At 48.2% G+C, this 288,358-nt stretch overlaps 2 protein-coding genes across 8 annotated transcripts; one reads left to right on the top strand and one right to left on the bottom strand.

Moving 5' to 3' along the window:
- Positions 1-6,084: 6,084 nt before the first annotated feature.
- LOC125363029 (60S ribosomal protein L23a-like) lies at positions 6,085-7,056 on the top strand. Its single transcript, XM_048362008.1, has 2 exons — positions 6,085-6,114; positions 6,556-7,056. Exons 1-2 carry the CDS (start codon positions 6,085-6,087, stop codon positions 7,033-7,035), a joined length of 510 nt encoding a protein of 169 aa, XP_048217965.1. The 3' UTR covers positions 7,036-7,056.
- Positions 7,057-88,815: 81,759 nt separating this feature from the next.
- On the bottom strand, positions 88,816-258,505 carry Esrrb (estrogen related receptor beta). Of its 7 annotated transcripts, XM_048362435.1 has the most exons (9): positions 196,894-196,951; positions 156,638-156,719; positions 155,995-156,091; positions 144,106-144,515; positions 128,330-128,446; positions 109,442-109,552; positions 108,809-108,970; positions 97,467-97,736; positions 88,816-91,213 (listed from the first exon to the last, which is right to left on the bottom strand). In XM_048362435.1, exons 3-9 carry the CDS (start codon positions 156,006-156,008, stop codon positions 90,969-90,971), a joined length of 1,329 nt encoding a protein of 442 aa, XP_048218392.1. In that variant the 5' UTR covers positions 156,009-156,091; positions 156,638-156,719; positions 196,894-196,951; the 3' UTR covers positions 88,816-90,968. The 7 variants fall into 7 exon arrangements, with proteins under 7 accessions (XP_048218392.1, XP_048218391.1, XP_048218387.1 ...); XM_048362434.1 differs by lacking the exons at positions 156,638-156,719; positions 196,894-196,951 and adding an exon at positions 258,222-258,505; XM_048362430.1 differs by lacking the exons at positions 155,995-156,091; positions 156,638-156,719; positions 196,894-196,951 and adding exons at positions 258,222-258,367; positions 258,486-258,503.
- Positions 258,506-288,358: the final 29,853 nt, after the last annotated feature.

Below are 288,358 nucleotides of genomic sequence, written 5' to 3'. Positions count from 1 at the left end.
AATAAAACTTAATTTATGGGCAATGAAACTTAGATTTCACACGATCATCCCATGTTTTAAAATACTAATCTTAAACATTTCAACTATGTAAAAATATGAAAGTCACTTTTAGCTCATGGGCAGTGCACACACAGGTAGTAGGCTCGATGTGGCTCAGAGTCCTCAGTCAGACTGAGTGGGGTGGAGAAGTGATCTACTGTCTGCTTCCTGGTCTTCTCCCTTCTCCCTCACACCATTCCCCCATACAGAAGGGCCACACAAACCCAAAGCAAGACCACAAAGGGGGTGCTGCAGAGCAAAGGCTACGACTCAAATGTTCCAGCTTTGAACTCCATGTTTAAACTCAGTTTAACCTAGGTCTCTTGTAAATGGAACCTCAACTGATCTCCCCAGAATCCTTTCTGTGGCACCACAGTCCCATTCTGCGGCAGACATCTTGCAGGAGCATGCGCGCTGTGTTCAAAGTTCCTCAAGCTTCCCGTTTTCTTGGCACCTGGCCCTGTTTTCATAGTGACTTTGTCAACTTTGACCTTTAGTAAAGAATCCTGTGCCAGTCATCTATCTGTCTATCCAGGCTCATCTTCCAAGCCTGTTCTTCAAATCTAAGTAACTGACTCATAGGCACAGAAAACATGGCCCCACTTTTCAGTAGCAAATTGATTTTGATGGATGGGAGGGGGCCACACAAAACAACAATGTCCGGTTTTCCTCCTCTGCTGGATTATTTTTTGATGTAATTTTAGTGTTATTTTTAAGGTGTTGTACAGCAGGGCTATCATTTCAGAAGTCAGGTAATCAGTACATTTATTCTTTTGGATGATGTCACACCTGCCTTCACTTTTCCCTAGCTTCCTGTGCCCATCTCTGCCCACAAGTTACCTAGTTCTACTGCATGGTGTGATTCCATTCATCCACTCTTCCTCTCTCCCTTTCTGAGTCCCCTCTTTGACCCCCACAGAAAGGGAAAACTAAGAAAAGCAAAAACGAACTCCACCACCAGCAACAAAACAAAGCAAAACAAAACAAAACAAAAAGCCATGTTTCCATTTCCTGGAATTCATTTTGGTAAAGAGTATTTTAAATGTTCAGGGGAGTTATACCTTTAGACTCCTCGTCTAAGAGTATCCTGACTGTGTGTGAATGCCTACAGTTCTGTATAATTTATCAGGTCCTAGTATATTTTAGATCCAGCTTCCACATATGAAAGAAAACATGCACCATTTGTCTCTCTGAGTTTGGCTTACCTCACTTAACGTTATTTGTTCTAGTTCCATCCATTTTCCTGCGAATGACATAATATTATTATTTTTAATGGATGAGAAAAATTCCACTATGTTTATGCACATTTTATTGATCCACTCATATTGTAGGGCATCTGAGCTGTTTCCATAACTTGGTTATTTTGAATCGTGCAGCAATGAACATATTTGTGCAAGTGTCTTGACTTGTAATGTTCTGGCTGGATGCCCAAGGGTGATATGATTGTGTCCTAGGGAAGTTCTGTTTAGGTTTTTGAGGAATCTCCAAACCGCTTTCCTGAGTGGATGTACCAGTGTACATTCCCACCAACCGTGCAATAGAGTTTGCTGGATTCTTCGTTTTGAATGTTTCATTGAGTTGTAATCACTATACATGGCACATTGTTGAAACACTGCAGTTTGATAGATCGTGAGATTCTTAAGCACCCGTGAAACATCACCACAGTGAAGGGAATGAGCGTATGCACGATCCACCAGAGTTCTCTACTGCCCCTCTGCAATCACTCCTTCCTGCTCCTCTCCTCTCTGCTCTGTCCTGGCTATTCTGACTTACTTTAAGTCACTGTAGATTACTTTTCATGGACTAGAATTTTAGAAAAATGGAATCCTTTAGTACATATTCATTTCCATCTTTTTCACTCAGTATAATAATTTTGTGAGTCATTGTATGTATTGGTAGCCAATTTCATTGCTGCATAATTTTCCAATGTATGAATATGCCAGAATATGCTATTTATCATTATTTCATCTGTTGGTGACATTGGGTCTTTCATTTCCAGTGCGTGGTTATTACAAATAAAACACTTACATAAATGTTTTTGTTTGGGGGCTGGGGATATGGTCTAGTGGCAAGAGTGCTTGCCTCGTATACATGAAGCCCTGGGTTCAAATCCCTAGCACCACACATATAGAAAACAGCCAGAAGTGGCGCTGTGGCTCAAGTGGCAGAGTGCTAGCCTTGAGCAAAGAGAAGCCAGGGACAGTGCTCAGGTCCTGAGTCCAAGCCCCAGGACTGGCCAAAAATTTTTTTTTGTTGTTGTTGTTTTTGCCAGTCCTGGGGCTTGGATTCAGGGCCTGAGCACTGTCCCTGGCTTCTTTTTGCTCAAGCCTAGAACTCTACCACTTGAGTCACAGTACCTCTTTGGGGTTTTCTGTTTATGTGGTACTGAGGAATCAAATCCAGGGCTTCCTGCATACTAGGCAAGCACGCTACCACTAAGCCACATTCCCAGCTCCTCACATAAATGTTTTTGCATAGTTACATGGTTAATTTCTCACTATGCTTGCACATCAGTCAGTTCATTCAGTCATAACGTAATACCATAGTTTGGGTAACTTAAAAAGGCATACATTTCTGTCCCGCAGTTCTGGAGGCTGGAAGCTCAAGTCAAGATGCTGGATGATTTCATTCCTGGTGAGGACTCTTTCTGACTTGTGAATGGCTGTCTTCTCAGGTGGTACAGAGGGTTCTGGTGTCTTTTCTTCTTATAAGGCCAGCTTATTAAATTAAAAATTCAATCTTCTGACCTTTTAAATCTTTATTAGCTTCTCACAGACCCTATAACATAGTGACATTGGAAGGAAGGAAAGAAGGAAGGAAGGAAGGAAGGAAGGAAGGAAGGAAGGAAGAAAGGAAGGAAGGAAGGGAGGGAGGGAGGGAGGGAGGGAGGGAGGGAGGGAGGGAGGGAGGAAGGAAAAAGAGGAAGATGGAAGGCAGGTTTCTTTACTTTAGCTCTGAAGAGTTTGTAATGATTCAGAATAATAATATGTCTACAGGGGCTGGGGATATAGCCTAGTGGCAAGAGTGCCTGCCTCAGATACACGAGGCCCTAGGTTCGATTCCCCAGCACCACATATACAGAAAAAACGGCCAGAAGCGGCGCTGTGGCTCACGTGGCAGAGTGCTAGCCTTGAGCGGGAAGAAGCCAGGGACAGTGCTCAGGCCCTGAGTCCAAGGCCCAGGACTGGCAAAAAAAAAAATAATAATAATAATAATAATATGTCTACAGAGATATCACCCAGGCTGCTTTCCAAATCCTTTCAACAAACTCCCATCACAAATATCCCTGAGCCCCCAAATCAGCTGTGTAACCCAATGACTTAGGCAATTCTGAAACACAGGTTTCCAGCCTCTACTTCTGGTTTATTGACCATCAGAATATCCAAGATCAGATTGAGATCAGGATTTGTGCAAAAGAAATCCAGAGGACCATGGAGATCTTTGCATCTGCCATGCCTGGGGCATGTCCACTAATAATGAAGCTATGAACAGCAGACCATCTGACTGAGCAGAGTTCTGGAACTTTTCTTTGGTAGAGTTGTGCTATCCAGTACATTAGCCACCAGCTACATGAAGCTGTTACAACTTAAATCTTAATTAATTTGGATGAAATGAAGTAAAAAATGCAGTTCTTCAGTCATGCTACTCACATTTCAAGTGCTCAGGAGCCACATATAGTTAGTGGCTGCCATATTGGGTGGTCTAGAGGCAGTCTCATTGTCATAGAATGTTCTATTGCCAGTTCACAGAGGGAATAGCTCCTCCCCATTCTTGGTTCACATGCTTTGGAAGAATTGGCCCCATCCCCAGGACCATGAGCATGTGACCTCCAACTGGCCAATCATAGCATTATGACTCAAGTCTTAATCTGAATAAATTGTAAGAGTTTTGCTTAAATGACCACAAAAAAGGTATCCTCTTGGGGCTGGGAATATGGCCGGGAATATGGCCTAGTGGTAAAGTGCTTGCCTCCTATACACGAAGCTCTGGGTTTGATTCCTCAGCACCGCATATGTAAAAAAAGCTTTTCTTTTTTACATGGAAAACAGGGTGGGATGTTCTGACTGGAATTGTTGGCAGCCATTTTGGTGACTAGAACAAGAATGAAGCCCACAGAGAGGAAGATGGAGCTGTGAGTTTTGATGATGCCTCTTGAGGCTGCAATTGTGCTTGAAGAGATTTTCTAATTCTCTGAGACAAAAGCAAAAACAAAACAAAACAAAAAAACCCAAACCAGAAAACATAAATCTTCCTTTTTTTTTTGTCTGTTGTGGGGCTTGAACTCCGGGCCCGGGTGTGGTCCCTGAGCTCTTAAGCTCAAGGCTAGTGTTCTACTACTTGAGCCACAGCACCACTTTCAGTTTTCTAATGCTTAATTGAAGATAAGAGCCTCACAGACTTTCCTGTTTGGGTTGGTGACCCTCGATCCTCAGAACTCAGCCTTCTGAGTAGCTAAGGTTACAGGTGTGAGCCACGAGCATCTGGCAATAAATCTTTCTTTACTGAAGTAATTTTGTCTCCTTGCTATGAAAGAATGCTGACTAAATGCACAATGCCATTGAGTGTCACCTCCCTCAGATTCCCCATCTGATTGGAATAAGTACAGTTCAGTGCTTGCTTAGCATGCATGAAGCCCTGGGTTCGATTCCTCAGTACCACATAATCAGAAAGAGCTTGGAAATGGCACTGTGGCTTAAGTAGTAGAGTACAAGCCTTGAGCAAAAGAAGCTCAGAGACAGTGCCCAAGCCTTGAGTTCAAGCCCCAGGACTGGCACATCCCAATAAAGGAATATAATTGAGGCTGTGCTCCCATGGCTCATGCCTGTGATCTTCGCTACTCAGGAGGCTGAGATCTGAGGATCCTGGTTAGAAGATAGTCCAAGCAGACAGTTTTGTGACACTGAAATGTCCAATGAACTAGCCAAAAGCCAAAAGTAGAGCTGTGGCTCAAGTAGTAGAGTGCCAGTCTTGAGAAAATAAGCTAAAGGGACCCAGGCCTCCATACTGGCACATGAAAAAAATGCTGCTCAGTTCTCAAGTATATATTAGGTGTATTTGCCAAGTGTTTGTGCTTAGTATAGAACCATTAATGATTTAGGTGCTGTTGTCCCTCTGCAAGAATTCAGCATAGACCTATCTTTAGGGCACTAGGAAAAGTGCTTATGATTGATTTGGACAAAAGGCTCTGGGACCACTGAGCATGGGTTTGATTTGGCCTGGGAGAAAAACCTCACTAAGGGGGTGACATAGAGCCTGGCCTTGAAAAATGAGTAAAGTTTTTCCCTGAGAAAGAAACCAGTGGAGAGCATTTGAGTTCAGAGAACAATACGAACAAACCTTTAAGTTAAGAAAGTACATGATGTGCTCGGGAGAGAATGTTTCATTATACCGAGACCTGCTGATCTTAGAGAGGGGAAGGGGACTAACCATCAGGAAAGCTAGTGACATCTTTCTGCCATAATCTTGAATGTTGTGCTGGGGCTTTTAGGCTTTCTTACATGGGAGAAATGTAATAGAAGACTGTGATGATCAGCCTTGCATTTGGGAAGATCACACTGGTAAGCAGGAAGACAGATTGCTGAGGGAGTGAAACTAGGAGTAAAGGGACCCATTGGGAAGTTATTGCAATTGTTACAGTGAAAAATGGTGCAACTAAATCATGCATTGAGGAGTGATTTGTAAATGTTATGTGCAAGAGATACTGAATTGACAGGATGGGTACTCAAAAAATGTTTGTGGAGTAGACACTGGTGAGTGATGGGAACATGTGGGAGAGGATGGGCTGGGTATCGGAAGGTGATGGGTATGTCGGTGGGCACAAAGGGGTCAAGAAAGAGCTGGGTCAAAGTGTCAAAGCCTACAGAGTCCACCTTGAGGCACTGATGCTCTCTGTAAGAGCAATTTTAGTTGAGTGGTGGGGTTGAAAGCCAATTATATTCCCACTGGGTAGCAAAGGTAGCGGATAGCATGGATTCTTGAGGATCAGAGCTGAGCAAAGCAGATGGAGGGCGATAGCTGGGAAAAACTTTGATACAGAGTCCCAGCATGGATGCTGATGAATGTAAGCGAGTTACAGTAATCCCATTCCTATTAATGTGGGTTGGCTTGGGAATTACCCATGGAAGACCCTCAGTGCAGGCCTTCTCCTGGCCACTGACTATTATCAAGTGCTGGGAAGTTGATCTTATAGCTCAATCAAATCGATTGATGGAATAACTTCTGGATAAGGATGGGGAGGCATTGGTTGCTACTGGAGCCATGCAACCACCACGACAGGAGCGAGAGTGAGAACCAAGCTGAACCTTCATCCTAACAGCCCCTGGAGATGGCCCCATATCCAGCTTCTCAATACAAGACGATGTATTTTATGATTTTAAACTGTCTTAGATGGGTTTCCCATTGCATATACCTGAAAGCATCATTGATGGATCTCAGAGAATTTTATTTTATTTTAGGTAGAGAAGAATCAAGGGGAGGCAGGTTGCTAGGCCGGAAGTAACAGATTTCTGAATTTAGACACCCTGCCTGGTTTTCTTTCCTTCTCTCTCAGCTCCGGCCCCTCCTAAAGCCGAAGCCAAGGAAAAGGCTTTGAAGGCCAAGAAGGCAGTGCTGAAAGGTGTCCACAGCCACAAAAAGAAGAAGATACACACTTCACCCACCTTCCGGCGGCCCAAGATGCTGCGGCTCGGGAGACAGCCCAAATACCCTCGGAAGAGTGCCCCGAGGAGAAACAAGCTTGATCACTATGCTATCATCAAGTTCCCCCTGACCACTGAGTCAGCCATGAAGAAGATAGAAGACAACAACACACTTGTGTTCATTGTGGATGTCAAGGCCAACAAGCATCAGATCAAACAGGCTGTGAAGAAGCTCTATGACATTGATGTAGCTAAGGTCAATACCCTGATCAGACCTGATGGAGAGAAGAAGGCATATGTTCCGCTGGCTCCTGATTATGATGCCTTAGATGTTGCCAACAAAATTGGAATAATCTAAACTGAGTCCAGCTGGCTAATTACAAATATACATTTTTTCCACCATTAAAAAAAAAAAGACTCAAGGGTAATTTGAGAAAGTTCAAGTAAGAGAAAGATTAAAGACACAAAACAAAACAATGGAAGAAATGATGGACCAAGTCCCCAGAAGTAGAAATTACTGTATTCCCAAGCAGCTGGGATGACAGGTGTGGACCACTGAGCTCAGCTATGAGTTGAGATGGGGGTAATCTCACAAACTTTTTTGCCCAAGTTTGTCTTGAACCTCAAACTTCCCAATCTCCACCTCCCAAGTAGCTAGGATTACTGCCAAGAACCACTGGTGCCATTGCTTTGCCTTTTTGTATTTAATTTGTAAATTGGGCTTGAGTCATAGAGGAGATACAAGCATAAAGAGCATATGTGAGTCAAGTTCTCTAGAGAAATAGAACCAACAGGAGAGTGAGAGAGAAAAAGAGAGATCCACAAGAGGAATTAGTACAGAAATTTAGCTCAGGGTAATTATGGGAACCAAAATGTCCCACAATCTGCCACCTGTGAGCCAGAGTACCAGAGAACCAACAGTAGAGCAAGACGCTGAGAACCAGGGCAATGGGCCACTCACTCAAGTCCCAGAGTCCCAGGCCCAAGAATCAGGAGCTCCAATGTCTGAGATTGACTGTCTGAGCCTGAGAAGGGAGAGAGAACTCGCCCTTCCTGTGTTAGTCAGCTTTGTATTACTTTGCAAGTTGAGACAGTTTAACTTAGAAAAAGGAAAGGTTTCTTTTGGCTCACAGTTTGGAACATTTCAGTCTATCACCAACTGGCCTCCTTGCTTCTAGCTTGTGTTGGCATCATAGTAGGATACCGTCTATTTACTTCGTGAAAGAGAGAAAGAGGAAGAGACTGGGGTCCCTGTCCCTCCTTCACAGCCATGCTCCTGTTAGGCTGCACCTGTGCAGTATTCCTAACAGAACCACAGAGGCACATAAAGTGAACCATCACAGAATGTACACCTATGTTGAAACTCAGTTATAGCAAGACTTTTTTTGTGTTTTACTTAAATGTGAGGAACACTGACTGCTTTGATTAAGTATGATTTGAGTATGTCTACCAATAACTCAGATGTTGGAGGCTGGATACCTAGTATGTCAATGTTAAGAGGTGTGGGACCTGGAAGAGATGGGGCCTATTAGAATGTCAGTAGGTTATTGGGGGCACTGCTCTAGGAAGGGATTAAAGTAGTCCTTTTGAAACTCTGGGTGGGGATAATGGAAATCCTACTGGCCAGGGAGTTGAGAGACCTGATCTGGAAGAAGTGTTGGGGATTTGGCTTGGCCTTAAGGGGGGTAGGGCAACTAGGGCTCCCTTAGAGATGCTGCCCTTCCCCCAGCCCTGGGGCTGTGGAAGGTAGCCCCTCCCACCTTCTGGCTTCAACCCGAAGAGAAGCAAAGCAGCCCCCGCCCCGGGGAGCAAGCACGTGTGCAATGGCAAGGATCCCAGAAACCCAGTCCTTGGGGGGCTGTGGTCTCCGCCCATTGAGGAAGTTCTATGACATCACCTTTTAGTCCTTTTAGCCAATCGTTAGCCCCCTCCTGTGCGCGCCTCTGGGGGTATAAGTTGTTGGCACCTCCTTTGAATAAACCAGAATGCCCCTGAGGCTTCTCCAGGGACCCACACATCCGTGTCTTCCTTGGCGGGTTTGGGGCACCCTGAGACCACACGCTAACCGAGGCTACCTGTGGCCATCGCTCCCACGTGAGAGCGATAAAGGACCACACAGGAAGGGGTGGACAAGCCCAGGACCCCCAAGCGGAGGGGAAGTAGAGCAAGCCCGGCAAATGGAAGGGATGAAAGTAGTTCTTTTGAAACTCTGGGTGGGGATAATGGAAATCCTATTGGCCAGGGAGTTGAGAGACCTGATCTGGAAAAGTCCCAGATAAGTAAGTCATGTCACCTTGGGAGGGAAAGGGGGGTTCAATGACCTTGTATAGCAGCTGATACATAGTAGGCCCTCAGTACTGTTGGCAAAAACTCATGATCTGTACATAATGCTCACCTGCACATTGTGAGGATTTTGGTAAGCCCGGCTCTGGTGGCTCATGCCTGTAATTCTATCTACTCAGGAGGCTGAGATCTGAGGATTGCAGTTCAGAGCCAGCCTGGGCAGAAAAGTCCCCATGAGACTCTTTTTTATTTTTTTTGCCAGTCCTGGGGCTTGAACTCAGGGCCTGAGCACTGTCCCTGGCTTATTTTTGCTCAAGGCCAGCACTCTGCCACTTGAGCCACAGCACCACTTCTGGCTTATTCTATATATGTGGTACTGAGGAATCAAACCCAGGGCTTCATGTATGTGAGGCAAGCACTCTTGCCATTAGGCCATATTCCAAGCCCCCCTCCCCACCCCCAATGAGACTCATCTCTAATTAACCACTCAAAAACTGGAAGTGGCACTATAGCTTAAAGTGGTAGAGTGCTAGCCTTGAGCAAAAGAGCTCAGGGATAGGGCCCAGGTCCTGAGTTCAAGCCTCATGACCAACAACAAAAGAATGTTGGTACATTGATGTATACAGAAATGCTTAGAATTGAAAACACCATGGAATCTCAAGGCATTATCTTTGTCATACCAGGCAAGGAGGAAGGAAAGACACTGGAGAGAACGTAGATCTATAGTGGACCTGGCGTCATGGTGGCCATTTCCAGATAGTGCCTCTCTGAATGCCCACAGCAGTGACTCAGGCTTAGCAAGAACATTCCCACTCCTCTGGCTGGGCTCCCTGGCCCTTGGAAAGAGGGAAAACTCTTTCTAAATCTCTCACCTTGTGGAGAGCAAGACTAGGGGTTGAGCCACTTAGCCATTTCTAAGAAGCTAGCCTCAGGAGGAAGAGGACAAGCTTCCAGAATGGATAACACCCCCAGAACAATTGCAGGGACTCAGAAGCTCAGGGTGCTAAGAAGGAGCCTGGAATGCCCTAGATAAGTGTGGGGACAGTCCTCACTAGCAGAGAGGAGTGACAGCCCTGGACATGCCCTCAGACATGATTTCTCTAAGCCACCATTCTTGTGTTCTCCATCTTTCTCCAGCCCTGGGCCATGCCACCACTGTGCTGTCCTTGTCATCTTGGGGCACACTACCCCCGCTGGCCTCTGGCCTTCACCACTCCTGCTGAGTTCTGTCATTCAAGCCCCCTAATTTAATAGGTTTGTCTCCTTATTTTGATTAATCATATTAACTCGTGTTAATTAAGGGAGAGCTTTAAGCAATGGCAGAGGTTAATGGAATCAGCCTGTGTGTTACTCTGGCTTTTGTTGGGGAGCTTGAGAAGCATGGGGTGGGGGTAGAGGAGGAAAAAAAAAAAGGAAATGGAACATTAGTAGGGAAAGCCCAGGAAAACCCAGGGAGTCTGCAAATGCCCGGAGAGAGAGTATCGAGGGAAAGATCAGCTACCAATCAGACTTTCCTCCTAATTGAATGTCTGATTTTATTAATGATGGAATTTATAAAGGTCCTTTAGAAAAGAAAAGAATTTAGTCAGTTCAGCAGTTAACTGTGAAAATTAATGCAGAAGATGTAAGTTAAAGTGGTCCTTTTATTTGTCTTCCTGGTGGAAGAGGATGAAATTGGGCCGTCGTGTGTGAGTGATTTCTATGTTTGGGCTCTCTTTTTTTGAGGCTGATGAAGCAGACGGGCCCAGTGCTTCCTCCTAGAACTGTGAGGAATAAGCAGCATAACTGCTTTGTTCCGGACTTCACTGCACAGCAGAAATTCATCTTTCCATCTAATCCTGTGAAGTGTTTCCTGAGGTCCCCTGGCAGGATGAAGCTGGATGGAAGGAAGTTTGATCATTTGCTCAGTCCTTCGAGTCATGGATTCAGGATTCCCACCAGTGTTGGCTGTATTCCTCAGAGTTAGTTGACTTCCACAGCTGGGAAATCTCTTTGGTAGCAGCATCACCTCTGTCTGGTCACAATGGTTTGGGTTCCTCAGGGGAGCTGTGACATCCTGGCACAGGGCCCATTGGAAAGGGCCTTCCCCTGGGAAGAAATCGAGGAGGCTACAGATGGAGAGAGCATGCGATAGAGGATCTGCCCTGCTGATGAGTTCTTCTTTCCCTGAGAGAGTAATCAGGAAAACAGTTCCATTCACAATAGCCTTAAATAATACCTATGACTAAACTTAACGAGGAAGATGAAAGACATCTTCAATGAAAGCTATAAAGCCATGAGGAAATAAAGAAGACACAGGAAGATGGAAAGAGTTCACACATTCATGGATTAGCAGACTTCAAGTTGTGAAAATGGCTACCCTACCCAAAAGGAATCTACAGATTCAATGCAATTCCCATCAAAATCCCAAATCCATTCTTCACAGAAATAGAAAAATCAATACTAAATTTAACTTGGAGCACAAAAAGATTCTGAATGAACAAAGCAATCAAGGGAAAAAATGCAAAACAAAAACCAAACCAAAACAAACAACAAAACAAATAAAAAGTAAGCCATTCTGGAAGTATCACAATACCGGACTTCAAACTATACTACAGAGATATAGTAACAAAATCAGCATGGCACTAATATAAAGACCAGCGGAACAGATGTAAATGCAAGCAGCTCCAGCCATCTGAGTCTTGACAAAGTATAAAAGCCCAAAATGTAAAAAGAAGAAAAGATGACCCCTTCAAAAAACCACATTCACAAGACTATACTATAGCTCACCCTGGAAAAATAGCAATTCAAAGTAGATCAAGGATCTTAATGTAAGACCTGAAACTTTGAAACCACTACAGGAAAAAAGCCCACTAGAATATGTCAACAAAGAACTCCAGTAGTTCAGCAAACAAGAGCAAGGATTGACAAATGGGATTGTATCAAACTTACAAGATCCTGTACAGCAAAGGAAACTGTCGCAAGACTAAAGAGATGGCCTACTGCCTGGGATAAAATCTTTATCAACTATTCATCTGACAAGGGATGAACAGCCAGAATATAAAGGGAGCTCAAAAGCTAAACTCCCAACAAATCAACAGCACAATTAATCAACAGACAAATGAACCCAGTGGATAATTCTCAACAGAACAAGTACAAACGACCAATAAATACATGGAACAAAATGGTCAATATGCCTAGCCATCAAGGCAATTGCAATCAAAATGACATTGGGAGGATGAAGGGGGGAAAGGAACCATTAAACCCTTGGTGGGAATGTAAATGAGTGCGACACTATGGAATTCGGCATGGAGATTTGTTATGAAACTGAAAAAAGGAAGTGAGAAAAATCAGGTTTCTCCAAATTCCAGAACCCAAGAAGATTGAGGGGAGCTCTCATTCCCCAAAAGTCCATCTTGGGGAATGTAGGTGCAAAAACCCGGCTTTTATAGAAGGCAATGGAGTTGCAGTGGGATGATGGGTAGAAAGGCTCTGGGCTGAGTGGGGTCTTTGTAATCCCAGGTCTATGTAACAACTTGGCTGGAGTATTGCATTTAGTCTTCACTTTCTGAGGCTACATCCTGTAATTCTTTAGACACATGTATTACTCTTTCTCAAGTTCAACACCATCTTACACTTTCTGATGCGATATGAAAGTCATCAGATACTCTAGGTTCTATAAGGCTAAAGAAAAATTAGCTTAACAACCCCACTCAGGAAACTAACCCACAAGAACTACTTTATCTCTTCCAAGGGCCTGAAGGCCTCCTACCAGGCTTTATTTCTTCCAGATTCCACCAGCTCAGCTTCACCCAACTGAGGACCAAGCCACCAACACAAAACCCTGGGAGGACAAATGACACCAGAACCATAGGACTTGACTTATTTCGCTAAAAGATAACTGTGTTCTAAAGCAATAGTGTCCGTGCTTGTGGGAGGAACCAGAGTCATCATGTGGTAAAGAGTGTGTGAAGGGATGTGGCAGAGGAATGGAGCTGGTGAACAGTTTGCAATGGCTTTGGTTGTGGCACAAAGTGAAGGTGTAAAGGAAGAAACAAAAGGGCAAAAGGAACCAAAAGGCAAGGCCTTTCGTCTCTCTGAGACAAAGTTTTGCCTGCCATAAAAAGGAGGTAACATTAGATGGTTCAAGAAATAGCAGAGGGTGTGAGTATATTTGAGATTACTTGTGGACTATTCATCTTATTTCAAAAATCACCGATGTGAATACATTTTACCCTATTCAAATTAGCCAATCATGAACAGATTGTGAACCTGAGCTCAACCAATCTGAGCAGAGGGGCAGGGCCTGTTGTGTTACAGATAAATATTGGGACAGCTTGCCTGGGCTGTGTGCTTGCTTGCCAAATTTCTGGCTGATGGTGCACCTTTCTGCAGAAGTAAATTTTGTCTTGCTAAGACAAAAAAAAAAAAGAGAGATAACACAAAACCAATTAGTGTTAACCAACTGTACACCTCATTGGGGGGGAGGGAATTGGGGAGAGGGGAAATAGGGGAAAAATGAAGGAGGAGGTAACAAGTTGGATAAGAAATGTACTTCCCTTACATATGAAACTGTAACCTCTCTGTACATCACTTTAACAATAAAAAAAACAATTTCTCACAAAAAAAGAGAGATAATAAAACACTCAAAAGATTGTTGTTAGGATTCAGTATATGATGTGATTTCTCTAATTCCTGCTAGAACTACCCACACCTTTCCTCCACAGAGTTAAGCTATATGGCTCAGTGTTGAAGTCTGGTTTAATGGACAGAAATGTGAACCAAGAAGAGAATTAAAGGCTCTAGGTGGTCTTGTCATGGTTATTGTTACTTCCTACTATTTCTATTGTCTCTTCCTACGCAGCAATTATAGCAGAATATTTCTTTTTTTCTCCTTTCTGTAGGAGGGAAAAAATGACTTCTCACCCTCATCTGTCAATATTACCAAGAAAAGCCTTTTCTGTATTATGGTGGTTCCATACTGAAGACCAAAAGACAAGTTCAGCTCCTGTGAGACTCTACTTGTGATCCACAAGAACTGGGGTGGGCGATGATGGGGTGAGTGGGTAAGAGAAGAGACCAAGGCAGAGTGAGGAAGAAGAGATTCCCAGGGTCCAGATAAGATGGGCATATTTTATGAAGTATGAAAGACAAGCTTTGGTGGAGAATGTAAAGAAGTATTTGAGTCTCTTCTGAGTTTGGAAATTGGCTACATTGTGGTTTTCAGCCTTACCAGTACATTACATTTTCCTGGATGGCTTTTTATAAAATACTGATGTTCCCAGATATTCTGATTTATTGATCTGACATGGAGCTTTATCATCAATATTTTATAGAGCACCCCAGGGAATTCTAAGTGGAGCCATTGTTGGATGCCAGTACAGTAAATAGTAAGATGCCTTCCTTTGTCATGGTGGATGACAAAGCCTATTGCAGCTAACTCTAGTTGGAAAACATGAGTTTAGCAGAGTGATTTGCAAATTAAGAATGAGTAGAAAGAAGGTATCTTTTATTCTTTCTCTCTCTCTCTCTCTCTCTCTCTCTCTCTCTCTCTCTCTCTCTCTCTCTCTCTCTCTCTCTCTCTCTCTCTCTTTGTGTTGGTCCTGGGGCTTGAGCCCAGGGCCTGGGCAGTGCACTTTAGCTTTTTTTTTCCTCAAGGCTAGCACTCTGCCACTTGAGTCACAGCTCTACTTCTGGCCTTTCACTGGCTAATTTGAGATAAGAGCCTAGAAGACTTTCCTTTCTGGGCTGTCTTTGAACCACGATCTTCAGATCTCACCCCCCTGAGTAGCTAAGCATTATAGGCATGAAGCACTGGTGCTCAGCAAAAACAAGGTATTTTGATGGATGATCCATCTAATGGAACTCAAAATTCTCAGGCTTATGTTCCCATCGAGAACTTATTGTGGGGGGACATGGTCTGAAATCACAGCATTTGCCTATCTGTCAGCTGTGTAGTCTGAAGAAGCCACTCAGCTCCTCGTAACCTTACTTTCAGCATCAAAGGGAGGTTAAAGCAATTATCTCAGTGGCTCGAGAGTGGGCATGGTTTCTGGAGCAAGTTGTTCTGCCTTTCACTAGCTGTGTAATTGAGGCAAGCCCTTTAGTCACTCTGAGACTAGGTTTTGCCATCCCTAAGAAGGAGATAATCAAACACTCAAAGCGTTGTTGTGAGAATTAGGTACGTGTCACCGTCAGTCAGGATATCTCTAATTGCTGCTAGAACTACCTGGGTAAGCCATCCTTCCTTCATGACCCAGTATGCTTCAGTGGAGAGCATCTTCTCTCTCTGAGCTCCAGCCATTTATTTGCCTACCTAGTCAAGTAGTGAATAAATAACTATTCCCAATAACATAGGAGGTGTAATTGGCCTCAGAAGATCATCACAAAGTCCCAGACTCTTGGTCTTTTGCCTTGGTAGTGAAGGTTGTGCACTAAGACTTCAGTCTGAGGTGTGTGGCAAGTGCTCCCTTTGGTTCCCCAACCCAAGCACCTCTTCGTTTCCCCCTCCATATACTCAAAGTTGGAGAGGATTCCAGTGGGGGAGAGGGAGAAGGAATATCGTCTAGAAAGTGTGGGAGAGGCTACTCCAGGGTCCATGTGTTATAAGGGATGAGCATGAGAGATGGAAGAGAACCAGTGCAGATCATTTTTTCCCACTCAGACTTCCTCCTCTCACCCAAGTGGTACCCAGATTTTCATCTGGAAATCTCCAGATCCACCCCAGCCCCCAGAGGAAGATGTGAGCAAACACATTTTACCACTCTTATTTTAATCATCACTTAAAAATGCTTCGGAATTCTATTTTGTCCCACTTAAAAGCCCAGTTCATTAAATACTTCCAAGCATTTTAAACTGAATTTATAGATAACTTGTTTGCTTCTTTAGTATAGTACTTCAATATTCTGACTTAACAAATGCTCAATAATCCTCAAAAAACCCATGAAATTAAACTAATAATGTGAACATAAAGTTCTCTTAGATGTTCCAAAAATTCTTAGTCTTTTTTGTTTGATTGGAAGGCAAGACCTCAAACAATGTAGCCCTAGCTGTCCTACATTCTCAACCCTCCTGTTTTAGCCTACCAAGCATTAGGATTAGAGGTATGTACCACCATGCCTGTCTTTAAAATCATAAGTCTTGGGGGGTGGGAATATGGCCTACTGGCAAGAGTGCTTGCCTCCTATACATGAAGCCCTGGGTTCAATTCCTCAGCACCACATATATAGGAAACGACCAAAAGTGGTGGCGCTGTGACTCAGGTGGCAGAGTGCTAGCCTTGAGCAAAGAGAAGCCAGGGACAGTGCTCAGGCCCTGAGTACAAGGCCCAGGACTGGCAAAAAAAAAAATCATAAGTCTTAAGTAAAAAGTTAAATTACAGATTTTATTTTTTCATTTTTTAAATTTAACTTTATTGATGGGTGATCTACAGAGGGGTTACAGTTACATACATCAGGTAGTGAGTACATTTCTTGTTCATCATTATCCCCTCCCTTATTTTTCTCCCCCTTTCCCTCCTCCCCAACCTCCCCATGTAACATATTGTCTTGTAAGTATTGCTGTTGCTTTGGTTCACCCTTTGTCCATTGTCTCACCATTTTGTTGTAAAACAGACTTTAAAGAAATTATTCTACCCGGGTGCTGGCGGATCACAGCTGTAATTTTAGTTACTCAGGAGGCTGAGATGTGAGAATTATAGTTTGAAGCTAGCACAGGCAGGAAAGTTTGTGAGGCTCCTATTTCCAGTTAGATCCCCCAAAGCCAAAAGTGGAGCTGTAGCTCAAGTGATGAGTCTTGAGCACCAAAGTTCAGGGACAGCATCCAGGCTCTGATCAACCTGTTCAACCCTAGGACCAGACTCTCACCCTCCCCAAAGAAAATTAATTATTCTCTTCTTCTTGATAGTACCAGCCTTGCACTTGCTAGAAGATGATATACCCTTAGTTCTTTTGGTTTAGTTCTATTTCACATAGGGTCACACTTTTGCCTGGGGCAGCCTCTATGTCATTTGGTTTTGCCTGCCTTGCAGATGAGGTCTTTTTGGCTTTGAGAAGGACACTAAGGCACAAAAGCTTAAACAAACTCCTGTAGACTGCACCACAAATCAGGGAAGAGACCATGATTTGGTCAGCTAAGACACTGGTGGTCTCTACTGTTCCATTTCAAATGATGTAAGTTAGGTCAGAGAATCCATGTAGCTTTTTGTTCTTGTGTTGTTACTGAGGCTTGAACTCAGAGCCAGAGAATTCTTCCTTAACTTTTTGGTTGGAGCTCTACTACTTGAGCCACACCTCCACTTCCAGCCTTTTATGGGTAATTGGAGGTATGAATCTCTCAATTTGTTTGCTTGGGCTGCCTTTGAACCTTGGTCCTCAGATCTCAGTCCCCTGAGTAGTTAGAATTACGAGTGAACCACTGATACTGGGCTCACATAACTTATAAAATTGTTACCCTCACAGTCAATCAACAAACATTTATTGAGTTTGAGCTATGAGCCAGACTCTTGCTCTTGGTGATGCCTGCAGTTTGGAGGGACCTATGTGGGTAGCTGCCAAAGAGAAAAGGAGGGCATTCTGGGATGCCAAAGCAGGGTGTACTTGATTCCTGCCAATCTCCAGGGTGAGCCTGAGGCAGGAAGAAGGACAAACTTGGCTGGAATACAGGGAGCCAATGCTTGGTTGTGAGTGGAGCAAGGTCTTATGGGAGCTTTGTCCCCAGTAGCTCTTGCCCTGTCTTTAAAGAAAGGCATTGACATGACAGCTAAGACCATGATAAAGAGGTGTGAGAAGAGAGTTGAAAGTTGGATAGAAAGGAGCGGGTCAAAGGAAATCTTTGGTAATGTGCTCATCATTCCTGTCCCGGAGAACAAACAGGGGTTTCCTCTGACCACTCCCAGCTCTATCTTCAGGCTGATTTTCCTTCTGCCCCACTGGCTGACAAGTGCGACAAGACTGCCCTGCCTAGAAGAAATGCCATGGGTATCTCTCCCTCTCACCCCTTTCCCTTCAGCTCCCAGCCCTTCAGCCTCCATCTGCCTGGCTCTGTGCCAGAGGCTGGGTGACAACCCTGACCCTGACCAAAAGCAATTGTTGCCCATCCCCAGCCAGGACAAAACCTAGCTAGGAGGTCACTCCAATCCATTAAAGGGCTTAACAAGGCTAAGGATTACAGGGCTTTCTTTTGTTCACAGTTCCTTTTTTCTCCTAGGGGACTTCACTATACATAAAACCTGTACTCATTCCCCACCTTAGATGTGACTCTTCAACCTAAACTATTCAAAGAACTTTGGGCTCACAAAAGTTGCCATACCTTATCCCTTCCTGTTTCCAGGCCTCATTTGTCAGCTAGATAAACATACACACAAACTCATACATGTGTATTAAAAAGGTCTCCGCGTGGAAAATCAATGAGGAAGAAATGTCAAGAGAGCCTTAGCAATTGGGCTATCTCCCTATCTTTACAGGGATCCAACCGCAGACTGCAAGCAGATAAGAGAGGGGAGGAGCCGAGATAGCAGAGAAAAGGGGGTCGTATTTTTACCCTGTTTAGAGCTGAGGGGTGGGGGGTGCATTCACCATTCTCTCTGGGGGTGGAATTCTCCATTCCACCCGCCAGCCCTCCCCACCCGGACCTGGGTATGCCTGTGGTTTCCCCACCCCGGGTGCGCGGCGCTGTCCTTGGTCCTGGCCCACTCCTGGCCGTTGGCGCCTGCAGCCTCCTCTGGATGTGGGTCGCATTGCGATCCGCCAGCCCATCCATATGCATGTGTGTCTGTACCCCAGCAGCGGCCGGCATCATTCATTTCCAAAACCAGCATGCATTCATTTTCATAACTTTTTGTTCCATTACAATATTAATGGGACTATCAATGGGAAAGGACAAGAGAAGCATTTTTAATGTTTATCTGACAGTTGCAAATTTCACTTGAGGTTGTTTACTGGGATCTGATTGTTGGCAGAGAGGAGCAGGAGAGGCGGCAAGATTAATGGGATCACAGGAAGAGGAGATGTATTTATGGACCTTCCCAACACCATCTAAGAGTAATAAAAAGTCCTGCCGCACCCTTCCCCAAGTGAGACTTAAGAAGTTTTCAATGCTGAGAAATGAGGGATTGTTTTAATTAACTTCCATCTAATCCAGGTGGCCTGTTCAAAGTGAATCATGCCGCATTTATGTCTCAGTCTATTAAAAATTAGATGTCCCTCTCCCATCCCCCACCTCTCCCTCCCTCCCTCTCTTCCTACCTTTCCTATTCCTGCTTCCCTACTCCTGTCTCAGCCCTAGTCTAGCCCTGCATTGCTGTCACTCTGGTTGGCTGGGTTTCCCCCCACCCCACATGCAATCTCAAGGAGAAAGAGGGTGAGGGGAGGGGCATCCAACCAGGAGGATGGTAAGGAAGAGCAGGATCCATAGATAGCCTCAAGAAGGAGCCGGCACTAGCCTTAGCACTCCCCTACCCCCCTGAGATTTTGTCCTTATTTCTGGCTGGGGGGATGGAGCCATGCATCCTGGCATCTCTGGGAAGCCCATGGTACTGTGATGGGAAAGAAAGGCACAGGAGGGCACATCCCCTAGCCTCCAGCAGAGATCTGGTTGTGCAGAGACCATCCTGGGGCCAGGCTCTGGAGCCTGGCCTCTTCAGGGTTTCCTGTGACCTCTTGCCTCTTTGAGTCCTCACACTCACTGGGGGAGGAAAGTGCATGGTTATAAACAGTCATGTAGTTTGCACTTCAGCCTATTTATCTATCAAATGGTGATTAAGACTGATTCTCATTTATAGCCAGGTGTTGGTGGCTCATGCTTGTAATCCTAGCTATTCAAGAGGCTAAGATCTGGAGGATTAAGATTCAAAGCCAGCCAGGGAAGGAAAATCCTCAAGACTCCATTTCTTTTTTTTTTTTTCTATATATGTGGTGCTGAGGAATCGAACCCATGGCTTCAAGTATACGAGACAAGAACTTTACCACTAGGCCATATTTCCAGCCCCCTCAAGACTCCATTTCTTAAGCAAAATGTCAGACTAGAGGCATACCTCAAGTGGTAAAGTACCAATTGTGAGCAAGCTGAATAAGTACAGGCCTGATTCAAACCCTTGGGATATTGCAATAAATGGACAAACAAAATGATCATGTTGAAATGATTTCCTCAGAGCTGGCTCAGAGATTTTAACAGGCATCAAGGTGAGTAAGCAAGTAAGAGGTCTGAAGCTAGAAGCCAAGCTCAAGCCAGCTCGTCTTCCAATGTGCTGTGTACCTCAGTAGCCCTCTTCATGAAATGGGCATCAAGGCTGCACTGAGATCTCAGAGCCAGGGTGAGGCAAACCCACATGTGTGAAAACTTAGTGCAGCTTCTGAGAACAACCCCTGGGGAGTGTTCGTCATCAGCATGATTTCAATCATCCCTCACAATGTCCTGGGAATTTTCCACCTGGCAGGCTTTGTGCCATGTGCTTGGTGCACAGAGCTGAGGCTTTACCTCCAGGCGGAGCCCACTATGTGTAACTCTCAGATCCTCCATCTTTATGCAGTTGCTGTCATCCCAGATGCCCCTCTCGTCCTTGATGATGAAGTTTTTGTGCGTCTTTCCTTTCCATGTGCAGCTCTACCCCATACTCCTGGACCTGGAGGCTAACATCAGACCAGCCTTCTAGTCCTGTCTATATTCATCAATGAGGAGAGCAGATCAGGTGCATTGGCGATCTGCATCACGCTTGCAGTTATGCAGCCAGCTACTGGCTTAGGCATGAGCACATCATTGTATAGAACTTAGCCCCGACTCTACAAAGGATCAAACATTCTCGAGTTGGAAGGGATCTTAAGGACCACCCTGGCTGAAAAAATAATGAGGAAAATGAGAAGCAGAGCAATACAAATATCAACGGCAGAGTTCATAAGTGAACATCACCACTTCCAGGCCATTGGGCATGTGCCAATCTTCCACATGAAGGGGTTTCAGAGGAGAGGTGTTTGTTGACCCTCTGACTGATACACGCATGGCTTAGGGGGACTTGCAGGGCACAGACCACTACAAACCCCCAAGGTCTGCCCACAGCTTGAAACTGCCACAGCATCCAACTAGTGTTTGCTATGGGTCCATGAAGCCACTTCAATATGATAAGGAAGAGTGGGCATTTTCTATGGAAGAAAAAGAGGCTGAACAGGGCCATATTTATGGAGAAAGTATTAAGCGGGCACTAGTGGCTCATGCCTGTAATCCTAGCTGCTCAGGAGGCTGAGATGTGAGGATCATGGTTCAAAGCCAGCCCAGACAGGAAAGTCTGTGAGACTCTTATCTCCAATTAGTCACCAGAAAACCAAAAGTGGTGCTGTGGCTCAAAGTGGTAGAGTGCTAGCTTTGAGCAAAAATGCTCAGGGGCAGTGCCCAGGCCCAGAGTTCAAGACCCACAATTGACCAAAAAATATTATTTACTTTATTGTTACTGCAGAGGGATTACAATGATATGAGTCAGGTCATGAGTACATTTGCTTTCCTACAGTGTCTTCCCTTCCCTCACTCTGTCCCAGCCTCTCTCTCTCTCCACCCATGAGTTGTATAGGGCTCTCTTACCAATGTCTGTTGAGCTCCATTGATGCATTTTTCACCCTTTTCCCCTTGAACTCTGTGCCTGCCCCACCCTTTCTAAAGATATACACACAGATACACCATACAAAAAGAAATGAAGACGGAGTCATCAACAAAAATTTTTTTAAAGAAAGACCTATTGTTTCCATATCTTAGAGTTTATTTTGATATATATTATTTTATACGAATATAAAGAGGCATGTATTCATTGAGCCCTTGTGTTTCTCTCCTAAGAGTATCCTCTTTTGGCTTTACTGTGTGTGATGTCCAGAATCCTGTATAATTTATCAAATCTCAGTGTACTTTAGATCTACTTTCCACATAACAGAGAAAACATGTACCGCTTGTCTCTCTGAACTTGGCCTACCTCACTTAACATGATTTGTCCTAGCTCCATTCATTCCCCTGCAAATGACATAATTTTGTCCTTTCCAATGGCTGTGTAAAAGCCCATTGTGTATTGGTACCACATTTTGTGGATCCACTCTTCTATTGTAGGGCATCTGGGCTTCTTCCATAGCTTGCCTATTGTGAATAGTGTGAGGCCCACATTCTTAAACTTGGGGATAGGGAGTAGCACTTACAATCTGAATGAATTTTGATGTTCCTTTTGTTTTCTCTGTGTGTGTAGGGGGTGTGTGTGTGTGCACACACACACACACACGCACTGGTCCTGGAGCTTGAACTCAAGGCCTGGGTGCTGTCCTTGAGCTATTGTTTCTCAAGGCTAGTACTTTACCACTTGAGCCATAGTTCCATTTCAGCTTCTGCTTCTTTCCTCCTCCTCCTCCTCCTCTTCCTCCTCCTCCTCCCCCTCCCCCTCCCCCTCCCCCTTCCCCCCCCCCTCCTCCTCCTCAGGTTTGAACTCAGGCCCTGGTCACTGTTCCTGATTTCTTTTGCTCAAGGTTAGCTAGTACTCTACCACTTGAGCTACAGCACCACTTCCAAATTTCTAGTGGTTAGTTGGAGATAAGAGTCTCACGGATTTTCCTGCCTGGGCTGGCTTTGAACTGTGATCCTCCGACCTCAGCCTCCTGATTATCTAGGATTACAGGTGTTAGCCACCAGCACCCAGCTCAACTCATTACCTTTGAACGCATCCATGTGTGTGACATGCCTGGTGCCCACCAAGCACTTCCACTTTGAGTAAGTTTGTGTTGTGCATTCCATGGCTTTACTTCATTTTTAGCCACATATGTGGGCATCCCTGAGAAACATGTTGTGTAGTTGTACATGGGTTTAAATTTCATGTTAATAGAACCTAGTCAATGTGTTCTTCCCTCATTGGTGGGGATTTTTTTTCACTCAGTATTCTGCTTTTTAGTTTTATTCACAATGGCCTATGTGGTTATTGCTGGAATGGTTTCTACTGTGCACTAGTGCTTGCTTATCTTTATTGAATCCCATGGATATTTGAATTGCTTCCAGCTTTCACTATTATGATTAATGTTGCTATGAAGAATCTTATTATTGTGTATCTCTGGGTACATTGAAGTTTGCATGTGTTGTGTGTGTGTTTACCATATGTGCTGAAATTAAAAGTACTGGGTAGTAGAGTGTGCATGTATTCCATTCTTAGTAGATATTGCAATTTCATGGAATGACTTTTCCAATGTGTTTTAGACTCTCATCACACTGGATATTGCCAGGCTTTAGCTTTTGGCAACTAAGGGGGTATGAAATGATATTTCCTCATGGTGTGGGTTGCATTTCATTGATTGTGATTGATTTTTTTTCCCACCTCTTGTGCTGTTGGGCCATCTCTTGTTTCCTTTACTGGTTGTTTCCTCTGTGGGTCCTTTGCCCACTTGTTTATTGGTCTGTGCTTTTCCTATTGGTTCATATGCATTCTTTTTGTTTTCTGGATACCCTTCATCTACTAATTACAAATTATTTCCTAGTTTGTGACTTTGTTTTCATTTCCATATGGTACCTTTTGGTGAATAAAAGGCCTTGCTTTAATGTAGGTAAATGTAGCGATCATTTTCTTTATGGTTTTTGTCCTCTGTGTCTAGGGAAATCATCTCCATCGTGGGGGCCGTGCAGGCATCCTCTTATTTCCTCTATTTTCTTCACACAGGATGCCATCTTCCCTAGGGAGATACAGTTGAGGTTCCCAACAAGTATATTCTTCCAACCTCATACTTGAACTTAGTTTTACTCGCCTTTGTCCCCCAAACTGTGAGCATGAATCTTACATCATTGATTTCCAATAGCACTCCCTACAAGGCTTTGCACACAACATTTGCTGTTCTCTATGGCGTCTTTGTTTTTGATATTCTTACAATCTCCTTTCTCTCTGCTTCCATAGCAATGGGTTTTCAATGACTGCTATATACTTTGCCAGGTTCCATGCCCAGACTTCATGATTTAATTGTTTAGATGAGGGCCTGACATTGTGTGTGTGTGTGTGTGTGTGTGTGTGTGTGTGTGTGTGTGTGTGTGTGTGTGTGTCTACTGGGGCTTCAATTCAAGGCCTGGGTACTATTCCTTGGCTTCTTTTTTTTTTTTTTTTTTTTTTTGCTTAAGGCTAGTACTCTACCACTTAAGCTACACTTCCACTTCTAGATTTCTGCTGGCTAACTGGAGTCTCACAGACTTTCTTGCCTGGGCTGGCCTTGAACCACAGTCCTCAGATCTTAGCCTCCTGAGTAGCTAGGATTACAGGTGTGAGTCACTAGTGCCTGGAAATATTAATGTTTTTTGAAAGGATCTCAGATGACCTTGAATATGTACTATCCAGGATGAGAACCCCTAGTGTGAAGTTACTCAGTCCCAATCCTAAATAATAAGCCAGGCAGAACTTTAGTGCCTGAAAGTCTCCAAAAGGTGGTCTGCCAAGAACTCACCCAATCTCCACCATTGAGACCCCCACATTAATGGCTTTAGTTGTAGCGGATGGGAAATGGATGAGGGGAAAGGTAGGAGGAGAACGGAAAGGGGAGGAAGGGAAAGGTACCATCTGTGAAAAAAGCAGAGGGATTCAGGGAAAGGCAAAAGACCCACATTTTGGAAGGCCCCAAAGTTTTGACAGGAATCCGCTTCCTTCATTCCTCCTGTTCCCATCTGTTTTGGAGAAATGTAAATGTGCCATGCTCCCAGGTGACTGGCCGACGGGTAGCCTCTTTGGAATTCTGCAAACTGGCCATCTGTCGTCCTGTAATAAATGATAGCTATAAAAGAAAGTGATTATGGTGCCGATAGGGAGAGAGGCATTTGTTTATATTCTTATAATATGTATCAGATTGAATAGAAATTATCACTTAAAATTGACAAATGGAGAGCAGTATCAGGGACACAATAGCATCCATGGGACCAGGTGTCAGGACCAGCTCAGCCCAAGACTCCCAGAGAATGCTCCTGAGGATGGGGACCCAGCTCGTGACCTTCTGTGAAGGTCTTGGGCATGCCTTGAGTCGATGCAGTTTGGTTAGTACATGAGAGGGTCACCCCCGCTTCCTGCTCTTGAAGGAAGCAGGGTAACTCTTTGAGCTCTGTACTAAGCTGGGTTTGTTTGGTTTCTCTGTCCTATGGGGTGTGTGTGTGTGTGGGGGGGTGTCCCTTGACCTTTGACCCCTGTGTAGGCTCACCCCTGTCCCCAAATGCTTACTTCTCATTTTGGTTTTTCTCATCCAGCCAAACTATTCCAGACACTGATGCAATGTTCACCATCAGGGTCTTCAGCCTTTTCTTCTGGTCCTGCCATCTGCTCAAAGCCTGGCTGTTTGCCTGTCCTGAGCATGAGGTTTCTGTCAAGGTCTCTGAGGATCTGGCTTCTCTAATGCAGAACCTGTTGTCTGTGTATTTCATGTGTTAGCCGGTCACCTTCTGCTTCCCGATGCAGGTTAGAGCATCCACACCGGCTAAGAGTCCTTCACCCCTTCCCTCAAAGCAGCAAAGGCTTGAGCACCTCCATGCACTCTCCCCTCCATGGCTCCTCCCCACGCACCTGGTGCAGACCTCTAGTCTGTGCTAAGCTGGGCTGTCTTCTCTCAGATCTCATGAGAAGGCAACTTGATGTTACATAGTTCTCACTATGCTTTTCTCTTCTACGGGGCAGGAAAGGAGAGCTTATTCTAGTTGAGGTCCCAGAGCATCAGCCAGGTCACAGGTTAGAGAATACCAGTCACCTGCTAACCATTTCTTATAACACACTTTGCTCCTGTTTTGTGCCTAGAATAACAAGCTTGGTTTAGTTTGCAAACATCCTTCACTTTCTCCTCCATTTTGCGACTTAGACTACATTTATGTAGGTCTTCATAAACATGTAATCATGTTTATATATTAAGCATAGGTTTATATACCCTAGTTGAATGCCCCTAATGTCTGAAATACTCCAATATCTGTAACATTTGAGACTCTGATTCGTGTCACAAGTGGAAAATTCCACACTTGAGCTCACATTGAAATCCAAATGCAACACACTAAAAATATTATACAAAGTCACCTCCAGGTTGTATGTGAGCTGTATATGAAACAGGGTTGGTATATAAGTTGTTTATAATGTAAATGAATTTCATGTCTAGACTCAGGTCTCATTCCCAAGCTATCTCATTATGTATATGCAAACATTCCCAAATCTGAAAAGAATCTGAAATCGGAAGCACTTGTGGTCCTAAGCATTGTGGATAAGGGATATTCAAGCTGTACTTAATGTAATATGCTTTTCTATTGAATACCCAGCACTAGTCTTAGTAGTTGTCACTGCAATCATTTTAGCATCTTAGTTAATTTTTCTGTAAATTCTTCTGGAAGGATTCATGAGAATTTCCTGTATGAGCAAGAATTTTGGGAAATAGCACAAACTGCCTTTGTACAGTTAATATGTGCTAGTGAGAATGCACAATTTTTAAAAGTCTGTCTGTCGGCTGAATTCAGTTCATGTGGATATGGCATGCTTCACTGGCTTTTTCTTTCCTCAGATTACTGTAGTTAATTGATTTATGTTTTTGTTGTTGCTGTTTGGTTCCTCGCAAAGCATTGTTGTTGAGAAGTCTAAAGACAATTTAATTTTCTTTCCTTTGTGAGTGGCAGGGCCTTTCGGTGGGGATCTGGTTGCGATGGGCTCCCATCGTTTTCGTCCCAGTGACATGTGAATTTCTGGAGCGTTGAGCAGGGAATATGGCCTTGGTGTCTTTCCTGGTTTTTTATCCAGCATTTTTGTTTGGTTTTGTTTTTGTTGCCAGTCCTGGGGCTTGAACTCAGGGCCCAAGCACTATCCCTGGCTTCTCTTTGCTCAAGGCTAGCACTCTGCCACTTGAGCCACAGTACCACTTCCTGCTTTTTCTGTATATGTGGTGCTGAGGAATCGAACCCAGGGCTTCATGTGTACGAGGCAAGCACTTTGCCACTAGGCCATATTCCCAGCCCCCTTGTCCAGGATTTTTACAGGACTTTTTGATTTGCTGTTGTTGCTCTCCCCACTGCCCCACCTCCCGTGCGTTTTTGTTTTGTATGGTATGCTAAAAGTCACGGATTTTACCTCTTCGAGGCCTTGCCTTCCTGACTTTGATCTCCACCACTGTTCTGTTCTATTCCTCAACATCATGACCACCATACAATGGAAGCCGCTCGCCAGATGAGCCATCAGCCATTGGAAGGTAGCTATGGCAACCATCGGTCCCACATTCCAAGGCAATTTGAATGAATGTAGATGTCAATAGCCCTATGCGGCTAGTGGCTTCCAGATGCTACTGCCCAGAGCCAGACCTGCCATCTCCTTTGCTTCCATGGTCCCCAGTTTCCCTCTGCTTGAAGTCTTACTTTGGGTTCTTCTTGTGGCTGGGGTGCTGTCCTAACAAAGCTCCCCATGTGTTGGTTTCGACAGCGACTGTAGAGTGTCCTGTCCTGCAACCCAGGGCCTGTTGAAGCTGCTCCCAGCCTTGGCTGCCCCTCTCCTCGTGGCCTGCCCGGGGCTCAGGGTCTCAGGTGCAGCAGCCATTGGCAGCCCAGGTGCCTCATCTCTGCCTTGCCCACTGCAGTTACTGATACCTCGTGGCCCTCTTGGAACTGAATGTTGCCCTTGTCATTTTGGGGTTCGTGGGTATGCTCTTCATGGGTTTTGCTGGTTGACTTAGATTTTGGTTTTCTCTAGCCTGGTTACTATGTTTTGTATTGGTACTATTTTGAACTGATATTCTTCCATTTGGCAAGATACTGTGCATAGCATAAATGAACAGCTAAATGAATCTATGAAAGATGGGGGTAACAGCTCTTGTCTGGGAGGCAAACCTGAATATGCAAGATATCTACCTAGTCACCCCAATACCTCACAGGCTGCTCTTCTTAAAGAAAGACATCAATAGGAGCTCTTCTGGGCTCCAGCTCCCCAAATCCTGTCCTAATTTTGTTTTTTGCCAGTCCTGGGGCTTGAACTCAGGGCTTGAGCACTGTTCCTGACTTCATTTTGCTTAAGGCTAGCACTCTACCACTTGAGCCACAGTGCCCACTTCTGGATTTTTCTATATATGGGGTGCTGAGGAATCGAACCCAGGGTTTCATATATACTAGGCAAGCACTCTACCCCTAGGCCATATTCCCAGCCTTTAAATGGTTTTTATTTATGCATTTTCCCTGAGCCAAGCTTCCAGCTAAGGTGATACTGCCTTTGTTTGCCTTTGTAATAGTGATTTTGTCCCATGTTCCTGGGAAGTGGCAGGTGGAGTTTTTCCTCTTCCCTTAGTTCTGTGGTTCCACACAGCTCCTGAACAAAAGATCTCCTACTAGAGAGTCCCATGTTTATTATGCATTTGCAAACACCCTTGGCTCAAGGTCAAGTGAGAAATTCACATTCAAGAGAGTTTGCTCATGTCCCAGAGACCTGGAGAATGTCCAAAGACTGGGCTGCAAAATGTCTAAATTCAAAGAAGGGACCCGAAACTTCCCTACACTGTACACCTCACTGCCACCCCTCTGGGGCACTTCTGTCTCTTCCCTCTGCCTCAGGCCCCAGCTTACCTGTAGGAAACCCAGTGCACCTTCCTTCTTGCAGACACCCACAGGGCAAGGGAGAAGAGGGCCTCCCAAATGCTGGGATTAGGGATCAATGAAGGTGTCTACTCCCCAGCAGCAAATAACCCCTCACCACCTCTTGCCAGGGGAACCACAATCCAGCTTGGGCTGGCTCTGTTCTCAGAGGCAGAACCAATAGGTGACAGAGAAATCCACAAACACAGCTATGAATACATAAGAGGGAGTGCATAAAGAAATCAGTTTGTGCAGTTGTGGAGGCTGAGGAGTCTGCAGGCTGGAGAGTCAGAGAAGTCGAAACTAGTTTAGCCCAAGTCCAAACCAGGGGAGCCAACCGTATGCCTCGCCACTGCCAACTGAAGGCCCGAGAAGCGTGGCCTGGGTGGATACAAGCTCCCAGGTCCAAGCCCCAGAGAACCTGCTGCTGTGCAGAGAAGGATGCTGCAGCCCCAGACAAGAGAGTGAAGAGGGTGGAGGAGAACTCGCCTCAGAGGATTGTGGGCTGGACAGTGTCCTCCAGGGGAGGGTGGATCTTCCTTACTGGGTCCACAGTTCAAATGGCAGTGCATTCTGAAAACCCCCCTCTTCTACTCACAGCCAGTGATAGTGCTTTACCAGCCCAGCATCCCTAACCCAGTCAGCCTGACGCTTAAGACGCAGCATCACACACCCTAGATGTCAGGGACCTTCTGTTTGTGCTGGATTATGCCAGCAGTATAGAGTCCAAAGAACATCCCAAGGATTTCACAGTACTCTGCCATGCCATACCCCCCTCCCATGCCCCAGTACAGACCCCAGGAGACAGGCGAGTCAAGGCAAGACTCCTCCCACTGCCCTCTTTTTTTTTATTATTAAATGAACATAAATTTTTTTACAAGGTGTTGTGCAAAGAGGGTGCAGTTACATAGTAGGGCAGTGTGTACATTTCTTGTGATATCTTACAACCTGTTTTTCCATCCCTTGTCTAGGTCAGGTAGACCCATATGCAATATACAATGTATCAAGCACATATACAGTGTTCACAGACTTGGTCTCTACTGTCTCTCCGTCTCCCTTTGTTAACAGTCATATATCAGGGAGATCATGCCCCTTTGTTTTCTGTGTTCTAGGCTTGTCTCACTCAACATTATTTGTTCGAGTTCTGACCATTTCCCTGCGAATAACAATATTTCACCATTCCTAATCGCTATGTAGTATTCCATTGTGTATAAGTACCATATTTTTTGGATCCATTCGTCTGTGGAGGGGCATCTGGGTTGTTTCCAAATTTTGGCTATTGTGAATTGTGCCGCGATAAACATGGAAGTACAAATGTCCTTTTGATATCTTGGGTTTTGCTGTTTAGGATCCACTGCCCTCTTTAGACAGCCTGATCTCCACCCAATAGCAGCCACCTGTGACTCTTTATTCCATCCTCAGAAGCATGAGACACGCCAAGCACATGGATGTGTATGCCCATGTGACCAAGTGCTGACCAACAGGCCTGACTCTAGTGTCTTCTAGAAAGGTCTCTTCCTTCTAGACATGGTACTGAGGGTCCTGTCCCACTTTCCTTGATGAGGACAATAATGACATGAGCCCAATCCCATGCTGACTTGGGCTCACAGATGACACGGACCAGGGACAAGTCATGGGACCTCTGAGACTGATGTTCCCCGACTTGTGTCTACAGACTAGTACCTTTTACCTGTCACCCATTTAGATTCCATCCGTATAAACCCTAGCTCTTCAAAAATAATGTAATAGAAACAAGAGACTGGTTTTTCTCTAAGACAAAGACTTGTGGAGACAGAAGGTTGGAGTTGGTGTGACAGTCCCACGATGTCATCAGCATCTTAGGCTCTTTCTACCTCTCTGTTCCACACTACTTAGTGTGTGGCATCCATTGTTAAGGTTATTGCCTGGCTACAAGAAGGCTGTTGCAGCTCAAGTCATCATGTCCAACGTTCTGGCATGCTGGAGGAAAGAAAGAGAAACTTATTAGCAGAATCGGCCTCTTTTAGACAGGTTTCCTGGAAGCCCCTTCACAATAACCTTCTAACGTTTTGGGGACAGACCCAAGTGCAAAGGAAAGCTGGGAAATGTAGTTTTTCATCTGGGCCTATTTCCATTGTCAACAATGCAGGGACTTAGTCAATAAGGGTTTGTCCAGTGGCACCTAACCCTTACTAGGTACTAACCAGATGCCAGCTGCTGTTCTAACAAGCAGTCTCGAATAACATCTCAGTGTAGCCTCTCAGTGATCAACCTTTATTTTCGGTACGAGGAAACTAAGGCATAGAGGTTAAAGCAGTTTTCCTAAATGGCAGAGCCTGGATTTGGCACCAAAGTTTCCTATGCCTGAGCCTCTTGCCCTCAGGGGGTGCCGCTTTGTATAGCATTTGAGATCCCCATTGCTCCCTCCCAGGCCCCAGCCTCCAGCCTCCTGTTCACTGGATCACAGAGGTGGAAGGGCCTGGCCTCTGCTCACTTCTGAGATCTGCCACCATCCTCCATTTGCCATGTACAATCCTTGGGTATTCCTGGTCCCTAACCAGTCCCCTCTTGTCTTTCCCCTGTCCTCCCCCACCCTTTCCTTGTGAATCCGCTTCCCTCTTTATCCCCTTCCACAAAGCCCCTCAATCCTGTCTGTCTTTAAAATAAAAGGACCTGGCACCCCTGCAGGCTTCATCTCCGTAGGTGTGCAGTTGTCGTTCCCTCCTGCCTCTTCCCCTCTCCTTTTGTCCACCTCACTTGCTCATCCACCTCCCTCCTTCCCAGGATACTGCCTTCCCAGCCCCCCACACCTGGCACACAGCCACCCCTGAGCTCACCCAGGGAGCAGGCCTGAGCTGCCAAGCCCGGGCCATAAACATAATGGAACTGGCTCTGCCCCTCCCCTGGGCTCCGGCAGCCTGCAGTCACTCACTGTCACTAAAGGTCCCCAACTCCCTTCACGGTGCTTGGGAGGGCAGAGCCCAGAGTGAAGAGGGCTTTCATGCTCCTGGAGGGAGTTTTGCCTTCATGTTCCTCCTCCAATCCCTTCTTCCTAATGCCAGGCTTTCCAGCTGACAGCTTGAAAGTTTGGGGTCCAAACGGGACTCTGTACTTCATGCAGCAAGCACCAGTTCACCAATCTCAGCAATCGGTAGCACCAGTGAAGAGTTTGCTTGGCTACCTTACAGAGTAGAGGCTGAATCTTAGAAAACCGCTTTGGCCGGATGCCAATGGCTCATGACCATAATCCTCGCTGTTCAGGAGGCTGAGATCTGGGGAACACAGTTCAAAGCCTGGCTGGACAGGAAAATCTATGAGACCCTTATCTCCAATTAGCCACCCAAAACACTGGAAGTGGAGCTGTGGCTCAAGTGTTAGATCATTAGCCTACAAAGTTCAGGGACAGCACCAAAAAGAAAGAAAAAGACTAAAGCTCATATATAAACAATTATATAAAGAGCCTACTCATGAAGGATTAGCCCCAAATCTCAGATCCTATGTGCAGACTTATTGAGAATACAAAATAAATTTTTACTTGCTTAAGGTTACTCCAACAGGCAGAATAATTCCCTGAAAGATGTTCATGTTTTCATTTCTGGACCCTGTGAATAAGTTAAATTACACAGCAATGGGGAATAAGGGTAGCAGATGGAACTGAGGTTGGGAATCAGCTGACTTTAAAATGGAGAGCTTAGCGAAGTATCTGAAGTTCATGCCTGTAATCGTAACTACTCAGAAAAATGAGAGCTGAGGATTTCAGTTTGAGGCCAGCCCAGCAGCAAAGTCTATGAGACTCTTATTTCCAATTAACTACCAAAGAGCTGGAAGTAGAGCTGTGGCTCAAGTGGTAGAACATTAATCTTGAGCAAAAAAACACAGAGAACCAGGAGCCAGTGGCTCACTCCTGTAATCCTAGCTCCTCAGGAGGCTGAAATCTGAGGATCTCAGTTCAAAACCAGCCAGGGTAGAAAAGTCTATGAGACTTTTTCTCCAATTAATGACCAGAAACCTGGAAGTGGTGCTGTGGCTCAAGTGGCAGAGTGCCAGCCTTGAGCTGAAATGCTCAGGGACATCCCCCAAGCCCAGAGTTCAAGCCCCATGACCAGCAAAAAAGAAAAAAAAAAAGCACAGAGAAAGCACCCATATTCTGAGTTCAAACCTAGTACTGGCATAATAAAATAAAATAAAATAAAATAAGGGGCTTACCTTGGATGATCTGGAGAGACTCAATTCATCAGGATTCTCTAGAGAATAAATCGGAGATAGGTGTATCCATACATGTTCTGTGTGTGTTTGTGTATGTGTTCTAGAACATAGCATTTAGGAAAGGGATCTATCAGAAGGAGATTTATTTTGAGGAATTGTGGGGGACTGACTATTTGCCGAGTAGGCCACTGATCTGGGATTTCAGGGGGAAGTCGAAGGTCAAGGTTAAAGTCTTGAGTCTGCAATATTCAGGCTGGAAGTCTAGCAGGGTTCTTACCAATGTACTTTGAGGTGGAATTGTCTGCTTCAGAGCCCCAGACTTTACTCTGCCCTATTCTATCTCCTTTCAAGTGTCAATTACATCTAAAGCACTTCCTCAGCAACATGAGTACCCCACACAGCCAAGCCCCAGTGCCCAGCCACGTTCACACGCACCAACACCCATCACCAGGCTTTCCTGAGGTGGAAGAATCCGCATCAGGGGTTTTATGGGGCAAACAGCCAGTATCATTGGCTTTGAAGATGGAATAGGGCCAGAAATCAAAGGTTCAGGTTTCCCTAAAGCTTCTATAAAGCACCACGGCCCTATTTCTTCTTCTTCTTCTTCTTCTTTTTTTTTTTTTGGCCAGTCCTGGGCCTTGGACTCAGGGCCTGAGCACTGTCCCTGGCTTCTTCCCGCTCAAGGCTAGCACTCCGCCACTTGAGCCACAGCGCCGCTTCTGGCCGTTTTCTGTATATGTGGTGCTGGGGAATTGAACCTAGGGCCTCGTGTATCCGAGGCAGGCACTCTTGCCACTAGGCTATATCCCCAGCCCCACCACGGCCCTATTTCAACCTCACAAAGACCCACGCAGATGCGGATCTCCAAAGGAACAAGATGAGCATTTCTGTGTCTCTTCTTCCTCAAGTGCAAAAACAGCTGCCGAGGCCCCATATAGAAGGAAAGAAACAGTGTCCCCCAAGCAGCATCTATCTGTTTGATCCTGTCCTCCTTACATCTCGCTGGCCATGACACTGTCCTATGATCACCCCTAGCCTCAGGAGGCCAGTGTAACAGGCTGAACTTTAAAAATATATTTTTTGCTATTGTAAAAGTGGTATACAGAAGGATTACAGCTACCTAAGTCAGGTAATGAGTGCATTTCTTTTTGAACCGTGTCACCCCTTTCCTTCCTCCCTCACACCCCACCCACACTTGGTATAGTTCATTTTCCCCAGAGTTTAGTGAATATCGCTGTTGCATTTGTTCACCCTTTGTCCCACGTTTCCTGGCCCCCCCTTCCCCTTGGCAAAGACAAATAAACTAACAAGACAAAAGGAAAAGACAACAAAAATAGCACAACAACAACAAAAAAACTCTTTAAAATGTGGTATATATACACAGTCGAAGTCTACTTTTCCATCAGAAAGAATGATATTGTACCATTCATAAGGAAATGGAACGACTTAGAAAAAAATATATTAAATGAAGTAAGCCAGACCCAATTAAACCTAGGTTGCATGGTTTCAACCTCATTTATGTTAACTGCCTACAAATCTATAAGTAAACATACTGGATAGTAATAAAACAACAACAACACTGGGACATGATAAATTATACAGGTCCCTAGACAGTCACACAGAGAAACCAAAGGAAGATACTCATAGGAGCGGATCACAAAGGCTCAATAGCTATGTACATATGACCATATAAAATAATATTTATTGAGGGGCTGGGGATATGGCCTAGTGGCAAGAGAGCTTGCCTCGTATACATGAGGCCGTGGGTTCGATTCCCCAGCACCACATATACAGAAAATGGCCAGAAGTGGCGCTGTGGCTCAAGTGGCAGAGTGCTAGCCTTGAGCAAAAAGGAAGCCAGGGACAGTGCTCCGGCCCTGAGTCCAAGGCTCAGGACTGGCCAAAAACAAAAACAAACAAACAAACAAATAATATTTATTGAAATGAACTCCAAGAAATAGACTAAATTTTTATGTCCCTTCTGAAGTCTTGTGTTGGAATTCTCCCTCAAGGTAATGGTATCAGGGGATGGGGCCTTTGGTCATAGGGGCGGAGCCCTGATAAGGGGCCCAGCATCCCTACAAAAGACCTCACAGAGCTCCCTCACCCCTTCTACTGTGAGGCTTGCATGAACAGAGTTGCACCCGAAAGCAGACTTAAGCACATACATTGATTTCACCGCATGACAGTCCATGATCTTGGACTTCTAGACTCCCAAGTGTGAAAGATAACTTTCTATTGTTTTATGAGCCACTCAGAATAGGGCATTTGGTTACATATCCCAAACAAAATCAGGTAGTTGGGATTAAAAACGTTTTTCCTTTTCCGTCTTCAAAGTAGAGGCTAGTTAGAATGAGAGACTGGAAACAGCCAGCCAGCAATGTCTGTTGGGACGCACTCAATTATGCCTCAACCAATCGATCAGCCAACCAATCAATCAGTCTGTCAATAGTCAATCAATCATCAATCAATCAATCAAAGAGAGGACAAATCTAGGGTTGAAAAACACCAGGGTTCTGGTTTTCAGAGCAGCGTTTGGCTACTCAGTTAGACTTGGTAACAGTTTGTTTCCTCTTTCCTGCCTCCTTTGTGGGCTCCCTTTGAATGAGGAGCCCCAATACTGTACTTCAGGACCCAAACAGGCAGAGAGGTCTGTCTCTCACTTGCTCCCTGCCCCCTCCGATCCTGTCCATCCAAGACTGATAATGAAACCAATACCTTTCACCAGCGTAATTTTCATATTTAATGAGCATGACTCAAAAACTATTACATTAATTAGTCAAATCCCACAAACCGTTAATGGTGCACGCGGTAATTAATATTGTATTCAATTAAAAAATGACCTGTTTCGGGGGCTGCTTCCAGGTTGCGAGTGCAGGGGGGCTGGGGATATTGCACGCACACACGGCACTATTTGTTGGCACCGCTCTCAGGTTAGAGCTGTTCTCTCTGTCTTTTCCTTTACCCTGCCATTCATGGAGGGAGGAGTGACAGGATGAGGCTGGGTGCTCCCTGCCCTGCCACCCTAGCCAGTCACCAGCTTCCCCTCTGTCTTGTGTCTCCCCCCTCTGCCGCGTCCCCCTCTGTGGAGCCGACAGCCTACTTGCTGTGATTTATGGGAGGGCCTGGCACAGGGCTCACAGACTGGAAAATTTCCAGTTTACACAAGAATTCCCTGAAAAATGAGCTTGGTTAATTTATTTCTTTCATTAACGAGTTCGAACTGTGAGATAATCTTTCTGAGCGCCGCCCCCCGCCCCCCGTGCCCACCGTGCAGTGTGCACGCATCCTGACAAACTGTACCCTCACCTTCCCCTGACCCATGCGTGGTACGCAGGGCCCAGGAGGGCGAGGGGCTGGCCTCAGTAGGTGTTGGCCAGTCTGCTGGAACTGCGGCCTGTGGCCAATCAGCAATTTTCTTCTCTGCTATCCTAGAGATGCCCAGGACTGAAGCTCAGGGCTAAGCACGCCAGACTCCTGGCATCTGGTTGGCTCAGTGTGTTTACAGAAAGCTCAGCTCTTGTCCACGGCTGGGTAGCCACAGCCAAGGAGAGTTTAGCTCAGGGACTTCAGCTCAGCACACGAAGGATAGGACCCATCTTCAGGACACAAATGAAGGCCAGGGCTTGGGCCCGGTCCCCCAACATGTGGACATGGGCAGAGTGTATGGGGGTCTCAACAAGCAGCTCTCCCACCTCTCATCAAGAGCTCTGCCACAGGCTCACACGCACGACCTTTCCCAAACAGCTGCCTCAAGATGCCTTCATTGGGCCTGGAATAGCTTGGGATCCTCAGGAGGGTTGAGGGACAGTCTAATTAGGTTAGAGTGGATGCATAACTTGCATTCAGATGATGGCTTGGAGCCCATAAGGGAGAATGGGGGGCGGGGTGGAGTCCTGGGCTCTGAAGTGGGACCACCTATGTGTGGAATTCTAACTGCCACTTTCTCACGATGGTAAGACGGTGGACAAGTTAATTAACCCCTCTAGTGTCTGCATCTTGATTGTAGGTTGAGGATTAAAAACAGCCACATAGGGCTGTTGAGAGTCAAAAGATGTGTAATGCACCCAGCCCACTCCAGGACACACGTCAGGATGGAGTTAGTGGAAGGCCTGCATTGTTAGAATGGGTCATGACAGCACGTGGAAACACCCAGGCGTGGGGTTGGTATTGCTGACTCAGGTGGCACCTGGCTGTTCCCCTCGCTTGCTTCAGGATCTTAAGGAAACCTCGGTGTTCTCATTTGTGCAACAGACATTATGGTAATCACCTCACAGGATGTCATACAAATTAAGTGGACTCATGCACAGGTTGTCCTTAGATGAAGTCAGCTATTATCTGTTAAGCATCTGTTCCTCTCTCTAAATATTTGAAATTTATCATTGTCATCACCCTCTAGATAAGTTAGCACTTCCTCTTCCACTCTCAGTGAAACCCATAGAACACAACCTGAACAAATGTATGCTTTAAAATAATGTTACGGACCTTAAGGCTAATAGAAAGCAGAAATCATACAGAAATAATTCTTTAAATACTGATTTTAGCCTTGTGCCAGTGGCTCATACCTATAACCCGAGCTTCTCAGCCGGCTGAGGTCTGAGGATCACAGTTCAAAGCCAGCCTAAGAAGAAAAGTCCATGGGACTATTATCTCTTAACTAACCAGCAAAAAAAGCTGGAAGTGTAGGTGTGGCTCAAGTGATTGAGTACATTAAGCCAAAAAACTAAGAGGAATTGCCCAGGCCTAATTTCAAGCCCCAGTACTGGCACACACACAAAATACTGATTTTTAAGTATGATTAAAACGAACCATAAAATGCAAGTAACTACTGAAAGCATAGCTCAAGTGGTAGAGCAGTTGCCTAGCAAGAGCAAAGCCCCAAATTCAAACCCCAGTTATTAACAAAAATAAAAAAAAATAACAAAATGTAAGTAATTGGGCTGGGGATATGGCCTAGTGGCAAGAGTGCTTGCCTCCTATACATGAGGCCCTGGGTTCAATTCCCCAGCACCACATATACAGAAAATGGCCAGAGGGGTCGCTGTGGCTCAAGTGGCAGAGTGCTAGCCTTGAGCAAAAAGAAGCCAGGGACAGTGCTCAGGCCCTGAGTCCAAGCCCCAGGACTGGCCAAAAAAAAAAAAAAAAAAAATGTAAGTAATTGATAACAGGATACTTTATATTTTAATCTCCAGGATAAAATGAAATGGCATTAAAAGACTTAAAGATAGATACAGCTGATGAAACCTGAGTAAGAGTTTCAGTCTACAGAACTTTCATTCTCTTGATATTGATAGTTGACTTGCTTTTTTAGCTCAAGAGACAGAAGCCTCAGCCCCTCTGCCCTTCCAACAGGAAATGAGGGTAGCTATCTACTGCCTCCCTGTAGCCTGTGATGGCCCAGAAGTGGGCATCACACAGGAACATGACTCCAGCATAGCCCCACGCCTGTCACTCTGGAAGTAGCAATGACCAGCTACGGAAATTATTCTTTATCACTATCTTTGGGCTCTGCCAAGGTGTAGAAGACTTCAGATTTCAGAGAACCTTCAGGATTCAGGAAAGGAAGCCATCTTCCTCACTCCCCACTCCCCACCCCCCATGAAGCAAGTAACACTGTAATTTCAAGTGCTCTGTAATGACTTCTTAGTTACACAGACACTTAATAGAATTTCCTGGGAAAGAGGTTGAGTCCACAGTAATTCTAGACCTCCTACTGACTTGATCATAATTGCTGCTAATAGACAAAGAGGTAATTACTGTGTGACCTGCCTTCTGGTTTTGAAGCATACAGTCACACACCCCGAGCTCTTGAGAGAATCTGGAGTTGGGTCTGAGTCTCTGTCCTTGAAAAGGTCCCCCGTGATCCAGTCAATCATAGGCTCCCTGGATCTCTGATGAGGAAAAGATGGTGAGACCCTAACTGCCTGAGCCCAAGAACATGGTGTGTGGTACGGCAAAGGGGAGAGCAGACTGCAAGTCAGCCACTCATCAGCAGCTCATCAGCTGACCCTCCCACAGGGGCCTCCTCTGGGTTGTGTGAGCCAATGCCATAGAATCAAGAGAGTCCTCAGATGGAGAAAAGGGGGATAGTTAAGGAATCAGAGTCGCGTAACAGTTGCTGACTCTGAATGTGAAACAAGGAAATATTAGGCACATCATCTGTAGACCACTTGCCTGGCATGTGTGCTGACCTGGGTTCAATTTCTAGCACTGAAAACTCACAAACAACAACATCACACCAACAACAAGATAACCACTCAAGGCAGAGGAAGGGCCCACAAGCCAAGGGATGGAGTAACCTCTTAGTAGCTGGAAAAGGCAAGGAGATAGATTTTCCCAAGAGCCTCTGGGAAGGAACCCAGCCCTGTTGACATCTTAATCTTAGCCCAGTGAAACCCATGCTGGCTGCCAAATTTCTAGAATTTGTAGTAAATCTGTGGGGCTTCTAATGGCACTAAGTGTGGTAATTTGTTATAGCAGCCATTGAGAACTAAAGAAGCCATTGAGAAGTAAACTTTAGCGATCTTAGTCTGGTGCCTGATATAAGTACGTCCCAGGAAATGCCCATTCAGAGGCCTCCCATGCTGTGAAGTCTCTTGGCCCAAATGCATCCCTCAGAACTTGAAGTCACTCATCCTGATTCTTTGCTGAGGATAGTTAAGTCTCCACCAACAGCGCTTCACGGCTTCAAGGGGCTGGCACAGAGTATGGACGCGTCAGCAATGTTTGTGGAAGACTGAGTGGAGAGCAGGGCTTCTTGAAATTCTTCTCAGGCACACGGTGAACTAGCCTCTCCTGTCCCCTTTCTCTTCCTGTTGCCCTCCAGTTCTACTTGGGAAACACCCTTCCCAGTCTCCTCTCCTGTCCCCTTTCTCTTCCTGTTGCCCTCCAGTTCTACTTGGGAAACACCCTTCCCAGTCTCCATATGGCATGCTGCCCCATCTCTGGCCACAGCACAAGCTGCGAGAACCATTGAACCATTAGGACCCAATTCTTGGAGTTTGGTGGGCAGATACCCCTAGGGAAAGAACAGATCTCTTCCAGTGGGGTGCCCAAGGAACTGGATTTCAGACATGTACTTACACAAAATGTTGTGCTCTACTAATCCCATGTTTGGAAAACTACAGCTATCTGGAATCTCAAGCTGAGCTGAACAAATGTAGACTCAGATATAACCTGCAGATAGATTTTACTTTGTTGTTCTCATAGATTGAGGACAACAAGAGGGTTATTATTATTATTTTCATTATTATTTTCATCAGTCATGGAGTTTGAACTCTGGGCCTGGGCATTTACTCTGTATTCTTTAGCTCAAGGCTAGCACTCTACCACTTGAGCCACAGTACCACTTCCGGTTTTCTGGTGGTTATTTGGAGATAAAAGTTTCATGGACTTTCCTACCTAAGATGGCTTTGAACCACAATCCTCAGCTCTCAGCCTCCTGAGTAGCTAGGATTACAGGTGTGAGCCATTGGTGCCTAGCAAGAGGATTATTTTAGATTCCCTTAAGTCATATGAGGACAAACTGTGCAGTTTTGTTAAACAGAAATACAGTCAATCAGAGATAATATTGTAGACACCTCGTACTTTAAAAAGAATGTCTCTCACTTTGGGCATTGCCAACCTGCTCCATAGACCATCAGACTTGTTCGTGGGCTGGCTCTCTCTCTCTCTCTCTCCCTCTCTCTCTCTCTCTCTCTCTCTCCCTCCCCCCCATACCTCTCTCTCAGCCTCTTGGGCAAATACCAAGTTATGGAGAACAAGAGGGGTCTAGTCTGTGGGACCTTCCACTTCCACCCCTCCCCCAGGTATGCCAGATTAAGTGAAGGCCCATAGAGGATAAGGGCTGAAAGGTTTGGGGGAGTCTCCTGACAGGAGGGGCAGTCCACCCCACTGACAAAACCTGAACATGAGCAGCGAGGCCTCTGGAAGTTCCCCAGGGCTCTGTGCCTTTTGTTCTAGACTCTCTTTGCCCTTTGGAGAGAGGCCCAAACCCAGAACCTGACATTCTCTTTCCTGCTGTGATGGGTGAGTGGGAAGCTGACTCCCAAAGCCTGATCAGGACCTGTGATTTGGAACATTGAACTGTGCAGTGATGTGAGGCTCCTACAAACATCTCTAGCAGAGCCAGCACTCTGGTCTCTACACTGATGTGTCCTAAGATTCTATTGTGTGACATCATGAACCCAGTACAGAAGTCTCCTTATTTGGAGACCCTTCTGCAGCCTCACCACAGTGATGGGATGTGATGGCTATTTCGTGCACGATAACCAAGGGTGGAGACAACTTCCAGTTCAGACCAGTGTCCTCCAGAAGCCTGGGAGAAGAAATGTCTGTTATTTCAAGCCCTCCAGATGACTGGCTCTTTGTTACAGCAGTACTGGAAAACAAATACACTCTACCTCACTCCACCTCCATCTATAAAGACAGGGAGAATGGGCAGGTTTTAGAATGGGAATGGTGGCTCCTTGTACATGTGAGAGTGTGGTATTCATTGCTTCACAGAGTTGATGACGCTCTTGTAATCTTGGCTACTTGGGAGGCTGAAATCTGAGGATTGGAGTTCCAAGCCACCCAAGGCAGGAAAGTTCATAAGACTCTTATCTCCACTTATGCAGCAAAAGGCTGGAAGTGGAGCTGTGGCCCAAGTGGTAGAGCACCAGCCTTCAGAAGAAAAGCTAAGGGATAAAGCCTAGGTCCTGAATTCAAGCCCTCATATTGGTACATGGAAGGAAGGAAGGAAGGAAGGAAGGAAGGAAGGAAGGGAGGGAGGGAGGGAGGGAGGGAGGGAGGGAGGGAGGGAGGGAGGGAGGGGAAGGCAGGCAGGCAGGCAGGCAGGCAGGCAGAGCTTGTGAAAGAAAGGGGCTTGGAAATGTTAACCACTAATTACATGTGAACATGAGATAACTAATGATTCTATTATTGCAACAGCAGAACCACATTCTGACCATGCAGCTGCCTACCCTCATTCTTGTTCGTATCTGGTAACTTCTTAACCATTTGCATGGTCTTTGGGTTCCCCTCCATTCCATCCCCTTCATTGCCTTGCCAGCATGAAGAAGCCCTTGCTGACAACCCAGTTAGGGACAGGAGATGGGTTTTGCTGGGAGTGCTGCACACGGTTAACTTTGCCTTGAGGAGCCCAGGAATTCCAGTGTCTCCCGCCCCTGCCCCGCCCCCAGGTGCCCGTGTGCACTCATGTGTGCCCGAAGAGCATAGGGAGAGAATCCAGTGATATTTCACACAAATGAGAAATGTTATTCTGCAGATTAAAGCCTCGCCGAGCCTGGTTTTGTCTTTATTTATGCTTTTCCATTTCCCTCTGGGCTGACATGGGTGCCCACGCTGGGGAGCATTGAAGGACGTAATTGGCGTGGTGAAGGATTGTTGAGTGGCCCCGACGCTCCCTGGCAGGACCACCCTTCCTTCCCTCCTCCATCTGTCACCATCTAATGTGACAAAGTTTTTATCGGGCATTGAGGCACGGGAGATTAAAAGTAAATACTGCAATCAGCAGGCAGCTGGGGAGAAAACGCACTGCATTTCACAGTAAGCTGCACAGCTCATCAGGGTAGCCTTGTGGCTGGTGAGGCGAGGGGTGGGGGATGGAGACCACAGGCTGGGGAGTGGGGGGAGAGGGAGTACACAGGCCTCAGTTGAAGTGTTTTCACTAAGTAGTAGTAAAACAAGATGGGCTGTCCTGTACCAAATGCCTACTGTGTGACAGAAATTGGGTCCCAGTGGTTTTTGTGCATTTTCTCATTTAATTCTTATGACAATAAGGAAGAGTTGGAATAGGCTCTTCATTTAATCAATGAAGAACCCAAAGACTGGACTTTACATTGTGTATCTAAAACCAAACAACTACTAAACAAACATAAAAAGGTCTAGAATAGACCTATCAGTGAATCACAATAGCTCAACAGTATGTACACATGATTATATAAGACGAGGATAAGCAAAAACAACTCCAAGAGAAGGACACAGGAGGATTCTATTATTGTCATTACGTTTAATGTTCTAAGTGAATTTCCTTCGGCGTACCCTACGTGGTTACTGTATATGATTTTGGTACACTGGATATTGTATATATGCCTACCTGAACTAGGGAAGGGAAAGAAAAATGAAGGTGTAAGATATCACAAGAAATGTACTTACTACCTTATTATGTAACTGTACCTCCTTTGCACAACTCCTTGTCAATAAAATTTAATTAATAAAAAAAAAGAAAAAGAAAAGAACCCAAAGACCAGACAGGCTAAGGAAAATTTCTAGAGCCCTACTAGTGGTTGGCAATCTAGGGTGAGCTCTCTCCTCTCCTTTCCTGTGATCTCCTTTGGTGAACACTTTTGGGGATTTGAATTTGCACACTAAGTCACCACAAACTGTTTTGTTGCATCTTCATAAGTTGTCCTAAATCACAAGCTACTGCTAATACCTAATTTTTTTGTACTGCTTCTTCTTCTTTTTAAAAGTTTATCATCAAAGTGATGTACAAAGGGGTTACAGTTTCATATGTAAGGCAGTGAGTACATTTCTTATCAAACTTGTTAACTCCCCCTTCTTTTCTCCTACCTTCCCTCCTCTCCAATTCCCTACCCGCCCCCCCCCCCCCCGATGTACAGTTAGTTTATATTGTCTTGGAAGTGTTGCTGTTGCATTGGTTCATCTTTCTAATAGCCAATTTAATCACTCAATCATTTGGTCATTCAAAAACTCTGTGCTTTGTTTTATTTTTATTTTTTACTTAATGTCTCAAGCATCTACATGAGCAAGTATAAAATATGTACTCAATAAATGTTGAATGAATGAATGAGCATTGGCCCAACACCTACCATTTGGATTAAAAAGTATCCAGGTGCTGGTGTCTCATGCCTATAATCCTAGGTGCTTAGAAGGTTGAGATCTGAAGAGCCTAGTTCAAAACCAGCTTAGACAGAAAAGTCTGTGAGACCGTTACCAAAATAAAGCCAGGAGTAGAGTTGTGGCTCAAGTGATAGAGCTCCAGTCAAGGGAGAGCATGAGGCCCTACGTTCAAGTCTTGGTACTGGCAACAGTTTTTTTCATTTCTTAACATTGTAGAAAAAGAAAGGCAGGCACTGGTGGCCCACGCCTGTAATCGTAGCTACTCAGGAGGCTGAGATCTGAGGATCACAGTTCAAAGCCTGCCTGGGCAGAAAAGTTTGTGAGACTGTTATCCTCAATTAACCACCAGAAAACTGAAGTGGAGCTGTGGCTCAAAGTGGTAGAGGGTTAGCCTTGAGCAACAGAGCTCAGGGACAGTGCCCAGGCCCCGATTTCAAGCCCCATGACCAACAACAAGAAAGAAAGAAAGAAAGAAAGAAAGAAAGAAAGAAAGAAAGAAAGAAAGAAAGAAAGAAAGAAAGAAAGAAAGAAAGGAAGGGAAGGAAGGAAGGAAGGAAGGAAGGAAGGAAGGAAGGAAGGAAGGAAGGAAGGAAGGAAGGAAGGAAGGAAGGAAGGAAGGAAGGAAGGAAGGAAGGAAGGAAGGAAGGGAGAAAGAAAGAAAAGAAGGAAGGAAGGAAGGAAAGAAGGAAGGAAGAGAACAAGGGAAGGAGAGAAGAGAAGAAAAGAAAAGAGAAATAGAGGTCCAAAGAGGTCTCCTGGTATGCTGGCTGATGTTCTTTGGGAAGAACTGGCCTCTCCCCTCTTGACCCATTCTCTTTCTATGTATCTAAAGATGGAATATGAAGGACTGACCCCACCCTGTTCTCCCAGGTGCACACAGATACCAGGCAAGCCACTAAAGACAAGCGCAGACTGCCTGACGCAAGCAGGGCAATGTATCTAAATCTGGCTATAAACATTCCATTGTGGGCCCAACCGAAAAGCCCCCCACCTCCTTTGACCTAATAGCTTTTTCATTAATCTCTGTTTCCTTGCTCAGACCTCATAAAAACCCAGCTCCTGTTTCAGCTCTTTACAAAATCTCCAAGCCCGCGGGAAAGCTGTGTCCCTCGCTGCTCTATCTCAATAAACAATCCTCTCCTGTGGAGGATGGCGTCTGGCCTGTTTCCTTTCTTTCTCCTCCATTTTCCTAACACTTTCCATCATGTCTGCTGCTACCCCTACTTGCTTCAATGCTTCAGGGAAATTAGAAAACAGGTAGAGGCCAGGAGAGGAGCTATCCTGAAAGACACCAGGGTTGGGGGTTGGGGTGGGGGGAGAGTGAGGACTGAAAGAAGAGGAAGAGCAAGACATGGAGGCTCACAGCGCTAGCAAGGATTACAGGCAGGAAATGTTGGTTGAGCCAGGAAGTTAATCTAAGCCAGGATGGAAGGAGAAATTATTCTGTTCAATCACAAGCATTTGTTGAGTGTGTGTGGTATATTGTGTGTTGTGTTGAGCTTAACTACAGAAGGAATAATATCTACTACCTACCTAGAGGAGAGAACATGGAAGGAGAGAACATGGAAAAGAGGCAGCCTAGCCTTGGGATAGGACAGGCCTGTGTGGAATCCAGGTCTTCCATTTACTGGTTGATGTTGCAGGGGAAAATGGCTCCCTCTTGAGTATATTCATTCATAAAATAGGAGTAGCCATTAACTAACTCTCTGTGTTACACAGCAAACATCAAAAAGGATCTGCTCTTTGGTCAGGCACTGGTGGCTCACATCTGTAATGCTAGCTACTTTGGAGGCTGAGATTTGAGAATCATGGTTCCAAGTCAGCCAAGGCAGAAAAGTCTGTGAGACTCTTATCTCCAATTAATCACTGAAAAGCCAGAAGCAAAGTTGTTATTCAAGTGGTAGAGCACCAGGTATAAGTGAGAAAGCCAAGTGAGAGGATAGGCCCTGAGTTCAAGCCCAAATTCTCTCTCTCTCTCTCTCTCTCTCTCTCTCTCTCTCTCTCTCTCACACACACACACACACACACACACACACACACACACACACACGAGCAAAGGAATCTGCTTTAGTCTTTTCTAATCCTGAACTCAGTATCTAATGATTTGAACTTGAACTTGATGAGTCTCAATTTGCTTTCCTTTCTAATAGCGATGCTTATGCCCATTTGAGAAACTTGAAAAGAATGTTTGCTAAGTATTCTGTTGCTCAGCTCTGGCTACTTTTCGCAAGAAGCCAGCAGGTTGCAAGCAAATGGATGCCAATGGGCTGCACGTAGGGGTTTACCAGGCCCACCTGGCTGCCTCACAGGTAAAGAGAGGAGCCTCAGTGTACAGCCCACTCATGCACCTGAGCTGAAAATTTCTGCCATTGAAGGCAGAGAATGAAATGACATCATCTATGGCTTTGTTTCAGTCATGGCACTATTGACATTTTCCCCTACACAATTCTTTCCGTGGCTATTGACCTATACTTTGTACTTTTGTTTGGCAACCTCTCTGGTCTCTACCCACTAGATGCCAATATAGCAAACCACCATTCTGACAATTGAAGATAGTTCTAGGCATAGCCAAATGTCTCCTGAGGAAAAAGACAAAATCTCCTCTAGATGAATATTATAATGAATTATAGTATTATCAAATACTAGAAATATACTTTGGGGGCAGTATTTGTCCATTTTGGCTAGCATGCTAGAGACACTCTGCGCTCAGGGCTAAACAATGGGGGCTGACAGGAAATCTTGGCAAGCAGGCGAGGCAAGTGCTGTGGAACACCATACTGCAAAGCTGTGGGTCCAGGCGAGTGACTGAAAGAGATGGCACGGGGTGTAAAACAGTGTTGGGAAATCCCACAGGAGTAGGCCTCCAAGTAGAGCTATCTCCAGCCATGATCTACTGGGGGCCAGAGCCTGGCCCTGAGCTATGCACTGTCCTGATTCATGAACTGCAGCCCGCTGTGGCCAGGGATTGGCCCGGTACATCTGAAACAGGCTTCTTCTTAGACAAAGGAACTGAGGTGCCCCAACTATGACCACAGCCTGCCTTTCTCTCTCTCTCTCTCTCTCTCTCTCTCTCTCTCTCTCTCTGCACACCTCCTCTGCACTCACCTCTTCTGCCTCCTGTACTCAAAGGTGCTTGAGAGCTATTGGCCTGTGAGCAACACCCAGTAAACATTCAATGGGAGGGGGCTGGGAATATGGCCTAGTGGTAAAGTGCTCGTGGTCTTGTATACATGCCCTGGGTTCGATTCCTCAGCACCACATACATAGAAAAAGCCAGAAGTGGCGCTGTGGCTCAAGTGGCACAGTGCTAGCCTTGAACAAAAAGAAGCCAGGGACAGTGCTCAGGCCCTGAGTTCAGGACCCAGGACTGGCAGGAAAAAAAACAACAACCAAAAACCCCCAAACATTCAATGGGAGATAAATGTCAATGTAAACCCTGGTAATGGATTGTAATCCATTGTAATCCCAGGTAAATGGAATGGATCCAGGTACCTACAGTGGTGAATCGCTCCTTCCTGGCACCGATTTCCTCCCTTTCTTGATCCTCTCCCTCTCTTCCATTCTGTCTACATTCCCCCGTCAACTACCTCACACGTGCCATGGCAGGCTTGGCGTCTGGGAGTTCAGCCTGTGTCTATCACTGGGTACCAGGAATGCCACCCTACCCACAGCCAGACGAGGCCTTCCTGACCCAGATGGTGAGTGTATCTGGCTACATTTCCTGCACAAAGATGAAAGCTGGTAAACAGGGGTTGAAGTGAGGATGATGCCCACCTTCTACACCCAGCCACTACAGAGTATCCACACATAGTGTCTGCTGTGGGCACCAGCCCGCCTTCCCCCTCAGCCAAAGGAAGTCCCCATGGCTCACAGGAGCACTGTGGAGCACTCACATTTTCACAGTGGCCAGCAGGCCTGCCCCCCAGTGTCTAACGTTCACAGGGGCTCCATCTTTATTTTCTAGGTGATTCCCCAAAGACGGTCGCCCAGGCAACACTATCTCCCAGTTGTTTCTGTGCTAACAAACTTGGGCACCTTCGTTTGTGCATGCTTGTGTTTGTGTGCCTGAACATCTGTCTGTATGCACACACACGTGTACCCAGCATGTGTGTATATGTGTACCTAGGTTTTTGTGTGTTGCTGTGTATTTGTGGATGTAGCAGATGCATGTCATTATGCCGCTAATGGAAATACTGCCATGGATCACAACTCTCAATTAGCTCCCAGGGAGATTGCTGTGGCAGCCAGTCGCTGAACAGCAAAGCCTAAAGGAATGAATTAATTTGTAGTACAAGCAGTTAGGGCCACCGCATTAGTAATGGGGGTTCAGCAGCCAGAGACCCTGATTAGAGGAGCTCAGGACTATTTGGCATCAGCACATACCTTGAAGGTACCAGAGGCACATCAAGGACCACTTCAAGGGATGCTGGCAAGTAGGCAGCCACAGCACAGACCCAGAGTGCTAGGAGTTCGGAGAGGGTGATGGGCAGTGCTTGTTCCCCCCCCCCCCCCGGCCGCACCCTTCCCTCCATCGACCCCATGTATCTCTCAGTGACTGGCACAGCATGATGGGTAGAAGCTATGAGCTGTGATAAGGGAGATATCTTCACATCTGAGCTCTGAAGTAAAAAGACCCGGAGGTGGTCTTGGTAAAAGGCACTTAGAAAGGATGCATTCAGGTAGGGGATTTCTGGGGATCTCAAGCCAGAGTGATTTAGAAGTAGTAGAAGCAGTAGGCTTTGGTCCTGGAATACTTCCCTCGCCTCTAGAGACCAAGTACACACATCCCCTCAGGGGACATTTTAATGGACAGGCCAGCCTGATCCAAGGGAGCAAGAAAGATACTGGGACTTTCCATTTCCTCCATCTCCAAAACCTCTGGTTTTGTCGGTAAAGAAAGAAGCGAGTGTCCTGTGTCCCTTTCTTCTTTGATCTGACAGTTTCTCCTGTGTCCTCATGTGTCTTAATCTAGAGCAGGTCAGTTATTTTCTAGAATGTTCCTCCATTTACATTTGTCTAGTATTTTTAAAAAATTGTTATTGTAAAGATGATGTACAGAGGGTTATAGTTACATAAGTCAGGTAAAGAGCACATTTCTTTTTGGACAATGTCACTCCTTCCCTCACTAGTTTGTCTGTTGTCGTTGTTATTGTTGTTGTTGGTGGTGGTGGTGGTGATGGTGGTGGTGGTGGTGGTGTGTGTGTATATGATTCAATTCAGTTCATGCATTTGGACAAAAGTTTCCCAGATGTGATGCTGTGTTGTTCTCTGTGTTTTGTGTCGGGAGGCACACGATGCTAATTAAACCTAAATGTTGGTGCTATTAACTTTAATCATTCAGTTAAGTGATAATCTACCAGGTTTCTGCAGTGTAAAGTCACTGTGCTTCCCTGTGAAACCAGTAAGTAATTTGTGGGAAGGTACTGTGAGGCTGTGTACGTGCCTCGCTTCATCCTTCAAACGTCCATCTGCCAGTACCGGCATCCACTGACCTTGTTCGACTCCATCACTCCTTCTGTATTTGTTACTGGGAATTCTACCGTGAGGAAGAGCCATCCTTCTCCCTTATTTACTTACCTTTTCATACCAGTTGTGAGGCTTGAACTCGGGGCCTGGGCACTGTCCCTGAGCTCTTTTTGCTCAAGGCTAGTGCTCTACCACTTTGAGCCACAGCACATTATAATTCATTACTAATATACATTTTGATTCTCAAATTATCCTAGATTTGGCCAGAGAGATCTCTTTTAATTGACTCTGTGTCTCCCTTTTTCTTTGAGCACATGTTACTATCTGACAAACCAGATGTCTAGCCTCCTCTTGGACTTTCCTTGGAATCAGATCATTCTCCAAGGAACCTTCCAGGATCGATTTAATTTGTTTATTTTTTTTTTGCCTGGGGTATAGTGGGGATGGGGGTGGGGTGGGGAGGCAGTTGCTAGGAATGTTCCAGGTGGGTTTTGAACCATAATCTTTAGATTGTAGCCTCCTGAGTAGCTAGGATTACAGGCACGAGCCACTGGGGCCCAGTGGTTTGTCTATTTTAACGGCTGCTTCTGCCTTATAATTACACAGCTGAGTAAATGCAACAGAGAACACTTGACCCACGGGGCCTAAAATATTGAGATTTTTACAGAAAATTACCAACCTTTGGTCTAGATGATGCCAAAAGGCCAAATGTATGAAAAGAGCTAAGTAAAAAAGCACTGGGGGGAGGGAGCTAAATATTCTTGAAATAAATGAGTAACCCAGGACATGAGTGTTGAGACTCCCAGTTAGCATGGGTACATGCCTTATCTTGGGTTAGCTTCTGAAGTCAACCTGTAAAGCACAAGTCTTAGAGCCATCTAGAATGTCTTTTGAAAGTTGTCTTGTTGAAGGAGACTGATACCATTTTCATGAAATTCATCATAGCCAGTTTTTCCGGCATCTACAAATTCATGTTATATATGTGTACAACATACACCTGCAACTTCAAGAGCTGCTATTGGCAGCCATACCAACCCAGAGAACAGCCGCTCAAATGTGCCGTGTAACCAACTGCAGTCCTGAAACCCAATCACATGTGGGCTAGCAATGATTACAGGAAATAAATGATTAAAAACCCTAAAATAGCATTTCCCCAGAAGCTCTCTCATTTGGAAAATTGCAAAAGAAAATTGAAGTGGGAAATGTTTTGCCAACATGAAAGCTAGAAAACACACACACTGTATGTGTATGTATGTGTGTGCAATCACAATTTTTAAACATATGCTGAAAAATGCTTTATGCTCTGGAAAATTACCTCAATGATTAGTCAACACAGCAATCACCATCCAGTTACAAGTTGTTAAAAAGTGGATTTAAAAGATGATTCCAAGCTAGGTGTTGGTGGCTTACACCTACAATCCTAGCTACTCAGGAAGCTGAGATGTGAGGATTGCAGTTCAAAGCCAGCCCAGGCAGGAAAGTCTGTGAGACTCTTATCTCCAATAAACTACACACAAAAAAAATCAGAAGTGGTGCTGCGGCTCAAGTGGTAGAGCAGTAGCCTTGGGACAGCACCTAAGCCCTGAGTTCAAACCCCATGACTGGCACCAAACAAAACAAAAGAAAAGAGACATGATTCCAAATATATTTGAAATGCTCTAATGGATTAATATAGTAATCATCTACCATTTCCTACCCATTGAATTGGCAAATGGAAGTTGGATTATACCAAATTATGATCTGGACATAAGGAATTAAACCTGGATGTTGGGGGCTGGAGAAGGGGTTGAGCTGACAAACTACTTTGAAGAGCCATTTGGGTGACACCAAGGAATATATGTTCCACTGAACTTCCCTTAAAAAAGCTATTACCGGGGCTGGGGATATGGCCTAGTGGCAAGAGCCACTTGCCTTGTATACTTGAAGCCCTGGGTTCGATTCCCCAGCACCACATATACAGAAAACGGCCAGAAGTGGCGCTGTGGCTCAAGTGGCAGAGTGCTAGCCTTGAGCAAAAAGAAGCCAGGGACAGTGCTCAGGCCCTGAGTCCAAAGCCCAGGACTGGAAAAAAAAAAAAAAAAAAAAGCTATTACCAATGTGATCTGGTCCCTGGGGATTTCTGAGCTGCTTCAAAGGGGAACTTAAGGTCAAAGAAATGGTCTGAGTGCTTCAATGACTCAGAGGAAGAGGTGAGAACGGTGGTCCCACCCATGTGTTCTTCAAACTATTTGGGCAGGATGGAGGTGCAGTGGAGTGGAGTATGGAAGGATCCTTTCTGAGCAAGGTTTCTCAGCCAGGAGGCTGAGATCTGAAGATCATGGTTCAGAGCCAGCCCAGGCAGAAAGGACTGTGAGATTCTTATCTCCATTGAACTACCAAAAAGCTAGAAGTGGAGCTGTAGCTCAAGTGGTAGAGTGCTAGAAAAATAGCTCAGGGACAGTGTCTCCTGCCCGCCCCGCCCACCCCCATGCCCATCAGCTTTAGAGGACATCTGCTCATGTGACCTGGGCTCCTGTCCATCCATCCATTGGTTTGTTCTTTAGATCTAAGGTACTAGGACAAAAGAGATGTCTGTCTTGAAGGACTTCAGATCTAAGAGGGGAGACTGACCCATTAACAACTCATTTACAATTCAACTGCCTGTGACAAATGGGGGAACAGAATTCTCTGAGCTTGAAGGGAGGGTGGCTTCTGCAACTAGTCTTGAGAGAAAAGAGGGAGCTGTAGGGAGGGGATCTTGACCTTGGAAACTGTGGAAGATGGTTCTTGACAGAGGGAAGAGGCAACAGGACTAAAATGAGCAGGGGAGGAGGAGCCTTCCCTCTCCACCGTCTCTAACAGTCAACACAGGGCCACATCACTGTTGGCATTTTTGAGCAATTCAGCCATGGGATGATATAAAGGAATAAAGTCTGACTGGTGTAGAATTTGAAACCATGCAGATCCTACTTTATATCTGTTCCCATGGATCCTGCATTCTGTGAGTGTGAAATCAGAAAAAATGTATCAGGAAAGCACCTCACACTTGCAAAGGCCTGGCTGCGTTCCAATGCCCACCTCATCCCAGCAGCTGTGCTCTGGACTCCAGAGGTGAAAAGCCTACCTGAGGTGCTCCTGGCCAGGTGATATCCATCTCTCTGGGCCCTGGGTCACCAGCCTGAGATCTGAGTCAGGTTAGTGGGAGGACAGACAGAACAAAGCCTGGAGTCCAGCAAGGTGAGGCATTCACAGGCTGGCCTGGGGCTTGTCCCACAGGAAAGAAGTAAACTACTATGGAGAGACCTATAAGGACACTTTAGAGGGATGAGGTACCCAGGGCAGGATAGACCATGAGCAGAACATTTAGAATAGCCTGCTGCTAGGAGGTGAGTGTCCTGAAGCAGGATAGACAGATGAGGAGAGAATGAAATTAAAACCAGTAAGTATTATAAACCTATATCAGGAAACAGGAAGTAAACTGAAGAAAAAAAATAGTTCTCCCACCTACATTTTGTTAGGTCCTCTCCCTGAGGGCTCCATGTAGATGCCCCCACCTCATTAAGTCTCCACCCAGTTACCTGGGTAACTTGCAGACCTGGAGGCAGTTACCTCCCCTCTCCCTGAGGTCACATCCTAATCCACCTGGCCACACCCCTTGCCCCTGCCCTGGATATAAGGCAGGGCTGGGTGGGGGTCTCTCTCTCTCTCCCTTCTCTCTGGCCATGGATCATCTTGGCCACAGGCCAGCAGTTCGGTAATAAACTTTCCTGCCTGAATACCATGTGGCATTCTCCTTTACCGGCTACCTACTTTAAAAACCTAACACATTTATTTATTTGTGTGTGTGTGTGTGTGTGTGTGCACGCGCTTGTGTGTGTACTGGTGCTTGAATTCAGGGCCTCATGACCTCACTGGGTGTTTTCCTTTATAGCTAAGTGTCTACCATTTGAGCCACACCTCTACTTCTGGATTTTTGCTGGTTTTTTGGTGATGCAGGTTCACCTGTTTGTTTGGTTTTGAACCTCAGTCCTCAGATCTCAACCTAGGATTAAAGGCATTAGCCATCAGCAACTGTCTCCTTGTCATCTATTTTTTGATGTTAAGTTACAAGAATAAAAGTAAAGGTATGGCCCTGGCCGGCCAGCCTGCTTTTTACAGTTGTGGTTCCAGCTCCCGTGTCTGGGCCGTGACCCTGGCTGGTCAGTATACTTTTTACTTCCCCAATAAATCCATCTTTTTACTTGGAAAAAAAAAAGTAAAGGTGCTGTCTGCATCTGCCTTCTCCTTTGAGGTATTAAGGTTCCTTAAAGGGGAAGGAAAGGAAAGGAAAGGAAAGGGAAAGGGAAAGGGAAAGGAAGTAGAGAACCCTGAAGCTCACTTATTGTCCCTATATTTGGGCCCATGTGACATATCCAGGCTTTAAAATAATTAAGATATGCCGGGCTTGATTTCCAGAAGGCAAAGACTGTTCACTGAGCTACAACAGCGAGGAGCAACAGCCTTCCTGCAGGAATGGAGGTTGTGCAAGGAGGCGGGGCTGACGTTAGGCTTTTATGGGGTCTGAGCAAGAAGACAGAGGTTGCTTTAGTTTAATACTGAGGAGGTGACTGCAGGTGTGGGCAGAAAATAGGGAAAGTATATGTAGTGATAATTGTGCTCCCTTATCCAAGGTCTCAAGTTTTTAAATGTTCAAACAGCATTGCATCTGTCTTGCCTTGATGGTTTGACCTTCTCAGGGTCCAGTTCTCAGTCTTCCAACCTCTAATCCCTTTCCTGGGCTCGCAGCTTGGCCTCAGAGTTCCCTACAGGTTAGGCCCATCAATGGGATGTTGACAGCCAGGCTTAGGTTGGATTGCCCTGCCTGAGTCAAGCACGTGCATACCTGGAATTTTGCCAGACATGTGCATGTGCCTGGAATAACAGGGTGGGGGTCAATCCTTCATTCGCCACCCAGAACCACTGTCTAGTGGCTAGAGATCAGTGTATCCCCCAGGCTCAGAAAGGATAAAGATGGCAGCTGAGGAACTGCAATTTGTGAGTCTTTACTTCCATTTCCTGCATAGGGAGCAGGAACTGTTCCTTTTCCATTCCCTCTACTTTATCCTTTTATACTCAGAAAAATCCTTGCTAACACTTCCACCTTGTGAGATGCTTCTTGTGGTGAGACCCCTTGAAATGCTGTCCACATGTGGATCTTAAGTTCCTGCATTTGTGAGGAAACTAGGAAGCTGCCCGAGGGAACTCTCTCATCCATCTTCCGGTGACATATCCCAGAGCACAGCTGTGCCGCGGCTCCTGGCCTCTGAACATCCCTCCTGTCAATAAATCCTTACTGAGCTCCTGGTAGGAGTCCAGAGCTGTTCTCTGCATGAGGCTCTTTTCATTGAACAAAACCAGTGCCTCATGACTGTAATCCTAGCTACTTAGAAGGCTGAGATCAGAGGATCAGGGTGTGAAGCCAGCCTAAACAGACAAATCCTAAAGAATCATTCATTCATTCATTTATTATTATTTATGTCAGTTGAGGGACTTGAACTCAAGGCCTGGGCACTGTCCCTGAGCTCACTCTCTGCCACTGTGAGTCACAGCGCCACTTTTGGCCTTTTCTGTATATGTAGTGCTGAGGAATTGAACGCAGGGCTTCATGTATATGAGGCAAGAACTCTTGCCACTAGGCCATATTCCCAGCCCCCTGTAAAGACTGTTATCTCTAATTCACCAGCAAAGGGCCAGAAGCGATGTTGCTCAAGTGGTAAAGTGCTAGCCTTGAGCAAAAACAGCTAAGCAAGAGCACTGTGGTCCTGAGTTCAAGTCCCTGTACCAGCAAACATACCAAAAAAAGTTTAATATGGGTTGGGAATATGGCCTAGTGGCAAGAGTGCTTCATATATATATATATATATATATATATATATGAAGCCCTGGGTTCGATTCCCCAGCACCACATATACAGGAAACAGCCAGAAGTGGTGCTGTGTCTCAAGTGGCAGAGTGCTCAGGCCCTGAGTTCAAGCCCCAGGACTGGCAAAAAAAAAATTTTTTTTTAAAGTGTGTTGTTTGGAGTGGAGCTCAGTAGTAGAGTATTTGCCTAGTATGGGTAAATTTCATGTGCCTGTTTTGTTGTTGTTGTTGTTGTTTTGTTTTAACACATTAGTAGAAGGTGCTCAGTACATTGAAGGAAGCCAGGGCATAGGGCAAGGTGTGTGTGTGTGTGTGTGTGTGTGTGTGTGTGTGTGTTTGTGTGTGTGTGAGAGAGAGAATGCAACATGCAGATTCTTACGTGTGCAAAGTCGGTGAGGCATCATGGAGAAGGTGGCCTTTGAAAGTTCCTTTTAGATGTCACACAACAGTTTCAAGTCACATTTTCACCCCTGTGCTTTCCTGGATGAGTACGTTGCCAGAAAGACTGTGAACTCCTCTAAGAACAGGAAGATCTCGCCTTCTCCATTGCCCTCAAAGCCTACCACGGACGTGAGTCTATCGTGGAGATTCAGAAAGAGGTTTTAAATGAATGAATGAAAAAGAAATGTCCTGCGTCTCAAGATCAGGCTTCCGGTTCAGGTGTTGTAGGGAATCTTTGTATTCAACTGCTGGACCAACTAGAAACTGTCCCTTTAGGGCAGGAAGCAAAAGATGTGTCTGGAGCCGGGGAGAGCCCAGTGAGGGGTAGAGGAGGGTAGGACCGGGGCTGAAGGTTGAGGTGGGGTGGGGTGAGTGGAGCAGGAAAGGAAGAGGCAGAAGAAGCAGGAGGGGAGAAAACAAAAGATCAATAAGAGCGGGGAAGTGACAGCAGCCAGCCAGGGAGCGCTGCGCGATTAGAATTCATGAACTCCCCTCTTACATTAAGTCTTTATATGACACCTGGCCTTTAATGCAAAGCTGGCTGCGAACATTAAAAATTAAAAGCCGAAGGTAGGCTACATCCATCTCTGATAGCGCAGCTCCCCTCCTATCTGAGGCCTGCACAAAGCTATTACACATTGATAAATTATTTGGGGTAATAGCCGAGATATTACATTGTTTCTGAGTGAAGGTAAAATCTCTCCCTGACATGGGCATTTATCAGGAGTGCCTTTCATGCTATTTATTATGGGCTAGATGAGCAGGGTCTGCGGAGGCTGGGGTGCTGGGCTTGGGCCCCTTCCACTCCCACCCCCTCCTTCTCCCTTCATCACTCCCTTGATAGGGGATTGAAGGAGCCAATGACAAGTTAATTATTAACTAAAGATATGCAATTCTCCTTTTAAGGGTGGGGCTCCTGGGGAAGAGCAGAGTTCGGTTGCTGAGCAATCAGATTCATTGCAATTACCTGGGTCCAGGACTCTGCTCTGGTCCCTCCAGCTACACTTGAACCCAACCTCCCCATCCTACCATTTGGGAAGAACCCACACACTTGGGTCTTGCTCTCTTCACACCACGTCCACAACCTCTCCGCCCTTCCACATTGGCAACCAATCAGAATGGTTGAATAGTTATTTGGATGATGGGTTTGGTGGCCTCTCCCCTTGCCAGCCACACATGCCCTACAGGTACATGCATTCTGTATCTTGGCTAGGAGCCGCTTCTTTTGCCACTGGATTCTACAATTGGCATTCTTTGCTTCTCCTGCCTGCCATTCTTTCCCCTTTTCCTGCCTCCCAAGCCTCGGTCCAAACTCCTCAATGGTGTCCTCCTGGCTGGGAAGCTGGCTTTCATTTTTAGTGAGCCAAAGACTTCTGTGTCCTTCCTTTCTGCTTCTTCCACTATAGTAGGAGTGTGATAACAACGACATCCTCTTGGGTGTCATCACCGTGAGGAATGACTGGGCTTTCAAGGACAGCCTCCTGCCTGTGAGGTGGGTGGGCGTGGACTGACCCATGCGTGCAGTAAACACAATGCCATGAGGTCACTAACAGCCACTGATACTGGCTGTGTGCATGGGGCGGGGGGCGGGGTTACCTGTCCGCCATTCCTTCTGGAGGAAGCATTCCTTTCAGGAATGTTTTCCAAGGGCCTGCAGATTTTCAGGCATACTGTTAAGAACTAAGTAGACAGTGATGAACTTGACAGATGTGGTTTCTGCTCTCTTGATGGAGTCAGCTTACTCTCCCCCCAGAGAAGAGAGGTTGGTGTTCTGGATGGTTCTTGTCCCCTAAGGTAGGCTGGTTCACTGGCCCTCCACCCCGAGATGGCTATCAGTTCCAACTGCCATCAAGTGCCTGGCTGTTATTTTTGGAAGAGGTGAATGTTAAGTAGGGAATGCGGGGTCCCAGGCAGAAGGGTGGGGAGCCACACGAAGGCCCCAGGTATGACCGGGGCCTGCATTCTAGACAGGAAGGGCTGCCAGCTCAGCTCAGAGGACCTGTGCAAATCCAAGCTCCAGTCGAGAAAATGACAACCCAGTCAGAAAAAAAAACTGTCCATCGTGGCTGGTGCTAGCAGCGGTTGGCAGAGCCAGAATGACTGTCCTCTCTGTGGCATTTCTGTCTAACAGCCAGATATCACAAAACCCCCGCCAGCAGCAGAGGGGCCAGCCCCTGGGCACACAGGCCCTTGTGGCTCGGTTTGGTACTTGGTCTGGAAGGTAGCACAGACTGCAGGGCAGGTGCGTATGGGGAGGCCCAGCAGGTGTGGGCTTTGCCTCCCTCCCCAACCATCACTATTGTCAATGTACACAAGCCTAGCTGACCACCTCTCCAGTCCTCTTGCATGAGCACAGGACTAGCTGACTGTACCCCAACTCGGGCTCCAATCTCTTGACGCCATTCTCTGCCAACCAGGCCCGGCTTGCCTTCACCTAGGCCTTAGGGAAGCACTTGAGCATGCTTCCGAAAGTCCAGAAGCCCACGAGGATCATGATGATGGGAGAACTTCACTGAGAACGAAGGCCCCCGATCCCCTGATTGTTTATGCTATGGAATCAGTTACTGGGCTGACTTGGGTCCTTCTTTCTTTTGTAGTTGTTTTGTTTTGGGGGGCTTGAACTCAGGGTTTGGGCTCTGCTCCTGAAGTTTTTTGTTTTGTTTTGTGTGTTTGTTTTTTTTTTTTTGGCCAGTCCTGGGGCTTGGACTCAGGGCCTGAGCACTGTCCCTGGCTTCTTCTTGCTCAAGGCTAGCACTCTGCCACTTGAGCCACAGCGCCACTTCTGGCCATTTTCTGTATATGTGGTGCTGGGGAATCAAACCCAGGGCCTCATGTATACGAGGCAAGCACTCTTGCCACTAAGCCATATCCCCAGCCATTTTGTTTTGTTTTTTGCTCAAGGCTAATGCTCTACTATTTGAGCCATTGCTCCACTTCTAGCTTTTTGGTGGTTAATGGATATAAGGGTCTCATGGACTTTCTGCCTGGACTGGGTTTGAACCAAGATCCTCAAATCTCAGCTTCCTGAGTGGCTAGGATTACAGGCATGAGCCAATGGCACCTGGCTCTCAGCTCCTTCTTGATAGGAATTTTTCTTGTGAGGAGAGGTACCAGTCGAAAAGGGTGATTGTCAGCCCTGATAGGAGCTGCATTTCCTTCTTCCCAGGAGAGTCAGACAGGCCCTGCCAGGTGTGTAAGAGTCAACTTCTGTTGGCTGCCCAAGATGAATCTCACTCAACAAGAGGAGGCAGAGGAACAGCTCGGGCCCTGCTCTAAATAGCTGATGCACAAATCAACCAGGGACAGCCTTCTGGAATTAACTCAATGACAGAGTGACATCTAATAAGAATAATAACCATGGCAGGGAACCCTTACCAGCCTACAGTATGTCCCATTGTCTTCTGTGTCTCATTTAATCCTCACTGGAACTCAGGAAGTTGGGATGACGGAGATTCAAAGATGCCGGCAGGGAGGGTGGCCAGGGGATGTGACCTAAGCTCTAACCACACAGGGAAAGGCTCTCAAGGGCAAGCTATTCTACCTCTTTATCCACACAGAAGAGTGCCTAGGCCCAGACTGGGAAATTCCTTACCTAAGAGCAGTTCTCAGCAAGAAACTGGATCCTGTGTCCTAATTCCAAAATCCAGAGCTTTTCTCTGCCATGCCAGAGCATAACTATTAACAAAAACCACTCTCCGTTCCTTTCCTGCCTCTCTCTCCAAGGCCAAAGGGGGTAAAGAGGGAGGGGAAGAGGATGAGGAGGGAGAGGGGGAGGGAGAGAACCAGAGCCAAGAGAGTAGAGATGAGATGGTGAACAAAATGTTGACAGACCATCACGAGCTTGAGAGGGGTTAGAGCTCCAGGAATCTAACTTGAAAGATGCAAACAGGAGTCAGAGGTGACAGCAGCTGGAGGTGAGGACTGGGGGGCGGGGGGGGGAGTAGCTGAGAAGCGTCTGGGGCCTGGACTAAGTGATGGGTGTGGTCAGGAGGCCTTCGTATTAAAAGGACCTCACCAAAGGCTCAGGGGAAGTCCAGGAGGGAGCCAGCATCCAGCCAAGGCACAGAGATTAGGGCAGTCCCAAGGCCAGACAGAGGCAGGAGAAAAAGAGCAGGCCAAGCCTGAGGGGTGGGCATGGGTACCATCTGAGCCCCAGCCAAGAGTATCTTAGAACTTTCCCCTGAGCATTATTTTTTCCTTTGTTATCTTCATAAATAACTGGTATAAATATTTAAATTGGTTTTTAATCACTTTTTTTTGGGCAGGATTGAGGATTAAAGCCAGGCTAGGCAAATATCCTGCCCCTGAACTATACCGCCCCGCTTCTTTTTTTTTTTTAAACTTAAGGCGTCATAATTGCTAGGAAAGTTCTCTATCACAAGCATGCCCCTCCTCCCCTTCCCCCTTCACTATTTGCTTTAGGTATTTTTCAGGTAGGCGCTCAAGTGTTTACCTGGGTTGCCTCAGACTGCCATCCTCCTACCTGTGGCCTCACACATACCTGAGATAACACGTAGGGGCCACCATACCAGGCTTATTGATTGAGATGGGGTCTTGCTAACTTTTTCCTTGAGCTGGCCTCAAACAAACCATGATCAGGGCTGGGAATGTGGCTTAGGGGTAGAGTGCTTGCCAGTATGCATGAAGTCCTGGGTTTAATTCCTTAACAGCACATAAACAGAAAAGGCCAGAAGTGGCACTGTGGCTCAAGAGGTAGAGTGCTAGCCTTGAGCAAAAAGAAGCCTGGGACAGTGCTCAGGCCCTGAGTTCAAGCCCCAGGACTGGAAAAAAAAAATCCTCCTCATCTCTGCCCTTAATTACTTTTTCTCTTCACCTCTTAATTACTTTTTCATTATTCTTTTTTAAAAACTAGAAACTGGCATAGAATAAGAGTCAAATGGGAGCTTTATTTTTTTGAAGACTGTATTTTGAATAAAATTTTAAAGTAACGAAAGGGCATGATTTTGCTGTATTTAAACTTGAGTGTAAAATAGCTCCCCTCCTGTGCAATATAAATTTAAAGTTAATATATATTTTTGTTAGTGTTGGCCAGGAGTGTGACAAGATGTAGAACACTGTGTACCTTGAGTTTATCTCTCATTTCAGGCTGCTGGTTCCACAAAGGCCTTTCCATCTCCAGAAGGAACGCTGCTCCAGGTAGGAAAGGGTGTGTTTTCTGAAGAGACTTCGACATCAGATGGGCACAGAAATTGCAATCACTAAGGATGCATAAGTAGGCCAGTCTTGCAGCCAAAGTCTCTGCTAATTCTGCACATTCTTAATCTTTGGGATAGATCAAGCGTCTGGATTTTAGGCCTCGCTATGCAGAGCTAATGTGACTTTGGGGTTGGGGCAGGCGTAGGGGGGAGGTGGAGAAGATGGAGGGGCGAGTTTTTACAAACCCAGTGTCTCTGCACCCAGAACCTGGTAAGGGGGCAGTGGTCAGAAGGAAACAGAGGGAGAGAAAGATATCAAGTGTAGTAATCAGAATGAAAAATGGAGCTGCGGTTACTTTAAACAAGAGCTAATTCATCACAAGAACGAGTGGATAAGTAGCTGAGTTTCAGGCATTCAGTAAGTTCCCCGTTCTGCTCCAAAAATTATTCCACCCCTGTCTGCGTTCTCCCATAAATCATCCCTTCCTCACTTCAGCTCCGATTACCAATTACTCCTGCCTGTAACACGCTCTCCTCGCCCAACGCCATCAGACGGGGCCTTGCCTTTTAATTTTACAAATGCTTTTCTCTCACTTTGCTTTCTTCTTTCTCCTCCAGCCTCTCCCCTCCCCCCACCCCTGCCTTCCTTTCTCTCCTCCCTCCTCTCTTCTGTCTCTGTCATTTCTAACTTGCATAGTGTACTGGGCCCTGGTGAGCCTGAACATATTCAGTGGCCCTTTGGGGTAGGCATCAAGTACCAGCAAGAGTACTAGAGGCCCTGGGAACACTTGGGAAAGATGTAAGAAGGATGACATCTTGTCTTGGTTTGGTATCCATCCCCACCCTGTGTCTCAGTCTACAGTGTCAGACGGAGTTTCCATCCTAGATGGAGTTTCACCTGTCGGAAAGATTGGGACGGCCTTGCACAGTGACAGTGGTCATCATAAACACTGTGATATGTAAGGGTGGCTGACAGTATTTGGGGAACAGAGGAGGAGAGTGTCTATCTGTAGGACCTGCCTTCCAACTCAGCCTCTTTCTACCAACATAGAATCTTCCAGACTATAGCCATTGCAATACACAACCGTGGCCACAACTTAGTGCCATATGCACCCTATTTTCTTCAAACCAACTTTATATGACTTGTTTTTGTGTTTTTTTTAAAAATTCATGATCCAGGCACATGTGGCTCATCCTAGCTACTCAAGAGGCTGAGATCTGAGGATCGTGGTCTGAAGCCAGCACCCCTCCCCCCCACACACACAGGAAAGTCCATGAGACCCTTATCTCCAATTAACACCAGAAAACCAGAAGTGGCACTGTGGCTCAAAGTGGTAGAGCGCTAGCCTTGAGTGAAAAAGCTCAAGGACAGCACCCAGGCACTGAGTTCAAATCCCACAACCAAACAACAAATATATATATGTATATATATATGTATGTGTATATATATATATATATATATATATATATATATATATATCTCCCATTGTCTTGACTGGATTTGCAAATTGCAGTGCTGAGAATCTAGTGTGGACTCATCTCACGGATGCTGCTTGTTGTATGTGAATGTTTTGTCCCTCAATCCCCTCACATGTTAGTTGACAGTATTGAGGGGTGAGGCCTTGGGGAAGTGACTGAGTCAGGAAGGCTCCACCTTCATGTATGAGGTTAGGTCCTCTTCTGAAAGGGCTTGCTGGAGAGAATTTGCCCCTTTGCCCTTCCACCTTCTGCCATGGGAGTACACAGCTTTCTTCCCTGAGGAGGATGTGATGTTCAAGGCTCTCCCTCGGAAGCAGAGAGTGGATCAAACCTGCAGACAGCTTAGTTTTGAACTTCCTAGCCTCCATAAGTGTGAGAAATACATTCCTCCTCCTCCTCCTCCTCCCCCTCCCCTTCCCCCTCCCCCTCCCCTCCTCCTCCTCCTTCTTCTTCTTCTTCTTCTTCTTCTTCTTCTTCTTCTTCTTCTTCTTCTTCTTCTTCTTCTTCTTCTTCTTCTTCTTCTTCTTCTTCTTCTTCTTCTCTGCCAGTCCTAAGACCTGAACTCTGGGCCTGGGCACTATCCCTGAGCAGCTTTTGCTCAAGGTTAGCACTCTACCACTTGAACCACAGCATGACTTCCGGTCCATTTTTATTCTTTATAAAGTATCTAGTCTCAGGTATTTTGTTATAGCAGCATAAATGGACTATATATTATCAACAGGCAATTGGGCATAAGGTGAAGACATATAAAAAGGTTATCCTAAAGCCCAGGATGGCTGGGGACTAGAATCCTATAGCAAAGTATTTAGGATGCATGTTGTAAGAAGGAACTTGCTCTCAGGAACTTGATTGCCCTTGCAGAGTCCTGATAATAATGAGTACCTCTTTAAATGTCATGTTCTGGTTATCTTGTTTGCCTCTCCTTAGTCTTGGCTCTGCAGAAACCGCTGTGTTCATGTAAGTCAGGGTCAGACAAGAGAAAGGACCTGTAGTCAACTAAACATCCAAGAGGAAAAGCCCTGGGCCAGGGGCTTCATCTCCTCCGCTCTCACAAGGTCCCCCTGTGGCTATGTCATTAAAGTAGCATCACATCTGAGGACAGGGAGACTTAGACTGAGGAACCAGGCAGGAAAGGGAGAGAGGAAGGGAGGGAAGGTGAGAGGGAAGGAGGGAAGAAGGAAGAATGTACTGATTCAATTGGAATCAAGACGCTGGGAACGTAGCTCAGTAGAGAGCAGTTGCCTAATGTGTATGAAACCTGAGTTGAATCCTTAGCACTCCAAAAAAATAGTTAAAAAATATATTCTACTTTATTTTATTTTATTTATTTTTTTTTTTGGCCAGTCCTGGGCCTTGGACTCAGGGCCTGAGCACTGTCCCTGGCTTCTTCCTGCTCAAGGCTAGCACTCTGCCGCTTGAGCCACAGCGCCACTTCTGGCCGTTTTCTGTATATGTGGTGCTGGGGAATCGAACCTAGGGCCTCGTGTATCCGAGGCAGGCACTCTTGCCACTAGGCTATATCCCCAGCCCCATATTCTACTTTATAGTTGAGCTTAAATTCAAATATGGAAACCAGAGTTCTCGTACATCTTCTATGTGTTTAACTTATATTTACTTTATTATGTTATTAATTTATTTTAATTTATTATTATTCATTGCCAAAATAATTAAAAGATTTTGTAGTAATGTACTCATTTAGATCACTACATCCATCCACCAAGCATGACAATGCCAGCCACCAGTCAGGCACAACAAGGAATCACCAGGTTTCTTTGGAATCTTAGAACCCAGCGAGGTACAAAGCTAAGGGGCTTCGTAGCTGTGGGATGTGGGAGGTGAGGCTAATAAGGAAAGGCCAGTGGAACTTCCAGTACAGACAATGGGGAGATCATTAAGCTACAAAATGGTCTGGAGATGGCTGTAGTTGCTGTTAACCAATAGAAAGCATCAAAGCATCCTGCCAGCCACGGTGAGAACTCGCTAGTGAGTACAATTGTACCGGCAGCAGCGCATCAAGGAGGGTGCTACAGGATGGGTCATAATTACCATGTATTGGGTAGCTACTTTGAATCTAATCCCACCACTTTGTCACAAACTAGGTCATCTTAGAACCTTTATTTTTCACAGTGGGAAACTCAGCCATTGGGCCACCTTCCCATGGTCATTAAAGAGGCTGATGGATGGAGAGTAGGTTTTTCACATTGCCTCTTGGCTGAAGCAGCTAGCTGCAGGGTAAAACTCACCTCTTCCTGCTGATGGGCTTTATTAAATGAGTGACACAGACATTCAAGTTAATTAACTGTCTTGCCCCTTGTCCTTTCATTTTATAACCCGACCCTGTTTATCTGAGGCCACATCACTTAATGTCTTCTATTTATTGAAGTCATTTCTTCTTGTTAGCACCAAATTTCTAGAGACCTCTGCGGGGGGGTGGGGCGGCGGGGGAAATCTCTTCATGGGGAGGGAGACATCTAGGTACCAGGGAGCCTCTGCATGATGAGATGAGACAGCAGAACTTGGAGGAGCAGGGCCACTCAAGGGGTTCCAGCAGCAGCAGCTGGTAGATTGCTCCATATATATGTTCTTCTAACACTCTCCCAGTCTGATGGGCCTGAAAGCAGGGGAGGCCAGCAATTTGAGGTCAGATGAGCTGTGTGGTTTTGACAAAAGCCGCAAGCCGAGAATTACTGATTGAATTCATTCGTTTCCATCTGCAACTGTTCACTGGCTCAGTTCAAGGTCAGTGACCAGTTGAAGAAACCTGGTCTAAGCCCTGGGCATTGGGGTGTTTTTAAATTCCTAGAATGCATCCAAGGGAGAGAAGACTCCAGATTTCACCCCAAATCAGTGCCTTGAGTGATAGATGCCCTAAAATGCACTCCCAGGGAGCTTAGGAGTTCAAAATCATGTCTTTGTGCTAGAATTATTCCCAGCTTAAAGACTTAGAGGTAAAGATCTAGGAGCTGGGACATCCTTAACACCAAGAATGGAACTTGTCAGCACTGGTGGCTCACACCTGTAATCCTAGCTACTCAGGAAGCTGAGACCAGATAATCAAAATCTGAAGCCAGCTTCAACAGATGAACTCATGAGACTCTTATCTCCTAATTAGCCAGCAAAAGATGCGTAAGTGGTAGAGAGTGCTAGCGTTAAGCAACAGAGCCAAATAAGAGTGCTGCACTCTGAATTCAAGCCCCCGTTACAGTGGGCACGTGCATACACAAGGACACACACACACACACACACACACACACACACACACACACACACACGGAACTCCGTGCTGGAGACTATGGAGGCTGCTCTAGTGCTGTCCCTAGCATAGGCTTCGTGTGGCTGCTTGCCCAGCCAGCCCTGTTTTCCATCTGTAAATGAGTGAGACTAACGTCAGCTTCCTGCGCTGCTTTTAAGCACCAAGGACAGAGACTGATCATTGGCAGTAACTCAGACAGAAGACCTGGGAGTGTGGGAGGTTGATTTGTTTTTGTTTCTTGCTGTAATGAAAACTGGCCAAAGTGAACCACAGACTCAAGGACGTCATTCTGAACCAGGTTAGGGAAATGAGCAAAACCATCTGATCAGAACACTTGTGTTCATGAGCAAGGAAGAACTTTTTGAAAGGACTTGAGGAAGGTGGCCTCGCTCCTGTCTTATGGAGTGGAAGAATTCAGAGACAGAGAAAACCAGGTTTGCTGCATTTACTCAGACTGATCAAGGTTGGGACGATACCAAGAAAACAGTAAGTGTACAAGAACATGGAGCCTGGTAGAGGAATGAAGACCCAGCCAAGGGGTCTTTGGGGTCCCCCTGCCTGGGACAATCATCCCACTGGATGGTTCTTCCTGTATCCTGAAATGCAAGAGATTATCAGCACCTGGAAGACACGGGGGCCAGGAGAAAATGCAACTGCTATTGGGGGGAGGGGGAGGGCATCTCAATTGAGCTCCGGTCTGGTAGTAAAAGCAAGACAGGTCCTTGGTACCATGGAGTAGAAAGCCAAGAATCCATCTCTGTGGGTGTGTCCAGAACTTCTGGACAGAACTGTATGCTTGGGGTGTATATGTGTGTTGGGATTTGAACTCAGGGCCTGGGCATGGTTCCTGGTTTTTTGTTGTTTCATTTTGGTTGGTTTTATTTTTCTACTTGAGCCATAGCTCTACTTCTTGCTTTTTTGGTAGTTAAGTGGAGATCAGAGCCTCATAGACTTTCCTACTTGGATTGGCTTTGAACCTTGATCCTCAGAGCTCAGCCTGAGTGACTAGGATTATAGGCATGAGCCACCAGTGCCCAGCTATTCTTGGCTTTTTACCATCACAATTGCTAGAAGTCTTTTGGAATGAAGGGACTCTTTCCTAGAAGGCTCGCTTTGAGCCTAGCTCACCCGTATCCCTCCTCAATCCTCATCCTTGGCTTCCACACTGACAGGAGGGTAAAGGCTGAGCCTTTCCCCCATCCTTAACACAGTGGTAGTATTTGTGAGGGCTTTTGCATGTGTACAGTGCTCCACAGCACTGTTTCCCTGGCTACCTCAGTGTGTTGGGGCTGTTTGAGTTGTGCCTTGATCTTGGACCAAGGCTGTCCTGGAACAAGACCCTATCCAAAGCTCCAGGCCAGCTGCTGTCCAGCAAATGCTCCTCCTGCTCCCTACTCCTTCCCATGTGAGGAGCTTTCTTCTTGACTGAGGCCCAGGTCCATTCAAAGCTCCTCTCTGTGCTGTGCAGCCTGGCTGATCTCCCCCAAAACATCAGGCAGTGACTGTGACCCCAGCCATGGCTCACAGGCCCACCCATGTCCTCTACCAACCTCAAAGTCACAGTCCTGACCTCAGACTCCTTGGGGTTCTCAGTCCACTTCATGCTTGTTCTCACATCTTTGCCACAGTTCCAGATATCCCATCCACACAGGGTACTCTCTTTCTCCACTTGGCTTACTTCTCCTTGGATTCATTTCTGACCATTTACAAGGTTTTGCTGGAACTTTGACTTCCATTAGAGAATTTTCTCAGCCTCTCCATGGTGGGCTTGGTCCTTGGAGTTTCCAGAACCTTCTGTGTAACTGGATCATGATATGTGGCTATCAACTGTGGGATGAGACATTGGCTGTACTGGAAGTGGTGAAAGCCATCCTTAAAGGGGAATGCCAGGTCTCAGGTAGCTTCGAGGAGAGTTGCTCTTCCCCAGAGATGAGAGAGCACACTACACTAGACAGGAAAGGCCCAGGGTCCAATCACTTCTGAGAGTGCTGAGACTCTCCTTTGGGGGCTGCTTATGGCGTCTCAGGCAAGAGTCAGAGCTGAGACACAGACACTGCACTGGAATTCTAGGCAGCTGTATGCTTGGTGGCTCTCACCAGGTGAGGGGTCCCTGGGACAGGCACCAGGTAAGACAATGCTATCAATACAGCCATTAGAAAGAATGATATTGTGCCATTCTCAAGGAAGTAGAAAGACTTGGAAAGGGTTATATTAAACAAAGTTAGCCAGACCCAGGGGAGCAAAGGTTGCATGGTTTCTCTCATTAGTGGCAGACAAAATGAGTCTATAAATCTATAAGTAAACCTGCTGGGTGGTATGCAAATTCCAGATGGGTTAACTGAATTATAATAGATGCTATGGTGAGCTAAAATAGTACAAATTTTTTAAAGAAAGTCTAAGTCAAAGTCCAACAAAATAAGCACCAAGGAATGGCTACTTGCAAGGGAGAGGTACGGCCAAAGGGAGAGGAATAGATGAATGAAGGGGGGAGGGGAAGAAAGCGGTCAATAATTCTTTGTACATACCACAAAAGTAAGAAATGTAAGAGAAGGGGTGGAAGGAAGGGAGATGGGATTGTTGAATGCAGTTACACAGATCAAGATGCATTGTATTAATATATTGCTTTGTTTAGTGACACCTCCCTTGTACAATGATAATTTAAACAAGCAAGCACAGAAAGTCTCAGGAAAGCAGTGCCAGTGGCTCATGACTGTAACCCTGGCTACTCAGGAGGCTGAGATCTGAGGATCAAAGCCAGCCTGAGCAGGAAGGTCAGTGAGACTCTTATCTCCAATTAGCCACCAGAAAACTGGAAGTGACTCTATGGCTCAAATTGGTAGAGCACTAGCCTTGAGCCCAGGCCCATGACCAACAAAAGAAAGAGGGGCTGGGGATATAGCCTAGTGGCAAGAGTGCCTGCCTCGGATACACGAGGCCCTAGGTTCGATTCCCCAGCACCACATATGCAGAAAACAGCCAGAAGCGGCGCTGTGGCTCAAGTGGCAGAGTTCTAGCCTTGAGCGGGAAGAAGCCAGGGACAGTGCTCAGGCCCTGAGTCCAAGGCCCAGGACTGGCAAAAAAAAAAAAAAAAAAAAAAAAGAAAGAAAGTCTCAGAAATGAATGAATGATGAATAATATCTGGATGAAAAAGACCTTTCTGGAAAGCAAATAGAGCTGATGTTAACTGAGCATGTACTGTGGCCTGGACCCTGAGCCTGAATTATTTTTCTAAGACCTCACCATGAGGTCATAGGGGAGTTCTGTCACCCTCCTGCTATGGATAAGGAAAGGAAGACATGGGAAGTTCAAGTTCAACCTACAGCAGACACGTGAACAGAAGCCATCCTTGAACCAGGCACTTCACCTCTCAGTCCAGAGTCAGACTCATCAGGTCAGGGACCAGAAAACATTAGTACGAAAGGTAACCTATTTCTCAATGCCTAGGAGGGCTGTGAAATCCATCAGGGTCTGTAAGTGGCTGGGAAATGAACTAGCTATTAAAACCCATCTTTAATAAGAAAAACAAAGTTAAGAAATACGTGCAATTAGTAAGTCATCATAAAAAAACAAGTAAAGGGTCACTTAGAAAAATTAAACGCTAGCGAGACACATCAATCACCGAGTCCTGTGGCGGCACAGCACGGAAAGGCCTTGCCAGAATTAGCTAATGAACTTAAAGAACTCTTGACGTGCGCTTTCAGCAAGCAGAGGGTGGACCACGAGAGACGGCTGAAGAGGGGAAAACTCAGAACTGGACTTGAAAAACAGGAAGAAAAGCGATTCCAGCAATTTCCCCCCAGGGAAGCCATAAGTTCCGTTTGTAGGCAAGCCATAGAACAAATTTTATGATTAAAAATTTACGATAAATTTTATGAGTAGAAAATCCAGGAAGCAGCTGGAGGGCAACAGAGACCTGAGCCATAAACTCAACTGGCAGGTTTACACAGAAGTCATGCCGGGAAACCACAATGCTGTTTTTATTCTAACTAATTTGTAATATTAGTGGGAAGAGGGTCCAGCTGAAGATTTAGTGCTTTTTGATTTTTAGAAAAGCCCTTTGATTCAGTGTCTGATGAAATCTGACTGGCACAATTAATTTCAATTGGCACGGACAGGGACTGTCGTGGGATGGGGCTCAGCGGCACGGCTATAAACTCAGGTGTGATGGATGAAGGCCACAAACTGGAGGGACGAAGGGGTGGGCCCGGGGCTGCTCTGTAGGTGTGATCAGCAGGAGGAGATGCCCATCACATTGACAGCTTCCGTGAAGGTGGTGCTCATGGCGAGCGATGAAATATATGGGGTGTAATGTAAACGGGGGTGACACAGACAAGGAAGGTACACAAAGGGCAGAATTTTCACCAGACGCTAGTGTGTACTGCACGAAGGGTGCCCCCAAGATCTGAAGACCTGAAGTCTACCTTGCAGGGGAAGTCCTGTAAGTATCAAGAAAGGCCTCTAAAGGATGGGAACACACACAGATGCTCAAGGCTGGTAGGGATGACAAGAAACAGAAAGCCTGCTTTGGACAACGAAGGCAGATAGAGTTAGCTTCAGGTACAGAAGGATCAAGGCCCTGGCTTTGTTTCTTTGACATTTTTTGGCATTGCCCTCTCTCACTTTAGTGCCATCCTTATGATTACGATATGCTTAAAGTGAGCTCAATGATGATCAAAAAGGCATGTCCATGCCCTGAAACTTGAGACCATGTCCTTGTTTCTATGGAGGATTTTTGCATGGGTAATTAAGAATCTTGAGATAAAATCATCCTGGGTTGACTAGTAAGCTCTAGATGCCATGACAAGTGTCCTTATCACCCATAGCAGAGGCAACAATGTGAGTAGAGCACTGAGGAGAAAGCTATGAGAAGACAGAGGCTGAGACAGGAATGACATTGCCACGAACCCAGGATGGCCTGGAACAAGTAGAAGAAGAGGCAAGAAAGCAGACTCTCAGGGCTGGGAATATGGCCTAGTGGCAAGAGAGCTCGCCTCATATACATGAAGCCCTGGGTTCGATTCTCCAGCACCACATATCTAGAAAACAGCCAGAAGTGGCGCTGTGGCTCAAGTGGCAGAGTGCTAGCCTTGAGCAAAAAGAAGCCAGGGACAGTGCTCAGGCCCTGAATCCAAGCCCCAGGACTGGCCAAAAAAAAAAGAAAAAGAAAGAAAGAAAGCAGACTCTTCTCTCCCCCACTGAGCCTCGCTGACAGTAAGCCTTCATCTGTCTGGTTTGGACAACTGTGAGAATTAATTTCTATGGTTTAAACTGCCCACTTAGCAACAATTTGCGCTGAAAGTCTCAGGATGCTAAACGCAATGCCTGCTGGGAAGTTGTGTGCCTCTTGCTCTTGAGCTGATGAGCTGTGTATGGCTCTTGGCTAAACGAAGACATTACTTTCCCAGAGTCCTAAGGAAGCCTCCTGGCTTCTCATTGGCTCATGTGAGACCAGCCTTGTCCCTGAACTAGTCATGAGCCAGGGATGGACAGCACATTGCATGGCTTCTACTCATCTCAAGAATGGGGCAATGGCCATGGGCCACCCTGGAGGTAGAAGAACCTCATTGTCAGTATCTCCCTCCAAGGGTAACATGGAGGAGCGACCACCACTGTGGCCTGTGCTGTGAGGGAGACCAGACATCTCCTGTCTAAACTGCTAAAAAAAAAAAAATGGGGAAGTTTATTATGGTAGCTTCCTGTTGGGGTTTTTAGCCCCCCTCCACACCTCCGCCCGCAGGAGAGACAGGGAAGGCACGCCCCCACCAGACTAGCCAAGAAAGGAAAGGGTTGGCAGACCGCCCGCACCCAGCCCTCCCTCACCGGAGGACAATCAGATGCATCTGGGAGTCAAGTCAGTGCAAGATCTTGTTTACTGAGGGGAACACATGTAACTAATATAAGGCACAAGAGCCAATCAGATCGGCAGGAAGGGGAGGGGTGTAGGTGTACCTATCTTGGAAGAGTTGGGGACCAATCCTAGAGGCGGCCAGATTAGCCACACGTGGCCCCAGGACTGAGAAACAGGTGGGGCCAGCTAGTTGACTTCCAGGTGTGCCCCACAGCTTCCTGACTAATGTGGAGGGAGGAAGGTCACTGAAACTATCCAGAAGGACTGGTAAATTTTTGACAGAAAGGTATGTCAAGCCAGGCACTGGTGGCTCATGCCCACAATCCTACCTACTCAGGAGGCTGAGATCTGAGGATCATGGTTCAAAGCCAGCCCAGGCAAGAAAGTCCATGAGACTTATCTCCAACTAAGTACTCTACTCCCCTGGAAGTGGAGCTATGGCTCAAGTGGTAGAGCACTAGTGCTGAGCAGAAAAGGTCAGGGACAGTGCCCAGGCCCTGAATTCAAGCCCCAGAACCAGTGCAAGAAAAAAAAAGAAAGAAAGAGAGGGGGGGAGGGAGGGAGGGAGAGAGAGAGAGAAGGAAAGGAAGGAAGGAAGGAAGGAAGGAAGGAAGGAAGGAAGGAAGGAAGGAAGGAAGGAAGGAAGGTGTTCAGGAAAGGATGTGGCTGCAAATATGGAAATGAATGCTGAAAAGCAAAAGCAGAGCCTATCAAGAGAGGAACAAAAGCTCCTGGGATGGAGATTAATGCAAAAAAGAGTGAGAAATGAGATTTTTGAAGCTGTGGCTGACCTTCACAAACAGTGGCAAAGACCCAGCCAGAAGAGGAGACTTAAAATACTGCCGTGGAGGTGAGGATAGTACTTAGCACCAATACTAAGGCCTCATTATGGTGCAGGGACTATGTTAAGAGTTTTGTCTTTATATCTCCATGGAGAGAGGGATTGCAGCTATGGTAGTTAGCTCACCCAGGCAGTGCCTAGGTTAGCCCCGCACAAGCAAGGTCTTCCTGCCCCTCTCCAGAGCTGAGCTGGGGCTGCAGGGATGGTACAAGGGTACAGTCCTGCCCACACCATCCCAGACCAGGCTGCCCAGCCCTGGGGGCTTCTGGGAGGCGGGGGCTCCGGTGTGGCATGAAAGGTGGCACCTATCTGTCATGGGGATTGGTGGTTTCATGGGTTCTGTGTGCTAACAGAGAAGATCTGCAGAAGTGGCACAACACTTCCTGGGCCCCTTTCCTGGGTCACTGTTTTTACCGGGGCGTGGGGGGGGGCATGTGTGGTTGAAGCAGAGGCACACACTGTCTGTGAGATAAGAGAGGCATGGCTGGCATCATGGAGAAGTCCACCACAGGTGGGGCTAGGAGCTGGGTGCTCGGTGGAAGTCAGAAGTCCCTCCCTCTCACCTTGCTTTGCCTTTCTTGAACTCGGGGCTAGGGTGCTGTCCCTGAGCTCTTCAGCTCAATGCTAGTGCTCTGCCACATTAAGCCACAGCACCACTTCCAGTTTTCTGGTTAATTGGAGGTGAGAGTGTCATGGATCCTTCCTGGACTGGCTTTGAACTGCGATCCTCAGATCTGTCTCCTGAGTAGCTAGGATTACAGGCGTGAGCCACCGACACCCAGTGCAAAATTGATGTTTTGTGGGTTTTTTTTTTTTTTTTTGGTCAGTCCTGGAGCTTGAACTCAGGGACTGAGCACTGTCCCTGAGCTTCTTTTGCTCAAGGATAGCGCTCTACCACTTGAACCACAGCATCACTTCTGGCCTTTTCTGTTTATGTGGTGCTGAGGAATCGAACCTAGGGCTTCATGCATGCTAGGCAAGCACTTTACCACTAAGCCACATTCCTAGCCCCTGCAAAACTGATCTTGACTTTGGAAGTTCCAGGCCTCCATGATCTTGGCATCCAGGAAAAGTCCCAGCAAGGACCCCAGCTCATGCAGCCTAGGTCCCGGTGCCCACCTTGGGGACAGAGCAGGATCAGCTAGCTCTTCCCAGTGGGCATGAATTAAGAACGGTGAAAAGATGACTGGGTTCCCTTACTGACTGACGCTGAGACAAGGTTGAGTGGAGAGGGAAGGAGCGGTGATCCCAGAAGGAATATGCTTTATCAAGGCTCTTGGGGAGCTGGGCACTGGTGGCTCATGTCTGTCATCTCTGCATCTCAGGAGGATGAGACGTGAAGGATCACAGCTAGAAGCCAGCCGGAGCAGAAAAATCTACGAGACTCTCATCTCCAATTAACCAGCAAAATGACAGAGAGGTGTGACTCAAGCCATGAGCAAACAAGCTGAACAAGTCTGAGTTCAAGCCCTGGTACCAGTGCCCATGGGTGAGCACACGCGCGCGCACACACACACACACACACACACACACACACACACACACACACACACCACAGAAAGAGGAGGGGGAGGGTTTCCAGGAAATAGATCTCAGAGCCAGCCTGATCTAAGCGCTAGCCTCCTCTCCACTTGTAGCAGGCTCCTCTCAACAATTTCTTGGTGTCAAGGAGGGAGGACGATCATTGTTTTCTACCGAGAGCTCCAGCATAGAGGCCACCTTACTGCCCTTTGAGACAGACAGACAGACAGTAACCGTGCTGGGGTCACCACCTGCCTAACTCCACAGTCCTGTCTTGCTTGGCTTGCTTTCTTTCATGGCAGACTGAGCTCACTCTTCTATTTGATCTTCACAAAAGCTCCGGCAGGCACTATTTTATCTCTAGTTGAGAATGAAAGCACCGGAGTGCTTAAGTAACTTGCCTGAGGTGACACACAGCCAATAAGTAGAAAATTCAGGCTTCAAACTTGGGTCTGACATCTGATTCCAGAGCCCATGTTCCAACCTACGAATGGCCAGCAGCCTTCAGAGAGGCCTTCAGCGAGCTGCTTAAGTAGTTGCCCTGTTGTGCCCTCGGGAGGCTGCTGGGGTGCACATATGCTCCGGACAAAGGGCTCCTGAGTTTTGTGAGAGGGAGAAGAGACTGAGGTTTCCCCCCCCCCCCCACACTTCCCAGCTGGATGAGGCAGAGGTGGGAGTGCTGCCTTTGAGAAAGAAGAGGCTTTCTGCAGATTCTGCAGGCACCCACACTAGCTCAGCCTGGTGTCTGCCTGCTCAGGCCCTAGGCCCCAGCCTGGCCAGGCCGTGGGAGTAATGTGCCTTGGGTGCTCTCCTACCAGACAAATGTCTCTTGCCCTGTTCCCTCTGTCTCAGTCCCTTCCCCTCCCTGCCCCTCACGGGCACCCAGCCTACCACCCCGCCTACCATCTCCTGATCAGGCTGGTTTTAATCCTGGCTGGGTCTCCTTAAGTTTTCCCCCTTTGCTGGGTTTCCTGCGCTGTAATTTTTCCCTCTGTGTCATCCATCACAGACACAGCACCGCTTGTGCAAATTAAAATGCACCTCAGAATAATAAAAAAGGGGCTTTCTCACTCCCCCCTCCCCCTTTTCCTTCCCAGCAGCAAGTGCTCAATACAAAACATTTGTCTCAGGCAAGAGCCAAGGCATTAACCCTGTGGGTGCTGTCACTGGGTTGATGGAGCCCTGGCAGGCCGGGCAGCCAGTGATCAAGGCCTGAGGAAGTGGGAGGAATGCAGAGAAGGGCGCATGGCGCAGACCGTGCCTTTTAGTCCCCAACCCTTTTCTGTGTGGCAGAGCTCTGACTATCTTCATTTTCTATGGGTGGTTGGTGACTTTCCCTACGAGTTGACTGGAACATGGTCAGCCCTGCTTTTTGCCTGAGGCCGGAGCACACAGGCCAAGAGTGTCAGGTTAGCAATGACCCATAGCAATGCAGAATCCTCAGCCCTAATCCAGACCTGTTGATTCAGAATCTGCATCTTAAAAAACAAAAAACCCCAGGTGCAAAGGAAGGGGTGACACTATCCAAAAAGAAATGTATTCATTACCTGATGTATGAACCTGTAACCCCTTGATATATTACCTTTATAGTAACAATACTTAAAAGAAAAAATCACATGGTAGAAAAATACTCCTCAGGGGGCTGGGGATATGGCCTAGTGGCGAGAGAGCTTGCCTTGTATACATGAGGCCCTGGGTTCGATTCCCCAGCACCGCATATACAGAAAATGGCCAGAAGCGGCGCTGTGGCTCAAGTGGCAGAGTGCTAGCCTTGAGCAAAAAGAAGCCAGGGACAGTGCTCAGGCCCTGAGTCCAAGGCCCAGGACTGGCAAAAAAAAAAAAAAAAAAAATACTCCTCAGGTGACTTATGTGTGGCAGAAGAACTGCTGCTGTAAACCTGTGGGTGTCGGCTGCTCTCATCCACTCCCCACGCCATGGTGTCCTGGTCTTGACTTGCTAAGCCAGGTTCTTCTCTGAGGACAGGTGAGAAATTCAGTAGACAGCACCCACGTATCTCCTCCTCCATGGCTCCAGGCCACAGGCGGACATGACCAGGCCTTCCTTAGGCCTATGGCCACCACAGCCACGGCACCCGGTGCTATAGTTCCTTCCTTCCCTAGGCACCTGCTCTACACGCCTTGAGGATCCCCTTGAAGCTGGGGGGTGCCTTATTCTCCCTGTGTCTACAGCTCAAGAACACAAGCCTGACAGTGAGCCTTTCTGTATCTGTATCTTAATGTATACACACACAGGCACACACACACGTACTCACATGCAGGTACACAACTGTATACACTCACTGTTTTCTAATTACAAAAGTGATAGAGTAGGACATCTGCTTTGGGGCAATGACATAGACATAATGTTTCCCTATTACTTTTATGAACTAAACCCTAGGTCTGTATAGAAAGGATTGATAGGGAAGTTCTGGAAAAAAAAAAAAAAAGACCATAGACTGGCAAGAAATGCCAGCACCCTCTGCCTCCCCCCATCCCCCCACCCCCCAAATAAAAACTCCTTGGAGTGCTTCCTGGCTCTGCATTTTTTTTCCTTACCTTATATATTCCAAACTTGAGTGAAGAAGCCAGCAACCTGAAAATGTCCATGGGAACAAGTTCTAAAGCCTGCTCGCTCACCCTAGCCAAAGAATTAGGTGAGCTTTAACAAGACAAAAAGTTGTTGGCTATAAGTGTTCTTCTACTCCAACAGGGTATCTCAGAAGCAAACAAATAAAACAAAACAGCAGGGCTGGGAATATGGCCTAGTGGTAAAGTGCTGGCCTCGTATACATGAAGCCCTGGGTTCGATTCCAGCCAGAAGTGGCGCTGTGGCTCAAGAGGTAGAGTGCTAGCCTTGAGCAAAAAGAAGCCAGGGACAGTGCTCAGGCCCTGAGTCCAAGCCCCAGGACTGGCAACAAAAACAAAACAAATAAACAAAACATAACAGCAACAAAGAACATGGCACGTGCTTAGTCCAAGCAGCAAAGGGCAAGTGGGAGCTTAGCCTCTCACCCTTGCTGGGTTGCAAGGGAGCACTGGGGGAGGGTGGGAGGGGGGGCTGAAAAGGTCGCCTTTCATCCCACCAGTGGGTAGTGAACCTGCAGAATGGGGAGCAGGGAGAAGGCATGTTCACCTCCCAGCCAGGGATGCCAAATGCCATCTATGGTACTCTCAGTTGAGGCCCAGTGGGGAATGGAACTTCCACTCTACCCAGAAGTAATGAGGAACACTGTCTCTCCCCACACTTGGTAGTAACAAGGTAACACCCCTCTTCTCCACTCCAGTAGTATCAGGAAAAAGGCAGGAGACTTAACATTAAGACTCACAGACTCCTAATGCAATAGTCATAATGTCAAAGTGTCAATAAAAGTTTATACAAGGACCTCACACTGAATAGAGATAGGGTCAATAGGTGACTACACGAAAATTACAGTGATATTAGGATTCATTAATAAGAGTCACTGAAAAGCCATCAATTGCTTCAACAAACACACAGAAAATGAACTTTAAAAACTAGTTTTACCTAAGAAATAAAGCCTCAGCAAAGTAATGTACGATATAAAGAACCAAGCAGAAGTTTTGTAACGGAAAGGTATAATAACCAAGGTCTAAAAAAGTGTGTATGTGTGTGTGTGTGTGTGTGTGTGAGAGAGAGAGAGAGAGAGAGAGAGAGAGAGACAGAGAGAGATCAATAGCAGAATGGAAGGAATGAAGGAAAGAATTTGTAAGTTTGGAGGCGGAGCAACAGGAAGTTTTCAATCTGGATAACAGAGAAATAAATTCAAAATGTGCAGTTTCAGGCCCTGTAAAACTTTAACAAAAGATCTGACATCCATATCATTCGAATTGTAGGAGGAGGAAAGGTGAAATAAAGTTGGAAAAAGTACTAGAAGAAGTAATGGTAAGCAAATCACCAAATTTGCTACAAACTATAAACCTAAAGATTTAAACAGTTGAGACACCTCCCACAGAATATGTGTAAAGAAATCCATATTATTTGAAAGCCCTTTGTACAACGACTTTTAAGATAATAAAAATATTTTAAAAGAAATACAACTGATAGAGGGAAAGGTGGGGAAAAATAAGGAAGGGGGTAACAAGTTGGATAAGAAAGTGTATGCACTTCCTATGTATGAAACTGTAACCCCTCTGTACATCACTTTGACAATAAAGAACTGGAAAAAAAAAAAACAGCAAGACCTAACCACTTAGGAGGCTGAGATATGAGGATTGTGGTTCAAAGCCAGCCCTGGCAGGAAAGTCCATGAGACTCTTATCTACAATTAATCACCCAAACAGCCAGAAATAGAGCTGTGGCTCAAGTGGTAGAGCCTTGAGCAAAAAAGCTCAGTGACAGTGCCCAGGCACTGAGTTCAAGCCCTAGGAGCAGTGGAAAGAAGGAAGAAAGGAAAGAAAGGAGGGATGGAAGGGGGAGGGAGGGAAGAGGTAAGGGAAGGAAAGGAGGGGAAGGGAGGCAGGGAAGGAGGAAGGAAAGGAGGGAGAGAGAAGAAGGGAAGAGAGAAAGAAATCCATACGAACAGACAATATCATCAAGCTACTGAAAAAAAAATCAAGAAAAGATGCTTTATCTTTTCTTGAAAATAATAGATAAATGGCATCTGATCTATAAAGGAGAAACAATTTACATGACAGTAAACAAAGTACTAGAAATCACCAGGAACTAGGAATATGACTCAACTGATGGATCACTTGATTAGCAGCACAAGGTCCTAGATTTGATCCCCAGCCCTAGAAATAAAAATGACCAAGGGGCAGGATTTTAATGGGCTGGGTGCCAGTGGCTCATGTCTATAATCCTAGATACTCAGAAAACTGATATCTGAGGATTGCAGTTCAAAGCCTGTCCTGGCAGGACTGGCATGGACATGTTAAATTACCTACCAAAAAATCTAGAAGCAGAACTGTGGCTCATGTATTTCAGCACCAGCTTTAAAAAAGAAAAGGGACAGTGTCCTGGCCCTGACTTCACTGGTACACACACACACACACACACACACACACACACACACACACACACACACACACACTCAAACATGCATGAGCCCTGAATGAGTAAGGAGACAAAATAGTGGCTTAAAAATATCTACCATTTTCCCTTCATTAGTAAGAATGCACCAGTGACACTGAGAGACTAGATTCTGAACAGAGAGAGGGAGAAAAGCAGGAGCAAGGAAGGAGGTGGCAGAAAACTAGAGAAACAAACACAGCAGGGAAAAAAAAGGGGGGGGATTGACAATAAAAAGCATAGAAGTTAGATCAATCAATCAGCAACATTGAGAAATACTAAGAAAATACAAATGCAATTTACAAGACCTCCAGATTTCATCAAAAGACCAAACATGTGAAGCAGGAGTGTAGAAGACGAAGAACAGACAGGAAATAAGAAGCCCTACTAGAGGGGCTGGGGATATGGCCTAGTGGCAAGAGTGCTTGCCTCCTATACATGAGGCCCTGGGTTTGATTCCCCAGCACCACATATACAGAAAACGGCCAGAAGTGGCGCTGTGGCTCAAGTGGCAGAGTGTTAGCCTTGAGCAAAAAGAAGCCAGGGACAGTGCTCAGGCCCTGAGTCCAAGGCCCAGGACTGGCCAAAAAAAAAAACACACACACAAAAAAACACAAGCCCTACTAGATAAGTAGATTAGTAAAGGAGAAACAGACATGAAGCAAATACCACTTTTAAATAATAGGAAATATGACATACATTTCAATATTAATGACATTAACTCTCCAAACAAAAGACAGAATGGCAGCTTGGCTTAAAAAAGGAAAAGCCCCCCCCCCCCCCCACACACACACAAAAGCAGGACCCAAGCTAGACTCCACTGGCTCGGACCTATAATCCTAGCTACTCAGGAGTCTGCAATTTGAGGATCTGTTTGGTGCCAGCCTAGACAGACAAATCTGAGAGAATTTTATCTCCAATTAACCAGTAAAAAGGGGGAAATGGAGGCATGAATCAAGTGGTAGAGTGCCAGTCATGACTGAAAAAAAGCCAAGTAAGAGCAAAGGCCCCTGAGTTTAAGCCTCAGTACCAGTACACACACACACACACACACACACACACACACACACACACACACGTACACGTGCACACACGCATTTGTTGCTTATACATAAAAATCGAGAGAGCAAAGGAAAGGGTGACATTGTCCAAAAAGAAATTATGTACTCTTTTGTTTTTATCTTTCCAGTACTGGGACTTGAACTGAGGGCATAGGCTCTGGCCCTGAGCCTCTCTGTGCTCCAGGCTAGCGCTCTTCCACTTTGAGCCACAGTGCCACTTCTGGTCTTTTCTGTTTATGTGGTACTGAGGAATCGAACCCAGGGCTTCATGCATGCTAGGCAAGCACTCTACCACTAAGCCACATTCCCAGCCCATGATGTACTGTTTACCTGACTTAAGTAACTGTAACACCTCTGTACATTACCTTCATAATAACAATTTAAAATATGAAAAAGAGGGGCTGGGGATATGGCCTAGTGGCAAGAGTGCCTGCCTCATATACATGAGGCCCTGGGTTCGATTCCCCAGCACCACATATACAGAAAATGGCCAGAAGTGGCGCTGTGGCTCAAGTGGCAGAGTGCTAGCCTTGAGCAAAAAAGAAGTCAGAAACAGTGCTCAGGCCCTGAGTCCAAGCCATAGGACTGGCAAAAAAAAAATAATAATAATAGGGGCTGGGGATATGGCCTAGTGGCAAGAGTGCTTGCCTCGTATACATGAGGCCCTGGGTTCAATTCCCCAGCACCACATATACAGAAAATGGCCAGAAGTGGCGCTGTGGCTCAAGTGGCAGAGTGCTAGCCTTGAGCAAAAAGGAAGCCAGGGACAGTGCTCAGGCCCTGAGTCCAAGCCCCAGGACTGGCCAAAATATATATATATATATGAAAAAGAAAACAGAAATGAAATGGAGTTTATCTTTAGGTAAGTGTCTACTACACGATAGACACCCTGTATGAAATCTCACGATCTTTCCAGAAAAGCATGATGATTTCCACTCTGTGTATAAGAAAGCTGAGGTTGCGAGAACCTTGCCCAGATCCTTCAAATTCCCTAGTCTTACCATGTGAGAGGATGCCCATCACTACTGCTTTACATACTTGCTAAATGCTGGTGGACAGTTGGAAGCAAGATGGTTTTATGAAATACTGGTTCACCCGGCCCCCATCTGCCAGGCCTGACTGCATCATTCAGGTACCACCTGTGCCTGGGAATGGACCAGAGCAACTCACCTGGTTCAAATGCTGCTAATCATTTCAGGGTACAACAGATCGTCCTGGAACCTCAGAATTCCCCAGCAGATTCCCCAGTTGCTGACTGTGTGCCTTCTTCTCTCAGGAAACTTGCAGTAATGTTCAGTGAAGTCACTCTGTCTTTCTATTAAGAGCCCCAGCTAAGGATAGGGTGGTTGACAATCCAATTATACTGTCTATAGCATCAGAATTCTGAGTTTTATCAAGGTCATTGCAGGCGGCTAGCAATGATGCTTGGGGAAGAGGACTTTTATTAGCGTACCACTGAACTATTCAAGGGGATAAAGGCAGTTTGCCCTTGGTTAGAGGAAGAGCCTGGGTAGCTGGGTGTCTAGAACAGTAAGGGGCCCTTGGAGGTTGCTATCATGAGACACTGTCCTGGGATCTGATTGGCTGAGCTCGGGTCTTGGCCCCACCCCAGAGGGAGTGAGGGCAGTATGGCTGACCATGAGACACTGTTTTCATAAAGAAAGGGGGGGAGGGGGCGAGGCGCTGGGAGTTTGGCCTAGTGGTGGAGTGCTTGCCTAGCATGCTTGAAGCCCTAGGTTCCATTCCTCAGTACCACATACACAGAAAAAGCCAGAAGTGGTGCTGTGGGCTCAAGTGGTAGAGTACTAGCCTTGAGCACAGAGAGGCTCAGGGACAGAGCCCAGGCCCTGAGTTCAAGCCCAGGACTGGCAAAAAAAGAAAGAAAGAAAAGAAAGAGTAGGGATATTGGCCTGAAGAAAGCTACAGTGATAGGTAGCAAGTTGTACAGAATTAACAGAATGGGACAGTCAGAAGATACCTTAGAGTTTGTTCTCACAACACAACCAGTTAGGGATTAAGACACCAGGATCAGAAATGCCAGCCTCCTTGGGTCCCTGGCTTTCAGAGGCCACCCAGCTGAGTCCCAAAGGCAGGCAGGGTCCCCCCACACTCAGAGCAGGGCTCCACGCTCTGTCGGCTTCCAAAGCGAGAAAGCACACGACAGCCAATTCTCTGGGGTCTCCTTACCTGCAGCAATGAGGCTTCTGTTTGCTTATTCTCAGAGCAGCTCACGTTAACATATTTTTTAGTCCTCCATGAAAGGAGGCAAGAGGTAACCCTTTCCATGCAAATGGAAGCCAAGCCCAGGGGATTGGCCCAGGATGGAAGGATCTAGCAGAGCCACAGGAGACTGGGGGAGGGCACACTGGGGAGGAGCAACTGGCTCAGGCTGACTTCCTTCCCTCCTCAGCTCTCGGGGTAGCAGCCTACCCACAGGATCAGGTGACAGCCCCACGGAAGATAAATCGGGTCACTGCCTTGGAGCAGAAGGGGACAGAGTGCCTCTTCCTCTCCCAGAAAGCGAGGCGCTGTCTAGTGCCTCGGCCCGCCACGCGCTGGCTTCATTGCTGTGACAGCATGAAGGATGCTTGGTTTTGTTCCCTGCACTGTTATCATTTATCATCCTCTTGTAAGAGCTGGCACCCTCCGCCTGTCCCCTTCTTGCTCACGCCTTCCCCCAAACCCTTTGCCGTTCAACCTCCTTCTTCAGCCTACTTCCCCACCCCTGTGGGGGAACCCCCTTTGAGATACCCCCAGAGAAAACCCACCTGCTTCCCCCAAACCCCAAAAGTTCTCAAATTCATTCCGTGAACATTTGCTAAGCTTTTTCCCTCTGAGGCGAGGCAGTGTGCTTGCGCCTGTGGGTGGTCCAACATCGGTTCAAAGACAGGTGCCTGCCCCTGCCTTCAAGAGAACTTGCGGGGAAATAGCTATGAAATCCTAGGGGGATGGAATAAGACACAAAACATGGGCGTGTATGCCCCAGAGCAAAAACAAGAGAGAGAGAAAGCTCATGGCTGGAAGAGAAGGTGGGAGAGGGTCGGGGGACAAAGAGCCAGTGAGAATAAAAGCACTGAAAATATCAAATATCTTTTTTTTCGGGGGAGGAAGTGGCTGAAAGAGAACAAGATGAGGCCACAAGTACAGGAGGAAGCATTGCGCTTGAGCTGGCTGGCAGCTGAGCCAAGAGGAGGTGGTGGGATGGACAGAGGTTGAAAATGCAAGGGATGATATTATTGTAGAGAAAAGTCCTAGAAAGGGCTGGTGGGGCGGGGCCAAGTCAGGTGGGGAGGAGCTGTAAAGGCAAATCCCAACGCATCCATTCCAAAAGCGGCAGAAAAGGCAGGAATTTGTGCGTGGCGCTGAGGGATAGTTTGTAATAGAAGGAAGCTGTGTGGGTGAGGGTCACTTGCAGAGTTTACGATTGATTGAGGCAGAGCAGATTGTTCAGCATGTATGAGGTCCTGAGTTTGATTCCCAGCATCAGAAGTAAAACCAAAACGATTACTGGGAGTTGGACTCTCTATTGAGGAACTATTGAGAAGTAAAAAATAAATAAATAAAATAAATTTTGAGAGCCAGATGCCAGTGGCCCATGCCTGTAATCCTAGCTACTCAGGAGGCTGCAATCTGAGGATCACAGTTTGAAGCCAGCCTGGGCAGGAAAGCCCATGAGACTCCTATCTCCAATGAACCACCAGAAAAACTGGAAGTGACACTGTGGCTCAAAGTGGTAGAGTACTAGCCTTGAGCAAAAGAGCTCAGTGATAGTGCCCAGGCTATGAGTTCAAGCCCTACAACCAACAAAAGAAAAGAAATATTTGACATTGAGGTCCCTGCTCAGATATTTGAACCTGCTAGTTCTTTGATTTAGAACTTATTGCCACCTACTCTTTATATGATTAAAATGTTCTTATCTTTCAGAACTTGGTTTAACTGTTACCTCTTCAGAGTGGCCTTTTCCAATGATTCTAAAGGTGATCTAGTAATTCTAAAGTAGGTCCTCTTCCCACCTACTTCCATGAGCCTTTTTCAGCTCTGCCATTATTCCTATGTCTAGCATATACACTTGCAATTCTTCATTAGCTTTGTTTTTCCTCCTTTATCCATTTTTCTGACTCATCCAACTCCTGTGTAACCTTCAGGAGTCCAGGGGCTATGTCTGCCTCCTTTATTCTTGTGTGCTTTGTGTCTGACCACATACCACTGAATTCTGGTCGAGTGCAGAAGCAACTATGAAAGAGCTCATCAGGCGGCTGGGCAGTTTCCCCCAGGGTCAGAGGTCACAGCTTTCCAGCGGGAGGTCAGTCATACCTACTGGATATCAGGATTCCAGTGGGGGAATTTCTGAAGTGCTTGCTGAAGGGGAAGCTTAAGGACAGATGATCTGGGGACCAGCATGCTGCTAGCTGGGGCTGGTATGGGAGAGCAACACCTTGCTCTTCCTTCAAAAACAGAACAATGGCTACAGGTTCTCCAGGCATGGTCAGTGAACACCTCGGGCCAGCACTATAGCCAGAGCCAAGGCCAGGCTTTTCTGAGCAGCCCCTGGCAAGGACCTGGCCATTTTCCTGCCATGGGACTTCCCTAACACATAGCTGTTGCTTGGGATGCCCTGCTGCCATGAACGACTTCATCTCCGGGTTTCCCTGCCAGCAGAGGCTGAGATGAAGTACGAAGTGCAAGGATTTTCTTGGGGTTGGAGGTGACCCTGTGAAAGACAAGGAGTTATGGCAGAAAGGGAAGAAAGAAAGAAGGGAGGAGGGGAAGGGGGGAAGGTCTGGCTGGCTTAGCAGCTCTCCTGCAATTCATCTTGATTCCTTCAGTCTATCATTGGAGTCACTGTCTACGCCTGCAGTCCAGAACACTGCAAAGGGTAGCTTCAAGCAGCCACAGTCTGCCTCTCACAGCCCCAAAGGCAGGAGGCCAGGATCAAGGCAGTGACAGGGACGCTTCCTCATGGGAGGGAAGAAGCTGAGAGGAGAAGCTGTTCCAGGCCTCACTCCTGGGTTCAGGTGACCAGTGCCTCCCTCTGCTCCTTTCCTCCACCTTCATGCCACCTTCCTTTCAGCATCTCTGTGTCCTCTCCTTTTCCTAGGAGGACACCAGTCTCTGGACTGAGAGCCACCCTGAATCCAGACTGATTTCAGCTCCCATTTCTTTGTTGATTACTTCCCATTCACTATAGACACCAAAGCAGCTGCCGCCAGGGCTAGCCTGGCCCGGAGAGATGAAGGTGGGACATTCGCTTGCCTTTTCATTTGGAAGACATGTGTTTGCCCCAACAGAATAGTCCTGAACTGCACACTGGATGTGAGTTCGGAGGTGTGGGTGGGGGGAGGGAACTGGAGTGGCCCAGGATGGGCAGAGGAGCAGAAGAGGGACTGAGGGATCACCAGAAGCCTTGACATCAAGAAGTAGATTTCTTGTTGGCAACAATCAACACTTAATCAACAAACATGTGCTGTACTACTCGGAAAGGCAGGATTGTAGACCCAAGTGAGGGAAAACGATCAACAAAACTTCCTCTTTCTACAACCACAGGAAATTGGAAATCTATTATATCCTGGACTACCTGCTGGGATCACAGAGAACCATAGGGCAAGCTATATCATATTCTTGAAATGGCAAACATCTAGACTGGTTGAAGTGAATGCTAACCAGGAAACTCTTGTTTACCTCATTCACATTTATACGGTGTGTGTGTGTGTGTGTGTGTGTGTGTGTGTGTGTTACATTTTGTATAAGGGGGGGGGATTTAATTCACCATCCAATACTTACTAGGCAAACACTCTACCACTTGAGCTGCATGCCCAGTTCTTTTGCTTTTGGCTTATTTTTAGATGAGGCTCAGCCTTGAACCTTGATTCTCCTGTCTCCACCTCTTGAGTAGTTAAGATTATAGGTGCAAACCACTACATCCATAAAATCACCATCGTGACTCAGATCACCTTCCCCTCCTCGTCACAGGTCTCCTGCAGGTTGGGACATGGGCCACCGAGTGTAGAGGGGGGTGGGGTGGCCTTTACCTGGCCCTGGCCAGGGACCTGTGTTCTCTGAACTATGCCTTCATCAGCCTCTGCTTCACACCGAGACCAGTGGGGACCTCAGGATAGGGAACTCAGCCCACTAGGGGAGGGGAACCAGAGATACATGGTTGAAAGGGGATTTGGCTTCAAGGAAATGTTCTGGAAGCAAAGCTCTACCAGCTTCCCCTGGAAATTGCTTTGTTTAATATGCAAAGTGCAGCTGTGTTTAGATGACATCTCAGCATCCATCACCCTATGCAAATCCTGACCCTGGGGAAGAGAAGGCCCTGTAAGTCACTCGATCTCCTAATCAGGTGTGTGCGGGTGACAGCAGGCCAGGAGAGGTGCACAGGGGGTAGCTGGCAGCTCACCGTAAGGAGCTTGATAAAGAGCAGTGAGAGGAGGAGTCTGGGCCTTGGTGGTGGGTGGCTTGGTTGGTCCATATCTGTGCCCAACAGCATGGGCAGCTCGGCCACTTGTAACTCCTCTCCTTCGTCAGGGTAGCTGCTCTTGGATTTGGGATGGAGGTGTTGCATAGTCAACTAAAGGACAGAGCTCCAAACAGCTTGCTGCTGGGCTTTGGAACAGTGAGTCCCTACCCTTCCCTGGGGTGTGTATGGAGAATGACCCTGGCCTGACCGTCTGACCATCCAGGGAAACATGGTGCATTTGGATGTGGGACTGGGGGCTTCCACCCAAGCCTGCTGGCTAGTCTCTCAACCAGTCCCCACACCACAGCCTTCAGCAACAAGAATTCATCCTCCCCGATAGACATGCAAGATGTTCATTAACTTGGAATTGCATGTAAGTGATAAAGAATTTTCCAGCATGTATCCCAAATACAGCAGATCCTTGGTCTCCATTGGTAATTGGTTCCAGGGAGACTGCCACTGAAGATAAGCCACAAAGGCATAGGATGCAGAGTTCAGTGCTCTACAACCACTCCAATTTACCTATCCTGGACTTACAGGAGATCTGAAGCAATGTGAATAGGCACCATTACTGTCTCCAATGTGCTGTGGTGTACACTAGTACTGCTCACAAAAACAAAAAACAGATGATCTTATTTCCTCTTTTCTTCCTCTCCAACAGTGTGGAAGCCTGATTCATTTTCCCCATAATCCTGCCCAACTTCTGCTGAGAACACGCTGCCTTTGAATAGGTCTGTGCATCCACTCGAAGCTGAGTTCAGGAGCCAGAGGTAGAGACTGATGTGGCTGCTTTCTTGGGCAAGCAGAGCCTGTTGTCCATGATGGCCTTGCTTGGGTTATGAAATATTAGGGTATGTTTTGCCAAACATCCTGTTCCACCATGGTCCTGGAGTAACAGCTAACCATGGCTAAGGCTGCTTCTTGGTATGACGGCCAGTGGTCCCCAGCAATGACCCCAACCCACTTTCCCAGCTGGAGGGGTCACTTACATCTTACCCGTTTTTCTTTTGGTGGTGACAGGGTTGGAACTTAGAGCTTCCGGGACGCTGGGTGGGTGCTCTACCACTTGAGCCACGCTTTTAGTCCTGTTTACAGCTCACAAGAGTTGCAGTTTTACACATTCGCCTCCCCTCAAATCACCATCTTGACTCTGAGGACACCTTATTTCATTGTTCCCCTTGGAAATATTCATTTCCTGGAAAATGCCACCAATTTGGGCATATCATTAGCATAATCATTAAGCCCTCTCCATAAAAGTGTCTAAAACTAAGGGGCTCAGGCCACTAAAATGATTGGTTGAACGGCCTGCCCTCAGTCTCTTTTTGAGATGTACTCTTGTTTTATGATTTCTTTCTTTTGCTGGTTCTGGGGCTTGAACTCGGGGTCTGGGCACTGTCCCAGAGCCTTTCCATGTTCAAGGCTAGCGTTCCACGGCTTGAGCCACAAAGACGTTTCCAGCTTTTTCTGAGTAGGTTCTTGGAAGTAAAGAGTCTCATGGACTTTCCTGCCCCAGGCTGGCTTTGAACTGGGATCCTCAGATCTCAGCCTCCTGAGTAGTTTGGATTACAGGTGTGAGCCAGTGGCACCAGGCGATTTCTTTTACTTCAATAAAATCTAACTTCTGCTTCAGTGATTGCCTTGTTGGACTCCTATGTGTGTCTGTACCTGAATTCTTTGTGTGTATGGTGGGGGTGGGGGGTAGGGGGCGCATGCAAGCGGCATGCACCAGTACTAGGACTTGAACTCAGGCCTTGGGCTCTCACTCTTCTCCCCCCACCAAGGCTTGTGCTCAACCACTTGATTTTAGCTAACTGGAGAGTCACAGGGCCTTCCCAGCCCGATTCCTTGATCATCCTGAGGGACGAGGTGGAGGGAGCCCAAGGAGGCTGAGTAGAGTCAGGGAGAGCCCAGAGCAGCGTGGACAGCTACAGAGAAAAGACACCGCTGATGATGCTTGCGGTGAATTCAGCACTGCCTAGCTTCTGCTTGGTAATGCTGGTGCTAAAACTGCGGTCCCTGGCAGCTGTGTTGTGCTTGGCTGTGCGGTTCTTGGAAAGTGACTATCAGGCCCTTACCTGTGGCAGGGGGCTTGATCTGGAGCATGTGTTTACATGGGGCTACTCAGGCTGAATCAGTCTTCTCAAGGTACATTCCTCTATGTTTTGCTATAACCCTATCTTTATTTGCTTCTATTTTTGCAGTACTGGGATTGAACCTAGGGCCTCATGCGTGCTAGACACGCGCGGGTGATGCTTTTCAAACATCCACGTAACCTGCCTCTGCCCTCCAGACTTCCAATGTTGAAGCAGCTCTTTACAATCCTCTCCTAGCATCGGGCGGAGGGCAGTGTTGCTCAGAGGACAGCCTAGAAGGATAATACACAAACTCCACAATAGGCCTAGATAGATCCACAGGACCAGATAGGAGACCCCTGGGCCATGGGACTTGCAATGGCGGGCATGTAGAAGATGGAAGTATGCATCCAGGGGTGGGAGGCGGTGAGGTGCTGCTGGCATCTCAAGCCATTGGGCCATCCTATCAATATTAGACAAGAGAGCACTTTCTCTACAGAGATTTTCCTGGGAGCTGTTCTGTGGTCAACAACTCTGGGCCCTTAGGGCTTCTAGTCACTGGCTTGTCACTGACACCCCCTCCCCCCCCCCACCAACCAGGTCTCCTTTCTGCCCTGGGGGAGGGGAGAATCTGGAGAGAGGAGCCCTCCCCCTCCACTCCTGAAGGCCTCAAACTGTGTCCTGGAAAAGACTGTCTTCTGCATGTAAAAGTGGGAGGACTCCGTGACCAAGCCTCCGGGGACCTGGAGAAAGGACAGACAGCACCACCTTCTCTCCATGGTTGGATTCTATGTTTTATTTCTTGGTTTGTCTCAGAGTTAAAACTGAGAAGGGCTGTTTCCTCCTTACAGATTTTTCTTCCAGAAATGGCAGATTTGGGATAAACTTGGGTTCTACTTGAGGGCTCAGGGTCTCTTAAAAAAAAAAAATCACACCCCATCAGCTCCCACTCAGCCTCTGCCCTGCCCCAGCCTCCCCTGGGAGACCCCACCTCCTGCAAGGCACCCCCACATTCTCTGGAGGCTCCCGTGGACCCAGCAGGCCTGCACAACAGGCTTTCCCATGGGTGGAGCTCCCTTGTCACCCCGTCTCCTGTTGCTTCTGTTGCAGAGCCCCCCACCCCCCAAACGAGCTCATGCCCTTACTGTCTCCAGAAGACATGGGGCACAAAGGCTTGGTATAGGCAGACCAGCCAGTGCAGAGAAAGCCTGAGCCCCTCAGATGCACACGTGAGCTTGGGGAGGTCAGCACACACCCCAACTTCTCCCATCAAGGCCTCAGCCAGCCAGGCCCTGGTCCCTAACCAGTATGCTAGAGCTTAGCCTGGGTTCAGGATGCCAAGGAGACGCCTCTGCTATGAATGCAGTGGAAAGCGAGGAGACAGGCACTGTTGACTACAGCATTGGCTCATCTGGTGACCCAGACTTCAGATTCTCCACTGGGAGGGAGACCTGGGACCTGTGACGTGTCCACCGTGGGGACATGAGGAAGGGCCCCTGCAACAGTGGGGTCTTATCAGCCTCCTGTAGGACCTTAGCATGTCCCAGCACCGTGCAGGCTGACAGCAAACAAAGGAGACACTTGTGAAGGGCTGGACAAGTGTCCCAGTGCCGACTGAGACCTGCCTGCCTTTCCTGGCCAGAGTGGAAAGAGGGCTCCCCCAACACCTCCCAGCTCAGGTGTAGAAAGTAGCTGACTGGCAGGGCCATGTTCCATCAGGGATTGAACCCTTCACCCTTAGGAGATCTGCCTCTGTTGCTCGGCTATCCCATGAGCACAGATTGGGAACCCCTTGAGTGGGATTTAGACTGGCACCCACAGAAACCGGCCATGCCCGAATGTTTGGGTGAGAGGTTTCCCGTGACACAGAAGAAAAGTCCTGGACGGAGCAGGGTGGTCAATCAACCTTCCATAGCAGCTAGGACCCTGCTAGAGATCTGGCCCAGGCGCTGGACTCCTGTCTTTAGTTCAAGACTGGCAGGAAGCTGCCCTCCAGGGGCACCATCCGCTTGCCCTTTAGAACACAGGGAAGTGGCATCTGTGTCAACTGCCAGCAAGGGCCAGACAGGCTGGACGCTCCGAGTCCCTTGCCGAGGCTTACCCTATACCTTATCTCTGCTACTGACCTTCTTCCTGTGCTTGGCAAAGAATGCTTGAAGCCTCACCCCACCATCCCTTGCCCCTCCCAGCACTGCCAGCCCCCTGCCAAAGCCAGGGTACCCTGGATGTGGCCAGGCCCCATGGTCTGGACCTGCCCTGGAGGAGAGGGGGTAGGGTAGGGTTGAAGCACAGGGCAAAGCCTAGGCCCTGCTCTTCTGAGGCAGGGAGCAGGAGCACAGGACTGTAATGGCTGGCAGATGTGAGGACAGAGTGGCACCCAGGAAAACCTAGAACTCCAGCGATTGCTCCCTGTTGGGAAGAAGGGAGGGAGGCGTCTGGACTGTGGAGGTGTGGCGCATCCAGAGGGGCCCCAAAGAGATCAGGGCAGGCAGACTGCGAGAAGATGCTCCGGACCCGAAGACCTGCCCTCTATGAGAGAACCTTGGTGGTTCCCAATCTGAGCTGCCAGAGTTCCAAAAGCTGAGTGGACATGCTGCCTCTTAGTAGCTTGGCGGGATAGGGGTGCTTCCTTCAGTGGACTCCAGTCCCAAGGGGAGTCAGCCCTGACCTAGGCCTCAGTGCCACCCATAGAGAAGGAAACACATACCAAAGCCCATGACAGATTGCAGGTGAGCCCCGGGCCCCTGCCCTCCTATCCCTGTTCCCCTGCCCCCACTGCCCACAGGGAGTCTTCACACATGGCCGGAAGCAGGAAACCCCTTTCTCCGGGACAGCACAGAGTCATGATGTAGGGGTCAGAGGACGAGGCTGGTGCTGTGGAGGTCTCCGAGTAGGTCGGTCCATCTCTCCGTCCGTGGGCGGGGCCGTCAGACCTTGGCCTCCAGCATCTCCAGGAAGAGTTTGTGCATGGGCACCTTGCCCTGCAGCTTGATGCTGTAGAAGTGCTGCACGGCCTTGGCGGCCGTCTGCCGCAGCAGGGGCAGCGTCAGCAGCAGCTTGCCCGTCCTCCGTGGCTCCTCGTGGCGCTGGCTCAGCTCATAGTCCTGCAGCGCCTCGTGCAGCAGGTCCTGCAGCTTCTGCACTGCCTCCACGTCCTCAATGTACATGGAATCTACGGGCACAAGGTGAGTGTCAGTGCCTGGCCCAGCGGGGCACTGCTGCCCTGTGAGCAGGTGGGCTCACGCCTGGGGAGAGAGCCACATCTACAGGAAACACTTGGTTATTATTATCATTATTATTAAAGTTGTTCAAAGAAATTATGATTCTGTAAGTCAGATTATAAATAGAATACTTCTTGGTCAGTGTTACCTCTTCCATCATTCTCCCCATTTCCCGGCTCCGATCCTCAAGTGACATAGTTCATTTATTTATTTTTTTGTCAGCCCTGGGGCTTGGACTCAGGGCCTGAGCACTGTCCCTGGCTTCTTTTGTGCTCAAGGCTAGCACTCTGCCACTTGAGCCACAGTGCCACTTCTGGCCTTTTCTATATACATGGTGCTGAAGAATAGAACCCAGGGCTTCATGTATATGAGGCAAGCACTTACCACTAGGCCACATTCCCAGACCTGTAGTTCATTTTTTGCATACTGTACATGAAGCATAATGGCTACATTTGATAAATCCACCTTTATGGGAAACACTGCCTTTTTTTGTGTGTCTATGTGTGCCGGAACTGGGGCTTGAACTCAGGGCTTCACACTCTTTAGTTTTTCCTGCTCAAGGCTGGTGCTCTACCACTTGGACCCTTCCTCCACTTATGGCTGTTTGAATTAATTGGACCTAAGAGTCTCACCGATTTTTCTGTACAAGCTGGCTTTGATCTGTGATCCTCAGATCGCAGCTTGAGGAGCTAGGATTATAGCCATGAGCCACCTGTGCCTGATGGGAAACAATTCTTGAAAAACCACCAGGGAAGGAAGCAACTGTGGAGATGCTGGAGGATTTGAACCTGAGCACCTGGAGGTACCCAAGGAACCAGAGCTGGAGCCTTGTGACCCTCACTTGCTAGCTGTTAGGCGAGTGATTTAACTTCTCTGTGCTTCTTTTGTGAAGTGAGATCATGTCTATAGCTACACTTCACAGGGCTAAAGGAGTATCTGGTTAAGAGAATGTCCACCACAACCACAATGCAGCAGCTGCTGTGAGGAATACCTCCTCCAGCCTGCAGTGCAATCGCTAGGCCACACATTCCTGCTGGTTCCAGAACAGACATGCAGATACAGGGCCTGAGCTCTAGGCAGGAGTGCCCTTCACTGGATGGTGGTATGGGGTAATGAATAAAGCCAATGGGAGTTCTCAGTTCTTGATGGCCGGGGGTCTAACTTGGTGGCTGGCACCTTGACAAGCATGGGCTTGATCCCCAATACTTTAAAGGAAAAAAAAAAAACAAACATTAGGCCATGTGCTGGTGGCTCATGCCTGTCATCCCAGCTACTCAAGAGACTGAGATCCGAGGACCATGGTTCAGAGCCAGCCTGGGCAGGGAAATCTGTGAAGCTCTTATTTCCAATTAACCACCAGAAAACCAGAAGTGGAGCTGAGTCTCAAAGTGGTGGAGCACTAGCGTTGAGTAAAAGAGCTCAGGGATAATGCCCAGGCCCTAAGTTCAATCCCCATGATTAACAAATAAAAACAATGGGGAGTGCTTTCAATTGGTGGCCATGAAATTGGGGTCGAAGGAAACAGATATAAATTCCAGTAGAGCAGGGACACACCGGCTGACGTGGATACAATTAGGTCAGTGTCCAACAAAGCACAGGGACTCCCCTCCTTCAAAAGCCCTTCCTCAGTATCTTTGACCACTTTCCTAACCAGGGCTAAAACTTGCCAGGTGCCGGCAGTGGTCAGAGTGGCAGGAAGGCTGTGTCAGTCTCCCAAATCTCTCAGGAAAGGGCAGGAAAGTCCTTTGCATGCTCGGTTGGTTTAGATCCCACGCTGCTAGGGGAAGCTGCATCAATGGGCTCACCCCCATGTCTCACCAGACTTTCTGGGTCTACATCCAGCTGAGGCCTTCTACCCTTTCTTTCTCTTGGATGGGCAGTAATAGAATAACACAGAAAGGATTTACACTGGTAGAGTTGCTTATATCTCTTTCAGATTGCTTCTCCTGTAAACTTTTCTGTTTTCTGCGATGGTACTGGAGCTTGAACTCAGGACTTCTCACTCTTTTTTTTTTTTTTTTTCCAGTCCTGGGCCTTGGACTCAGGGCCTGAGCACTGTCCCTGGCTTCTTCCCTAGCACTCTGCCGCTTGAGCCACAGCACCGCTTCTGGCCGTTTTCTGTATATGTGGTGCTGGGGAATCGAACCTAGGGCCTCGTGTATCCGAGGCAGGCACTCTTGCCACTAGGCCATATCCCCAGCCCGACTTCTCACTCTTGGTTGGCTTTTTCACCCATGGCTGGCACTCTACCACTTGAGCCACACCTCAACTCCTAGCTTTTGGCTGGGTCATTGGAGATAAGAGTCTCTCAGACTTTCCTGCATCGGCTGCCTTTGAACCTCGATCTTCAGATCTCAGCCTCCCGAGTAGTTAGGATTATAGGTGTGAGCCACAGTGATCATTGCTTGGGGGGGCGAAGGGGGCGGGATGCTCAGCCATTGCTGTGAGGGGCAATACTGGGGCCATACCTAAGAATTTTCCACACTTTCTTGTTCTTTTCTACCAAGCCAGCCAGGCCTCCTTTGCCAACTGAGCACTGAAACGTGGCTCAGTTCCTGTAAGTCACTCAAAATGCAGCTGGGCCCTGGCTACTGGATTCCCCACCACGAATGCCCGCCAGCTCCCCTCCCCATCCCATCACCTTCCCCCAACCTCCCCAAGGAGGCTGCAATTGGCAGGTGCCTTCAACCAAAAATGAAATAAAATAACATTGCAAGATTAATTTCTTTGCAATCCATCAGCAAGTCTGTATCGATGGCATTGATAAACTGTTAATTACAAAATCAATGGCTATGAATTTTTCCTGCCACCAGAGAACCCTAGAGATGCTGAGATGCAGGGTGAGTGATGGCCCAGAGGCTCCTGAGGCATAGGGATCTGGGGCCTAGCCTGGCTCCAGTAGACTTCTCTGTCACCCCATCTGGTCAGCTCCACAGTGGCACCCACAGTGGCCTAAGTGATGCCACCAAGACCTCTTAGTAGCTGCCTAGCCCACCCCTCCTCAGCCAACCTGCACTCCAAAGCTACAGACCCTTTATGCTCCTGTACCCTTTCCTGGTCCTATGCAGACCTCATTCCAACCTGGTCTTCAGCACTCTTAACTCATCAGATACCATATTGCTTTTCTATCCATCTTGCCCCTGCAAGGCCCAATGACCAGGCTTTCTCTTTCCTTCTCTCTGTCCTCTCTTGCTATTGGCCTAACTCAGGGGGGCCACCTCCTCAGCTGAAGGCCTGTCTCCACCTCCACCAAGAGCCATCCCACTAAGCCAGGTCTCACCTCTTGCTCTGGTTATGTCCACGTTCTCATTCTCCCCGGGGGTGGGGGGTAGGGCACTTGCCTCACCCAACGTGGGCCAACCTAGGCTCTAGTATGAATTAGTTGGGAGAGTCCTAAATTGAAGATTTGACCTCTTGTGTTTGGCCAGCCTCCATCTTGTACCTCATGCACCCATCTTCCTGTTCTAGCTGCTTTGGCTTATCCTCTGCCCTTTAGACACCTGGGATGACTAAACATATCCTAGGCTTCCCTCAGAAACAAAGAGGGGGAGGTGCTGAAGTTCTTTTACATGGTGTCATGATAGAAACATGACAGCACCTAGAGAAGGGTACAATACACAGTGAACCATAACAGAAACCATGCACTTATTAATTACAATAATTGCTGCCACGTGTTGGTGGCTCACACCTATAATCCCAGCTGCTCAGGTAGCTGAGATCTGAGGATCACAGTTCAAAGCCAGCCTGGGCAGGAAAGTCTGTGAGACTCTTATCTCCATCTAAAAGCAGAAAACTGGAAGTGGTGCTGTGGCTCAAAGTGGTAGACCACTAGCCTTGAGCAAAAGAGCTCAGGGACAGTGCCCAGTCCCCAAGTTCAAGCCCCGTGACTGACAAAAAAATGGCTGCACTGATTTTAAGAGAAGAGATGGGCTGGGTAACATATAGAACTCTGCTTTATCACTCAGCTATTCTGTAAATCAATAACAATACTTTAAAACAAATACAGCATTTAGCACCCACCAACAAATACATTACACGTTTGGAATCTGGATATATAAATACCTTCACAGGAGCATGTAACATTTTCAATTACTATTTGGCCTTTCGTTGTTACTAATAAAAAGGAACAGGAGCTGTGTCCTCATCTGAATTAAGTCAAGCTCCCCAGGAGCAGAGCCTGAGACAGAAGTTTGGGTTCTGGGATTCGTGGCAGGCATGTGCTCAGAACATGAGAGGCAGGGAGTGCAGATAAGGAGCCAAGGAGTCAAGGCTGAGCCTGCTCTGCTGCCCAGCTCTGATGTAGACTCTCAGCCGGAGCATGGGAGCTATTAGCTGGAAGACTCAGCAGCGAAGGATGGGGCCACCAGCTAGGTAAAGGGTAAGTGAAAATGTCCCTGGATGTTCAAAGGCCCACATGAGGTAGGATGACCCACTGTCCTGGCTCTACAGGTGCTGAGGGCTTTCCTGGGCCGTGGCACTGTTTCAGTAATAGCCCATCCTCTGCAGCAACATCAGCTGTGTCTCCATCCCAGATCCTGCTTTCTTCTACCACACACTGACAACACCATCTCCTCTAACACTGTAAGAGTAACACCAGTAATTAATATTTACTCAATATCTCCCTCTAGGCAAAGCACTGGGCTAACTGCTTTATCTTCCATCTTTAATGCTCACAGAAGTGCTCCAAGGAGATAATGGCAAATGGCCCCATTGAACACACAAGGACACTCAGTTAACCCCAGGTTACACTGGAGTGTCAGAGACACCATTTGAATTTGGGAGGAAAACCTTGAACTTGGGTCTATTGACCTGACCCAGACAAAAGCAATTAACTTTACCACACATTACCCTGCATTCTGCTTTTAGTTGGAGATAAGAGTCTCACAGACTTTCCTGCCCAGGCTGGCTTTGAACTGTGATCCTCAGATCTCAGCTACCTGAGCAGCTGGGATTATAGGTGTGAGCCACCAACGCGTGGCAGCAATTATTGTAATTAATAATTACCCTTGTGGGTAAGTATTCCTGGCTTTTAAGACCTGCTTTCAAGAAGGGACCTGTGTTTCCTCTCTTGTGGTAGTCCCAGCACCTAGCATAGCACCCTATGTAGCATGGAGGTGCTTGAAGTGTAGACAGAGTATATTCAGGGCTGGGGAAGTGGGTTAAGAAAGAATATAGATTTGGGTGCTGTTAGCTCACACTTACAATCCTAGGTACTTCTTAGGTAGGTTGAGATCTGAGAATTAAGGTTCAAAGCTAGCCCAGGTAGGAAAGTCTGTGAGAACTGGCTTATCTCCAAAAGGCAGAAGTAGAGCTGTGGCTCAGTGATAGAGCACCAGCCTTGAGTGATAGAGCAAAGGGAAAGTGCCTAGGCCCTGAATTTCAGCCTCAGTAGTGGGACAATTGGCAGATAGATGGCAGTGGATGGAAAGATTCAAAGACTTGATATAAGCCAGCGTTCATTTTGGAATTGGTTAATGTTGGTTTTGGTTCTATCATATTTTAAGCTGTGTGATTTTCCCAGCCTCAGTTTTCACATCTGTAAGATGGGGTTACCATAATAACCTTGCTCACAGGCCCGTTTGTAAAAAAAAAAAAAAAAAATGTAAATTCAGAGCCACCTCCACAAACTGAATACTTATGTGCCAGGTATGTTGTATATATGTGAATACAAATGTACGGGCAAATACCTTCAAGCTGCTCAAGTGGTAGAACACAGGCCTAGGGTGAAAAAAGCTAAGTGAGACTGTGAGGTCCTGAGTTCAAGCCCTAGTATGGGGCATGCACACACACACACACACACACACACACACACACACACACACACACACACACACACACCCTCTAGTAGTCTTGTGGTATAAAAGCTGCTCACTGTCCCCATCTTACTACAAAGCAATTTGCTTAGGTGGGAGTTGCAGACTTGACCCTTAGCGACCAGCTCCAGGATCTATACTTTCCCTAGCGCAGTGGCCTGGATGTCAAGGCCTCGGCAACACTCAACCTACACTAGCCTTCATCACTGTCGTTCCAACCTCAGGCCACCCTCTCAATCTCCGGTGACAAAAGTGTCAGCGTCTTCCTCTCAACTCCACCCATCGCATACATCCCTGCTCACCACACTAAAGATTCCTTGCTGGGCCCCTGCAGGTCCCTGAAGCTTCTCCCACAGGTCCCCAGCATGCAGAGGGCCCCGCCTCCCCATACCTGAGTTGGCCAGGACCAGGGCCTTGAGGGTCACAAACTCCTCCTTCTCCACCTTGAGCTTCTTGTATCTGCGCACCAGCTGCAGGATGGCCTGGTAGAGCTCCAGCAGCCCCACCAGGCGGGAGTGCTCCTCATCCATGATGTAGTCCTCCGCGTACACTAGCTTGTCGTCGTAGGGCAGTGAGCGGTACACGATACTGAGGATGAGGATCTCCATCCAGGAGCTCTGGAGCAGGCTCATCTGGTCCCCAAGCAAGAGACTTGGGAAGCCTGCAGGAGTGGGGAGGGGAGACGGTGGTCAGGATGGTAGGGGGGAGGGTGCCTCCCTGGAGGACAGAGTAGGGATGAGCTCAGGAGTAGAGGATCCCTGTGCCCCTGCCAGACGCATTGTCCTTTCCTCAGTGTATGAGTCACGCTGGAATTCATGGAAGAGGTTTACATCACAAGGGCTCAGTCAATGTTGACAGTTATTGTTGTTTAGAGGGTTAGTTTAAGGGTATTTTACTAGTGTCATTTCCAAGAGGCATTCTGATTAATTAAATGCCTTTGTAACTTAAGGGTTTACTGGACTCATAGCAGAATCAGGAGGTGGCAGTATAGGGTTCTTCCATGTTAGGAAGCTTCCAGATTCCTCTTTCTCTGTCTCTCTCTCTCTTTGCCTCTCTCTCTCTCTCTCTCTCTCTCTGCTCAAAGGGTAGGGGGAAGAGGCAGGAGACTTTGCACTTTAAAATGAGCCCCGATCCTAATGCCTGATCTACAACCAGGAATGAGGACTCAGCTGTTTTGGCCAGGGCAGAAGCTCTGGTCACCAGCTGGGGGTGCTGGGAGGTCAGGGACCCCAAGGTCAGGGGGCTCTCTCTCACAGGCAGCCTGTGCTCCCAGGGGTGGAGCCCCACTGCCCAGGCCGTCACTCTCCTTTCATGATGACCTGGCAGTTCTGTCCTGGGAACTGAGAGTCATCGTGGCACCTCCTTCCCATGATGGCTGACTCCATGGCTGGGAAGGTGCCAGAATCCTGGCATCGTCCTGTCCAATGTGCTGTGAAGGCTGCCTGGGGCTGGAAGCTGGACTTCCCACTGAACTAACCTCAGCCTTTGTCTGTGAGACCAGCCTCAGAGTGGATGCTGCTCGGAGATGCTGGGAGCACTCAAGATGGCTATGGTCATGGAACGGGGCAGGTGCTGAGCTCTCGTTAATGGTGAGGCCTTCACCTGACAGATGGAGGTGACATACTGGCATTGCACTGGGTACGAATGTCTAACTTAGGTAGTCAATGAATAGCGAGGCACCAAGAGTTCACGCCTGTAATCCTTAGCTACTCAGGAGGCTGAAATCTGAGGACTGTAGTTTGAAGCCAAACCAGACCGGAAAGTCAATGAGACTTATCTCCAAAACTGGGAGTGAACCTGTGATCCGAATGTTAGAACACTAGACTTGAGCACAAGAGCTAGGGACAGTGCTCAGGCCCTAAGTTCAAGCCCTAAGACCCGCACAAAACAATCAAACAACCAGCAAAAAGCAGAAATGTAACTCAAGTGGCTGAGCACCAGTCTTGAGAAGAAAAGGTAACGAAGAGCATGAAGACCTGAGTTCAAGCCCAGTACTGGCACACACATCCCATAAAGTCAATTAATCTCTTGGTTTATGAGCTGGTGAGAGGAGCACAGCAGATCACTGATTTTTCAAACTGCTTAATCATCAAACACAAGGCGAGTAACTCATTGGGGGCTCATCCAGAAACCAGAGGATGAGTCCAACTCCGACCATGCTAGATTTACTAAAGAGGCTCCCCAAAGCCATTCACACCAGGCGCATGTACAACTTAAACGAAATTTAATTTTTCTAAGGTAATTAAATATATCAATGAAGAAAGTCACCGACACAAGACCTATCCCTGCCTCCCGATATGGGGGTGCCTTGAGGATGAAGTGAGGGTACATGTGGCCACCCACCGGGTCTCAGGGGAGTGCTGGCCTTGAGTGCAGAGACAGCCACGGATGTTAGCCACTGTGGCTTCGCACCTTTCTCTTCTGGACTTGCCTTGGTCCAGCCTTCAGGGCCCCCCGTCCTGAGGCTTCGGCAGTCTCTCTCCATTTCCTGCCCCTTCACCCTCAAGGGCATACCAAGGGCACAGGCTACTTTGGCCCTCTGCTTGCCACATCCAGTAGTCCCATCTGTACAACCTGGGCCTTGGATCACCACCTGACTGCAGGACCAGAGATCAGGGCAACAGGGGCAAACTCTGATGGATGTGCCTTCTCAGGGGAGAGGCTAGGACAGAGGGGTCAGATGTGTGTGTGTGCGCGCGGTGCTATCCAGATTCCTAGCACAAGAGACGGGTGTGTGGCCGCCCATGGGGGCCCAGGGAGCTGGGAGGTAATAAAAGATAGAAATGGACATCCAATTTCCCTTATCAGGTCCCTGAGTAGAAGAGAGGCCTTGGGCGACATTAATTAACAGATACCAATCAGCCAGCACGGGAGGGGTGTGTGTGTGTGTGTGTGTGTGTGTGTGTGTGTGTTGAATGAAGTGGTAGGCTGCACTGAGAGGGGGTCTCAGAGCAGACAGACTGGGAGGGAAGGTGGAGGAGGTGGGCAGGGGAGAAATGAGTAGACAACTACACTGAGAGAGGTGGCCCTGAGGAAAGGTAGAGCAAGAAGCAACCTTCTAGAGAAAAGATTTGTGAGGCTCATCACATAGGTACTGTCCTCACAAGAATCATCCCAGCAAGCTGCTTCTACCTTTGGTCACTCTGCGAATCATTTACTAAGCACCTATTAAATGCAGGCCCATGTCAGGTAACATGCTTCAACAAAGACTGAAACCTGGTTTCAAGAACTCACAGTGAAGGACTTGTCATGATGCATCCTCAACCAATACAAATGTTTTTGATTGTTGTTGTTTTTTTTGGGGGGGGGCAGTGTTAATTGTTTCATTTGGTTTTTTTTTGCCAGTCTTGGGGCTTGAACCCAGGGCCTGGGCACTGACCCTGGGATTCTTTTGCTCAAGGCTAATACTCTTATCACTTGAGCCACAGTGCTACTTCTGGCCTTTTCCAAATATTTTATTGGAGATAAGAATCTCAGACTTTTTGCTTGGGCTGGCTTTGAACCGTGATCCTCAGATCTCAGCCTCCTGAGTAGCTAGGATTGCAGGTGTGAGCCACCAGCACCCTGCTTGGTTTTTGTGAGGGGGAGTGAAAGGGGGGATATTCATGTGTTTATTTATGATATTGGACTTGCCAGGCAAGTGCTTTGCCACTGAGCTACATCCTAGTCCTGTTGTTTGTTTTTTATGCCTTTTGGTAGAGTGCAGGCGACATGGGAAACAACCACCAGCTCTTGCTTTTGCTCCTTGAGCATTTACAAAGGTCTTGGAAAGCATGGCAGCACATACCTGTAATCCCAGAACTCAGGAGGCTGAGGCAGAAGGATTGAGGACAACCTGGGTTACATAGAGAAAACCTGTCTCGAAACAAGGGGGGAAATGGAAAGACTTAGCAAACCCAAACAGATACCTCAAAGTGCTGTAAGTACATACAGGACAGAAGGGACAGGGTAAGAATGCATGCTATCTTCTAATATTTGAAATATTCCATATATCTGGTGGGAAAAAAACACTAAAAGGAAAAAAAGCCAAACATTAGTGGCTCACACCTATAATCCTGTCTTAGGAGGCTGAGATCTGAGGATAGAGATTCAAGGCCAGTCTGGGCAAAAAAGCCCATGAGACTATTATCTCCAGTTAACCACCCAAAGCTAGAAAGTGGAGCTGTAGCTCAAGTGGTAAAGCACTAATCTTGAACAAAAAAGCTCAGAGGTTGTGCTCAGGCCCTGAGTTCAAGCCCCAGGACTAGCACAAAAGAAAAAACAGGAGAAAAAAAAGAGAAAAGCAAATGTTACAGGGAGAAGAGCAGATAACTATGCACATTTTTTGGCCAACTTTTGATATAAATCTTGCCAGTGTTTAAAATGCTAAAGAAAAACATCGAAGCATAAATACAATTCAATCAAAATTAAAATAAATGCTTGCTCCTTTCTATTTAGCAATTCCACTTTTAAGAATGCCTTCCCGCAGAGAGATGAATACACAAATATCTAAGGATGAATATATAAAAAGGGGTTGAAATGACAAAGCAGAAAACAACCCAGATGTGCTGCGATGGCCGTGCTTGCGATATAGATGCCACTTTTAGTTAAACGAATGGCACGTTAGAAGCCACTAGAAGAGGTGTCTGTGGCGTGTCTCTGTATGTGACACATCCATGACCAGAAGCTCAAAGAAGGAGTAGGCAGATGACCCCAGACAGGGCCAGGATGAATTTCTGTTCTGCTGACCGGAAGTGGCTACAGACTAGTCTACCTTGCCAAGCATGCATTTCCTCATCATAGCATGTTCCTGAACAGGTATTTGGACTTCATGTGCTCACATGTAGCACACGGTGTGCAAAGTAGTTCCATGGGTTAGGTGTGGGGCACTCTACACAGTTGTACCATACATGGTAGTTGTGCACACATGGAATTTCCAGGATGCTCAGATGTTCACCTCTGACATCCTCATTAAAAGCCCACACTCTCCACTTAAAACTGGAAAGAAGCCGGCACTGGTGGCTCGTGCCTGTAATCCTAGCTACTCAGAAGGCTGAGAGCCCAAGGATGGCCATTTGAAACCAGCCCAGGCAGAAAATTCCCTGAGATTCTCATCTCCAATGAATCACTATTTGGGGGTGGGGAGGAAATAGCTGCAAGTAGAGATGTGGCTCCAGTGGTTGAGCAACAAAGAACCTTGAGGGGAAAAGGAATAGCACCAGGACTGTGAGTTCAAGCCCCAGTACCTGCATGCATACACACATACACATACACACAATCGAAGCACCTTCCTCACTTCAAAGAAGTTTCCATCGCTCCCTTTCTCTGCCTGGGCATCTCCACCCCAGAGCAGGAGAGCTGGCAGATGCTGTGTGTGTCTGGGGCCTTTGGGCTGACCTCCCTCAGAGGCCCTGGCTGCCAGGTCTCCCACCTTGAGCTTTGCTGTCTCAGGAAAACCGTTTTATCTGTTCCCACAGATCTCCGAACATTCAGGCCCTGCCCAAACCCTCATCCCTCCCCCTGTGATTTGGCACCAAGGGCTCTAGAATTAAAAAAAAAAAAAAGGCACATAATTTGTGGCAAGTAGAGTTCATAATCTGTTAATTTATGGTCGTCTCTACCGACCTGGAGGGCCATTAGAGAGGTAATAAAGGGAGATGTAATTATAGGATCTGGGGCCACTTCAGACACAGCTGCTGTCACTCGGCAGCTCATCTTTCATCCAGCCAGACGGTGGCTACCTGGGAGCAGGCTGCCCAGGGACCCTTCATGCATAAGGCAGCCGGGGCTGGCAAGGTGGTGGAAGACTCCCTCGAAGGCTCTCCTGGACAGGGCAACTCAGATGGCCTAAAGAAGGACAGTGGGTTCTAATTGCTTGTCCACAGAAATGAGAGGTGGGTACTCTAAAGACTCGGGTTTTAGCTGGGGGCTGGGGGCTCACACCTGTAAATCCCAGCTACTCAGGAGGCTGAGATCTAAGGATCCATCACAGTTCAAGCCCCAGTACCAGCACCAAAAAAGCAGATGGTGATGATGACTACGACAATCACACACTGAAGATTTGGACTTGTCCTCCAATTACCTAAATGCTTAGAAAATTCAATTCAAACTAAAAACAAACAAAAAAAACCAACCTGAATTGAGGGGCTGGGAATGTGGCTTGGTGGTAGAGCGCTTGCTGAGTATACACAAAGCCCTGGGTTCTATTCCTCAGAACTACATAAACAGAAAAGGCTGGAAGTGGTGCTGTGGCTCAAGTAGTAGAGTATTAGTTTTGAGCACAAAGAGGCTCGGGGACAGTGCCCAGGGCCTGAGTTTAGGCCCTAGGACTGGAAAACAAACAAACAAACAAAAATCTGCATTGGGGGGCTGGGGATATGGCCTAGTGGCAAGAGTTTTTGCCTCATATATATGAGGCCCTGGGTTCAATTCTCCAGCACCACATATACAGAAAACGGCCAGAAGTGGCGCTGTTGCTCAAGTGGCAGAGTGCTAGCCTTGAGCAAAAAGAAGCCAGGGACAGTGCTCAGGCCCTGAGTCCAAGACCCAGGACTGGCCAAAAAAAAAAAAAAAAAAAAAAAATCTGCATTGGGGAATAGAATTGCTTGGGACTGACTGAAATAATAGCTGCTCTTCTGAGCAAATCACTATCAGACCCAAATTCTCCCAGGGAATTTATTCATGTTCCCATGAGATCCTAGAGCCAGAAATAAATCTACAGTACCCCTCTCTCCCATTGTTTGAGAACTTGCTCTCTGAAGTTGTAATTACCCAAGCCCAACCACAGTCCAAAAATCGAAAACATTATGTGAACTATTCCAGATATAAGTAGCACAGGTTTTCAATTGTGGAGCATTCTGAGTAGTGTGGTGGAATCTCATGCCATCCTGATCTGTTCTGCCCAGGACACAAATCACTCCATTGCCCAGTGTATCTATACTGTATATGCTAGCTACCCACCATCCCCAGATCAACTGCCAGGGTAGTGCACTGTGGTTACTCAAGGAGTCTTTACTTTACTTAAGATGGCCTCAAAGGACAAGAGTGGTGATGGGAGGTTGGAGGCATGGCTCAATTGGTAGAGCACTAGCCAATGAGTGAAAGAGTCATGTACCAAGTTTGAGTCCTGGGCTTGGAACAAGGGAGGAAGGAAGGAAGAAGGGAGGGATGGAGGGAGGAAGGGAGGGGAGGAAGGAAGGAAAGAAGGAAAGAAGGAAAGAAGGAAAGGAGGGACAGAGGGCAGGGGAGTAACTCTGGTACTATGTGACAATGCAGGAAAGAATAGTATATGTAGGGTTCAGGCATCTACTGGGGGTCTGGAAACATAGCCCCCATAAAAGAGGAGTGTTCTTCTGTCTCAACCAGAACTTCTAAGAGACCCTGCGTAGAGTGAGTGCTCAGTCTCAGCACAGCCTGGCTTCTGTGTGCCAGGCTCTGCACCTGAAGAGGAAGAAGACACAGAAGCATGAGCTGTGGTTCTGTGTGTGAGGACAGAGAACTCCCCAGAGCTCCAGTTCCCAGCACTCCGAGTGATCAGTTCTCCCCCGTCCATCCCAGCCTGGAGTGGATAGGAGTCACCCTAGACTTAGGGTGTTCAGCGTGGGCTCCAGCTTCCATTCCCCCTACTTAAGCTGCATTCGCGTGTCTTTCTCTCTCAGTCTACCTCTCTCTCTGTCACCTGTCTTCTGATGAGTTTTCCATTTAATTGGAGCTGGGATTAAGTCAATTAGTTTAAAACTACTGGGTGCATACTGTGTCATTTCCTGTCATAGGAGGTTTACATGCAGTGGCAAGAGACTCCACTCATTAATTTTACCTTAAACACTGGAAGGTCAAGCCCAAATAATTCTGTATGCAGATTTATGCAAAATAGGCTAATCTGTGTTTGAGACAGACAACTTTGTTCATTTTTCTTTGTGGGGTGGGGTGTGTGTGTGTGTGTGTGTGTGTGTGTGTGTGTGTGTGTGTGTGTTGGTCCTGGGGCCTTGGTGCTTTCCCTGAGCATTTTTGGTCAAGAGCAGAGTACTAACACTTGAGCCACAGTTCTATTTCCAGTGTTTTGGCCGTTAATTGGGAGATTGAGTCCCAAGGACCTTCCTGTCTGCGTTGATCCTCAGATCTCAGCCTCCTGAGCAGCTAAGATTATAGGCCTGAGACACCAGCACCCAGCTCATTTTCCTCTTTTATCTAAAAGAATTTAGCTTTGGATGAGGAGATGTGGGGTTACAAAAGGGACTTGCATCACCACAGTCCCCCCAGGGGTTCTGAAGTACCCTGGTTGAATGTGGAGCACATGGCATCTCCCAGCAATCCTGCTCGGGGCGGGGGGCGGGGTGCTCTTCTATGATTCCCCCTTTATTTCATTTCTTTCATTTATTTTCTGTTTATGTGGTACTGAGTAATCGAACCCAGAGCTTCATGCATACTAGGCAAGCACTCTACCGTTAAGCCATATTCCCAGGCCCTGATTCCCACTTTATAACTCACAAAAAACAGGGGTGGTGGGGCAGAGCGGGGATGAAGCGACTCCGGTGTCTGTGCCCCAGCCCCCCTCTGCTCTGGTTCTGGCACCGATGGGCAACAGTCTCCGGTCCTGCACCCCTGTTTCTTGGAGAGGGAAGTGAGGTGAAGGCTGGAGAAGCAGTGACCCCAGAAACCACCAGGCGCCACTCCAGAGCTGTTTCTAGAATGCAGCTTCTGGCCGACCCAGATAGGAGTGTGGGGGCAGGGCCCCCATGGCTGTACCCAATTTGGCCCTGGGTTAGTAGAGCAATCTAGGCTGAGGTGTCTTAAGCACTGGCCTGACCCCACATCTGTGCTGAGCCAGCACTGGGCAGATTCAAAAACTACTGAGTGTGTAATCCCCCGAGAGGCTGAGCTCCTCAGCAAAGGCCTACCAGCCAAGTCCCTGGCAAACCTGCCCTGCAGTCCGGGGGGCCACCAGGCAGTCCCCCAGACTGCATGCCAGCAGCACCTCCATCTCCTCCAGCTTCCTCCAGAGCCCTGCCTTCAGGAAGGCTCCTTCCTCCAGGGGCACAGGAGGGCGCTCACACAGGACACTGGCTCACCTGAGTCCACGCCGCTGTGGGCCTCGGTGTGCAGAGGCTGGAATCCTTCTGCTCTCTAACCACGCCCCGCCTGTTCCTCTCTCATGGCCATAGCAGACAAAAGAAAAGGATGGACAGATGCAAGACAAGCCATCCCACCAGCTAGAACTAGCGTCGGGAGGAGGGGGTCAGGGTACAAAGAAGAACAAGTACATTATACTGAAAAGGAGCACCCTAAAGTGTGTGCCAGGTAGAATTGCGTGTTTAAAAATGAAGAAGCAATTGATAAATAAATTTAAAAAAAGAAGAAGAAAGAAAAAGCAGCTCCTGCCACTTATCCAAACCAAATAAAAAGAGGGTTAAAGTAGGGTTTGGATTTGTGTGAAGAGGGGCTTGAAATACATTGCACATGCTTCCCGCCTCAGAAATGCCCTTAAAGGGGCTGGGAATATGGCCTAGTGACAAGAGTGCTTGACTCCTATACATGAAAAGCCCTGGTTAAATTCCCCAGCACCACATATATAGAAAACGGCCAGAAGTGGTGCTGTGGCTCAAGTGGCAGAGTGCTAGCCTTGAGCAAAGAGAAGCCAGAGACAGTGCTCAGGCCCTGAGTCCAAGGCCCAGGACTGGCAAAAAAAATGAAAAGAAAAGAAAAGAAATGCCCTTAAAACCTTGAAGTCCAACAAGGTTCTGGTGGCTCACACCTGTAATCCTAGCTGCTCAAGAGGCTGAGATTTGAGGATAGTGGTTTAAGGCCCAGACCAGGTGGGAAAATCTATGATTCTCTTATCGCCAATTAACCAGCAAAAGGCCAGAGGTAGCCAGGCACCAGTGGCTCAACACCTGCAATTCTAGCTATGGATGCTGAGATCTGAGGATCAAAAAAGCCAGCCTGGGCAGGAAAGTCTGAGACTCTTATGTCTAATTAACCACCAGAAAACCAGAAGTAGCTCTGTGGCTCAAGTGGCAGAGTGCTAGCCTTGAGCTGAAGAGCTCAGGGACAGTGCCCAGGCCCAGAGTTCAAGCCCCTCGACTAACAACAAAAAAGCCAGACGTGGCTGAAGGCTAGACTTGAGCAAATAAGGTCAGGAACAGAACTTAGGCCCTGAGTTCAAGCTCCAGGACGGGCACCAAAAGTTTTTTAAAAGCAAATGTGCATGAGGCTGAGATTTGAGGATTGAGGTTCCAAGATAGCCTGGGTAGAATCTTATTTCCAACGAAGTAGAAAAAAGCCAGAAGTAGAGGCATGGCTCAAGTGGTAGAGCCTCAGCCATAACAGGAAAAATCAAGTAAAGGCATAAGACCCTGAGTTCAATCTCGATACTAGCCAGAAAAAAAAAAAAAGTGAAAAAGAGTATAGCAAACTAGTGCTGATGGCTCGTGCCTGCAATCCTAGCTACTCAGGAGGCTGAGATCTGAGGACCTTGGTTCAAAGCCAGCTGGGACAGGAAAGTCTGTGAGACTCTTATCTCTAATAAACCACTCAGAAAACCAAAAGTGTGCTGTGGCTCAAAGTGATAAGTGCTAGCCTTGAGCAAAAGAAGCTCAGGGACAGCGCCAGGCTCGGATTCAAGCCCCAGGACTGGCAAAAAAAACCAAAAACAAACAGAAAGAAAAAACCAAGGAAGGTGGCAGTGCTGAGCTTGTGCCTGTAGTAGCAGATGACAGGCAGCCCATCCCAGGCACCATAGCTCTAAACACAGATCATTTCATACCCAAAGATAAGCCCCTAAAGGCCTCCTCTACTCCCATTTCACAGAGGTCAGGGTCCCTCCGAATCACACAGCTACCACGTTTCAGACCTAGAATTCAAATCTCAGACTGACCGCTAAGACCTGCCCTGCCCAGAACAGTCAGCTCCTCTTGTGATAATGTTTTCCAGCATTATCCCCATAATGTCCACCAGACATCCCTGCTCTTTGTCCTTGAAGGACTTAGGGATGCTCTTGGAATATTACTAATAGTAGATCTGGCCAGTACTGGATGTAATCTTAGCTACTTAAGCGGTTGAGATCCAAGGATTGAAGTTCACAAAGCCAGCCAGCCAGTGGGAATGTCTGTCAGACTGTGACTCTTATCTCCAATAAACTACCAACAAAAGGTAGAAGTAGAGCTGTGGCTCTAGTGGTAGAGCTCTAGCCTTGAGCAAAAGAAGCTCCAGGAAAGTTCCCAGGCCCTGAGTTCAAACCTTAGGACTGGCCCCAACAAAAGACAAATAGTAAACTGGGCACTAGTGGCTCATGCCTATAGTCCTAGCTACTCAGAAGGCTGAGATCCAAGAATCTGGTTCAAAGCCAGCTTAGACAGGAAAAGTTCATGAGATGGTTATCACCAATTAACCACCCCAAAACCAAAAGTGGTGCTGTGGCTCAAAGTGATAGAGTGCTAGCCTTAAGCAAAAGAGCTCAGGGACAGTGCCCAGGCTCTCAGTTCAAGCCCCACAATCAACACAAAGAAAAAAAAAGGCTCTAATCATAGCTCTTTCTAGATGAGTAAGGACCCCATGAAGTTCTTACACATTACTGGACCTTCAAGTAATTCATAAAATCTCTAAAATCCCACAGAAGAGAAAGGACCTCAAGGAAGAACAGGCTTGCCAAAAGAGGGCCGGGCACCGTGAATCATCCATCCACAGCTATGGAACAGGCCCTGGGGAGCCCAGCTGAGAGCTCTTGACCACGCCCTCCCACACACCCCCACCACTCACCTGGGATGTGCTTGGCCCAGCTAATGATGACCACAAGCTCCCGATCTGCCAGGTCACACAGCGTCGTCAGAGACTTGATGTCCCCCTCAGGCATTTCGGGGGGAGGCATGGCATATAGCTTGTCTGGCTCAGCCACCAGTAGGTATGAGACAATCTTGGTCACTGCAAGGACCAAAGACAGAAAGGTGAACCCCTGAGGAAAGAGGGCAGGGTGGGATTCCTAGAGCCTCAGGAAGTTCAAATGCAACTGGAAGCCATGATTTGAGTCCACAAAGCTGGTGGCAGCTATGACACCAGGCAGTCTCTCCTAGGAGATTTCCTAGGAAGAACCTGCAGCGCACCTTGGGGTGAGGGTGGGGGGCGCAGAGAGGGTGCAGTGAAGATACTTGGTGCTGGGCCTCTGCCTTCTTAAGATCATGCCTCGTTGGAAGCCAGGCTCTGTGCAGTTTCATGTGGATGGACTTTCAATATGAAGCCAAGAACAAATCCTCCCCAAGGGAAGCTCTGATGTCCCCTCCCTCCAGATCCTCACGATCCCATGGCCCAGTGGGAGAGGCCGCATTTTCCGGAGGGATGCCCAATATTCTAGGACAAGGTTCTGGAAAGGGGGCACTTGGCTGCCCTGGTACGCACATGGCTTTTTAGCGGGTGGAGAAATCTGTAAGTTCAGATAGGAGCTGCTCTCCGAGTCCAGCCGCCGCTTGTATTTCTGCCGGCCTCCACGCACTCGGTCAAGACGCACGCCTGTCAAGGAGGAAAGGAGACAGTCTCAGAGGCTGGCAACATCACCAGGGCTGCTGCAAGGACTTTCAACCGCAGCACTGGCTAAGTCCTGCAGGGTCCTGCCAAGTGGCCAGCCACCTAAGGCCAGATGGCTGAACAATCCCACAACTGCCCAAAGGTAATGGCATACGCTTGTCCCAGGCCTGGTCCTGCCTCTCTGGTTCAGCATCCTCCTGAAATGCATCCCAAGTGAACTCCTTGAGCCTTTGTCGTTCGTTCGTCCTTCCTTCCTTTCTTCCTTCCTTCTAGTCCTTGGGCTTGAACTCAGGGCCTGAACACTGTCCCTGAGTCTCTCTGTGCTCGAGGCTAGAGCTCTACCACTTGACTCAGTGCCATTCCCAGCTTTTCTGTTCATGTGGTGCTGAGGAATTGAACCCAGGGCTTCATGCATGTTAGGCAAGCAATCTACCACTAAGCCACATTCCCAGTCCAGAGCCTTTGTCTTTCAAAAAGGAAAATATGTCAGTGTTTTAGACCATCAGGGGAAGGTGGAGATTTTCTTGTCAAGATGAAAAGATCCTGCATTGGCAGATACTTGTAACTGCCCTACAGGGACAGAAACACATAGCAGGCCCTTATTACAAAGGTCATTGTCTGCCTGGTGTTGGTGCTTCACGCTATAACCTAGGTACTCAGGAGGCTGAGATCTGAGGATGGCTGTTCAAGCCAGCCTTGACAGGAAAGCCCATGAAACTCTAAACTCTAACCACAACAAGGCCAGAAGTAGAGGTATAGCTCAAGTGATATAGCATCAGGCTTATGAAAGGATCTGTCCCAGCCATCCCAGGGGACCATGCAGAGATAGTCACGGACAGGAGAAGAAGGTTCATAAGGGGGTTTATTAGTGGGGCCATATCTCCCACGGGAGAGGGAGCAACATGGCAGCAGCACCTTATCAAGGTGGCAGCTTCTCTGGGGCTAAAGGGGAAGTAGGTAGGTCTGAACAGTGAGTGGGGGTGGCCCATTATAGCTCTAAGGCAGGGAGTTTAGGTATGGGTGGATCTGGGGGCTAATGGGAGGAGCTGAGGACCTGAGGTAGGGGAAATGGTAACACCTTAAGCATAAAAAGCTAAGGGCCCAGAGTTCAAGCCTCAATACCAGAAAATTAAAAATTTAAAAAATCCTAGCTATATCCTCCAGAGATGAGGTTCTACATCATGCTCTCTCTCTCTCTCTCTCTCTCTCTCTCTCTCTCTCAAACACACACACACACACAAACACACACGCAAATCCAACCATCATGGGGATGTAGGATGGCACCAATTACAATGGAAGCTGTCACATTAGCTCCCAAGTTTGAACATGGAGAGCAAAGGGGGAAGGGGGAATGAGACTGAAGAGGAAGTAGAAGTTGAAGTGCAGCCCCATTGAGTAGTCACCCAAACCAAACCAGGGTGCTGGAGTCCCTGGAAGCCTGGGATCCACTTCTGCCTTTCTGCTCCGGGTTCCAAAGCCTGTCCACGTGCAGGCCCGTCTTTGGGCTCCTTGGAGTTGAACTAATGTGAGCAGTTCTCATCCTGATCATGAAATGTCCGTGGACTATGAAACATTCATCGGAGATGGAGAGCAGAGTCCTTAGAGCAAGGAAGTGTGGCTGCTGCCTCAGCCACCGGGTGACATACCAAGCACAGGTTCCTTCCCTCCAAGTTAAGAATATCTGCAGAGCCCCGGCCAGCGCCCTCCAAGTGAAGCCCAATGGGTACAGATTCAGATGAGTGAAAGGGCAGGCCAGAAGCAACAGTGAGCTCCAGCCCCAACCCCAGGCCCACCCACACCCTGAGGCAGGAGGCAAGCCACTCAGCCCAGGCAGGCCTTACTCTGGGAAAGCCGGGAGGAAGTCAGGAACATGGCAGAGTAATGGGAGAAAGCTTCAGATTGCATTCATGCCAGGGGCAAGTCTCCAGTTTCTCCTAACTAGTCTTAAGTACATAGAAATGGGAGGTTTCTACCATTTAGTCCACAGAAATGGGAAGTTTCCTTGAGCTCTGAACAACTGAAATTGTGAAAAGGGTGGAGTGGGGACAATTCATTTAAATAGATAAGGGAGGGCTCTCACACAATTTTCAGTGAATGACTGAAGCCCACATCCTCATCCCAGAGGCACAGGGAACCCCTATCCCCACCCCCCTCAGCACCAATCGACCATCAGAAGGGGTTATCTCTTGGCACTTCGATCATTTTCATCAGCTATGTCTTTTAGCCCCCACACCTTGGTACTTTTGGTCCATATACTGCTTTTTTGTTGTTGTTTATGCTGGTCGTAGGGCTTGAATTCAGGGTCTGGGCAATGTCCTTTAGGCCTTTTTGCTCTAGGCTGGAGTTCTGCCATTTGTGCCATTTCTGGAGCTAATGCCAGGGAGCTTTCTGCTTGGGCTGATTTCAAACTAGGATTCTCAGATCTCATGATCCTAGTAGTCGGGTGACAGGTATGAGCTGCCAGTACCCGGTTCAGTATGCTACTTTGAACGCAGTGGTAGTGATAGGGTGCTACTCAGCATTCCCACCCCGTATGATTTTTATTCCAGGTAACTCTCTCTAGGCCTTAGGATGCAGTCCTGTGATCCCAGCACTAAGGAGATGTAGAAGTGGGAATGGACCTGTGTTTAAGACCAGCCTTGTGCTTATTCATCAAGACATTGTCTTAATAAAACCAAACCAATCCAGGTAACTCTCCTGTTGGAGACTCCCCTATCTCCTTGGGGGCCTGTGCCCTGCCTTTCACTTGATACCTGAGGCCTTAGTTCTCTTTTCCATGTTCTCAAGAGAAGAGACACAACCAACCTGACCACACAGACATGAGGGAGGTTGAGGCCTGACTGGACTGGAGGCACAAAAGCCTTCAGGTAGCCCCCAGGGCTAAGATCCTGGTCAAAGCCAGACTGATGCATTTATTCCTGGCACCTGGGCTCATCCGTGGTTTCAGAGTGTGGATCTCAGTTCCCCAGCTTGACTTCCAATACAGTCTTCTAGCTCGGGCTCTGCCTGGAGATTCAGACATTTGTGCATGCCCACATTTATGCTGGTGTCTCCAGTAACAGCAAGCAACATGGAGGAAGGGGAAAGGAGGCAAGTGCACAGTTGAGTATGCTCCAGCATAGACTAGGAAGGCAACTGGGGCCCTGTGGACTCAGTGTAGGGATTAAGCCCTGGTGATCACATCACCTGCCAAGGTGTCATGCCCTGCCTAACTAACTCGCAGGTGCAGGCTGAGCTGGTGACACCCAATGAAAGCATGGGGCAGTCTACCATGGCAGTGTCAGGGCACATACAGGAATAGAACATGCCCAGTCTTTGCTGCCTTTAAAAGTGTGGGCCACAGGCCAACAGTGCCCCATCAATCCACCACCAGGGGCCTCTTTGCAAGGTGCTGCTGTTGGCTATGGCACACTGTTGTAGACTCTGTCTCCATCAGAACCCTGGAACCTTAGGGGATGGCTGAGCCTACCCAGCACACCTAACACAGCCGGCTGCAGGGATTGTGGTTCAACCCTCACCCCTTGTGCGCGCACATGTGCACACATACACACACATATGAAGCAGGGGAACTTCCCCATAGAAGAGTTTCTGACCCCATTCTGCAACATGTTGTCACAGAAGACCCCCTGCCTACCACACCCACACCCAGGAAACCAATCCATAACTTAAAACTCCAGAAGAGACCAAGAGTGAAAAATCAAACTTTACTCACAAAGGACAATGATGACCATATTTCCAGGGTGCCCACAAACTTCTAGGGGCTGACGCTTGTCATTTTCCAGTTTGGCTGGAGCCCTGACTCACCTTCTCACCTCCTTGCCAGAAGCCACTCTAAGGTCTCCTCTTGTCCCGGGTAGCTGTCAGCCAGAGACAACTTTGGGACAAAAGGCAGAGACAGCTACCTCTCGGCAAGGTACGGCTGGGCAGTGGCCACTTCTGCTGATGCTCTTTTTGGAATTCTCTGGACACAGGGCCTGACCCTTAGTGGATGTTCATCCTCCTACCTCCCTCATTCCACATGAGACTGATGCTTCTTCAGTAGCACCTGGAATTCCCCTACTGACCTGGCACCCCTCCCTGAAGGCCAGGACTACTCATGCAGGAATCATGAGGCCTCTTTACAAGGTCTCTCAGGGAACCTGGCACATGGTAGGTGCTTATGAAAAGCACTATGAACACCTGGAAATTAACAATGGCCAACAATGGCCAACAGCATGCTTCCTGGAAATGTTATGCTATTTAACCCACAATATAGAGACCAGGCACAATTACCCTCATTTTACCAACAAAAACCCAGACTCAGAGTGAGAGAGAGTGATTTGTCCAACAAAAGAATCAGCAGTGAGCGTCTCACCATACTAAGGCATGGCCTACAGGTCACAGCAAAGATAAACTCTCCTCTAGATCTTTTACAGCCTAATGATCAATGATTCCCATCAATAAATATGTCAATTATCAGCTTTCTTTTAAGGAGACTGTTAGGTTTAATTGTGCATATTCTGAGGTCTGGTAAAACGGGCCTGCTTCCTGGCAGTTCCTGCCTATGCCCAAGTCCATGGTGGCTGCAGCCTGTGTATCCAGCGAGGCCCACCCTCGAATCCAGTGACCACTCCCAGATCATCTCCACACAGCCTTGAACTAGGCAAGCTTCCCCAGCCCCAGTTTCACCATCAGGCACAGGGAAGTGGCACGGCAGCTCCTACTCTGCTCACTCCCTTGTGACAACTGAATGCCTTTGTGATCTATTGTAAAGCAGTCCAAAGGGTTATTTGGATGAGGCCAGCTCCTGGAACCCCTGTTCCTGAGACCAGGTGCTCTATAAGCCACCTTGGGTTTATTTCCTTCTGTATCCTTCATCTCTTTCAATCAGTGGTTCTTAGAAGAGGAGCCAGGCCTGCGGCACTCCTCTACCGATTTGCTACTCATTATCCAGATCTATTTCCCACCCCATGGAGCCCAAGTCTAGGGTTGGGTCAGTGGGTCACACCTAAGTGAAATGGCCACATTCCCCTTGCCCACATTGCTCCAGAAAGCAATTACTATTCATTCAAAGACCCTCTGCAAGCCAAGGGCAGAGACCGCCACAACCTCATTCTCTATCACAGCAGTAATGACAAAAACTCACCTCCCTGCTGGTCCCTGGCCCCTTCTAGATCAGGACTTCCAAGCCCTGGACCCACCCCATAGGTATGATAATATGAGTTAAAAATGAACCCTTCTAGCTGGGTACTAGTGAATCACATCTGTCCTAGCTACTCTGGAGGTTGAGATCTGAGGATCCCAGTTCAAAGCCAGCCCAGGCAGGAGGGTCTATGAGACTCTTATGTCCCAATTAACCACCAGAAAACCAAAAGTGGCATTGTGGCTCAAAGTGGTAGAGCGCTAACTTTGAGCAAAAGAGTTCAGGGACAGCACCCAGGCCCAGAGTTCAAGCCCAACAACAGACAAAACAAAACAAAACAAAAAACAACCATCTCTGTCCTATCTCATTCACAGCTTACCTATGTCCTACCCGACTGCAGAGGTCTGCTCCCTCCTGGCAAACTAGACTTTATAACAGTCTCCTCTGGTGTTTTTGGTTTTTTTTTTCCCCCCTGGGTCAGTCATGGGGCTTGAACTCGACCTAGGTGCTGTCCCTGAGCTATTCAGCTCAAGGCTAACATTCTCCCACTTGAGCTATAGTGCCACTTCCGGTTTTCTGGTGGTTAATTGGACATAACAGTCTCAAGGACTTTCCTGCCCAGGCTGGCTTTGAACCATGATCCTCAGATCTCAGCCTCCTGAGTAGCTAGGATTATAGGCAGGCTGGCTTTTCCTCTGGTTTTGAACAGTGCTCTACCTGCTGATCCCTTCCTTCTCTCCATCCCATTCAGCAAGACAACTAACTCCCTTTCTACTAGACAATCCTTTATGAATCTGAACACACTTGGGTACCTGCCTTCCCTGGCAAGCAGCCTTTATTGTCTCAATCTGCATAATGCTTTCAGACCTGTCATCTCCCTACCTTCTACATATTTGTCTTTATTGATACCGTCTTCTCATGATCTGAGCACTGTCAGCACCTCAAGGGCAGAGATAATGAACAGATGTCCGGATCCCTCTGCATACTGCTTAAACAGACACTGGTCAGTTATGCCTATCCTTGCTATCTGACACTATACTTTTTATCTTTTACTGAGTAAGCTGCTCACAATTTTAATAAACAAGAAGCACCTCCCTAAGACATAATGGCATGGACTGGTTCTCACCCCTGTTACCACCAGATACTGTATCAGGACTCTTATTAGAAGTACATCACCATTTTTGTTGTTGGAGACGGCATGTCCCAGACAATCCTAATAATTATTCAATTTGCTCCTCTGGTCCTCTTATACCTCCTACCCCCTCCTTGGGGGTCTCTTTTAGCAAGATGGGGCTTATGGCCTGATTCTGGCCAGTGGAAAGCAGAAAGAAAGAACTGAGCCCTTGACACTGTGGCTGAGAAGCATTGTGATACCAGCAAGGGCCCATCTCTACATTACTTGTGAGAGGAATCAACCTTGCTTGTTGTTGCATAAGCTGTTGGCTTCTAGAGGACTCTAAATCTCAGTAGTTTCTCTGATGCTGGTGGCTCACACCTCTAATCTTAGCTACTTAGGAGGCTGAGGTCTGAGGATCATGGTTCAAAGTCAGCCCTGCAGGAAACTGACCTCAAACAAGCTGGAAGTAGTGCTATGGCTCAAGTGGTAGAGTGCTAGCATTGAGGGGGAAAAAAGCTCAGGAACCGTGCCTAGTCCCCGACCGAGTTCAAGGCCTAGGGCTGGCAATAAGAATAAGAATAAGAATACTAAATAGTAAAATAACCAGCAGAAGCTGGGCTCATGCCTGCAATCCCAGCTACTCAGGATGCTGAGATCTGAAGATCTTGGTTCAAAACCAGTCCTGGAGACCCTTATCTCCAATTAGCCAGCAAAAAACCAGAAGTGGAGGTATGGCTCAAATAGCAGAGGCCATCTGACAGTGAAAAAGCCAAGCAAAATAATAATAAAATAAATAATTGGGGCTGGGAATATGGCCTAGTGGCAAGAGTGCTTGCCTCGTATACATGAAGCCCTGGGTTTGATTTCTCAGACCACATATATGGAGGCCAGAAGTGGCGCTGTGGCTCAAGTGGTAGAGTGCTAGGCTTGAGCAAAAAGAAGCCAGGGGCAGTGCTCAGGCCGAGTCCAAGCCCCAGGACTGGCAAAAAACAAAACAAAACAAAATAAATAAATGTGGATAGCAAATAGTAAGTTCAATATTCACTGTTATTAAAGTTACTTTATCCTTGAAGATGTCCCAATCTTATCATGGTCTAGTGGTAGATTATAACTGTGCAAGATGGCACATTGGGGGAGATGTGGGGTCTCTGTAATTTCTCACAGCTGCAACTGAGTCTACAACGGCCTCAAAACAAAAACTTAATGAAAAACCAATTTTTAATACTGGCCGAAAAAAATCAAATGGTGCAAGTGTTGGTGGAATACAATTTTTTTTTTTTTTTTTTTTTTGCTGCCAAAGCAAAACATATTTATCATCTGACCTGGCAGTTCTCCTCTTAGGTAGATACCCAGAAGAACTGCAAGGTGGGGTTGGAAGAGTGGCTTAGCTGGTAAGTACCAGCCAATGAGCAAAGTGTCAGGTACCAGTTTTGCAACCAACTACAGCAACAAAAGAATTACACTCAGTGAGCGGAGATGGAGCTTGGCGGTAGAGAGCTTGTCTAGCATGTGCAAGGTCCTGGGTCTCATTGATCCTCTACACTGAAAAAATAAAGAAAAAGCATTGAAAGTAGAAATTCAAACATATATGTATATGCCAGTGTTTACTGCAGTAATTGCGATAACTAAAAGGTAGAAACAACTCCAGTTGCCATGAATGTGGATAAACAAACACAGCATATACATTCAACACTAGTCATAGAAGGGTTCTGCTGGGCTTGGCATGTAGCTTAGCAGTACAGTGCTTGCTTAGCATGCATGAAGCCCTGGGTTCGATTCCTCAGCATCACATAAACATAAAAAAAGCCAGAAGAGGCACTGTGGCTCAAGTGGCAGAGTGCTAGACTTGAGCAAAAAGAAGCCAGGGACAGTGCTCAGACCCCGAGCTCAAGCCCCAGGACTTGCAAAAAAAAAAAAAAAAAAAAGGCCGGGGGTGGGGGTGGTGTTCTGCTATCTGTTACAATATGGGTGAATTGTAAGAATGCTATGCCAGGTGAAATAAAACAGACAGAAGGGGCTAGGGATATGGCCTAGTGGCAAGAATGCTTGCCTCCCATACATGAAGCCCTGGGTTCAATTCCCCAGCACCACAATACAGAAAACAGCCAGAAGTAGCACTGTGGCTCAAGTAGCAGTGTGCTAGCCTTAAGCAAAAAAGAAGCCAGGGACAGTGCTCAGGCTCTGAGTCCAAGCCCCCACGAAAAAAAACAGACAGAAAAGGACAAGTATTATACAATTCCCTTTATCTGAGGCATCTAGGATAGTCAAATTCCAAGAGTCTGGATGGAGCTTGCTGGCAGTGTGGGGAGAAGAGGAGCAAGGGGGAATGAATTTGGGATGTTGAAAACTTTTTGGAATAGAGATGGAGGCTATAAAATCTAAATGCTCATTTTAACACTGAACTGAATACTTAAATGAGTTTTTCAGGTTTCGGTCTTTGTGTTTATTTGTTGAGACAAAGTCTTATTATATAGCCTCCTGACTACCCGGATTACATAAGTAATCCTGGGTTTAAAATGCTTTGTTTTTGGCCAGTTGCTGGTGGCTCACACCTATAATCGTAGCTACTCAGGAGGAGGCTGAGATCTGAGAATCCAGGTTCAAAATCAGCTCAGGCAAAAAATGTCCTTGAGACTCTTATCTCCAATTAACTATCTAAAAACTGGAAGTGGAGCTATGTCTCAAAGTGGTAGAATGCTAGCTTTGAGCAAAATTGCTCAGGGACAGTATCCAGCCCCTGAGTTCTGACCCTATGAGAGACAAAAAAAAAAAAAAATTCTTTTTGGTCTTTGTTGGATCTTTTAATTTTTTTAGCCTGGCACCAGTGACTCACACCTGTAATCCTAGCTTTGCAGAAGGCTGAGATCTGAAGATTGCAGTTCAAAGCCAGCCCAAGCAGGAAAGCTCATGAGACTCTTAACTATAGTTAAGCACCATAAAAGCTGGAAGTAGAGCTGTGGCTTAAGTGATAGAGCACTAGCCTTGAGCACAAAAGCTCAGGGACAGCTCCCAAGCCCTACCTTGAAACCTCAGGACCAGCATAACTTTTTTTTTTTTAAGATTTTTTAGTGGTAAAATGTATAAGATATTTTACTACAGTTTACAGAAAATATTAGTGTAAGATGCCAGAATCTGTGAAATTATACATTCTAAGTAGGTGGGCTGTATCTCAATAAAGCAGGAAAAAAATTTTAATTTACCTTTTAGCCAGATGCTGATGGTGGCTCATGCCTGTAATCCTAGCTACTCAAGTGGCTGAGATCTGAGGATCTTCATTTGAAGCCAATCCAGACAGGAATGTCTGTGAGACTCTTATTTCCAATTAACCACCAAAAGCCAGACATGAAGCTGTGGCTCAAGTGGCAGAGTGCTAGCCTTGAGTGAAGAAGCTAAGGGACAGTTCCAGTTCCTAGACCCTGGGTTCAAGCCCCAGGACCAACCTACACACACACACACACACACACACACACACACACACACACACACACACACACACACACCTTTCTTAGATTAACGGAATTTAACACAATATATGAGCTATGTAGTAGAGCAAATAGCAGGCACTCAATAGTACCTTCTTGTTCCTCATGGGAGGAACTGATAGTACCAGGCTTTTGATTTTTTTTTTCCACAATAGAAGTAAAATCATGCCTGCTTCTTCTGACCCCTCCTTCTTTCTGCTCATTTTTCCTCCCTAAGCTGGACGAGATCCCAGTCTTTCAGAAGTAAAAATAGTCAAATGTGCAGGGCATCAGCCTCTGAGACCAGTTTAAGTTTCTTCCAGGCACTAAAAATAACCAGAAAAAAATTCCGCAGAGTATGGCCCTGCACCTGACCAGGGGCCCCACCCCCTTTCCTCCATCTGCCAGTAGGAGGTTTAGATAAGAGGAAAGACCTCAAAACCAGAGTTCTTCCCGACCCCCAAGCCGGGAAGGGCAGGCAGGGCCCTAGTGGCCTAACAGGGTATTCGTGGTCACGACTTTTTTCTCTTTCCCACTCTGGAACTTGCACTCACCAGCACACAACTCGACATCCTTGCTTTACTAAGGACACAGCAGACCCGTACCTATTTGAAAAGCGAGTTGGAGGGAGAATAAAGGACTGTTATCAGCCCGAAGGGAAAACCAGAGGGTTAGAAAAACAGTGACCTGAGCAGTCACGGCACCAGGAAATGTCCGAGGTGGGGTGGGAACCTTGATTTACATCCCAAACTCCCAGCCACCGGTCCTGACCAGCCTTCAGAATAATCTGGAAAGCCCTTAGGAGCTGACTCAGGAGTCAGCCCCCAGCGGTCTGGGGATGAGTTCAGGAATGACCACTTTTCAGAGCTCCTCTGGCGGTGCTGATCATGGACCAAGTCTGGGCCTCAGATGATTCTCTTATCTGACCACTGTTCCATCCTGGGGACTTGGGGGTGGACCCTGACGACCTAAAATCCAAGAGAGAGCCTGGCAGGCATGCAAACACACATAACACCTAATATTCTGGGGTTCCAGCTAACTATTCTGTGAACTCCTGGCCTCCTGGTAGGTAAAATGGAGCCCCAGCATTCTGGCTTTGATGGAGAATCTTACCCACCCTATTGGGTAAGATGGAGTCTCAGCATTCTAGCGTGCTCCCATGCACTCCCCTAGACTCTTCTTGCCCTAGGCACCACATGCCACAAGATGTCTGCAACTTATACCCCCAGGGAAGTAATTTCTTCATCCAGCCTCTCAATAGCTTTCCCTTCCTTTCATCGCCTCTGAGGAGTTATGGGGTTGGCTACTGAGCAAGGCTAGGAATGACCCGCAAGACTAAACTCCAACCCCAGTGTGTCATTGGCTAGCTGTGTGGCCCTGGGAAAATCATCTAAGCTCAGAGGGGTCAGATCAAGCCAGGCAGATACTTGTCACCCTCCCTTTCCTAATCTGTGATAGATGGTGCAAATTCATCATGGCTCTTGTTAGGCACCAGTGGCTCACACCTATGACTGTAGTTACTCAAGAGACTGAGATGTGAGGATCATGGTTCAAATCTAGCCTGGGGAGAACAGTGGATAAAACTCTTATTTCCAATTATCCAGCAAAAGGCCAGAAGTGAAGATGCAGCCCTGAGTTCAAGTACCAGGACTCACACACACACACACACACACACACACACACACACACACACACACACACCTGGGTGCTGGTGGCCCATGATTGTAATCCTAGCTACGAGGCTGAGATCTGAGGATCATGGTTCAAAGCCAGGACTTCCATGAGATTCTTACCACCAGCTTACTACTAGAAAACAGGAAGTAGAGCTTGGTTCAAAGTGGTAGACTGCTAGCCTTCAGCAAAAGAGCTCAGGGATAGCACCTAGGCCCTGAATTCAAGCCCCATATCCAACAAAAAAAGAAAAGGAAGGAAGGAAGGAACAGAGAAAGAGAGAGAGAAAGAAAATGAACGAAGGGCTGGGAATGTGGTTTAGTGGTAGAGTGCTTGCCTAGCATGCATGAAGCCCTGAGTTTGGTTCCTCAGCACCACACAAACAGAAAAAGTTGGAAGTGGCGCTGTGGCTCAAGTGATAGAGTTCTAGTCTTGAGCAAAAGGAAGCCAGGGACAGTGCTTAGGCCCTGAGTTCAAGCCCCAGGACTGGGGGAGAAATGGATTCTTTCATAATAAATAAGAGAAGAAAGAGAAGGGAGAAAGAGGAGGGAGGAAAAGAGGGAGGAAGGCTATATGTGTGGCTCCAGTGAGAAAGTGCCTACCTAGCAAGCATGAGGTCATGAATTCAAGCTACAGTATGCCACAAAAAGAAAATTTCTGCCAGCTGCTCATGCCTATAATCCTAGTCAGGAGGATACGTTCTACAGATCACAGTTCAAAGCCAGACCAGACAGAAAAGTCTGAGACTCTTATTCCCAACTAACTAGCAAAAGGCTAGAAATAGAGGCATGGCTCAAGTGTAGACCACCAGCTGTGAGTGAAAAAGCCAACAGGAGGGAGAAGACTGGAGTTCAAGTTCCAATATTTGAACATGTGTGCGTGCATGCGCATGTGCGCGCACACACACACACACACACACACACACACACACACACACACACACAGAAAAGGGGAAAGGGGAGGGGAAGAAGGAAAGAAAGTTGAAGTAAGATCCTAAGCAGTGCAGAAAGAGGCTGTGGGGGCAAACGAAACTGCTTCCTGGGTGAAAGAAGAAAATCAATTAAGGGAAAGATGGGACAAGTGATACAAAGTCTGGCTGGAGGATTGGGTTTTGGTGATTCATGATACTGCCTAGTAATCACAGCGAATAACAGTGATGATAATGTATTTTAAAATTGTTAAAATAGAATTTTAATGTTCTCACCACAAAAAACAACAAATAAACCAGTAAAGTGATAGATACATGGAATAGCTTGACTTAATCTCTAACAATCCATAGATCAAAACATCACATTAGGGCGTGGCCACGTGGCTACTGTATATGTTCTTAATACATTGTATATTGTATATATGTCTACCTGACCTAGAGAAGAGATAGAAAAACAGGACATAGGGGCTGAGGATATGGCCTAGTGGCAAGAGTGCTTGCCTTGTATACATGAAGCCCTGGGTTCAATTCCCCAGCACCACATATATAGAAAACGGCCAGAAGGGGCGCTGTGGCTCAAGTGGCAGAGTGCTAGCCTTGAGCAAAAAGAAGCCAGGGACAGTGCTCAGGCCCTGAGTCCAAGGCCCAGGACTGGCCAAAAAAATAAAAGAAAAGAAAAAGAAAAACAGGACGTAAGATATCACAAGAAATGTACACACTGCCCTACTATGTAACTGTACCCTTTTTGCACAACACCTTGTCAAAAAAATTGTGTTCAATCAATAAACAAATAAAAAAAATTTAAAAAATCACATTATACCCCCATAAATATACACAATGATTTGAGCTAAAAATATGGTAAAGGGGCTGGGAATATGGCTTAACCATAGAGTGCTTGCCTTGCATGCATGAAGCCCTGGGTTCTTCAACATCACATAAACAGAAAAAGCCAGAAGTGGTACTGTAGCTCAAGTGATAGAGTGCTAGCCTTGAGCAAAAAGTAGCTCAGGGACAGTGCCCAGGTCCTGAGTCCAAGCCTGAGGACTGGCAAAAAAAGAAATATATATATATATATATATATATATATATATATATATATATATCCAGGTGCTGGTGGCTCATGCCTATAATCCTTAGCTACTCAGGAGGCTGAGCTCTGAGGATCATGGTTCAAAGCCAGCCTAGGCAGGAAAGTCTATGAGAGGAGGAAAGCCAGGCATTCCAAGCTTAAGCAGCTTGCCCAAAGAGCTGGTAAAATGGTGAAGCTGGGGCTTTTTACCAAATCTAAATGATCTACTATCCAATGTGCCACATGCCCTGAGAGTGAACAGTAAGAAGGCTGACATAGGCACGATCGGGTGATTCCATTCCATCAACACTTGTCCATCCAGAGGTCCTGGCACGGGAGGCTTCAAGACATGCGGGAAGACCTCCAGAGTGGTCTCATGTGTGAGGGAGGGGAGCACAGTTAGGCATGAATGGAAGATGGAAAGTACAGGGAGACCCAAACCTATGGTAAGTGTTGTCAGCCTGTGTGGTTCAATGCTGTTTTCTGAAGTGCTGCCAAGCTGGTTTTGTTTTAAAACTCAAACGTATTTCAGGAAAGAAAAAGAATCTTTAAAGACAACTCATCTCTCATTCTCTTTCTTCATGCACAGGGCCCAGATAAATGGTATTTCTGGCCTGGGCTGGAGGCAGATTCCTCTATAAAACACAAAGCCATTAAAGCCCATGCAGCAGGAACATGATCGGGGCCTCCTTTTAATTTCCTGACACGAGCTGGCCACTAACCCAATTATCCAGAATCCCCCAAGGAGCCCTCCGCCTTCCCAACAAGCACAAAGGAAGAGTGAGCAGATTGCATGGATGCAGGCCCAGCTCTCACGGAAATCAAATCTCTTTTAGAAAACACTTGGGGAGTGAGAGCAGAGGGATAATGGGGATGGGGAGGCTCATGGCTGGTAGGAGGGAGAGGAGAAGGTGAAGTATACAGGGACAGGATGACTAAGAAGTTGCTGGAATCTCAGAGCTATACTGAATGCTTGGGGAGCTCCCTAAGACATAGAGCACATGGACCCAGTGCTGGAGGCTCACATCTGTAAACCTACTCAGGAGGCTGAGATCTGAGGATCACCGTTCAAAGCCAGCCTGGGCAGAAACGTCTGTGAAACTCTCATCTCTAATTAACCAACAACAACAAAGCCATAAGCAGAAATGAAGGCTCAAGTGTTAGAGCAACAGCTTTGAGTGGAAGAGGTTAAGGGAGAGCATGAGGCCCTGAGTTCAAGCTTCAGTACAAAACAAAGTACAAACAAATAAATAAATAGGGGCTGGGATGTAGCTCAGTGGCAAAGCACTTGCCTAGCAAGTGAGTACAACATCCTGGGTTCAATCCCCAGTACAAAAAAGACAAATAAATAAATAAATAGACCGCGGGCTTCAACTCTACTGCACAAGCTGCCCTGAAGACCCAGGCAGTGCAAAGGAAAGCCACAGGGGACATACACTTAGTGCCAAATTAGTTGATCTATCTGAAGACCTGAGACTAAGGAAGTCATTCCCATGTCCCACTTCTCTCCCAGTAATTGCTGGGGCCCCTAAACCACTGAGCAGTCTTTCAGATGACTAGTAAGGAAAGGAAAAGTTATCAAAGTTCTCGAGCTGCTAGGTATTAGAGGTTCAGATTCACAGGTGATGGGGGCATCATACTCTGTAACTCAGGCCACCAGCCCAAGACCCTGTGGAACCCTAACTCATAACACAGTTGTAGAAAGGGTGAGGTTGGTGACTTTTTTTTTTAATATTTTACTTTTGTTTGGTTTTGGTTTTTGCCAGTCCTGGGGCTTGAACTCAGGGCCTGAGCACTGTCTCTGGCTTCTTTTTGCTCAAGGCTAGCACTCTACCACTTGAGCCACAGCGCCACTTCTGGCTTTTTCTGTGTATGTGGTGCTGAGGAATCAAACCCAGGGTTTCATGTATACGAGACGAGCACTTTACCACTAGGCCATATTCCCAACCCCAGTTGGGGTCTTAAGAATGACTTAGAAGCCCAGTGCCAGTGGCTCAGGCCTGTAATCCTAGATATTCAGGAGGCTGAGATTGGAGGATCATGGTTCTAAGCCAACCCGGGCAGGAAAGTCTGTGAGACTCTTATGTCCAATTAACCACCAGAAAATTGGAAGTGGTGGTGTGGCTCAAGTGGTAGAGCACTAGCCTTGAGCTGAATAGCTCAGGGACAGAGCCCAGGCCCAGAGTTCAAGCTCCAGGACCAGCATGTGCGCATGGGCACGCGCAAGAGCGCGCGCGCACGCGCACACACACGTGCTTTAGGGACGGCAGAGGGGGGGAGCCTAAACTGCTATGGGAAGCTAGGCCAGGAGGGACACCCAAACAAAAGCTGCAGCCAGAGTAGTTGCCAAGAGCCTCTTCCTGGCAGGGACCCAGGCCACGGAGTGAAGTCTGCTTCTCCTGAGGCCCGGTCCCTGCAGAGCCCCAGATCCCAGGACCTCACCAAAGCTCCGTGGGGACACACACTGAGCCAGGCGCTCAGCCTCTCCCCAGCCTCAGGAAGCCTGTGTGTCAGCTTTCCCTTTTTGCTTTTAGACATGCCGGAGGGGAAGGTGAGAGATTGTGCTGGTGACTATCCCTATCCCTTCCTCCTGCAGGCAGCATTCCCTAGCAGGACTCAGGCTTAGCACATCTGCCCGGGATGGTGGCTGCAATCCTGTGTGTCTATCAACCTCAGGGCTATTGGTGATGGGCTAGGGGCCCCCGTGGGCTCACTTGCAAGTGCTCCTGCCCGTGCTCGCAGTGCATCATACCATCCCACCACGGTGGGCATGCACAGTATCCATGCGGCTCTCATACTTCTGCATGTGATCAAACTGGCCCCAAGCATGCCTGCCATCAGCAAATCACCCTTTTTGGGGGGTGGGGAACCCCTAGAAAGTGCCTCCCACTCCCCAGCACTGGAGAAACCCTGAAGAGAATTCTGTACACTGCAGTGACCGTCTGGGGGTTCTGAGTGGCCACCCCCTCTACCCGCCTCCACCCCTGACCTTTGCCACACAGCACAGAGCAGAAGCTCTGGGCCCAGCTCTCCTCAACCCAGTGGGTGACTAAGGGTGGGAGCGTCATGTCACCTCAACTTCTCCAGGTCAGAGGTGCACGGACACCCAGGAGAACCTCGGACGCCCAAGCAGAAAAGCTGCACACCTAGCCAGGAGAGGCTCTGGGAGGCCTGCCACATCCTGTCCTGTGTCCTTACCCCTCCCCCCGCCAATTACAGCATAGGGGTTGCTCCCCCTCTCAAAGTGAAGAGGAAAGAGCCTCTCCAAAACCTTGATGCCCTCAGGTCCCCAGCACTCCATGAAAAGGACCATAGGAGACCAGAGCGGAGGGCTTCCCCCCTCCCCCGCCCCCCCCTTCCTCACCCAGGAGCACCACAAGACACTTGGCGGGGGGAGGAGGGGCAGCCTAGCAAAGGAGCGGGGACCCAGGGATCAGCCCCTGATTTGGTCATATCCTACATGCAACAAGACCAAAACTGTGCAGTCCAAATGAATCCATGACCAACATTTCAGCAGGTCAGATACAGGTTCAGATACAGCTGAGGTTTTCATCTAGAAAGAGGGCTGTTTTCTTCATGGAGTCCCCAGAGAAGCAGACAGCACATGTGTGGGAGCTGAGGGGCCCTCTCCATCACAGAGGTAAGTGACGAACGTACCATAAAGGGCAGCATGCCAGGCAGAGCCCCGGGGTAATGGGGAACCTGTTTTATTGGTACAGATGCTGTACACCTGAACCGCTCAGGTGAGAAGGGGTGTCTGGCACAGAAACGGAAGTGGGGTGGTCCCAGTCTCCTCAACATATAAGGGTCCATCCAAGTGGTCTCACAGGAGATGCTCACCTGGATCCCCTTCTCCAGAGGGTGCTAGAAGAGTCCGGAGGAGGAGGCCTGGGGCCTGGTGAAGGTGCGAGCTAAGCTTCTGGCACCATTGCCCTCCCTGTTCCTCCCAGAAGACCATCCTCAACGCAGGCCCTTCCCCCCGCCCCCCACCGCCGTCTCCACAAACCTCTTTCCCTGCCTCTTCCCACTTTTGGAAGGATCCAACTGCCTAGAAGCTAATCACTAAGAATTTCCAGTGACTCCCTTTGAAAGCTAGAGGAGACACACACTTACACACACACACACACACGCACACACGCACAAACATACAAATCGCACTGAACAACGTTTGTCAAACTAAGCAGATGAATAAGGACGGTGAGGGAGACTTGTCCACATCATGAGCCATAGATCATCGAAAGTTTCCTAGAAGCTACATGAAAGAAGACAAAACAGCTTAGGCACGCCTCACTTTCCCAGGTGATCCCGAATACCATATCTGCAGGCAATTTTTTTCTGTGTGTCCTGGTCCTGGGCTTGAACTCAGGGCCTCTACTCTCATTTGGCTTTTTTTTTTTTCAAGACCAGTGTTCTACCACCTGAGCCATGCCTCCAGGTCTGTAAAATCTACCTTGTTAATGATCACGGCCACAATTTACCCCGTCTTGTGTTTAATCCTTTTAAGTCATTATTTTTGGCAGTACGTGGGGTTGAACTCCGGGTTTTGTGCTCACTAGGTGGGTGCAGCCCTTTTCACCGTAGTTATTGTTTATGCTCAGGCAGGCATGAACCACAACCTTCTTATTTTACACTTCCTGTGTAGCTGGGTCAGCAGACACACACCATCAAGCTACCACACTCCGCTCTTGCTGGTGGAAATGGCGTCTCCCAAACTTCGTGCCTTGGCTGGTCTCAAGTGAAAATACTCCTGATCTCTACCTCCCAAGTGGCTAGGATTGCAGGCATGACCCACACCACCAGCGTGCATGTTTCCCCTAGCATACAACTTGGTTAGGTCTAACGCTTGGTGGCTGCGGTAGCCATACCAGATGGTGCAAATCTAAGAGGAGAAACAGAGAGAAGAAGATAGGATGGCAGGGAGGGAAGCACTCAAGAGCAGAGAGCCATGTCCTGTCACACACACACACACACACACACACACACACACACACACACACACACACACACACACACACACACTGACCCAGAAAACAAGGCTCCTGTGCAGGTGAGAAAGACCTTTGTGGGCAAAAGGTGTGGTGTTTGTTTATCACTCTAGGCCTTAACACCTCTGTCCTTCCCTAAGCAATGTGTTAAAACCAGGCCCTTGGGTGGGAGAGGCCTGCTCCAAAGGAAGGCTTCTGACAGAGAGTGACAAGCCAAGAGCTGTCTATCTCCCAGGAGGTGACAGGTGCCTAGGCTGCGGGAAGGTGGCCAGCTTGTTGGGGAGATGTAGGCAACCAGGATGGCCCCAGCTGGGGAAGGCACAGGGACCTTGAAACTCCTCAGTGAGAAGAGCTAAGCTGCACCCCAACCTGGCAGCAGGTAAGGTATTAGTGTGGGGGAGCCTCTTACCCTCCTTCAGCATCCCCACTTTGAGACACTTCATGAAGCGGCAGGCCTGGCAAGACTTGCGCCTCCGTTTGGTGATCTCGCACTCGTTGGTGGCCGGGCAGCTGTACTCGATGTTTCCTGTAACACAGAGAGGGAGGGTTGCCAGGTGCCTGCCCTGCAGGCCTCCCCGAGCCCTGGGAGGCTGGCTTGTTGGGGGCCCACTGGCCTTAGCTACAACTTGCCCCGCCTGGGGTTCCATAGGGAAGGGCTTCTCAAAGCAGGAGCCTGAACTGCTTGTCAGACCGTTTCAGACTCTTCCCTGCAGGGACTCCAGGCTGAAGTTGGTGGCCCAATAGCTATTTGGAAAAGCACTGGCCAGCTCTGTAGCTGCCAACAGGATGGGTGGTAAACTCAGTGTGCTGGCATTGTATCCCAGGAAGACCATAGGCCCTATGCCAACCACCAGAACTCCTGCCCCTCCGGCCTCCAGCCTGGGACCTCCTGTTGCTGGGAAAAGCCTCATGGACAGTCAGCCCACAGCAGTCAGGGCCTGGATTCTGTCTCCCACTGGAAGGGCCCCACGCTACCCAGCTCTGCTGACCTGAAAGAAATCACCTTTCTCTCACCTTGTCTTAGTTTACTCATCTGTACAACAAGTGCTCCTTTTTTTTTTTTTTTTGCCAGTCCTGGGCTTGGACTCAGGGCCTGAGCACTGTCCCTGGCTTCTTTTTCCTCAAGGCTAGCACTCTGCCACTTGAGCCGCAGCACCACTTCTGGCCATTTTCTATATATGTGGTGCTGGAGAATTGAACCCAGGGCTTTATGTATATGAGGCGAGCACTCTTGCCACTAGGCCATATTCCCAGCCCCTTTTTTGGTTGTTGTTTTTTTTTAACTGTATTTTTTTTTTGTCTTTCCTGGGGATGGAACCCAGGACGTTGCACTTCCCAGGCAAGTGCTTTCCAACTGCGAGTGCTCCTTCTAAACCAAAGATTTGAACTAGACACTGCCTGGAAAGTTGGCTTTAAAAATAAATTGAAGGGCTGGGAATGTGGCTTTGTGGTACAGTGCTTACCTAGTATGCATGAAGCCCTGGGTTCGATTCATTAGTACCGCATAAATAGAAAAGGTTAGAAGTGGCGCTGTGGCTCAAGTGGTAGAGTGCTGGGTAGCCTTGAGCAAAAAGAAGCTCAGGGAGAGTGCCCAGGCCCTGAGTTCAAGCCACAGGACTGGCGCAAAAAAATAAAAATAAAAGGTAAAATGTGCTGGGCACAGATGGCTCACATCAATAATCCTAGCTACTCAGGACACTGAGATCTGAGGATCATGCATGATTCAAAGCCAAGCAGGACACACACATCCAAGAAACTCATCTGCAATTAACCTGCAGAAAGCCAGAAGCGGAGGTGTGTCTAAGTGGTGGAGTACCAGACTTCAGTAAAAATGCTGAGAGTGCAAAGCCCCGAGTTCAAGCCGCAATCAATGTATGTGTATACACACACACACACACACACACACACACACACACACACACACAGTAAAGCATGGGCTGGGGACGGAGCCTTATAGGTAGAGTGCTTGTCTACAAGTATCAAAGGTCGTGGGCTCAATTCCTAGCACCACCCTGAAAAGAACTGGATGCATGATTCAAGTGGTAGAATGCATGCCCAGGAAGCAAGAGGCACCGAATTCAATCCCCAGTGCCAAGAAAAGACTGTCAAGGGTTAGTCAGTGAGAGGTGCTCCTCTGATATGTGCAGTTGGTTCTTCGTGGCAGAGGGGATTTATGATGAATTTTCCAGTCACTCAAACGAGTTATTAAGGTGGCTACCATGAGGCCAACCCCAGGTTCCCAGGAGGCTGGGACCCCCTGAAGGTAGCATGTACAGTTGGCCGAACTCCAGCAGTACCTGGAAAGCCCAATCCCCAGAAGATAGGGAGAACATATATATGATGGCCTGCTGACAGTGCCATGGAAGATACACACACACACACACACACACACACACACACACACACACACACACACACACACACACTTCCTAGATGGAGTGCTTCTGGGCAGTGTGACCAGCCAGGCCTCAGGAGGCTTAGACTGACCTTCAAAGCTCTTCTCAGGGCCTGCTCCTGGGAACATTCACAGTCCCATCAGAGTGGCTTAGCCAGTCTGCTGAGCATACGCCTGGTGCTGGAAGCCAAGCAGATGGGGTGCCAGGCTCTCATCGTAGCCCTACATAGATACCTACCTCGGAAAGACAGAGAGAAGCCGCCTGCCCTTGTAATCCATCCACTTGACAGTAACATTAGCTAGGAAGAATAGCCAGGCTTTGGTGGTTGCCACTACTACACAGGAGGCTGAAATCTGAGGTTTCTAGTTCAAAACCAGGCTGGGTAGAAAAGTCTGTGAAACTCATATGCAATTAACCACCCCAAAGCTGGAAGTGGAAGGTGGCTCAAGTGGTAGGGTGCAAACTTTGAGGGGAAAAAGGAGGGGAGGGGCTGAGAATGTGGCTTAGTGGTAGAGTACTTGCCTAGCATGCATGTAGCCCTGAGTTCAATTCCTCAGCACCACATAAGTAGAAAAAGCCAGAAGTGGCGCTGTGGCTCAAGTGGTAGAGTGCTAGCCTTGAGCAAAGAGAAACCAGGGACAGTGCTCAGGCCCTGAGTTCAAGCCCCAGGACTGGCAAAAAAAAAAAAAGGAGAATACAAGGGGGCCTGAGTACACACCCCCATACTGACACATACACGCACACACACACACACACACACACACACACACACACACACACTAGCTAGGAGTTCCTGTGCACTGCTTTCTGCATGAATGATGTCGGCCTCTCTATCTTCACCACACCCTGAGTGGACACAAAGTCCCCAGACTTTGGGCACAGGAGATTGGAACGATCAGCAGTGCTACCCTCAAGGACAGACCCCTGTTGCTGACCCAGCAGCGGAGATGCTGTGCCGTAGCCATCTGTCAGACTTTCTAGGAACAAGTCAGATGCATGTCACCAGTGACAAAGTGTCTGAAGGAGTCACTGGGCCCCCATTGCAAGAGGCCTAACTTACCTGTTGAGCATCTTGGGGCTCCCCTTCCTCCTTGTCCCATCTCCTCAGGAGGGGCTAGAGGTCACCTCTCTGTTGGAGGATGGGAAGGGATGACAATTCTGTGCCCCTCCCACACACTTTTATCATCCTAACCATTTATTCTTGTTTGTTTTGTTTTTTGGTGTTGGAGTACCTCATGCTTAAGGCCTCACTTGGTAGGTGAATGCCCCTGCCGCTGACTGAGTCACGTCTCTAGCCCTGCTTTGAGCAGGTTATTTTTTGTTTGTTTGTTTTTGTTTATTTTTTTGCCAGTCCTGGGGCTTGAACTTAGGGCCTGGGCACTATCCTTGAGCTCTTTTTGCTCAAGGCTAGCACTCTACCACTATGAGCCACAGCACCACTTCCAGCTTTTTCTATGTATGTGGTACAGAGGAATCAAACCCAGGGCTTTGGGCATGCTAGGCAAGCACTTTACCTCTAGGCCAAACTCCTGGCCTGAGCAGGCTATTTCTGAGGTAGGGTCTGCTCTCCAGGCATGTGCCTAGACCACAATCCACCTATTTGTAGGCTTATCATTGGTGGATGACAGGTAAGCACCACCAAACCTAGCTTCTCTCAGTTGAGAGAAGCTCAGACTTCTCTGTCTGGGCTACCCTAGAATGAGATCTCCTCTGCCTCACAAGTAGCTTGGGATGAGAGGCACATGCCACTGTGTCCAGCCATTGGGTTTAGAAGGGATCTTGTGAACACATCTGCCTTAAACTACTCTTGATCTCAGCCTCTCAAGTAGCTAGGATAAAAAGCCTGAATCACGGGCACCTGGGCTCAAAAATAATTTTAGTAGTCACATGAGTATGGTAAAATTAAAAAGAGAAACAGGAAAATAGACATGAAATAAATTCCCACTTACCCTTGTGCCATCGGGGCTCTGTAGAATTTGGCCCTTGTCTCTACCTCAACCCTCTCTCCATCTCTCCAACCTTCCTGTGAGTTCCTCCCTAATCACTCCACAAAATTGTCAGTTCCTGGAACCCATTGCACACTTACCAGTTCCAGTTCCGTGTGGTCTCCAGGCTTCTAGATCTGAGTTCTTAAAGCTAAGGACAGGGGCTGGGGATATAGCCTAGTGGCAAGAGTGCCTGCCTCGGATACACGAGGCCCTAGGTTCGATTCCCCAGCACCACATATACAGAAAACGGCCAGAAGCGGCGCTGTGGCTCAAGTGGCAGAGTGCTAGCCTTGAGCAAAAAGAAGCCAGGGACAGTGCTCAGGCCCTGAGTCCAAGGCCCAGGACTGGCCAAAAAAAAAGCTAAGGACAAGCCCACCATACTCCCTATGCCTCCCCTGCCCCATGCCAGCCTGGCCCAGCTGCTTCTCCAATTCCCTCTCTACTGACTGACTAGCCACTCCCCTCTCCTCTGCCGGTGTTCTGACTTGCTCCGCCACCCAGGCTAGCTCCCTCTTACAACCAAATGCCTTGTGCTCAATACATACGGAGAGCTGACATGGTCCTGTGCTCATCATGATGTAGCTGCAATCTTGTTTTACACATGTGGTGTCTTTAACTTTCCTGACCACCCTAGAGTCAACTTTTTCCCCCCCCCATCTTACAAATGTGAGCCCGGGTGTGGTGGTAAACGCCTATAATCCCAGTACTTGAGAATAATAAGTCTATAGAAATTGGAGAGTTCTAGGCCAGCCTGGGCTACATAGGGAGCCACTGGCTCAGACAGACACACAGACAAGTGTTTAGCAATGTGACAAGAGAGCAGAGTGCAGGCTGAGGATAGGTGGGACCAGGTGGCTGGTTTGTGGGCTCTGCTGCAGGCAAAGCAGGCACGGAGCCCACATGTAGAGTATGTGGAGTTGTTTGGGACAGGTGTGCACACTGCTACCTTTTCCCATGCCCCGGTGCCCACCTGCCCGCACCCTTGAGGGAGAGTGGACCAAAGGCTGTTGCCCAGAGTAGGGGGGTCAAGCATGTATGTAAGCTTGTCCCTGCTGCCCTCCATGATGGGAGGAGCAAACACTCACCTGAAGTACTGTTCTTGACCGTTAGGTGTATGCATGGGCATGCGTGAGTGTGTGTACACACATACATTCTAATTGTACTCATTTTTGTCCCTTTCAATTTGTTTTATGGTCCCGGCGGCTGGCTGCCAGCAAAAGCAGGCTGGAGGCCTTGTCTTGTAATTTCTGTAAGTGCCTCCTCGATAAAGTGATGAGATTAGTGCATCACAGTCCTTGTGGTCTCAAGGGGAGCCTAGAGGAGCTCAGGACCAGGCAGAGGACATTGGTGGCACACAGACACCCACGCAGACCCTGGCCAACTCTGGGATGGCAAGTTTGGAGGTGTGCCCACACAACACCGGGACATAGCCGATGGCCAGCATAAATTCAGGGGTCAAATCTGGGAGTATATCCAGCATTGACATGTGAAGACTCCACTTTGGGGCCTCGGTTTCCTGTGCCACAAAATGGGTACCGTTTCCATATCAGAAAAGCTGATAGATGACCAGGCCTGGTGGCTCACGCCTGTAATTCTAGCTACTCAGGAGGTTGAGATCTGAGGATCAAGGTTCAAAGCCAGCCTGGGCAGGAAAGTCCATGAGACTCTTATCTCCAATTAATCACCAGAAAACAGGAAGTGGCATTGTGGCTCAAAGTGGTAGAGCACTAGCCTTGTGCTGAAGGGCTCAGGGACAGCACCCAGGTCCAGAGTTCATGCCCTATGACCCACGAAAAAAAAGAAAAGAAAGGAAGCTAGCTGATAGATGTACAAATCAAGTGAGGAATCTGGGTTCTTGTAGCTCACACCTGTGATCCTAGCTACACAGGAGGCTGAGAACTAAGGATAGAGGTTCAAACACATTACCCGCAGATAAGTACATGAGACTCTTATCTAATATTAACCACAGAACTCCAGAAGTAGAGCTTTGGCTCAAGTGATGAGAGTATCATCCTTGAGCACAAAGCTAAGCAAATGCAGGAAGCTCTGAGTTCAAGCACCAGTATCAACACACACACACACACACACACACACACACACACACACATCACAGAGTCAGGGTCTTTGTGGAACAAGGTTATTCAGTCTAATTTTTACTCTAGAATTCATTTTTTAGATATCTAAGGCTATCTACCCTTTCTGATAATCGGTAACATTAATGTCTGCCATATATCAGGAAGTTGAGATCTGAGATCTGAGGATCATGATTCAAAGCCAGCCCAGACAGGAAAGGTAATGAGTTGTTTTTTGTTTTGTTTTGTTTTGTTTTTTGTCAGTTGTGGGGCTTAAACTCGAGGCCTGGGCATTGTCTCTGAGCTCTTTTTTTTGCTCAAGGCTAATGCTCTATAACTTTGAGGCACAGCGCCACTTCTGGTTTGGTTGGAGATAAATGTCTCAAGCTGGCTTTGAATCGTGATCCTCAGATCTCAGCCTCCAGAGTAGCTTGGTGGTCTTGACACTCTTACTTCCAACTAACCACCAAAAAAGCTGGAAGTGAAGTGCTAGCCTTGAGCAAGGAAAGCTCAGGAACAGTGCCCAGGAGTTAAGCCCCAGGAGAGAGACACACACACACACACACACACACACACACACACACACACACACACACACACACACACGCAACTGGAGGAGACAGGAATACACAGAACCCGGTCCAGATTGCTGGTGACCTTGAGGCACCACCAAGTCTCTTTGATCCTGGGCCACCCTAAGAAGGGGATCCCAGTGGCACCCCCATCAGCTGCCCAGAAACAACTGCAGGAGCCCAACAGCCCCGCCCGGGCTCAGGGATGGGAGTGCTGAGTTCAAACAGCCCATGGGGACTTATGGGCTGAGGCTGGCTGACCTGGTACGCAGCTGCTACGAAAGCGCTTGGCTCTCTTCCTAGCCTTGCTCCTGGAGGACAGAGACTGCCCCTTCCACCCTGGATGGCCCAGTGCCATCTGCCCTCCAACCTCTCCTCCCTATAGATTGATGATCTGACTCCTGATCCCACTTCTTTCTCGGTCCCTTGAGGATCTTGGCTTTTTCAAACTAAACTCCCCTCCCCTTCCCTGCTCTTCTCACTGTACTGTCAGCCGTTCAAGGGACTCCATCTACCCAGTGACTCAGGTCAGAGGCTGAGGAGGCACCCTGCACTCTTCTGCGCTGATCCTGAGGCTTTTTTATCCTGCTTCCTTCCCCAGCTGCAACAGCCCTTGACCTCTCACCTCTTGCCTCCATCTCCATTTCCCTTTCACAAGCCGCACAGGCCTCTGGTCTATCACAGGACATTGCCCGCGCGCGCACACACACACACACACACACACACACGCACGCACGCACGCACACTCCTATGCTTCTCCGGCCAAAGAGTGGCACAGGGGAGAAACCTCTCAGAGGAATAGAGGGGGCAGAAGTGCAATTGGCTGAAAGGGGTGTCCTAGTTGGAGGGATGCATTTGCACAGCCGGGCCTCAGACGCAGATGGTGGGAGGAGGCAAACGCTCAGAGCAGACTTCTTTGGCAGTCTGTATTAGGATGTTCAGCTGCTCAAATCCCTGCCGTCATCCCATGGGCTTATCAAGAATCCCTCCAAGGGCTGGGAATGTGGCTGAGTGGTACAGTGTTTGTCTAGCATGCATGAAGACCTGGGTTCGATTCCTCAATACCACATAAACAGAAAAAGGCCAGATATGGCACTGTGACTCAAGGGGTAGAGGGCTATCCGTGAGCACAGAAAGGCTCAAGGACAGAGCCTAGGCCCTGAGTTCAAACCCCAGGATTGCAAAATAAATACATACATAAGTAAATAAATTAAAATTCCATAATAAAGCCAGACACCTACAACTCACACCTATAATCCTATAGTGAAATCTGAAGGCAGGAGAATCTGTGAGACTCTTATGTCCAAGTAACTACCAAAAGGAGAGCTGTATCACAAGCTCAAGCCTTGAGTGAAAAAGTTAAGGGACAATGTCTAAGCCATGAGTTCAAGCCCCAGTAAGGTCCTCCTCACCCCCTCCCCTGGGAGGGCTCCATGCAGAGGCCCCCACCTGTCTAAAGTCTCTGCCCAGTACCTGCATTACCTAGGTAACTGGCATACCTGGGGCAGCCACCTCCTCTCAGCTGGCCACACCTCCCTACCCCTGTCCTCCATAAGACATGTGTGGTTGTGAATCAGCCCTTGGCCACAGGTCAGCAGCTGGGGAATAAACTTTTTCTCCCCTGCCTGAATACCATATGGTGTTCTCATTCATAGGCTAGCTACTTTAATAAACCTTACAGTTTCCATAACAAACTCAAAGATTCAGGAAGCTTTCAATAATGAATAAACAAGGAAAAGTCAGATGCCTCCCTTGAAGGATGTACAAAAAAAATGTGAATCTGGGACAGATGCATTGTTTCTCAACTCCTCCCAGGCTCCCTACCACCAGCCCGCATCTCTCCCCAACTTCAAAAGCTTTCCCCAGTACAGCTGTTTTCAAAGTAGAGAATGCACCAGTCTCAGTGGGAAAAGGGCTGGACGTTTTAATCTGATTGCTGAGCCCAACCTAAAGGCTCTCACGTGCAGAGCAGCAGGCTAGGGCCGGGTGGGGCTGGCACTTTGCATTTCTAAGGAACTTCCAAAGGAAACCCAGTGCTTAGGGGGAAGGTGGGGAGAGTGGACTTTGAAAAACACCGCCCGACTTCATTTGGCCCAAAAGCCCATTTAGATCTCTTTCTTGAGCTTTAGGCTCTAATTCCCAATTCTCTCTGGTCTCTGGGAACTGAACAAATCTAAAATTTCATCATCTACCATCTGTCTACCCCTTTGCCCCCTTGAACACTTCTTCCTTTTAGGTTTCTTTTCCCATGATGGTCTTGCCATTCCATCGATCTCTGTAGCAACCTCAGAAATTCTAGACTCTTCCTCAGTCTCCATCTTGCAGTCGTACTTCAAAAACTCACTCCAATCCAGCCTTTCCGTTTCGGTGCTCCCACCTTCAACCCTAGCTACTCAGGAGGCTGAGATTCGAGGATCCCTTAGAAGCCAGCCTGGTGGGGAAAGTCCATCCACAGCTTGTCTCTAAGTAGCCACCAAAGAAATCTGGGTGGAGCTGTGGCTCAAGTGGTAGAGTACCAGCCTTAGTGAAAAGGCTAAGAGGCAGGGTCTGGCCTTGAGTTCAAGCCCAGTGCCAGCACAAAAAGCACAGAAAAGCAAAACCATAAAACAATTACGAGATTGCTGATCAGGTTAAAGAGACCAGCTCTGGGTGTCACCTGGTTCACACACCAACCGCATGCTGACTTGTACCTTGCCTGTGTCTCCAAAGAGGGCCCATGAGCTGCTTTCCCTAGCCCCTTGGTGCCTTACAGACAGCTAAAGCTTTGTGGGCTTTGTGGTCTCTGCACACATGAGGAAACTGAGGCCAGAAGAGGCCAGTCCTTGCCCAAGGTCAGCAGCAGGTGGGTCACTGGACTGAGATCAGAATCAGATCTCACACCCACCCAGCTCCGGGGCTTTGTCTTCATAACACTGCCTTGGGTCCCCCGGGATCCACCAGCCAGCCTAGTTCTTCAGGACAAAAGACCTGGAGGTGGTCCAAGGCAGAAGAACCCATCAATCATGCCTCTGCCCGGCACCTCAGGGACTTCCCTCCCAGGCCTACATCTGTGCCCCAGATGAGTAAACACTGTGCCAGGACTCAGCTTCACTTGCTCCTCTTTGTCTTAAATGACATATCCAGGAGGTGCTGGAAGGGTCTCTTCCCTAGACACATCAGGGAAGCTGGTCCCTTCTGAGTCAGGAAGGGGTGAATCCCCACTTCACCCTCTACACAGCCTAGCATTCACTTTGTGGTGTTAAGGATCAAATCCAAGACTCATCCTGAGCTTGTGCTCTATCACAGAGCCACCACAGCAGGCTTCAATAAACAGGACCACACAGGCCAGGAACCAATGGCTCCTGCCTGTAACCTCAGCTACTCAGGAGGCTGAGATCTGGGGCTCACCGTTCATAGACAGCTGGGGCATGAAAGTCTGTGCAATTCTTATCTCCAATTTACTAGCAAAAAGCCAGAAGTGGAGTTGTAATTCAAATGGTAAAGTACCAGCCTTGAGCAAAAAAAAAAAAGCAGCTAAGGGACAACACCCTGGCCCCAAGTTCAAGTCCCAGCACTGGCACCAAAACAAAAACAAGAACTGATGGAAGTGAGAAAAGAGACTAGACAATAAGAGAGGGAAAAGAAGGAAAAAGGTTGAGAGGGTCTCTGGGGAGAGCTGTGCCTGGGATAGGCAGGCTGCTCTTCCTTAGAAGTAACAATGGAGTCAGTCCATGCAATTTCAGGGAGAAGAGGCATTTGAAGCTGGAGATACTCACTGCTCAGAACAAGAGGTCAAGGACTCGGGGTACAGATGGGAAAATCCCCCAAGTGGCACCTCGGAGGGCCAAACCACTTGCATCACCCCTCTATCACACTCTGCCAGCCATGGCAAAGCCGAGCCTCTGCCCCAGACAGATGCCCATTGCCCAAGTTCGGACTCCTGATGTTTAAGCCCAGAGATGCCAGTTCAAACACCTGTAGAATCTGAGCTGTTCATCAGGGCAGTAAGTTCACTACTTGCAGAAGACCTACAGGGGGACCAAATCACAATCCGGAAGATGCTCACCTGAGAAAGGAAATGCTTAATGGTCATCAGGTGGGTCCCAGGCTACGCATCCCTTTTCCAAGCATGGAGAACCTTTGCCTACTTCTACCAAGCATGGAGGAAACTTTGCCTACTTCTACCAAGCATGGAAGAACCTTTGCCTACTTCTACCTTTCTTTCAGCCTCAAGGGCCGGCCAATACCAGTAGAAGAGCCATTTTCCCCTTTAGATATAGTGAATTCAATCAAATTCTAGTCTCTCTGCTCTGCCTGGAACCATTCTGTCTGATCCACCGGAGAGTACCTTTCTCTTTCTTACATCTGAGCTCATCTAATCTGGGTCCCACAGCTACACCTCAGAGCCCTGAGGATAGACTCTGGACCCAGGCACAGAACTGAGTAGAGCAGGTACGAATACTTCATGTGCACCTAGGGGCCGATTCTAAGCTCCAGAGAGTTGGAGACTTATTCTGCCTAGCTGAAGAGTGGGAGCTGTAAAGGGCTGATAGTTTACTCTGGGCCACCAGTTTGTAACAACTCTGTATTCAAAGCAGTCACAAGACAATTTGTAAATGAGTTAAGGGTGGCTGATAGCCCACCCTCCTTGATTCACAAAAGCAAGCGGATAGCCACAGGCATCAATGGCCTGCCCGCCCTTCTTTCCCATTCCCCAGCTTCCCTCCCACCCCACACACACTGGGCTAGCACCCTGCTTGGCCAATCAGTGGGCTCTCTGACAGGTATCTGCAGAGGATGGACTATCTAAGATCTGCTTGCTCCTCAGTGACATTCTTGTTTCTGCAACCTAAATATTCTTCACATGTTGGCTATGATAGCTGGGTTGAGCTGAGCCAAGAGGTAAAAGTCAGACTCACACCTATAATCCTAGCTACTCGGGATAGCTACTCAGAGATAGCCTGGGCAGGCTAGTCCCTAAGACTTTTTTGTTGTGCCAGTCCTGGGGCTTGAACTCAAAGCCTGAGAACTGTCCCTGCCTTCTTTTTGCTCAAGGCTAACACTCTACCACTTGAGCCACAGCTCCACTTCCTGCTTTTTTCTGTTTATGGGATGCTGAGGAATACAAACCCAGGGCTTCATACATACATGCTAGGCAAGCACTCTACCACTAAGCCACATTCCCAGCCCCCAAGACTCTTACATCCAATGAGCCGGTCAAAAGCTGGGACTAGAAGGCATGGCTCAAGTGGCAAAGTGATAGTGGTGTGCAGAAAAGACCAAGGGGGAGTACCAAGGATCCAGGCCCTGGGTTCAAGCCCCAGTACTCACAAGAAAACAAAAAACAAAACACCTGAGATAGGGTGGTAGGGTGGGAGCTAGTATGGTTTCCAGAGCCTGTACTTTCCATACACTGTGGAATGAATCCTTCCACAAATAATGCTTTCTATTTATGAGAAACTTTTTTTTTCATGGCCTAGGGGCTTGAGAGATAGCTCAGTGAAGTGGAGGGAGGGGAGAGAGCTGGCTATTATCCTTGTTTGGTCCCTGATTGGGCAAGTGCTTAGGAATCTCTGCATGTTGGAAATGCCAGTATACTCAGGATACTAATCATGGCTATCCAGTATTTTGGGGACAGCATCCTGATCCTATTCTGTCTGTCCTCTGCACCTTACACAAAGTAAGACTCAATGCTAACTCATTTCTTAGATAGTCTTTTTTTGGTCAGTTATGGGGCTTGAACTCAGGGCCGAGGCATTGTCCCGAAGCTCTTTTGCTCAAGGCTAGCTCTCCACTACTTTGAACCACAGCACCACTTCAAGTTCTCTAGTGGTTAACTGGAAAAGTCTCATGAACTCTCCTGCCCTGACTGACTTTGAACCATGATCCTCAGACCTCAGCCTCTTGAGTAGCTAGGATTGTAGGTATAAGCCAGTGGCACCTTCGCTTGTCTCTAGTTGTTCTAGCATAAGTCTTTTTTTTCCAGATGCACACTTCTGGTTTTCCAACTGTTCTACAATGACATTTAGAAAGAAAAAAAAATTTAATCTCTGTTAAACAAAATCAAAAAGTAAACTGTAAATACCAGTGCAGTCTATCTGCCTTCAAGCTTGCTTTTCTTCCTCTGGAGGGCAGCCCCTTGCTGGTACTGAGCATGTTTGTCTAATAACTTCTACGAAGAGATCAATATCCTCTTCCTGGTAGAAAATAATTAAAGCTATTTACAGATCTTTCCTTCAGACTCCAAACTGGCTCAGAACATTCTCAGCTACCTGTACTCATCCAGTGAGGGAGCGTAGGGGCTGTGGGTCTACAAACAGCAGCCTCTGCTTCTAGAAAAATGGGATCCAGAATGCTCCAATCCCATGTAAAAGCAGTCTGGAAAAGAAAAAAAATCTAATAGTCTCCTTAAATACAATTTTCTAAACACTGATCTTGAAGATTGTTTAAAATAATGAAAATTCACCAATTTAGGTGGAGTGGGGGGGCATTTCAGTAACTTAAATTAGTTAAAACATTTCATGTTGTCAAATAGTCACTGATTTATAAGATCGTTTGTAAGGGGTTCTCAGTCTTGCTGAGACAGGAAGCGGAATTACCATAATGTGTTTCCCTGAGACACCAGGTCCTCCAGAAGGTGCAGGAGTAGAGAAGGCTGGCAGGTGCCTAGCATTCACCCGGTGCGGGGTACCATCCCAGTTGCTGAAGAAAAAGCTGGCCCAGCCCCAAAGCATTCATAGATGCCCTAGCAGCTAACACAAAGCAAATACAGAAGGAGCTAAATAAATATTTGCAGGGTGAAGCTGGGACTGGGACTCCTTCCAAACTGAATAATGAAACTAAGGTCTGGGGTTTTAGGAAAAGTTGCTTTTACTTTTACAGGAGCTTTGAACTCCGCACTTCATGCTTGCTAAGCAGGTAGTTACTCGATTACTTGAGCAATACTCCCAAGTCCTTTACCATATTTTAAGATTCGGTAAGTATTTCTAACTAAAATAGGTAAAATGATCTAAATCTTACTAGATGAAAATAATAATTACACTGCTTTATTTAAAGTATGTAGATTATAGAAAGCTTTTTTCTGTAAAATCAAATTGTGTCTGGTGTCTTAAGTGGTATTAAGGTGAAAATAATTGTAAACATTCATTTTTAGCACTTTTATTGCTGGTTTTTCCTTTTCTTCTTCCTCTTCTTCTTTTTGTTTGCCAGTCTGGGGCTTGAATTCAGGCCCCCGCACTGTTCAAGCTTTTTTTGCTCAAGGCTAGCACTCTACCCCTTGAGCTACAGCACCATTTCCATCTTTTTCTGTTTATGTGGTGCTGAGGAATCAAACCCAGGGCTTCATGCATGCTAGAAAAGCACTCTACCACTAAGCCACATTCCCAGCCCCTCTAAGTGCTTGATATATATTAACCCCCTCTATTGTCTGACAGGATCTTTTTTTTTTTTTTGCCCCCTACCAGTCATGGGGCTTGAACTAAGGGCCCAGGCACTGTCCCAGAGCTTCTTTGGACCACAGTGCCACTTTTGGCCTTTTCTGTTTATGTGGTATTGAGGAATTGAACCCAGGGCTTCATGTATGCTAGACAAACACTCTACTACTAAGCCACATTCCCAGCCCCTGTCAGAGATGATTTCGGATGATTTCTCACTTTACACACGAAGCAAATGAAATGAAAGAAAACCCAAGGCAGCAAACCAAGCAAGAAGCCTCTGACCCAGGAGAATGCTAACCCAGGTCCATTTTTTTTCCTGTGCCAGTACTGGCCTGGGTACTGCCCCTTAACTTTTTTGCTCAAGGCTGGCACTCTACCACTTGAGCTAGACCTCCACTTTCAGATTTTTCCCCCCTGTGGTTAATTTGAAATAAGAGGCTCACAGACTTGACTGCCCAGGCTGGCTTTAAACCTTCGTCCCCAATCTCAGCCTCCTGAGTAGGTAGGATGACAAATACGAGCCACGAGCACCTGACTTCCAATTCTTTCTTTAAGGAATGTCCAATTCCAATGCCCTCAATTAGTTTAATAGATGATTCCTTTGAAGAAATTTTAGCCAGTAGTAGCTAAATGGACAAAGAAAATCATCCCTAGCCTCTTCTTCCAAAAAGGCAAATGGCCCAGAGGGAGAAGAGCTGAGCCAGGGGACCACAGCTGTGCCTTGGAGGAGGGATCTGTTGGGGTAGAATTGGAGTCTCCTGAGTTTTCTCCAGCTGTAGGCCTACCTCCATTGTGTAGTAGTAACACCAGCAATCAGAGCACGCTGGGTGCTTAATAGGCCTTCGGGAGCTAAGCGGGTGGAATGTGTGGAGGTGCCACAGACCTGCTACAGTAGGAACCATGCAGTCTCTCAGCACCGTGAAACCTGACACAGCCCAGAACTTTACGAGCAGCGGTAGACAGGAAGCTGGGAAGGATTTATCAGAATGCTCTTGGGCCCATAGAAAGAGGCAGTGGGGGGGACTGATAGGCAAATGCATTGTAAAATAGCCTAAAGATAGGCCACACCAGGAACCCAACAAGACTCATCATCCCCCACCCCCAAGAGGACAAGCCTAGAGCCATCAACTTGGCAAAACAGTCTTGTCTCACCAATGCAAGTAAAGAAGATAAAAACAAAGGCTTGCCTAGCACCTGTAATCCTGGCTACTTAGGAGGCTTAGATCTGAGGATCGAGGTTTGAAGCCAGCCAGGGCAGAAAAGTCCATGAAACTCTTATGAACCACCAGAACTCCAATTAACCACCGGAAAACTTGAAGTGGTGCTGTGGTTCAAGTGGTAGAACAGTAGTAGCCTTGAGTGAAAAATCACAGGGGCAGCAGCCAGGCCCTGAGCTCAAGCCCCTGGAATGGAAAACAAAACAAGGGCTGGAGGCATGGCTCAAGGGATAAAGTGCTTTCCTAGAAAGCTTAACCCTGCCAACAACAGGTTTACACTGGGGTAAAGCAAATAATGGTTTTTTTTTTCTTTTTCCCCTAGAAGAATAAGCTGAGGGGCACACATTTGGTACTGCTCTCCAGGTACCTGCCACTGTTGAAAAAGTCCCAGAATGGCAGACAGGAGAAAGCTTGAGTGATTGCAAAGGAGAATCTATTTCCTGGAAGCCCAGACCCGAGTTCGCCCCCACTGGTAGCCCGACTACCACCTGTACCCAGTCCCTGCTCTGCCCACCAACCACGCACCTTGGATGGTTCTCTTGAAGAAGGCCTTGCAAGCCTCGCAGGAGGCCACGCCGTAGTGGTAGCCAGAGGCAATGTCCCCGCACACTAGACACAAGCGCTTGGGGATGGCATTGAGCATGTACTCGCACTTGATGGCCGAGTCCTCCATGATGCCGCTGGCACAGTCCTCGTAGCTCTTGCGGCACGCAGGGCCTCCCAGCCCTGCACCTGTGAACATGGGTGGCGAGTCCAGACCATTGGCGTGAGTGCCTAGGGCCATGCCAAAGCCACCGCTGGCATCCGATGAACCGCTGGGACTGTGGTGGCTGAGGGCATCAATGCCCGAGGACGGACTGGACGGCTCCGTTTTGATGAAAGAGCTGCAGCTGGAGCCCAGGAGCCGGTCGTCTGCGGACATCCGGTTGAGCAGCCTGTGGACAGAGAGCAGGGGAATCAGGTGGGAGGGCCTGGTGGGCGGGGCGCCAGCTCAGGTCAGCGGAGATGCAGTGGTGGTCCTCAAGGCTTGGTGCAGCCCACAGCAAGTTCCTGCAAACTTCTAAGTTCCCCAACACACTGCTGTTTGCTTTGTTTTACTTTATTTATTTTGTGTGGTGTGTCTGCGTGTGTGTGTCTGTGAACTCAGAGCCTAGATACTGTCCCTGTAGCTTTCTCACTCTACCCCTTAAGGCAAAGCCATTGCTTCACTCCTGGCTGTTTTGTTTGGGTTTTGCTGTGAAATTCGAGATAAGAGTCTCACAGATTTTCCTGCCCCAGCTGGTTTTGAACTATTACTCTTAGATTTCAGCCTCCTGAATAGCTAGGATTGCAGGTGTGAGCCACCAGCACCCAAGCTCAAGTCACACATCTCTTACTTTGCAAACTGCTAGCCTGAGGAGGACACAAGATGGCAACTCTTCAGCCCAAATCTATGGCCAACCTTCCTTCCTAGGAATAACAATGTAATAGCCACAATATAACTATGCCAATGTGTCCAGCCCTCGATCAGTGTTAGACTCTGTTAGACTTCACCAGAAAACCATGCAGACACCCAGGCACAAAGAACAAAGAAAAGTTTATGGCCAGCAAAGGTACCAGCGAGACCCCTTCTATCAGGAACTCAGCTAAAAGGACTCATTGCACTGTAACCGCTGCCCATGATAGGGACCCTGCTGGCTATGAGGCCAGCCCAAGTGTGCTTTCCACATTTCCTTTTAGTCAACGACACTGGGCTTAAGGATGTCAAGTCAGCTGACCAGATCAAGAGAGACAGCTTGAGGGAAAGGCATCACCCAGATTGGTAGCCTTTGGGGTTTGCCTCGGGCTCAGGGCTGCTTAATGGACAGCTCATTTGGAACATAGTTCCCTGACCCTTACCCATTCCGTTTTCCTTCTTAGCCCCTTGCTCCCACCCAACTCAGCTCCACCAAAACTGTGTCTCCAGCAGCATGCACACCTCCCAGCTCTTTGTCCTCTCTCCTTCCCTTCCCATTCGTGTTAAGGTCTTCCCTAGGCTGGTCTCAAAACTCCAAGGCTTTAATGCTCAGCTACACCTGCAGCCCTGAACTTGAAGTTTCTTGGCCTGGAACAGCAAAACAGCCTCACCAATATGGCGGATCCATATGGTTGCCTAGGTGGCCTTAAAATTTATCCTCTTCCTATGGTCTCCCCACTTAGCTGGGATCTTAAATGTGAACTACCATGCCAGCTTCTTTTATAAGACAGGATCTTGCTTTTTTTTTTTTTAACATGGGCTGGCCATGAACCACAATCCTTCCGTTTTTGCCTGGCTTTTCCTCCAATTTTATACATAGAAATATTGAAAGAAGAGTACCACGTGTACTTGTATATATTCTTTAAGAATTGTAGTTACCAAAGAAAGCAAAGGGATATTGAGAATTGATTAAATCTGACTTACTTGTTTTGAAGAACAAATTAAGTAACATTAATTGATTAAAAAAATATGGCGAATCCTGGGCAGAAACGTTTGCAGTGATAGGAAGCCCCTCCTCCCAGAGCCCTGTGGGGTAGTTGGGAAGGCAGCCAGAATGTGACCCTCCCATATCCCAGCTTCCATATCTCCAGGTCCAAACAGGGACCTGGACCTCCCTCAGCCTGGAGATGAAGACAGGCTGAGCTCCCAGCAGGGAGAGGAGCTGTGTTCTGAGGAACACAGCTGCTCCCTACACTGCAGGCCGGATTGGGATCTGAGTCAGGAGGCCTGGGGTCTAACTACAGGCAGCCCCACTCTCTCTACTGCTTCTGTGAAGGGAGCAAGAGGAAGTTGATGTTTATGGCCCAGGGACAAGTGAGAGAAGCAGGGAAAAGTCTTGGATGTCAGCCAAAGCCAACTCCAGTGTGATTCAGATACAGTGATTGCTTTCTTGAGAGATAGGGATTGTTTTCTTGTCAGGACCGTCTTTTCTAGACAGCCCATTAGAGAAGTCTGGTCACTCCCTGGCAAAGGGGCTTCCTCAACAGAGCTCAAAATCCACCTCCCATCAAAGTCCTTGGCCATATACCAAGACCTCAGTGGTGTCTGTTAAATTTTCTAGTATAGGGGCCTCTACCACCCCTGGTCCCATTGGGAAGTTCATGGCACATCTCCTAAGGCTATCCTTCATTTGCAATTGAACATGTCTGGAATACAGGAAACACATGTACTATATAGTTCATTTTTTTGTTTTTTGTTTTTGTATTTTGCCAGTCCTGGGGCTTGGCTCTGGGCCTGAACCCTGTCCCTGGCCTCTTTTTGCTCAAGGCTAGTGCTCTACCACTTGAGCCACAGTGCCACTTCTGGCTTTTTCTGTTTATGTGATTCTGAGGAATCGAACCCAGGGCTTCATGCATGCTAGGCAAGCACTCTACCACTAAGCCACATCCCCAGCCCTGTCCTATAATATAATTCTAACCATAATCAGAAGCTGCCTGATACTAAAAGACTCACATAGGGATCCGGCCCTGTAGCTTGGGCTCTGGATCTCTTCTATTCCAAATGGAGTGTTTCAGAAGCACCCTGGGACTCTCTCCGACATGCCCCTGGTCTCTCTTGAATTGGCAGAGGGTCTTCCCATCGAGGGTCTTCTCCAGGTCCTCTAACAGATCAGACCGGTGCCCTATCCTGTCTCTGAGCCAAGCACCCACCTTCTCTCCAAACACCAGTGGTGTGGCCCCAGGAAGTGCCATCAGTCTGACAAGATAGCCATCTGTAGGAAATTGACTGAGCAGGCAGGGGTGCATCTCGGAACACCCCCACAAACACCCTACCATGAGGTAAAAGGGAGAACAGGTAACTACGTGCTCTTGAAAGCAGCTCCTGATGGATGCCTAATGTTCTACTCTTTATAGGACCATGCCAGGCCCACTGTACAGTTCTGCTGTCAGAGCTCCCTTTTCTTTGGCTCTACCAGTCTTTCACCGGTTTCTCCAAAGGGAAATACTTCATAAGATACATGTGACATAACCCTCATGAGCAACAGCTACGGTTTAACTAGCATGTACTATACACCCCGTGCTTCAGCTCTGTCCCTGGAGGCATGAGAAGCATATACCCCTAGGAAGCAAGTAGAACATCCGGTCTGCTCCAGGAGTGGGCAGGTGACAGTTTCCCAACTGCCTTCTTAGCCCCCCAGCTCAGCCAACCTTGATGGACACCAAGGTGGGTATGACTGTGTCCCCCCCCCCCTTGATCTTGAAAAGCCCAAAGCATCCTGCAGTGTTTTGGGGGAGGGGGGGTGATGGGTTCAAATGATGTCATTTCTTTATTGTTTCTTTCTTTATTTATTTATTTACTTATGACATTATGACAGAGACTTGCTATAGAGCCTAGGCTGACCTTGAACTTATGATCCTCCTGCTTCAACCTTTGCAGTGTGAGGGTTATGCGCATGCACTGACCGCCACACCTGGCTCCCCATTCTCCCAGCTCAGCTTTCTCATTTCTGTGACTATTATTAAAGTGTTGAAAGGAATCTCTTTTGCAAGGACAATCAGCATCTACTCGGTGCCAAGAGACAACTTCATCAAGCAGACACACAGACAACAAGCAAGAGCCCAAGGTCTCAAGGTCAGGCCCTGTCTTATAGGAATGTCAAAAAAATGAACAACTACAAGTGCATTGTTGAAACCATATTGATGGGGCTACCCTATTGTACCCTGCCAGGTCCTACTTTGTGTATTCTAGAAGAAGCCACATCTTCTTTACTGTGTCCTTCCAGGCTCATCTGATTGTGTGTGTGTGTGTGTGTGTGTGTGTGTGTGTGTGTGTGTGTATGTGTGTGCACATTCTAAAACTGGGTGATAGCAGCCACCATACTTTAAGTCCCAGCTGCATGTGCTGGATGTTCCTTTATTCCATTTTATTCAATGCTTACCCTGTCTCCTACACACTATGTAGCTCCACTTTACTGAACAGATGGGCTGGTAGTTGGGCATCGGGGGCTCATGTCTGTAATCCTAGCTCCTCAGGAGGCTGAGATCTGAAGATCATGGTTCAAATCCAGCCTGGGTAGGAAAGTCTGTGAGTCTTTTATCTCTAATTAACCACCAGAAAACGGGAAGTGGAGCTGTGGCTCAAGTAGCAGAGTGCTAGCCTTGAGCTGACTCAGGAACAGCGCCCAGGCCCAGAGTTCAAGCTCCATGACTGACAAAAAATAAGAGGGGAGGAGAGGAGGGGCTAGAGCTCAGAGGCTCAGAGCTTCAGTTTACTCCAGTGATGAGTAAGACTAGGTTTCAACCAGCACAGTCTGACCGCAGTTTTAAGCTTCTGCCTAACCCCAAATCCACACAGGACACTCTGTGCAAAACCTCTCAAATGCTGATGGCCTCCAACAGATCCCAGGTCCTCAGTGTCATCTCGTGACTTTTGTTTTGTTTTGTTCTGGGTTTTTTTATTTTTTATTATTATTATTATTATTTATTATTTTTTTTTTTGGCCAGGCCTGGGCTTGGACTCAAGGCCTGAGCACTGTCCCTGGCTTCCTTTTGCTCAAGGCTAGACTCTGCCACTTGAGCCACAGCGCCACTTCTGGCCGTTTTCTATATATGTGGTGCTAGGGAATCAAACCCAGGGCTTCATGTATATGAGGCAAGGATTCTTGCCACTAGGCCATATTCCCAGCCCGTTTTGGGTTTTTTTATGCCAGTCCTGGGGCTTGAACTCAGGCCCTGGGCACTGTCCCTGGCTTCTTTTTGCTCAAGGCTAGCACTCTACCACTTGAGCCACAGCACCACTTCTGGCTTTTTCCATTTATGTGGTACTGAGGAATTGAACCCAGGGCTTCATGCATGCTAGGCAAGCACTTTACCACCAAGCCACATTCCCAGCCCATCTCTTGACTTCTTATCCTGGAAGGGAATGCTAGACATACAGGGCCATTCTTGGCTGCCTTACTTGATGCGTCAAAAGGGCAAAGAAAGCTACTGAAGAGGTCAGACCCGGTTGGGGGGGGTGTGTGTCTCAGGAGGTGCGATTAACATAATGTTCATTCATGGACAAATTGGGACAAAGATACACAGCTTCAGGCTGTAATCGTATCATTACTTTTATTTATTACTTTATTTATTTGCCAGTCCTAGGGCTTGAACTCAGAACCTGGGCACTGTCCCCGAGTCTCCTTGTACTCAATGCTAGCACTCTACCACTTGAGCCACAGCACCACTTCTAGCTTTTTCTAAGTAGTTTATTGGAGATAAATGTCTCACGGACTTTTCTGCCTGGGCTGGCTTTGAACCCTGATCCTCAGTTCTCAGCCTCCTGAGTAGGTAGGATCACAGGCATGAGCCACTGTCACCCAGCGTGTAAAAAATATTCTTGTTGTTGTTGTTGTTATTGTCAGTTGTGGGGCTTGAACACAGGGCCTGGACTCTGTCCCTAAGCTCTTTCACTCAAGGCTAGTGCTATACCACTTGGAGCCACAGCAGCACTTCCAGTTTTTGAGTGGTTAATTGGAGTTAAAGAGTTTCCGGGGGACTTTCCTGCCTGGGCTGATTTCCAACCACAATCCTCAGATCTCAGCCTCAAGAGTAGCTAGGAGGAGCCACTGGCTCCAGGCTGAAAATAGTCCTTAAAAAAAGGAGGGGAGGGATGGGAATGTGTCTTAGTGGTAGAGTGCTTATCTAGCATGCATGAAGCCCTGGGTTCAATTCCCCAGCACCACATAGACAGAAAAAGCCGGAAGTGGTGCTGTGGCTCAAGTGGTAGAGTGCTAGCCTTGAGCAAAAGAAGCTCAGTGACAGTGCTCAGGCCCTGAGTCCAAGCCCCAGGACTGGAAAAAAAAAAATGAGGAAGACAGGGAAAAAGACCAAGAGAACTGAACCAAGAGGATTTAAAGGAAAATTTAAAGAGCCTAGACATGAGTGCCAGTGCATGCCTCTAATGCCAGCATTGGGAGAACAGAGGCAGGGAGTCTGAAAGCTTAAAGCTCTTTGAGCTACATAGTGAGTTCTGGGCTAGCCTGGGCTACATAGTTTTTTGCTTCCCTTCCATGCAATCCTTGCTAATTAGGAGGCTGAGATCTGGAGGATCACAGTTTGAGACCAGTGAGGGCAGAAATGTCCTCAAGACTCCGTGTCCAAAATGATTAGCAACAAGCAGGGCTCTCCAGCCCTAGGTCAAACAATAGAGCACCAGCCAAGCAAGCAAGAAGCCTCGAATTTAAACCTTATTAGCAAAAACAAAACTACCCTGGTACCAGTGGCTCACACCTGTAATCCCACTCAGGAAGCTGAGATCTGAGGATCTTGATTTAAAGCCTACCCAGGCAGGAGAGTCCCTGCCACTCTTATCTCTAATTGACCATCGAAATGCCAGAAGTGGAGCTGTGGCCAAGGTGCTAGCCTTGAGCAGAAAAGCTCAGGGACAACACCCAAGCTCTGAGTTCATTACCACAAAAAATAAAAATCCTAGTCTAGCCAGGCACTTGTAGCTCACTCCAGTAATCCTAGCTATACAGGAGATTGAGATCTAAGGATGGAGATTCAAAGCCAGCTAGGGCAGGAAAGTCCATGAGACTCTTTATCTCTAATTAACCACCAGAAAACCAGAAATGGTGAGGTGGCTCAAAGTAGTAGAGTGCTAGCCTTGAGCAAAAGAGCTCAGGGACAGCGCCCAGGCCTTGAGTTCAAACCCCATGACCAAAAAACAAACAATTACTAGTCCAACCACAGTGGCAGATGACTGTAATTCTAGCTAGCTAGTAAGGATCTGTTTGAAGACAGCTTGGGCAGAAAAGTCCAAGAGATGCCATCTCCAACTAACCAACAAAATGTCAAACTGGAGGTGTGGCTCAAGTGGTAGAGTCCCAGCCGTGAACAAAAAAGCTGAGTGAGAGCTCAATGCCCTGAGTTCAAGCCCTGGTACCAACATAAAATGAATAAAATAAAAACAACAGCAACAAAGAGACGATCACAGAACAATGAGAAGTAGCCAATGGGAAATAGAAGGTGGGTAGCAGGTTAGATTGCAACCACTGGGTCAAAAGAAGGAAGAAGTCCCCACTGTCCCCTGTGCTTTGCATTCGGGACAAGACATAGCACTAGAGCTGAGCCATGATAGAGACAGACAGCACATTGCGATGGCTGGAAGCTGTAATGAACTCAGACAATTCTTCAGGAGATTCAGCTGCTCCATAGAAGAGGAGAGATTATAGAGTAGCTTGCAGGCCTTCTGTCAGCACCAGCTCAGGTGTGCAGAGCAAGGGTATGAATCTAGAGAAGGACTATTGTTACTGTTGGCCTCTGTTAGCTTCTTAGAGAAGCAGGGGATGTGTAGAGAACAGTAGGAATTTAAGGCATTTACACACAACCATATGCATCCTTTCCCATTTGCCCCGGGCCTGCAAATATCCTCACATGCTTGCACAACAGACCGAAGATCTGATCAAGTACTGCCCTTTCTCCCCCGAAAGCAGATAATGAATTACAGCTGGAGTATTCCCCACAAAGTGTTTGGGATTTTTTTTTCAGGTTATGGGATATTTGCATATAAAAAATAAGGTATCTTAGAGATGAGACCCAATTCTAAACACAAATGCATTTCACAGACACCTTATACACATAGCCTGGAGGTAATTTTCTACTTTTTTTTTTTAGATAGGGGATTCGAACCCAGAGTCTCACATTTACTAGGCAAGAGCTGTACCACTCTCAGTCCTATATAAATATCTTTAATAACCTTGTACATGAGACAGTTTATATATAAAAACTTTCAGATTTGTGTGGTGTCTTGTTGGTGTTTAAAAAGTTCCAGATTTAGGGGCTGGGGATATGGCCTAGTGGCAAGAGAGCCTGCCTCGTATACATGAGGCCCTGGGTTCGATTCCCCAGCACCACATATACAGAAAACGGCCAGAAGTGGCGCTGTGGCTCAAGTGGCAGAGTGCTAGCCTTGAGCAAAAGGAAGCCAGGGACAGTGCTCAGGCCCTGAGTCCAAGGCCCAGGACTGGCCAAAAAAAAAAGTTCCAGATTTAGGTATCACAATACCAGACTTCAAGCTCTACTATAGAGCCATCATAACAAAAACAGCCTGGTATTGGTATAAAAACAGACCGGAAGACCAATGGATTAGAATTGAAGATCCAGAAATAAAACCGCGCTCTTACAGTCAGCTGATATTCGACAAAGGAGCTAAAGACATACAATGGAATAAACAGAGCCTCTTCAACTACTGGTGCTGGGAAAACTGGGCAGCCATATGCAGAAAACTCAAGACAGACCCTAGCCTATCACCATGCACCAAGATCAACTCAAAATGGATCAAGGACCTCAACATCAGACCTGAATCCTTGAAACTACTGAAGGACAGAGTAGTAAAGACACTAGAACTTATAGGCACAGGAAGGAACTTCCTGAATAGAGTCCCAGGGGCACAACAGTTAGGGGAGAGACTCAACAAATGGGACTACTTACTACAATATAAAAAGGTTTTGCACAGCTAAGGACATAGCCACCAAAATAGAAAGACAGCCAACCATATGGGAAAGGATCTTTATCAGCACAGCAACAGACAAAGGCCTAATATCTGTCATCTGCAGAGAACTCAAAAAACTAAGTCCCTCCAAGCCCAGTAAACCAATTAGGAAATGGGCAAAGGAGCTAAAGAGAGACTTCACAGGAGAAGAAATAAAAATGGCAAAGAAGCATATGAGGAAATGTTCAACATCCCTGGCAGTAAAGGAAATGCAAATAAAAACAACCCTGAGATACCACCTCACTCCAGTTAGAATGGCCTATACTCAACTCAGGCAACAACAAATGCTGGAGGGGGTGCGGGGGGAAAGAGGAACCCTTCTCTATTGTTGGTGGGAGTGCAAATTAGTACAACCACTTTGGAGAACAGTATGGAGGTTTCTCAAAAAGCTCAACATAGACCTACCTATGACCCAGCCATACCACTCCTAGGCATCTATCCTGAACAACAGGTCCCAAGATATCAAAAAGACATTTGCACTTCCATGTTTACTGCTGCACAATTCACAATAGCCAAAATATGGAAACAACCCAGATGCCCCTCCACAGAAGAATGGATCCAAAAAATATGATACCTACACAATGGAATATTATATAGTGATTAGAAATGGTGAAATATTGGTATTCGCAGGGAAATGGTCAGAACTTGAACAAATAATGTTGAGCGAGACAAGCCTAGAACACAGAAAACAAAGGGGCATGATCTCCTTGATATATGACTGTTAAGGAGGGGGAAGGAGGAGGCAGTAGAGACCAGGTCTGTGAAACCAAAAACTTCTTGTCAAATGGTATTTCCCACAGGTGTAGGTCAGCGACTCTACATTATGTATCCAAACAACTACTCAACGTATAAAGGTCAAAAATAGACCTCGCAGTGGATCACAATAGCTCAAAAGCTATGTATGTATGGTCATATAAGACTATTGTTGACATATTGTCTACTGTCAACATTACATTTAAAGTTCTAGGCGAATTTTCTTTGGCATGGGCCACGTGGCTACTGTATATGTTCTTGGTACATTGTGTATTGTATATATGTCTACCTGACCTAGGGAAGGGAAAGAAAAACAGGGTGTAAGATATCACAAGAAATGTACACACTGCCCTACGATGTAACTGTACCCTTTTTGCACAACACCTTGTCAAAAAAATTTTGTTTAATAAATAAATTACAAAAAAATAAAAATTATTTCACAACAAAAAATAATAATTTTTTTAAAAAGACATGAATAAGTGGGCTGGGGATATGGCCTAGTGGCAAGAGTGCTTGCCTTGTATACATGAGGCCCTGGGTTCAATTCCCCAGCGCCACATATACAGAAAATGGCCAGAAGTGGCGCTGTGGCTCAAGTGGTAGAGTGCTAGCCTTGAGCAAAAAGAAGCCAGGGACAGTGCTCAGGGCTCAGGCCCTGAGTCCAAGCCCCAGGACTGGCCAAAAAAAAAAAAGACATGAATAAGTGAATGACTAGCCAAAGTAAAAAAAAAAAAAAAGTTCCGGATTTAGGCTGGGCCTGGGTGGTTTAAGCCTGTAATCTGTAATCTTAGCTATTCAGGAAGCTCTCTAAGGATCACAGTTTGTAGTCAGCTAGAGTAGGAGCAAGTCCCAGAGACTCTTATCGCCAACTAACCAGCAAAAAGTCAAAAGTGGAGCTGTAGTTCAAGTGATAGAGTTCCAGCCTTGAGTGAAAAAGCCAAGCAAGAGCTCGAGGCCCTGAGTTCAAGCCCCAGTACTGTCATGAAGCGGAAGAAAGCAGCAGCAGCAGCAGCTGAGACCTAGGCTCTAGGTTCCCAGCCTCTTTGGACAACTGATGTTCCAGCTTGAGCAAGACTTGGGCGATCCTTTGCCTTTCAGAATGTTCAAGGGTATCCCTGGCTTTTATTCACTCCATACTAGTATGTATCAATCAGGATCCAGACATACCAACCAAAATCTTCCTCAGGCATGGCCAAGGGTCTCCCCCCTGGAGCCTAAACTGCCCCCATTTGAGAACCTCTGACTTAGCTATAGGAGGAAAGAAGGAAATGGACAAAGGCACAAGAGTGGAGGGCTAAGCAAAAGAAGCTGCACAGTCCCTGAAGAGAGGGGCTGATGGCAGAGAGGACCTGGGGAAACACCAAGGGCCATGAGTGTAGAGGTTTGCATGGGTGGAGGCTGAGGATCAGTGGGAAAGTTGGAAGGTGGGAGATTTCACCGGGACCTGCGAATCTGCCACTTAGGAGCTCAAAGGTGGTTGCAGGTATGTGGCCCAGGTGTTGTCTAGGGAGAGAGGCAGCTCTGGGAGGAGGGAGCCAAAGTCTGTGTCTGTCTGGGGCCCAGTTCCCAACTGGATCGATGACTATTGACTCTTTATGGGAGGAGGGGGAACAGATGCCCATTTCAGCCCTTGCAAGAGCAATAGTCAGAGGTCGAAGGCCCTAGAGGCTCATTTCCCTTTGATCCGTGGTAACTGGAGCTCAGCAGGGGCCAGCTTCAGTCACCACCACGTGACTCTCTAGCCCCCACCCAGCCATGTCCGGGCCCCCAGCTTTCTCAGTGGGAGTGGGGGTGGGTAGCTCTCTTTGCTGGACAAGGATCGAAGATTTTCCTGACAAGAAGACCAGGAGAATTTGGAAAGCTCTGAATGAAATCCAAGTTGTTGAAGTATTTTGTCTCAGACCTCTACGGGAAATAAATTCCTGGGTATCAGCAAGAGATCACGATCAATTTCTCTGCTGGAATCCCAAGGATGTATGTTCCTAGAGGTATCCAGCCAGTGGGCAGGCAGGATAGAAGAGTGGACGGCCCGAGGACTCTCTGCCAGGGGATGGGATCTCCCTACCACTTGCAAGAATCTGGGTCATACACGGCCGTGGAGCCCTCCGGCTCTCTGTCCTGACCATGTCCTTGAGCACAGGGACCAGTGGTTGAATCCCTGTTGAAAGCCTGCATGCTGGCATCAGACTCACCACTTATTCTCCATGTTACTGTAGACTCTGATTGGCCAGGTCACCCTCTCTGCACCTCCCGGTCCTCCAATCACAGCACCTGCTTCCTAGGACTGTCCTGGGTGACAAGAGCAGATGAGGGGAAAGGCTTAGAACTGCGCTGGCCCTAATTCAGCGCTTAGTGGGTACTGGGGGGTGGGTGGGTGTTTCTCCCAGGAAACCACTGCCAGAAAAATCTAGCAGCTGGCATGCTTGTGGTTAATACCTTCTAAATTCTATAGATCCACAATTTTGGGTAATCTGGTAAGGAACTTGTTATATACCAGGAAGGAAAAAGGGTTGGCCAAGCAAATTGAGATTGGTGGCTCCAACCTATAATCCCAGCTACTTGGGAGGCAGAGATGCAGGACCAAGTTCAAGACCAGCCTGGGACAAAAGTTAGCAAGATCCAAACAAGCCTGGTATGGTAGAACAGACCTATTGGTCTGATACTCTAGGAGGTAGGAGCTGAAGCCTGCTTCAGGCAAAAAAAGGGATACTTCAGCTGAGAAATAACCTAAAGCAAAGAGGGTTGTAAGTGTGGGAGAGCACCAATAGTACTGGGGGTGAGGGAAGAGAAAGAAAGGGGCAGGAAGGGAAGGGAGGAAAGTGTAGTGATGCATACCTAGAATCCCAGTACTTTGTGGAGGCTGAAGCAGGAAGATCTTGAATTCAAGGTCACCCTGGGCTATATAGGAAGACCTTGTCTAAAAAAAAATTTAAAAAATAGAAGGAAGTGGGAGGGGGAGAAGAAAAGCAAGTCAGAAGTGGGAAGTGGGAAGAAAAATGGTTTCAGAACCTTTGAACTCTGTATTCATATGTGTTAGGTCCTCTCCCTGAGGGCTTCATGTAGATGCCCCCACCTCATTAAGTCTCCACCCAGTTACCTGGGTAACCTGCAGACCTGGAGGCAGTTACCTCCCCTTTCCCTGAGGTCACATCCTAATCCACCTGGCCACACCCCTTGCCCCTGCCCTAGATATAAGGCAGGGCTGGGTGGGGGTCTCTCTCACTCCCTTCACTCCGGCCGTGGATCATCTGGGCCACAGGCCAGCAGTTTGGTAATAAACGTTCTCTCCTGCCTGAATACCACGTGGCGTTCTCCTTTACCGGCTACCGACTTTAAAAAACCTAACAATATGTAAATTTTAAAATCAACTTGCTAACCCTGGGTCACATCCTCAAGACTCAGCAGCCAGGCTTTGTTACAAATCATCACCTCCAGGACCTTCCTTTAAAAACAGTATTGCAGAGCAGAGCCTACACCCATATCCCAGCATGGGGAAAGCAGAGGGCCAAAGATTTTCTTGATTTCACAGCCATGTAGTGAGAACCTACCTAATAATAATTAATTTAATAATTATTTTAATTGAATTATTAATTATTTAATGCTGAAATGCCTTTAACAGAAGCGTGAACTGCAAATTCTGTGTGTGTGTGCATATGTATGTGCATGTGTGAGTGTGTGTGTGTGTGTGTGTGAGATGAGTCTGGAGCTCAAGGCCTGGGCACTGTCTCTGATGAGCTCTTTAGCTTAAGGCTAGCACCTTACCACTTTGAGCCCAGCAACACTTCTGGTTTTCTGGTGGTTAAGGGGAGTTAAGACTCTCAGAGACTTTTCTGCCCATGCTGGCTTTGAACCATGATCTTTGGATCTGTTTCCTATGTGGCTAGGATTACAGGTGTGAGCCTTGTCTAGGCTAGTTTCTCTGAGGGCATGGGCAGGTAGGGCATTTATTACATAGGAGGGAAGAAGGAGAGGAGAGGGCAATGAGTGGTGCTATGAGAACTTCTATGAGCCAAGGATTATGATGAAGCCAATTCTGTGCACAAAGCTCCATTAATTATATATGCTGTTTTTTCTTTCTCCCTTCCTTCCTTCCTTCCTTCCTTCCTTCCTTCCTTCCTTCCTTCCTTCCTTCCTTCCTTCCTTCATCTTTCTCTCTCTCTCTCTTTCTTTTGTTTGTTTGTTTGCCAGTCCTAAGGCTTGAACTCTAGACCTGAGCACTGTCCCTGATCTTCTTTTACTCAAAGCTAGCCCTACTGCTTGAGACACATCACCCCTTCCAGCTTTTTCTGTTTATGTGGTACTGAGGAATCAAACCCAGGGGTTCATGCATGCTAGGCAAGCACTCTACCACTAAGCCATATTCCCAGACCCCCACCCCCTTTTTTCCTTATGGGTGCTGATCCTCTGGCTTGAACTCAGGGCTAGGGCACTGTCCCTGAGCTGTTCTGCTCAAGGCTACCATTTCACTTAACAGTTCTACTTCTGGCTTTTTTGCATTTGATTAGAGATAAGAGTCTCATAGACTTTCCTGCTTGGGCTGTCTTGAACCCCAATCCTCAGATCTCAGTCTCTAGAGTAGCTAGGAACAGGCCTGAGCCACCACCTCTGGACTACTTTTTTTTTTTCTTAAAATTAGAAAGTCCTTGCATTTTGTGGGAGGGGGAAACAGTCTTCATACCTATTATCCTAGCTATTCAGGAGGCTAAAATCTAAAGGATCATGGTTTGTGGCCAACTTGGACAGAAAAGTTTGATAGACTCCAACTCCAAAACAGCATTCAGGAGGCAAGGTTGGGATGTGGCTTAAGTGATAGAGGGACAGTCTTAGCAAACAGAAGGTTCTGAGTTCAAACTTCAATACTACTCCCTTAAAAAAAGAAAAGGGGGAGGGGAGGTTGTTAGTCAGTGGCTTACACCTGTAATCCTAGTTACTCAGGAGGCTGAGATCTAAAGATCCAGGTTCAAAGCCAGCCCAGGAAGGAAAGTCTGAGAGACTCTTATCTCCACTTAACCACCAGAAAACTGCAAGTGACCCTGTAGCTCAAGCGGTAGAGCTCTAGCCTTGAGCTGAAGAGCTCAGGGTCAAGCCCCATGACTGACAAAAAACAAAATGCCACTCAAACTTTTTTTTTTACTAATTTGGCTGGGAGCTAATGGTTCTTGCCTATAATCCCTAGCTGTTCAGGAGGTTGAAATCTGAGGATCAGTCACGGTTCAAAGCCAGCCTGGGCAAGAAAGACCGTGAGATTCTTTTTTATTGTTGTTGGTGGTTGTGGGGCTTAAACTCTGGGCCTGGGCACTGTCCCTGAGCTCTTTAAGCTCAAGGCTAGTGCTCTACCACTTTGAGCCACAGCACCACTTAAGATCTTAAGATTCGGGGCTGGGAGCATGGCCTAGTGGCAAGAGTGCTTGACTCTATACATTAAGTCCTGGGTTCGATTCCTCAGCACCACATATATAGAAAACAGCTAGAGGTGGTGCTGTGGCTCAAGTGGCAGAGTGCTAGCCTTGAGCAAAGAAAAGCCAGGGACAGTGCTCAAGCCCTGAGTCCAGGGCCCAGGACTGGCAAAAAGCAAGCAAGCAAGCAAGCAAGAAAGCAAGCAAGCAAGCAAGCAAGCAAGCAAGCAAGAAAGACTGATTTCATGAAGCATGTTAAAAAGAAAAAAGATTTTGAGATTCTTATCTTCAATTAACCAACAACAACAACAAATCTAGAAGTGGAGTTGTGGCTCAAGTGGCAGAATGCTAGCCTTTAGCAACAACAACAACAAAAAACCCCACATCAACTCAGGGACAGTGCCTAAGCCTTGAGTTCAAGCTCCAAGACCAGCATATACATGTAAAAAAATTTCAATAATTCAAACAGGCCTTGCCCTACGTAGTTTGAATTGCTTACATTGCTTATGTTAATAGATGTCTTGATGTTTGTTTTATTTTTAAGATAAGTTCTTGGGCTGGGAATGTGGCTTAGCAGTAGAGTACTTGCCTCGCATGCATGAAGCCCTGGGTTTGATTCCTCAGCACCACATAAATGGAAAAAGCCCAAAGTGGCGCTGTGGCTCAAGTGGTAGAGTGCTAGCCTTGAGCAAAAGGAAGCCAGGGACAGTGCTCAGGCCCTGGGTTCAAGCCCCTGGACAGGCAAAAAACAAAACAAAAATAAGATAAGGTCTGACTTTGTACCCCTCCTGATTCTGCTTTGAGTTCTGGGCCTTTGTAGTGCTAAGATTATAGGCAAAAGTCACTATGCCAGGCTAGATAATTTTTAAAAATCACTTATATGTCAAGGAAGCCTTGCTTATACATATCATTCAATAGTGGATAACATTTTTGAGATACACAGCTGGGGTCACTGGATCATCAGTTCTTGAAGATGCTTCTGCCTGAGAAAGCCAAACCCTTGGGGAATGAAATTACTTGCTCCAGGTCCCTTCTAGAAAGCCAGGCTGATTGGAAGGCATACATGGAGAACTGACCCAGAGTTTAGAGACATCTTCATCCAGGGACCTGCCCAGGAGGAAAGACAAACAGAAAGCCATCCATCTGCCACTCAGGCCACCTTTCTGCCCAGGCACTTAGCTGTGTGATGTTTTGACTTTATTTACCCTTTGGGAATATTTCCCGAATGTTACACTTTTTCCTCTTAGGTTTCCAACCACCAGCAGGAAGGCTGTACCAAGACCTGCCTCTCTCCACCACTGCTAGAGCGCAGGCAGAAATCTCTAATTAAGCATCTTGTCATTAGAAAGATTAGTCAAAACCAGGCTGATCCCGGACAACTGATGGAAATCTTGTCCCACACAAATGATAGCATGGAAGGTAATGAGGGGCAATTAGTGTCTTTCAATCAGGGTTTCTGATCCATGATTTTTCAGGCTGTGTGCACCACAATGAGAAGAAGACAGGCTGTGTGGACACAGGAAGGACAGCTGGGAGGTCCCAGTCTACCTGCTCACAAATGGCGACTGCTGGCCTTTGGGAACTGCCATCCTGAGCTGGGTCCTCTTATTCCAGTGCCTTCTTGCAGGCCCAGGGGGACCTTGTGACTCCCACTTTTGCCCACTCCCTCCATGCATCTATCCACTCAGCCATCTAATCCTCTGTCCAGTCAGCCAACTAAATCGTTCAAGCAAAGTGGGGGCTAGTATGCAGGCACTTCTAAAACCAGCTCCCCAGCTCTCTGTCTCTCAAGGCCAGTACCTAATCTCTACTTGTCTGTTTGCCTGCCCCTATATTTCTTCTCAGTCTGTATCTCTCTTGCATGCGCGCATGCGCGTGCGCACTCACACAGCCCCCATAAGCTACCATCCTCACCAAAGCCCTGGCCCAGCTGATGGACACAAGGACGGGCACCTAGGCCAGCCAGTCCCTCTTAGGAAACTTCTGGTGTTAGGGTACCCTCGTTCTCTCTCTCTCTCTCTCTCTCTCTCTCTCTCTCTCTCTCTCTCTCTCTCTCTCTCTCTCCAGTAGCAGCAAGTCCTGAGCTCAAGAGAACAAGAGCACACACATCTTACCAGTGTGCAGTGAGGAAGAAGACTATCGAAGCTGGCAGCAGACCGAGCCAGGGGCAGGGGCAGAGTCCTGGAGCCTCCTTCCATTGCTACTGGCAGTGGCTTCCGAGCCCCCCGTGTCTCTGTTTGGGTCAATGAGCATGGTCTGGCTCCCTGATGCCTTCCTTAGCCAACACAGGAAGCTTGTGAAAAACAGCTCCTCTGCCATCTCATGGATTCATTCGTTCATTCATTCATTCACTCCTTCTCATCATACCGTATTTCATCAACTATAGGCTATGCCTTTCTTTTCTTCACATGTTACTGTGTTGGCAAACCGAATGCATCCAGAATTGATGACAAGTCATAGGTTAGCCAGTACCAGAAAATAATGAGGCCTTTAATGGAGGCTGTCACTGATGCCAAAAGACAGCTAAGAGCAGCTGAAGAGGGAGAGGGGCAGAGATGGGGGTCCGCCCAGGCTCTTTGGGCAGGGCTGGAGAGGTATTGGTCGCTCAGGGTGATACCATCTCTTATCCCAGTGAGAGAATGGCTTGGTCTATTGATCTGATAAATAAACAGCCCCGGCAGGCTCAATCACAATGTTATTTTGCATTTCAAATACTGCTGTCTTAGGCTGTTGTCCCTTGGCCAGGTAGCTGCAGGCCTGGCTGGAGGGGTGGATCCAACTTGAGAGGCCCCCCTGGGTGGGGGCCCTCCGGGGAGGGGCTGGGGTGTGTGTGGTGGGGGTGGGAGTGGGAGGATGTGAGCCCCAGAGGGATAGGTGTGAGTCAGGCCTGTAGGGAAGAGCCCCGGGGGGGGGGGGGGCGACCACACCCAACCACAGACTCCAGCTGTGCTGAGCTTCCCTCTACCTAGTGCTCTGTGTGCAGGCCCCTAATGACTACTTTACAGATGGTGGGGGGGGGGGAGAAGCGAGGTGCAGAGATGTTGGGTCACCTGGTCTACATCGCTTCTAGGTACCTAGAACTACCTAGGTACCTTGAACTACCAACACCTTGAGACTGGCATCTGGGGTTGAGCTATCTCTGAAGAGACATCCTTTACTTCTCCCTTTCCCGGTCAGGGTAGCTTTTTTTTTTAAAGGCAGGTGAGAATGGGTCCCTGTCCAGGTAGAGGGGTGGAGGGAGGACCAGCCTAGGATAGGCAGGACAAGAGGACAACACAGCCTGAGTGCTCTTCACATGGCCACTGCTTAAGTGGCAGCGCTGGGACCCAAAGAAGCAGCCCTAGCTGCTGCTCAAGGAGAACAACACTATTCAGAGGTCTGTTCCTTGGGCCTTCTCAGTGATAGGAACAGCCAGGAGGGATGTCACTCCAAGGAAGTGTGTGTGTGTGTGTGTGTGTGTGTGTGTGTGTGTGTGTGTGTGTGTGTACGCAGAGGTGACTTAACAAGCCCTTGATTTGGAGAGCTCATAGTGGGTGAAATAGGAACTCAATATTATTAAGATGACAGGCTTTAACTCTGGGCCTAGGTGCTGTTGGCGCTTTTTTTTTTGGCCAGTCCTGGGCCTTGGACTCAGGGCCTGAGCACTGTCCCTGGCTTCTTCCCGCTCAAGGCTAGCACTCTGCCACTTGAGCCACAGCGCCGCTTCTGGCCGTTTTCTGTATATGTGGTGCTGGGGAATCGAACCTAGGGCCTCTTGTATCCGAGGCAGGCACTCTTGCCACTAGGCTATATCCCCAGCCCCCTGTTGGCGCTTTTGCACACACTCAAGTCTAGCACTCTATCGCTTCAGTCACAGCACCACATTTAGCTTTTTGTGGCTAATTGGAGATAAGAGTCTCAGGGACTTTCCTTCCCTGGCCTTGCTTCGAACTGTGATCCTCAGATTTCAGTCTCCTAACAGGCTGGGATGACAGGTGTGAAAGCCCAGCTTAGGAACTCCCAATATTAAAGGCACAACACCCACAGATCCCCGGAGCTACCCCTCTAACCCGTGTGCTTTGGCTGAGCTGAGGTCAAATTTTGGCTCTGGGGCTGAGCACCCAGATTGCTTTGTTCTTTGTTCTCATAGTGTACTAACTTCATGTGCACCCCAACACACACACACACACACACACACACACACACACACACACACACACTCCTTCTACCAGAACTATTAGTTTACATACTTAGAACCCTGGCCTCTCAGCACTCCTGTCAAGGGTGGAATTAATTTCATAATTTACATTTCAGGCTAGAAAGTTATTCTTAATAAACAGCATGAGTGATCTTCTGAGCTCTTACTATGCCTGGTACAAAGAGTCCAGACAAGGGCTGGGCTTAGCTCCAGCTCCAGAGCTGTGTGTCCTTCACGCAGTCAGTTGTTGGGTCTGTTGTATCCTTCCACTTCCGTTTGGGATCCTCTGCTGGAGGGCTGTGGGGGCGACTCACAGCAGCTCTGGAAGGAAGCCTCTCCCCCAGCTTGACCAGGAAGCTCCACACTGTGTGCTCCCTGGCGCGTTCTAATTTCACAGATAACACAAGAGTTAACAATGAAATCACCAAAAGGAAAATTAAAAATGAACAAGTCCACATTACAGAATGAAACACTGGCTGAACACAATGGCCTGAGGTCACTGTGATGACTAAGAATCCATAACTCCAATCTCCAGTCCCACATCCGGCCATGGCAGGGCTCTGCCTACAGCACCCAGAGCTGCCTCCCTCCACCCACTGGCCGGCACCCCAGCCTCCACATCCACCGTGGTCTTCTCCTTCCTCCCCTCCTGGGCCCCTCCACATTCTCCATGTTCTCTGTGTCCCAGATGATTGTCTGTAAGACAAGATTACTGGGGTGAGGACCACAGCAGCCTGTCAGTCATCTGCAAAAGCTTTGCAGCTCAGGGCCACTGCCTCCCTCTGGCTGTTCACAGCCCTCGTTCCTTCGAGAGGAAATAGACATCTCTTCCTGTAGCCACTGCTGGTGAAACCCAAGGGTTTTTAAGCAGTTGGGGTGGGGGGTCCTCCTCCCAGCTACCCCTCACCAGGCTGGCCCTGAAAGATGGAGGGGCTGAGAATGGACAGAGTCCTTGTTCCTGAGGCTTATTGGGTTGGAGGCAGAGCCAGGATTGAAACCTAGACACCCCACCCCCCTCATCTCAGTCCACCTACCCCAGCTTCTGAATTCTAAGCCCAGTCCCAGCATCTCATAGCCTCTCAACACCAGGATCCTAAATGAGAACTGAACATGAAGTAAAATACCTGGCCAGCATGCCTTAAACTTGCCCAAACTAAGGAAGTCTGAAAAAATACCACAGACCAGAGGAGAATAAAGACACATGACAAGTAAATGCTCCCCCACAGATCCGGGCTGAAGAGGACATTAGAAAAATCAATGAAATCTGAATAAAGTTGGAGGCCTTAGTTCACAGTGATGGGTCAAGATCTGTTCCTTTTTCTTTTCTTTCTGGTTCCAGTCCTAGGGCTTGAACTCAGGGGCTGGATACTGTCCCTGAGCTTTTGTGCTCAAGGCTAGTGAAGTACCACTAGAATCACAGCTCCACTTCTGGCTTTTTGGGTGGTTAATTGGAGGTAAGAGTCTCAGGGATTTTTCCTGCCTGGGCTGGCTTTCAACCACCATCCTCAGATCTCAGCCTCCTGGGTAGCTAGGATTATAGGCGTGAGCCACTGGTGCCCAACTTTAAGGTCTGTTTCTTAGCGTGACCAGTCAGACTACCATGGTAGTAATGTAAGATGTCAGCAGAAGGGAAGATTGGGCAAGGTTAGTGGGAAGTCTGTGTTGCCCAGGCACATTTCTATACAGCCCAAACTGCTCTAATAAATAGTGTTCAAGAAATTAGAAACCTAAGTCGAAGAACAGTTTAAAATACCCAAATAATCAAAGTAAAAACGGGCACGCTATCTGAATAGACTTTTCTCAAAGGAAAAGTGACAAATGCCTAACAGATATATGAAAAAAAAAAGATTTAACATCACCATTGACTAAGAAAAGCAAATCAAACCCACAAATGATCCATGGACTCAAGCCAGAGAGGTAAGCAGCAAAAGGACAGAAGCTAACAGGGAGAATGGGGAAGGCTTATACTGTGGTAGGAATGCAAACTGTTACCTTTACTCAAGGTTAGTGCTCTACCACTTGAGCCACAGCCCCACTTCTGGATTTTTCTGTGTATGTGGTACTGAAGAATCAAACCCAGAGCTTTATGCATGCTAGGCAAGCGCTCTACCACTAAGCCACATTTCCAGCCCCTATTATCTCCTTTCTAGAAAAACTAACAATATGAAGTTTCATACTGTAGTACTACTGATGAGTCTGCTTTACCAATAGTGGGCATCTATCCAAAGGATACAATATTAGTATGTCAAATAGATGTCTGCATGCCCATATTTATCAGTACACTGTTCTCAATAGCTACAACATGGAAACAACCAAAGTGTCCATCCATGTGGATAGGTTAAGAAAATGTATCGATACACAATGGAATATTACTGGGCCATCAAAAATGAGATCCTTTCATTTGGAGCACCGAGGTAAAAGGAGAAGACAGTGTCAGTTGCCACACATTTCCATTCCTGTGTGGAATGTGAACTGACAAAAGAGTGGCCCCTAGAGGCTGGGAAGAGGGGAGGGAAGGAGCTACAGGGTGACAGCACCGTAGGTATTAAAATGTGGTCAGATGGGCTGGGGATATGGCCTAGTGGCAAGAGTGCTTGCCTCGTATACATGAGGCCCTGGGTTCAATTCCCCAGCACCATATATACAGAAAACAGCCAGAAGTGGCGCTGTGGCTCAAGTGGCAGAGTGCTAGCCTTGAGCAAAAAGAAGCCAGGGACAGTGCTCAGGCCCTGAGTCCAAGCCCAGGACTGGCCAAAAAAAAAAAAAAAAGCGGTCAGATGTTTCCCTGAAATCTTTGACCCTGCAGCACAGTGGGTGACTGTAGCTCCTACCAGTTTATGAGATATTTTCTTTTCTTTTTTGGTGCCAGTCCTAGGACTTGAACTGAAGGCCTGGGCGCTATTCCTGAGCTTCTTTTGTGCAAGGTTAACACTATACTACGTGAGCGATAGCATTTCCAGCTCTTTTGGTAGTTTATTGGCAATAAGAATCTCATGAGCTTCCTGCCTAGGCTGGCCTAGAACCGATAGTCTCAGATCTCAGCCTCCTGAGTATCTAGGATTGCAGGCATGAGCCACTGGCATCCAGTTGATATTTTCTTTCTTAAGTTTGTTTTTATATGTTTTAGGAAGGAATTTTTCAGTATTGGAGGATGAAGGGAGGAGAAATGGGGAAAGGTTAAGCATTTCCTGTTCCCCTCATAGGAAATGGAACTTTAAGGCTCATACGTATATTGCCAGTCCTGGGGCTTGAACTCAGGACCTAGGCACTGTCCTTGAGCTCTTTTTGCTCAAGGCTAGCACTCTACCCCCTTGAGCCATAGTACCACTTGCAGCTTTTTCTCTGTATGTGGTACTGAGGAATTGAACCCAGGGCTTTATGCATGCTAGGCAAACACTCTTACCACTCAGGCTTTCTTTTTTAGCTCACCCTTCACCTCATGCTCCTGCCAGTCTTAAAATGTCCTCAAGTGTGCCATTGTTGCCGCAAGGCCTTTGCACTAGCTCCACAGAATCCCACATAGCCAGCTCCCTCCTGGCAATCAGGTCTCTGCTGAGATGTCCCTACCTCTGGGAAGACGCCCTAACCACTATGTCTACAGCAACCTCATCATTGACACCTTTACAGCCATTCTTAGAATTTGATATTCTGGGGCTGGTCGTGGTAGAGCTGGCCTGTAATCCCAGCTCCAGGATCTTAAGTTGGAGGCCAGTCTTGGCTACATGACTCAAAAATAAAACAAACAAACAAAAACCTCAGACATTCACTAGCTGTTTATAACCTGTTCAATAATTGCTCTACCATCAGAGTCCCAACACACTGTAGGTGCCTGCACCACTATACTTCCCTCCCCCCAACACCCCCCCCACGTGGAACTGGACGGAACCCCACAGCTCCTTCAGGCAGTTAGTGTTCATCCTCGCCCCGCCTCTCACCCTGGTTCCCACCACACCTGGCCAAGCTCAGGGACCAGGTGGGCTGCAAATGAACAAAGGACCCCCCAGGGCACCAAGCCAGAGAGGCGGGGCAGGCACGGGGCTCCCAGTCCACCGCCCAGCACCTGATCTCACTGAGCCTGGGGAGGGCTGGGCTCTGCACACCACCGAAGGAGAGCCCAGCGGGGGAGAGGGTTCCACCCAGCCATTCCACCTGCATCTTGGGGATCAATCCGTTCAATGGAATCTAGCAAATCGCGGGGAGGGCGGGCGGGATGAAAACAGCAGTACCAAGTAATGACTCATAATCAAGTAAAATTGGATTATTTCTGTGCTGACTGGGTGGGTAGGGACTTGAGGAAATTCATGGGAGGGGGAAGCAAACTCAGCACTTCCCATCCCTGTCACCCCACCCCTGCCTCCTCCACCCATGCTGAAGCTGGGAGCCTGGTAGAACAGCTGGGCCCACCCTCCCCAGGGTGGGTAGCTACTGTGCTTTCACTTCAGTGCAGGTACTCAACATTTACTCAGTCAAACACAACGGGTCAGGGCAGGTGACTGTGACAACAGGGCCACTGGATGATAATGAGTCTTCAAGTGAGGGACTGGCGCTCTCTCTCTCTCTCTCTCTCTCTCTCTTAATCACACACACACACACACACACACACACACACACACACACACACAGTGGGGGGCCAGGCATCTGGGAAGGCTTCCTAGGAAGGTGGTCGCTCAGATGACTGGCCTGAGTCGGGAGGAGCCCTTGGCTAGATATGAGACGAGTTCCCCACCTCAGGGCTGGGGCTGGGCAGGGTGTGGAGGGCTGGCCAGCTCCTGGAGGGAATGAATGGCTAGGGGCTTAGGCTTCCTGCCTCACAAGTTTGGCCTCTTCTTCCCTGCCCAGACTTTCTTTGCACTACAAGAGCTTTAGCAAAGCTAGCTATTTAAAGGAACCCCGCAGCTAATCCTTGAGTAAACGGAAAATCTTTAAGCAAAGCTAATAATCACCCCATAATCAGGTGTTAGGTAATTCAGGAATTTACAGTACCTTGTGGGGCTGAAGTATTCGGTTCCTAGGTTCCTACAAACGTGTGTGTGTGTGTGTGTGTGTGTGTGTGTATGTGTATGCAAGTATATATGAGAGAGAAAGGGAGAGAGAGAGGATCTAGGTCTGATGGGAGAATGGGACGTAGTTCAGGGGTAGCCTCCCTGCCTGTCTGGGTTCAATCCCCCAGAGGGAGTAGAGAACGTGACGAGAAGGAAGAGGGAAAGGAAGAGAATAGCAGAGAGGAGAGGAGAGGAAATGGGAAGGGAAAGGAGAGCGGAGAGGTCGAGAAGAGGGAAAGGAAGGGAGGGGGCAAGACAGAAGAGAGGAGAGGAGAATGAAGGGAGGAAAGGAAAGCAGAGAAGGGGAGGAGGGGGAGGGAGGGGACAGGAGGTGCTCCGGGCATGCTGGGGCGAGGTTGGGAGGGGTACATGAGCAGGATGGGGGTCCTCACTTGGTGCTGGTAGGAAGAAGAAAGGTGCTTAGCGGTTCTGACCCTCACAAGGTCTTCCACATGACAAAAGGAGAACCTTACTTCTCAGAATGGAAACTGAGGTCTTGGAGAACAGGACATCTGTTGTTGTTGTTGTTGTTGTTGTTTCCCCCCTCCAACTCAACCCCTTGGACTGTTGTGCCGCCAATTCCTCCATTTATCATTAGTCCATCCAGGCGGGCTGGCCCACCCTTGTGTCCCAGAACATAGCCGGGCAAACAGCAGGTGCTCTGTCCATGAGCCAAAGAAAGACTGACATTGGTTCCATGTTCAGAAATTGGAATGAGGATCAAGGAAAACCAAGCTCTTGGATTTTGCGTTGCTCGCTCCACAGGGAGCTGTAGCCATTTGAGTCATGCCTCCAGCCCTGCTTTAGGTGGTGGCGGTGGTGGCTAATTGAGAGTCTTACACGCTTTCCTGCTCAGGCTGGCTTCAAACTACGACCCAGGCCTCAGCCTCCTGAAGAGCTAGGATTACAGGAGCAAGCCACTGGTGTCTGGCTCAAAAACAAACAAACAAACACCCCAAGCTCTTGATTTAAGCTGGTAAGGGAAATGTCTATCAAGCAGCTTTTCTGTAGTGTGGCATTAAGCCCATTATATTTCAAACAGTGCAATGCAATTTTATTATTATGTAAACAGATTGATTTTCTAAATGATTAGCTATTAAAAATAGCATAACTCTCACGCTGGCGGCTCAGGCCTATAACTTTAGCTACTCAGGAAGCTTCGGGAGGTCTAAAGATTGTGGTTTGAAGGCAGTTTAGGAAGGAAATTCTGGGAGACACTTATCTCCACTTAACCAACAGCATTTTCATACTTGTATATAAGGTACTTTGATCAGTCATATTCACCTCCTACTACTATCTGGATTCCTGTCCTCTTGGTCTCTTTCTTCTTCCCAAATGGTCTCTTCTTGAACTTTTAAAAAATTTAAACATTTAAAAAAAATTTTATTGTTAGGAAGGTGATCACAGGGGCTGGGAATATGGCTTAGCAGTAGGTAGAGCACTTGCCTCGCATGCATGAAGTCCTGGGTTCGATTCCTCAGCACGACATAAACAGAAAAAGCCGGAAATGGCACAGTAGCTCAAGTGGTAGTGTTAGCCATGAGCAAAAAAGAAGCCAGGGACAGTGCTTAGGTCCTGAACTCAAGACCCAGGAATGGCAGGGGGGCGGGGAGAGTATATTTCTTCTTGGACAATGTCACCCCTTCCCTCAGTCTTTCCTGGTTTTCCCTCTCTTACACACCCAAAAGTTGTATAGTTCATTTTCAACATGTACCACTGCTACAGTAAGGTTTGATTTTCTGATTATTATACATGTGAATGTGTTACCGTGTGTGTGTGTGTGTGTGTGTGTGTGTGTGTGTGTGTGTGTGTGCGCGCATGCGAATGCTGGTACTGGGGTTTGAACCCTGGGAGTCAGTGCTGTCCTTCAGCTTTTTCACTCAAGGCTGGCACTCTACCACTTGAGCTACACCTCCACTTGCAGCTTTTTATTATTTTTCCTGGTTAGTTGGAGATAATCTTACACACTTTTCTGCTGGGTCTGGCTTCAAACTACAGGTCCCAGCTTCCTAAGTAGCTAGGATTACAGGCATGAAGCACAGGCACCCAGCACCTTTTTTAAGACTGAAAAATGAAGCTGGGTGCAGGCCCTGGTAGGTTTCCCCTGTAATCCCGGCTACTCACGAGGCTGAGATCTGAGGATCAAGACTTGAGTTCAAACCTCACCCAGTACAGGTTTAAAAAAAAAAAAAGAAGTGGTGCTGTGGCTCAAGTGGTAGAGCACTAGCCTTGAGCTGAAGAGCTCAGGGACAGCACCCAAGCCTAGAGTTCAAGCCCCACGGCTGACCAAAATAAATAAATAAATAAAAAGACTGAAAATGAAAAGTAAAATGGGCACCCATGGGGTTTAATAAATAGCAAACCGAAAGTGCAACAACAAACTACATTGTAAGCCTGCTTCTTTCTCCCGGATGGGATGGAGAGACATCGGACATCAGAAGGACTCGCCCAGGGTAATGGTCAGTAGGGTTCACACTCAAGACCAGTGCAAAGCACAGTTTCTCTTCCTCAGGTCCCCTCCCCCTCCCTTACCCCCCAAAACCCCTCTCCCTAAAGGAGGTCCCTCAGCTTGTTTGGCTAATGTATTCGCAAACCAAATTAGGGGGCCCCTAGCTCCTAGGGAGGTCCCCAAGCCAGTGGCTAGATGCAGAGAATTAGATAGCATCTCATGCTCAAATCCGATTAGGCCGGCCCCGCCCCCGCCCTCCACACGCCAAAGCCCACTTTCTAATCAATTTTACAAAGGGCCTCTGCAGATACACACTAATGGTATTGAGCTGGGATCTGTAAACCAAGTCTTCCAGAGGGGAACGCAGAGATAAAATGCTCAGGCTGTATTAAGGGGGGAGCTTGTCGCCAGGGTGGTGCCCTTAACTTGAGGAGACATGGGGTGGGCGGGGGGGGGGGGGGAGGGAACAATATCACTCCTATCCCAAGACCTCCAGCCTCAGTGAGTCTTTCTCTCTCAAACCAACCCCCTCTCCAGCTGCCCACTAAGCAGCTCCTTGCCACGTAGCTTGTGTGCACCTGGTGTCCAGCTGCTGAAATGTCTGTGCCCCTTGCCCTCAAGCCTCAAGACAGTCCACCAAAGCTACCCACCATTACACCAGGCTGCCATTACTACCCTGCCCTGATGTGTCTGGTCTGAGGCTGAGCACCTGTAAAGCCCCAGTGTTGGTTAAGTGCTCAGTAAGGCTGGCTCTTCCTTCTTGTCCTGGCATAGCTGCTTATACCAACTTTCTTGTCACTCCTGCGTATGTTGTGATGCTTTGGCATTTCTTCTCAGCCAGGATCCTTGAGGAATACAAATGATCTTTGTCCATCTTGATATTCCCTTCCCTTCTTCTGTCTCTCTTCTTTTCTCCTTCCTTCCATTCATAGTGTGTGTGTGGGGTGGGGGAGGTGAACCCAGGGACTCCCAATACAAGTATACTACCACTGAGCTACACCTCTAGCCCTGTCTTGGTGTTTGTTTTGGTGGTGGTGAGGTTTGAGCTCTTGCTCAGCTTTCTGGATCAAGCACACTTACCACTTGAGCCATGCCTCCAGCCCAACTTTTTGCTGCTTATTTTAGAGATGGAATCTCTCAGGCTTTTCTGCTCAGACTAGCTTTTAACTGTGATCCTCTAGATCTCAGTCTTCTGACTAACTAGGATTACAGGAGTAAGCCATTGACGGCACCTTTTTCTCAATAGATTTGCAGCACAATGATATTTTTCTTCTCTCTCATTTCCTCCCTTCATTCCTTCCTTTCTTCCTTTCCTCTCTCTCTCTCTCTCTCTCTCTCTCTCTCTCTCTCTCTCTCTCTCTCTCTCTCTCTCTTATCTCACTATTGTAGCCCAGGCTGGCCTTGAACATGCTGTCCTTCTGCCTCAGCTTCTAGAGTGCTGGAATTACGAGCGAGCATTGCCACACTTAGCACAATGATTGCGTTTACTTGTGGTACTGGAATTTGAACTCAGAGCCTCTTGCCTGTGAGCAGGATCCTCTACACTGGAGCCACAAAAGTTTGAGGGCATTTAGCATGGATGCCATGATCTGGATGGGTAAAGCACCCAGCAGCCATGACTAAGCGCCTGCATGGCGGTGTGCCAGGTTATGAGATCAGCAGTGGCCATGGCTCCTGATCAGGCTCAGATCCCAGTGCTCTGGGATTCCAGGTCCTTGAAGCTAGAGCTGGAGGTGGCCTGGCAGCCTGAGTTCGTTTCCAAGGCAGAATGAGGATGTGACCAGCAGGGGGCGCTCTAAGGTCCTGCTCCAACAGGAACACGGGCAAGGCCGGGGCTACTCCATCCATCGCAGGGAGGGCCAGTCCCTGGGTGGCTGCTCTTCAGACAAGATTAGGGAATGGGGGTGGGGGTGGGGGCTTGGTGGGAGGATAGCAGTTCATAGCGGGATGAAATTCTAGGGTACCGACCCAGAAAGAGGTCACCTACCAGTGTATCCAGTTATTCATCCACAATACTAGAGGCCTGGACATGGCTCTGGCAGGGAAATAGGGTCCTGGAAGCTTTAGGGAGCTCAGGGGGAGCACAGAAGTATAATGTAGGGTAAGAAGTTTTAAAGTACTGTGCAGTACAGAAATACATTTACTGTGGTCTGGTATATATGGCATAGGACAGGTGCCTAGTGATCACTAGTGGCTAAGGACAGACAGACACACACACACACATGCACACGTGTCCACACGCACATGCGCACATGTGACATATGCACAGATATCTTCCTTTATGGAATACCCCAATACAAAATCTGATGCCATGACCTTGTCTACTTAGCAGACGAGCAGAGAACCTGCTGGGTATTTGAGAGCACCCAGACTTATCCAAGTCAAATCAGTGGTTAGATCAGAAGGTCCAGGACCTGTTAGCAGGTATGGCTGCCGTTAGCAGGTATGGCTAGCACACCCACCTGGCTGTCAGGCTGGGTGGGGGTGCACCTCCAACAGCACCCAGGCCCTCAGGCAGCAAGGCAAAGGCGGAGCTGAGCATTCTCTGTCGACAGCAAGGCAGATGAAGGCTCCAGGACATTCTGCACCCATGTTTTTCTGCCTTTCCTCTGGACATTACACCCCAAACTCATGGTGGTCACTCCAGCATTCAGCTCCTCACATTCTCTACTCTCCTTACTATCCAACATCAAAGGGCAATCCCATCCACTAGGGCTTTCACAGAAACGGACCGACTAGCCTTTGGATCAGAATACATAATTGGTCTCTTGGATCTCCAATTTACCCTCTCACCCCACAGGGCTAGGGACTTGTCAATCTCTGGAATTAAGTGATTTGATGCTTTGCAATACATTTGTTTAGATAGACGAGTATACGATGCCATTATCTATATCTAGATCCATCGTTATCCCTTTTACTTGGGAGAGCTCCTTGCAGTACTGAAGTTTCCCAAAGCTTCCAAGACGGTGGCAGGGCTGAGTTGTAGCTCAGTGGAAAAGCACTTGTCTAGCAAGTGCCAATATCCTGGGTTCAATACCCAGTACCAAAGAAGAAAAGAAAAAATGAAAACCAGATTTTAAAAATTCAAAGAAGGTTGTAGCTGAAGGTTCGACTCTAAGAGTGTCTTCGGCCACTGTTTCCACTGACTCAAAAAAGGGACCATCCTAGCTTAGACATGACGGGAGTGGGAGGGTAGCCCCTGCCATTAATAATCTCTCCAGCCCCTGCTCAGAAGGTCTATTTCCTTATGTTTGTGCTAGTACTGTAGCTTGAGCTCAGGACCTGGACGCTATCCCTTAGCTTTTTCACTCAAGGTTAGTGCTCTACAACTTGAGCCATAGCTCCACTTTAGGCTTTTTGCTGTTTAACTGAAGATAAGTATCCTATAGACGTTACCCTGGGCTGGCATCAAACCACGCCTCAGACCTCAGCCTCCTGGGTCGCTAGGATTACAGGCCTGAGCCACCAGTGCCTCACACGAAGCTTCTTCAGTTGGAAAGCTTCCTGGCTGTGAAGATCTCCAGGGAGTCCAAGGGCACCTCTTTCGTGTATGATGACTTTGGGACCAACTGTTCCCAGCTCTGTGCTTTTTGTCCTCTTAGGCCTTCCATACAAATACCCACCCAGCTGCTCTGAGTGAGCTTCACCAACCAGGACCTGAGCTTCAACCATAGCCAATCTGCGAGATGCCTTTCACTTTCCTGCAGGAGCCCTGAGCTTACAGCAGAATCCAGGAACGAGAGGACCATGGCTAAGGCACACAGGAGAGAAAGTCTTCTGTTACTGTCCACTGACTGACACAGAAAGGCAAGGCGGACTCCTCCTCCTCCTCCTCCTCCTCATCCTTCTCCTTTTTTCTCTTCCTCCTCCTCCTCCTCCTCCTCCTCCTCCTTGTCCTTCTCCTTTTTCCTCTTCTTCCTCCTCCTCCTCCTCCTCCTCCTCCTCCTCCTTGTCCTTCTTCTTTTTCCTCTTCCTCCTCCTCCTCCTTCTTCTTTTTCCTCCTCCTCCTCCTCCTCCTCCTCCTCCTTCCTCCTCCTCCTCCTCCTCCTCCTCCTCCTCCTCCTCCTCCTTCCTCCTCCTCCTCCTTCTCTTCTTCTTTTTGCCAGTCCTAGGGCTTGCACTCAGTGCCTGGACACTGTCCCTGAGCTCCTTATGCTCAAGGTTAGCACTCTACCTATTTGTCAAGTAGGAGCATAGCAGGAAATGGGGCTCAAGCATTGGTTCATAAAAGCAAGGGAATTTACACGCCTAGAATAAGTCTGTAACCACTGACTACAGGCAAATCTTGGGCTGCAGGGAGTGCTAGAAGGTTCTTCAGGCAATACTTCTTCCTTGTTCTCAAGTCTGCAGAAGGGCATTCAAGGTTATCCTCCATGACTCAGAGTTCTCTGCCCTGAGTGCTGTATATCTAGTGATGTGTTCTCTCTCTCTCTCTCTCTCATCTCTCTCTCTTGTCTTTCTCTCTCTCCTCTCTCTCTCTATCTCTCACATCTTTCTCTCTCCTAGTTGGCTTCTCTAGACATTTCCCAGAAGAAAATCCCCAGAGAATGGTGTTGTATGGAAAGGGGACACAAGGACTCATACTTAGGGACCCCATTGCCAGGCTAATTCCCAAGCGCAAACAAGTGAGTAGGGAGCAGGAGGGGCACCGTGTGTCCTTCTTCCTGTCTCTAGCTAGACTCTTGCCAGCTCTGGTTCATTTGACTTTTTCTGGCCAAAGCCACACGGACGGGTTCTACTGGGTCATTCGCAGGTTTGGCTGCTTAGGTGGAAAGAGTTCTCAGCATCTTGCTGGGCCATGACTTCCGCATGAAGCAGGGACAGAGGCTAACTGGTGGCTGCCACATTCCCCGAGTTCCTGGGGACACCGACATGAACTCCAAAGTGGAGACCGCTGATCAGGAGCAGCCGGTGTGACTGTGAAGTCAGAAGAGCCATTGTGACCAATGGGTATTTATACACCCGGTCAGTGCCATCCCCTTTGACATGGTCACCTTGAGCTTCTCTTCCCAGTCCCCAGTGGGGCTGCCTTTGGTCACAGCACTTTTGGAGGTCCTCTTGGGAACTGCCATCACGACCTCATCCCCTTTGTCATGAAAAACTGCTTTGCTCAGCTTTGTCACCCAGCTAATTCCTGAGACTGCCCTCTAAATGACCTTGGCGACCTTAAAATTTAAATTCATTCCAAAGAAAGGTGACTCACTCAGCACCTGAGACAGTAGTGCAGCCAGCCAACTGCTCGCCACTGCAATCCTAGCTACTCAGAGAGGCTGAGACCCACGGATCCCAGTTCAGAGTCCACGAGGGGAGAAAACGCTATGAGATCCCATCTCCAATTTACCAGCAAACACGGTAGACGGGAGTCATGGTTCAAGTGGTAGAGCACCAGCTGTGAACAAGCAAGCAGAGGTCAAGCCCACTACCAGCAATAATAACAACAAAAACAACAACAACCAAGTCAAAGACAGGATGAAGACCAGCACAACAAGGAGAGAGCATAGGGCAATCAACAGAACACCGTTCCCAAGTATGCACCTCATGAGCTAGCCTGAATTAGCCTCATGCTGCAGACAGAACGCAGGGACTAAGTGACCCAAAATCACAGAACTACCCCAGGCCCGGACCCTTCCTGTTAGGTTGCCAAAGGCATGGCGTCTCTGTGAAAACCAAGGTTTTGTGCTCATTTAAATAACCGCCCACCAGCAAACCCAACCTTTATGCACAGCCAGGATAACCATGATATCCCAGAAATCAGCATCTGCCCTTTGGGCCTCCCTGTAAAGAGGCAGACTGGAGCTAGGGACATAGAAGAACGGGGGGGGGGGGAACCTTGCTGAGTTCAATCAATCAATCAGACACTGTGGGGCACCTCTAGCAATGAGGATTAAACCATCTCTCACTGGTGCCCATGGTCCCGCCACAGAGTGGCAAAGGCAGATGAGAATGAAACATGGGGATTTAAGAGTCAGTCTCCACCTGGCACTGCTGAGCAACTTCAGGCCAACCAAAGCAGCCTCTCTGGGCCTCACTTGCAACATTTAAAAAATCCTACACATTGTTTTTTCTCATGTCCCCAGTAGCAAGCGTGAATGTGCGCCCAGTGACCACTTCCCTTTCCCTAGGTTTGTGCTGTGTGGGCCTGCTCCTTCCACCTCTTCTTTTTAAATCCCTACCATCCTCCTGACTCCCTCCTACCTCACTTGACCCTGTCAAGAAAGCATTTCTTCTTGATCCACAAAGACAGGAGTGACATGGTGGCACGGAGCAAAGCAGAAGCCACCAAGAATCTTGAGTGCCTTTGAATGCCAATGGCATGAAGGCTGACAGAAAGAAGGAGGGAAGCTGGGCGCTGGTGGCTCACATCTGGACTCCTTGCTACTCAGGAGGCTGAGATCTGAGGATGGTGGTTTGAGGCCAGCCCAGGCAGAAAAGTCTATGATTGAGAATATGGCCTCCAGTAAACTACTCGGTAAAAGCCAGAAGTGATGCTGTGGCTCAAGTGGCAGAGTGCTAGCCTTGAGTACAAAGAGGTTCAGGGACAGTGCCCAGTACCTAAGTTCAAGGACCAACTGAAAAAAAAAAGAAGAAGAAGAAAGGAAGGAAGGAAGGAAGGAAGGAAGGAAGGAAGGAAGGAAGGAAGGAAGGAAGGAAGGAAGGACACACAGGAGGAAACACTGGCCATCATGGTTTCCAGATGTGGATCTGGGGTCAAATTTTCACTTTGGCTTTTGTGAGCTGGGTGCTTCACAGGACAATACTGTGTCTCTCTGGGCTTCTATCTCGGTGAGGAAAGAAATACACAACCCCCCCCCCACCCGCTTGGCAGCACAGTTGTGTGATTAAAAAGCAGAAATTAGGTAAAGTATAACCTCTGTGCACCTGGCATGTGGTAGAATTCAGGCACATGCTGGGTGAATTTTCCAACAGTAAATTTGAAACCATTTTCCCACGAGGACAGGCTGGCTCCTGGGCACCACATTTCAAAGAGCAAAAACAAACAAGACAACAAGAGAGAATATCCCCACCAGCTGGAATGTGCAGACTGTGTTCCGCATCACCATGAAGCGAGGAGACACACTGTCAAGGGAAAATTGTGTACGGGGTTTGAACTCAGGGTCTGGGTGGACGCCTGAGTTCCCATGGAGTCTTGTACCGTTTCCCCAATCTGACCTTGAACTTTGCCTCCTAAGTCTTCGGGGTTACAGGTGTATGCCATCACACCCAACTCTCAGCCCCCTCTCTCCCTTTTCTTTTTTTGTTTATTGTGCTGGTACTGGGCTTGAATTCAGGGCCTGCATACTGTCCCTTAGTTTTTCCATTCAAGGCAAACACTCTACCACTTGAACTACACTTCCACTTCCAGCTTTTTGATTGGAGATAAGGGTCTCAGGGACTTGGCTTACATTGTAATCCTTAGATCTCAGCCTCCTCAGTGGCTAGGATTACAAGTATGAGCCACCAGTGTCTGGCTTCAGCCTTCTTAAGTACAAGAAAAGAAGAGAAGAGAAAGGAAAGAAAAGAGAAGGGAAGGGGAAGGGAGAAAGGAAGGAAGAAAATAGATATTGGATAGATAGAGACAGAGAGAGACAGAGAGAGAGAGAGAGAGAGAGAGAGAGAGAGAGAGAGAGAGAGAGAGAGAGAGAGAGAGAGAGAGAGATCTGTGGCTAAAACTAAGATTCTCCTGGCCAAGGCCAAACTCCATCCATTCAGGGAACATGAGAGCTGGGTAGATCAGGAGCTCAGCTGCATGCTAGTGCAGGGTTGGCCTGGTGGGTACAGTGAAGAAGGTCTTGGGTTGCCCTCAGCAAGTCCCTTCCCAGGTCTTCTACAGGGAAGGCGGCCCCAGCCTCTGGAGTACTTGTCTGGCTGTGACCTTGAATGCCAAGGTCCTGCCAGAGAAACAACAATGAGAAATTCACCCGGCACAGCTCTCTTTGATGCGTCCTGACCTGGGGAATTGGTGTCAAGAGACACAGAAAAACCAGATGGTATCTTCCAGGGTCATAGTCCACCATGGAGAGGAGCCCAGAACCCCTTTCATGTCCTTTCCTGCGTCCGTCGGTGCCAGGGCGGCTGGCGTAGGCAGGCGAGAGTCCACAGAGACACAAGATTAATGGCTTCTCAGGCAGGTGGGCCAGTCACGATCCTCCGCAGTTCCGGGGCCTGGCTCTGTGAGGCGTGCAGTGTAGAAAGAACCTGGTGGGAAGGCCAGCTCTTGCCAAGCAGGCAGAACCCCACTGTGGATCTACAGCAGGTGCCTGGGGGCTGAGCCTCACCTGGGCCTGCTGCTGCTGCTGCTGCCAACGCTGCTGCCACTGCTACTGCAAGGTCCTGGCGAGCTGAGAGGAGGAGAGGTGGGCAGACGAGAGCTCAGGCTAGGACGGACCCAGCTTCTACAGGTCTATGCGCCCCAGCACTGGATTACAAGTTTATTTAAAGATGACTGCTGTTGGGCTGGGAATGTGGCTTAGTGGTAGAGTGCTTGCCTAGCATGACAAAGCCCTGGGTTCGATTCCTCAGCACCACACAAACAGAAAAAGTTGGAAGTGGCGCTGTGGCTCAAGAGGTAGAGCTCTAGCCTTGAGCAAAAAGAAGCAAGGGACAGTGCTTGGGCCCTGAGTTCAAGCCCTAGGACTGACTGACCAAAAAGAAAAAAAAAGATGCCTATTGTTTCAGTACTCTACTTCTGGCTTTTTGATGGTTCTCTGGAGATAAGAATCTACCCTGCTGTCTTTGAACCTTGAGCCTCAAGCTCCCGAGTAGCTAGAATTATAGACATAAAACCCAAGTACCTGCTTTTGATCTTTTAATTTTCTTACATAGGAATTATTTGGGTTAGTCCATCCTGCCCTCCTCTGGCTCTCTGACTGACTTCTGCAATCCCCCCTCCCCACTTAAGGTGGGAGAGCTGAGGGGGGTTCCAGTACTATCACAGTCCGTACCACCTAGCCCTGGGGTTCAGAGGTCAAGTCCTCAGTGTCACCCACGGGGTCAGAGGCCTTGTAGAAGAGGAGGGCATATCCACATGAGGCCCAGAAAGACAGGGAGGATGAGACAGAGCACCAGGCAAGGGCCAAACGGCCAGGCCCACGCCTAGTTCTGCACCTGGGCCTAGCACTGTCACGAAGGCGCTGGTTTGCATGGGGCCTCAGTCTTCCCATCTGTGAAATGAGGGCACTGGGTCCTTCTTGGCCTCTGACCGTCTGCTTCTCCCCCTGAGGGGCCCCGCCTACAGCCACACAGGGTGCTCAGGGAGCCCAGGGTGAGTCTTTGGAAAACGAAGGCATGTCAAGAGCACCACCAGGAGCACCTCACACAGCACACACTCACAGCCGGCCACCGTTAGTAGTGTTGTCATTAGCAGCAAGAAAAAGAGCAGTGGGGGAGGGGCAGGGCCTACCCATCAGGGACCTAGTCGTCTGCAGTCTTGGGGATCTGTCTCCTGCTGCCAAGAGTCCTTAGTTTCTGGGATTTCCCTCATCTCAGGACAAGCAATGTCATAAAACACAACATTAAACATAAAAAAAAAATACATTGACCCGCCAGGCGCTGGTGGCTCACGCCTGTAATCCCATCTACTCAGGAGGCTGAGATCTGAGAGTCGCAATTCAAAACCAGCCCAGCTAGACAAAATCCAAAAGACACTTATCTCCGATTAAATGTGGCTCAAGTGGCAGAGTGTCAGTTTTGAGTGGAAAAGCCAAGTAAGTTCTGAGTTCAAGCCCTAGTACCAGCGCCAAAAAAAATAAAAAAACACAAAAGAAGGTAAAGAGATTAAAAAGAAAATGGTGCTGTGCGCCGTAGCCTTCTCTAGCACCCTCCAAAACCTATCCACAGTGGCCCGAGGGTCTGCGGGCTGTTCCTTCCCATGTGCTCCCGAGAGAAGGCTCCGGAACATCCTGGATTCCCAGCACCAAGAGCGAGTGAGGTTTCCCTTCCTGTCCAGGCTTACTGAGCGCTGGGGGGGACCCACTAAGTACTAAGCACTGTGCAGAATATAAAGCCTCTGAATTCCTTCAGACAGTAGGTAGGGCATCCATGGGGGGAGGGGGGAAACCACAGAAAGAAAACTTCAGACTGGTGAGGGAGCTGCTCCCAGGCAAGGGAACGGACCCTGTGCTCCTCAGCCTCCTTCCTCCTCCCTGTCCCCTCCTCCCTCCCAGCGGATCCTTACTGTGCATTTGCAAGCCTAGGCTCAGACTTTATGTATCTGCTCCTCAACCAGGTTCTCAGGCAGTAGGCATCCTGAACAACTGAGCGGGTCGACTTGTTTAGCCCGACACACAGATTTTCTCAAAAGATATTTAGAGTTTCACTTCCCGTTTCTTGGAGCCTCTCCAGGCCTGATCCAGGCTTACAGATTCACAGCAGGTCCTACGGAGTTCCTAGCAAAGGGAAGACTCCCATGAGGCGTGAGGAGGAGGAATCTAATTCTCAGGCTATCTCTCTCTCGGCATGGTCACCTCCAAGGGCATTTGTCTATAGACCTGGAGTTGAAAATACAAAACGAGACCCTGGCCAGAACATGGACATTCTGTCCTAAACAGCTGAGCAGTTACAGACATTACCAGGTGTCCCTGCTCTCCAGTATCATTGGGAATGTGGGGCCCAGGCCCAGGTGGGGCTGCATGTGGGTCACCAAGCAGCCTCTCCTGGTGCCCTGGGTCTGAGTGGGACAATGTCACTCTCCAGGGTTGGTGCTGGCTGGGATCCAGGGAAACCATCAAGAAGAAGGTGGCTGGGCAGGGACTGTGGCTTAGCAGTAGAGCGCTTGCCTAGCATACGTGAAGCCCTGGGTTCGATTCCTCAGCACCACATACACAGAAAAGGCTGGAAGTGGTCTGTGACTCGAGTGGTAGAGTGCTAGCCTCGAGGAAGCCAGGGACAGTACAGGAGACTGAGTTCAAGCCCCAGGATTGGCGAAAAGAAGAAGAGGAGGAGGGGGAGGGGGAGGGGGGAGAGGAGGGGGGGAGGGGGAGGGGGAGGAGGAGGAGGAGGAGGAAGAGGAGGAGGAAAAAGGCAGCGTCTGTGGTGGCAAGGGCCCTGGCTCATTGGCCCTCTCCTGGACCTGCACTTCCCTGACAGCTGCAAGCCTTGATTCTTCAACTCTGCGTTCTCCTGTGGCGTCACAAGGAACTGTGCATGCCCCAGCCGAAGCTGTCCACAGTGCATGCTTGGACTGGAGGTCTATCTTGTCCACCCTCGTGGGAGAGAGGTCCTTGCCTTCATGGGCATCACCACTGGCCTGGTGTGGCGGGCTGGCTTCAGGCAGCAGCCTTCCAGGGAACCTCTCTTCACACTTGTGTGAAGGTCACACTTGTGTGACCTCAGGCCTTCACATCTGGGTTTAATCCTCCCGTGGCCCTAAGGCTTAAGCACACCACTCCATCGAGCCTTTCCCCTCGGAAAGCCAGTGCATTCTGCTTGTGGCTACTCAAGCCCAAAGCCACGGCAGGAGGGCAGCAGAGTCAAGAAATCACACTTGGGCTCACAACAAAAAAAAACCCTTGTATTTCTCTCTTGGGAAGGCCTCTGTTTTGGTCAGAAATCCTGAAACGAGAGCTCACTGTGAACCAGTGTCTGCCTTAAGTTCTTTCTTTCTTTTGCCAGTCCTGGGCCTTGAACTCAGGGCCTGAGCACTGTCCCTGGCTTCTTTTTGCTCAAGGCTAGCATTCATCCACTTGAGCCACAGCACCGCTTCTGGCCATTTTCTATATATGTGGTGCTGGGGAATCGAACCCAGGGCTTCATGTATACGAGGCAAGCACTCTTGCCACTAGGCCATATTCCCAGGCCCCTTAAGTTCTTTCTAACAGCCCAGCACAGGTGGGTCATTGCTGACCAGCAATCTGAGGCACAGCATGGTCACGTCATGAGCCAGCGCCCAGGGTGGGCCGTGAGGGAGGTGGGTGTGGGCTGGCGGTCCACAGTCAGTGTTCACCAATTGGCTGAGAGGAAAGGACTGAGGCGCCACACTCGTCCATTTTCACAAACACTCGTGTCCACTCTGAATGCACGGCTGGGACCGGTGGGGCCACAGCTGCCCAACACACAGGATTTTTCCATCTGACAGGTCACTGAGACCCAGCTATACTCTGAGCATGTGAAGTAAAATGTGTATGGTATCAGAGCGGGGCTCATGCCTATAATCTTAGCTATTCAGGAGGCTGAGATCTGAGGTATAAAGTTCAAAGCCAGCCTGGGCAGACAAATCTGAGAGGCTCTTGTCTCCGGTTAGCCAGCAAAAAGCTAGAAGTGGAGTTGTGGCTCAAGTGGTTGAGCCTTGAGCAAAAAAGCTAAGGAAGAGCTCAAGGCTTTGAGTTCAAGCCCCAGTAATCTCATAGACACACTTAGTATCAGGCAATAATGTTTTGTATATTTATGATGTGTGTGTGTGTGTGTGTGTGTGTGTGTGTGTGTGTGTGTGTGCAAGTCTTGGGGCTTGAACTCCGGACCTAAGTGCTGTATCTGAGCTTTTCTGCTCAAGGCTAGTACTGTACCACTGGACCACAGTTCCACTTCTAGTTTTTTTTAGTAGTTTATTGGAGATACGAGTCTCATGAAGTTTCCTGCCTGGGCTGGCTTTAAGCTGTGATCTGAGCCTCCTGCGTAGCTAGAATTATAGGCATGAACCACCAGTGCTTTATTATTTATTTATTTGTCAGTCTCGGGGCTTGAACTGAGGGCCTGGGCACTGTCTCTAAGCTCTTTTGCTCAAGGCTAGTGCTCTACCACAGTTCCACTCCTGGGTTTGGTTGTTTTTTTGTTTTTTGTTTTTGGTGGTTAATTGGAGATAAGAGTCTCATGAGCTTTCCTGCCCAAGCTGGCTTTGAACCCCGATCCTCAGATCTCAGCCACCTGTGTAGCTAGGATGACAGGCCTGAGCCAACGGTGCCCCACACTACCATCTTTGTTTTTAATACAGTATATTTAATAAAAAGTTTATGGACATTTCATTTTCAATAATGGTTGTGGTTACCAATCGGCTTACAACAATCCCAAAAATTGAATAACCAGCTGTCCTCATCTGCTTGAGCTGTTCTTGAGACATTCCTGAGGCCATGACTGAGACACCTGAAGCCAGGCTGGTCTCCCAACCTCAACCCTAGCTGTCTCCCAGAAGGCTTGGTGCTCCTGAAAGACTCAGCAATCCATGGGAAACGATTCTCCAGTTACTTTCTCCACAGCCCTCTTCCTCTTGTTTCCCATCTCCCTGGCGTGGTCTAGCCAGCATTTATGAAGCACTTACTGCGTGCCAGAACTGCAACCCGGGGCCAGAGAGCTGCTGCAAGGAGAGATTAATCCTGCCCTTGGAGGATGATTTGGGGAAGATCCAAAGTTCCATCCATAGGCTTCCGCTGTGCCAGTGATGAGAGCCTGATTGTCTATGCCAATTTCCCCCTCCCCTTCCTGCCTTTCCTTTCGTTCTTCCTTCCTTCCTCCCACCCTCCTTCCTTCCCTCCCTCTCTCTCTCTCTCTTTTCCTCCCTCTCTCCTTCCTTTTTTCCCCTTCTTCCCCCCTTTTTATTTTTGCCAGCCCTGAACTCAGGGCCTGAGCACTATGCCTAGCTTTTGTTTGCTCAAGGCTAACACTCTCCCACTTGAGCCACAGTGCCACTTCCAGCCTTTTCTGTATATGTGGTGCTGAGGAATTGAACCCAGGGCTTCATGGGTGCTAGACAAGTACTTTACCACTAGGCCACATTCCCAGTTAACACCCCCCCTTTTGGGAGCCCATACTGGGGTTTGAAATCAGGTCCTCACATTCTTGATTTCCACTCAAGGCTGGCACTCTACCACTTACTTGAGCCATACTTCCACTTCTAGCTTTTTTTTTTTCTGGTCGACTGCCTGGGCTGGCTTCAAACCACAATCATCAGATCTCAGCCTCCTCCGTAGCTAGGATTACATGCATGAGCCACCTGCACCTGGCGCTTTCTCTCTTTCTTGACCAAGATATGCAACACCATTTTTCCTTTCTATCTCTACCTTAAACCTTACCCATGTGTTAGTCCCACCCAGCTCCAAAAGGGTGCACTAAAGGTAGAGGCAGAAATCTGAAATTTTAGGTGCACTGAGAACGGAAGCATGTTAATGAAGAACATAGGCATGCAGCTAGCCAGCATCTGTGCAACTCTTGGCTTTGTTAGTTGTGTGACTTTGGGCATGTAACTTAACATCTCTGTGCCTTTGGTTCTTTGGAATGCCATGAAGAAGTCACAAGTTAATGCGTAAAGCATTTCTAGGACAATGCCTGGCACCTAGTAAGTGCTCAGAAAACATCCATCACAGAGCTATTACTGTTATTTCCATCACCCATCTTTGGCCCTATAGTTCATTATCGTTAGAGGAAACAATCTGGACCCTGTCCTCATGCTCTGTGGCTTGGGTTGTTTCCTGTTTGTTTCTGGCCCAGGCCAGCGGTCAGTTTGCCTCTGCATATTCAGCAGCTGTGTGTTGGAGCCAGGAGCATTCCTCCTGTCTGGAGGTCAGGCATGTATGCGCATGAGATTGTGTGTGGTGTGTGTGTGTGTGTGTGTGTGTGTGTGTATGTGTGTGTGTGAGGGGCAGACGTTCTATATGCAGAAGCAGCTGCTGTGATTTCTGAAACCAGAGTGGCAAGCCTGGTCCCTCGGGGGTCTGTCTCCACCTGCCTTCCACTGATGCTCCTGGACCCAGGACCTCCCAGACTCCCCCACCCCCGACCCCCATCCAGGGAAAGACCCAGGTACTGGGCTGGCACCCATGAGTTGCAGTACCACATAGCGCCTGTAGGGGGCTCTAGAGCCCTTCCATTTCCCTACCTTGTCACGGAGGGCATGCAGAGTAAAACAATAGTTGTATTCACCAGGCTGCAGACTGGCGCTCTGGGAGCTGAGTGAGGGCGGCTGGTGTTCATTGGGACCCTGCTGGCGGCCCTAGTTGGTCTACAGTCCCAGCTGGCTGTGTTTCAGGTTGGATTCCTGGTTCTCCCTGCTTTACCACCTGACACTGGTGTGAGCAGGCTCTACGTTGCTTCCTGAAGAAGCCACAACCCCCCACACCCTGGCAGGGTACAGTATCGGAGGGGTGGGCACCTCAGTTCCTGCAGCCTGCCCCTTCTCCAGCCCGCCTTCCAGGGAAACACCAGGGGTTCCTCCAAAAGATGTGACCCTAAGACTTCATCCAGCAGCCCTGGGAGACCCCATTGCCCAGATTCATTTGCCTGATTACCACTCTGCCAGTACATGTGGAGGACAGAAGCCACATACCTTAACTTCTAAGGGCATGCCCAGCCTAACCATTTAATAGCAATGAAAAGTTAAAGGCAATCATTTTTTTAAAAACTCGAAAAAATGACAATATATATGATCACTGTTTCTGTTTTTAAAGTGGGGGAAAAATAAGGGAAATGGTTCCTTAGTCAGACAAATTTAAGAAAAATAAACACGAATAGGGAGGTATCACATGGGATTTATTTGATTCTGAAAAAAAATGTTATTTAGCTAACTTCAAATTTAATGTGGTATTTCCTATTTTATCAGACAACCCTACCTAAGAGGCTGAGAATATAGGAATTCATGCAGAGGAAATTTCCTTATCTACCATCTGTACCCCAAATCATAATTCCTTTTCTAATCCCTCATGTTAGGGATAGAAAACCCAAACCACAGGATCCCATTAAACACAGTCATCAGTCCAGGAACCAACCTCACTGCTAGGGACAACTGTCATCACAAGCCTTACTAGAGGAGTAAAAAGTAACTTGCCAAAGATAACATCAGAAAAACAACACTGACGTTTAATGCATACCTACTATGTACCCAACACTGTTGGGAATTAGCCAATGTAATCTTCCCAATAAGGCTGGGTTTTGTTTTGTTTTGAAAAAGAAAAAAAAAAGACTCATTTCTGTACAAATCTGTATAAATCTACAAATCTAATTTCTGTAGTTCTTACAAAAGTATGTACATTTCTACGCCCTTAACTTCCGGGGAGAGAGGAGAGAGAAACTAGAAGGGGCTCCAGGCTGTCAATAAAAAGATTTCTTCAAAATGCAATGCCAGGTCTCTTGTTAATTGGTTACATGCCACTTACCCAGGAAGCTGTCTTAATTTCAAAAGAATACCACTGGCTTGCAATACGGGGTTGTGGCCAAGAAGGAGGGGGTAAAGGCATCGCCATCATCAGCAAGTTGGCCCCACAACTGAGGAAGATGTGTAAGAAAGACCTGGAAATAATAAAACAGCTCCTTTGCTGTGAATAAAAGCATACTCGGGCCGTCCCTGAATACTCGCTGACAATGACACAGATTCTGAATGTTCTCTATAAGAAAAAAAACACAGCCCTTCTCCTAATCCTTCTTAAACTCAACAAGACTGATTGGTTTTTATTATTCATGAATTAATTTTTTACTCACGGTCCAACAAGGGAATTGCAGCTATAAAATTTCTCACCGATTGAGGCGGGGGAAAAAATGCAGTTCTTGGTCAGAGCCACGCGGCCAAAAACTCTTGTGTTCCTTAGGGTGGCATGTTTGGTTCTCTAAATCAGTTAATAATCAATTAATAATCCAACACCTTGGAGGCTTATTTTACCTGAGGGAGGAAAAAAATGGAGTAGGAACCCAACTAAGAATATTAAGGTGTTTTTTTTAAATGTGCAGACAGCTAGGTACCCTGGCATGGTGGATGGAACAGAGTCATCTCCCCTTTCTCAGGTGTGCATGTGTACACACACATACACACACACACACACACACACGAGACAGAGATAGAGAGAGAGAGAGAGAGAGAGAGAGAGGAGACAACGAAGGCAGTGCTAAGTAACCCAGAGATGAACGCAGTCTGCAGACAAGCAGAGGTTAAGAGTCATCGTGGAAGCCTGCAAGAGGGGTGATGGGGACCCAGCAGGGCTCTGGTCCTTGTGACCTCTGGCCTCTGGAAAGCAGGCTCAGGTACCCAGGAGCAAGGATCGGGTCCTCATGGAGTCCAAATGCCCAAGATGGCAACTGACTCCACATAGTTTCGTCCCAAATGTCTACTACCTGCCAAGTGATAACCTCTTGTCCTCTGCGTGTCTCTGGTCTACAAGACTCTCCCTAGAACACAGCCAGATGGAGGGGTCGTGAGAGGCAGAGCCTCGCACAGCCACTGGTAGGAGTTGGGGGTCACACTTGACACGCATCCTCTACAGAAAACACTTCTCCCTCTGTGTTCAAAGGCAAGCTGGCCAGCATCACCGGGAGGCAGGTGTACCATGCCGCATTCTCTCCACCTTCCTCTTCATAGTCAGACGCCCGGCAGCTTGCGCTCCTGCATGAATTCAGACATGCAAACCCGACGCCTCTGTGTGTTACGTTTGCATAAAAAAATATTTACGTTCCAGGACACAAGACACGGCCACCCTCACCCAGTTTCTATGAGAAAGCTGGTTGTGAGAAGAGAATTCCTTTGCACTTCTTGGGAAGGAAAAGGGATAAGCTCTGACTGGTGTCATAATTATTTTTTTTTTGTGTCATAGAATGATCGTCTCCTTATTGCTGTTATTTCTGAAAGAACAAAACCAGTGTTCTTTCCACCTAACAGTCAAGCTCGTTAACTTGTTAGCTTGGCTGTTGAGGTAGACAATGTCAACACACTCAAGAGACAAATGACAAAGCATAAAGCTTTGTCATAAATAAATGCTGTATTCTGCATGTTGAGGGGCTGATTCACCATCAGAGGGGAGATTTTTCTGCTGATCAATGAGGAAGATTGAAATCAAAAGCATATACCAGCTCACTCCGAGTCACTAAGATCCCAAACTAGGGCTCCCAGAGCTAGGCAGAGAGATGACGGCAACATTTTTTAAGAAGTCAGTTTTGAACTGAGTTTAGTTTTTCTGGCAGACACTCCCACCCTCACTCGATTACCTGGTTCCCCAGGGAAGAGATAACAACCAACCTGGAATTCCCTATAAGCCATCGATTTTATTTTTACACTTCTTGTTCTTTTCATCCAAACAAGTGAGCAGGAGGGTAACAGTGGATAAGGGGACTGATGGGTGGATCAGAACTAGATGTCCTTCTGTGTGAGGATTTCACCTACCTAACACTGAGCACCCTCTGGTCAACACGGACACATGCATGCACACACACACACACACACGCTCACACACAGACTCACGCTTCTATGTGCCTTCCTCCAGAATATAAAATTGAGAAGGGTTATCAAGAAAAGGACAAATGACAGCAAGTTGGAATGTAAATAGGAAGGGGAAAACTATCTGGAGACAAATTAAAGGTGAAAGTGTAAGGCATGAGAGAAATCTTATCTAAAACATCAACCACCTCTCTCCTCCTGTTCTTAGCACTGTAATTCTTATTCTTTGCCCCCTTCAGAAGCCAAGAGATCTTTGAGAAGTCCAGGGATGCTCAAGACTCTTTTCAAAGTATCTATTTTAAAGCACAACCTGGTTGAAAATATGCAAGCTAGAAATCTAAGCAAATACCATAAAATTGTTTAAATGGATTTTAAAAAAGACCCCCCAACCCCCACCTAACTCACATTCGAGTTAATTTAAACAACTAGAAATAAAAGAGGCAAATTCAAGCAGTACTTCACCCTTTCTTGACTAAAGAGTCTGACTCCGATTGGCTACGGCACATACAGCCGTTTAGGAAATACGAGGTCTGGGTAGCAGGCTGACTGCGACTGTAATTGGCAGGAAAGGACCTGAGATAATTGGCAGGAGAGGACCCTGCGATAGTTTTAAATGAAAATTGATCACATTTGAAACCAGAGGATAAAAAACGAAACCTTGTCAGAGTTTGTGGAACTGCCTTTTGACCCCGGGATGAAATGACATTGAAGAATAAAATAACATTTTTCCAGAAAACCATTCCCACAAAAGGTTTGATCCTCGTCAATGCTGGATGACAATATTAAAGAGAATATTTTAACATCCTAAGGAACATAAAGCATTTTCAAGGCCAAAATGTATAGAGCTTGAAAAGTATAGTAAAATAAAGATGAAAAACTACGTCGCTAATGTAATGTCTTCCCCCAAGAAAACTTGTTTTGGGTTTATACCATTTTTACTTAAATTCAGATAATTCTGTGTTTTTTTAAACAATTAATTAATTAAGTGCCAGTACTGCAGCTCGAATTCAGCACCTGGGTACTGTCCCTAACCATTTTTGGTCAAGGTCGGCACTTTTATCATCCAAACCACAGCTTCACTTCCAGCTTTTTAGTGGTTATTGGAGATGAAAGTCTCACAGACTTTCCTGCCCCTGAAAGTTTTGAACCCTCAGACTTCAGCCTCCTGAGTAGCTGGGATGACAGGCAGGAGCTGCCAGCACTGGCTTGAGAATTCTAATTTTCAGATAGGTAGCCAGTCATGTCCCCCTACCTCATTTGATTCCTTACTGAAAGTCCCGTGGGCAGAGCAGCCGGTGCGATTCTCCTTGACTTAAGCAGACACTGGAGCTTCCGGCCGTGGTCTGTCGATGGTGACACCCACAGAACCCAGAGGAGATGAAGGACGACCACCTGGTGGATGGCTCTAGGGCTCCTTCCAGAGTGGCCTCCTGTCCTTCCAGAGGAGAGGACCCTCCCCCCCTCTACAGCCTCTCCCTGTCCTACTTGGGCCAGCAGACTACAGACAGTCTTGTTAGAAAGATGAAGATCCTCTGCCTGGCAGAAGCGACCAGCCAGCGGGTCCCTCTGCCTCTGCCTCCCCTCCCATGCTGTGGACCCACCTGCAGAGCACAGGGCAGCCCCTCCGGGAGCATGACAGGGCTGACCTGGGTCCGGGCAAGGGTCACGGCCAGCAGAGCACTCTGCTTACAGAGCAGAGCACCCTGCCCACCCTCACTCATCTCGAAGGGAACACCCGCCGTGACACAAGGACACATCCCTACACCGTCCACAGCCCCCAAACTCTGAGGGAGAGACACGGCTTTGTATCTTTGGGGGTATAGAAAGGTTCTAAACCACAGGGCATGAGTGGCATCCCTCCAAGTGCTCGATGCTTTCTTAAGCCATTACTTACAAATAAAGGTCACCTTGAGATCCTTTCTGGTTTTAATTCTGACCAGTACCAAAAGATAAGGCCCCTGAGAGGGTGGATCTTCCTATCTACTCAAAGGGGCAGATACACTGCTCAAAGGAGGGAAAATCACCAGGAAGCGACTGTCCTCGCCGCACTCAGTGTTTTCGGGGATAGCTTGTTGTTGAAGGTTTAGTTGGGGTTGGGGGGGGGGTGTCCTCTGCTCCTGGGAACAAATTGAGCCCGAGCTGGCCAATGTCCAGCTTTCCCCACAGATCTCAGGGGCAGAGTGGCCAGAAGTGACCTCTCTGCCGACTCACTCAGAGTCCAGGCTCCAGCTAGCTCTCACTTCCTAGAGCTGACTCTAGGAAGAGGTGTGTGTGTGTGGGGGGGGGGGGGGCGGGGATGATGAATACAAGCCCCTGCCTTCCAGCCCCAAGAGCGCCGGGCAGAAGTCATCTCACATTCTCTTTAGCATCTAGAGTTCTCCAGCATGAACCCCAGAGGCTCAGCGCTGACTGGCTTGCACCCAGTCTTCTCGTAACATCCTCTAGTGTGGCTGAGAAATGGAGGAACTCTTCCGGCGCAGTGGAAGGTCACATACCAACAAGGTGAGGGTCACTAGCCCATGCCCCAGGTAATAAGAACCCCAAGCTCTTAGCCTCTCCTATCCACTGCCCCTCCAAGGAAAGGGCTGAGACTTAGCCCAGCACTGCCACTGTCGGTAGAAGGTCAGAGGCCTCACCAGTGGCAGGAGGCAGGCCGGTCCTGCAGGGGTTAATCTGCCAGGTCAGCTACTGCAGGGGTCACCGTGATGTGCAGAGAAGTTGAGCGTCCAGTCCCCCATGGCTGGTCTGCTAATTACATTTGCAATTATAAACACCACCACCACCATCCCACACAGGGACTAAGCCGGACTCGTGGATGGGACAACCAGATGTAATCCTATTCCAGGCCACCCCAGATAGCCCAGGGGACATGGGGGGCCAGCTGAAGTCGATGGACTCCTCCTCAAAGGACTGACCATGTCTGTGACCATTTCCAAGTGCTGTGAGTTTGCTAGACTGGACCAAAACACAGCTCTATCAGGGCTTCCAGCACATAGGTGCTGAACAAGTCCCCTGATTTGTCCTTTGAAATCAAACAAGTAGCCACAAGTGTGAACAGGCAAGATAGTTAGGAAGCCGCCAGGTTTAATGGTTTGGTTCCAGTCCATCCTCAACTTTCTTTCTGGCCTCCTGGAAACTTTCTGCAGTCCTGTGCTCCTAGCCCGCCCCCTCTTCCTCTTGGCCTCTGTCCTCTAGGGACCAGGGTGATGGTGAAGGATACTAGAAGCTGAGCATTCTAGCTGAGCTGGGGGTCCTCCCCCACCTGCTAACACCGAACAATTGTCACTGGAATCCAGACAGCGCTCCCACGGCTGAGAGCCGTGAGCGGGGTTGGCTGGTCTGGGCAGAGCTCTTAAAGGTCTCTTGTCAAGAAGAATGGGCAGAGACCCTGTGATGGTCGCATCAGACTGTGGGGTCAGCTTTTACTTCAGAGAGGTGCATTATGGTAGAAATATTTCTTCTCCGAAATTTGGAACCACAAAGAGTTTCACTTATTCCAAAGAAGCCACTTAAAATCCTGAGGAGGCAAGTTCTAGGGAGGGGGTGCTGGAGACCCAGTACCCAAACTTCCTGCCTTTATTCAGCTGTCTGGCAAATTCTCTCTCCTTCTGCAGCTGTCTCTGTCCACAGCCACACCCAAACGCCCAGATGCACTGCCTCGGTGGGTCTCACAGTCCTCGCCTAAGGGGCCTGCTACAGTTATGCAGACCTTTGCCCAAAAGAAGCAAGGTATTTTGCAGAAGTCTGAGCAAGGAGACAAACTTGTTCAATGGCTATAGAGTCTTTTTAAAAGAAAATCATTTTGCAAAATGTCCAGTTTCAGGAGCATGAAGGGAAGTTATAAGACAACTCCCCCCCCCCCCCCCCCGCCCACACACACACCAGCATTAGGGCCAGGCATTCTAGGAAGACAGTGAGAGCCACAAAATCCCCATCGCGGCCACCAGCCTCCAAGGGCTTTTCCTGCCACGTCCCCTCTGTCCCTTTTCTCGTGGGTTGAGTGGGGTATCTGTTGACTTCCTCACATCATAGAAGGAAAAGGTTCCTCTTGGCAGATCAGGTTCTTTCCTTCCCTCTCTCCCCCATTCCTCCTTCCTTTCCCTCCTTCCTTTCCCTCCTTCCTCCCTCCCTTCCTCTCTCCCTTCCTTCCTTCCTTCCTTCCTTCCTTCCTTCCTTCCTTCCTTCCTTCCTTCCTTCCCTCCCTCCCTTCCTTCCTTCCTCCCTCCCTTCCTTCCTTCCTTTTTTTCTTTTTACTTTACTTACTTTTTTCCTTCCTTCTTTCCTTCCTTCCTTCCTCCTTCTTTCTTTCATTCTTCCCTTATTTCTACCTTCCTACCTTATTTTTTTAAAATAAAGAAACATCCATTCACTCTCCTAATTATTGGTAAACTAGAGGTTTGTTTCTAAAATTAAAGGAGTTGGGGGAAGAATCAGCTCCAATAGGAAATTTCCAGGGATGTCAGGATCTCACTGAGCCGGAAAGGGCCTTAGCCAGGCTTGGATGGCGCCCTGCAAGGCTGACCTAATGTTTTCTCCATTTACTACCCTGGGGCTGCACAAGTCCCCCTGGCTCTAGCCCATCCTCTTCCACCAGCGCACACCTCCGGGGGACGTGGGGGGAGGGGGGGAGGCAGGGCAGACACATCAAGGTTTATTTTCTGAAGCCCCTCCATTGGAAAATCAAGGCATCAAGGCTAATGTCCTCAACTCCGATTTATTTTAAAATGTACCATTAAAAATTAATTTCCCCCCTTTGTTTTTCTCTGGGTCACTGATTCTGAATTACCATGTGGCATTTTTCCTACGTGTGAACCCACATATTTTACCTTCAGGACACTTTGTTCTTTGTTTCTGTAACAACACAAAGTGGTCATCGGATGAGGGTAAGGCCACCCCCCCTGCCCTGCCGCTCTGGGCTTTGGGTTGTGTGCGGAGGGTCTCCAGCCTCCTGCCAGGGACACATTTGTACACAGACGTGCAGGGGAGCATGCTGGCTCCCACTCTGGCTGATTATATATGTACATAAAATATTGATTAGAAAGGGTAATGGAGTCACCCACAGGATTGGCTACAGAAAAAGAAAAATGAAGGAGAGAAAGTAGGAAGAGGTGTGTGTGTATGTGGTGTGTGTGTGTGTGTGTGTGTGTGTGTGTGTGTTCATGTCTGACCTGGGGAAGTGAGGTTGGTATGGCCACATGGCAGAATGTTCTCTGTGTGGTAGGTAAAGAGGAGAGCTGGCTGTGAGGTTCTTTATCTCTGAGCTCCGCTCCCTGTGCCCTTGGGTTTCCTCAGGTCTCGGGAATATCAGCTAATCTGCATGGGTAAAAGCCGTCTGCACAAGGCACACGGATCCCTTCACGTATGTGCTATCTGTAAAACAGCCTCCCTGTAAGGAACAGGTAACAGGTTCATCCGGTGTCTTTCCAATCAACCAAATCACACATTCCTCCCCCCTCCCCCACCGCCTTTTGTGACTTTACTGATGGTTCAAAGCTACCTGTCACAAAGTCCTGGGGTAGAGGTCAGAAAGATGCTGGCCTCCCATACTTGACCTTGGCAATGATGTGCTCCCGTGCCATGCCAAATGAAAGCCAGCACTGGAACCCATGTCTACCTACGGTGACATTCACCAGTGCTTAGGGCTGTGCCTAGCATTCCTGGGTGTTGAGAAATGGCATCTTACAGGGACCATGTTTCGGCAGAGACTTTGGCTTTTCCTGTGCCCTGTGGAGTAAGGAGTTTTCCTTTTCTTTTTCTCAAAGAAAACAGGAGAATTCAAACCACAGTCAAATGATTCCACTTCGAGCCTTTCCTTGGCATTCAGGACCTTGCTGCTCTCGCTCACATTTCCACCTGCAACTCAAGCCTGGGTTCCTGTCAGGTCCTGCCGCATCCGGGTTGCTACCCCTCCCATTGCTCCTGGCTTTCCTGGTCAACACAAATCAAAGAATATACTTTCCCTTACACATTTCATATTGATTGACTATGACTTGAGCCAGGGACAAATGCACAAAGATTTCCAGCTCAACTGAAGAAATCACCTCTGGAGAGAAGGAGCCTAAATAATTTAAACATCCAATATTTGTCTGCCTTGGTAATTTTATGGGAGGAAATGCCCCACAAGCACCAAAACATCCCATAGTCTCAGTTACCCCCCCCCCCTAAGAATCCTGTGGTGTTCCCCACTTGAGTGCTTTGTAAGGTGTTACCCTCACTCCAACCCCCAGCAACTGGGATCAGAGTAAGCCCGCAAAGAGAATGAAAAGCCACTTTCCAGGGTAATGGATTATAATTAAGGAGCTCTCCCCCCCTCCCTGATTAGTGCTTTCTTCTGACCTTCTGTCTAAATTCTGGCAGCATCTCAAGGACCCCTGAAAATCCTAAACCGAGAGCCAGAAAGGTCGGCACGGGAGGCTAGGGCTGTCGGATCCACGCAGCGTGTGGTGAAGTTGCCTCCGACCCGCATGAGCCACAGCGAGTGGAAAAAGTCCAGAGCCTGGAGGTGGGAGTGGGTGTGTGTGTGTGGGGGGGGAATAGGACACCCGCGAAAACCCCACAGGCTCCAGAATGGTTATTCTACTGATGTGGTCCCGTGGCTCTTCAAAGGCGGGGTGGGAAGAAGGAGAGTGCGGAAAATGCAAAGTGGAGAGAAAGACTGCCTGGAGCAATTTAGTTTTCTTGGGAGGGGAGGGGCTGGGGGAAGGAGGAAGAGCACAAAGTTACCCAGACCCCCCCCCCCAAAAAAAATCGGTGGCCGAAAACCTAGAATTTCCATCTTACTATTCCTATCTTTTTTTTTTACAAGTCTTTCCAACGATCCCCTTGTGCGTGGGCACACCCAGATCCTCCCTCCCTCCCTCCCGTGCCCCGACGCCCAGCGCCCTGGGGGGCGCCCGCAGGCGTGACCAGAAGAGGTAGTACGGGCGCAGGGGGCGCGGGTGGCCGTGGAGATCCCGCACAGGACGCGTGGGTGGGACGCCTTCCCCCCCCCCCCCACGCGACTCACCGCGAATCGGATGTTCACTTCCAACTCCGTGCGCTCGCTCGGGGCGGGCGGGCGGGCGGCCACCGGGGCGCAGGGACCCGCGAGCCCCAGCCCAGAAGAAAACCTTTCCCCGTCAACCCCGGGGAGAGAGAAATCACACCCACCCGCTCCCCCTAAAACCTCCAGCTAACTTTGCCTCTGCCCTAGCGCCTAGCTGGCCGTCCACCCCGACTCCTGGCCCGGACCCGGGCTTCCTGCGCATTCTGGGGTTGAGCCAGCCGCGCCTCGCCACGGGCTCCTCGGGACAACGCGCGCACCCCGGGTTCACCCCGTCGGGAGGGACCCCGCGGGCGAGCGCAGCCCCGACCCCGGGCGCTCCCCAACCCCTCGGCCCGCAGGAGCTTCTCCCCGCCGGGCGGGAGGTCAGTTTTGGTCCCCAGAATAGAAATCAAATCAAAGCGGCCGGCTCGCTCGCTCGCTCGCTCTCCCCGGCGCGGGACAGGACCTCCTCGCTGCACCTGTTCTGGGTTTTCGCCTCCCCTGCACCCCCTTGACGGAAACAGATTTTTTGTGTGTGTTTTGGTGTGTGTGTTTTTTGGCACCACCGCCCAGCACGATCGGCGTGCACCGGGAAAAGTGTTACTCTTGCCTAAAAGCGAGGGTTTACACACGGGGGCACGCGGGAAAAGTTAGCGGTTGACTAACACCCTAGCTAGAAAGACTCCCGGGAAGTGCGCGGCTGTCCCCTCCCCTGCACGGGTTCCCCCGGGTGCCCCCCATCCCCACCCCCACCCCCACCCCCCGAAGCTCCCCACCACTTCAAAGAGGTGCACAGGAGGAACTGCGACAGCCGGGACGGAGCGAGCTGCGCCGGACGGGGCCGAAGGACAGGCAGACCGACCGAGGACGCAGGGCACCTACTGGTTGTGGTAGCCGAGGGGGTCCGGGATGCAGAGTTCGGACACGTCCATCAGTCCCGGCTTAGCATTCCCAGCGGGTGGAGGCAGGCGGCGGCGGCGGCGGCGGCGGCGGGGGGGAAATCACGCGGAAGACGAGTGAAGGGCAGCGGCGGCGGCGAGGTGCGGTCCGATCCGGGCAGGGGCACCGGGACGGGAGAAGGCAGAGTGGGGGAGGCAGGGACGAGGTGCGGGATGGTGGTGGTGGGGGTGGGGGTGGAGAGGAGGCCGGGAGCCGAGCGTGCGCGCACCCGCTCCGGGCTCCCACTCATCCACACTCGCTGCCAGCGAGCGAGCGAGCGGGCGCAGGGGATGCGACGCGCGGTGGAGGAGGCTGGGGCACCGGAGACTTGGAGCCCACTAACCCTACTGTAGCTTTAAGGCTGAGAGACTGATGTATGGTTTGGCTCCCATTGGCTATCTCGCAGGGGCTGGACTTAAAGTGACAGGATCAAGCCGGGGTGGGGGGAGGGGACCAGCCCGAGAGACCTCAGCGGAATGAGGTGCGCTGGGCTGGCGCTGGCTGACATCCCCATCTCCTGAGGAGTAGGGAGAGGGCTCGGTTTTAAAGACATAAAACTTGCCCACCTGAGGCGGGGGGGGGGGGGAAGGAGAGAGAGAGAGAGAAAGAGAGAGAGAGAGAGTACAAGTGGATGGTATGTGGTTGTAGGTAGGGGGAAAGTTATGCACTACATAATCTCCACCAACTCCCTAGCAGGCCTAGCAAACTCACCCCTCAGCCTTTTGGAATGGGCTTGTTTTGCACATTTTAAATAAATCACATTCTCCCGTCCCAGCACCAAGGAGAAGGGAGGGTCAGGTGAACACACAGGTGAGACATAGCCACAGGGAGGGAAAGGGGAATGGATTCCCTTCCTAGCTGCCGTTATCACCTGGCAGACAGCTAGGTACAGGGTGTGCATGCACAAAAACGCCTCTAGATGCGTAAATGTAGAGGCCGGGTTCACACGCCTGGGACACAGGGGTTGTACATAAAGCCCCATCTGCCTAGGAAAACAGTTGTGGTTCAGACCCTCAGCGTGTGTGCCTAGCTAGCCACTCCGAAGCGCAAGGCGACACGTTCAAATGTGCACCTGAACCCCTGGCTACCAACACACCTGCACCCCTGCCCTCCCCTCCCTCTGTGAGCCAGGATATTACAGGCTGCTGCTGCACCGAACAGAGCTATAAGTCAAGTCCTAATCCTTCTTGTGGGGCTTTTCATCTTTTGACATGTGCCTGCCACAGGGATGATAATCAGTGTGATGATTCAAATGAGTGTGGGAGGGGAGCAAGTATAGAATCATTTAAAAGGGGGGGTGGAGAAAAAGCCCTCAGCAGAGACCACCACCTCATCCTCCTATAGTCTACAGAAGACAACGAGCAGTAGGAAGAGGGAAGACATAATTTCATCATCAAAATAATATCTAAATGGAGTGGAACTGGTGGAGCAACCTGCACTTGGGGAGTAAAATGGGAAACAGAGAGGGTGGTGCCCAGCCCCAGGAGGGGCCGACTGCTTCCGGAGGGTTAGGGGGAGTGGGCAGCAGCCCCAAAGATGCCTGGCTGGAATCCATGGGCCTGTGCAGGCTGGGGAAGGGGGCTGGAGGGGGGAATGCACGGGAGTCTCCAGCCTGGAAGCTCACCAAGGCATCTCGGCCCCTCACCACGGAGAGATGGATGAAGATGTCTGCTCTGTTCGCAGACCTCCAGCAGACTCATACAGAGACTTTGTTGGAGATAGGCAGACGGATCCATAGACACTTTCCTAGAGTCTGGCTTCTGTGTGACCTCCTAGCTCTTGTGTTTTCATCCTTTCTCTGCTCTGGAAGTGCATTCTCCAAGCACACACCACAGGGCAGTGCTTGGTAAGAGGTGTGTCTACTGCACATGCCTACTTTTTGCAATTAAGAAGGAGGTTCCAGCCTTTAGCCTATAGGGAAATCCTTACAAGTTTCTGTGGGTCTCTGGAATCCCTCCACAAGGCATGCCACTCTTCCCTTATGGCCCAGTCTTTGCACTGGCCACATGGAGGGCCTCCTTCCCTACTGCACCACAATCCTCTGCTATTCACACCGCTGTCAGGAGCTTTCTCAGAGTGAGCCATCATAGGTATATTGGTATTGGTATGAGTGGCGTCCTCCCCTCCCCACCCCACTGCTTTCCTCACTAGACTGGAAGCTCCATGAAGGGTGTGACTGTTTCATCTGTAGTCACTGGAGAATCCCCAGAACCACCAGTACCTGTGGCCTGAGGGATGGGTTGTGGATGTGTGCTACCATGCCCGGCTCACCATTTCTTTTCCTTCTTGCTATTATTACTACAGTTTACAGGTTGTTCAGGACAGAATAACTTTTGTTTCCCTGTACTGGGGATTGAATCCAGGACTTGGTCCTTGTCGGAGAGGTGCTTTGCCTTTTGAGCCATACCTTCAGCCCTCAGAAACATCAGTTTTCACAGGAGATGGCACACTCTGTGGAAGGAAGGCGTCACCACAGGGTGATACCTGGGACCCTAGGTTTAAGGTCACTGGACACAAAGGAGTGAGAAGTCAGTGGTGGCTAGGGATCTGGGATCGTGACTACACACAGTCTTCCTCTGCCTCCAAGGCTCCAGATGGTTGTCGTAGAAGGCCTAGCTTCTAGGCATTAGCTGCTAGCCCTCTGGGCACACGAAGCTCTTTGAGCCCCCAGAAGGCCCTGCCCCCACAGCCCTGGAGCTTTCTTTCCCTTTCTATCCCTAGCAAGATTGAGCCTCCACACTGCTCTAAGAGAGAGATCAGGGCAGGAAGCCAGGATCCACACGGGCCCCCTTCCCAGCCTCCTCATCCCAGGACAGATTCAACATGGCGGCCCAAGTTTCACCTAAGACATTCCAGGCAAGTCGGGCTGGGTCCCACTTTGTGCACAGAACCAGCCAGCCTATCCTTGCTAAGTCTTCAGTCAGTTCACAGAGGGCAGAATTCCTTCCAAAGCAAGGGTCAGGTCCCGTGCCCCTGGCTGGAAAGGCCACAGTGGGGACTATGCAGAAGACTCTGGGATCCTATCCTCACTCCTCTGTGTGACCTTGCCAAGGTCATCTTTTCCCCAGAAAACAAAGGCCATGCTGGACAGAAAGGAGGTTGGCAGAGCTCTTGGCTTCTTTCAAGTTTGAAACACATAGAGCCAATCCCAATGTTATACCTTTACTTTTCACCTCCAGCAATTGCTACTTTTTAATCCATCCCTCGCAAAAGTTCTAAGACACCCTTTTTATGACTTTTTTGTCCTTTGGGCTACCTGGTCCAGCATTGGAGCATGGGGTTGTGAACAGCATTGCAGGAAGTCTAAGCTGACACTCACTCTGTTTACATAGGTATTTAGCACATTCTCAGAACCTTATACCTCGGAGAGGCTCTGGGAATTACAGATGGTCCTCGCTCCTTGTATGGTTTGACATAGATATTTTTCTTTATGATACAATATTTCTTTTGAAGTAGCCTAGGCTGGCCTCTGAACCTGTGATCTTCTTACCTGAGCCTCCCATGTGCTGAGATGACAGGGGTGAACCACCTTGCCTGACTTAATATGATTTTTTTTTTATCTTTACAATGGTACAAAAGCCATATGAATTCAGAAGAAACTGAACCTCAATTTTTTATTGGTTTAAACAAGTTATATATGGGCATGTGTGTGTGTGTGTGTCAGTGTTACTTCTCCACACGTGTTCAGACTGTGATGAACCCCAAAGTCTAAGTTTCAATCTTTTCCCAGGAGAGAGAAATATAGCATAAGACTCCTTTGCCAATGCTGGGTGAGCACATCAAGTCTCCACTCTCGGGGGGCCCCCAATTGCTCAGAGCAAGCTGTCATGCTTTTAGGTTAGGTACATACCATGCATTTCCAGTCAATGATGAATTTACAGGGCTGCATACCTAGGAGACTCTGCATTTACATCAAGAAACACGCACATTTCCCTATGTGGCCCAGTGCCCTTCTCAAGGTCACATGCAAATAACAAGCAAGTATGCCATCTATGGTCTCTGGGTTTCCACTCATTCAACTTTGAAATCTTTGTAGGCAACAAGATTCTCTCCCTCTCTTGCCCCACTAATCGAAGCTTTTCCGTAAGGACTAGGGGGCCTGCCAAGGGCAGTCCCGGGAGCATGACCCTCTGCACACTCATCCACTTTGCTCAGGTGACAGATCATCAGGAAGCACAATCACACACCGCACACCCCTGCTCCTCAGGCCTGTATTTCCCTCCCTACAAAGAGCACTAAGCAGGGCTGATCATGATGACATGTGCCTATAATCACAGCTACTCAGGAGGTAGAGACCGGGAAGATTGTGGTTCAAGGCCAGCCCAAGCGAAAACTTACCAAGACTCCCAATTCAACCAATAAGCCAGGTGTCATGGTCCACATCTGTAATCCCAACTACCCTTGGAGTCCAAGGGTGGCCCTGGATGAAAAAATTACAACCACTCCCACACAAAAGCTTACCCCAAAATATAGCGAAAGCAAAAAGGGCTGAGGACATAGCCCAAATGGTAGAGTACCTGTTGAGCAAGCACAGGGCCCTGAGTTCAAACCTTAGTACTATAGAAAGAAAAAGGGAAGGAAGGAAGCAAGGAAGCAAGCAGGAAGGAAGGAAGGCAGGAAAGAAAGAAGGAAGGCAGGCAGCCAGAAAGGAAGGGAGGAAGGGAGGAAGGAAGGAAGGAAGGAAGGAAGGAAGGAAGGAAGGAAGGAAGGAAGGAAGGAAGGAAGGAAGGAAGGAAGGAAGAGCACTGAGCAGGTCATGGATCTGGCCCATCATAGCTCTACACTACTCTACCACCTGGTTCATCCATTGCAGCCTGGCTCAGTCCTCAGAGTGGCTCTCTAATGCCTGGACCTGAACCTGTGCAGCTAAGCCCAGAACAGCACCGTTGGCAGAGAACTGGAGCAGATCTCTCCCCTTCACAGAGCCTGTTCTTGGCGACATGTTCCTTCCCTTAACTCAGCCTCCCCTGAAGCTTGTCATTTTGCACAAATAATGGCAGCAGCAGACAATGTCTCTCAAACTCTCCTATCCCCACTTTCCTCATGAGGCTCTAGGACCAACATAGAGATGGCTTATTGCCTCTTGCAAACCATGCCACTCTGCCCGAGCTAGCGGGCCCACTGTGGCCTCCAGGTCAGCAGAGAACTTGATCACTCAATGAGGTCTCATCACTAGCTGATAAAACCCAGCAGGCATTGCTGGAAAGTCTTCCCTTTGCTCCCCAAGTTCATAGATGAAGAAACCCATTGTTTAGTAACATCATCCAGTCCTTCCTCATACCTGTGTGTCTTGAAGCCCAGGGTCCAGGTAAGAACGATGCTGTAGGGAACACTCAAGGTGTATAGCTACTTCTTACCACCAGCCCGGGGTGGGGAGGATGCCTCTGAGGAGTTGTCTGCATTGGAAGCCAAGCTTGAATGTTCTCAGGCTCACTGTGAGGGCTTGGGGAAGCGGGTCCAGGAAGGGCATCCATGACAGTCCACGATGACTGAGGTGAGCCTCATCTGAGCATCCCTGGGGCCGGGTGAATGTCCCCCAACACACACCTCTGTGGACCAGCTGTCCCCCTCACATGCTTGAATGTGGGGTGTGGAGTTATATCCCTGAGTGGTGGCCAGCAGACTGCCAACCCAATGGCTGGCATCCATCCCAAGGATCCTAATGAACTGATAACGCTGATACAATGTGAGTTTGTGCTCCATAATAGTCTCTTGCTGACAGATAAATGCTGCGGAAACGTGATGGCTTTTCCTGAAGCTGTAACGGGCCATTATGGGGGCAGGAAGGCTCAGGCCCTGTGAGCACTGTTGCTGGGGCACCAAATAAAGCACGAAGTGGGTATTTTGAGTGGATCAATGCTCTGGTCTCCACCCAGCATCACTGTCACCCATGTCATTATCTGAATTTCCTAGGGGTGGGGGGGCTTGGAAGAACTTCTGGGCAATCCGAGTTCCATTCTTTATTTGTTTCCATATCCTAAGAGCCATGCTTCCCAGCACAGCAGAACAGTACACTAACGTTCCCTGCTTGCTACAGACATTTGCTTCTCCTGGAGGTCCGAGGAGGAGGCAGCCGCAGAAGGCAGACAGGTCAGAGGACCGGCAAAGCAGGGTTTGCCTCTCTTCAGAAACAAAGGTCGTATCCTCCTGAATCATCAGAGAACTGGAGAACACTGTGACTACAATAGCCTTGTCCCTGCCAAAATTTCCAGGGGATAAAAAAAGAGGAATAGAAGGGACAGAGCAAGAAAGAAGAGAAAGGGAAGGAAGAAGGAGGAAGAGGGGGCAGAAAGGAGAGGAAGATAAGAAAGACGCCTATGATTCTATAGTACCTGGTAGCTAATAGACATTGAGTAACTAGCTATTGACAGAATGATTAATCTGCAATTAAATATTTTCCATTATGGATGGTTGTAGAGGTGTGTGTGTGTGTGTGTGTGTGTGTGTGTGTGTGTGTGTGTGTGTGTACTGGGGCTTGAACTCAAGGCCTCAGGCTCTTGCTTAGCTTTTCTTGGTTCAGGGCTGGCGCTCTACCAATTGAGCCACACCTTCACTTCCATATTTTTGCTGGTTAATTGGAGATAAGAGTCTCTTTATCTGCCCAGCTGGTTTTGAACCACTGTGATCCTCAGATTGCAACCTCTGGGGTAACTAGTATTACAGGTATGAGCCACCAGTATCCAGGCTTTGTGGGTCTTTTTCATACCAATGAAACTTGACCTTATTTTTGTCTGTGACACATATTCGATTTTCACCCAGTTTCTTGAGGCTTTTGCAACAACTTAAGCATAAAACATTGACTTGAAATGGCAGTGCACAAAATTTGTTTCTAGAATCTTATCGGTGACAAAAAAAGAAACCCCACAAAAATGAACAAATAAGCAAAAACTCCTTCTCATTGGCTGATGATAGTTTGAATAACAAAAAGTGCCCTGGTCAAAATCTCCTGGTCCCAAAAAGAATGAAGAATTTGCTTTCCGGGCTGGGGATATAGCCTAGTGGCAAGAGTGCCTGCCTCGGATACACGAGGCCCTAGGTTCGATTCCCCAGCACCACATATACAGAAAACGGCCAGAAGCGGCGCTGTGGCTCAAGTGGCAGAGTGCTAGCCTTGAGCAAAAAGAAGCCAGGGACAGTGCTCAGGCCCTGAGTCCAAGGCCCAGAACTGGCCAAAAAAAAAAAAAAAAAAAAAAAAAGAATTTGCTTTCCAAAATCACAGATCATGTTTGCCCTTACATTTCATTCTCAAGGACAACCGTCTTAAAGAAACTAGATAATACTCAGAGCTTCTGGAAAATTAACTCAGAAGTAACATATTTACACTTAAGGGTTGCTATTAAATAGCATTAATATATAACATTCAAAACTGGAGACATGAATAATTTTTATTTCTTCATAGCTCCATTAAGGTAGAACTTCTTATTTTTCAAAATGAGCAATAAGAATACAATACAATAAAATAAAAAATACAGCCACGTGCTGCCTGTAATCTTAGCTACTCAGGAGGCTGAGATCTGAGGATAACACTTTAAAGTCAGCCTGGACAGAAAAGTCTATGAGACTCTTATGTCCAATTAACTAGCAAAAAGCCAAAAGTGAGGGTGTGGCTCAAATGGTAGAGCACCAGCCATGTTTGGAAAAGGCCAAATGAGAGCATGAGATCCTCAAGTAACGTTCCAATACCAGCACAAATAAATAAATACATATACCGAGTGCCCGTGACTCACACCTGTAATCCTAGCTACTATAAGGCAGGAAAGTCTGTGAGATTCTTATCTCCAGTTGAGGGGGTGGCGGGGCCGGCGGGGGGGGGGGGGCGGGAGCCTGAGTGGAGCTTTAGGTCAAGTGGTAGAATGCCAGCCTTAAGGGAAAAAGCTAAAGAATAAAGTCCTGGCCCCATGTTCAAGTCCTTGTACCCTGGCACCAAAACAAGCAAATACACTTTAAAAATGAAATGCTTTCTATTTTTGCTCTAGTAAATGTTTTGCACAGAAGAAAGTACACAGTAAATGCTTGCAGTGGAATGGAAATCCTTTGTAAAGCAGGCAGGGATGGAGGAGGATAAAGACAGTCATTTTGCACCCAGTTCTTGCATGAGAAGGTGCTGCCCACCGCACCCTTCACTGGTGATGAACGCTGTCATTCAGCCAGCCCATGGGTGAGCTCCCCACGGCTCTCAATGATACCATTATGAGTGAGTCATTAGCAGTGCCACAGGAAGGCTCCAGCTTAGAAGCCAGGCCATCTATAACATCTTTATCCTTCATAAACACTTGGGGTCAGGAAGCCACAATAGAGCTCCTGACTTAGGAGCAGATGCCTTTCTGAGAAGGCAGGAAGGGAAGTTGTGAGTCTAGAAAATGGGTAAAAGGCAGTCACGGGCCTAAGATTTAATATGGGTAAACACCGGTAATACACTTGTCAGCAATGACCCTCCGCCAAGCCTCAGACTGTGGGATCGCCGGTAGGAGAGCAGCGAAGCAGAGAGACACCTGGGGTCAGCACAGATAGCACATTAAACATGGGCATCCTGCTCAATGGCATGATAAACACGGCTTTGGGGGCAATTCCACCAGGCCCAGCAGAGCAGGGAGTAGCAATAATTCCTCTTTACACCTGCATCGGAATGCACAGATGGAGCTTTGTACTCACCCCGGGGTGGGGTGGGGGGGGGGACCTGCTTTGAAAGCAGACTCAAAGGGTGAAGCAGAAAGGACTTGGAGAAAGAAGAAGTGTGTCAAGGGATTTCTGGGAAGTGTGAGGAAGGGCCCACCAGGACAGGGACAAACATGGGGGGTGAGGGGGTGATGGGGTTAACCCAGGGACAACTCCTTAGGTCCAATTGTAGGTATCATCTCAGGCTTCCTGACTCTTTCCTACTTGATCAAGTAGGAAGCAACCCAATTCAGGTGAGTCTCACCCAAGCTGCCTGTGTGTCCTTCCCCATTCTCCCCTCTGTGCCCTGGATTTGTCCAGAAAAGACATGCAGGTCCAGGCACCTGTGAGACCATGGCCAGTATGTGGTACATCCTACGACACTGCCTGGCATCACTCGGCCCGACATGGCTCTTTGTCTCATCTCCCCTTTCCATTACCTTTGACTCAGGTGTCACTCAAAACTCTTGTTCTGGTTCCATTCATTGTTCAGGGTCAGTGTTTTCTCTGTCCAGAGTTAAACTACTACACATGTATCCTCATTTCCTTTTCATTTTGCCAGTCCTGGGGCTTGAACTCTGGGCTTGGGCACTGTCCCTGTGTTCCTTTTGCTCAAGGCTAGTGCTCCACCACTTGAGCCACAGCGACACTTCCGGCTATTTCTGTGGTTAATTGGAGATAAGAGTCTTATAGACCTTCCTGCCCAGGCTTGCTTTGAACTGTGATCTTCAGATCTTAGCCTTCTGAGTAGCTAGGCTTATAGGCATGAGCCACTAGTGCCCAGCTTCTATCCTCATTTCTTTTAAATTAAATTTTATTGACAAGGTGTTGTGCAAAGGGGGTATAGTTACATAAGAAGGCAGTGAATACATTTTTTGTGATATCTTACACCCTCACTTTTCTTTCCCTTCCCTAGATCAGGTAGGCATCTATACAATATCCAGTGTACCAAAATCATATATAGTAACCTCATTTCTTACTGGCTAGAATCAAGTCACATTGCTCATATCAAACCAATCATTATAACAACAACAAAAAAATGAAATGGTCTGTCATGATTAGCTTAAAATGTTTACTCTCTGGAAGGAGGGGAGAGGCTAACGAGGAATCTACTTATCCCAAGAGAAAGCAGGGAGGATTTCTGGGTTGATGACCTTATCTGTCATCACTAGTGGTGCCCCAGAGCAACGGGAATGGACCACGACATTCACAGGCAGTGAAGGAGCCACTGTGTAGAATATAGAAACCAGATGAAAGTGGACTACAAGCCAGGCTGCCTTTCAGGATCAACATGTTCTTATAAGCCCAACGTTAGTAATAAAATACTTCTCCCCGAGAAAATGTTACGTTGTTCAAGTTCTAGGAAACTGCAGTAATTGCTGTTGAATTATAGTAGTCTATATAATGCTTCAAATGAATAGTCTGTTACTGCCTTTTTTTTTTTTGCCAGTCCTGGGGCTTGAACTCAGGGCTTAAGCACTGTCCCTGGCTTCTTTTTGCTCAAGGTTAGCACTCTACCACGTTAGCCACAATGCCACTTCTGATTTCTTCTATATATGTGGTGCTGAGGAATCAAACCCCGGGCTTCATGCATGCTAGGCAAGCACTCTACTGTTAAGCCACATTCTCAGACTCTATTACCTTTTCTTTAATATAAATTACATTCCACATGAAAATTATGAAGTTACTCACACACACATGCACACACTCACACGTGTGTTTCAAGATAAATTCATGATGGCTGCGAATCATTCAAATTTGTTTAAGGCATCCTTGGGATCTGGGCCCCCGAGGCATTGTACACAACCCTGTGTTCAAACATTGCAATTGAACCACTAGAGCTATCTCAGTGATTGTAAAGAGGAAGAACTTGAGTTACTTCTTTTTTCTCTAATTGAGTTTAAGTTACTACATATATTTCACAGTATACATTTGAACCTTCACGATGATGAAAATTATCATTCTATTCTACATAGCTTATGAAGACTATGAACTTTAACAATAAAACCATTGCTTCCATTTCCGGTGATATGTACATTACTTTCCTTTTGTTTAGTAACATCCGTTCCCTCTTTCACTCTCATTCCCTCCTTCCCATCCCAATCCATATGTTGCTTAGTTCACTTTCATCAATGTCCAATGTAGCTGATGGTCCCCTCTGCTATATTATTATTATTATTTTTTTACCTGCTCTCCACTCGTTGAGTTACTTCTGTGTGACTATTCCATATGATTGGAGTGTGGATAGGCGGGTGCTCTACACCACAGACCTGCTTCTGCCACCACTTGGAATCTTTTGTTGTTTTGTTTTGTTTTTTTGGCCAGTCCTGGGGCTTGGACTCAGGGCCTGAGCACTGTCCCTGGCTTCTTATTTTGCTCAAGGCTAGCACTCTGCCACTTGAGCCACAGCGCCCCCTCTGGCCATTTTCTGTATATGTGGTGCTGGGGAATCGAACCCAGGGCCTCATGTATATGAGGCAGGCACTCTTGCCACTAGGCCATATCCCCAGCCCCACTTGGAATCTTTTAAAACAGAAAAAAAAGAAAAGAGAAGCAGCACAGGATAGAAGGGTGTGGTTCTTGGTAAGTTCACCTTGTAGTTCATACATGAAAAATGTTCTGAATGTGAATAATACTCTTAAAACTGAAATTTAGCTTTCTTTTTTTATTTTTTATTTATTTTTATTTTTTGCCAGTCCTAGGGCTTGGACTCAGGGCCTGAGCACTGTCTCTGGCTTCTTTTTGCCCAAGGATAGCACTTTGCTACTTGAGCCACAGCACCACTTCTGGCCGTTTTCTGTATATGTGGTGCTGGGGAATTGAACCCAGGGCTTCATGTATAGGAGGCAAGCACTCTTGCCACTAGGCCACATTCCCAGCCCTGAAATTTAGCTTTCATTTTGAATTGGTATGGTTTAGCTTCAAATTCACAGATAAGTCAGGAAAATACTATTACTCATTATGTGATTATTACTAAGAGTGTTTTGGTATCGAGGGAAGATAGTTGTTAAAGAATTACCTGGCGAAAAGCCAGGCGCTGTTGGTTCACACCCGTAACCCTTGCTTTTCGGGAGGCTGAGATGGGAGCATCTAGGTGGGAAGCCAGCTTGGGCAGGCAAATCCATAAGACAGGCTGTTCTGTGAGTACTGGGGTCCAGAGGGTGTCCGTTCAATCCAGATGTGGAGTTCCAAACATCCTTCCTTTGGCCCAGCTGTTCTTCGTCAGCCTCCCCTTCTCCCAGCCCAACTTACTCACACTGGGTTGGTAGTTCTAAGAAGCAGGAAACGGCAAATGTCCACCTTTCCCCAGATCTTTTTCTTTGTTTGATTTGGATTTTCTTTTTGAGATCAGGCTCTCATTAACTCAGGCTGACTTGAACTAATGGTCTTCCTGCTTTGGTCTCCCAAATGTTGGGATAACAGGGTGCTAGGCACCCCTCCCTCAACTCCTTAGGGTGTTTTTTTTTCAAAGAGCACTCCCCCATAGATAGTCATAACCATCTCTGAGCCCCTGAGAGGGCTAGAAACCCCCTCAGCTTCTCCATGGTCTGCCTATCAACTCCACCTTCCCCTGCAGAGGATTTCTCAAATGCCAGCAATAAAGACAAACTATTGACCAGGCACTGGTGGCTCACACTTGTCATCCTGGCTATTCAGGAGGCTGAGATTTGAGGATCCTACTTCAAAGCCAGCCTGGGCAGAAAAGTCTGTGAGAATCTTATCTTCAATCAACCACCAAAAAACTAGATGTGGAGCTGTGGCTAGCCTGGAGTGGGAAAGCTAAGTGAAAGTGCAAAGCCTGAGTTCAAGCCTCAGTGTCAACACACACACACACACACACACACACACACACACACACACACACACACACACACACACACACACGTATTATTTAATCCTGTCTTCTATGCTTGGCGTCTGTTTTGCCCAATCACGAAAGTCACAGCATTTTTATTTTCTACCCTGTTTCATGGTACACAAGTAGCATATCCACTATGATAGGGGTCTTCAGACTCCAACAGGGGCTGGAGTGGGGGGGAGAGGGAGGGCTGGTGAGCAAGTCAGCACTGCCAAGTAGCCACTTAATCTTGGCCCTTGGCAATGCTCTACCATTAATCCACCATGGGTGAGGAAGCCAGCTTACAGCCAGGCGAGTAGCTCACCCTCATTCCATTGGCTCAGGGGAGAGCTGATAGGACAGGGTTCAACTGCAAGTGAAGCTCACGCCTAAATGACTCTCTGCCCATCCCCCGCTGTCACCTCAACACAGAGCACACTAGCCATATCCTATGGCTTCTGGGCAGGCTTTTGTGGGCTGACCTGGAGTCAGTAACTGGGAAAATAACTGCTCAGCGAACAATGTCCTACAAGGACTTTAGGGAGACAGACTTTTCAGAGGCCAGTGTGGGCCACGCCCGCCCCATGGCACAGCTATGTAGCAGATACTTCCCTTCCAAATAGCAAAGTTCTTTCTGAGGTATGCCTTTAGCATGGCAGGGGAAAACATGCAGAAGGGATGTATTGTTGGGGAAGAGACCAAGTGATTTCATGGAATGGTGCCAGAGGATATATTTTAACTTGCTATGGCTTAGAGAACGTGGAGGGCAGCCGGAAGAAGAAGGAGGACGTGTTGACAAGGAAGACCAGCTACTGCCAAGCAAAATTCCCCCCATTAAGGCCAATTTGCCTGGTTGGAGTAAGTTCAAATGGGCAGCCACTGGGAAGCTAGCTGGATGCCCTCAAAGGCCTTGGGGATTCATACCTGAGAAATCAGGAGGTCCCCTCTGGATGCAGAATAAATCCCCTAATAAAGGAGGCCCATGACCGTCTATTCCTTCTCTTTCCAACTTGAAAGTCCACAAGAACAAATAAGGTTTGTTTGTTTGTGTCAGTACTGGGATTTGAACTCAGGATCTAGGTGCTGTCTCTTAGCCTTTTCACTGAAGGCTAGCATCTGACCACTTGAGCCACATTTCCACTTCTGGCTTTTTGCTGGTTGACTGGAGATAAAAGTCTTTTCCATTTATCTTCCTGGGCAGGCTTTGAGCTACAGTCCTAAGTAGGATCTTAGCCTCCTGGTGAGCTAGGATGATAGGCTTGATCTACCAGCACCCGGTTGAAAAGGCAGCTTTGTTTTCCTGTTTCTTGCCAAACCAACCCATGTCCCTCTCTTTGTCTTTCTTGGGCCCTAGCTAATCTAGCCAATCCTGCAAGGAGAGTCACTCCAGGATGGACTGAAGGATGTGTGTTACAGAGGCTCAGTTCCTTATCAGCTCTCAGAGAGAAGTCTCTTTAATCCACAGGAAAGACACTCACATAATCACAATCATTTGCCTATTGGATGGCAGAAGCTCATTTGGGTTTTCATGCTATCTATCTATCTATCTATCTATCTATCTATCTATCTATCTATCTATCTATCTATTTTTTGCAGGTCCTGGGGCTTGACCTCAGGGCTGGGTTGCTACTGTCCCTGAGCCTCTTTGTGTTCAAGGCTAGCATTCCACCACTTGAGCCACAAGCCCCACTGCCAGCTTTTTCTGAGTCATTTATTGGAGATCAGAGTCTCATGGACTTTTCTGCCTTGGCTGGCTTCGAACTTTGATCCTCAGATCTCAGCCTCCTGATTAGGTAAGATGACAGGCATGAGCCGCAGGCGCCCCGTTGGTTTTCAGGCTTAAAAAAATAGTCGTCCTTTAGGTAGAATTGTGTGGAAACTTGATGCATAAAGCAGACAAAAAGTAGCTTTCCTGGGGTTGGAGGTATGGCTCAGTGGGTAGAGCACTAGCCAATAAGACTCTGCACCTTCAACTGAGGCATTGGCTAGTGGCTGACCTTATTCACAGACAGCCATGTGCGCCCTAGTCACATGCTCCCTTCTTCCACATCCTATCTCTAGGACCGCACCCCCCCCCCCCCCGCCCCAGCCGCGCACACACACACACCTCTGCCCACCTTCCTGTGAGATCCCTAACAATACAACTCCTAGCCTGTCTCATCGGTGGAAGGTCACAGATAAGGACTCATGGTCAGGAGTGTCATGTGAGCTGCCACGGACTGCCTGCATCTTCAGTGTGATTTGCACATGTCATTTAAGCCAACCCACATCTACAGAGCGCTGAGTCCTTCAACATATGAAAAGAGTGGCCATTCCTGCAGCATCTTCTTGCAGATCTTCTGCTCTCCTGCCCAGATAGAAAATATATGCATCACTCCCAGGTTGGCCTGGAACTCACAATCCTCCTGCCTGCATGTGCCGTGGCATCTGGTTTTACTGCATTCTTTTAATCCTATGGATGAGTCAGTAGGGACTACTCACATCCAGTACAGAGGACTTAGGGGAAGAAAGGAGAGACAGGACACCTTCACATCCTGCAGTGGGGCGCCCCACTCCTCACTGCTGTGGTGAGGAGATGCCGTCTATCTTGAGGTTTCCCTGGTACCCCACTCCCATCTCAATGCAAGGCTGTTGAATGGATTAGATAACAGTCCTGGCAGGGACGCCTACAAGGCAAGACTTCCAGAGATGATTAAGTCCCTCTCACTTTTGTACCTTCCACCATGGAGATACTTGAGCTTCCCAACTTTGTAAGAAATTTATCTCTGTCCTTCTCCCCCCCCGCCCCCGCCCCGAATACTGTCCAGAGCTGAGCTTTTGTGTTCAAGGCTAGTGCTCTACCATTCTGAGACACCGCTCCACTTCCAGTTTTTAGGTGGTTAATTCAGACAGTAGAGTCTCACAGTCTTTCCTTCCCTAAGCTGGCTTTGAATTGCAATCCTCAGATCTCAGCCTCCTGAGTAGTTAGGATTAGAGGTGTGCATCACCAGCGCCTGGCTTAAATCTCTGTTCTTTATAAATCACCTAGTCTCTGGTATTCCTAAAAACAGATCGAGATACATGCTCTTCTTCCAGTTCCTCTGTCTGGAACTGAGTACTCCAGGGTCTGCTCCAGAGAGCATGGGCACGGGACACATGAGATAAGATGGCCACACTAGACAAGATCAGAGGTGGGGACCCAGGCTGACAGGAGCAAGCTCTCCACCCACCACACTCACAAAGAGAAGGGGGGAAGAGAGGGTCTTGGCACACACATCCCCATTCACTGGCTGCAACACTATTCAGCAGTATTCTCAGGCAATTGAAAGCCAGGTCCTGGCAACCTGAGCCTTATTTCAGGTTCTTTTTCTTTTCTTTTCTATTTTGCTCCTACAGGAAAATCAGAAAATGAGATCATTCTGGAGGCTCCTGGATCCAACCATGTCTGGAGAAAGAATCTGCCCAAGATATCGCAGATATGAGAACCTGGGTGAGGAGAGGGGGTGTGCTCTGTGTGTGAGTTATATTTCTTTGACTCCCAAGAGTCTAGGCAAAGCCAGGAGCCAATGGCTCACACCTATAATCCTAGCTACTCGGGAGGCTGAGATCTGAGGATCATAGTTTGAAGCCAGCCCAGCCAGTACAGTCTGTGAGATTCTTATCATCAATTAACCACCAGAAAACCCAAAATGGTGCTGTAGCTCAAAGCGGTGGAGTGCTAGCCTTGAGCAAAAGAGCCCAGGGATAGCATCCAGGCTTGAGTTCAAGCCCACAACTGACAAGACAAAAAAATAAAAAAGCCCTAGCAAGTGTGCCTATGTCTCCTTGCATGTTAATTCTTCCTTTTCCCCTTCCTTCTCCTCCTCATACCTCCTTTTCCAAAGCTTGCTCAATAAATGTTTGTTGTGCACCCCTCCCCCCAACAAAGGCACTGACAGGTCTTTGAAGATGTAATACCAGTTGTTTCCAGTTGTGCATTCCTCCATCCTCCAGTGGAGGAACATGGAGTCAGCCTCCATGTTCCTTTGGTCTTTTGCCACACCAACCAGTTCAGGTTGAGCCTGAGGTGTTTGGGATCAAAAGTGTGCCAGATTTTGGACAGTTTCAGATTTTGGAACATCTACATGCACTGGTGAGATATTTGGGGGACAAGACCCACGTTGGAACAGGAGACTCCTGTTTCATAGATATCCTATGCACAAAGTGCAAAAGCAAATTGATGTGGCACTTTTGGGGGGCACCTGCGGTCCATCTCATGAGGGCAAAGGTGGACTTTTCATGGGGAATTCTACAGCTGGCCTATCGTGTTGGTACTCAGAACATTTTGGATTTGGGAACATTTTGGATTTGGAGCATAGGATTGGGCATGCCCAATTTATACCAACTTAGAGTTTATAGGAGGCATCAGTAGGACATTGAAATCAATTCATTCCACATTGATCAAAGCGCCTTGGGCAAGACCTAACAGGAAGCAGGGTGCTGATAACTCATACTTATAATCCTAGCTGCACAGGTCCTGAGTTCAAGTCCCAGTACAGGCACAAAAACAAGCTAACAGTAGCTTTGATTTTGCAGAAGGAAAACCATACAAAGACCTTTCCCTCTAAGCACATGCAGATTCTGGAGGGCTAGTTACCGGCTGTGGTTCTCAAAGAGAGTTCTAAAGGCCACCAGCATCAGGATTCTAAAATGTCATTTGAAATGCAGATTCCCAAGCAAGATGCCTCACAATTGTCATCCCAGGTACTCAGGAAGCAAACATCTGGAGGACTGAAGTTAGAGATCAGTCCGGAGAGGAAAAAAAGTTAGCAAGGCTCCAATTCAATCAATAAACCAGATGTAGTAATACACGCCTATAGTTCTAGCTACATAGAAGGGCAAAAACAGGAGACCCTACCTGAAAAATAATTTCCAGCTTTTAGGTGGTTAATTGGAGATGAGAGCCTCACAGGCTATTCTGCCCAGGCTTGTTTTGAACCGCGATCCTCATATCTCAGCCTCCTGAGTAGCTAGGACTACAGGCGTGAGCCACTGGCACCCAGCTTGAACGTTACTTGAAAGCAGGGAAGATTGCATGCTAATTATTGCCATATATGAAACTAGGTTCGTTTTTCTCACTTCTTCCTACAATATGGTCTGTATGGCTTTTCATTTTGTTTTGTCATGTGTGCACACTCCACATTGTTACACACTTCATAAACATCATTTAGCACAACCCTACCTTAGGCCATGACATCTAAGTATCACTTATTTCACTGTGCCCCACATGTAGGCTGCTTTTGTTCTGCCATGAGCCCTCTCCTACCTCCAGCTTCCTTTAGCTTCTCTAAATGATTTCCTTAGAACTGGCTCTTGGAAGCTGAGTGCTGGTGGTTCACACCTGTAGACATGTCTCTTCAGGAGGCTGAGATCTGAGGATCACAGTTCAAAGCCAGCCCAGGCAGAAGGATTTGTGAGACTCTTATCTGGAGTGAACCAGCAAAAAAGCAGGAAGTAGAAGTGTGGCTCAAGTGGTAGAGAACTGGCTTTGAGCAAAAACACACAAAAAAAAAAACACCAAAAAAAACCTAGGGAAACAAACAGACAGACAGACACACAGTACCCAGGGTTCCCTTCCCCCCCCCCCCCCCAGCTGCCCTGGAGAGCCACGGACAGCTGTGTCTACCTTCATCTCATCCTCAACTCTGGCTCCTACTGGGTTTTCACTGCTTCTGACCACTGACTTCTGCTTTAAGCTGCAAAGAAGGCCACTGCAGAGGACAGTTCTTCATGCCTGAGGCCTGCATGATCTTTCAGTTCCCCCCCCCCCACACCTGATCCTTGTCTTTTACCAATCTGTTGTTCTGTTTTCTTTTTTTTTGTTTTGTTTTGTTTTGTTTATGTCAGTCAGTTGTGGGGCTTGAGCTCTGGGCTTCAGCGCTGTATACGATCAGCTCCAGGCTGGCGCTCTGCCACTTGAGCCACAGCGCCACTTCGGTTTTCTGGTGGTTAACTGGAGATAAGAGTCTCACAGACTTTCCTGTCTGGGCTGGCTTTGAACTATGATCCTCTGATCTCAGCCTCCTGAGGAGCTACGATGCCAAGTGTGAGCCGCTGGCACACTGGTCTGCTTGGCTCCGTGTGTGGAGTTGAACCAACCCCTTTCCTTCCCACTGGTGACCTCGGCATTGCCATCTCTAAAGTGGATGGACCTTCCCAGGGCCAGGGGGAGCCCCATCTCCAGGAGGAGGCTGGCGCTCTTTGAGGACAGCTTGATCCTGTGAGGACCGGGGTGCCTGGCATCTGTGCTGGGAGGGGAGAGGGGACCCTGGACGAATACCCTCCACTTGCAGCAGCCCCTCAGCCTGTGGTGAGGGGCGCACCAGGAACACGAAGCGAAGCCAGACGCGTGGAGAGGTGGGGAGGGAAGATCTGGCCACAGAGTTTGCCAAGGAGAGCGCAGTGGATAGCGAGGTCGGTCAGGGTGGCATCCAGGGACAGGTGAGCTGGGGGGTGAGGGGACCTACACCGAGGCCGCAGAATTCAGACTCCTTGATGAAAGGGATGGGGAGGGGGCTGCCTTCCTTCCTCCTTCTCTTAGGGCCAAGAAGGCACATGAGGGCGTTTGCGGAGTCTGCCTTCCTTCCCCGCACAGGCAACCGTGGGAGGAAAGCCAAGGCCAAGGGCAATTGGAAATGCAAAGGCGCGGGGTGAGAGGGGAAGGTGGCGGAGGAGAAGGGAAGGGCTCCTCGCTGTGCGGTCAGGCTCGAGCGCACCCAGCCTCCCCTCGTTACATTGCGGTCGCGTGCCACCAGAGGGCGCACGGGGTCCCCGAGTTTGCGGAGCGCGAGGGCGCAGGCGGTGCTCGGGGTTGGTGCGCTCCGCGGTGGCGCGCGCATCGCCGTGAACATTCCGGTGCACAGAACGCCCAGAAGAGCGCAGGGTGGCATTCCCAGAGCTGGCACCGAATCCGAGCATAGATCCGGGTGATCCAGCCCCGAGCAGGAGGAGCTGAGGACTCAGAAAAGTGACACCAATAAAAGCCAAACTTACTCGATCCCCAGCACGACCCCCGAGGGCAGATATTATTGTCCCCACTCTACAGCCAGAGAAACTGATCCTCGGTGCGCTAGAGCTCACAGAGCTAAGCCAGAGCCGGAGCTGGGATTCAGCTCCAAGAACCTGTGCCCCTAACCTATGCTTACCTCCACTTCCACTAGCTGTGGAAGGAAGGCCCCCAGCCACGGCTGACTGAAGGAGCACTTATGAACACTTATTCATATCATGCCTGATCCGCCATCAGGTACACAGTGCACCCGCCTTTCTTCCCATCTCACAGATGAGGAAGAAAAGTCTGAGAGAATTGATTTTCCCACCCCCATATACTCATTTATTATGCATTCAACAAATACCATGCAACCTAATATGTGCCAGGTATGGTTTAGGTGCTAGGAGGCCACAGGAAACGGGACAGATGAGTCAAACCCTGGCTATCTTCAAGTTTCCATCCTTTCAGCAACTATAAGGGCTGGGGTTTAGGGGAGGAGGCCATGCACTCAGAATGGAAAGGAAACAATCTCTTTGTGTATGGTAACATGGCTGATGTGATCATTCTGACTTTCCTCCAGAAGGCCAGAGACTTGATTATTGTGGAGGGTTGAATTGGATTTCCCAAACTAATATGCTGAAGTCTTAACCCTGGGTATGTGAGAAGGGGCGCTCATTGGAAAACTGGGTGGCTGCAGGTGTAATCAAGTCCAGGCTCGGTCCCATTGGAGCAGTGCTGCTGTCCTCTTAGAAGGGAGAGCCAGAGTCTGTGTGCATGTGACACTGGGGTTGCAGGAAATGTTGTCCTTGCCAGCCCGGAAGTGCCAATGACTGACAGCTCCCAGAGGAGGTGAGGCGGGAAGTGGAAGGCTCTGCCTCCAGCTCCAGAAGGCGCATGGTCCTGCCAGCACCTTCATCGTGGACATCTAGCATGAGCGGCGAGGTAAAACACTGCCCTTGTCATTCTAAGCCACTCAGTGTTGTAGGACATTGGTGGAAGTATCCTAGGAAACTACTTTAATAACTTAATGGTGTTTCCATTCAGGGGAATGGTGGGCTCATCATCATAATCTCCTCCTGCTCCTCCTGCTCCTTCCTTTCAGTACTGAGGATTGAACCTAAGGCCTTGCACATACTAGATAAGTGCTCTACCACTTGAAATTACACCCCCCCCGCCCTCCTCCAATTTTTCTTATATTTATTTATTTATTGAAGCCTTGAAACCAAGACCATCCCATCTCTGCCTCCTAAGCAGCTGAGATGGCAGGCATGAGCTGCCATGCCCTGCTGGCATCCTACGATTCCCCACAGTGCTCCCCCAGGGTCAGGGTTAACCCCACGGTACCTACTGACCACCAATGACCTCCAGCCCGAGCTGCGGCCGCCAGTGTCACTCTTGCTGTCCTCAGCCTGACCCAGGCAACCCATGGGTTCAGTCAGGATGACAACGGTGTGTGCAGCTGGCGGAGGCAAAACAGATGGCAGGCAGGTGTGCCCAGCCCCTGCATGTCACCTGTCAGTCCCAAGTCCTCCAGCCTCACTCACTCGGCATTGCCAAGGCCTCTTGTCACTGATGTACTGTTGTTTCCCGGAGAGGGACAGGGACAAAGGGAGAGGCAGCATAGTGTTAGTCATCCCACTGTGTCCAGGTGGCCTGTGACAGTGGCAGGCAGAGGTCATCAGCCCCGGGGGGCAGCACAGCCTAGCCTCTCTCACGCAGCAGTCACCCACAACAAGCCTCAATATAGCTGTCACCCGTGCCCAGCTCAGTGGAGCGCTCCAGTTCCCAGCGACACAATATTGATCCGCTTGGCTTAGGAGGTTGTGGAAAGGAACAAGTCACTGAATCTCAAAGCCGGGGACCATTCTGCAGGCTCAAAAGGAGCTAATCATGTCCCTGCCATCTGGGGACTGTGGCACCTCTAGGCCTTCGCACATCATTTCGGGGAGTGCTCAACTCATACATGGGCCTCTGGACACACAGACATCTAGATGCACAGGCCTGTGGCCCCAGGAAGAGGGTGAACTTGGCAAAGGCAGCATTGTTCTAAACTGCCGTGTGTCTAGTTCTGTGCCTTCCATGATCAGAGGGGGCTGGGCTGGGCTCATGGCTACCCACAGATACACTTTGGGGTCAAGTAAAGGCCTCAATTGTTTAGCCCAGTTTACAAGGGGGAAAGCGGGCTATGATGGAGACAGGTATTCTGTCTAGGAAGGGAGAGCACTCTGGCCTGGAAATGCCCCTGGGGTAGATACTCCAGAGCTTAGGGGAGGCAGGTAAGTGCTCCAGAGTGTATTTCCACTAGGAGGACATTTGCCTCCCACACAGATAGGTACCTGAGAAATGGGCGAGAAGTGGTCTGAAGAATGCTATGGCTGGGCACAGGTGGCTCACGCCTGTAATCCTAGCTGCTCAGGAGGCTGAGATCTGAGGATTATGGTTCCAAGTCAGCCCGGGCAGGAAAGTCCTTGAGGCCATTATTTCCAACTAACCACCAGCAAACCAGAAGTGGTGCTGTGGCTCACAGTGGTAGAGTGCAAGCCTTGAGTGAAAGAGCTCAGGGACAGTACCCAGGCCCTGAGTTCAAGCCCCACCACCAACCAAGAAAAAAAACATATATGGTTCAGTCACAGGCAATGGTGACTCATGTCTGTAATCCTAGCTACTCAGGAGGCTGAGATCTGAGGATTGTGGTTCAAAACTAACACAGACCGGAAAGTCTGGGAGACACTTATCTTCAAGTAACCACCAAAAAGAAAGCCAGAAGTGAGCCATGGCTCAAGCCTAAAGTACAAACGCTCAGAGACTGCACCCAGGCCTCGAGATCAAACTCTAGGACTAGTTCTCTCTCCCCACAATAAAAGAATACTATGGTTCACATCAAACTTTAGCTGCAATTCCAAAGACTCACCAGAAGCCAAGTGCTGGTGGCTCATGCCTATAATCCTAGTTACTCAACAGGCTAAGACCTGAGGATCGAGGTTCAAGGCCAGACAAGGCAGAAAAATCCCCGTGGGACTCTTATCTCCAATTAACCACTCAAAAACTGAAAGTGGGGGGCTGGGAATATAGCCTAGTGGTAGAATACTTGCCTCGCATTCATGAACCCTCAGCACCACATATATAGAAAAAGCCAGAAGTGGCACTGTGGCTCAAGTGGTAGAGCACTAGCCTTGAACTCAAAGAGGCTCAGGGACAGCACTCAGGCCCTGAGTTCAGGCCCTACAACTGATAAAAACAACAACAAAAAAAACCCAAAAAACAACAAAAAAAAAAACGACTCACTAGCATTTTCCTAGCTGCAAAGCTACCTCTTTTGTCCTGAGCCTATCCATTTCCCCATCCCTTTTCTTATCCCTCTTAACCTTTACTTCCTTCTTCCTTTACCTCCCTCTTTCTTACCCTCCCCCTCTTTCCTTTCCTTCTTCCCTTTCTTCCTTCCTTTCCTCTTTTCTTCTCTATCAGTGTATCATTAAACAAACTTTCAGTGAGTGCCAAGCAGAGCCACGAGTTGCCCCTGGCACTAGACACCCACTGGTGGAAAGCAGGCTCCATGTCTGCTTGCCTTCATGAATACATTGCTCTCCTTTCCTTCCAGTAACACATCGCTTCCTATTTTTTTCTTAGCAAACCACCTGTTGGCCATTCAGATAGACCTCAGTTGGCGAGTATAAACACATTCATCCACTGAGAGCTGTCAACCAAGTGTCTGCTTGGTGTTACCCTGCTGTGTCTTGGGTGTCTGTAGTGCGGCGACACCTTTTCAAGTTCATGGCAATCTAAGGGAGTTAGTTACCTTCCCCTCCTAGACAAACCCATCCCTTCTGGCACACTGAAGTCTCAGGAAGCTCTTGATGATGTGTGGGTACTGCATGTGGAACTCTGAGCAATCAGAGAAACTCAATTTTTATTGTTTTGCTTTTTGAGACAGAGTCTCACTCCATAGTCCAGGCTGGCATTGAACTCCTGATTCTCCCGTCTCTGTCTCTTGAGTGCTGGAATTACAGGTGTATACCACCCCACCTGGCTGGCTAATGAAGCCACCAATTTATACCATTACATCGCACTAGTGTGGAAATCCACCGAGGCCTTGACTCTGACTCTGTTTCTCCCACAGGTCCAGACCACCCCTTTCGTGCCCGTGGGTACTTTTGACGCTCAGTGGAGTACAGAGGGAGCCCCATTCGGATGGAGCCCTCTCTGTGGCAGCTCAGAGCCCTGGACTCCAGCTGCCCTGCCAGCCTTCGATGCTTTAATTAACTCTGCCCGGATGCGCTGACTCACTCGTTGGCTTGTGACCTGCCTAGTGGCAGAGGACAGCTCCCCAGACACAATTACATTTGAGGATGAAGCATTTCCTCTGGGTGCAGACCAAGCTTGTTTGTGGAGGGCTGTTTAGAGATGACTTGGGCTGGCCTGGAGGGGAGCGTCACCCTGTAGGACAGATGGTTCCCATTCAAATGATGTATGCCCTGCCCAGAGGCCTGGTGCCCATTGGGGCTTTCTCCTTTTGGGGGAAAGAAAACTGTGAGACCCCCTTTCCAGGCAAAGGGGGCCTGATAGGGCAACACGAGGGGTATGTCAGGCCCTAGGTAAAATCAATTGCACCACGTTCAGAAGCCCCAAGCCTCAGATGACACCTCCAAATTCCACCACCCTTCACCTACATTTATTTAACACAGGCAATATACCTGTGGATCAGGATGGATTTGAACTGGAGGGACCAAGGTACTAAACAACCACTTTCCCAGGAGCCACATAGTCTGTTAGAATGGAACTGGCCAAGAAGGCTCAGGTCTAACATAGGTGACTGCTAGGGACAAAGAACAGCCCAGAACATGGGAAGGCTGCTGGTCTTCTTTCCTGACGTAAGATTTGAGAACACAGGGGGTCTGAATTCTACCTGTGGTGGCTGTGACTGAAACCACCTTCAAAAAGGACACAGAGCAGGGTGCTGGTGGCTCACACTTGTAATGCTGGCTACTCAGGAGGCTGAGATCTGAGGATCACAGTTTGAAGTCAGCTCAGGCAGAAAAGTCTTTGAGGCTAGTCTCCAATCAATGACCAAAAAGCTATGTGTGGAGCTATGGATTTGACTTTTCATGAGGATAGAAGCGTGAACTTCCAAGTGAGGCCTCTTACCAGCCAATTGTAGTCAACCATATTGAACTTGTCTGGCTGGGTCTACCCTGAGCCTGAGGGAAAGGCCCTCCAGGGGGCTTTGTTAGAATCCCAACACCTCCCTTTAAGCTGAAGGAGTGTAATGTGTGTGTGTGTGTGTGTGTGTGTATGTGTGTGTACACGTGCGCTCTTGTCCTGGGACCTGAACTCAGGGCTTGAATGCTGTTACGCTGAGCTTTTTATTTTTTTGCTCAAGTTTTAGAAGTTTACTGGAGGTAAGAGTCTTATGGACTTTCCTGCCTGAGCTGGCTTTGAACCCAAATCCTCAGATCTCAGTCTCCTGAGTAGCAAGGATTACTAGTAAGCCACCAGTACTCAGCTTGAAGTTTGCATTTTAATGGTTGTCCCAGGCCGATGTCACCTTGAAGGGTCCTGAGCTATAGAGATTCGACGAGAAACACAATAGGCATTCAGTTTAAACTACCCAGGCATTGTTCTTATGAAATCTGTAAGGATACCCTGAAAGCCATCTGTCCATTTGTCCATCCAAAAGCTTCCTGACCAGAGTCATCAGATGTGGAGAGATCAGTGGATTAGACACATGTGGGCCATGTCTGCACAGATGCCACAAGGGATACCGAGACTCTATTCAAAAAGGCAAAATTCTAAGAAGTTCCAAGGAAGATGGTCAGGTTGAAGCTCCATGGGGAGGATGAACATCTGTCCTTTAATCCCCGTTGTGGACTCTGAACTATTTGCTCCGATCTCTATGCTTCTTAACCTATTTATTTAAGGCAAGCCTCATGGAAATGCTCTAGACATCTAGATCAGGCACAGCTAGATTTGAGTTCTGGCTCTATTGCCTAAGTTAGCTATGCAACACTGGGCAATTTATTTAACTGTTTTTTGAGCCTTGGGTACTTTATATGCAAAATGGAGTGGTATACATTTGAAAGAGTTGCTGGGCAGATGATCTGAGTGGGCTCAGGATGATAGCTTTCTACCACTGTGACAAATAACGGCTGAGATACATCAACTCATAGAGTGAAAGGTCTGATTCTGCTCACAAGTTTGTAGGTTTCAGTCCACGACATCTGACCCCTTTGCTCTGGGCCTGAGGTGAGTAATACATCATGGTGGAAGTATGAGGCAGAACAAAACTGTTCAGCTTGTGGCCAAGAAGCAAAAGAACAAGAACGAGATGGGAGTCCCACAGTTATGGGAATATCTCCAATAATCTAAAGACTTCCCACTGGGCTCCACCTCCTAAAGTTTCCAGCACCCCCAATAGTGCCACCCTGGGACCACGGCTTTCACACATGGGCCTTTGAGGATCCCTAGATCACACACACACACACACACACACACACACACACACACACACACACAAATAAATACTGTTGTCACCTCCATTTTACAGATGTGGAAACCAAGATCCAGGAAACACATAACTGGCCCAGAGCTGTACAAGTAGTAGCAGGCCGTGCGTGGATCTGTACAACATTAGTCCATTCTCACTCCCTACATGTATAGCCATAGATCTACCACTAGCAGTTTAGTTCCACTGGGCTCTTACTTAAGCACCCAGAAGTAACCCTAACCTGGTGAGGAAAGATGAAGTGTGAACAGAGCCATCTTCTATAGGGCAAGGCAGTGGCCCCATGACCAGGCTCCTGTGCTCACTCCAAACAGACTGGGGTCCAGAATGAAGCCCTGGGGAGCCTCCCTTCCTCCACAGCCCCACAGAGGAGTGTGGGGCCCGGCCTTGGCCCAGCTCTGCAGGCTTTTCACACAAGCACATGACTCTGTGTGTGTGTGTGTGTGTGTGTGTGTGTGTGTGTGTGTGTGTGTGTGTGTGTGTGTTGGAGCCGATGTTATTCACAGCCGCTAGCAGCAGTAAATAAGACAGTAGGGCTTGATTCATGAGCTCTGACAGGAAATCTATAGCATGTGGTGTCTATAATCTGCACGCTGCGACGTGGTAAAATGAAAGAACAACAGTCCAATTACGGATCCTGGTTGATCCCAGGTATACCCCCGGACCCCGAGGCTTGGCTAGCCAGGCAGCCGCTGCGAGGAGCCAGGGGAGACATTTTGTAGCCCCATGGGGTGCACAGGCCCCAGAAGCAGTTGCCCAGTAGAAGTAGCTGGGGTCCTGAGCAAAGCAGGGCTGTCAGGGAGGCAGGAAGAAGAGTGCAGTGGGGAACAACCTGCAGTTTTGCCAGGCTCTGGCCTCCCCTGACAGTCCTTCTAGCTTGGAGCCATGAGATTTAGCTCCAGGTAGACTGAAGCCCCCATGCAGACACCTATCTGCCCTGCTTCCTGATTTGGAACCCAAGGGTGCTGCCCTGGGAGAGCCATGGAATGATGCCAGTGTGTGTGTGTGTGTGTGTGTGTGTGTGTGTGTGTGTGTGTGTGTGTGTGTGTGTCTATGTATGTGTCTGTGTGAGACCATTATGAGTCTGCTCTTATGGAGTTTAGAGGAGGCTGAGTTCTAGGTGTCTCAGTGGGTGAGGGCTGTTAGCAATCCCTGCCCAGGAAATACAGCAAGCAGTTCCCTCCCTGCCAGGCAGTAAGGAACTGGGCTAGCCGTTTTCCTTCTCCTTATGAGGTGGTACATCTACCACTCCACCTCTTTAGCCCCATAACAGCCCTGACCACATACTGGCTTGAGCATTAGACTTCTATATCCATGCCCAACTGTGGATGTGACCTTGATTAGAAACAAGGTCTTCACATATGTAAAATGAAAATCAAATTAAAATGAGGCCACAATGGATGGGAGAAGGCTCTCCTATAGTAGGGAAATCTGTCTTTGTCTTTGTCATTGACTCTGTCTCGGCAGTACTGGGCTTTGATCTCAGTGCTCTGTGCTTGTTAGTCAGGGCTCTTCACGGTTGCTGAGCCATGCCCTCTGCTTTCTGAACTGATTTTTTTTTTTTGGCCAGTCCTGGGCCTTGAACTCAGGGCCTGAGCACTGTCCCTGGCTTCTTTTTGCTCAAGGCTAGCACTCTGCCACTTGAACCACAGCGCCACTTCTGGCCGTTTTCTGTATATGTGGTGCTGGGGAATTGAACCCAGGGCCTCATGTATACAAGGCAAGCACTCTTGCCACTAGGCCATATCCCCAGCACCTGAACTGATTATTTTGAGATAGAGTCTTGCTTTTTTTCCCCAGTGGGCTTGTACCACCATTACCCTACTTTGCACTTCCTATAAGATGGCAGGCATGTGACACTGTGTCCACCTTCTTCCATAGAGATGAAGTGTTCCAAAGATTTTGCCCCAGTTTTCCTGGAGGCAACATCCCACCCATCTCAGCCTCCATGTTGCTGGGATGATAGGTGTGAGCCAGTGCACCCAGCTCTTGATGAGAAGGAGTCTCGTGAATATCTGTCCTGGCTAGCCTCAAACTGTGATTTTGACACCTCAGCTTCCCAAGTAGCTAGGATTATAGTAGTAAGCCACAGCACTTGGCTGGTTCTGGTTCTTGTTTTTGACCCAAGGTCTTGCTGTTCAGCACGGTTTAAGCTTGACCTCAAAATCCTCCAGCCTCAGCCTCTGAGAGCCTGGATTATAAGTGTGCACCAACTTGAAGAAGGGAATTTGGACACTTCTTGTTGGGGTCAGCTGCACCTTTAAGGGGCCACAGCTGACCTCGGCCTGTCCCTCCCCTTCCTGTCTTTAACAGGAAGAGAAGCCCCTGTCCCTGGGGCTAGCACGTGTGCTATGGCGGAGGGATACCCCAGGGGCCCATCCATAGGGGGCTGGACCTCTGCCCACAAAGGAAGTCTCCTGACATCATTTGAGGGACAGCCACTTGGGACCAATCAGGGGCCCCTCTCTTGTGCCCGCCTTTGGGGTATATCTGGGGGGCTCCTCATTTGAATAAAGAGAAGCCCTAGAGGTTTTCTCGTGGGGCCCACGCATCCGTGTCATTCTTGGGGCACCCTGCGATCACACGCCACCGAGGCTACCTGTGGCCATCGCTCCCGCGTGAGAGCGATAAAGGACCACCCAGGAAGGGGCAGACAAGCCCCTTCCCCCCCAAGCGAGGGGAAGTAGAGAGAGAGAGCCCACACTTCTCTCTCCAGACACAGGGGAGAAGGTTGTGTAAAGCCCCTCAAAGAAACAACAGCCAAGTTAGTAAATGGGCTAATGATTTGAGAGACTTATTGGAAGAAGAAGCAAAAATGGCCAGTAGACACATGAAGAAATGCTGAACATCTCTGTCCAGAAAGGAAATACAAACCAAAACAACACGGAGATTCTACCTCACCCCAGTTAGAATAGCCATTATCAAAAAACAACCCCAAATAAACCCCCCAAAACCAAAACAACAACAACAACAAAAAACAACCAAACAGCCACAAATGCTGGTGGGTATGTAGCCAAAAGGGAATTCTAATACACTGTAGGTGGGAATTTAAACCTATTCAACCATTCTGGAAAACAGTGTGCAGGTTCCTCAACAAACTCAACATGGAACTACCCTATGATCCATTCCTGGGCACTTATCCAACAGAACACAAACAAGATTACAATAAAGCTACCAGCACAACCTTGTTCATCACAGCACTACACACTATAGCCAAGAGATGAGATCAGCCCAGATGCCCTTCAGCTGACAAATGGACCACACAAGAAAATGTGGTATACATACACAATGAAATTTTACTCACCCTTTAGAAAGAATGATATTATACCAATTGTAAGAAAATGGGAAAAAAAATTATATTAAGTGAAATAAGCCAGACCCAGAGAAACAAAAGTTGCATGGTTTTCCTCATTTGTGGTAGATAGAATGCACCTATAAATCCAGAAGTAAACACCCTGGGCTGTAATGCAAGTGGATACAAATGAAATAACTAAGTATAATAGACTTTATGGAAAGCTAAAATAGGGCTGGGAATATGGCCTAGTGGTAGACTGCTTGCCTCACATACATGAAGCCCCGGGTTCGATTCCTCAACACAACATACACAGAAAAAGCCAGAAGTGGTGCTGGGGCTCTAGTGGTGAGGAGTGCTAGCCTTGAGCACAGAGAAGCTCAGGGACAGAGCCTAGGCCCTGAGTTCAAGCCCCAGGACTGGAAAAATAAATAAATAAAGATAAAAAATATTAAAAAAGAAAGCTAAAATAGCATTTTTTTTCAAAAAGAAAGACTATGTCAAAACCCAACAAAGTCAGCATCAGGAAAGGGGTACATGTAAGAGGAAGGGTGAAGTCAAGGGGACAGGGGTAGACAAATGAAGAAGGAAATGAGGGGAAAATGCAGTCAGGCATTCATTGTACATGACACAAAATCAAGAAAAGTAAGAGAGGATGAGAATGTGGAAGGGGTGACTGATCAAGATGCACTGTATTCATAAACTACCTTGCTAAACAGCAGCTTCTTTGTACAACTACTTAAAGATCTATAAAATGGGATCCGTAGCCAGGTACTGATGGCTAATGCTTGTAATGCTAGTTCCCCAAATGGCTGAGGTCTGAGGATCGCAGTTCAAAGCCAGCCTGGGAAGGAAAGTCCATGAGACCCTTATCTCCAATAAACCACTCAGAAAAAGCACTGTGTGTGGCTTAAGTGGTAGAGCATTAGCTTTGAGCAAAAGAAGCTCAGCGGCAGGGCTCAGACTCCCAAGTTCAAGCTCCAGGACTGGCAAAAATAATAAAGAAGAATAAAGAAAGAAAGGAGAAATAGAGTCAAATTCCTGTCCCCTTGAGCTTAGAATGGCTCCCATGACTGGCTTCATCAGATGCCTCAGAGGGAGGCTATGTGAATGATTTCCAAGGGTCAGCCAGAAGCTGTCAGCTGTCACGGAACTCAGAACTTTGGCTCTTGGAACCCAGCTACATGCTATAAGGAAGCTAAGCAGCCCTGGGGAGCAGTCCATGCACAGAGAACGGAGACTCCTGGGGGATGGTCCCTCCCATTGAGTTCCTGCTCCACAACTAGCCCTGATGCTACTGACTGGCCATTGACCAAGCTCCAGCTGAGCCACCCCCGCTAGCTTCTAGAAGAAGCTGCAATAATACCCTCCCCACCCCATCTCCCAGCCCTGCCCACACTTCAAATTTGTGAGCAAAACAAACAACTGTGACTATTTTCAGACACTGCATTTTGGGAAAGTTGCTTCCATTTGCTGGATGGGAAGGCCAGCAGCCTGACTTTGCCGTGTGCTTACACACTGCATCATGCCCTCCTCCCCTGCTTGGCTCCACCCCACGACTTCACGTGGCTTAGAATAAACCACCAGTCCTTGACCATGATGCACCGGGCCCCGCCAGGGCTCTCTCTGGAAGAAAGAACTTCCGGAATGGCCCTTGACCTTCCTTGACTCAACCTATTTCTGTCCCTGCAACTTTGCAAAGAAGCCCCCCCTCCCCTCAGCCCTTGTCCTCCTCCTGTTTCTTCTCCTAAGTCTTCCACCCTGACTGCCTGTGGGCCAAAGTTGTGAGACCTTCTCTTCATGCACTCTCTACCTTCCTTCTTGTTCCTTCATCAACATGTCTGGAGAGTAGAACTTTGCTAAGTTTACCACTGTGATCCCAGAATCAGGCAGCATGCCTGGCATAGAGTAAGTACCCAACTGGGCTTTTCTTAATGAATGAATAAATATTCAAGATAGGTAGCATTTGTCATGATATTACTAGGACCCACACCAGGAAATATGCCGAGCATGTATACGCGGTGGGGTGGGGGGGAGGGAGTCCTGGGACTTGAACTCGGGACCTGGGCACTGCCTCTAGGCTTGTTTTGCTCAATGATAGTGCTTTAGTATGTGAGCCACAGATCTACTTTCAGCTTGTTTGGTGTTTCATTGGCGATAAGAGTCTCAGAGACTTTCCTGCCTGGGTGGGCTAGCTTCCTAACTGTAATCCTTACATCTCAGTCTCCTGAATAGCTAGGATTTCAGGCATGAACCACTAATGCTCAGCTACTAGCCCACTTCATACATGAGAAAGTCAGCTCACAAGGACAGAACTGAAGCATCACCTCTTTGGTTCCAGAACCCATGTCCTAGCCTTGGAGTGGCCCAAGCTCACAGTAGGCTTCTCCTAGCTCAGGACTCTGAGGTTCTTTCCTCCTGACTTTTGACCTCTGACCTTTGACCAGAATATAGGTCCTATGCCTTCTTCCCTGCAGAATATCATTTCTTCCAAAACCATGTCTGACTTAGGGAACCAGAAGGAAGGACGAGGCTTACCCTGGAAGGCCTGCTGGTCCAGTGGCCCACGGGTCACGTTGCCCTGTGACTGCTCACTGGGCCATCCCATAGAGCTCTGGCCTGCTCTCTAGTAGGGCCAATAGGTTGTCTCCTGGCCTCCCAATATCCTGATGGCTGCCAATGCGAGACAGCGCCTTTCCTTCTCTGTGCACCCCTCACCATGGCCACCATGGCGTCCCCACATACCTGCTATTCTGATATGGCTCAGAAGTCCCCCCTCAGCCCAAGTTCAGGGGAAAACAGAGCAGGGCCTCTCAGAGTCCACCTCCAGCCTCACTGTCTCTGAATGGGACAGATGTTACTGCCCCGAGAAAGCTAGCATGGGTCTCTAAAAGCTCCTCATGGGAATTTCCTCACTCAGATACTCCCAAAGCCATAGTGTCCAACTCTACTTGCTTCCCCATTCAGGCATTTTCCAGATCCCCAATGTGACCACCAGAACTCGCTTTAAATTCCACCTCTAGCAACACAGTGGGTTGTTTTTTTTCTAGTCCTGGGGCTTGGACTCAAGGCCTGGGCACTGTCCCTGGCTTCTTTTTGCTCAAGGCTAGCACTCTGACACAGGCTAGCACTTGAGCCACAGTGCCACTTCTGGCTTTTTCTATATATGTGGTGCTGAGGAATCAAACCTAGGGCTTCATGCATGCTAGGCAAACACTTTACCACTAGGCCATATCCCCAGCCCCCAGAGTGGGTTTCTTAACCGCTCTATTTGGCAAGGTTGGTTTGGTACATGAAGTGATGTATTCGGAACCGGAGCTTCAGTCTGGGCGTGGCAGCACACACTTGCAATCCCAGCACTGCAGGTGCTGAGGTAGGATGATGGGGAGTTGCAGGCCAGCTGGGCTACAGAAACAGTGAATACCTGGCCCTTGTACTTTCCTCTACTCACAGGAAGCCTTAGGGCCTATCCAGCCTGAAACTATGGAGGCCAGGAGTAATGCCACTTTCTGAGCCAAGTTTCAGGAGAAATGGTGGCCCCTGAGGCCTAGGAACAAAGAATGTGAGAGTGGGGATGGAGCAAGGTGGGGATCAGGAGGACCTTGGGGAGCGGGTGGGCCAACCTTGGAGAACTTCCGACCAGGAGGCTTCTCTTCTAAAGAGCCCAGTCTCGAGGCTGGATCCTTAGACCCAAGAGCCCCAGCCTCTGTGAGAACACAGCATGGATTACAGGGGGTCCGGCAGCCCTGTCTTGATGAACATGCTGGGGAGCTACGTGGGTGCAGGGCTGGGAGAAGCAGAGTATTTATGTGTCTCTTGTCCAATCCAAAGAGGACGCTCCTCTGTCCTGCCTCTGAGGACCCTGGGCTCTGGGAAGACACAGTCAGACTCACACAGCTCTTCTCAGAGAGCCAGTTCCCACTCAGGTCTATGGCGGAGCATGCATGTCCCTATTCTGCCAGCCAGGCACCCTCACGTGGCACACAGCTTGCCAGCCCGTGGTTCGGAGCCCTGTCCACTGTCCCCAGAGATGTCAACCCCGATGACTTATCAACACCACTGGGCAGAAAACTCATTCTAGGAGGGCAGAAGCCTTGGCGTTTCATGAACTGCCTCTGTCTCCCTCAATAAAGCTGGCCCCTCGGTGGACAAGGGAGAGGGAGAAGGAAGTGGAGTAGGCAGAACACACTGCTTTAGGGCTTAAGGGTATGGCTTAAGTGGTACAGCAACTGCCTAGAAAACACAAGGCTCTGAGTAGAAACCTCTGTAACATTCACACACACACACACACACACACACACACACACACACACACACTGCACAGATGTCTTCTGTATTCATGGCCAATCCTACCAGCAAAGGGGACTATTCCATCTGGTGGTGAAGGCACCTAGCCCAGAGAGGTTAGGCCATTTACCTAAGGTCACATGAGCTGTTTGATATAGATAGAGACAAGGATCCAAATCAAGCCTAGGTCTTCTTGGCACTGGTGGTTCACACTTATCATCCTTGCTACTCAGGAGGCTGAGACTTAGAGGATCTTAGTTTGAAACCAGTATGTGCAGGAAAGTCCATACAAAACATATCTCCAATTAACCACAGAAAAAGCCAGATGTGGCAGTACTGTATGGCTGAAGTGGTGGAGTGCTAGCCTTGAGCAAAAGGGACAGCACCCAGGTCCAGAGCTCAAGCCCTAGGGTCAGCAAAAGAAAAAAAGCTAAGCTGGAAGCATGGCTCAAATGATAACGGTCCAGCCATGAGCAAGGAAGGTGAGAGCTCAAAACCATGGGTGCAAATCCCAGTATCAGGGGACCAGAACACTGAGTCACAATGAAGTTGAGATATAAAGAAAAGACATCAGAAGCATGGGCTCTGGGAAGGGGCCACACAGATCCTCGCGTGTGAATCCAGCCACTGACCTGGCCACTGTCCAGGCCCTCACTCTAAGGAGTGTTATCTGAGATTGCATCCCTGCCCCAGGCCACTCCAGTTAAAGCAATTCTGCTCAGATTGTTTTGGAAGGACACTCTTCTTGGGCAAATGGCCATTCTCCAGCCCTGCTGTCCTTTCCCTGCTTTCCAGCCCCTCCTACATGCCCCCCCCCCACCCCGAAGTGTTATCTGTCAGTACACAGTAATTAGAGATGTGGCATGCTTGATAAAGATTGCCGCCTGCCCCAAGATGGAACTGCCCTCTTGGACGTGTCTAATTAAAGTCCTGATTGATAAGATGAAGACACCCCGCCCGGATGGATGTGTGCTGGCCTCTCCCTCCCCATGTGCCCCATTCTCTTCATTACGGGTGACCAGGGACAGAGATATAAAGGACCCCAGGAAATGCTTCTACAAACCAATCAATATGTCCTTTTGTGCACCGTGAAGGGGCACACGGCATAGCCTACTGAACCTTTGTTGGGGTCACAGAGGCAGCTGGGACAGCCTCTTGCCCTGGGGCTGGCCAAGGTGGGGGTTGCACTTCTGCTCTGGTCCGCTGGCTGCTTTCTCTGAGGAGTGAACTGCAGAATCCCGGGGCTCCTGACAGAACAGACACACATGCAGTCACAGCTGGGGCTGGTTTCACAAGTGTGCCGCTAAAGCTGAGGAGTGCCTGAATGAGTGTTTGTGTGTGGGGGGGGGGGGGCTGTCTAGGGCTTGAACTCAGGGCCTGGGCGCTGTCCCTTAGCTTTTTCACGCAAGGCTGATGTTCTCCCACTGGAATTACCAATCAACTTCTGACTTTCTGGTGGTTCATTGGAGATAAGAATCTCACAGACTTTCCTGCCTTAGCTGGCTTCCAGTCATGATCCTCCCATCTCAGCCTCCAGAGTAGCTAGGATTAAAGGCATGAGCTACCTGCATCAGGCTGAATGGGTGTCTTCTTAGACACATTTCACTGTTTCCTATCTAGTTTTGCAGAGGACAGGCAGTTGGGGTAGAGATGCACTCTCTGACCGAGGAGAAAGTGTGGGTGCCTATAAGGAGCCATCCTTACTGAGCAGCAGTTAACTATGGTTCTGGTGTGTCAAACAAGTAGACTGGCTTTCTTAGTAGGCAGGAAAGGGCCAGCAGGTAATCCTACTGAGCACTGCCCACCTCCACCAGCCAAGGTGCCAGGATGTGGGGGGGGGGGTAGGGGGCATGATGCGTGCTTCCCCTGCCCCCCTGCCTCTTTGAGCTGGAGCCGGAACCATGCGTGATAGACGGAATGCCACAGCGCTGTGCCAGCTAACAAATAGAAGTAATTTGATTAGCTTTTCTCTAACTGGTGATAAGATCCTGACAAACCCTTTTTAATGCGTTTCTGGAGCAGGATGAAATTGTTTCATTCGGAGAGTAGGGGCCCCCCGGGAGTCGCCTTGAAGCTCCTTTAGTGAGAGGTAAAAATATGCCAATCATTAATGAGGGGAGAATTACGGAGACTTTAATGCAATCAGAAAGAGGAGCCCCGAGGCAGCTCGGGAATAAAACCTGCCCTTAAATCAGAGAGAGGCGGCTGCAGGAAGGCAGGAGGGGACAACAGCAGTTTGCACAGAAAGCAGATGCTTCCTCACCCTCCCTCAAGCTCTGTGGCTTGTGTCCCCACAAGGCTCTAGGACACACAAGGCACCTGAGACTACAGGAGGTATGAGCCCGGTGGCGTCCAGTGGGGCAGAGTTCACAGACGGTGTCCTCTCAGCACAGTCCCCCTCAGAACAATGACCAGCATCTCATTAGTTCCTAGAAAAGCCACTGGTTGACTGAGGCCTCCTGTATGACTGTAGGAACAAAAGTTTTGGGGAGTCTTTGGCTGGAGAAAAGAGAAGGATCATTTCAGCCAGGAGTTGATAGGCACATCTGTAATCTCTGTACTTTGGGAGGCTGAGGTGGGAGGATCTTAAGTGTGAGGCCCTCCTCTGTCACTGAGACAGGACCAGAGCAAGTGATTTCCATGTCCCATGGACATCTTTGACCCATGACATCAGGAGGTGTTTATCCTTAGACTCACTCCACACCACGAAATGCACCAAATCTATTCCTACCTCCAGGCCTTTGTGCTTTGTTGAAGTGCTCAGAATTTGGCAGGACATGCTCTCACCTCCTCCAGAGGAGTGAAATGTAGTGAGGGTCCACTGGGCCTCCTGTTTACCAATTGTCTTTGGCACTTATTATTATTGTTTGTTTGTTCAATTGGTTGGTTGGTTGTATGGCTTGAACTCAGGGCTTGAGCACTGTTCCAGAGCTTTTCTGCTCAAGGCTAGCACTTTACCACTGGAGTCACAGTACCACTTCTAGCCTCATGGACTTTTCTGCCTGGGCTGGCTTCAAAGTGCAATCCTCAAACCTCAGCCTCCTGAGTAGCTAGGATTATAGCTGTGAGCCACCAGTGCCTGGCTGGCACTGACATACTAAATGCACTGACTGTGTGGATGATTCTGTATGTCTTCTTCCTGCCCCTCCCTCCTTGTGTGGTCTGTTTTGCTCACTGATGAGCTGCTGGACACAGGGTGCTTGTGCTGATGTGAGTGAATACATTGAGAGTGGGTGGAGCCTTGGGGCAGATGCCCCGCCTCCCTGTACTGTCTGAAAGCTTCTCCAGGCTCTCCCCCACCTTATATACCTAGCACAGGTGGCCTGCAGGCTCCTGTCAGCCTAAGAGGAAGGGAGGGGAGCCGGGGAGGTGCTGGTGGTGTGAGGCTGGCAGAGGGCCTGAGGGTCCTGGATTGAGTTTCCAGAATGGCCGCCCCTGCCCAGGCCCTACTGACTCAGTATTTAGTCACACTAGGCTGAGACTTGTCATGAGGCCCTATACCAGTTCCTTCTACTCAAGGCCTTGGTTCCCTATGTAAACAGGACAGGGGAGTTGAAAAGGACCATGAGGGACCACCATGCTTCTGTTCCATGAGGAATGCTTCCTAGAGGAGGCATTCTACCCCCGCTCCCAGCAAGGGCCCCTCTCCAATAAAAAGAGCAGCAGATATCTGCAAATTGAGTGAAAAAGGATGACATACCCAGGGCCAGATTGCCTGGGTTCGCCTCTCAGCTTTGCATATTATTTGTGTGCAACCTTGAACAAGTGACTTAGCATCTCTGTGCTTCATTTTCCTCTTTAGTAAAATGGATTGAATAATATCTACCCATGGAATGGCTGTGAAGATTAGATCATGTTGTATCATTTATAACCAGGCACCAGTGGCTCATATTGATAAGCCTAGCTACTCAAGAGGCTGAGAGCTGAGGATCATGGTTTGCAGCCAGCTCTATAAGTGAACTCAAGAGATTCTTATCTCCAATTAACCAGCAAAAAGCCAGAACAAGAGGCCTGGCAGAAAAGCTGAGCAAGAACCCTGAGTTCAATCTCCAGCATTGGCACATGCACATGTGCACACATACAATTATATCTGTGTCAGCAACGGGCTTGGGTACCTGACATATGATGAGTATTTAATCAGTACTAGATATTATTACTATGTATGACCCTGAGGTCAGAACTGACAGCAACCTTGCAACCAAGCAGCACAAATACAGAGCCAGAGGAAGGAGAATGACACAGAAAATAGCCGGCTAAAAGCCCACTAGTCAGTGAGCATGTATTGAGCTCCCACTGTATACAAAGCACAAAGGAAGATGTTAGAAGCAATGTGGGGCATCTATTGGTCTGTATAATCCTCTCCACCTATAGGAACACTGCCAAGACAGAGACAATGCTTGTCAGTCTTCTTTGCCATAGTACCCACAGTGCCTAGAGCCTGGCACACAGTAAGTCCTTCATAGATGAAGACCCGGTAAATAACATGCACGCTGAAGTGGCTTCTCTAGCCACCCCTAACTTTCTGTTGTTCTGCTCACCTTTCTCACTAGATGGTGCCAGCCAGGCACTGCACCTACTGTATCTCCTGGGTGGTCAGGGATTGAGGGATGGCGGGAGGGGCCTAGGGATGGCAGAATACCCAAGGGGTGACACAGATCATGGAGAATACAAGCTGAGAGAAGACAGGGAGCTTTACTAATAGGAATTCAAGCTGGGCCCTCAAAGATGTCAGGGAGGGCGAGGAACATTCCAGATTGACAGGTGGACCCTAAACCACCAGGCACCATTTCGATCAGCAGAGGGGCAAGCCAATCACCAAGCAACACTAGAACAAGGCCAGCCCGGAGGACCTGGTGGGTACAAGGTGTCCAGCCCAGGGCCTGCAAGAGGCTAGGGAATAAAGGATGTAGAATGCACCACAGGCAGAGTTCTGGGCATCCTCCATGGACATGGGCAGGGCCCTTTCCTTGCTATGGGCCAGCTGGCCCCCAAGGTCTCTCTTCCCTTCAGCTTCTACCAGCCCTAGCTGGTGGCACCCAAGCATTTCTGCTCCTCAACCTTGCAGCCCTCTTTTGGAGAACTCAGCCCAGAGAGAGTGACTTGCACAGTAGCAGGGCAGTGGGTGTGCTGATGTTGGGAGCCCACTTGGCATCTGGATGGGGAATGACTTGAGGGCTAGCCACCCCTCCCCCAAGCAGACCCTTCAGGGGGGCTAGCCAGCGGGGGTTGCTTGCAGCAAATGACTCCCTTTGTCATTCTGTTTTGTTATGATTAAAAATGCATGTCGCAGGCGAGGCCCTGGAGTGGAACCTGGTTGAAAATTGAATCATTAATATTCCCCCTCCAGCTGATGCCCAGCCTTTCCCAGGCAGCTGTGAGCCCAAGGCAGGCATGCAACAGTTTTGCCACTGGAGCAAAAGGGGAAGAGTGAGGGTGCTGCAGCCTCCCTCCCCCCTCCCCTGCCATCTCAGAGCTCCTACCCCAGCTCTAGAGATGGTTACAGGTGCCAGGCAAAGGCTCAGCCCCTGGAGTTCTCTTTCTTGCTCTTGGGCTCTAGTCAAGGAGCTGGAAAGGAAGCCCAGGTTCTCAGGACTGGACATCCAGCCTGCACAGCCCTGACCTCTCATTCCCCTTTTTCTGTGCTGGTTCTGGGGCTTGAACTCAGACCCTGGATACTGTCCCTTAGCTAGAGCTCCACCACTTGAGCCACAGCTCCACTTCCAGCTCTTTGGCAGTTCATTGGAGGTAAGAGTCTCACAGAATTTCCTGCCTAGACTGGCTTCAAGCTGGGACTCTCAGGTCTCAGCCTCCTGAATAGCTAGAATTACAGGTGGGAGCCACCAGGGCCTGCCTGTCTGGGCGCCCTTGTACGCCATCCCAGCCCCTTGACCTTCTGCCCTCTGCCCTTATTTTCTGCTTTGATTGCTCTTCCTTCAAACTGGAAGTTTTATTTTTCTACTCCTTATTAACAGTTAACATTTGGAAAGCACTTTCTGCCTGCCAGGCACTAGTTAAATTTGCTATGGTATGCACCAATCTCAGTCTCAAAACAACTTCAATAGGTAACTTCGATTTTGACCCATTTTATAGATAGAGAATCAGAGGTCTGGAGAGATATAGCAACTTGGCTAACATCGTCCAAGCTAGCAAGTGGCTCCAGAGTTAGTGCTCTTCACCTCTAAACTTGTACCATCAAAGATGGTTGGCAGCAGGTGCTGCTAGCAGGCACTAGGAATGCCAGTAGCATGAATTGACAAGTGTCAATTCATGTAAATGTCCAATTCAAACTAGATGGCAAAGATTCCTTTCAAACAGAACACAACAACAACAACAACAACAACAAGGTATCGCCATAAAATTCCTCTATATGGACTAGTGAAATGATCCTCTTTTTCTCGGGTTAGATACAATACATGATTAAACTTCATATCAGTTTCTTTTGACTTTTTTAAAATATGCACCTCTTAGAATATCCTAGAAAGGTGACACTCCCCCTGTGGCCCCAAAGTGGCTTACACTATATTATCACAGACAGCATGGCATTCCCACAGAGATTCTGGCTATGTCTCTCCCTGTCCCTCAGCCTCAGTATTGACTCAGGGAAGTGCTCTCCATTCCCATCTCTCTTTCGTTTGTATGGTATGGGGTTGTTCCATAAGGCAGAGTTCTGTGGACTACTGCAGAGCCATCTGTAAGGGGGGAGGGGGGACAGAGGGGGAGTAGCTTTTTATTTGTCCTAACTCCTAAGGTAAGGCATGAGAGCCAGACAGGACAAGATGGATACCTGGCCTCCAGAACAGTCCTCCAAGCCAGGGCCCGGAGAGTCCAGGTCGGTAGCTAGGATATGGTCTCTGCTCTTGCTCAGAGGACCCAGCTACAAGGCCAATGTCGCTGACACATGGCAAAAGCTAGGCTGAGGAGGAACAGGGCTGGGACCCTCCACTACTGGATTTCTGTTGCCAATGGGACATGGGCATCTCCAAGTTAATAACCCTCCCCCCCCACCACACACACAGGAAATTGGGTTGCTGATTGTTCCCCACCGTGCCTGCCCAATGCTGTCATTCCACCAGAGGGAGCGGCCAGTTCAGCTTCCCCCATTCTGCTTCAGATGAGGGAGAAATGGGTGCAGAAGGAACCGATGATCTAGCTCCCTGCTCCGGTACCTCCCCCTCCACACTGTCATTCATCTTTTAGGGAGAAGGAATGTGAGGGACAGGACCCAAGACCTCTAGCATGCTTGGCAAGCAACCTACCATTTAGTGACACTCAAAGGAGCCAGCTCTGCACCATACATACGGTGTTTGTTACCTATGAGGCAGGTACTTACTCCATGCCAGGTGAAGAAACTGAGGCACATAGTGGTGAGTTTGTGGAAGCTATCCCTCTCCCTTTGGTGGTCTAATGAGGCCTTTGTGATGATCCAGGCCAGTGATAACTAGGGCTGCTGACACCTAACGCCTCCCTCCAGGGAGGGCAAGGCCAGCCACCGGTTCTCCTGGGGGCCTACTATTGATGCGAACTTGGGGGTACAAGAGGTGGAGGCGGAGCCCTTGGTCTACCACTTGGCCTTCCACAAGTCAGTCTCACCCCACATTCCCACATCCTTCCATGAGCTCTTCAGCACGCCCTTCTTCTGCCCTTGTCTCCCATTCACCCCATGCCTTTGCATGTGCTATGTCCTCCCTTGGGGGCACCCTCCCTTCTCCTACCCCTGAAACTCAGCTGGAGTCCCCAAGCCCTCATAATGTCACCTGGCTCCCTGTAGTCCCCATCCACCATCCCTGCCTGCACTTAGGCTGGGGGGGGGGGGGGGAGATTGCCCCAGTCTCACCACCAGAGCAAGTACACCAGGACAGGGACAACCAGCACAGCCACCCCTGTCCCCTTTTAGCTACTTGGGGAGCTCCTTTGGGTTGGAGGGAGATCTTGAGGAGGCTGCTACTCACATCATCTGGCAATACCAGTGCAAGGCACCCCCTCAAGAAATTCAGTCAGAGACCCTCCACCCTGTCAGGTGGGCTGAGGAGTGGGGTCCAGAAGTCCCTATGACTCGAGTGTAGATCCATGTACCCCACAACACCGCTCAGGCCCTAAGACTTCTTCCAGGGAATTCCTAGCTGCCCTTGGCAGCACCCCAGTCTCCCCCGGATCAGGAGCACCCACACATGGGGAGTCTTCACCTCTTACCCCATTCTGCTCACTGGAGTGGGTGGCCTGTCACTTGTCCCCTCTTTGTGGACTGGGCAGAGCAGGAGGACACACCTGCCAGTCTAAAGGAGGGGATCAAGCAGGTACCCCATTCCCTGGCTCATCTGTCTCCCACCCTTTGCCCCAGACCCTCCGCCACCCATCCTCAGCCGCACTCCTCCCTCCCCCCTCGCCTCCTTCCCTCCCCCCTCACCTCCCCAAGGACAAGCAAAGTTATTACAATAATGAATTAGCCAGCCGCTTACTGCCGCCACTGGCGAAGACAATTATCCCCCCCTCACATCCCTAGCCGCTGCTGGCTCCCTCATAAAGACAGGCTTTTGGGGCCGCTTTGTGCTTTGATTGGAAATGAAGAGATTGCTAATTAGGGAACACCTGCTGGGACCCAGGCTGGCAGGGACAAGGCAGGACGCGGGATGGCAGGGCTGGGATGGACTGAGGGGCCAGGGCAGGCTGTGTCTAAGAGTCTGTGTGTGGCCACGAGGGTGGTGGGGGAGGTGAGAGGGAGAAAAGAGGGACCAAGCCTCACGGATGCCTCAGTGATTTAATCCGCCTCCTGGTCACCCCACCTTGCAGCCGTAAACAAAATACGGACATTTTATGGAGCTTTTCACCTCCTAAAGGATGCTAATTTGTTTATCGGCAGCTGTAATTCTGCTGGTGTTTGCATAGGTCCGTGCCCTGTGAGGTGCTGGCCATGGACGTTGGGATGTGGGAGCCTCCCAGCTTCCTGTAAGGAGCCCCCTGCCAGCGGTGACAGGACACGAGGCCAACGGGTCCTGAGGTTGGCCTGCTGCTGTTGGCTTCCTCCGGTAGCCTTCTACTTCTCATTCTTTTCTGGACCTTGGGGGAAAAGTTTGCTGGTGGCCCCTTTCCCAGGATGAAAATCCAGCCTGACACAGGAGTTAGGGGATATGGTGGCCACACAGGAGCTCAATTGTTTTCTTCTAAACACTATAAGATCCCTTTCTCTCATCCCATGCACTCATGCCTTATGAGAGGGCTCAGCTTCCCACATGGTTGACTGGTCCTGGCTCCCAGCTGGATGGGACTCCATCAGAGTGTACATAGTAGCTCCTATGCGCACCAAACATTAATCACACCACACACACACACACACATACACACACACACACACACACACACACACGAGCGCGCACATATACTTTTCTTTGTCATGGGGCTTGAACTCAGGGCCTGGGTTCTGTCCCTGAGCTTTTTCTGCTCAGGGCCAGCACTCTACCACTTTGAGCCACAGCACTACTTCCGGTTTTCTGGTAATTCATTGGATATAAGAGTCACAAGGACTTTCCTGTCCAGGCTGGCTTTAAACTGTGATCCTCAGATCTCTAGGATTACAGGTGTGAGCCACTGGCACCTGGCTAACACGCACACGTCTCTTTGGACTATTTTGTTGACTATTTGATCTGAGATCAAGAGATCCCAGCCCTAGCCAGGCACCAGTGGCTCATGCCTATAATCTAGCTATTCAGGAGGCTGAGATCAGGGGATCCCAGTTTGAGGCCAGCCCTGACAGACAAATCTGGGAGACTCTTAATTCCAATTAACCAGAAAAAAAGCCAGTAGTAGAGGAGTGGCATTACCCCCCCCCCCCAGCCCCCGCAACTTTGGGCTATTCTGTTGAATATTTGCAACATAGGCCTGGTTTAACAGATCCAGTCCTACACATCCAAATGAATGAGAAGTCTCAGCAGGGACAGGAGGGAGTGGGGGGTGGGCATAGGGCCATGGGAGATGTGGGGAGATCTTGGGAGGCTGGTTGTAGAAGAAGGTCAGTACTCATACTCTGGGGGCACAAGGCACATTCCCACACTGGTGACACTGCCTCTATGCCTGGGGATAGGTTGGGAGAACTCTAATAGGAATGCCCCAGAAGCTGGAGGTACAGGAAGCTGACTCAGGGGGCTGGTGTGACCACGCATGGGGCGCACTTCACTCCTGCTTCCTCTCAGTCCTCTATCTGCCTAGACCGGAGGGGTCTGAAAACATGAGTGAATGCATCCCCCACCCTCAAATGCAACATTGGCTAAAATGCAGGCCCAGCACCCGGACAACTGTGCCACTCACCCCAGGAGGTGGTGAGGACCTTCCCTTCCTTCCTTCCTTCCTTCCTTTCCTTCCTTCCTTTCCTTCCTTCCTTCCTTCCTTCCTTCCTTCCTTCCTTCCTTCCCTCCCTCCCTCCCTCCCTCCCTCCCTCCTTCCCTCCCTCCCTCCTTTCCTTCCTCTCTTCCTTCTTTCTTTCTTTCTTTCTTTCTTTCTTTCTTTCTTTCTTTCTTTCTTCTCTTTTGGCTGGTCCTAGGGCTTGAATTCTGGTCCTGGGCTTCTTTTGTTCAAGGCTAGCACTCTGCCTCTTGAGTCACAGCACTACTTCTTGGAGTTTTTTTTTTGAGTAGTTTACTAGGGATAAGAGTCTGACAGACTTTCCTGCCTGGGCTGGCTTTGAACTGCGATCCTCAAATCTCAGCCATGGGAATAGCTAAGATGACAGCTAGGATTGCTGGCACCAGGCCAGCCTTGGGTTTTCATTTATGAAATGGGGAGCTACTCTTCACTAGTATAGGGCTCTCCCCTCTAGCTGATGCCCTAATTCCACAAAGCATCTCACAGTGCTGGGATATACTGTACAAGAAAGCGGGCAAAGTATAGACATTTGGATAGGAACTGGATCCAATCCCAGTATTGCCACTTAGTAGCCACTGATCAACCTCAGGCGAAGCATTGAACTCTGGGCCTCCTTCTCCTCATGTGTAAGAGGAGAGGAGAAATGCCATCACCCACGGCTTGGGTTCTGAGCATGAGAAAGAAGGGACAGGAGCAGAGCACCAGGCGCAGGCCCTGGTCCATAGTATGGGTTCAGTAATAAGACTGCCTGCTCTTCTCCATCATCACTACCACCACCACCACCACCACCCATGTCCTTTCCCATAAAGCCAATCTAGACTCCTGCCTTCCTACCTACTCTTCCAACCTTACCTACCAACTTCAATGAGTGTCACCATCCTTTCTGCTCAATTTAACAATAGTCTCGATTTTCTATCTAGTTTCCCCTTTGACTCAGGTGAACACGGATCTTGTTTTGTTTTTGGTACCAGTCCTAGGGCTTGAATTCAGGGCCTGGGTGCTGTCCCTGCACACTTTTGCTCAAGGCTAGTGCTCTATCACTGGATTCACAGCTCCACCTCTGGTTTCTTTAGTGGTTCACTAAAGATAAGAATCACAGCCTTTCCTGCCCAGGCTGGCTTTGAACAATGGCCCTCAGATCTCAGCCTCCTGAGTAGCTAGGATGAATGACAGTTTGTGAGCCACCAGTGCCTGGCCCAGAGACGCTTTTAAATCTATGCTCCCAAATCTATTGGGGTGACGTGAAGAAGGCAGTGGAGCCCCAGGAAGGGGAAGCTGAGCATTCTCCTCACCACCACCCCACCCCCACATGGGGCTCCCCTGTCTGGTGGGACACATGGACAGCTACGGAGGCAGACGTGGGGTTTCCTGGCAGGCACAGGCAGGGCCATGTGGGATGTTGGTGGTGAAGGACACTGGGCATTCTGCCTGACAGCTAGGAAGGTCTCCGAGAGAGGGAAACATGCTCCCAAGGGGCTGGAGGCACAGCTGCCAGGCCATCCAGCCCCTGTCTGGGGATCCCCCAGCCCAGGAAGCTGCCAAAGACTGAGAATGAGCTCCCGTAGGCTGGCTGTGCGGGGTCCAGGAGTGGCTGTTCCAGCAGATGGTGGCCTGTGTACCCTGGAGCCCCAACTATGCCCAGGAGTGTGAACAAGCCAGAGCTGGAACTGCCGCTGGCAGGAAGGGTGGTTTCTGCCGGCTCTGTGTGTGGCACAACCAGAGAGGAGAGCTATGTGACAGTTGGGAAGTCGAGCAGTGGGGACATCTCCCAAAGCCTCTTACCCAATTCTCTAGTCAAACCCCTGCTCAGTGGATATCATTCATTCACATGTAAACGCCCTCATGTTAACACCCCGATGCCCACAAAAGCCCGAAGCACTCATTCTCTGTGACCTTCAGCCACGTAGCCGCCAGGAAACAGCTCGCTCTGTGCCAGCCGGGACTCAGTGTTTCCGCATACCTCACCTCCCATACTCCTCCAGACGCAGATGAGAAAAACAAGTGTAGAGAGGCAAGCAAATCTCACATAAAATGAGTAAGTGGAAGAGTAAGAATTCAAATGCACATTTGTCCAAGAAAATCCAAGGTCCGGACATTCATTGATTCATTGGCCATCTTCATATTCTGTGTCTCCATCGCTGTGGCCAGGAATTTCCATAGCCAGGGCTCTACCTGGGGCCCAACCTGGAGAGCTGTACAAGTCCAGGGCTGACTCCTCCAAGGGCTTAAGTGGACACCAAGGCAATGAGTCTATGTGTGCCTCTGGCCTGCTGTCCTGTAGTAGATGTGGGGATGCTCTGCTCTATTCCAATGCCCCCACAACGCTTCCGCCCCAGCTGCTTACAGCAACTGCCTTCTGAGAATTTGCCCTTGATCCCAAGGGCCTGGGAGATTCCTGCCTGCCCTACTCTCCATCCATCCAGGGAAGCTCTCAGCCAATCACTGACTGGTGGGGAGTAGAACTGACCCATCTCCTTGTCTGAAGACAGGAAAGTCTACAGTGTAGATTCCCAGACTTCCCAGAAGATCGGGCTGCTGAACTCACATACATGACCGGCATCCTCCTGTACTCTTCCCTTCCTCTCCCCTGCCTGGTTGCTCCAGACAGCACTGCCTCTGTGCTATTCTTTCCCAGAATCCTCATCAGACTCTGCTGTGGGGAACCTGATCTAACACACACACACACACACACACACACACACACACACACACACACACACACACCCCCACAGCTTCCCGGAGCTGACCTTAAACCGCAGGGTGATGGCGGAATGCACAAACCAGGGAGACGGAGATGGAAAAGCTACCTGGCAGAGAGCCGTTCACACCCTGGCAGGTAAAAAGGCACCAACCAAAGACCCACCTGATGTTGGGGGTTGCTTCTCTGAACCTGCAACAGGCTCAGGATCTGGGATGGCACCATTGGCCTTTCCTGGCTCACTCTAGAGAACCAGCCCTGAGTCAAGGCCACCAGTCAGGAAGCCAACACAGCCTACGGCTCATCTTATCATCCCATTACCCCACAGAGGGGACCAGATGACTCCATAAGCAGTACATAGTCAGACAAGCCAGCCCCATTCTTAGCAATCTCTCTGACTGGAGAGAAAATCCGGGAAGGCAGAGGTGAAAGTCCCCAAGAGAAGGTGCCATATTAGGGAAAAAACAAAACAAAAACCTCTCTAGGCTGGTGGCTGGTGGCTCACACCTGTAATCCTAACTACTCAGGTGACTGAGATCTGAGGATTGCAGCTCAAGCCAGCCTGGGCAAGAACGTTCATGAGACTCTTATCTCCAATTACCCACCAGAAAACCAGAAGTGGCACTGTGGTTCAAAGGGATAGAGCCCTAGCCTTGAGCAAAAGAGCTCAGGGACAGTGCCCAGGCCTTGAGTCCAAGCCTCATAATGTCGATCACCACCAATAACAACAACAACCTCTTTAGTAAACAGTCTAAGGATCGTTGATGGTCTAACTAAAGTTTCAAGGTGACACCATGGCTTAGAGAAAAGGGACAAATGCTAAACACTGGCGAATACCACATCACCCAGAATCCCCAGCTCTCCCTGACCTCCCCCACCGTGCAGGAGAGAGGCTGCTGGCTGTGAGCACCTCAGGAGAGAAATGGAAGCCAGAGGAACAGCAGATCCTGGTGAACTCATGTACGTGGAGGGTCATGGACACAGAGAGGATAAATACTTTGTCCCAAACAGTGAGCGCATGTTGGACTCCATCCAAGATGGGGAGATAGTCTGACTCTCCTTGGGAATGTGATTAGCATCCCAAGAGCTAAGGTGGGTGGATCAAGAGGAGATGAAAGTCACAGGAGAGTGGGTAAGGAGTCCAGCCTCCCAGGCTGTGGTCTTGGCACGAGGTGCTACCTTCCCCACCTAGTTCCCACCATAAGAAAGTAGGGAGTGGGTTAAGGTGGAGAATACCCACATAAAATGGAGGGGCACACAGACCCTCAAAAAAGGTTAGGATGACATTGATGGTGGAAATAGTGGGAGAAATGATGAACCACCAGGGTTGTTTTTTTTTGTGCCAATCCTGGGGCCTAAACTCAAGGTTTGGACACTGTCTCTTTTCTGCTCAAGGCTTTACCATTTGAACCACAGCTCCACTTTCAGCTTTTTGGTGGCTAATTGGAGATAAGACCCCCATGGACTTTCCTTCACAGGCTGGCTTCTGATCATGATCCTCAGTTCTCAGCCTGCTGAGCAACTAGGATTATAGGCGTGAGCCACTGGCACCTAACTCCAATCGCCTGTTTTGAATCTCCAGAAAAATGAAGCGTGGAAAGAGTGTGGTGGGAAGAAAAGACAAACCATAAATGAGTGAAAGCCTTGTTTATGGGTGGGTCTGAAATCCAAGATGGAAACAAGATGGGGGCATGAAGGTGTTGATAACATAGAATAGGAGATGACCAAATGCTCCTGAGACCACACAGGGGCTTTCTGAGCCCACCGGTTTAACCCACAGGTGAGGTCTGCTTCCTCCAGCATACACAGCTGCTCCTCTGTAAAATCTTGAAATACCAGCTTAGGAAAAGCAGGACAGCAAGAGTGGCAAAGCAAAGTTAAGATGGTTAGCAGAGAGCTCAGACAGCAGCATCTGGCTTGCCATATTCACAAGGACGCAGGTATTTGGGAAATAAAAAATTGAGTTTTGAGATCCCTTTCAGATAGGTTTGCTAAGGGCCATACTCCACACATTTCAAAGAAAATAAATTAAATGATAAAAACTTAGAAGATGTTGGACCATGTTCCTTATCTCTGTAAATGACACAAAGGATAGTCGTGGGTTTTCTGTTGGCTGCTTGTTTGCACTCAGTGCTGCAGTATATGGTGGAAGGTGACATCAACTAGTAGAACATTCTGGTTAGCCTTAACCTCTGTTCCCACTTCTGTATTATTGGGACATCTCTATTATTCAGTTATTATAAGGATAAATAAAATAAATGTACTTAAGTATGTTTATGTAACTACTTTTATAGCTGGGATCAGTGGCTCATACCTATAATCCCAGCTAGCCTGGAGGTAGAAATTGGGAGGATTGAGGTTCAAAGGCAGGAAAAAAGTTAAGGAACCCTCATTTCAGCTAATAAACCAAGGCATGGTGGTATTCAACTATTATACTAACTATACAGGAAACATAAATTGAAGGATCACAGTTTAGATCCCTGATGCGTTAATGCAAGACTATTCAAAAACAACAACAAAACAACCACTAAAGCAAAACGGGTTGGAGGTGTGATTTAAGCAGTAGAGCACCTGCTTAGTAACTTTGAGGTCCTGAGTTTGAAATCTAGAACTGCAAATAAGTAAATAATAAATAGGGCAGATTTGATCAGAGAACATTATAGGCATGTATGGAAATATCATAATAAACCCCCCTTGTGCAATTAGTATAAAAGACAAGCTATGAAAAATGTCTAGCACATCAAAGACTTTCAAACACAGCCCTCTTTCTTTCCCCCACATCAGAAGAGTGAGCTCACACATGCATGTGGAATAAAGGAAGCGAGTGCTAAACACTATGGGAACCAGTAAGGGAATGTGTGCAGGAAATGTTACACTCAGGTCTCCGGCAGAGGTAGAGTTCATGTGGGGAGAGATGATTGTTAGGGACATGAAGATTTCCCCATGCAAAGCCAAAGGAAGTCAGGAATTTTGAAAGCTTTAAATTTCACAAGGTGGCTCATCCCCAATGTGAAAAATGGCAGGTTGAAGAAAAGATGAGGTTTTAGGGATGGAGAACAAAGCATGTCCCCAGGCTCAGTATGGAAATGACAGAGACCCAAGACCACCTGAACTGTGGAAGTCCAATCGTAAGAACCATTCTTCTGGGAACTTTGCTGGAGGATTTGGGAAGACCTGAGATCAAGGGTCTAACATATAAAGGAATCGCTTTTATAAGTTCTATAAAATGGCAAAGACGGGAGAGAAAGGGGGCACAGAAACCAGTAGAAGTAGACTTAAAGACTTATGGGAGAATATTTTAGAAATAAGTTAGACACAGAAAAGAGAATTGTCACACAGCTATTAATGATAAAAATCAAGGCCAGTTGGTAAAAAAAAAAATAAGAAAATCTGTATAAGAGAGCACACAGGGACAGAGAAACTGGATGAGGATACTTTGTGCTCTGAGGACTCTTTATTTAGCAAGTCTCCAGATGTAATATTTTTAAATTAATAGAGTATGCTAGAGAGAGGGGAAAACACAGAAACAGGAGATTGGCCATGTAAAAAGTAGATGTGTCCAGTAGAAAATAACCTTCCTAAATTGTGTTTTCCAAGGGCTTTAATACAGCTCCACTGATATATTATTACTAAGAGATTTCCCTGTGCACACTATGGTTTGTTTGTGCTTTTTTTTTTTAATTGGTCATGAGGCTTGAACTCAGGGCCTGGGCTCTATCTCTGAGCTCTGAGCTCAAAGTTAGGGTGCTAACCACTTTGAGCCACGATGCCACTTCAGGTTTTCTGGTGGTTAATTGGAGAGTAGAGTCTCACAGGCTTTCCTGCCCTGGCTGTCTCTGGACTACGATCCTTGGATCTCAGCCTCCTGAGTAGCTAGGATTACAGGCTTAAACTGCCAGTGTCCAGGCACAGCATGGTTTAGTCTAAAACCCTACACCCGACCCATGAGAGGAATCGCAAAGTAAGAAATCAAAGGCATTAAGTGCCTCCGGCCAATCTAGTGACATAAACACAGCCACAGTCTCTACTAGGGCAGGGGATTAGCATCTACCTGTACCATTTCTTTTGCTAGAGCATTCAAATTATGTTGGGTGCCTGTCATAGCTGCATATTGTGCTGAGAGACGAAACCCCAGGCCCTAATTCTGAATGGGGTAGGCAGACATACAGACACTGTGGAACAGGAAGCACACTGCCCAGCAGGGGCAGAAACATTCAGGACTGGCCCCAGAGGAGTGCTGGGAGATCACCTGTCCATCCATTCCTCTAACAGACAGAGAAATAGAGGCAGAGCAGTTAGCAGACAATGGCATCTGGAAGCTAATATAAAATGATTGTTCAATAGGCTGATCTAAAACTCCATTTTATTTCTGTCAACAGCGCAAGTCGCCTCCACAACAGTGTCCAGCAACATCAGTGGAGAATCATATTTCAAGGTAAAATTTCTGATATTTTTAGCAAATAGATTCCATGGGTTTAATTATAATGCATCCACTTCTTCTCTCCCTGACCTCATTCTCCACCTTAAAGAATTAGGCAAATTTACCCCCTCCCCCAAATAAGTCAGGAAAGCAAGCAAGGGAGGAGCCAGAGGGAACCAAAGCAAGCAGATACTCCTGGCAGGTGGGTACAAAGAATCTCCTCACAGGCAGAGATCCTTATCCCAAGCACCTCTAACGTCTGACTTCTAGGTGATGAATGAATGACCTTTTTTATTTTTTGCATGTTTTAAGCAACATTTATAAATGCTATTTTTCCCCCTCCCCTATAATGTACTTACTAATTCTTTGTGAGTGTGTGTGTGTGTGTGTGTGTGCGTGCGCACGCACACCAATCCTAGGACTTGAACTCAGGGTCTGAGTACTATCCCTGAGCCTTCTTGCTCAAGGCTAGTGCAGTGCCACTTGAGCCACAACTGCACTTCTAGCTTTTTTTGGCGGCTAATTGGAGTTAAGAGTTTCACAAGTTTTCCTGACTGGCTTGGCTTCAAATGGCAATCCTCAGATCTCGGCCTCTTGAGTCGCTGGGAGTACAGGCATGAGCCACTGGTGCCTGGCAGATGGTATCCTCTTGTCTCTGAAAGTTTTTGTGTGTTTGTTTTTTTTTTTTTTTTTTTTGCTATCCTTCCCTTAGGATGCCACTGACTGTCCAACTGATCTACTGAGACCGTTGTTAGATTAATACTTGGCTCTTCTTTGAAACTTCCATCACCAAAGACAGAGCCCTGGGTGAAGATTCTCCATGAGAATCCATCTATTAGTTGCTCAAGAGCAAAGCCAGAAGTCCCCGAGTCTAAGTTCTATCCTGCCACCTTCCCCGGGGCTGGCTTCCCATTGACTTCCCGAGGAACAACAGCAGGTGGGCAACTGAAGGCAGAATTAGCTCAAGAGTCATTACACGAGGGTGTTCTCAATTGAGTACCCCAGAGTAAACAGTAATTACACATTCCTTCTCGATTACTCTCAGCCTGACACAGGGAAGAAGACAGGCATGGATGGCTGACCCCAGTACCCTGAGCGCGCACATGTGCACACAAACACTCAGGCCATCACAAGTCTGCACCCAAAAATTTCCCCTAAGGACATGATGGCAGTTCTACAAGCCCCTCTAATAGACAAATCAGCCCTCCTTAGAGGCATCAGAAGTTGCCTTTTCCTACTCTTCTTTCTTTGCTAAGTATTCCCAAAAGATGCAAAGATGCACTGTCAAAATATGTGGCGAGGGCTGGGAATATGGCCTAGTGGTAGAGTGCTTGCTCCTATACATGAAGCCCTGGGTTCGATTGCTCAGCACCACATATATAGAAAAAGCCAGAAGTGGTGCTGTGGCTCAAGTGGTAGAGTGCTAGCCTTGAGCAAAAAGAAGCCAGGGACAGTGCTCAGGCCCTGAGTTCAGGCCCCAGGACTGGCAAAAATATAGGCGTTGGGGTGTGTGTGTGAGTGTGTGTGTGAAGCAAACACCTACCTCCTCTTCCTCTACACCGGGAAACGGAACTGGCCTGACACAGAGAGACCCCTCTGTGGTGATGCAAGACTCTCATGACACACGAGACCAATTATTTCAACCACTTCCTAAACCAAGCACTGGTGGCTCACACCTGTAACCCTAGCTACTCAGGAGGCTGAGATCTAAGGATCTAGGTTCAAAACCAGCTGAGGCGGAAAGCCCATGAGACTCTTTGTGACTATTCAACTACCCAAAAAGCCAGAAGTGGAGCTGCAGCTCCAAGTGGTAGAGTACAAAAGTTCAAGGACACTGCCTAGGCTCTGAGTTCAAGCTCCAGGACTGGCACACACACACACACACACACACACACACACACACACACACACACAGATACACACACACAATTAAAAGAACAAAACCCAACACCAAAAAACCTCACTTCCTACCTTCACAGCCGTATATCTAGTAAGGGGAAGGCAAATTCCCATGAGACGTGAAAGGCTCGGGAGATCTCCCAACTCCATGACAGATAGTGAGAAGACGCTCCTATCTCCTTACCCCACTGAGCTACGCACAAGGACCAGCGTGTCTTTATTTATTATTTCCTTGAGCTGGTACTGGGGCTGGGGCTCCAAGGCCTTGCACTCTCATTTAGCTTTTTCACTCAAGGCTGGTGCTCTACCATGTGGGTCACAGTTCCACTTTTGGCTTTTTGTTGGTTGATTTGGAAATAAAAGTCGCATAGACATTTCTGCCCGAGCTGGCTTCAAACGGCCATCCCTAGATCTCACCCTCCCGAGTGGCTGAGATTACAGGCATGAGCCATCAGTGTCGGCTTCCCGGGATATCTTTGAATCACCTCCAGAGTAACGCCTTTTGCCACCTTTGGCAGCTGTCTGTGGGGACTGTGGGAGGTTTGGGGGGACTTTGAAGGTTTCCTCGCTTTGGGCCTTTTTTTGGCTGGTCCTCACAGCAAAGGTACTGTTCAGAGGATGTTCACGGGTCCTCCAGAATCATTACCACTCCACAAAAGAGGTGCCATCATCACCCCCATTTCACTGGCGGTGAGGTAGAGCCATAGGAGTGCTGCCCAAGGTCATGGCTAGTACAAGGCGGATGAGGGCTCCCGGCCTTGGCTCTAAATGGTTTCTTAGCAGTCACCATCATAGTTTAATACGAAACGGGTAAGCCAGTTCCAGTTTCCAAGGACTATTTCTTCTCTAGTTTTATTATTGGTGCTTCACACCAATCCCATGAGAGACTCAGCGGGGGGGCGGGGGGGGGAGGCTATGTTTCCTTTTCAGGGAACTTTTCGTATCTCTTCCATATGTTTTGTGCATTCCTTTCCTTTTTCTCTGGTACCAGGGCTTGAACTCGGGGCCTCATGCTCTTGCTAGCTTTGCTTGCTCATGGCAGGTGCTCTACTACCTGAGCCAGACTCCTAGCTTGAGAGAGAGCTTGGGGCCAGCTAGGGAAGGAGGTTAGCTACAGTGATACCAAGGTCCCACAGGGCTGATGTGAGGTAACACCCCTGCTACACCCCAACCATGCTGCTGCTTTCTGACACACTAGAGGACTGAGCAAAACTAGACGCCTGGTGTGGCGGCCTTTGGCCTCGGGTGCCTGGAGTCCTGGCCTCTGGCCTCTCGGGGTGCACGGAAGCCTGGTGTGGGTGCTGAGTGGAGTAGGGTGGGAACGTGAGGCGCAATGAGGATACAGAAGTTTGAAAGTTGGGGCTCCACAGATTAAAAACAGTCCTGGGTCTATGTTTCTGAACAGGTAGCCCTCACAAACTTTCTACTAACTCCTATTATGCTGGAGGGCCCAAGAGGTCCTCCATAACCCCTCGTGATGGCCAAGGGCACCGCCCATCACTGCCCCCCGCCCCATGCCTGCCTCCTTCCCTGCACCTGGCTGTCCTCTGGCCTTTGGCTGGAAACAAATCTCACTCAACGTAGAGTCTCTCTCCACTTGACTCCAGTGGCCACTCCTTTTCTATCTTCTTTAAGGTCCAAGGCTGAGATTCGAACTCGGTACCTGATGCTTCCACTCATTGGCTAGCTCTCTACCGATTGAGCCACACCTCCAACCTCTCAGTGTTCACTCTTTAACTAGATGTAGAAACTGGGCACCAGTGGCTCACACCTGTATTTCTAGCTACTCAGAAGTTTCAGATCTGAGGATTGTGGTTCAAAAACAACCCAGGCAGGAAAGTCTGAGACTCTTTATCTCCAATTAATCACCAACAAGCTGGAAGTGGAGCTGTAGTTCAAGTGGTGGAGTGTTAGCCTTGATTTTGAGGATCAGTACTGGCACAAAAACCAAACAGACAGGGGAAAAAAAAGTGTGGATTGTCAGATGCCTGTGGCTCATGTCTATAATTCTAGCTACTTGGGAGTCTGAGAGCTAAGGATGACAGTTCAAAGCCAGCCTAGGCAGACAACTCCAAGAGACTTTTATCTTCATTTAACCAGCAAAAAGCCAGAAAGTGAAGGTGTGGCTCAAATAGTAGAGCACTATCTCTGAGCAAATAAAAGGTGAGCATGTAAGGCTTTGACTTCAAGCCCCAGTACCAACACACACACACACACACACACACACACATACACACACACACACAATGACCAAAATAAATGTAGATTCCCAGGAAGTTGCAAAGAGAAGATATCGGAGGCCCTTGCAACCTTCACTGTGCCTTCCCCAGCTGACTTGTACATGCACAAAGCCACAACCTCAGATGCACAAGGGGCAATAGGTCCCTCCTTAAGACTGATGTAGAAGCAAACAATCCAAGACATCCCTCTCTTCTCCGTTATCCTGACAGAGACCCTACAACACCCACCCACACAAAGCCTCATCAGCAATAATTTCACTCCTGAATATTGCTAGAAAGATCGCTTAGCCAAGCTAATCAATTGTCTCAGTCAGACACGAGTCCCCAAGAGATGCCCAGACTTTTCTTGCTATCATTTAACCCTTGGCAGTCTGAGGATTTTTTTCTGGGCCCTGGCTTCTAAATGAGCACTGAAATGCTGTTCTGGGAGGAAGCTGGTACCTAAAATGATGTTCATAACTCGACACCTTTCAAAGGCCTTGTCTGTGCTAATGGAAGCAGACACTCTGGAAGGCTTCAGAGAGAAGGTCTCCCTCTTATGTGCACCTCAGGGACCAGAACACGGGCCTGACAGAGTCTGAACAGCCAGAGGAAGCAGGTACACGCAGAAAGGGGAGAGGAGAGAGCCATGACAAATGAGGGAAAGTGTCACAGGAGAGATCCCAGCTTAGCAATTAAATCTGACATCAACTTAGACAAAGCTTCTTTACTGAGCAGGATGAAAGTCCTAGGAAGATTCATGCAATATGGATTGACGAGAAGACCTCTTTCTTCCTCTCCCTTTCTCTCTCTCAAAAGAGAAACACAGAAATAGGAGGGGCAAGTAGGAGGGTAGGGACAGGGACAAGGACCATGGTTGGGAGTGGTGAGCTGCTCCAGGAGTTTAGGTAGATACGTAGAGCTTCGTGGTGTGAAGCTCCTATGCTTAGGAGGTGAGGGGCTGCTGTTCACTTTGCTCACATTTGTTGAACATATAGTATGCTCTGGGCTCTGCCCTAGGCCCCACGGATGTCTAAAATCAATAGTAACAGCCCAAAGGGAGATCGTGATGACTGAAGTGTCTCGTATCTTGATTGCAAGGTGAGGGAACAGAGCAAAGGGGTAGGAATTGGGGGTGGGGTGGGACATTCACAGGTGATCCCACTTGCTCTGCTTTGAGCTTCTCAGTGAGAACAGAGAAGGAGAAGGCCACATGGCCTTCAGGAATGCAAATCCTTCCATGGAAGCACAGAGGGGGCGCTGAGGGTTCGGAAGTGGGGGCGTCTCACAAGAGGCCATTTCTTGCAGGAACTCAGATGATGACTCTTTGGCTCTGGGGGTTTCTTTGTCCATCATTCCAGCCAGGACTGTGGAGATGCAGCAGGAGGGACTAGAGACCCGGGGACTAACATGCTTATTGGAATGAATGTGAGCAAGGACCCAGACAGTGATCAAACTTTACTTGAGTGGGAAAGAATCCGCCTTCCCCTGACCAAGGAATGCTGTCCAGAGCCTCAATACCTCCTCTGCTCTCCCATAGCAGGTGAGAGCCCAAGTTCCTTCTGGTCAGAGGGCTGGCCAGCACACGGGGAGCTCTGCTGCCGGTGGATAGCGAGTCACCTGCCCGGTGCCTGCCTGCCCAGAACGCAGGAAGCAGGGGCAAAGGCCAGGTGAGAAACACAGAGGGTGCGTGATTGGTGGCAGAAGAAAGGAGAAGGACCCACAGAGCGCTCCTAACCCCCAGATTAGAGACTCCTGCCCTTTCTTCCAAGCTGGAGAAGGAAAAACCTCATCTCAGGAAAGCCAGGCCTGTTTGGCAGCCACAAGGCTCCAGCTTTCACCCTCTTCCACTGGACTCCAGACAATGAAGGGAGACAGTGACCAGAAGGCTCACCTGGGCCTACACCACTGACCTCGGCTTGGCTTTAACATTGTTTGACCTTGACCAAGTTGTCTCTTCTCTCTCCCCCCTCTCATTTCTGCCCCCCTTCTCTCTTCTCTCTCCTTTTATCTCCTCTCTCCCACCCTCCTTCCCCTTTCCCTCTCGACCTGGGAGTTGTCCATCTGCCTTCCCTTGGGCAGGAACCAGAGGTGCTTTGAGGTCCTTTTAGGAAGGGAGCAGAGTTAGAGGACCAGGCACCTGAAATCCAGTGAGAGACCACAAGGGCTTTTGGAGTTCTCATTCCAAGGAGAGGACAGAATTATCTGCATTTCCAGGACAGAACGGAAGTGGAGACTCTCTTCCCTGCAGGCTGAGCAGGGAACTCTCCAGCTACTGATACATTAAGCCATCCTCTGTCTCCTGTTCTCACCTCCAGACTGGAGGAAGAGGCTGACTTGGGGTATGGCAAGCACAGAGCACCTGGGGGCCCTTGGTGAGCGCAGACCCCAGTCTCCTGTGGGGTGTGGGGTGGAAGAGGGGCTTTTCCCCAACACTTCAGCCGACTCCAGCATCTGTTTCCATTTTTGCTTTGTGAACCCATTCCTCCTTCTCTGTCCAGGTCCGCCTGCTCCCCCGCCCCCCCGCCCGCCCCCAGCCTGGCACATAGCTGAGCCCAGAAGTGATACAGCAGCCTGCAAGTGCTGATGGCTTAACTGGTTTAATTTTTTTTTTCCCCTTCAGCAGCCCTGAGGGGTTTTAACTCTTTCCTCTGGTAGAAACCCGGCTTTTGGAGTTGAATGTTTAAACTCTCACTGGGAGACTCATAAATATTCGGAGTCACTCTCTCCCTCTCTGTTTGATTAGGAAATGAGCCTTTAACTCAATGTAATCCCCAAGCCATTAACAAAAAAGCCCTCAACAGCTCTACTATTAGAATTTCACTCTTAACCCGCTGAGGATTGAATTAGATTAACATAACTACCCACAATCTGAGTTTATTTTCTGTGCCAGATAGAAATGTGTTTTTCAGGAAAGGCCAGAAGAAGGAGGAGGAGAAGGAGGAGGAGGAGGAGGGAAAAGAGGAGGAAGAGAAAGAGGGGGAGGATAATGAAATGCAAAAATAGAGATAAGAAGAAGATGGACAGATATATTGTAGATGTGCAATGACAGAGAGAAACAACTATGCCATGGTCTTTGGTTTAAGCACCCCGCCAGCTGCCTTTAAAAAAAAAATTTATTGGGTATTTGGAGAGACTTCAGCCAGCTAAAACTGTTTGAATTAGGGGAGCACTTTCCAGGTATTTGTGATTCCTCCTTGCTGGAGATTGATGGTGCTACACCTGAGCTCACTGTATTCCAGCGCACCTGCTCGTTGGCCATGCTGTCCTCAGTTTGGGAGGAGGTCAGGGCTGGATTCCTGTGTAATCCAGGGAGGGAGGCCCCATAAAACAACAGTGCATGCAACGCGGGCAATGTTCACTTACACACACAGAAGATAAACAACCACAGATTGCAAGGGGTTAGATTCTGCAGACATGAAGTCACAGGCAGCCCCATGACCAATTGCATTTAAGAAATCAGTTTGGGAAAAAAAATGAGTTTGATGGGAGCTCAGACCACATAAAATTAATCGTTATTGAAGCAGAAACTAAATAATCAAAGGCTGCCTTATGCAAATATACTGAAGTTTCCCTCACAACCATATCTCTATAGCTCAGCCTAGCCTGAAAACACATCCTGAATTTGAGGATAAAAGCCAGGGTGTCTATCACTCCATCAAACAAGCCCCCAACACACCTCAAAGCACCCATTGATAGCCAAGAGAAGGGGGCGTTCCTGCCTACAGTTTCCAACAAATATTCTGGACCCTTCTTTTTGAGACCACGGCTCTGGAAGGCAAAAATTCTCTTCAACTGCATTTAATCATGACTCTGGGATAGCCCCCCCATACATGTTGGGGAGGGAAGGAAAGGAAAGGATGTGCTCTTGTACTGAAAGGTTAAAAAAATGCCAGACTTCCTTTAAAAAGCCATTGAGCCCTGCAAGTCTTGGAAGTTCAGCTTTGCAAATAGAGGACTACACAGATTGCTAAACACAATGTCTCAATCACTCGATTCGCAGGAGCTTTAATTAACAATAACCCACCAAATCCCACTCCAGCATTATTGTGGGAAAACCTTAGCAGGAGAGATTAACACACACACACACACACACACACACACACACACACACACACACGCCTTGGAATTGGGAATAATCATAACAGTTCACATGTATAAATCACTTAACTTTTCTCTGGATTTCTTGGATTTTTATGCTAATTTGTGTCCTTTCCTCCCCCACCTTCCCCTTTACTTCTTATTATGAATTTCTTTACTGGTAAATGTAGTTTCATGACTATATGAAATCCTCTTCTCTCTCTCTCTCTCTCTCTCTCTCTCTCTCTCTCTCTCTCTCTCTCTCTCTCTCTCTCTCTCTCTCTCTCTCTCTCTCTCTGTGCTGGTCCTGGGGCTTGAATTCAAGGCCTGCTTGCTATCTGTGAGGGTTTTTGTTTTTTGTTTTGTTGGGGTTTTTTTTTTGCTCAAGGATGGCACTCTACCACTTGAACCAAAGCCCCATTTCTAGCTTTTTGGTCATTAATTGGAGATTAGAGTGTCGCTAACTTTCCTGTCTGGGCTGGCTTAGAACTGTGTTCCTCTGATCTCAGCTTCCAGAGTAGCCAGGATTACAAATGTAAGCCACTGACGCTCAGCCTTTTTCTAATTTCAGATTGCCAGTTCTCCCTTCAAAACAACAAATACATTAAAGACAACATTAACCCTAAATAGATGGCAGGTGAAAAAATTAAAAACCAAGAAAAAGCAAAGTTTTCATAAAAGCCAAACTGAAAATGAGATCAAATCGCCTCTCTAAACCTATGTCCCTATGCCCATGTTTTTAGCTTTGGTCAGTCGTTTTACTGACAAAAGTGTTTTATTCTCAACCCAAACCAATTCAGGCTTCTTGTTTTTCTTAATGCTTTCAAATTGTTGGAAAGGTTATTTTTTTGTTAGGATATTGTTTTCCTAAGAGAATAAACAACAAAATCTCAGCAGTGTAGCCCTTATATCAGTAAACATGAGCCCTGTTTAGAAAGAGACACATTTTTAAAGTTTAGATGGAGTATACATTAACCACCATTGCATTTTCTTTTTGCAAAGGGTAAGTACTACTATTGCACAAATGTCCCCAAGTACAAGGTTCTTGGTTAATATTGCCTATTGAACAAACACGCAAATCCCAACATTCTATAGGAAGCTTGTGGCAGGGGCCTAGGCCGGGGAGGGTCACCTCCAGAGCTCCTCTTGGGCACCCAGAGTCGGCAGACTATTGGGATTTTCTGAAACAAGTCCAGCTTTGACAAAACTCAGCACAATTGTTTCTCCTGCGGAGTGATGCACTCAGCAGCCTCTGCACCTGCCTTCTGTCTTCCTGACATGTTCTTTCCCCTGCACAAGTTCGCCTTTCAGAGTTAAGGAAATGCACCCCATGAGCTAGCCGGCCACAGCTAGCAAACCAACACAGACCAGCAAGCTCTCATCATCTCCGTTTCTCAAAGCCAACTTGTTCCTTGGCAAGGGGAAAAGAAGCTTTCCCTTTTGATAAGCCATAGAGAAAGCGAACAGATTAAATACTCTCTTAGAACCTGGAAGCTCCCAGGGTGACTGCGCACCCCCCCCAAGTCTGGCAAGACCCCTTCATCATCACCTGTCCCTGAGAACCCCCAGTCTTTCCCTTCCATCACCGATCCAAGCTCACCAAATGCTAGAGCTGCCAGCGAAGAAAAAGTTTTCACGCTGGGAGACATCACCACCCTGCTGAGCCGCATGGAGACTTCCCTTGCCCTTTTGATTTACTTACTTTCTCTCTGCGAAAACAAATAAAAATAAAAGGGAGCCTATAGCTTCCAAATGAGTGTGTCACCGGCCCACCAGCCATTCTAAGACCCTCTGACCTTCCGTGACTGTCTGAAAGAGTCAACATTTTCCTCCCCACGCCACGCAGCGGTGTTTTAGTGGATGGAAAACCAGGATGAAAGCACAGGCATGGGGAGATATTTTTATCTGAGAGAAAGAGAGAGAGAGAGAGAGAGAGAGAGAGAGACAGCGAGAGAGGGGGACATGAAAAGCGGGAAGGCACAGGGCTGTCTGGGGCAGAGGAAAGGGAGAAGTTGGATTACTTACATGCTTGGGCTGGCTGGAGGACAGGGTGCTGCGGAAGTCACCCTCAGGTGTCCCAGCGGCTGATGGCTAGTGGCTCCACTCCTCCGGCACCGGCTGCCAGTCCCCTGTCTGTGTCTCTTTGTGACTAAGGACACAGTACTCCCATCCTATAAATAGATCCCACTCCGTGATTGATATAACAGGCAGCTGACAAAAAAAAAAAAAAAAGTCCCACAATCATAACCAGATCTTAAACAGAGCGGCAGAAGGCTCTAGACTGCTTACCCCTCGGAGTTCCATGCAGACTCCACAGCCACGGAGGAGGACGGGCAGAGGAAAGGAGGGAGTGACATTCCCATCCAGGGGGCCGGGCGGGGGAGGAACAGGGCTGGGTATGTGGGATGTAGTTGTGGCGGGGGGGGGGGGGGGGGGTGAAAGACAATGGCTTCTCTCCTGGTGTAGCTGTCACTTGGGGTCACGCAAGAGCTGGTGAGTGATGGGCTGCAGAGAGGGAGGGGGAGCTCAGCAGGAGGCCCTGACCCCGTGAGGGACAGCCCCCCCTGAATCCTGCACCCTGGCCCTGCCAGAACCTGAGTCAAAGTCCTGACTTGGGAGCATTTGTCAGCTCGAGTGCTTTCCACGAAAGTTTCCATCTATCCTGCCAAATTGGGGGTGCATGGGGGGGCAGACGGAGGGAACAGAGTTTTCCTAGCTCAGGGCCAGAGAGCTCTTTGGGGGACAGGCAGAAGGTACCTGGATGGCAGGAAGAAGAAGCAGGTGAGGGGCCCAGGCAGAGGCCTGTGAAACAGGACCTTTGAAAGGGCAGGTGGCATTCCCAGCGAAGAACTGCCCACCGTCAAAAGCTGGGGACTGTCGCCAGTGCCTCTGGTTTTTCTAGGAGGATTTCCTAAGAGATTAAGCCCTCGGCAAAGATTTCTTTTGGAAAATGATCCCCACTCTTGGGGAGACGGAAGGTCCCTACAATGCATTGCTGGTTCCAGTTTCCGTAAAGTTAAGGCAGCCTCCCTAAAGTCAGTGAGTCCCTCAGTGGGAGCTGAGCCGGGGCCTAAAGTTTCCAGAGGATGGGAGAGAAGCGTGGCTGACCAACAAAGACCCCAACAAGGACCCATTACCCTGAGGCCCCCACTTGCTGGACCACACGGGGCCATGGGCCTTAGCTTTCCGGGTGACTTCTGTGTGCTCATTTCGATAGGGTTCCAAGTGACATTCTCCTTCAAGAGGGGCCGTGGAGCCAGCCTCTTGCTGGTGTGGAAGAAACAGGCACTTGATAATCCTTACAATGTCTTGATCATTCACTTTTAATAACCTAAAATTAACCCTCCCTTCATGTTAGGCCCAATCCTTTACTCTCCAGGTTAAGCGGGAGCGTGAGAATGGGTGGTACTCAAAATGTTATGCCAGAAATCTCTCTCACCGCTGGAATCAAAGACTTTGTGCCATATTCACCTTGTATCCCCACAGCTACCATAACACCTGACACTTCAGAAGACCTTTCTGAGTGTGCACTGGGAATATGGATGGATGGATCTGTAAATAAGTGGTGCCTATGATATTTTCATTTGAGTCATTCTTTAGGACTAAGAGACATCCTAGAAATGTCTGCGTTAGCAGAGAGCCACCTCAAAGGGTGTATCGAGAGTGAGACTTTGGGCAGATACAGACATTTTCCCATAATGCCAAGAACCACCATGCCTCTGGGGACCAGTCCAGTGTGGCTAGCCATCAGACCCTCCCCTTGAACCAGGCCTGGCCACATGTGGGCCAGTGGAGCTGCTGGAAAGGCAGATGGCCCTGTGGGGGTTGGGAGGGACTCATGCTGATGAGCAGGGTTAGAAGCACTTGGCAGGCATGCATGCTTTTCCTGGGGAAAGGTTCTCTTCTAATGCAGATAGAGGCTTCCCCTTGAAGAGGACTTTCTCCTCACATCCTCCAGTTGGGCCCTTTTGGCTCCTCATGGACCCTAACTGGTATCTGGCAGGAGGGCTGTGTGGGTCTTTCTCCCTGTGGCTTCTTCTGGGGCTTCTCCAGCCACACGTACAGCACCTTTCCCTGGGCCAGCCCTCTGTGCCTGGCTTGAACACATACACACTCCTAGAAAGCATTTGCTTAGGATACCCTGTAGGACCTTGGTTTCAGCCTTTTATCTCCAGGCTGACCTCTGAACCAGTCCACGGTTTCAACACAAGAAGGTCAGCACAGGGCCCGGCATATAGTGCCCTCCTGAAAGCCCTCCAAGGGCTTTCCAAGCCCCCCACCTCCAAGGACTCACTCTGGAGGTATCCCTACCCCCCCCCCTTTTGCCAACTCTAGTGAAAACAAACACTCCCATCTGGACAGTCTGCCCAGAGGTCAGAGGTCAGAGGTCAGAAGAGGAGCCCTGTAGGGATTTTTGGAGTTTCAGTGGATGAGAACACAGGCAGATGAAGAGAAGTGCGGGAAGGCCCAGAGGACCCTGGATCTTTCCCTCTGGCCATGCCTGCCCCACAGACAGAAGGCTCATTAACTCCCATACCTCCCTCCCCAGCCCACAGCTCCAGGGATGTCCCGCCCACCTTGGGGATCCCAGCCTCTGGGAAGACTTGAGAATTCCACCTTGAGCTTTCCCTTCAGCCTTTGACCAGAACCTGGCTTCTAAACCAAATGATCCAAATATCACTATCACCCTGATTACCTAGCCTTCGCTCCATAAGCTCCTGAGCTCTTCCTCCTCCTCCTTCAGCGGTGATTCTAACTCCTCCAGCGTTTTAGCACCAGGCTGACCGCTGAATCAATTTACCCTTTCCCTTTTAAGGGAAAACCATTTTACTTTCAGTGTATAATGTACTCTGTGTGTGTATATGTGTGGGTGGATGTGTGCGCGCGTGCTCTGGTACTAGGGCTTTACATCAGGACCTAGGAGCTGTCCCTGAACTTTTGTGCTCAAGGACAACACTCTACCACTTTAGCCACAGATCCACATCTGGCTTTTTGCTGGTTCATTGGAGATGAGAATCTCCAATGACTTTCCTGCCTGGGCTGACTCTGAATCTCAATCCTCAGATCCCAGCCTCCTGAGTAACTAGGATTACAAGCATGACTCACCAGCGCCTGGCCCACATTATACTTTAATATGATATGAAATTCACCATCTTCAGGCATACCGTTGAGTGATGCTAAATACAGTCACTTGTTGCCCAACGATCTCTTACATACTGAATTATAGAATAAACTGGGTGCCTTAACCAAGAGAACTTTATTTTGCATAGGAAAATTATATATTCTGGTGACCCCCGTCTCTGGCAATCACTGGGCATGTCTGTCTCTGGATTTGCCTTATCTGAGTATTTAATAGGAAAAGAAACACACAGTACATGGACCTACCTGACCCCTTAACTCCACGTGTCTGGGGGTGGCTAGCTAGCCTGGCCCTCTGTCCCCCTGCATTCCAGCTCTTGCCCCTGAGTCTGGGGACAAGCGTCCCAGCTTTACAATCTAATGCCTTTGTAGACAGCTGTTGTGTAGTAGCTGGTTCCTTGTTGCATCCTTCCCCACCCCCACAGGAAGGACCACTATTCTTCTCTACGAGTGTGCAGGGAGCCCTAGTAACCCACCAGAAGCTGTGTGGCTTAGGTCAAGAGGGGTACATAGGATCTTCCTAGCTTCTGAAAGCTCCAAGTCCAAGATCAGAGTGCCGGCGGGGCTGGGTCTTTCTGAGGACATGGGGGGTATCGGTTCCAGGCCCACTCCCCATCTTCCGATGGCTCTCCAGCCTTCTGTGGCTGGTGACACAGCCACAGACGACATTGTGCTATGTGCCTGTCAATTTGAGTCTAAAGTTTCCCTTTTTCTAATCAGTCGTGTGGACTCATCTTAACATGGACCAAGGTCACACTCACAGTGCTGGGAGTTAGGTCAATGTAATTTCCTGGGCGTGGGGTGGGGGCACAAATTGCCCTCAAAATCCTCTTTTTTATTTAATTTTATTGTCAAGGTGATGTACAGAGGGGTTACAGTTACATAATAAGGGAGTGAGTATGTTTCTTGTCATATTTGCTACACCCTCCCTCATTTTTCTTTCCCTTCCCTAGTTCAGATGAACATACATGCAACACCCAGTGTACCAAATATAATATACAGTAACAACAGGGGGTACACCATAGGAAATTCACCTAGTACATTAAAAACAACAGGGCTGGGGATATAGCCTAGTGGCAAGAGTGCCTGCCTCGGATACACGAGGCTCTAGGTTCGATTCCCCAGCACCACATATACAGAAAACGGCCAGAAGCGGCGCTGTGGCTCAAGTGGCAGAGTGCTAGCCTTGAGCGGGAAGAAGCCAGGGACAGTGCTCAGGCCCTGAGTCCAAGGCCCAGGACTGGCCAAAAAAAAAAAACAACAACAATAAAATCCTCTTGTTTCCATGTCTTGGAGTTCATTTTGCTTAGCCTCATCTTACATAATCATATGTACATAGCTCTCAACATACTCCTTTACAGAAGAAACTGAGGTTCCCATGTCTTGCTGTGAGACAGAGCTGGGTGTGTCACCACAGGAAGTCACAGGCAGAGGGAGGTGGCACTGATGCTCCTCCCCTGACACGGGGATGCGTGTCCTTGCTCTGGCGGCATCAGTCCTGGCACACAAGGTGACTTTATGCTGTTTACAAGGACCACTGATGATCCACCCCCCCCCATCTTATCAATTCATTTACCTTTCAGACTTCTCTGACACAGCCTGCCAATTGGGAGGGGGAGCGGGCCAGGACCCACAGCCCAGGAAGGGCCCCCACATCCACTTTATCTGAAAAGGAAATCTATCTGCTCGGGAAGGTACCTAAATACAACACAGCAGTTCAGAAGAGCCATTAATCATCTCCTCCAGGGACATGGGACACTAGGAGCATAGGAGCAGCCACCGTGGGCACACTGGCTCTCAATGCAAGGACGGAGTTGTGCAGAGGAATGGCACTGGGCATTCTGCAGGCAGGATGGGTGAGAGACACACAGCTCAGTGGAGCTCACATCCCGAGTGGGAGAAGAGACAGGAAAGGTCATTGGAACCCATCTAAAGAGAACCCTGAAAAAAGAGGTGCTCCAACAGAAACAGGTCTTCGTCCTCTTGGCTAGGAACCCCCTTTCTCAGGGGGTTCACCAGGCTCTCCCCCAACTTCTTCCATTATCTTAACCGAGACCCATCACTACCCACTCATCCAACACAAACTGCTGGGTGCAAGATTGTTCTTGCTCCTATCCCTGCCCTGCCCCCATCTCTGGCCTATTTTCATTCAGTCTTTACAATTCAGCTCAAGGGTGACATGGTCCCTGTCCACTGTCTGTGCACCGGAGCCCTAACCACGAACAGTTTGCATCCTCTGCTGCCTTCAGTGTGTGCTGACGTCTCAGTAGAGCTGTCTCATGCTACAAATAAAAGCAGTAGTGATTATGATATGATGGCTCTTGTTTGTCGAGCTGCTTTTGTGCACCCCACTTTCTGGGATGTGTCTGATCTCCATTGTTTCATTCCATCATGGACTCTCTTCTCTAGCAAACTCTCCAGGAAGCTCTCATTCTGAGTGGCCAAGTGACTTGCTCAAGTTTCTCCTGCTGAAACAGGTATCTGCCCCCTTGACAGCAGCCCCATCCGTCAGGCTCTCACTGGCCTCAGCAGTTCAACACGAGCCAAAACATTTACCCACAGTGGGGGAGTGGTAAAGTCAGGATTTGAATTCATATCTATCTGACTTGAAAACCTGTGCTATTTAACCATCTCTGCTAAAGCCTCCAGCTAGGAGTGGGGGGCCCAGTGGCACCCCCTCATGGTGCTACTGAACTAAAGGAATGGGTTTCCACCAAACTCACAGCTAGAAGAGAATGGGGGCAAGGGCAAGGAGGCATGCGTTGGTTGGGTACATCCTGTGGCAAGCTCCAGGGCCCGAGGCATCTCTATGGTAGGTCTTTTCCTCTGCGTTAGAGCAGGCCTGAGAATCTATTGACTAATGAGAGATTCCCCAGAGCCGGATGGAATCCATGGGGCACAGTCGGAGCTCCTTGGTATTTCCTTCAGGGTGGAGTTGAAAGCAGGAAAGAGATTAAGAGAGTTAGGAAGAGGAAAGGAAGGATGAAAAAAACTTAAGCATTGAATCTGCACTTCTTTCCAGACTGTTTTCCTATAATCTGGGGGAGGGGGGGAGGGTGAGAGCAAGAGAGAGAGAGAGTGAGAGAGAGAGAGAGAGAGAGAACTATTGGCTCACAAAAACTAAAATAAAGTGAGGAATATAGGGTCGTTTGGGTGAGCGTTCTGAAGACAGAACCTGGTAGATAGATTCTCTGGGGACACAATCATCAGGATGAATGAACAGCAGAATGAATGAGCTCCACTCTGCCCACAGGTCCCAGGAAAAAGGCTGATTGGGTCAGCCTTGGTCACATGACCCTTAAGATGATGAGAGGTGGGAGGGGACAGTGCACAATGGGAGAGAAGTACTAATTCCTCCAAGGAAGGGTGAGTGCTGTTCCTATCCAAAGGAATGGATGCTGGGAGCCAAATCTTAAAAGTAAAAATTGCCCAGAAGTCTTGGGAATGTGGATTTGCCATATCAAAAAAGAAATCTGTAGGTGTGTGCGTGTGTGTGCGTGCGCACGCATGTGTGTGTGTGTGTGTGTGTGTGTGTGTGTGTGTGTGTGTGTGTGTACCTTTTGGGGGGGAGATTAATGGCAGTCCTCTCCTTCTCCCATCTCAGATTAATTACTGTTCTTCCTCCTGCCCCCAGCTAACAGCACCATCTGGGCCGGGCTTTGCCACTCCAGGATTCTCCCCTCCTTCTCTCCCATCATTAATCCTCTCCAACAGCTCCTTCTACAGAACCTATCAAAATGCTTTAGAACCTCCTCCATCTAAAGTGTAAGACAAAGCAGAACGGCATCCTGCCTTCTCTTCAATTGCCCTTCATGTGCCATGTGACCCCATGGACCTGGGTTAGAGTCTCTGCATGTCTCTAGGTGGGTAAGCAAGTTGTTGCATTAAACTCAGTGTGCAAAAACCAGACTTATCTCCTATGCAGACACCCATGGCCTGCGTTTCCTCTTAACTAAGGCACCACTATCCACCTCATCCTCCCAATTGGAAGACTCAACAGCTCCTTCTACCACCATAGCTCATAAACTGCCAACTTTAATCACAAGAATATGGTCAAACTTGAACCTGTTCTTTCCTTCCTAGCCCCTGGTCTTGCTTTATCTTTAGCTCTCCTTTCCTCTTCTTTGGCCCACAGAAAGAGGCTCCTAAATGCAGACACTGATTCTTGGTTTGCTTCCTCTTCCAAACCACTTCCACAAAAGCATGGAGGATACCATGGTTTGCTTTTGGTTTTATGGTGATAAGGACACATAATAAGGTATCTAAGCCTGTAGTCCTATCTACTCAGGAGGCTGAGATCTGAGGATCAGAGCTTAGGCAGGAAAGTCCATGAGACTCTTACTTCCAATTAATCACCAGAAAACAGGATGTGGAGCTGCGGCTCAAAGTGGTAGAGTGCTGGGCTGGGAATGTGGCTTAGCAGTAGAGAGCTTGCCTAGCATGCATGAAATCCAGGGTTCGATTCCTCAGCACCACATCAAGAGGTAGAGTGCTAGCCCTGAGCAAAAAGAAGTCAGAGACAGCTGTGCTCAGGACCTGAGTCCAAGCCCCAGGAATGGCCAAAAGAAAAAAAAAAAGTGGCGGTAGAATGCTAGCCTTGCATGGAAAAACACTCAGGAGCAGCCTAGGCCCCAATCAAGCCCCACACCCCCCCCCCAAAGGTATTCTAGAATACAAATTGTATTGCTAACAATAGGCACAATGCTGCCTATTCATTCACCAGAACTTAGTTATCTTATGTAAGTAAAACTGTACCCCATTTCCCCAGCCTCTGGAATCTTGTCTGGTTCTATGAGTTTGATCACTTTACATACATCCTATAGGTGGAATCTTGCAGCATTTATCCTCCCATGAATGACTTATTTCCCCTAGCGTAATGCCTTCTAGGTTTTCCATTCTGTTCCATAGGCAGAATTTCCTTTTCTCAGGCTGAATAACATTGCCTTATATGTTGTACCACATTTTAAATTCATTCAGCTTGTTTCCACAGCTTGACAATGGTGGATTCTACGATAAATGTGGAATGTATGTATCTTTTTGAGGGCTCGATTTCTATAACCTACACTGGGATTGTTAAATCAGATGGCAATTCTATGTCTGATGTTTTGAGGAAGTGACATACTGTTGCCTGTGGTGGCAGTGTCATTAGACAATCTTAATGACAAGGCAAGGGGTCCCAACTTATCCATGCTTGTCAACACTTATATTCTGTTTTTGTTGGTGCTTCTGCTGCTATTTTCGTTTGTCTGAGTAATAGCCATTCTAACAAACAGGAGGTGCTACCTCATTGTGGTTTTGATTTGCATGGTTTGTGAGGCCGAGCATCTTTTCATATATCGTTTGAAGAACTGTCAAATCCTTTGCCTGTTTGTTAATCAGGCTGGTTTGCATTTTAACAGTAGGTTTATAGTAGTTCTTTATATGTATTGGATATCAATCCCTCATTTAGGATTCACGAATACTTTCTTCCAGTTTTCACGTGGCCTTTTCACCTTGTGATTGTTTCCTTTGCTGTACAGTTTTATTTCAACACATTTTGTCTAATTTTGCCTTTGTTGCCCATCCTTTGGGCATCATTTCTGTTTTGTTTTGTTTTTTTGCCAGTCCTGGGGCTTGAACTCAGGGCCTGAGCACTGTCCCTGGCTTCTTTTTGCTCAAGGCTAGCACTCTACCACTTGAGCCACAGCACCACTTCTGGCCTTTTCTATATATGTGCTGAGGAATCGAACCCAGGGCTTCATGTATACAAGGCGAGCACTTTACCATTAGGCCATATTCCCAGCCCCTGGGCATCATTTCTAAGACAGTAAGCTCTTCCCTCATATTTGAGCATAGTATTTCATTTTTCATCCATTGTAAGTTGACTTTTGGTCATAAGGTGAAAATCCAATTTCATCCTTTTCCAGGTGGATATCCAGTTGTCCCAACACCATTTGTTTTTGTGCCAATCCTGGGGCTTGAACGCAGGGCCTGGGTGCTGACCCTGAGCTTTATCTCCACTCAAGGTTAGTGCTCTATCACTTAAGCCACAGCTCCATGTATGGCTTTTTTTTTCATAGTACATTGGAGATAAGAGTCTCACAGACATTCCTGCCCAGGCTGGCTTTCTGCCATGATCCTCAGATCTCAGCCTTCTGAGTAGCTAGGATTACAGGTATTAGCCACCAGCACCTGGCTATATAACTGTTTTTATACCACACTACAGGAATCACCAGAGATTTGCAATACTTTTTTTGGGGGGGGGTGTGTCACTGGGGTTTCAACTCAAGCCTTTGCACTTGTTAAGCTCTTCCATCTGAGCCACATTTACAACCATTTTTGCTTTCATTGTTTTTTTCAGGTATGGTTTCTTGTTTTGCACAAGCTTGTCTTGGACCTTGCTTCTCCTACCTAAACCTCCCACACCGCTGATATTACAGATGCATACTAAGATACCTCACTTATTGGTCAAGAAGCCTGTCCCAGCTCCTGCTGTGCACCTAAAATACCTGTTGAATGAATGTGAGGAAGTAAGACAATATAGAGTAAGATGATTAAGTGTGAGGTAAGAAAATCATACGGGATGAGCGAGAAATGGCTCACAAGACATTGGATGAGAAACTTGTGAATTTTCCAATTCCAGAAGACACTTTCCTATGGCTGGTGGTCTATATGAACCTTCTAGAATCAGATAGATCACAATTTGGGCAGGTGTACATAGCAATCCCATAAAAAAAGATCTAACTTCGGAACACATAGATTCTCTTACAGGGGGATAAAAGCCAGCTGCCGGTTAATATTGGTGTTAGAAGAGGTTTTTTGGGAAAGGGACCATAGGGAAGAATTGTGAAAGCGGAACTCGAGCATGCTTGGCAGACTTCATTGATTGCCTATCCTACAGTGGTCTCCGAGTTTTTTCTGGCTAGCTGGCCTGTCCTATATGACCCAGACTGAAAATCCAGCTGTTTTCCTAGCTTCCCTGACAGCGGTTTCCATGTGCCCCACAGATAAGATTCCAGGGCGAGTCTGCTGGGTGTGGGGAGAAAGGCTTTCCTCAATGGTAATAATGGGGAAGGGACTGCAAAGAAACCATCTTAAAACCGTGGGGCTGGGCACCAGTGGCTCATATCTGTAACTTTTGCTACACAGAAGGCTGCAATTTAAAGATCCTAGCTCAAAGCCAATCTGAGCAGACAAATTCATGAGACTCTTATCTCCAGTTAACCAGCAAAAGGCCACAAGTGGAGCTATTGCTCAGGTGGTAGAGTGCCAGCCTTGAGTGAAAAAAGATAAGGGACAGTGCCCAGGCATGAGTTCATACCCTGGTACTAGCACAAGCGAAACAATAATAACTGTCCACTAAGTTAAGATATAGTGTTCCCAGGCAGAGGGCACATGACAAGGAACTAGCCCAGGACCGAGCAGAGTGAGCAAGATTGTCCTATGAATATCCATCCGGTTATAGCTTCTTAGCAAGCTCATTTTGCCTTGAGACATCATTAGCTTCCCCACTTTACAGACAAGGAAACCCAGGCTGCAGGGAGAGAGTTCTTCATAGTCTCAGAGGTAGCCACGTCTGTATTTCCCCACAACTTTCTTTGGGGTTGGGCAGCTCCTTCCTGCCAAGAAGGATAAAACAGTGACTCAGTGTCTCCTCAGGAAGAAGGCTAGTGCTCAGCAAGGGCTGCCTGCCCTCTGCTTTTGTCTGAGGACCCTGTCTCTTGGCAGACTCGACTGGCACATGCATGGACGCCCGAGGGCAGGCTGGCCACCAGCAGGGCCATGAAGACCACATGAGCCTACTTAATAAGTAACCTGCAACTCCACACTCTTTCCCCCTAGACGGCTTGGTATTTGCCTTCAATAGACTCAGAGGTAATTAAATTACCACACCATCAGCCTGTAAACCTCGGGAAAAGACCTAAGTCAAGCGAACGGACAGAGGGCTGGGGAAAGCCAGGAGGGTTTGTGGCCTTCCTTTCAAAAGAAAAAATATATTTTTTTACATTCTAGTACTTGCGGTACATCACACCAAACATTAATAGCAGCCAAATGGAGCCCTTGCTGAGTTTGTATGAATGAATAAATAAAACTAATTTAATTAGCATATCCCTTGTATACAAATATCTTCTATTAATACTCCATTGGAGGCTTGTTGTTTGAAGGTTAAACATTCATGGGTACACCCAACAGGCATCCCAGAGAACTGTCTTTGAGAATCTATTGCCTGCCACTGTGAGTTCTTTGCTCAGAGCCAAAGGTAAAGAGATGAACAAGATCCAAACAGTATTCTGGAAGATTCTACAGATGGAGAGAAGTTGCATACAAACAGCTGTGATGCAATAGGTCAGGCTTTATTAGAAATATACAGACAGTGTTCTGGCCAATTACAGTTGACCATGCTGAGAGGAGGTAAAGGAAAGCTTCACTTTCCAAAGCTTCACTTTCCCAAGAAGGCACTTGTTGAGTTGGGTTTTGAAGGGGGAGTAAGAGTCTGCCATGAAGAGCAAAGGAGAAAGTGAAGGGTCGGCTCTGGTTAAAGGTCAGAAAGTCAGTCATTCGGGGTGAAGTAATGATGCTCCAAAGTGGTTATTCTTCTTTTGTAGGATAACCAAATAACCTTCATTTGGATGAAAAAAAAAGATTAAATTAGATGACTGGATGCAGAAAGCAGTAAACACAGAAGCTCATTTAGCATGGATGAGAGTGAAAAGTATGAGCGCAACATGCCCTTGCCACCCACATTCTGAACAAATATTAACCTTACATCCTTAGCTGCAGATTCTTTTTTAAGAAATAAAAGTTGATATCAGGAAGCCACTAACAATGCTTTTCTGGTATTATTCTGCCCCTTCCTCTCACAGTCCCTCCCCTGCTCCAGAGCTGACCCTTCCCCCCCACCCCCCCACCCCCTGGGTGAGGACCTCTGCTTATTTCTCCTACAGAACCTTGATTGACATGTTGGCGTGTCTCCATTTAAGGTCATCTCTGTGAGAGAGAACCTGGAAGGCCCCGTTCACCTGGGCCCCTGGCGTCAGGCCTGGTCATATCAAGAGTCCTCAGCCATTTGTAGAAGAGAGGGAGGGGAGGAGGGCGGGAGGCAGGAAGAAGGAGCGCGTGAAGGTTAGTGTGCATTTGCATCCCCGATGGCTGTCCCTCAGTAAGGGAGGGAATGGTGGCTCAGTGTAACTCTCTAAGAACTCTGAGCGTCTCTGATGTCCAAGGCTTCCTGTGAAGCCCAGACAGGCCCAGCCCGTCAGGACTCTGCCCTCTTCGAACAACTGATATTCCCAAGGCTCTGTGCATGGCAGGGCTAGGCAGGCCCTGGGAGTGTTGACAGGTCTGAGTCAAGATTGGACTCTTCTGGCCACAGGCAAGGGGTCCAGAGCTTTGTGAGCCAACGTGAAGGCAGCTGGGCTGGTGGCAGTTCTGGGAATGGCGCACTAGGACCAAGGAGACCCAGCAAGGTGAAAATGTGACAAGCGAATAAGAGAAACTGGCATTCAGGAAAGGTGACAAGTTACACATTAAACGATGGAATCTCACCCTGGCACAGCCCTGAAGACCTGCCTTTGTGCTCAGCAGGTAGTAGAATGTCTCTTCCGTCAAGACATGAACTTGTCCCTTCCTTGGACTTCCCTGAGGGGCTTCAGGAGGGGTGGGAGAGCTTGATGATAAATTGCTAGAGAGAAGGAGCTAATCTTGGCCCATGATCTGGGCTGACTCCCCATCTGAGCAGCCCACAAGTCCCATTCATTGAAGAAATGCTTCACTGAGCACCGACTGTGAGCCAGGTGTTGGGTGAAGGGCCAGAGATACAGAAATGAACACCTTCACCATCACTATTCTTAAGAAGAAAACTAAATAAAAGGATAACATGCAGCACAACATAATAGACACTAGGAAAGATGGAGCAACCAGTCTGAAATGATCATATCTGACTGGAACACTTGAGGGTTTATGAAAAGGAAGGATATTAGAGTTAGAGACTGAAAGCTAAAGAGAAAGATTACTGGGGATAATTAACAAAAAGCACAAGAGACAGAGGGGGCTGGTGGCTCACGCCTGTGATCCTAGCTACTCAAGAGGCTGAGATTCTAGGATTGAGGTTCAAAGCCATGCGATTCTTTTCTCCAATTAACCAGCAGAAACACCCCCCCCTCCCATAAAACAGAAATGGAGGCTGCGCTTAAGTGGTAGAGCTCCAGCCATGAGTGGAAAAGCACTGAGATAAGCAAAGATTTGGAGATGGGAAGTGGCAGGCGTTCTCTGGGTCTAAAGTGTTTTCCCTTGTCTGGACCCCGGCTGACTGGCTTCTTGTCATTCAGAGCTCAGCTTTATGGTCACCTCCTCCAAGAGGCCTTACTTAGAAGCAAAGAATAGGCAGCATGGACCAGGGTGGTAATGAGATGGAGGCCCAGAGCCACAGTGTCTCTTATCCCTGTCTAGGTCAATGAGCCATGCCAGGCTGGGCAGCAAGGTAAGTGTCTGGAATGGATTTGTGTTGGTGATGAGTGGCCTGCGAACTTTCACTCTGATGTTAGAAATAAGTGCTCATGTGAAAGCTTCAAGATCTATGGAAGAGCTGTTGGGGACACCTCGCGATCACCCCTCACCTGTACAGTCTGACCACATCCCATCTCAGGCATCTGTGTCTGCCCTCCCTTCTGCCTGTTTCTCTCTACTTGGCTCTGCACAAAGATACTCTCAGGCAATCCTGGGGCAGTCCTTAACCAACGAGGGGACAGGAGCTGTGGTGGTGGAAAGGTCTTGAGGTGTATTCTACCTGATGTCTCAGAAGGGAGCCAGATGGGGGAGGCCCAGTTGCCTACCACAGAGCCCTCTCTTTCCCCACCTTTTGTGGCCTTTTCTTCCTTGTTTTGTACTCCCTGTCCTTCACTTGGGGTTCATCTCCACCTAAAATACCTGTACTAGAGGTCTGGCTGTAGGATCTGCTGATGGAGAACTGAGTCTAAACACTATCTGGGAGAGGCAAAATGTCTACAAAACCTTCCTTTCTCTCACTCACTCAGAGTATAAGAATCCAGTAGCATCTTGGGCTCTCTGAACTATGGTGAGGCTTGAAGTCAGATCTCACGTGGCTAAGCAGTGGTGCAATCTGGAAAGTTCTGGTTGCTGGGGGGGGGGGGGCTATAAAATAGTGAGAATCCTGCTCCCAGGATCCTAGTGCTTGTCCTGGGAGCATCTAGAACCAGGACACCCCGGAGCCCACAGGACAGGTTGGGTTGATCTCACTACAGAGCTTACTGCTCTATCCCCAGCATCTGAATAGTGTCTGAAACATAGACAACTAATAAGAAGGCTCAGAAGATGTATGAATGGGCCAGAGTCTAGGTGACAGTTCTATACACTGTAAAGACAAGTCTTGTCTACACTCTGCTTCTGACTGTGATGGGCTAACTTATATCAGACTAATGCTCCCATCAGCAGTAACAGAAAGTGGAATAGGATGGAATGCTTTTGGGAGAGGTGCTTTGGAGAGCTTCCAGAACAGTTGAATATTAAAGAGGGTTCCTTGGAAACATCTTGATATCCCACATAACCTATGTAAGACTGTATCCTAAAGGGGATGAACATCACTTATGTTTACCAACAGGCATCCTTTAAAAATGAAAATTCAAGCATGTACTGAAGGAAAATGTCCTCTTTCTCTTTCTCTCTGTGTCTGTCTGTCTGTCTGTCTGTCTCTCTCTCTCTCTCTCTCTCTCTCTCTCTCTCACACACACACACACACACACACACACGGTCTGTACCAAGAATACATAAAGAGAGCTGGGCACTGGTGCCTCACACCTGTAATCCTAGCTACTCCAGAGCATCTAAGCATTTCAGTTTGATGCCAGCCTGGGTAGAAAAGTCTATGACACTCTTATCTCCAATTAACTACCAAAAAGTCAGAAGTGATGCTGTGGCTCAAGTGGTGGAGTGCTAGCTAGCCTTGAGCAAAAAAAAAAAAAAAAAAGGCTCAGGGACAATATCAAACCCTGAGTTCAAGCCCCACTATTGAGGAAGAAAGGAAGAATACATAAAGAAACTGTATAGCTCAGTATAACAAACAACCCAACTAAAAGAGGACAAAAGATTAGAATAGACGTTGGGCTGGGAATATGGCCTAGTGGCAAGAACGTTTGCCTTGAATATATGAAGCTCTGGGTTCGATTCTTCAGCACCACATAAAGGCCAGAGGAGGCACTGTGGCTCAAGTGGCAGAATGCTAACTAGCCTTGAGCAAAAAGAAGCCAGGGACAGTGCTCAGGCCCTGAGTTCAAGCACCAGGACTGGCAAAAACAAAACAAAACAAAACAAAACAAAACAAAAAAACAGATTATAACAGACGAGAGAAGATGTATGTATGGCTCATAAATACACAAAAAAAATGTAATACTGTGGGCTGGGAATGTGGCTTCGCAGTAGAGTGCTTGCCTAGCATGCATGAAACCCTGGGTTCAATTCCTCAGCAGCACATCAACAGAAAAAGCCAGAAGTGGTGCTGTGGCTCAAGTGGTAGAGTGCTAGCCTTGAGCAAAAAGAAGCCAGAGACAGTGCTCAGGCCCTGAGTTCAAGCCCAGGACTGGCAAAGAAGTATATAATACCAATTATCAGAAAAAAATGAAAACTGAACTACTACAAGATACAACTACCTGTCCATTAGAATGGCTAACATCGAGACTGCTAATAGCAGTCTTGATGACATAGACCAACAGAACCCGCATATATTGCTGGTGGGAATGCAAAATGAGCAACCACCCTAGAAAAAATTTTGCTAGTTTATTATGAAGTCCAACATATACAACCCAACAATTGTACTTTTATTCCTGCAAGCTAACTGAAAGCATGCTGGGCAAACTCTGAATACAAAGTGTTTGTAGCAACTTTATTTGTAATAGCTCAAACCTAGAAACAACTCTGAACGTCCACTAATACATGGATCAACTGTGTTATGGTAATACAATCCAATACCACTCAGTAATAAAAAGGATTCAACTACAGACACGTACAGCATTCACAGGTCTCAGAAACATTGTGCTGAATGAATTAAGTCTGGCACAGGAAAGTGTCTGCCCTAGGCTGTATTGAATGGGAGTTCTGGGAGAAGCAAAGATAAATCACACAGTAGATCCGTAGGTATATAGAGCCAGGGGAAAGATGGGCAAAGGGACAAGGAAGAACATTTTGAGAGTGATGGAAATAGTCTATAGTGGCAAACATTTCTCTTCAAGGAGTGAAGGGTCAAGTACGTTTTTAGCCTTATGCTCTTGTTTAGCATTTTGCTCAAGGCTGGCACTCTACCACTTCAACCATATCTCTCTTTCTGCCTTTTTGCTGTTTAGTTAGAGAGATCAGAGTCTTTGGGGTTTGTCTTCCTGGGCCGACTTTCAATCTCAGATTTCGGCTTCCTGATAGCTAGGATTATGGGTGTGAGCCACAGCACCACCCTTAAATGTTTTTTTTTGCCCATCTCTAAATGTAGCTGCTTGCGTTTTTCTCTTACGATTTTTATACTTTTACATTCTTCTCTTTGTCAGTTATGAATACTGAAAATATATTCTTCTAACCTAAAATCGCCTCTTATACTCTCAATGGTATCTTTTAATGAATGAACCTCTTCAATTTAATGCCAATGCGTTAATACATTCTCTAATGATGGGTGAATGGTGTGGGGCATCTCTTCGTGGATTTATTGGCCACTTCTGCATTTCTTTAGAGAAATATCCATTTCAAGTCCTTAACCCATTTTTAATTGGGCTATTTACTTTAGTGGTTGAGTTTCAGGAGTTCTCTACATAGATTGGGTTCTAACCCCTTTTAAGGTACATAATTAAGATTATAACTGCTCATCTAAAATATCTTCATGATTGTTCATGATATTTTTTAATGATAAAAAGAAAAAATTGCTCTAGTTTCTTGAGCTCTTGCACCTAATCCAGGCATTCCTGTGAGACAGGTACCAGTAGTCTCAATCTTTTTGGTTTGAGCCAGGACTGGGGCTTGAACGCATAGCCTCATGCTCTTGCTTAGCTTTTTCCCTCAAGGCTGGGACTCTACTGCTTGAGCCACACATCTATTCTTAGCTGATTAGTTGGAGTAAAGAGTCTCCATAGACCTCTGTTTTTTTGTTTTGTTTTGTTTTTGCCTGATCTGGCTTTGCAGCATGGTCTTCACATCTCAGCTTCCTGGGTAGCTAGGATTACAGGCGTAAGCCACCAGGGCACAGCTTATTTCCATTTTACTCCTTTTTTTTTTTTTTTTTTTTTTGTTGTTGTTGTTGTTGTGGGGGGAGCTGAGATTGGAAGTGAAATTCAGTACCTGATGCTTTTGCTCACTGGCTAGGACTCTACCAACTGAGCCAAGCCTCCAACCTACTTTTCTTTCTCTTATATATTTTTTAGGCCCATTCCATTCTTAAAGTTCGCTCTGAGAGAGCAAGTAACTGGCTTGGTGTTGCAACATGAGCAGTGGTAGCCGATTCCCACATGGGACTTCCAAAAGCACTGCGGTCACAGTACATTGGATTCCGTTCTTCCTGCCTCCTTCTGCCCAGCCCCTTGGCTTCCACCTACTTAACCACCACGTGCTAAGCACTCGTCACCTGGTGACTTACACAGTATCTCTTGTCCTCTTACAGAGTGATACATTCACACACACCTGCATACAAGCGTGTGTGTGTGTGTGTGCGCACGCGCATGTGTGCATGTGTGTGAAATCTCCATGACTGGGTAAGGGTCATTCATCACCCCCACTACCATGATGCCCGCTGAGGGAAGCATCCAGCCGTGCCAGCCTCCTCATGTCCCACCCAACCCTCTGCGCCCTTGGGGTCTTTCCGGGCCTTCAGCTCACCTGTCTGGTTGCTCATGGGAGAAGAGGCTGCAGATTTCCAACTTTTGGTGGATGCTACAGTTCTCCATCTTTGATTCTTGTTAAACAAGCCAACGTGCACCAAGCAGCCCAGACAAAGAGCAGAGAGGGCCGGCCCCTCACTGTGGGAAAGCAGCACCGCTATTTTTAGGTAACCCACTTGGCTCTGCCATCTCACCCCTCTATGGAGAGATTTCTTCTGCTCACTCAGGACCTGTTCCAGGGAGGCAGGTTTTCCGGGACACTCTTTCATTCCCAGCCTCTTCGGTGTGTCTTCCCTTCCCCTTGGCAGCCCTCAACCCAGCCTTCAAGCTTGGATCTGTCTTCTAAAGGTCTGAGATCAGCAGTGGCAGGGCCTTCATTCCAGCTCCATCTGGCAGGAGCAGCGCCTTCTGGATGAGGTTTGTGCTTATACCATGTTGAGCGGGAGCCTGAGTGTACCTTTCCTTTGCATTCAGCATGAGATATCCAGGCACCCCAGTCCTTCAAGTGGGATGTCCAGGGCCAATATTACAAAGTAGGACATTTAGAGGCAGGTAGCATTGGTAAGGCATCTGCTGTCACCCAGCGTGCTTGGCCATGCATAACCCAGGTGCAATGCTAACCAGAAGGTATTTAAGGAAAAAGTTCTTGCCCTCCAAAAACGCACCGGCTGGTACTGAAGCCACAAAGAGCTATGTTCACAGGAGGGTGAGCCCTTCAAGAGAACGTTGGTAGCAGTGGAGAATAGAACTGACGCACTGGGAAGGAGGCTCACTGTAGACAGTACCGGAGTGACCTATGTTTCACTCTGAGCTGAAGGGAAAGGTGGGAGAAAAGGGTGGGCTGCCCAGGAGAAGAGATGGGCTGAGGCCCACTGCGCCTGCGCCAGCTCATGCACCTGACTGGTATCCAGGGAAGACAAAAGGACGGAAACAAATTCCACCTGGGCACAGTGAAGATGGCAGTAGAAGATGCTCCCAGTAGAGTGGAGTTCTGTTCTCCCTTGCAGAAACATGGATGCGGAAAAGAAAATGGGTGCTTGTCAGTTTCCTATGATTCAAACTCAGCTCTGCACCAAGGGGAAGACCAAGATGATGGCATCTCAGGGTCACTATCAGATCTTGGAGAAAATTGTGGTGCCTTACAAGAACCGTGAAGGTTTTTGCAGGTGACATGTCGAAGAATAGGCCCTGAAAAGTCAGGAAACTTAGGCAGGGGAGTAAGAAAGAAGGGAATGTGTAGTGCCAAACGTGCTTATCATCATACAGCAGAAGTTAAGGGTTAGGCAGATCTTGGGTTCAAAACAGCTTTACAAGTTATTACTTGCTGTATGACCAAGGGAAAATTACTAAACTTTTCTGAACTCTAGTTCTTTGTTTATTTTTTGGTCAGTTGTGGGGCTTGAACTCTAGGCCTGGGCACTGTTCCTAAGCTCTTCAGCTCAAATCTAGTGCTCTACCACTTGTGATTTTCTGGTGGTTAATTGTAGATAAGAGTCTTGCAGACTTTCCTGCCCAAGTTGGTTTTGAATCATGATCCTCAGATCTCAGCCTCCTGAGCAGCTAGGATTACAGTGCCTGGCTCCATTTTCTTTATCTATCCCAAAAAGGGGGATAGAGGGCTGGGACTATGGCCTAGTGGTAGAGTGCTTGCCTCATATACATGAAGCCCTGGGTTCAATTCCTCAGCACCACATATATAGAAAAAGCCAAAAGTGGAGCTATGGCTCAAGTGGTAGAGTGCTAGCCTTGAACAAAAAGCAGCCAGGGACAGTGCTCAGGCCCTGAGTTCAAGCACCAGGACTGGCAAAAAAAAAAAACAAAAAAAAAAAACGGGGGGAGTCTGGTGGCTCATGCCTATAATCCTAGTTACTCAGGAAGTTGAGACCTGAGGACTGCAATTCAAAGACAGCCCAAGCAGGAAAGTCTGTGACACTCTTATCGCTAATTAACCACCCAAAAGCCAAAACTGGAGCTGTGGCTTAAGTCATAGAAAGCTAGCCTTGAGCTAAAATGCTCATGGATAGTGCCCAGGCCCTGAGTTCAAGCCCCAGGACTGGCACCTTTACTGAACAAGCCTTCAGATCATTTGTGAAAGACATTTACACACACATGCACACGCATGCATGTGAGCGCGTGCATGCACGTCCACGCATGCACACATGCTGCAGTTCTCAGCCCTGCTGTCTGCTAACTAGCGCACAACTTCTCTCCTGCCCTCTCCTCCCTGGGCTTTGGACTGATTCTCCTGCCTCATCCCTGGCAATGATCTTCTAAAATGAGCCGAGGGGAGCATGGCGTGTTCTCTGTCTCTGCCTCTGTTCCTCTCCCCTCCTCCCCCTTTTATTTTGGTCCAGGAGCATGTCCCTGGCAAGTCAACAGCAGTGGGAAGTAACCTAATTAGTAGTTATTTGATAGACTGCCCACCCTCGTGTCCCACTGGCAATCCAGCAGCCTTTTTTCTGCAGACAGGAAAATATTTCCTTGCTAATTAATCTGAGCACAGGGATTTGAGTTTGGACCAAGGCAGGGAAATCCATCTCCAGGAGTCTTGCTCAATTGCATCTGTTTCTCCCGCAATCATTTCCTTTTCCCAGACTCCCCTCCCACCCCCCCCCCCCCTTCAACCCACCCTCTCCCATCTCATCTTCTGCTAGTATTAAGACTGGTTATCCCAGTGGCTCTCCGCGTGCCCCATGGCCCCTCTGAGGAGGAGGTGGCCTCCGAGGCCTGAATTAGGGCTGAGGCTCCTCCAGCATCAGATGCTGCTTAGAGATGAGCAAGTTCAGGCGCTCAGCTTGCGGAAGATATGGTGTCAATGGCCTCGTCTGCTCTGTTCCCAGTTCCCATCAGAACAGCACAGGCTTCGCTGCGGTGCCCCCTGCCCTCGTTCCCCACTCCAAACAAATACAGACATCTCACTGTCATTTTTAAATAAAGTTCAGCTTCTGTCCCTAGGCCCTGCCCTGGTCCTCTGAAGAATCATCTATTTGCATCCAAAGAGATTCCTGCGAAAAGGGCAGCCATACACATAACTGCACATGTTTCCTGTCTAGCAGCTTCTTCCTGGGGCTGGCTGGTGTTACCAGTCCATGTGCTGGACACAGGTGGTCAGAAGAAGGACTTGGCTGTGGAGAGAAACAGGGAACCTATGATACACTGTGATGATCTCGTTTCTATAAGATGAGCTTGAGATCAATGGAAAGAAAGCTGTGTGTGCTCAGCTTAGTACAGAAATATGAACATGTAAGGGGGTGAGAAAGAGAGGGGGAGCAGAGGAATGTAATATTCTGTTTGGTTTGCCCAAGCATACCCTTTTCTGATCACTTCGAAGTGTCATGTGTCATGCCAACTGCTCTTGGCAGGGCTGTTCGTTGCCGTATAGTTGTCTATGGCTGTGAAACAAATTACCCCACTCAGTCGCTTATGATCTCAGCATTGCTGGGGGCTGGGATTCTAGGAACAGCTTGACTGGGTCCTCTGGCTTAACATCTTACACAAGGCCCCAGTCAGTGCATGGGCTAGGGTGACCATCTTTCCTCTCACACTTCCAGACTCATTTGTCACTCACTCCAGACTTACTCGGCGGGCCGGGGGTGGGGTGGGGGGATGTTCAGGTCCTCCTGTCTGTTGACCAGAAGTCATCCACAGCTCTTCTAGGCCTCTCCACAGGACTACTCCCAATATGGCAGCTTCCTTCACCAGAGCAAGCTACCCAAAAAGAGAGAGGAAGGCAGTATGAGCAAGACAAATGTCCCAGTCCTTTGTAACATAAGCTCTGAAGGGACAATGAACAAGTAAATTAGCTAGCACCACACAAGGCCCCTGGAAAGCATCTTGGCCTATCACCACAAAACCAAGATGCAAAAGAGACATTGTTTCCGAATATCTGGCCTCTGCCTCTCCCTAGCCCCTTCTAGATGACCATTCCTTTCTGAGAGATATGTAGAAGGGACCTGACTAGGAATTAACCAGTTAGAATGCTGTGGGACTCAATTGACAAAGTGTTACCTTCTAAAACACCTAATTACAATAGAGGTGTCCAATCAGTGCACAGCCCAGGGTATATGAATGCCTAGACTCAGAGTCACAGAACACACAGGAGGAGGGCAAGAGGATGGAGGAGGAGGAGGCTGCAGGAGGACCGGTCATCAGGGTGACTCCAGCAAAACAGGGTTGCTCAGAAACCCAGGCTTTTGTCTTTTAAAGGGGCATAGGGCTAGGGGTTTAGTGTATCTATAATCTCTACATAGGACGAGCCCTTCTGATGTACTAGGAATTATGCAAGCGCCCTGCAGGCCTGCTCCTACTCAGTCAACATCAACGCCTGGTGTAGGTACAATTGCTACCTCTCATTTTCAAATTGTGCACAAACAGGGAGGGTTGCAAATTAGGGATTTATAAATTGAAAGTTGAAGCCTGGAAGGGTTAGAGAACTTTCCTAAGGATCAGGAGTCACACAGCTTTGAACTGGCACAAAGAGGAATCAATCTGAGGTCAGTTTGACCCCAGAGTTCAAATCTATACCCACTAGGGCTACCAGCTGGGAACAGGCTGCTCAAGGAGGACTCTCACCCCCCAGACTGCCTGTCAAGCAGGGCCTTTGGCTATTGTCAGTCCCCACATATAAAACCCCAATGTGGGCTTTGGTATGGTCTAGGCTCCAGGCTCTATTCTGACTCACCCTTCTCAGAATGTCTGTCACAGATGTAATGTTTGTGCCTTCCTGAAAACTGGATGCGGAAACCTTAATTTCCAACGTGATAGTATTCGGAGATAGAACTTCTGGGAGACTGGGACATAACTCAATCACCATGGTAGAGCCCTTGTGATGAGGAGCTGTTGTTCTCCTCTCTCCTCTCCTCTCCTTCTCACCTCTCCCTCCCTCCCCTCTCTCTCTGCCACATGAGAGGCTAAGAAGGTGGCCATCTGCAAACAAGGAAGGTGGCCATCAACTTGCAGCCCCCAAAACTGTGAGAAATAACCTCTGTGTTTACACAGAGCCTGTGGTATTTGCTCTGCAGCCTGAGCTGAACTTGCTGGAACCATCTCTAGCTGGCCATCCCAACACTACTGTCGGAGGCCTGGCTTGCCCTTTCACACTCCTTATTCTTGTCACCACCTGACTCCATGTGCTTTCCAAAGTCACCTTTCCTCTCTGCCTTCACATTCAACCTCTTACTCCAGGTTACATTTATCTATCTTGCTCTTACAAGATGGCCTCTCTGACCCCTAATTTCTCTAACCACCGAGATTCCGGGCACTGCCAGGATACTCCCAAAGAGATGTTCCCTTCCCTGACAAGCAGCCCTCCAAAAAGGGAGAGAATTTTCCTCTGTCTCATCATCAGGATGGACGAGAAGGCCAAAGACCCAGACGAGAGACAAGAGACTGATGGAGACCGAGGTATGGAGGCGACGGGAGACAGCGAGCTCAAGGGGGGCTATAAATTCCCTTCTAATTCCAAATAATTCCGATTACACGGATGAGTAGTTTTCAATCAGGAAGATAATCTCAGAGATAGATGGCAGGATAATTGTTCGTAGCGCCGACGTAAATATTGTGTCGTTTCTATTAATCTCTGGGAATCGGCTGTCAGAGGTGCCACTCATTTATCATAACAAATTAAAAATAAAATTTTAAGAGAGAAAGTCATGCCTGGGGGGGTGGGGGGTGGAAGAGGCTGGGGCTGCTTGAGAAGCTGTGAATAAAGACAGAGAGAGAGAGAGAGAGAGAGAGAGAGAGAGAGAGGAGGTGTCTCCTGCAAGCTGTTGCCAGAAATAAATTTTGGCTCCCCGATTTAATATATTTATTTATGAAAGCAAACGGGAAGCAGGGCTGTAGATCTCAATTGACTTCTCTGATACAAAATGTGCTACTGAGCAAAGGGTGTAGCTGCTACCTGGTGAACATCTCAGGCCGGTGAAACCCCTGGCAGGCTGGTGTGTACCCACAGAGCAGGACACCCCCAGGACAGTGAGATCCTCCTCCCAGCAAGGACCTGCTATTGACAGAAGCAGTAACTGGATTCATGCCGGTGCTCCTCAAGTGGCTAGGGATTGTCTCTAACGGCAGGGTCTTGCAGTAGGGTGCTAAGTGCCAGTGGGATTTGCCACTTGCTGTCTGCTTTCAGAGGGCGGTGTAACAGCTATCCCAGGGGGGATGATCACAGTCGTCCTCCCGTTGTCCTCCACAGATGTGTTCAAGGAGTCACTGCGCATGCCTGAAATCATGGACAGTGCTGAACCCTCTCTAGACTTAGGCCTTTCTCCTTAAAAGGAGGAGTTTGGGGGTTCCTCTTTGATATATGTACATGATCCAAATTACTATTCTAGAGCTTAGGGTTATTATGAAATGAAAGCAGGGTTCCTTTGACCCAGGCACTACAATGTTCTGACAGTAGATCTGTTGACAGAGGCAGCTACTACATGACTACCAGAAGGGTAGCATAGACAGCATGGATGCACTGGGCAAAGGAATGATTGACATCCCAGGCAGGAGTGTGAGGTCAGGAGATGATACTCTGCTTCTCAGGAGGTGGGAGGTTGCAAAGCTTATGCTTTAGTTCTGGAGTTTTCTTTTTGTAAAAGAATCTGTTAAAACCATAAAGGCACTGGGCCCTCGTGGCCCGCACTTGTAATCCTAGCTACTCAGGAGGCTGAGATAGAAGGCTCACAGTTTAAAGCCAGCCCAGGCAGGAAAGTCTGTGAGACTCATCTCCAATAAACTACTCAGAAAAAGCCAGAAGTGGTGCTGTGGCTCAAGTGATAAAGCACAGAGAGGCTGAGGGACAAAGACCAAGTCCTGAGTTCAAGCTCCAGGACCAGCAAAAAACAACAACAACCAAAAAGAAACCAAACCCCAGATATCAGCAATAAAGTGAGATCACAGTTACATAGATCAATAAAAATGAATCACTTAACCGCCCTCTCCCCAAAAGAAATGAACATTTAAATTTCATTGATGTTTTCATTCACAATAAAGCTGTAGCATACAAAACATAAGAGCAACATATTTGTCAATAGCGCATTTGTAAGATCTCCTTGGAGAAATATGTAGGACAACTATTTTTTTTTGCCAGTACTGAGGCTCGAACCCAGGGCCTGGGCACTGTCCCTGAGCTTCTTTTGCTCAAGGCTAGCACTCTACCACTTGAGCCACAGCACTCAGCTTTTTCTGAGTAATTTATTGTAGATAATAGCCTCATAAACTTTCCTGCCTGGGCTTTGAACTGTGTTCCTCAAATCTCATCCTCCTGAGTAGTTAGTGTTACAGGCATGAGCCACAAGTGCCCAGCTTTTAGAACTACTTTTTAAATAGAGATTAAATGTATACTGTTATATAGAAAGACTCAACTATAAAAACACTTTTGAAAATTTGAAAAACTTTAACATTTACCCATACTCTATGTAACACCTTAATGTAATGGTTTCTTTACATCTAAATGTCATATGAAAGAATGTATCAGAAATTTCATTAAGAGTTTGAAAGCAAATATTAAAACATAGTACCAAATCAGATATTTGATAGTATTAAAAAGATAACAAGATTCTCTATTTAACATTTTTGGATAGTGGGTAACAGAAAGCACAAAAAAGCAAAATCTCAGATGGAAGGAAGTGTGTGTGTGTGTCGATACACTTGTGCATATTTCCAACACTTACTAAAATGCATATACACCATGCTAGCATACAGAGTCCGGGAGATTCTAGTCCCTGGCCCTCAGCACCAAGCCTGCTTGCTACCTGCAGCTCCGCCTATTGCTATGTTTGTTGCATTGATGAATGAGTGAAAGCATCCATGAGCGGAATCAAGATGCAATGAAAATATCATGGCATAATAAAAGTGGAGAATAAACTTAGAGGCCAGAAATACATAGTGGAATCCCCAGAGGACTGCTTGAGATGAGCCGAAGGCTCAAAGTCAAGTTTCCTGGAGACAAAGTAAAGCAGGAAGCCCGAGCTCCCATGCAAGGAAGCAGACCCTAGGCTCCGGTCTCTTTGGAGTCTCTGGTTTTCCCAGAGAAGAGCTGTTTATAGGTTGGACTGTCAAAGTGTTTAGGCATCAAACAGGGAAGGAGGAGAGGCCATTGAGTTCTCCTGCTTTCCTGAGACCCTTCCCTCAGCAGTGTCTGGAGGTCAGAATGCAAAGCTGCTCTGGCCCTGTTTCTCTAGAAAATGAACTTCAATCCATTCTCTGGGGTGGGAGAGGGTAGATAGGCTCCCATCGGGATATATGAAAAGGGTTCTTTGCCAAGTGCAAGACAGTCCTTCTGGTTTGAGTTCCCTCTGTCCTCTTATTTTTAAGTGGTGGCTGGTGCTGCTGAAAGCTAGCCTTTTTGCTTCATGTCATGGGGCTTGAACTCAGGGCACTGTCCCAGAACTCTTTCACTCAGGTCTAGTGCCCTACCACTCTGAGCCACAGCACCACTTTTAAGCTAGCCTTTCTGAACCTCCTCCTGCTCTGCTCTCTCTCTCCTGACCCCAATTCCAGGTCTTGGTTTCTGCTTCTCTGCTCATCATCCAGGTGAGTAACCACATGTTCATTTACTTTCTAACTTCTGGTAGTTCATTGCTACTTTTTCACTTCCTTTATCTTGTGGCCAGTGTTTTTTTTTTTTTTTTTTGAAAAATTTACCCTACTTTCCCATTCCCTTGCATAGTATAGTACGGTTTCCATGGGGAAATGTAACGATGGGCATATGGAGGAGGACCACCCTCTCCAAGGGCACAGGTACAGACAGGAGACATGACTACCATGTTGAGGCTGTGGCCCAGCTTCCTTCACTGGCTGCTCGGTGATCCTGGGTGTTTTAGCACAGATGTCTTGTCCTCTGCCATGACAGCCTCGGCCCTCTATCACCAGACAGGCTGGTGACTGGCTTTACTACCTCTCTCCCTTCATGGTCTTGCAGGTAGAAGCAGCACTTTAAGGCTGCTGGGAGGGAGAGGAAAGAAAGCCTTTGGACACCAGCCTCCGAAGTCTGCAGAATGGAGACTAGCACAGGCAGTACTTCCTCAAATTGGGTTCAGGGCCCAGCACTGCTCCTAGAGCTGTTGATGAGCAGCTTAGTATCCATCACGATTCACCTGGCCTTCAGGGAGGGCCAGGGTGTAAGAGGATAGCCTGGATGCTGGGGCAGGTTGGAAAGAGAGCTATGGCGGGGGGGGGGGGGGGGGATCTGTCTTTCCACCAGCCTGAAAGTTTCTCAAGGGTGGGCATTCATTCTATCTGGTTCACCATTCCTACAGAACCTAGCATGGCCTGCTGCAGGATGCACTGGGTGTTTAGTAAATACTTGTAGGGCAAAGGACAGAGCAGGAGAGAATGGATGACTATTTCGATTACTATCAAAGAGGCATGGAAGTCGCAGGAAGTTCCATAGAGGAGGTGGTTTATTAACCAAATCATCATGGCCATCTTCCAGAACATGAGGGTGTGCTAGCCTCCACCTGAGGGTATTTCTTCAGAACACACATAACCTAGGAGGGTAGATGGAAAGTTTGGCTACTTCTATTCAAAGGGTTCTACTGCTCCCGCTCTGCTTGTGTAGAGCTGGAACAAAGGTGGCAGAGAACCCAGTTCCCACCACCCTAGCTCCTCCATCCCTGGGCTCTTCCGAAACGGCACAGCCGAAAGTTTTGGGCATGCGCAGTCATCAGCATGAGGAGGAAACGCCACCACCCCTCCCTCAACCTCCACCAGCAGCCCTGGTGTGCTAAGGCCCTCATCAAACCGCAAGGTGGATGAGGCTCTCTGGTCCCCAAAATGCCATCGCATTTCAGGAAACCCTTTCCACTGAGTCCAGTTCTCAAATGCATGGCCGTGTTCTGGGACACCCTTTAGAGCATCCAGCATCCAGCCTTGGGGAGCCTGAGCCGCTGTGTCTTCCTCTGATCCTAGGGATCCCAGCAGCTCCTGACACCCGGATGTTGAGGAGAGCACCACAGTGTGCGCTCTATGCTCATCCTCCAGCCTGCTGTGTCCTCCAGCGGCGCATGCTGCTTGGTATCTGTGCTCCTCCAGAAAGTGTCATCTTGCATCTTTCACACAGCGCTTTTGTTTTCTTTCTGGAACCCCCGTGCTTCCCCCATGGTCGGTCACAGGTGTCCTTGTGGTTTGCAGCCCCTCCGTGCTGAAGCTGTAAACCTATACTTCGGCTCTGCCCAAGAACCCCCGCCAAGCAGCCTTCATCACCCCCGGGATCCTCACTCTTTCCACCGCATTCCCTCTGCTCCGCTAACAGCCAGTGTGAGGGGTAAGTGTTCTTGAAGCTGTCAGGCAGCTTTCTTTACTCAAATAGTATTTCTTTGGGTGATTCTCTGTTTTTAAAGCATAACAGTGAGTGAGTGTTTCTCCAGATATCAGAGTGGCAAGGCGGAGGCACCGTGCCCCGCTCTGTCTGAGACTCTTTGTCCCTCCATCAACTTGAGAGAAGACTTGGCTTCTTGGGCTCCTGCAGTTTTGAGGCTCAGTTTACAAAGTGATGAGCTGTCCTGGCATACGATAGACTACCTCTCCTCCCTCAAAACTGACCCAAGGGGTGGCTTTGTTGACCTTCCTACATAAAATCCCCTTCTTGTTTCGATCTCAAATGGGAAATGGGGGAGGGGAGAGGAGGAGCATAAGAGATGGCTGTCCATCACCATCAGGAATCCCCCATTGAGTGACGGTTTAGAAACAGTCACTAATCAAGCCACAGTCCATTCTCCTCCCTGCTGCCTCTCTGAAGTGCTAGTGAAGCACTCTACCACTGAGCTATGCCATGGTCGGTAAAGAGTCCATTACTGACTCTTTCAGTGATCCCTAACAGTGGGCAGAACATGGGTCTAAATCAGACAATCATACACTCCCTCCTTGGATTGAGACAAGGCCGCAGGACAGCTGGAGGCCATGTTTATCACAGCAGATACCCCAGGATACAGGCCAGCTAGTCACTGCTTCAGTGGCTTTGGTTGAAGTTCCCAGTGCTCCGTCTTCCACACAGCACCCCTCATCTCATTTTGAGTTCTGGGGATTCTCAAGCCTGGCCTTCCTGCCTCCAACCATGTTTCTCAGCCCTTGCTATACCTTCAGAAAATTCCCCGTATCCCAGAAGAAAGCCCAAGCCAATTCTTGTTGCTTGCAACCGAGAATCCTTCCTGATACAGTTTGCATCATAGTAACTACTATTTGTTAGATACTGTACTTCTGAATGTAAGAAACAGCACATCTCTACTACAACTCTAGCTGCCATTGTATGGGTTACAAAAAAAGATAACTCCTTCTGAGTAGAAAAGCTTGCAAAAGGTCTTCCCTGTCACTCCGGGGACGAAGGATGGCCCTTCCTCCCTGCCCACACAGCCCTGCGAAGCACCTTCACGCAGCGGGTCCCTTCGGCCCAGGCAACCTCTACAGCCACAGGGGCAGCTCTCCTGTCATGACTCTTCAGATAGCTGTGTTCAAGCATTTCTGGGAACCAAAGCTCGGAGATGTTCAATAATACCATCAGTCCACTCAACTAGTACATTTCAGAGCAGGAGACGATATGTGGATATGAGGGCATGTCTTCGTTCATTCACTTGTTCTTCTGAAACAAGAGGCCTGGAGCCAAGCCTACATGACCTTAGGGTGAGAGACAGCCCTGTCTGTAACTGGAACCCCACAGACCTGTGTTCACCAGTGTTTGTTCAGGGCTCTCTGATCAGCACCAGAGTGGAAGTTGAACACAAATCCCCATGGTGATTGAGGTTTGTCACCAAAGACAGCAAGGCCGCGTGTGCAGATGCTGCAATCAAGGTATGTCACACACAGCTTCCTGTAACTTAGTAATCACCCAAGAAAACCTAAATGCACGTCTACAAAAAAAAAAAAAAAAAAACTTTACCCAAATGCGCCCAGCAGCCCCAAGCCAGAAACTCCCCAAATGTCCATCTGCTAAAACTTGGTAAATAAATGATGGTTTTCCATACAATAAAATTGTGTTATGTGATAAAAAAAAGAACAAATGATGGATACACACAACAAATTGTATGGATCTCATTAACAGCAGGTGAGTGACAGATGCCAGCACCCCAAGATTAAAAGTGTGTGATTCTATTCATATGAAATTCAAGATCAGGCAAAATTCATGAATGATGATAAAGGTGAGAACACTGCTTGTCTGTGGTGGAGTGGGAAGAAGGAAATGAGGGACAAAAAGGT

The sequence above is a fragment of the Perognathus longimembris genome, chromosome 14 (assembly GCF_023159225.1).
Source record: "Perognathus longimembris pacificus isolate PPM17 chromosome 14, ASM2315922v1, whole genome shotgun sequence".
NCBI lineage: Eukaryota > Metazoa > Chordata > Mammalia > Rodentia > Heteromyidae > Perognathus > Perognathus longimembris.
Note: the sequence above shows the minus strand (reverse complement) of the source record. Positions and strands in the feature narration are given on the sequence as shown.

What these genes read in the sequence shown, in the direction of transcription:
- LOC125363029 (XM_048362008.1), top strand. Translation starts at nt 6,085, where the DNA reads ATGGATGCTGATGAATGTAAGCGAGTTACA. An exon ending in ATGAATGTAAGCGAGTTACA is followed by an intron (nt 6,115 to 6,555) that starts GTAATCCCATTC and finishes TTCTGAATTTAG; the next exon opens with ACACCCTGCCTGGTTTTCTT.
- Esrrb (XM_048362430.1), bottom strand. An exon ending in CTTCAAGAGAACCATCCAAG is followed by an intron (nt 128,447 to 144,105) that starts GTGCGTGGTTGG and finishes TCTGTGTTACAG; the next exon opens with GAAACATCGAGTACAGCTGC. An exon ending in TCCACCCGCTAAAAAGCCAT is followed by an intron (nt 108,971 to 109,441) that starts GTGCGTACCAGG and finishes TGGTCCTTGCAG; the next exon opens with TGACCAAGATTGTCTCATAC.